The sequence below is a fragment of the Dermacentor variabilis genome, chromosome 9, assembly GCF_050947875.1.
Source record: "Dermacentor variabilis isolate Ectoservices chromosome 9, ASM5094787v1, whole genome shotgun sequence".
In the NCBI taxonomy this organism is placed as follows: Eukaryota; Metazoa; Arthropoda; class Arachnida; order Ixodida; family Ixodidae; genus Dermacentor; species Dermacentor variabilis.
Genome location: NC_134576.1, coordinates 147206470 through 147494827, shown reverse-complemented (window position 1 = coordinate 147494827; position 288358 = coordinate 147206470). Strand labels below are relative to the sequence as shown.

The following is a 288358-nucleotide window of genomic DNA, read 5'->3' as shown; positions in this document are numbered from 1 at the left end:
ATGCAATCATTTTGCACTAAAATTGCGTCGCATGACAGTGTGGGTGCCACCATTTTTGTTCACAAAAACAACCAAGCGTTGGAACCGATCAGTGTGCTGGAAACACGTCATGGCCGCCATCGTGTTTGTTGATCGCCCATTTAAAGTGGCACTAGGGTCCCTAGCGGCATGCATGTTGCTACCGACATGTGACGACGGTTTTTGCACATCTACTTGGCGAGGTTGTCGATTGTTGTTAGAAACGCACATTCAGAAACGCACCGTGGCCAACTCTGCCTGCGGCTGACGCCTCGGTGAGGCTTAGGCCAATTGCGTGAGATGAAACTGAACACAAACTGAACGCGAGTTTTGAACAACAATCGCCGATCACGGCAGTGCACTGCGTAATGTGCGCCTCCATGAGAAAAATGCAGAAAAAACAAGGAAATCCACATCCTACCAACATGGAATTGTTCATGGCGCTTGAGATGGCGGTCACAGCATATGGAGTGTCATGCATCGGGCCATGATTGAGCAACCGTCTGGGAATACGCATCCCTTGCTTCAAGAACGCCGGTTTTGGTGCCACCCGACAGGCATCGCGTATGGATTCGGCACCGGACATAGATTTGCACGAAAGGGCCATTATCTTGATCGTTTGCCTTCGGGCACACGAAATATGATCACATTTGCGCACGGCACCGGACACGTCGGTGCCTACTGGTAACAGCAGGCACTGGAGAAATGCTGCTGCATGCGCTGTTGCTCTGCGCACGTTGCCGAGTTATGCAAAATCTTGCAAAAGTGATCGCATCTCCAAAAGCAATTGACCGAGAATATTGCGCTACGGCAGCACTACCACTGCTGGTCGATGCATGCGGCGCACCTTTACTGTCGGCAGTGCAGTTCTATATCCTCAAGCAAAGCCTGCAAAGTAGGCTAACAGAATTTTCACAGTAAAATATTGTTCTGCGATGCATTACCTACCTGTGCTGTCTCTTTTCATAACTAAATTCTCGTGAAAACGAACTTTTCTGCGTTCCCCGCTGATTTCGTTATTACGAGGTTCAACTGTATTACAAGTACTATGCCATTGTTGACTTTGCCAGACATTTTTAATTCTGCGAGCTTAATAAGGCAGTACTAGTTGACATCAGTTCTCTATATGGGTAGTGCATGTTGTATTCATCATGGTGACCTTTACCCAGATAACCATTTATGTTCCATAGATGTCCCTTAAACATGGTGCTTTAGACATTGCATGCATCCTATAGATATCTAGATTTATCCAAACATTACTAATACATACCATCGATAACTTAAGTCCCATCCACATCACATTGCTGCAATGTTTTAAGGATATCGCAGCTGGGCCTCTAATAGATAATCACTTTAGGCATGCAGAGGTCTATAGGACATCTAGTGGATGTTTTTTCAGTTCATGCTAGCGATGCATACTTGCAGGTGTCACATCACATGTGCTATCAAGAACAGTGCATGGTGTGTACAGCAGACGGTGTGTGGCAGAATGGCCACACAGCAGGATGAGATACGTAGCGTGCACACATTGGGGCACACACCCGTGACAAGGAAATGCAGCATACTCATTTTCATGGACCTCCCACATGGCACATTGAGAATATTAAGTTAACGAAAGTTTTAAAATTAAATTGTCCCCGCAGGGACATCTATCGCCGCAGCAGGCATTGGTGTGTTGCGACACCACGTACCCGAGCACATGGGGTTTGGACCCTCCCACATCTAACCGTGTGTGGCTTTACCGTGTCCGGGGAAAAGGGGATCCTGAGGGTTGAGCCGATGCCAAGTGTCTGGACCTTTACGGCCCCTCGGCGGAGGCAACACACCTCTTTGGCCTCGGCTTCACGTAGACAGCACCCCCGGACTGACCCACCCGGGGGAAATCGGTAGTTGCCTTTTCCTGTCCCCCTCTCCATTCTGCGTCTTTCTCTCTTCCTTTCAATCTTTCCTGTGTTCTGCTCTTTCTCTCTTCCTTTCAATCTTTCCTGTGTTCTGCTCTCTTCTATTTACTTCTGACTTTCTTGGCAGTGAGGGTTAACCTTGTGTGGGTGGCCAACCTTGGGTACTCCAGATTGGGTTGTAGTAACACCGTACAGCTGGCGAGGGTTTGTCTTACTCGTAAGACTTGCTCCGTCCCCACGTTAGGCTCGGTGGTGGGCGGTTGGCGCTGCTGCCAACTCAAGACCCCTATATGGCTTCAAGTAAACCACTATCCCTTGATCGCCCTCTAAAAAGATGGCGCATCGATGCAAGCTTCCAATTCTTTTTGAAAAACAATGAGGAACACTTCCCTAAGTACCATGTCATACAAAGTGAAGGTAACACGAGCGTGCGCAAATTTTCCCCCTTCTTGGTGGCAAAATGCCTAGCAAACACGATAGGACCTGGCTACAAAGCCACAAAGATGTCCAATGGAGACCTGCTTCTTGAATTGAAGGATAAAACACAATTTGATAAAATGAACGACTTGAAATGCATTGGCGATGTAGCAGTCACTATGTCTGCACATCGAACCATGAACTCGAGCCGTGGAGTAATCGCTGAAGACGACTTCATGGACCTTAGTAACGAAGAGTTGCTTGAAGGTTTTCAGGACCAAAATGTCATCAAGGTAGAAAGAATACTAATCCGCAGGAATAACGAACAACTTCGAACAAAGCACATTGTACTAGCCTTTGGTACCAGTGTGCTGTCTGGTACATTGGATGCAGGTTATATCAAAGTACGTGTTAGGCCGTACATTCCAAATCCTCAATGGTGCTTTAAGTGCCAGAGGTATGGGCATGGATCCCAGACATGCCGAGGAAGGCAGACTTGCGTGAAATGCAGCTCCAATAAATATCCATCAGACACTTGCGACTCATCTCCACATTGTGTGAACTGTGATGGAAGCCATCCAGCCTACTCCAGGACATGCCCTAAATGGAAGAAAGAAAAAGAAATCATTGCACTAAAGGTCAAAGAAAATATAACATTTCACGAAGCAAGGAAACGTCTTTCATACTTAGATCACACAAGCTTTCCTGAGGTGGCGCAACGGGTGGCAGCATCACAAATCCCTCGGGAGTCTACCGCGGTCACTGATAGTGGTCCGGTAATCACTCCGCCTGCCCCCCTGGTGGCAGCAGCAAGTGCTGCTTCATCAACATCGAAGGTGGGCCTGCAGACCTCGGTTCCACAGGTCCCAAAGCTAAACCAAACTCCACGACCTGGGACGCAAGTTTCAGCACCTAGTTCATGATCCTCCAGCACCTCAGAGAAGGTCATGGAGGTCGAACAAAGAACCCCGGCGTCATCGACGCCAAAAGATTAGCGCTCTCAGGAGCGCGCTAGGAGGGATAAAATTCCTGTAATTACTCTGAAAAATGGACCGGTAACCTGAACGGTTACCGTCCTTGTATACATATCTATCTATCTTTAACACGTGCTCTTGAACAAAGACAACAAAAATCTTCCTCGATATGGCTACACAAATCAGTGGAATGCCAGGGGCCTATTCAAAGATCTAGATGATGTCAAAGATCTACTCGAGGAATATCAGCCACGACTGTTCTGTGTTCAAGAAACTCATTTAAAGTCGACACACAAGAACTTCTTGAGACAGTACATAGTTTTCCATAAAGCTAGAAATAATGGTAATTCTTCAGGTGGTGTGGCAATCATAGCCCAAAAGTCAGTAGCATGCCAGCATGTATCACTCCAGAGTTCATTTGAGGCAGTGGCTGTTCGGGTTATATTGTTCAATCAACTTATAACTATTTGCTCCATATATATATAGCCTGATGAACGGTTTGACTCAGCAGAATTTGGAAACCTGATTGACCAGCTTCCTGAACCCTATATAGTAATTGAAGATTTTAATGCTCACAGCACATATTGGGGTCACTCGAGATGTGATGCGAGAGGATGAGCAATAGAAAAGTTCCTTCTTTCATCGGGAGCCTGTCTATTTAACAATACAGAGCCAACTTTTTACAGATCTACACATAACACATACTCATGTATAGATTTAGCCATAGGGTCAGCATCACTTCTTCCGTACCTGGAATTGAGAGCTATTAGCAATCCATATGGGAGCGATGACTTCCCAATACTCCTAGAAGCAACAAAGTGGCACGATGGACCAGCTTACCCAAAAAAATGGAGACTTCATAGTGTAGACTGGGGGTCGAAATTTAGAAACATATGTAAACTGTGCCTGGAAGATGTGGACCACCTAGGTGTAGAGAAACTGGCCAGCTACATCACTGAACACATCCTCTGTTCTGCTCAAAACTGCATAGCTCAGTCCTGCACAGATAAAGTCAATCCAAAACTGTGGTGGAACAAAGATTGTGAAATTGAAAAGAAACGTCAGAACAAAGCATGGAGCAGATTTTCACGCTACCCAACAACAGAAAACCTAATAAATTTTAAGCGGTGCAAAGCAAATGGCCGCCGTATTTGCCAAATATTCAAAAGAGAAAGCTGGACACGCTACATATCCTCAATAAACCCATACACGGATGTCAGCAAAGTACATAACAGGGTACCTAAACTAAAAGGACAACGTCCAAATCCTTTTCCTCTCGTAACTGGCTCTGGTGATTCAATAGAAGATGAAGCAAACACTCTTGGCGAGCACTTTGAGAGAGAGTATCAAGTTCGGAAAATCATTCTGAAATGTTCCTAAACCATAAAAGAATAGCTGAAAATATTCCTCTGCGTCCAAACAAGTCATCAGAAGGGTACAACAGGCCATTAACATTCCATGAACTCAACCTTGCCCTAGGCTTTTGTGGTAGCTCAGCTCCAGGTTCTGACACAATAACTTATGAAATAATCAAGAACCTGCCTTGTGGCACCCTAAACTGCATCTTAGGTCTTTACAATAAGATTTTTGCAACTGGTCATATACCTTCATCTTGGAAAGAGGCAATAGTCCTACCAATACTCAAACAAGGCGAAAACCCTTCCGTAGTTAACAGTTACAGACCAATTGCACTCACTAGCTGCTTACTTAAGGTATTTGAAAAAATGATTAATCGTCGCTTTGTGTTCTTTTTAGAATATAATGGTATATTGGGACCCTCGCCAATCTGGCTTCCGAAGAGCGAGGTCTACAACTGATAATCTTGTTCTCCTTGAATCATATATACGTGATGCATTTGTACACAGCCAATACTGTCTATCTGTATTCTTTGATCTTGAGAAGGCATATGATACTGCCTGGCGATACGGTATTCTGCAAGACCTGTCATCCTATGGAACTTGTGGTAGCATGCTGAACATTTTGCAAAATTACTTATCTGAAAGAAAGTTCCACGTAAGAATTGGCAATGTACTATCATGCACTTTTATTCAAGAAAACGGTGTACCACAGGGAGGAGTGCTAAGTTGCACACTTTTTATAATCAAAATGAACTCTCTCCGCTCTGTTATACCATCCACGATGTCTTATTCTGTCTATGTGTACGACATCCAAATCAGCTTTAAATCTTGCAACCTGTCCATATGTGAACGCCAGATACAGTTGAGTGTTAATCGGCTCACAAAATGGGCAGACGAAAACGGGTTTAGATTCAGTGCAGAAAGGACTTCCTGTGTGCTGTTGTCTAGACGAAGAGGGGTTTGTCCTGACCCTTGCATTACGATGCACGGGAGAAGCCTGGTAACTAGAAAAGAACAAAAATTTCTGGGTGTAATCTTCGATAGTAAGCTAACCTTCGTGCAGCATATAAAACAGTTGAAGCTCTTAAAACTATGAACATGTTAAAGATTTTACCTCACCAGTCGTGGGGAACAGATAGGTATTGCTTCCTATCTCTTTTTAAAAGCCCTGTGTTGTCACGCATAGACTATGGATGTAATGTTTACCAGTTGGTTTCAAAGACAATACTTAAGCTACTTAATCCTGTCTATCACTTAGGGATCTGCCTAGCACTTGGTGCCTTTCGTATGAGCCCTGTCCAAAGTCTTGTCGAACTTTGAACCCATCCCACCTTAGGAGCAATGTACCGTCACCTGTGACTTGTCCTTTACAGAACTTAACAAAAAGAGTTGTCCAAGTACCCTCATCCAGTAACATTTTTTGGCCCTTGAAGACAAGTATAAGTCTATGGCATTTATCACTGATGCTTCAAAGTCTGCAACTTCGGTATCATGTGCAGCCCATGGCCCAAACTGCTCCAAATCTAAAACCTTGAATAACCATAGCAGCATCTTTACAGTGGAAGCGTATGGTATCCTGATCGCAGTTGAGTACATAGTACAACACATAATACAAAAGTCTATAATATACAAAGATTCCTTAAGCGTTGTCACAGCCCTGTCTTGTGGCAAAGCAAGCCGAAACCCTGTATTAAACCAGCTCCTTAAACGCATTCACGTAGCGTATGAACAAAATCTTGCTCTTGTTGTATGCTGGGTGCCAGGCCACTCTGGCACCGCAGGCAATGAAATGGCGGACAAAAATGCTGGACAAGCGGCTCATCGGGATACAATTGATGTAAGCTGGGTACCTGGTGTAGATATGAAACCTGCGGTACGAAAGGCGCTCCGTAATCATTGGCAAGCTGAATGGGACAAGCAAATTGAAAATAAGCTGCACCTGTTTAAACCGAAGTTAACCAAATTTTTTCCACTGAAGCTTGATACACACCGAAGTCACCCTGGCACGACTCAGAATAGGACACAATTATGGCGCACACTGACACCTCTCGACTGCAACTGACCCACCAACATGCACACGTTGTGGTGAGAACCTAACCATCCTACATGTCCTCATCCAATGTCCTGAACTTCACAGAGAGTGAGTGGCTCATTTTAGTGAACTTTACTCACACCATATACCCCCCCATACCTCGATGTTCTTATCAGTGGATGCACTTTTTAACTTTAACTTGAGCAAGATTCAAGTTAACTTTCTAGACATCATCTCATTCCATCCTAACCGTCAGATAGTGCCTCACAGGTGAGGTACAATCTGATGCACAAAAGTATGTCTGAGCTCTTGCACTTTTTGCGTAAGCAAGAACTGTAAAGCATGGGACTCTGACAATAAAGAATAATTTAACATGTGTGCCTGTAGCCAACACATTTAAGGCCCTATGTTTATCTTAGTAATTATTTTAGAATTGATGCACTAGTATTCATAAATTTATCTTACGTGTAGGACTCTATACAGCCTTTATTTTTAAGTCATCGTCCTAAACTCGCAATTTTACTTAAACCAAAACACATGTCCTTGCGCTCTTTGGCCTTAGATGCCCTTGCACCAATAAACTTCAATCATCATTAAAATTAAGTTGTATCAGAATATAGGCAGGTAGATAAAAACATATGAGATGCAGACATGATCATTTTCAACTATAATTTGAACAAATGAGAAAACATGATTATGTCATAGGGAAACTGGGAAAAAGGTATATGGGCTGGAGCAACTATTCATGCAGGGGCCGAAAAAAAATTTTTTTTCATGTTGTTACAACATACATTAGACATGTGATCAGCAGTGCAACACGCCATAGCCACAGCCAAGCTACCAGATTTCAGCACAAAAGTTATCTGAATATTCTCAACGAACCTTAACTACGGTTTAACCTGAGTGTATATGGTTCCACCTTTTACTTTTGCAATATTTAGTCACTGCATTCAGGGTGAATGGCATTTCATGTGCAATAAAGCTTGGGGAGTTCAGTGTATTCGAAGGCCATGTTCCACAAAGCTTAAACTACAAAACTTTAATTATATCCCCCAAACGATACGGCATCTTAAGTAAATCTTCAAGAAACCCAATATGACATACCATATACATCTCTACAATGTCAGTATGTAATGTCCATAAAGAATCTAATTCTAATATGCCATGAATTCCAATAGATAATTGACTACTTGATATTTGCAAAGTGCATGTTAGTAGGATGTCCTTTATATATTATGTTGATATGTAGATGAATGGATCAAACCTGTGTGTTGATAGGCTATCTGTGGATCACTGGGTACAGAGTAAAAAGGTTTCAGACAAGCAGAAATAAATATAAGAAATTTACTATGTATCAGTGATTACTAATTCGTGCGAATTTCTTAAAGTGAGGTTGTCAGGAACATAGGCACCCCAGCATTTAATCTCATAGGGAGTGCAAAATAAATCATTGTGCCATTATCTGTTCAGCTGACAGTGATTAATGTTTACGAAGGACTGTAAATACTGATCTCACCTGTGTCAGAATTTCCGACATTGAGTGAGCGCTTCAGCGTGTGGCTGTGGTGTCTGTCTGCACGTGGAGTTTGAAGGGGTGCCATTCTTCCCGGATGCAAGCCGCTACTGGGCCATAGTGGAAAAGTACAAGGTGACCCAATTCTACACAGCACCCACAGCCATACGGGCCCTCATGAAGTATGGCGACTCCTTCGTTCGCAAGTGAGTTGCACCTTTTTCTGGCTACAAACTTGACATTGATGACAGCTTGGGGGAAGTTTCGCATTGCAGCTCTCATCTAAATATATGGCAGTGAAGACACTGTTTTCCTGGTCGTCCACTCAGCCAATTTTGGCAAGATTTATTGTAATTAAACAACAAAGTTAGGACCTGCTAACTTCTGAGAGCAGATATGTTGTTTAGGCCACAAGTTTCATTTTTCTTTTTTACAAATATTGCTAGAAATTAAAAAAATTCAAGAAAAGTGAAGCATGAAGTTTGCTGTTATAGCAGTAATGCCATACGTACTGTATATCACAGTTGCATGAACTGCATCCATTGGGAACATAAAGCGGATAAAAATTTACATATTAATCACTCTTATGAAGAGTGCCAGTATTTTGGGAATAGGAATTTTGCAAGACTCCTATAACTGGTGAATTGATTCCTGTTTTATTCTGTTCGAAAGTATGCATGTGTGCAGCCTGCCATTGCTGAGCCACTCTTTTTATGCTGTTGCGCACGACTGATTCAATGATGTGCTCATGCAGTACAGTGGGGCAATGGGAAAAAGGGACCTTTCACGGGAAAGGGTAATGTAACCCTAAGCATTTGCAAGTGTGCTCATATTCACCAAGCTTGCTCCTAAGAGCAGTCGTCCATTGACCAGCATTTGTGCACCCATCACCCGTGGTCGGGATTTCCACTATAACAGAGACCCTTTCCACAGCAATGGTCAATCATGAATGGCACGTAAGAGTTTTGTGAATACAGGCAGGGGTCATTATTTTTTTTAATCACTCAATCAATGGAACTGCTCTGAAATAATAAAGATGGCATACATGAATATGATCAGAGTACATAAATATTCTTGTTTGTCTGTGCATTTGTTTTGAGGACATTAAGGCAGTTTGCTAAAGCTCCTGTACTGTCAAAGCCTCAGAAACTTGCCAATTTCAAAAAAAGCTCTAGTTTTGCGGAACAAGTAGTGCAGTGCCTGAGATCTGTGGTGTACTCTCCGCATGGAGCAGGACCACCCGTTGGTACAAGAACTGTTTGCAAAGTCCACTTGTGAGGGAACTGTTGGCCATATTTTGGATGTCATGCAGAAGCTGCAATTGTAACTTCCGCTGTGCAGACATGACCGAAAGTCGCTGCGCATTTTGGGAACTGTTGGCGAGCCCATCAATCCAGAGGCCTGGCTTTGGTACCACAAAGTGGTCGGCAATGGGACTTGTGCTATTGTGGACACCTTCTGGCAGACAGAGACGGTATGGTGACTAAATATTTATTTATTTAAACAATACTGCCACCTTGTATGATATCATAGCACGAAGGACATGTACTTAAGTATGGCGGAACAAAGATATCGGATAGAAAATAAAAAGTTCATGTGAGAAAAATTTGAAATGCTTAGGAGGCCATAATAGGGGCACACATATTTTAACATGTACATGTAACAGGGAAGCCAATACTACTAAGGCTGTTTGTACCTGTTGTCTAATTGCTTTGTGTCATACCTGTGCAACTAGGTACAGCTAATGAGGGATCCTAAGAGGACAAACAAGGAAAATGGAAGGGTTCTGCAAAAAGCTTCTAAGGTGATGGTAGATTCATGAAAAAGAATGCAGCACCCTGTACCACCAACTAAGCAGGGCAGCCGCCCTGCCTACTGAGAAAACCAGGAGGCCAGCAGTCAGTAGTAGTAGTAGTAGTAGGAGTAGGAGTAGTGGTGGTGGTGGTGGTGGCTGTTGGCTGTAAAATAAAATCACAAAAGGAGATATGAAATGAAGGACTGCGGGAACCATAACTGTCTCACTTCCCAGTGGACATCTGAACTGTCCCACCATCATTAGAGGCAAATTCATGAAAAAGAAAGTTGATGTCTGCCTGTATGTAGCATGAGCTACACATGTTCTCTCTGTCTCTTGTGACGCTTGCTTCCAGAGGGTTCTGTGGGGGTTTTCCTAGCAGCTGCATGCTGCATTCAGATAGACACTAGCTTTCCCTCTGAGGCAATATGCATGTCAGATATAGCTTTGTCTTTGTCAGAATCTGTACCAAAGTTTCATTTGGAGGGCTGTAAACCGAAGGCATTTCATTGCTTCCATCACCTGTGAAATCAAGAAGACTACTACTTCCTTTAATCCCATCAATTGATACCTGAACATAACCACGTAATATGTGAATACGTAAGTTAAGAACTGTGCAACAAGCAATGGCAGGAAAAATATAGGCGTAACATTTAGGAACTGGAAGATGGCAGTGTGGATTACAGAACAAACGAGGGTAGGTGATACTCTAGTTTGAGGTTACAGGGACGCAATAGAGCTGGGCAAGCCATGTAATGCATAGGGCAGGTAACCAGTGGTCTACTAGAATTACAGAATGGGTGCCAAACACAGTTGAGGATAAGGGAGAGATGGGTGTTGCAATGAAATCAAGAAATTTTGCAGACTGGCATGAAGAGAGGCCTGCAATGAACACAACAGGCTGATGATGATTTTCCATCGGTTAAAAATGACCATAATTGGCGACTGAAGTGATACTCCTAATGTTTCGTCCACAGATTTGTGATGTTGATTGCATGCTGTATAATTTTCTTTATATCCATGTGAATGCAGCTTGAAGCTGCAAGAGAAGGAGGAGCTAGTACATTGGACTACATATTACTCAGAAATTTCTAGATTTTGTTATTATTTTTTTTTTTTAGGTTGTCGCTTTTCCCCCTGCAGTCCATTAGTGGAAGACTCGACATTTAGTTTATTATGAACAATGAGCAGCACCTGCTCATGAATATTTCAATAAGACTTGATGCCATGTGAATTAGTTATAACCGGTTGAACACATTTATTGAGGCAAATGTAAGACAAGACTCATTAGAAGAGGGCAGAATGACCACTCTTATGAGGTGGTTAACATTGTTTGGAAAATAAACATTTATGAAATGGCTCCCTTGGCAAGAATGTCTGTCTTGTCATCTTCTTTTGTGTATGTTCATGGTTGCATTTATACTAGTCTGTGCCTGTTATTTGTCGACTAGTCATGGTGGTTGCTGCATGGAATTGATGTAGCACACCCTCTGCTCTTCTTTCCAGGGAGGTCATGTGTTGACACCCTTACCGGGAGCCACACCAACCAAGCCGGGTTCTGCGGTAAGCTCGCCATGAAAGCATAAAAGGCCAGCATCTACATTGTATATTTTGAGCAAGGAACCACTGATTACATGTGTGGTGACACTTGTGGACTTCCACTATTCACTTTTGTGTGTCTTTTGTAATCAGCGGAGGAAGCTTTCTGCTCTTTTATGCAAAATCTTTGGCAGCCAACATCAGTGAAAAGTGCATCGAACTGTATCTGCAGCAGCGAGCCCTGCAATGTTGTGCACTAATGTGCTGAGCATAATAATTTATAGTACTACTAGATTCCTTTGGCGTCAGTTGCTCATGCTTGAATAGTCGCATCTTTAAAGACATATGGCTTGGGCACCAATAATTTCAAGCTTTCTATTTTTGTAAGCTTCAGAATTGATGCCATCATCTTGTGCTCTCCATGTGCAGACATTTCCATTCTTTGGAGTGGAGCCTGCTATTGTGGATGAGCAGGGTAAGGAGCTGGAAGGAGAGGCCGAAGGCTACCTGGTGAGTTTTTTGGGTCACTTGGCGGCAATTGCTTTTATAACTCAATTATTAGTTGTTTTTTCCATCTTCTTACCACTTTTTTACACATATACACTGAGAGCCAGGAGGACCCAAATGGTACCAGTTGGAAGCGGTTTAGAAAACCAGTCCTGCTCATTAGTTGTTTACACTGTCCTTTGCATGTAAGAACACTATCTTGGTACAATAGAATGTTTTGGATTAGTGTTTAGCCTAGTGGTACTGGTTATAATGATAAAGTGGTACTGGTAACGGTAGTGCTGCCTGTGTACCATCATGCTCATTAGTTGTTTACACTGTCCTATGCATGTAAGAACACTATCTTGGTACAATAGAATGTTTTGGATTAGTGTTTAGCCTAGTGGTACTGGTTATAATGATAAAGTGGTATTGATAACGGTAGTGCTGCCTGTGTACCATCATGGCTGTTACTGCTATACCATTAATGCCGGCTGCTAATAGAGGGATTAAAGCAAGCAGCCCGGTTCAGGCCTCTTCTGAATCCCACATCCTGATTGGATGGGTTGTCATGTATAATGAGAGGCTTGGGAGAGTTTTAATGAGCATCTTCAGATGCTGTCACTGTGCAGCTGCTTCTTCAATATGCAGCAGCACGGGTATCGTTAACAAATGGTATGGTGTCACCACTTGTACCACCATTGCGAAGCACCAATTAACCTGGACACCATTATATTAAGGGTTAGATGAAAACTTTCTGTTCAGGTAGTGCGATGATATGGAGTTGTAGTCACTGACCAAGTCAAAGTGGTAAAATGGACCTTTCAGAGCCCGTACGGGTCATTATTATAGTGCAATCAAGGGCACTTCAATACACTACAGTGGAATGCCTTGATATCGTTGAGCAGGGCATAATAACTCATGTTATTAGACGAAAAAGAAAGCCATGCTGCAGAATAAAAGTTTGGATTGGTTGATGTATGTGTTCAATTCCAGGCTAGTTTCTGATTGACTAACAGTGGTGTTAATCTAGTATATGACATAATTTTATCTACCAGATTTTACCTGCAACGAACTATTAGATGAAATTCAGGGTTTGTTATAACAAGTTTTTAGCAATGCGATGCCAAGGCATTCTAGTGTTGCATTCACACAGCTAGAGCAACTACTCTTTCAGTAGTACTTTCCCACTGTTTTTTCTTGCTGTTTGACTGCTTTTCAGATTTACTTCTGGTTGAGAGTTCAGTGCCAGAAAATTAAGTTCTTTGCAGACCTGCATAGTGATGCTCGCTTTTTGCTGCACAGGTATTCAAGAGGCCCTGGCCCTCCATGATGCGAACGGTCTACAATAACCATGTTCGATTTGAGACCACATATTTCAAGAAGTTTCCTGGTTACTACTGCACTGGTGATGGTGAGACGGTGCCCCTTTATGAACTCGCACTTATCTAAGGATGAGGCAGCTGATAAATCCATGTTCATGCTCTATACATATATTGCATATCATAAAAGTTGTTCCAGCATTTACCTGTTATCTGAAAAATAACTCTCTTTTTGACAACAAGAAAATGGAAAATTCTTTAAAGTTGTAAATATGGTAATAAAGTGCCTTAACGACAAGTGTGCCTTTAGGTACATGGTGAAGACATTTTTTCTAGGCAATTTGAATTCAAGATGTGCCCAAATACCTTTGGCAGCCAGTAGGTAGCTCTCAAAACGCCCCCATTATTCACAGAATTTATTACAGTGAAGAACACACATGTACATTTAATGTTGTCTAAGACGTCACATCATACCATTCAATGCTATGTTTGTAGTGAGAGTGTTCTCCGACTTTCCTTTGAATGTTCCTTATGCCGCTGGTCCATCCAATGTCTAATTACACTGGAACCACTGCCTCAGTATCATATTCATTTCCATTGTGCTTGTAATCTTTTTGCGCACATTGTTGTTTTGCTGTTACAGCACATGCACTGTGATCACTGCAGCACACCAGTTACTTGACGAGGGTTTTTACAGATGTTGCTTTCGCCAGTAAAATATTTGTGCGGGTCCTTATGATGCTGCCTTTCGTCAAGACCACAGTTGTATATGCACCTACACATAGAGCGTTTGTACACAGGTGTGTAATTGCAGGGGCACGCCGAGACAAGGACGGCTACTTCTGGGTCACTGGCCGCATGGACGACATGCTCAATGTTTCGGGCCACCTGCTCTCCACGGCCGAAGTGGAGTCGGCACTCATCGAACATCCAGCAGTGGCAGAATCTGCAGTGGTCGCGCACCCGCACCCTATAAAGGGCGAGTGCCTCTACTGCTTCGTCGTACTCAAGGATGTAAGTTACACTGCAGCTTGTAGTATATTGTGCACTCCGTTTGAAAGCTAGTGAGCTTGCCTGCATAGGAGACTGCCCCGGGAAAGCGCCACAACCTGGTGCTCCTTCACTGCAATGCACTTCTTGCGTCAGTGCCAACTGGAACTCCACAGCTACTGCCACCTCTGCGACAATTTGCTCTGCTTGCTCAGTGGCTGTGGCATTCTGTTGGTGAGCACAAAGTGGCAGGTTCAGTTCCCAGCTGCTGCACATCAGCAGGGCCTCTTGCACTGCGCATTGGGCCTGCGCTACCCTGCATTGGTAAATGTTCATTCAAGGCACAACTAAGCAGACATTTTATTTTTGGCCTCACACCTCTTGCCAACTGTGTCTACGACAGCATGACATGGTTGTCACTTAGACACCAAATTCAGAGGCCCTGCCCAATCTAGCTTTTATTTAGGCTTTAGCTTCTTAGTACACACGTCCACCACAGTGCTACTAACAACAGCAATGCATTAGTACATGGCAGCCACTCCTGTTACTTTATTTACAACTGACTCCTCGCTGACGTCCATAGGAGCCATTTGGAACCTCAAAAGTTTGAGTGTAGCCAACAAGTGGGTCAGGGAATTACCCCCCCTCTGCACACACATTCACGCACACACACTGCACGCAAACTGCTGCTGCCTGCACTTTCATTCAGTCATCATTGTTTATTCTTTATCTACACAAATTGACACAACACCTGCAGGCTTGGTGTGACGCCTGTCACCGGCATAAGATGCCGAGGGCGAGTGGGGCTACACTAATCCAGGTACAACCAATTTAGAAAGGCCCGCTAAGCTTCAACAATACACTCCCCCACCAGAATAGACATTGGCCTCCCTGGTGCAGTATTTGGCCACCCCCTCCCACATCATCATCATCATCATCAGCCTCGTTACGCCCACTACAGGGCAAAGGCCTCTCCCATACGTCTCCAACCACCCCGGTCATGCGCTAATTCTGGCCACGTTGTCCCTGCAAACTTCTTAATCGGATCCATCCACCTAACTTTCTGCCGCCCCTGCTACGCTTCCCTTCCCTTGGAATCCAGTCTGTAACCCTTAATGACCATCGGTTATCTGCCCTCCTCATTACATGTCCTGCCCATGCCCATTTCTTTTTCTTGATTTCAACTAAGATGTCATTAACTCGCGTTTGTTCCCTCACCCAATCTGCTCTTTTCTTATCCCTTAACGTTACACCCATAATTCTTCTTTCCATAGCTCGTTGCGTCGTCCTCAATTTAAGTAGAACCCTTTTCGTAAGCCTCCAGGTTTCTTCCCCGTAGGTGAGTACTGGTAAGACACAGCTATTATACACTTCTTTCTTGAAGGATAATGGCAACCTGCTGTTCGTGATCTGAAAATGCCTGCCAAATGCACCCCAGCCCATTCTTATTCTTCTGATTATTTCCGTCCCATGATCCGGATCCGCCGTCACTACCTGCCCTAAGTAGATGTATTCCTTTACCACTTCCAGTGCCTCGCTACCTATTGTAAATTGCTGTTCTCTTCTGAAACTGTTAAACATTACTTTAGTTTTCTGCAGATTAGTTTTTAGACCCACTCTTCCGCTTTGCCTCTTGAGGTCAGTGAGCATGCATTGCAATTGGTCCCCTGAGTTACTAAGCAAGGCAGTATCATCAGCGAATCGCAAGTTACTAAGGTATTCTCCATTAACTTTTATCCCCAATTCTTCCCCATCCTGGTCTCTCAATACCTCCTGTAAACACGCTGTAAATAGCATTGGAGAGATCGTATCTCCCTGCCTGATGCCTTTCTTTATTGGGATTTTGTTGCCTTCTTTATGGAGGACTACGGTGGCTGTGGAGCCGCTATAGATATCTTTCAGTATTTTTACGTACGGCTCGTCTACACCCTGATTTCGTAATGCCTCCATGACTGCTGAGGTTTCGACAGAATCAAACGCTTTCTCGTAATCAATGAAAGCTATATATAAGGGTTGGTTATATTCCGCACATTTCTCTATCACCTGATTGATAGTGTGAATATGGTCTACTGCTGAGTAGCCTTTACGGAATCCTGCCTGGTCCTTTGCTTGACATAAGTCTAAGGTCTAAGCCTCCCACATGATTCTACACAAAGAAGCCCAGAGACAGAACGTTTTAATGCAATCCCGTCTGGACGACTTGGAAGACCGTTCCAGACGTGACAACCTTTTGTTTTATGGCATCCCTGACAATTCAGCTGAAACATGGGCTCAGTCAGAAAGCACTGTGCGTGATTTGCTCTCAAGACAGCTTAACTTGCAATTATCCGATGGCGATATTTCTAGAGCACACAGACCAGGAAGTTTTAATGGCAGCAAATCTCGCCCTATTATTGCCAAATTCTCTTCAGTGAAGCTCAAGGACACGATATTCTCCCAAAGAAGTAAAATTAAAATCTCCGGCATAACTGTCTGTGAAGATTTTTGTAAATCAACCCGTCAATCGCGTAAGAAGTTAATTGAATTTAGTAAGTCGAAGGGCCAGTCAGGTTCACTGCGATATAACAAACTCATCATGAATAATAAAATGTATGCTTACTGCGCTGTTACTGACTCAGTGCGTGAAATAGGACCTGTTGCTAAGACGCATGCGCGGGGCAATGGGGGCGCAACTTCAAGTTCATCATAGCTGAGAACCGTTAAGAAAGACGGAAACGATGTATCACTGCTCTTTACAAATGCGCGGAGCATTCTTAACAAACGTGTCGCGTTATCATCAGCCATAGATTCATGCACTGCTGATTTAATTGTTATAACTGAGACCTGGCTCTCTGCTAAGATAAAGGATTCCGAAATATTCCAATGTGAAAAGAATTACTATTTATACCGCTGGGACCGTGACGTCCGACCTAGGGGCGGTGTACTTATTGCTGTTAGTGACATGTTCGCATCCTCAGCTGTTACAGTCGTATCGTCTTTGGAACTTGTTTGTGTAAGTGTATCTATTGCAAATCGTGAATTTATTTTCTGTGCATTGTACCGTCCTCCAGCTGCCTCATCTTCTTTTTGTAACCATCTTTATGACGTCCTTAATAGCCTTGTTATCAGGTTTCCCAATTCGCCTCTGTTTATATTAGGCGACTTCAACTTTCCCACAATACTATGGAGCAATGATTCCACTACCGTAAAAAATATCTCATTGGAATGTATGCAATTCCTTAATCTTTGTGCTGACTTTAACCTTACTCAACTCGTTCATGAGCCGACTTGTACAACCGCAACATCTTCCAGTATTCTTGACCTACTATTTACTACAATTCCAGAGTTAGTTTCTGACTTAACTTACCTCCCAGGATTAAGTGACCATTCATTGATTCACTTTACCTTAAAAACATGACACAGAAATGCGAAAAAATACAAAATAATACGGGACTATAACAGAGCTGATACAAGTTCAATAATAGCTGAGTTAGAATTATTTACAGAAGGCTATGTCAGCAACTTCACCAAACATTCCATAGAAGAAAACTGGACCATGTATAAAGAAAAGATTCTACATCTCGTTGAACAATATATTCCGAAAAAGAAAATCATCTACAATTCCCGGTCACCATGGTTCAACTCTTCGTTAAAGCACTTATCAAATAAAAAGAAAAGAATGTTCCGTCGTGCAAAGCGAACTAACAATACTGATCATTGGGCAGCACATCAGCGAGTTCATAAAGAATATACTGGTGCGATTCAGTGCGCATAAGATTCTTTTCTTAACAACACCCTGCCATCGGTACTTCGAACAAACCCTCACAAATTTTGGAGCATTGTCAGTCGTTCAATAACTAGGCTGATACAGTTATCTGATAGCGATGACACTATCCTTCCTCTTAGCCAGTCTTGCACAGTCTTAAACAACGCATTTGTTTCCGTCTTCAATACAGCTGCTCCTGCATTATTACCCCATTTACCTGACCAAAACTTTCCCCCTATGGACCCCATTGTTATAGATTGGGTTGGCGTTACCAAGCTCATTGACAATCTGAAGATATCCTCTTCCGCTGGTGCTGACCTACTTAACTCGAAGATACTAAAAATAACCAGAGTGTACTCAGCAATCATACTCTCACAACTTCTTGAACAATCGTTACGGTGTTCCACATTACCCAGCGACTGGAAGGTGAGGAAGGTGGTCCCTATCTTCAAATCGGGTAATGCTCATTCAGCAGATAACTATCGTCCGATCTCACTGACTAGCATACCATGCAAAATGATAGAACACATCATACATTCGCAGCTAATTGAATTTTTGGAGAACAATTCTTTTTTAAATATTTCTCAACATGGATTTAGGAAAATGCTTTCGTGTGAGACCCAACTACAAACGTTTACTAATGATCTGTTTATAGCTACTGACCTCGGTTTCAATATAGACTGCATTTTTCTCGATTTTGCAAAGGCATTTGACTCAGTACCTCATGACTTACTCCTTTTCAAACTTAGTAAACTTAATATCGACACTAGCGTATTTAACTGGATTAAAGACTTTCTTTCAAACCGTACTCAATATGTAACTGTTAACAATTATTCTTCTGCTCTTTCTTCTGTTACGTCCGGCGTACCACAGGGGTCTGTACTGGGCCCTTTGTTTCTTGTTTATATAAATGATCTTCCTGACAGTATTGTTTTTTCATCAATTAAGCTTTTTGCAGATGACTGCGTAATTTACAACAAAATAACAAATTTATCTGATTCACTAAATATCCAAAAAAATCTCAATCAATTATCTCTGTGGTGCGACAAATGGCTTATGCAATTAAACATTAATAAATGTAAAACCATGAGAATAACCCGGCGCCCTCACAGTACAAACCACAGTTATTACCTTAAAGGGGCCCCCTTGAATCCCGTTAACTCCTACAAGTACCTTGGCATTAATATTACTGAAGACCTATCCTGGAACATGCACGTTGATTACGTAACCCGCAATGCTAACCACACTCTTGGCTACTTGCGCCAAAACTTTTACAAAGCGCCGTCTTCCTTAAAATTAATTCTTTATAAAACTTTAGTCTGTCCAAAACTAGAATATGCATCCAGCATCTGGGACCCCAGTCAATCCATACTAATCGCTTCCCTTGAATCTATTCAGAATCGCGCAGCCCGGTTTATTCTATCAAATTATTCCCGCTACGCTTCTGTATCCACTATGAAGAACACACTAAACCTGCCTGATCTGTCTTTACGTCGTAAATTTCTTCGTCTCTGCCTCTTTCACAAAATCTATCATCAAAATGAAGTGTTAAAAAGCTGTCTTTTTCTTCAACCGAAGCACATTTCATCGCGTGTAGACCACAAGTTCAAGCTTCGTGTGCCATTTTGCCGAACCAACTTATATAATTATTCTTTCATTCCAAAAACCAGCACAGAATGGAACCACCTTCCTGCATCCATCGCTGCCATTATCGACACTAAGTTCAGAAGTGCCATTGAAGATTACTTATTTTGTTAACTTTTGTTTTCATAAATTGTATTATTGCACACTTGTATATGTATTACCCACTCCTTTCTGTAATGCCCTCGGGCTCTGAAAGTATTCGTAATAAATAAATAAATAAATAAATAAATAAATAAATAAAAAGCAGGAAGATACCTATAAAGAAAGTGGTCAAGGGAGACACATTCTCTCCAGTGCTATTCACTGCGTGCTTGGAAGAAGTATTCAAGCTATTAAACTGGGAAGATGTAGGAGTAAAGATCGACGGTGAATATCTCGGCAACTTTCGGTTTGCCGATGACATTGATCTATTCAGCAACAGTGCAGACGAGTTACAACAAATGATTGAGGACGTTAACAGAGAGAGTGTAAGAGTGGGATTGAAGAATAATATGCAGAAGACAAAGATAATCATGAATAGCCGGGCAAAGGAACAAGAGTTCAGGGTCACCAGTCGGCCTCTAGAGTCTGTGAAGGAGTACATTTACCTAGGTCAATTAATCACAGGGAACCCTGATCATGAGAAGGAAATTCACAGAACAAAAATGGGTTGGATCGCATATGGCATACATTGTCAGCTCCTGACTGGAAGCTTACCATTATCATTGAAAAGGAAGGTGTACAATCGGTGCAGTTTACCAGTGCTTACATATGGGGCAGAGGCTTGGAGACTGACAAGGAAGCTTGAGAACAAGTTAAGGACTGCGCAAAGAGCGATTGAACGATGATTACTAGGCGTAACGTTAAGAGACAGAAAGAGGGCAGTTTGGATCAGAGAGCAAATGGGTATAGCCACTATTCTAATTGACATTAAGAGAAAAAAATGGAGCTGTGCTGGTCATGTAATGCGCAGGTTAGATAATCGTTGGACCATTAGGCTTACAGAATGGGTACCAAGAGAAGGAAAATGCAATGTAGGACGACAGAAGACTAGGTGGAGCAATAAAATTAGGAAATTTTCGGGCGCTAGTTGGAATCGCTTGGCGCAGGACAGGGGTAATTGGTGATCGCAGTGAGAGACCTTCGTCCTGCAGTGGACATAAAACAGGATGATAATGATGATGATGGCACAAATTGACAGGTCCATGAAAAAAAGTAAAAAAAAAAGAAGAAAGAAAGAAACTGCTTTCATTTTTGCAGGTTCATGTGAGACATCATCTAAGAAATAGGTGCAAATCTGCATTTCAACACTTTGGGTGTGCGATGCAGCAGTTTGAAACAGGGTATCGAACCAGAACGGAACCAAAAACTAGAAAAAAAAAAACATTTTTGCTTGAACCGGAAGTGAACTGAAACATCAAGTCGAAAAAAAAAAAAAAAGAAATAAGTTTTCAGTTCAGGTTGGCCACCTTTTCTGGAGCTTTTCATTCACGCAGTGATTGCATTTGTGGCTCAACTATGCTGTACCTCATTTGTAAATAGACAGCATTTTCCCATGAATTTAAAAGTAGCTGCGCCATAAGTAAGGTTGTGTTAATGCGACAATATTTGCATTGCATCTGGCACACGGACCCGCCCGGCTGTGATGAGCGCAACGTACCTGAGACTGTGGAGCACACATACTTGTGGCTTGTCCCCAGTACGACTGGGAACAACAGGCATTGATCTCTTTGTTAGCGCCATTTGACAACAGGCTGTTTTGAGAAAAAGTGATACTGGGCCATTGAACGGACATGTCAATGAAGCTAGCCATCAAGGCTCTCTTAGAATATGTGGTTAACACAAGCCTAGATTCAAGGCTGTGAAGAGGCCCTTCGAACACGAGCGTTTATATAGCTATTGCCTGCCCCCCTCATCATTGCTCCTCAGTCCCCTATTTTTCCCTTTCCCCCTGAGCAGGGTGGAGGACTCTGTGTTTTCTCAGTATATTCTCCTCTCTCGCTCAATGAAGCTTTGCTTCACATGAATTCCAGCATCAGTGTTGGGTCTGCGTAGTTATTGTGTAACTACGTGTGGCTTGAAGATCAACAGGTGTAATTTTTCACTGCATATTAGCAGCAGCGTTAAGTTATTGTACAAAATAAATTTATGCTGTTTTCCTGTACTCTGCAGTTATGCAAATGAACTTGAACTGGTTCGAACCAGCTTAAACAGTTATTTTTTTGCCCTGCAGTTGAACCCAAACTGAACTGTTTCGGTTCAACTGGTACGAAAACATTTTGTTTCGATGCATTTATGAAAGCGTTAACAAATGACTTGCACACTCATTCTAATGATGTTCAATTTTGCACGCTTACCACCTAAACCTGCCTATGCTGGGTGGGTACTGGGTGCAGGTGCAACGTGGCAACCGTTGTTGCCGCCAACAGTTGGCGTCCCCCAAAAAGCATGCTTCGAGATTACGCGTTGCTCATAACAGTATTTGTGTTGCTCGGCTTATGATGTCTCCTCATAGGTAAAGGGGCAGTGGTTCTCAAGGAAATAATAGTGTGAGGCTTTAGATGGTGCAAATGCAATACACAGTTCTACCTCGTCTAAAGGCTTGCTTTTATTGTTTCTGCAGACAGGAAGCTTTCGTTTATTGTCGCTGATACACAGCACAATTTTTACATTTTATTAATGGGTACAATTGTGTCTATACAGAAAAGACGTTATAAACAAAATATTTAATAATGTTTTCCGTTTTTTTGCAACATGACTTGGGTGAAACTGATGCATTGATGCAAAGAAAATTACCAGTAGCAATGGATTAATTGTGACTGGCTCATTTTTTTTCGTATTTTTATTCTTTATTCATCAATTACCCCGCAGCGCCCAAAGGCATTACAGCAGGGGGGTTACAACGTATGACTGTATTCATGAGCAAACTCGCCACAATAGCTCACTTATACCTGCAGCCTGTTTACGAGTGCTTTAGCATGACTTCATTATATTTCAGTGCCATGAATACAATGATCAGCTGGTAAGCGATCTCAAGGAGAAAGGTGAGTGTCCTAGTCATGTAGGATTGCAACCTGAGCATGTGTCAGAACTTAGATCCATAAAGTCAATATGCATCAAGCTGGAGCACAGTTTTCATCAGAAAAGGGTGCATACAAAAAAAGGAAAGAATTGCGAGTCATGAGGTTACAATGTGCAACTATATACTAACTTGAATGATGCAAGTAATGGCTTACAAGCATAAGCAATGGCAGCTTCTTGCAGCAGTTCATTGTGCCAGGCATGACTGCCGATAGAGCAGCCCTACGGTTGCCATGGCAACTTTCAGGCACAGATGACTACACTGAGGCTGGTCACAGAAGGGCTGCTGCCCACTACGAAGTTGGACACCATGGAAGTCATGCTCAAGAGGCACCATTGGTGGCTTTAAATTTGAGATGAAGGACCACATGACAGTAAGGAAAGCAAATCTCACACCTGCACTATTCCCTTCACTAAGTACGGATTTACAAAAGAAAGAGAGAAGGCCACTGCACACATCATCATCACAACAACAGTGTCATGTTTATGGAAAGAGATGCCAAAGTTATTTTCGTCAGTTCTAGTGGATTCACTGCTCTTTTGGAGTGACTATTTAGCATCATTTTATCCACTGCTGCTCTTCTCACCTATTTTAATATCACAAACCATGTCAAAATTCTGTGCTTCTAGATATGTGCTTTGTAAACATAAGGGTTTAATGTATGCAAAAAATGCTTGCAAGCTTGCCAGGGGCTGTATTTTTGGCTGGTCACTTTCAAAGATACTGTTCTATGTTCATGATGGCCATTCCATCTGCGGGCTCTGCCAGTGAGCACCCACTAAAAGCAATATCCCTGAAAGTGAGGAATCGATGATACCATTCCTGGCTCTTTTGTAAAATAAAACCTATGAAAGAGGCACCATAAATAAGAAGCCATTCAACAAGAGCTAACTGTCCAAATTCAACAAGCATTACATATTTCACAACCTTTACAAGAGCATTTCTTGCTTAGATTCAAGGCTTACAGACACAGAAAATAGGATTTATAAGTTATGCTTTCTTATTTCTCCATTAATGTAAACATTAAAAATTCACTTCCTGCCTTTTTCTATGAAACCAAACTACAAAAATAATGTGCTTTGGAAACAGATTATTGTCCCAAAGTTTATAGTTTGAGAACTTGGAATGCACTGAAGCTGAAGTTACTGTGTTATATAGCCGAACCCATTTATAATGATATATTGCTTATAATGGCTGCACTTCAGTGCACATACAATTTTCCGAACCTCCCTGTGGAAACTGCTTCCAGATATAATGAACGCTTTTTAAATCACCGCACTGCTATTACGAACGCTTCGAACTAGGCCACAATCAAGAGAGGGCACACACTAAGTGCCATACCAGGGAGGAAGCGCGACCAAAACTGGGCGCACGGCAGCATGCGCCCCCCTCCAGTCCAACAGCGACTAGGATATACAGCCTTTGAGATGAGCGAGCGACACCCTCGCGCGGACATCGCCCCGGTGGAATACTGGATGCCATGACGGCATCACTCTAGTTTTTGCGCAATTGTCCATGCGGCACCATATTCATTACGCCTCTTTTGTAATGACCATCTACGTCTTTCCACCATGAGAGTGGCTGCTCAAGCTTTCCTGTCGACGTGGCCAGAGTCAGCAAGAACGCTGCACCGCACAATGTTGCAGAGGATCAGCGATTGCTGCACCGTTATCAATTAATTCACGGTTCGGCAGCACGTCATTTACGTATTGCCATTTGCTGATAATGGTCAGTGGTGACATTTTACCTTGCGAGCATAGCGAAAGATGAAAATGAACGCAGAGCGCAACGTGAGAAGAAAAGCGTAGTGCCGCGCAAGACTTGCGACGACCGCCACGAGATGGCGCCAGAGGAGTGCGCCGTCGGTGCAGTCGTCTGTTCACCAATGGCATGCAGCATGTAGCACTGCATGAGTGGACATCTGTCTGCCTGTCAGCAGCGGCTGCTGTGAATCGTGCCCATGCCCCACGTGCCACCCATGTGCTGCGTGTTGCAATCTCCCGATAAGCGAGGCGGTCGCGTCCCACTTCGCTCCGTTTGCAACGTGCCGCACAAGACAAATTGTCTGCACCAGCCAATATATCGAGAAATGAAAAAGAGTACAGAGCTGCACTCAAATTTCGCCTTAGGGAGTATTGTAATTGTCGGTGAATTTTCGTTGCCTGAAGCGACATAGACAACATAATTTTACAGTGTCAGGCTCAATCCCATCGCTCGTGATCCGTTGTCAAGATTGGAGTCCGGCATGAATTCGAAGGTAGCTGGCCCATGCCGTCGTCCAACTTATGCACGCTGAGGAGGTTGATGAAGGGAAGGACAGCATCTCATCGAGAAGGAGGAATATGGGTTTATTTACAGTATTTATATCAGTCTAACTTGACTGCTTGAGAAAGTACATCAGTCTAACATGACTGCTTGAGAAAAATGTCTCAGTCCAACATGACTGCTTAAGAGAAGTGTGTCGAGCATCCGCACAACAGCAGTTTTTAAACACTCGGTCCTCCCGCGATACAAAGTGGTGCGAACGTTCGTTTAGTCATCGCAAACTAGCCGCCTCTCCACAGGACGGTTTACACACACACATGCACAAACACACGTGTTTACAGTCCGAAACCGACACCACACGAATTTCATAGAACTCAGAGCCGTTCCGGGTTGCGCATTGTCTTGCGTCTTGGTCGGTGCGTGGGAAGGAGCGCAAAACGGCATTCCCGCGGCAACTCGCGCACCCGTAGCAGATCAGGTCCGCGTTGGGGAGTTTGGTAACAATAGTTGGCCCGCCGAACTCATTCCGTCACAACGGCGATGAGGCTAGAGGTTGGTGGCGGTTTCAGCACAAAGCCTGCTTCATCGAACGCATCCTAGCTGAAGCGACGGAGAGTGGAGAATGCGCGTATAGTTCTCCGACACAAAGTCGATTTAGTCACGCTGTGGCTAGAGGTTGGCGGCGACTCTCCCGGAATGTTGCCGCCATAGTCGTAACTGGGTGGCAAACTTGCACTGCAGCTGGCCGTTCTTAACAACGGTTCTTGTGTGGCTGACACGTAGTCGTAATGCAGAGACCATGATGTCCGAGACCTTCGCAGAATGGCGGCATGTCGCAGTAGTTTCTGAAGTTTGTGCTTTCAGCCAACTAGAATGCTTCGCTCTCGTGTGCAGAATAGTCATGTCCTGCTGGCAGTAAAATATATCACAAGCTCTCAAATAAAAAATTGGTGCTGCGCTTGCAGTTTCGAAATGACAGGTGATCGGAACTGGGCGCTGTTTTGAAAGAGCTACATAGTGGCGACACATTTCATTCATTAAATGTACGTTTCTGATGGAAATGTGCAGCTAGGTGCAGGAACGCACTGGGAAGAAAAATGACACTGAAAATCTGGTTTTCAGATCAAAGTGCTGTCCAATTGTAACTGCTGATGCCAGCTTCAGTGCTGTTAATTTTTGAGCATTTTTAAAAGCAAGTTCATATATATATATATATATATATATATATATATATATATATATATATATATATATATATATATATATATATATATAATGAGCTACTGATATAACGGCCACTTTTTGTGGAACTATCGAGTTCGTTATAAATGGGTTCGGCTGTACATCATTGTGTAAGATTTAAAATTAAACTTCTCTTAAAAGTAGATGTCTGAAGTAAGACCGGTTAGAACAAACATTTCACTATAGATTAAATACCTTATTCACAATAGAAAGAAAACGGAGTGTCTAGTTCCTCATTATTTTGCACATTGTATTGGTAATTTTGTTAGCGGAAGTAAAGCTAAGCCCAGCATTTATCAAAACAGAAGGCAGCACATATCAGGCCAAATTGTGTAGCATTATGTAGCATTAAAGTGTGCAGCATTATGTAAAATCGACCATCTTTTTTCTTACCTTCTTAAAGAGACACTAAAGGCAAATAGCAAGTCAAGCTAAAGGGATGCTTTAGTGCTCAAGAATCTCTAAGGCATCAATATTATTGCGCCCGGAACCTTAGTAATTGAGAAATTGAGATAAATGCAGGACACGATTAGACTCCCCCAGGACATTCAGACAAAGGCACTCCTCATTTATAATCTGTCACTAGTACTCAACCACTTGTTATTAAAACATCATTGTATTGCATTATAAGATGAAAGAAAACGCTACTTGTCCAGTTCTAATTAATTTTTAGAAAGGTGAACTAATTGTATTTACCCTTGACAACGAATGCAGGCAGACGAAATGTTTAGTTTTCACTCAACTCTGCACTGCCGTGCTTTCGCGTTTCAGTAGTTTCATTATTGTGCAGTGCTGCGCTGGTTTCGCTGGCTCAGAAAACTCGCACAAACTGCAAGTAGCAGAGAATGCAATGTTCATGTGATGTCCCGGGATGCCCGAGCTGTCCATGCCACTTGACCAAAAGCAGCTGCAGCGGTGAATCCATCGCTCTGTCATGCATTTGCATTTCGTGCAAAAAACTATACCGCCGTCTGTCAGGCGCCGTTTTACTCACCGACGGCAGCAAAGTGTGGTGATGGAGTATGCAACGTCACCGCTCCCCAGTTGGGTGGCAGCAGACTTGAATTGTGATAAAGCTATTTGGGTCATTCAGATGAGATTTTCTCATAAATTAAGTCTTTTCTTGGCATGGAACAAGCATTACGACATCTCTGGAGTTATATTTAAACCGTCCACATCGACTTAATATTTGCCTTTAGTGTTCCTTTAAGAACAGTTTGTGAAATGAACCATATTACAATCGGATTACATACTGTAGTTAGATTTGTACTACACAGTTTAAAACACAAGATGCATAAAACTTCATCAACAAGCAGCAATTATGTGTGTGCATCACCTATTCCAGTTCGGACCAAGATTGGTCCCTTCGCCACGCCCGAGTACATTCACCACGCCCAGGCACTGCCCAAGACCCGGTCGGGGAAGATCATGCGTCGCGTGCTGCGTCAAGTTGCCCGGAATAACCGTAATTTCGGGGATCTCAGCACCCTGGCAGATGAAAGCGTCGTGGAAGCCCTCTTTAAGACACGGCCGCCCGTAGCCTAGACCAGCTTACCCCGGCTTACGTTGTTGTAAGAGTGTGCAGTGATCCAGAATGCAAACTAATGGTCAGACCAGAAGCCCATTCCCCTTTGTGCCACGGCTCACGATTACAGTGGTAAAAGATGCTTGAGCTATTTTTCACTTGATCCTAACTTGTAAGCAACAGCGCAAGGCTTAGTTTAGCAACTGATACCTGTTAAAATGGACAACAGCTAATTTATTGTGGAAAGCTAACGCAATACATTATGCAGTGCGAGTTGTTGTCCATTTAGGAATGCTTGAATGGTACAGGTGCACACACGACGTCTGCCGTCATGGGAAAGCTACTTATGAAAAAGTTGGGTTGCTGTTGACGCTAGCAGTTCTCCCAAGTGGCACAGTAGGTGCTGGCTACCATTGTGTGCGGTGCCCAAATTGTCTTAGACTGACGTACTGCAAGCACTGCTACAATGCACAGTAAAAACAATTGCAATGCAGGGGCACTTGTTTCTACATATGGCCCAACTTTTACTAGTGATGCCAGCCACAGCCAAGGAGTGTTGTTATCCAGGCAAAAGAATTGGGCTGTCTCGCCACATCATGTTCGACAGGCTAGCTTGCATTCTGGGTCACTTGAAAGCCGCTGCATGGAATGTCAGATATGTGCACAGTGCATTTATCTAGCTGAGAATCTACTTAAGCTTACAACTGCTGTTGTTTAGTGATACACCTTTACGTGTTACATTGGCAGGAGGTCATGCACCTTTATCACTGTTTTATTCTCAGGCACACTGTTTTTTTTTTTTTTTGCATTTCTTTTGTATCCTTAGGACTGACATGACCTCAAGCAGGTGACCTCTTGCCCACATCAGGGTTGTGGTTTAGCGAAGAACTTTGAAGTTTTAAGGATGTTGTTGCTTCTTCAGAGTTTACTGTTGCCCGGTGCAATATTTGTGAAAGACAAACAAACTCTTTCGAGCTGTATGTGATCGTACACACTAGTCGTTGAAACAGTGGCATGTGAAGATTCTTTGTGACCAGATTCCTAGTCCCGTGTGTTGCCTGAAAAAGCTCCGTTCATGTTGTCACCATGCTCCCAATCATTGTTTGGCTGAATGGCCTGAAACACTTTCATTTCCTCTCATTCTGAAACTCGTATATGACAGCATAGAAAGGTAGTCTGTCAACAATTTCAACTGGCATCAGTCACCGACTTGATTGTGGACCAGAAAAAAGTATTTGTTTAGTTGTTTTTCAGCAGTCACACAGCCCCATCCTTTTGTGAGCCATTGTTCTTCTTCCTCACCATGTGTCAACCCCATTACACATGTAAGGCCAAGAATTGCATTTGAGTGGGCATTGTGATGGCACTTTGCACACTGATGGTGCTCTACAAGGACAATCAAATGCTTTTGCCATTCCAGGAACACAGACATGCAACTACAACTGTGCAGAGTTCGCGATAGAGAAGGTGCTTGTGGATACTCTACCTCTAGCAGCCCCAAGCACAGAGGCTGGAAATATCACTGAAGCCTGTCTTCAGATACGATTTTCAGGGTTTAATCGGTGCATTGGTCCAGAGAGCCATTATCGAGAAACTGTACAGTATGGTCACCTCCTCTCCTAGTGGCATGTCTGTGTTCCATGGAGCCTTTTGAATGCCTCAACTGCATCAGACAATCAGTCTAGGCTGTTAAACTTTTCTTGTTCGCAGTGTTCAAGCTTGTTGCATAGTTATGTAGAAAGTATCCAGCCACCCACCCGCATAGGTTGGCCTGGCATGTAATGGAGTCGCCATGTTTTTGTGAAAGGTCGCGCTGTAACCATAGGACAGCTTCGCAGAGTATACTGCAGCTGCAGATCCCTCCCATGCAGCACTGTGTCAAATTAACTCAACTGTTCTGCGTGCAGCATGCTTGCAGTGCTTTTAACGCTATGGCAGCCAGACACATTCCAGTCATTCAAGTGCAGTCTGCACTACGGAGACAAGGTTTTCAGCAAAAATCTTGCAGCCATTTTTTTTTAACTGTGCTTTTTAATATAGTTGATGTGTATACGTTGCATCATAGACCTTTTCATGAGGAGCTTGATATGGTTGGTGCCATATGTAAGGCTGGACTGTGGCATGCAGCTGCTGGCTGCTCTAGAATAGGCCAAAGGGAGCAGGTGCTCAAGGCTCCCACATGTGAGTGTTACAGTCCAACAAGCAGGTGTCGTATAAAAAGGTAAACATCTTATGGTATCTTTGGCTTGTCGTATTGGAGCGCTCTAGACTGATTTTGCGGCCAGCAATTATCTTTGTTTGCCTAAAAGAGAGAGAGCAGCTTGCATTTGGCTGGTTCTTTTTGATAATTCTTCTCCCACGTAGAGCGATCTCAGGCACTCTGAGCCCTGTCGTTGAAGCAGTCGTCGAGGCTACGATCGTATCCCGTCATGTGATCAAAACACAGTGTCGTAGCATTGTTGCTGCTGACGATGCTCCACTGACCAAAGGCTGCTCAATGCATGCTGACATCTCAACAAACAGTGCTCGTCCCATCAGCGCATACACTGTTCTTCTTGGCAGTATCGAAAGCTTTGGCTAGGCTTCCACACAAAATCAGATTTTTGTGGTAGTCACGTGGTTGCACCTCTGCCATTTCCTCCTCTGACGGTGAGTCGCGCTTTCGTGTGCTTGTCCTCCGGCTCTGAGTTCAAGGAACGCCGGATCTGTCTAACTCTGAATCGGAGGACGGACGCATCTGGCTGAAGACACCATTGGTAGTAATCCTGGTACTGATATTTGAAGCACTCCGTGCACACTTGAATTTCAGGGTGCATGAGGCTGCGAGGGAACCTGCTTCATTCTTCACTCCCGCAGCTTAGGCAAGCTTTGCTGGCAATACTGTGCAAAAGTGCATTTTCACACATACATGCAAAGCACACTGTTATGGCCATCTGTATATTGCTTGCCATCTGTAGCATGGGGATCAAGATCTGTGGTCTTAAACAAACTTCATGGTCAACACATCAAAGTGCACATTGCACACAGCCAGTTGTATTTGGTGAATTGATGCATCACAATGCATTGTTTACAGCTTTGACTGCTCGCTGAATGGAGGCAGTGTGCTGTGGAGTGATCAACAGTGCAGTGAATGTTGTTACTTTGCAGCTTGTTTGTTATGCATACAATGCATGGCCCTGTAGGCAAAAGTGCAATAAATGTTCCAGCAAGCTATGTGCCTCGTTCATTACTACTACTCATTACGACACTACTCAAATTAGTGTCATTGATAAAGGTCCTAACTCGCTTTTAAAATGAATTTTTATATTTGTTTTAGGTATTTTTGTTAAGTGCGCAGTCGTTTCACCGAAGTACAGGTGTTACTGTTTATTTATTTTATTTATTTGGTACCAGCATCGCTGATAAGCATTCCAGCAGGAAGGACACTCGCATTTGCAATTTACAAGAAATGATGCCCTTAATGCATGAAAAAAGTCTCAACTTTGAAACATTAACATGCGGCGACAAAGCATTCCATTCACAAACTGTTCCCAAAAAATGAATAGCGGGGTACGTCACCTTTAAAAGGAAGTTCATAAAGTTTTAACTCGGTCTCTTCACAGAATGGTGGCTTCAGATATTTTGTTTTGATATACCAGTCTGAGAGTAATAGATACTGTGAAGAAATTTTAATCTCAAATTTTTTTCTTTTTGAGATTTATGGTCTGGCTACTGAAGCTTGCGTTTGCTCTCTGACATACTGAGTGACCTGTTGTGATTTCCGAGGATGGAACAGACTGCCCTATTCAGAATTTCTTTCCAATTTATCAACAAGATCTTGAGTGCATGGGTGCCAGCAGACCCTCGTATTCAAGTACCGTGCGGATGGGAGTAAAATATAAAAGTGCCCTGAGATGTTTGGGAAAATGGCTGAAATTTCTTCTTGACAAACCTAGGAAACCAGCAGCTTTCTTCACAATGTAATTTATGTGCTTTGACTACCTCGGGTCAGCAGTAAGGTAGACGCCCAAGTATTTAAAATTCTGCGCTTTGCTCACAGACATGTGGTTAATAGCGTATAAGACGGTAAGAGCGCTTCCTCGAAAGATGACGTGTGCGCATTTTTTAGCATTCAAAGTCGTGTCCCAATTGGCACACCACACGAATATCTTATCTATGTCGTCTTGTAGGCTTTGGATGTCAAGCGAACTATCTACGACTCTTTAATCACGCAGTCTGCGAACATTCTGAGCGAAGACGTAGCACATCGTCATTAATATCATTTACATATAAAAAAAAAAGAGTGGCCCCAGAACAGAACCCTGAGGCACGCCAGAGGACCATAGCTCGATGAGCGACCACCAACTACTACTCACTGCTGTCGCAGGGACAGGTACTCAGAAATTCAGAAGATGATCCTTTCATTCAAAGTGTAGCTGCGTAATTTAGAAACAAGATGATCATGTGCAACATCGAATGCCATCTGGAAATCCAGAAATATACAACCAATAACCTTTTGTTTATCAATAGCTACTGCTAGGTCATATGTAAATTCGACCAACTGTGTAGAACACGACGGACCTTGACGAAATTCGTGCTGTGTGGGATTAGTGAATTGTGGGGTTTTACGTGCCAAAACTACTTTCTGATTATGAGGCAGGCCGTAGTGGGGGACTCTGGAAATTTGGACCATCTGGGGTTCCTTAATGTGCACCTAAATCTAACTACACGGGTGTTTTCGCATTCCACCTCCATCGAAATGTGACCGCTGTGGGCGGGATTCGATCCCGCGACCTCGTGCTCAGCAGCCCAACACCAAAGCCACTAAGCAACCATGGCGGGTCTGTGCAGGGTTAAGTAAATTGTCTTTAGCAAGATGCGACATGATGCAACTGTAGATTACATGCTCCATTGTCTTGCAAGCTATACTTGTTAGAGACACTAGCCTATAATTTTCTACCGAATTTGTCAGCCCATGAGTGGTCTGTGTGATCAAAGAATGGCATGTTTGAAGGCATAAACGAGAAGAAAGGGCATTAACCGAGGGGCATATATTTTATTAGTCATATAAGAAGCCATTAAACATTGACACCAAGGACAACATAGGGGAAATTACTTGTGCTTAATGAATGAAACAAAGCAACGATAATGGAAGTGAAAGTGGATGAAAATACAACTTGCTGCAGGTAGGGAACGATCCCACAACCTTCGCATATCACGTGCGATGCTCGATTATTTAAGCTACCGCGGCACCGTTTCCCCATCCACTTTCTTGGGTATTTATGTTTCCTAGTAGAACCCCGATTACTTAACGAGGGTTTCAAATCCGGCAACATCGATGCCTTTAGGTAGCATGTGTGGGTTTATTGACTGGTTGCCTGCACCCAAAAAGATCTCTTTCCCGTGACGCCTGCGGTAGAAACGATGTTCCACTTCTGCCGCCAAGGTTTGCGAGTGGTGGCGCTGGCTAACACTCCCAGGATTCTACTAGGAAACACAAATACCCAAGAAAGTGGATGGGGAAATGGCGCTGCAGTAGCTCAATTGGTAGAGCATCGCATGTGAAATGCAAAGGTTGTAGGATAGTTCCCTACCTGCTTCCTACCTGCAGCAAGTTGTTTTTTCATCCACTTTCATTTCCATTAATGTATCATTTCATTATTTCATTCATTAAGCACAAGTAATTTCCCCTATGTTGTCCTTGGTGTCAGTGTTTGTTGGCTTCTTATGTGCAAAGGCATGTGTGATCACAGAATGGTACGCTTCTCAATGCAGCTAAGCTTTGATGGACCTATTGTACCACTACCGTTCTTTAAAAAAAATTACACTTTAGATGTACCAGAGAGCTCATTACCTGTATTTGTTTCTCTACTGCAGTAATAGCTGCATTCACATGAATACGACAATGGCCCATGCATTGCGTTTCTTGCAGGTTGCGTGCATGTAAAAGGCAGCGTATCTGCTAAAAAGTCGACTAATGCAGTGCTAGCTTTGCTCTGCATTGCAAATGGTAGCTGTGACATTGAGAGGATGTTACCCAACTATGTTAAATTAAATAAAGGGTGGCTGAATTGTCTAGTTGGTCTTCCATTAATTTTATTTCAAGAAACAGTACAACAGCCTGACAGGTCTAGGATGGACACAGAAATGCTCAAAATGGTTATGGTAATGTATGTCAATACTGGCTTGTAAGATACGGGAAAATATTGCACCTCCTGCAAAGCATGCCCGTGTGCACTACTTTCCGTGACTTCTTTTTTTTCCTCTCTGAAAAAAAAATTTTTAAAATTCAGAGAACAAAGTAAAATGGATCGCCAAACACCACTCTATTTGTTTTTGTTAATGTGGTTTCCTTTAAATGTTACTCATGCCTGACTATGAGGACTTGTAGATATGAGTTTGTGATGTGATTTGCGACAATGGCTCCACCCTAAAGTATAAAAACCATATGCTTAAACCATGCTAATGCAGATAGGAACTCTTTTCTTTTTTGCGGGACAGACAAAAACAATTATCAGCCCTTCCACTCTGTGAATAAGGATGAGCGGCGAAGCTGTGGCGTGTTTTACCTCAATCAACGCATCTATTTATATATAGGTATTATTATTATTATTATTATAATTAGGTCTTCAGGCAACTATAACGTAACCACAACACACAATGCCCACTGATCGTAACCGTGTGTATAGGACACGGGGGGCCGTTAAACTGATCCTCAAAATAAGCGTTGACCGAAGCAGTCAAAGGAGTGCACAAAACAAAACATGTTTGTTTGTAATTTGCAACTGAGCATACTTCTTAGTTAATTAGCTGAATGAAACTTGGAAGGACTAGGGTTTTATTCTAGCGAACCAACATGGGGCTGTCCATTTCCCTCCCGTAGAAGCCCACGTATTGACAGCAGACGGGAATTCCACAATATTTACAACTTCACTGTGAACTACGCAATTGGGAAAAGTAGGTGGAAATTGGCTTAATGTTAGAGTTGTCATAGTGGCTAATTGTCATATAATTTGTTTCGGGATAGTTTTGATAAAACAAGAGTTGCAGCTGTTTTCTGTTATCATACTCCCTCCGTAGACAGCCATGTATTACAGCAGACGGGAATTCTGTAGCGTTTAAAACTTCACTGTGAACTAATTATGACAAGTAAATGAAACTCGGCATAATGATAAGAGTCATCTTAGCGGCCAATTTCGGTACGATTTCTTCCAAGATACTTATTTATTTATTTATTTGAACATACTATCAGCCCTTTACAGGGCCAAGATAGGAATGAGTACAATAACATATTACATACTGTACAACAAACACTAAATATAATATTGAGAACTACAGAGCATTCACGAAAACTGGAAAGGAAAATTTTTTTGTGTCAATGCGACGCGTAGATTACCGAACATCGACACTGCCCACAGGGTAGCTATATACAGCTTCTCTGTAAAATGGGAACAATTTACAGCCTGAACTAATAGAAAGCACATACGTGTCATTTATTCAATTACCAATTTATATAACGTACTCTTTTTAGATGCTTCATGCGAAAGCACTTTGAATGGGCGAGACAAGAACGAGCGACACCATTGATTATCATTGGTGACAATGTCGACATCGCGATACCTGACAAGAACTGGTTCCTGTCATTTGTCAGGGACAACTTCGAACTCGCATGCTACAAGCAGCCCAATCAACCAACCATGGGCTACAGTCATGTTTGGATTCGGTCTTGGCCACGAATGTAGCGAAAGTAGTCATGGAACGCATCAGTGTACCACAGCAACCACATAACGATTCTCACTACCATCACTCTAAAGCAATCAAGCATTGCATACCCCCCCTCCCCCTCAGCAGCTGCAATGGTTTTCAACAGTTTCGCTGGACATTCACTTTCGCAAGGCTAGGATGGCGAGTCAATTTTTTAGTATATACGACATGGGGCATTTGGTGCAGGTAATCTTGTACACAATGCTCTGTGCCTTTTCTGTAGGAACGTGGTCTCGTTTTTTTTTAAAGAAATTTTAGCTAGGGTTTTCCTTCTTTTTAATTCAGTTGTCTCCAACCAGGCAGATATCTTCTGAATGTTTACCTGATTATATCATCGCTGAATGCAGAAGCTTGTTCAAATATTTTGCTCCCATGATTCATGTATTTTATTTGTAACGACACAGATATCACAAACTGCTCACCAAGAGGTTAACACAACGAATTATCAAGGTTGTTCTAAAATGCACACCACAGTCAAGGTGTTATTAATCTGCTGCGACTGCAGACAAAAATCGCCAGTGGACATAGTAAAAGCACTGAATGTTTAACCACTTCAGACACCAATAAATTCTACACTTTCAAAATGTTGATTCGCTAAATTTCATGCATCTTCAGAATCGTTGAAAGTGTGGAGCTGTGGAACGAATTAAGAATTTTCAAGTCATCAGTGAGTTCCATCAAGTTCACAGATCATGGACTGCATGAGCGATAGCATTCCTGCAGGAATGTCAGGTATGAGAATTATTTCCTGCCTAGCATGTACTTATAAAGTAACTATGCAGCCACCTGATAAACATACCCTTTGTAAAGTGAAAAACAGTGAAAGAAGTGAACCTGCAACATAACAATATACTCACACAAGGAGTGAACACCGAGCTGTCTACTTTCAAACCCCTTTTTTATTAAACACTTTACACATAATTAAACTTGCAGCATATGTCCAGTCAAAAGTGTTTCAAGATGTATGTGGCATGTTTTAAATATCATTATTTTCATCAGCATTCTTGAAGCACTATCTTGGCATACCCTGTTGTGCACACAGCGTCTGAAGGGGCTAACGTGCACTGAATGGGTGCATCTGTGAATTGTACTCTGCATGTTGTGTGAAATGACAATTGAAATTCTAGGTCCCATGATGCCGGTTTACGAAGTGAGCTACCATAAAGGCACGGTCTAAAGTGCGAAAAGTTACAGCACAAGAAATGTTTACCGCCACTCTCTGGCATCTCCTTCTGCCAGCCTTAGTGGCAACAAACTGGTTCCAAGCAGCATCCAATTAACACAAAATGTTGCATCAGTAGTAGCAAAAAGGCCACTTTTGCTTGCACTGCTGAGCCAGTTTACTCAATTATTTCTGAGCTTTGTGCCCAAAATGATCATGACCGAGAGCTTAGCTGGTTGGTGTGGCTCCATAATGCGCACAGCGCACAAAGCACGAAGAACTAAGAGACATTGTTTTAGAATTGTCATTTTCCATGCTAAACCTTTAGTGGCGAGTCAGTGTCAGTGTTTGTCATCCTCTGATTACTGTCCATATTTTTTCTGCTGTTTGCTCACATTATGCCCAAAATGATGATGTACAAGAATGGTTACATGCTATAATGGAGTGTTTGTACACCCAAAGAGAAGGAAGACAAGGATGTTTTTGGTCTGGCAACCTCACCCCATCCAGTGCTTTAATGTCGAGCCCTCTAAATAAACATCTCCCACCTTGTAACAATATAATCAACCAGTACAATCATGATTATGCAGCCTTCTTAAACACTTGTCATCCTCGCCATCAAGTTCACTGCAAGTCCCCCCCCCCCCAACCTCTCGTTGTAGTCTCTAGTTACCATGGGCACACTCTGTGGCGGCTTCCTACCACAGCCGCCATCGACTGCATTTCGCTTCCCCTGGCACTACTCCAGTGGGCCATGGTAATGCCGTCGCTTTCCAAGGGTCGGCTATTAGCTGAAAGTACAAGTTTGTTCTGGACAACACTACGCTTTAAATGGCAGCGCAGGAGAATACAGACATTTCATTTCTGCGGATCCACAGCGCGACATGCTATTACACCCTGGTCGATGGGTTCGCTGACGCACAACGCGAGTTCACGTCGCAAATGAGTAGTGGGCCGAAGCGTCACCGACTGTCGGTAGAAGAGCCGCTGGAGCAGCTGCTGCTGCCTTTCTTCTTCTTCTTGTGGCGAAACTCCTTGTCGTCCCGGGAGGAGTGCTTGCTCTTCTTGCGGTCGCTCTTTTTGCTCTTGCGGCAGCTGTCGCGCCCCTTGCGTTGCCCGTCGCGGTCCTCACCGCTGCTTCTCCGACGGGGTGACCGCGACCGATGGTGGCGCTTCTTTTTTTTCTTCTTTTTCGCCTTCTCGTGCGAAGACGAGGACCGGTGACGTTGTCGGCTGGCACCGGCTTCGGACGACGATGGCGCGTTTGCTGCGGCGGCAGCCGCCCGCGCCAAGTTAAGCTGCGTCAACGGCGACACGAACTGCTCGTCGTCGCTGTCCTCCTCCGAGCTCGTACTGCTCACGTCCAGCACGATGTCTTTGTTTGGGTTCACCTTGAGGAAGTTGCGGCACTGGTACGTGAAGTGGCCCGGGTAGCCGCACTTCTTGCACGCCGGCCGTACGGTGTCCGACGGCTGGTTGGTGAGGCGGGCCATCACTTCGCGAAGTGTGTTCTCCATGGTCGGGCTGGCTTAGCCGCAGACGGCACCACAGCTTATGATTACGAAGGCTTGTTGCGCACTGCACCGGCTTCTCGATCAGCCGTTCACCGCTCAGGGATCACGCAAGTACTACCACAGAGGTACTACTGCTGCCGCAGCGGTGATCGCACAGAAAGCGTACCAAGCGTAGTTCATGTGCGCGGCTTGACGATCACGTAATGTACCAGCTGCACAGATTCTAAAAACGACTAAACAAGCTACAGGCCAAGCGTTTTACGCAATGGTTGAACCACAGAACACGTTGTTTAACGTTTACGTCCGATTCACCAGCACCACATAGAATAAAGAAAGTGCTAAATCAATTGGCTAAATAAAGAAAGTACTCCTGCTACTCCTGCGCCCCTAGGCAACATGCGGCAGCATGCGCAGCAGCCTCACGGCTCCACCAAAGCAGCCAACGCATCCATGGATGGATGGATGATTGTGGCTCAACCCTTTGAATCGGGCGGCGGCGGCGCGCGCCACCTAGCCTTTAATGGTTCCATATGCATGCATACCTATGTATTTACTCCTTTACTTTTGCGTTGATATTGTCCACCAATCAGATAGCCTCCGTTTAGTTATTTCTACCTGTTCAAAGTCTATTCTACTTTCACTGTCTTTAAAACCCAAGGCTTTGAATAGTTCCCCGTTAGATTCAACTGCAGGGTGAAGTTGTTTACAAGCAAGTATCACGTGTTCCGCCGTTTCCTCCTCCTCTCTACACGCCTCGCACACCAAATCTATCTCCTGGTATCTGGCTCGGTACGTTTTAGTCCTCAGTACACCTGTCCTGGCTTCGAACAACAATGAGCTTCCCTTAGAGTTATCGTAAATATTTTCTTTGGCTATTTCTTGCTTAAACGTCCTGTATGTCTCCAATGCCGATTTGGTTTGCATCTCTGTACTCCACATACCCCTCTCTGCCTCCTTAACCTTTTTCTTGACAGACGATTCCTTACTTGTTCCCCCGCTACTGCCCAAGTATTTGCTTGTCAATTTTCTAGTTCGCTTCCTCCACCTCGTGTCAACATTCCTCGTGTATAAGTAACTGAAAACCTTCCTAGCCCACCGAATTTCCCCCATTTTTCTCAATCGCTCCTCAAATGCTATCTTGCTACTAGCCTCTCTGCCCTCGAAAGAAGACCATCCCAGATCCCCCTGCACTCCAAGATTTGGTGTCTTGCCATGTGCTCCCAGAGCGAGCCTACCCACACCACGTTGCCTAATTTCCAACTGTTGCCGGGTCTCTGTTCTAATACATAGAACTGCATTGGCAAAAGTCAGGCCTGGTACCATTACCCCTTTCCATATCCCTCGTACTACCTCGTACCTATTGTAGTTCCACAGTGCCCTACTCTTCATAATCGCTGCACTTCTGTTACCTTTAGTCGTTAGATATTTTTCGTACTCTGTCAGATACTCAATGCCATTATTTATCCACACCCCAAGGTACTTGTATTTATCGACTATCTCCAGCGTGGCCTCCTGTATCTTATGCTCGCCGCAACTGTTATCATTAAAAATCATGACTGCTGATTTTTCTTTGCTAAACTTCAAGCCTAACCTGTCTCCTTCTGTACCACATATGTCCATTAATTCCTGCAGATCTTCTGCATTGTCAGCCATTAACAATATCATCCGCGTACATCAATAAATAAAAGAAATATAATACGTTTTTACTATTATGGAAGCACAAGCTGAACAGCTTACGTAAGCGTTCGTTGAATATCTTGCTAGCAACTTTAGTGAACTGGCAGGCATGCACAACTAGGAGGGAAGCAATTCCTCCTCGCAAATAACAACGTCATCAAGGGTTCCTACGCCTTTTTGGAATTTATGCGAAATATTACATAAAAATTGGAGGACGCTTAAGCTTCGCCTTCAAGAGTGGAACGCGACAGCGTTCCCGTCGACCCGCCAAGGGGTATTGGGCTACGGCGCAGCGACAACGCGCCCCGCATCGGACGCGGTGAGCGTCAAGCAACGCAGCGTTCGGCGCGACAACGAAATGCGCGCCTCAGCAAGCGACGCACGCCTGAGCCTTCTAAGGTAACACCGCGTTCACTAGAGGCGCTTTTGTACCGCTTTGAAGCATCGAAAGTTGCATACCGGAACTTTGCCGGTACGGGCCTTTTTACAAGAGAAGGGTTTTTATTTACCATGGGGAGCAAACTGCCTTATATGTAAACAATTAGAAACAATTGACCATGTTTTTTTGCATTGTTGGGCAGGGGTTTTCTTTTGGGACGTTCTTCAAAGAACACTACAGAAAGAATTGCCTTTAAGCCCATTAGGTATTAGATTTTTGACGGTAGAAAATGAGGATGGCATGCCATTGGACTTAATCATGCTAATGGGCCTCCACTGTTTATGGAGGGCTCGAATGGCCGGTTTCTTTTGTGAGCCTGACAGCCGGCCTGCACGGCTGCTCTTCCGGGAAGTTATTTCCAAGTTCATTGATGTAATTAAAGAACAAGAATGTCCTCCGGATTGGCTGGCGAGGATTGAGCCCCTCGCCACATTAAAGGAATTTTAAACTTGACATGGCCAGCCACAATGTGACTGACCGCACAATATGCATGCGCACAAAGTTGAATGTGTGTGAGTGTATATTTATGTATCGCTTACCTTATTTCAAGAAATGATGCCCTTTTTGTTAGCTTGGTGAAACTTCCGGCAATAAAGAAAAAAAAAAACTCGTGGCTGAGTGGTAACGTCTCCGTCTCACACTCCGGAGACCCTGGTTCGATTCCCACCCAGCCCATCTTGGAAGTTGCTTTTTATTTATGAAGTGCCTGCCGTGATTTATCGCTCACGGCCAACGCCGCGGACGCCGACACCGACGCCGACGACACCGGCTTTTCTGCGACACGAGCTCCTTAACGCTATCGCGTTAAAATAACGCCTCCTTGGCGTTGGCCTCACAGAATGGCAGGATGGAGTCTCGTGCAGGACGAATGGATGGAAAGTAGGAGCGCCCCCTTTGAAACGGGGTAATGACAGCTTCCACCATGCTCAGCTTTTCATTTTTGTTTAACTGTGTTGTTAGTTATTGAAATTCACCATTTTCTTTAAATACGTCTTCCTACACTTTTAGCCTTATGTCACCTCTCTGCTTTTGAACCACCAAAGCCATAGAGTTAGTAGAACAACTAGCATAGTAACTCTATGACCAAAGCAGCCTTCTCTGAAACGCTGCTTTTTACAGCTGTCGGCAGGCGGCGACATAAGTTTATGCGGCGCCGCCGCGGCAGCAGCTCGCGTCCCAATGAACGCATGTAAATTTGCACTTTTTTCTTCAAAACAAGCAAGTAATTGTGTTAAGTGTTATACTAAACGAATTTGACGCCGAAATGCGATGACCCTGAAAATTTTGAGCAAGAGCAGTGCAGCGGTGAGCGCAAAGCCTTTCTTCGATATCCCTGTCTAAATACATGAAAATGGAGAATTCGTTTTTCTCAGCAACCACTGCACCAAACTTCACAAGGTTTGTTGCAGTTAAAAGAAAAACCTAAAATCTAGTGACTGTTGGTTCCGAATCTTGATTTACGTCGTAAATTTTTTACTAAATATATGCGAAATTCGCAAATTTTCAGAAAACGAAACTATCAAGTTCACAACTCTGTATCTCAGCAATGAAGAATGATATCACAATTCTGCAAGTTGCATGTCATAGTACATCTAAAGCGGAAAAAACTGATTTGTTACACATGGATCTAAAAAATTATCTAATGTGTAGATACAATTTTTGCAAAACCCTTGTACACAACGTAACAAATTCATGTAATGTATAAATTGACATACAGAATTTGTCCGCTTTGAGTGATCTAATAAATCTAAATTTGGATAAATAATCTAAATAATGGATGCCGTTACACAGAACGGCAATATCCGTTCTTGACGGAGAGCTATTAATTTGTAAACTTCGTGCTTCTTTTCTTTTTCGAACTTTCGAATTTTTGAATATTCTTTAAATAAAATTAACGCCCTAAATCGAAATTCCGCTTCCAGCAGTCACTTGAATTTAACTTTCTCTCTCAAATGCAGCAAATTTAATTAAAATCGCTCCAATGGTTGCCTCAGGATAACGTTTTTGCGTTTTACATGTACCTGAATTAATTCTATGCCGCGTCGGAGTTGGGCCCGAGCTTAAATTTGGCAGTAGACCAACTGAAGTTTGGGGTGGGCCAACTTGAAATTTGGAGGTGGGCAAACTGAAATTTTGGAGCATGCTTATGCATATACTTCGACAACTCCAGTGGAGTTTCTGCATTATTTTTCAGTTCTTGAATTTGCTTTGGATTGGGCTGTTCCGTCTTCCTCGCGTAACAGAACGCGGAGTAATTGGCACGTTTTTTTTTTTTTGTTTATTGCGGACGACACTTGGGAGCTGAAAACAGTTTTAGGTAGCGATTATATATGCTAATCTTTGGCCCGTAAGCCGTATGAAATTTTATGTCCAGTCCACGCTTAACAACGACAAAACTCAGTGCCCTTCCACTCTGGCAAGGATCACCAGCGAAGCTGTGTACGTGGGCCTGACGAACTGCACCTCCGCCGCGAATCGGCCCGGTATTGCACTATCTTCGGGGTCGGCCCACGTGTGGGGAGTGCTTAACGCCACCTCCGCCGCGGGTCGGCCTGGCATTGCACTATCTTCGAGATTTTGTCCCCACCCGGACGCGATATAGTGGGTAAAGTAGCCCTTAACACTTTCCCTGGATATGGCGTCGCGCTGCTAAACTCGAGCTCACGGGTCCAAACCAGGCCGCGAAATACGATTCGTAATTCGTAATTCTGTTTAGATGTAAGTTATAGAACCCCAGTTGGCGAGAACCTGAACTTGGTGCCTCATAAGCATATCGCCAGACGTAAAACGCTAGAATGTGTTCAATTAAAGAAGAACAAGAAAAAAAAGCAGGTAGCTGCGTCCTCCGGCTTTTTTCCAGGGGTGTAAACGAAAGAAATTATTCTCAAGTCTGATTACTGAGAAAAACATGTTACGTTTATCTCGTACCTTCAATGTAATGCCGTCCCCGACTGTACGTCCGCTTAACTAAGCAGCTTCTGCAATGTAAACGGCTGCTTTCAGTTATCCGGTGCACTATCGTAAGAACAATACTGAAGCATTTAAAGGAACGGTAAGTGTCGCTTACACGTAGACATATTTGTAGATCTGCCGTGTTCGTTGAAGAAGATAAGTGTGGTACTACATTGGGCACCCTGTTTTAATGGGTTACAGTGTTGCAGACATGGTGAGACTATAAAAAAAAAATGTTTTCCTTGCCTGAATCAAGCTTGCAGATTTAAAGGCTGCCCCAAAACTAAGCGTTTATATTGAATCACAGCTAGGAACTTGTTCACAAGAACCGATTAGCACTTGTGCGTTAATTCTCTCGGGAACTGGTGCGCCTCGGCGCAACAGCCACGACTCTCCAGCAGCACAATATTATTCATTCGGGATAAGAGCCCTTGCTTGCATCGGCCTCTCACCTTCGAGGCTTCAAAAGTGCTGTTATTCCTTACATTCGAACGCAAACGGCTATTCAGTAATTTTTAATAGTGAATTCTGGGGTCGAACACGATCTGAATAGCAAATACCATTCGATTAGACTACATGTCTTTATTTCATTTCGCCTGCTGGCACGTTGAAGGAGATCGCCAGACAAGCCACGGAGAGTGCTTCAATTGGGGACTTCCCGGTCTCACCGATTGAGTCTGAGTACATAGGCAATATCTTGTCCCTAACACTGTTGTTCATATTAACGTCCAATAATTGCCTTGATTCCTTTTCTTAGAAAGTATATTGGTTCACTTGGGGCTGGTGCAACTTTTAAAAGAAACAAGCTTATTCCAGACGGGAGTTCTCACTTCTTCAATAAGTGCATTTAAAATATTTTATAATTTTTCTCTTGCATATATGTCGTAGAGACATATGTCCCTTAGATTTATTGCCTAGAAGTACATTGGTCATTTGCATCTCTTCGCGCCACGCAGTTTATTTCACTATAATATTGTTTTATTTGATCATTAATTGTCCCTCATCAATATTCCACCAACAAGAAACGCGCGTCAAATGACACGATATCAGTAACTCTTTCTTACGTAGCTTCATATTGCAGATAGGCGGCCTCTGTGGCAAAAATTACGTGTTACATTTAGAAAACACTGTTAAAATTTTAACTTTGTTTTCTAAATGTAACACATAAGTTCACCTGGCTAAAACTACAATTGGTACCAGTCGACAAGATTCGCGGGCGCACCAATGGAAGTAAAAGCATAAAAAAAATTCACTGCACAGTCTTTGTGCAAGAAAAACTGGGCGTCCGCCAGCGTCCGCACGACGAATGCGCGCTCGCTAGCAGACGGACAACGACAGCAGCAAAACTGAAGACATGCCTAAAATGTACAGAGTGTTTCAGGGAACACTTTCAAAAATATTTAAAAGTTGCCTGTGGCAGATATCACAATTCTATTTTATGAGCGGGTCTACTCGAAGCGGCGGACAATACTTGTGCAAAAAATTGAGATACGAAATTGACTAATTAATAAAAATTCGCTACTGAAGTTTTTAACTAATTACATTATGGCCCATATTGCAATTTACAAATTCTAGCCGTGGAGTTCGCAAGGCGGATTCACTTGGAACGAATTTTCAAGATGATACCAGTTTCGAGATATAAATTCCCGAACTTTGCAGAGAAATGCATTGGTGTTCCAGTTAATTTGTTAACAAAACGTCGTTTCATGCACTGAAGCACACAAGGAACTAGAACGCCAATGCATTTCTCCGCAAAGTTCGGGATATATCTCGAAACTGGTACGTGTCATCTTGAAAATTCGTTCCAAGTGGATCCGCCTTGCGAACTCCACGGCTAGAATTTGTAAATTGCAATATGGGCCATAATGTAATTAGTTAAACATATCAGTAGCGCATTTTTATTAATTGGTTGATTTTGCATTTAAATTTTGCTGCAAGTAGTCTGCCGCTTCGAGTACTAGACCGGCTCATAAACTTGAATTGAGCTACCTGCCACAGGCAACCTTTAAAACATGTTGAAAGTGTTCGCTGAAACACCCTGTATATACGTGGCAAAAATGTGTTAATAAACATTTGCAGTGAAAGTCAAGCACCATTATAAGAGTGTACGCGCGCAACCGGTATCTGGGCCCGCAGCGAAATTACGTCGAATATGCCGCGAAGAGCGTCTCCACCCCTATTCAGTTCGCTCGCAAGCGCCCTCGCAAAATTTTTCAACACGCGGCGCCTCAGCGAGCGAGTCCCGTTCGGCCCAAAGCATAGAGTTAGTACAGTATAGTAACTCTATGGCCCAAAGTATCTAGTAGCGATGGTTCGGTCCATTCGACCATAGTCTAGTACAATAGTGCTTAAAGCTTGTGTATGCCCCATGGAGTTTAACTAAATACTAATATGAAACTCTATGGTATGCCCAGTATAGTAACTCTATGTGTATGTGTATGCGTACAGAACTCGGAGGCCATGCTTTGATTGGAATAGTTTTGTTCATTCCCGTGAGGTGACACTGCAAAAATTATCGTTCAATGTTAAACATATAATTTTGTTGTTATTCTTCTATGTTACGGTTCACTCCTTGTTGCATTACATAGCAACAGAAGCAAGTATTAAGCATCAGTATAAAAATATAAACATGAACGTATAAAGTATTTAAAGACGGGAGAAAAATACACTACTCCTTTCTGAGATTCGAACCGTGGTCTTTTGCGTGGTGGGAAGCGGACATTCTACTATAGTGAACTAGAACACCATAATTCTACCTCTGCACTCCGCCGCGTGGGCGCTACCGATCGCAGCGCCTCCAACGGCGTTACGGTGTTTTGGCTTCACTTTGAATTACTTCGAATGCATTGAAAGAGCGGCCGTTCTGGACACTCTCCACGTTCTAGTACACTCTACTGCTGTGCTGGGACAATGCCTCCTTTAGAAGATGCCTGCCGCGTGAGCTGAGAACGTAGTTCCAGCCCCTCTCCTATTTTTTTCCTCTCCACCAAGGTTGGCTGCAAGCGCTAGTTGCGGTGGCTGCTCCGAACTTGAATCATGTTCCCCTGCCTCTGAGATTTTAGCGGCGTCTGTGGTGATCCCGGAGGCAGGACCCGCGGCAAGGTAAATTTACGTGGTAGCGAAGCTTCCATAGGAGCCACCCTACCCATACGTTCAAAACATGGCGGTCCATCGGCGGTTCATAGAGTTACTGTATGTGCTACCGCAGGTAGCTACGGTAGCATATACAGTAACTCTAGCGGTTCATGGGGCTTAGCGCCATCTGTATGTGGTGGGAACACTTCCGGCGGAAAAAAAAATAATGTGACGCCATGTCTGTTAAAAGCAGAAGTGACGACATTTTGTTTTCGACGGCGCGAAATTTGTTCTTCATTAAAACTTCTTTCTGGGCGAGTTGGTGCATACTTGACATGAAAACTGTTTACAGCGCAAACACATGCAACCACAAAGTATACCTGGTACATGCCCGAAATTTAAGCAACTTAAAGGACAAGTACGCACATTTGGTCGCGCATGTAATTGGATGCACAGGATGCGAGGCTCGTTTGGGAGAGACGAAGATTCTCGGCAAAAGTGCCGACGCGACGGCGCGCGTCAGTTTGGAAGCGTTCTACATACACAAATATGGCAGCAAGTGCGTAAGCACCCCTTCTGTATCGCTTCTTGTGGCAGAGCTTCATTTTTTGGAAGCGGCTGCTTACTGATTTCATTGTATCTTAGTATCCCTCGCCTATTGTTAGTGTTTGTCTACTTTTTTCGTTTTGTTGTTTCTTCGCGTCTGAATGCGTTGACTGCTAGCACGTTCGTTCATCGATGCGCACCGTCATTTTCCCCGTTTGTATCACTCCCTTCCCCCTTCACTTCTGCCTTTCCCCTTATATAAGGCACCCGTCTTCCGTTAATAAAAGTTAGTTGACAGTCAGCGCTTGTGTCCTGTCCCTTATACTTTGTGGTTGCATGTGTTTGCGCTGTAAACAGTTTTCATGTCAAGAAATTTGTTCTGTTGGCCTGCTTTTGGAGCTATATATTCAAATGCCCCGCCATTCGACTTGATGGGCGTTTCGAGCTTTCAGCGCGGAAAGCGATGCAGGAAAAGCCAGCTGTACGGTTGTTGAAATCGCACCCCTGCACAGAACATACATTCTTAGGAGGCCGACGAAAGCTTTAATTAGGTGTAGAGTGCTGATCCTTTAGTCGGACGCCAAGCCCGTCGGCCGGCTCAGTCGCACGAAAACAACTACACAATTATTTGGCGGTCGTAACTCACTACTTTTGACTGAACAGATTAAGGAGCGATTAAGCTATCCGCGTCACCAAATTCAAACAAACTTCGACAAGCAAGAAAGCACGAACTGTGAGGGGGGCGTATTTCAACAGGTGAACTTTACGAGTGCGCCTTTCTGCCCATTTCAAGACGTGCTCTGCATTGCGACTGATAGTGGCGTCAACGCCCCCTCTAAGGATGGGAGGAATAAAATAGAATAAATTTGTATTTTCTTAACTCGTCACGAATGTATAAGATTTACCAGGAATATTATTTTTGTTGCATGAATCTAACTGTGTCTCGCTTGAATGTTAAAAAAAAATATTTTTTTCTTTCCCAATGTTTGTTCCCTCCAAACCACGGTGGAAGAATACTTTAGGTGAGCGAACGACGCCGGGAGCCGCAGCGCGCCAATGCTCTGCTTTCAAAGCGCGCCACCAGTGGCGCTCCGAACTGAGGCCCTCGATGTTCCGTAGGCGCCTGAAAGCAGACGGCGGATGCGCAATTTGCCGCGCTAGCCCCTGTACCGATTTAAGCTGTAACTTCAGCCGTCCGCGCAAAGTCCATCAAATATGTGTTCACTGACGGCTCTTATATGCCCACTATAAAGAACGCCGGGCTAGGTGAAATAACCATGTATCGTCGCTGTTTCAGCCTGTGTTAAAAAGCAGCACGTAGAAGTCCCGATAAAAATTTTACGGGACACATATTTTCAGAAAAATGTTTATTGTAGCTCTACAGTTAAACCGCGTTAGTTGCGTGGTATTGCTACAAGCAGATAGCGCATGCCAAAGCCCTCATACCTTGACACATTCGAGGCGACTGCAGACTATGCAGCATATAAATTATTTCCGAGCACGTTCCTGAAAATTTCGAGCGTGATGGTACATAGTTACAGTGGGCGCTTTGATTTCACTTACATCGTATGTGCAATACTATTTCCGCGAATTACCGAAAAGGCTTCATATGTTTCGTGTACGTCTCAAAAGAACAGTCAAAACCGTGTGCGGCATGAGGTGAAAGCGATTTACCGACGTGGCTGCGCCAGTTCTAACGGAGTGATTCCGCGGTCCTTTATCTGTTCTGTACACCTAATGGAACCTACTTACGAGCATGCTTTCAAGCAGTGTAATCACCCCATTTAGCACTGGTAGAGAAATTGATGCACCAGCTGCTTTATGTAACCACCAAGAAGGTATGTACAGTCCCGGGCAGAACATCATGATGAGACCTTATTTCTCAGGTTCGCAAATAAGTAAGAAGGGCACAAAGCACTTTCCCATCGCACAGACGCATAAAGCTGATCAAATTACTAACACACAAAGCAAATACGACTGTCTCGTAGCGAAGGTGTCAGCAGAATTAACAGAACAGCTAGGCGCTGGCAGGCGTGCGGGCACCAGCGGAAAGCAAAGTGGATGGATGGATGGAAGGTGGGAGCGCCCCCTTTGAAACGGGGTGATGGTAGTTGCCACCGTGCTCAGATTTTTATTTTGCCTTTTATTTTTGTTTACCTGTGCTGTGTGTTATTAAAATTCGCGATTTTCTTTAAATACGTCTTCCTACCCTTTTAACCTTTCACCGCTCTGCTTTTGAGCCACCAATCCTCCAATCGCATTTTGCTAATTTCCACCGCATATTTATTTACATGACTATTGTTATCTCTGAACCCTAGGGCCTCAGGGAGCGTTACTGTGGCCGCACTGACATAGGGACTGGTACCATCACATTTTAGTATGAGGTGTTCTATGTTTCTACATATTTACCACACACAGTACATGTGTCTTCGTTAAATTTTGTTATAGCTCCGCGTTCTGAGATACCCTGGCCTAGCTTCAAAGTGTAGCTAGGGCACTGCCTCTTGAGTTATCATAAAACGCTTCCTTCCTAATCTGCTGTTTCCAATATAGATATAGTTCCACACTATGGTTCTTTTCCATTGCATTTATCCAATTTTTACCTTCCGCGTTTTTAACCTGTCGTTTAAGGCTCTCTCTTTCTCCGTCCTCGTGTCTGGCATACTTACTGGTTAGCTTCCTAGTTCTTTTCCGCCATTGTGAGTGAACGCTCTTTCTGTGTAGGTATTTGATACCTTAGCTGCCCACCTGTTATCGTCCAATTTCCTCAGGCATTTTTCGTATAGGATTTTACTCTGAGCTTCCCGTGCTTCGAACGATGCCCAGCCCATATCCCCCTGTACTGCTTCGTTTGTGGTTTTCCCGTGGGCACCTAGAGCTAATCTTCCCACAGCTCTCTGATTTACTTCTAGTCTCGACTAATCCTCTGCCCTTAAACACAAGACCGCATTCCCGAAAGTAAGCCCCGGCACCATTACTGCCTTCCAAATACCGCTCAGTACCTCATACCTGTTGTACCGCCACAATGCCCTATGTTTCATTATCCCGGCATCTCTTCGCCCTTTTGCTATGAGAGACTGTCCGTGCTTTTCCATGTACATCTGCCCTTTGTTTATCCATACCCCGAGGTATTTGTATTCGGCCACCCTGGGTACTATTTCATGGCTTTGTATTGTAAGCTCCTGATCAGTTGTATCGTTGAAAAACATCCCACCGGACTTAGCTGCACTAAAACTGAAACCTAAACTGTCTCCTGTCTCCACAGTAATTAACCAGAGTTTGCAAATCTTCCTGGCTATCTGCTAACAGTACAATATCGTCCGCATACATTAAACCCGGTAGTCGTTGCTCAACAACCTTTTCGCCTAATCTGTACGACAGATTATACCCTAGATTGCTTCGTTGTAACCTTCTTTCCATGCTTATCCTATAAAGCATGAACAGCAGCGGTGATAGAGGACAACCTTGCCTTAATCCTTCGTGAACCTCGACAGTTGACGTACTCTTGATTCCTTCCCATGTTATTTCAACATTATTTTCTCGATATATTTCCTGTAGAAAATCAATTACCTCATGACCGATACCTTCATCTTTTAATATGTTCCACAGGAGTTCCCTGTTCACATTGTCGTATGCACCGCTTATGTCCAGGAAGGCTAAGTACACAGGTCTATTTTCCGCGTTAGCTATTTCTATGCACTGGGTAAGCACGAACAGGCTATCATCTAAGCGTCTGCCACTTCTGAACCCGTTCTGAAGTTATCCGAGTATTCTATTACTTTCTACCCATGAGTGCATTTTTAATTTCACCGCCTGCATCGCCAGCCTATATATAACTGATGTTATCGTAATTGGTCGGAAGGGCTTTATGTTCTTCTTATCACCTTTGCCTTTATAAATCAAATTCATTTTACTCTGTCTCCAGCTGTGCAGAATTTGCTTATTTGTTGTGACTGCCTCCAATGCTTTTATCAGCGTTTCCTTGCTTCTTGTGCCAAGTTCATTAACTTGATTGGAATTTTGTCTATCCCACTGGCAGGCGTGCGGGCACCAGCGGGAAGCAAAGTGGATGGATGGATGGATGATTGTGGCTCAACCCTTTGAATCGGGCGGCGGCGGCGCGCGCCACCTAGCCTTTAATGGTTCTATATGCATGCATACCTATGTATTTACTCCTTTACTTTTGCGTTGATATTGTCCACCAATCAGATAGCCTCCGTTTAGTTATTTCTACCTGTTCAAAGTCTATTCTACTTTCACTGTCTTTAAAACCCAAGGCTTTGAATAGTTCCCCGTTAGATTCAACTGCAGGGTGAAGTTGTTTACAAGCAAGTATCACGTGTTCCGCCGTTTCCTCCTCCTCTCTACACGCCTCGCACACCAAATCTATCTCCTGGTATCTGGCTCGGTACGTTTTAGTCCTCAGTACACCTGTCCTGGCTTCGAACAACAATGAGCTTCCCTTAGAGTTATCGTAAATATTATCTTTGGCTATTTCTTGCTTAAACGTCCTGTATGTCTCCAATGCCGATTTGGTTTGCATCTCTGTACTCCACATACCCCTCTCTGCCTCCTTAACCTTTTTCTTGACAGATGATTCCTTACTTGTTCCCCCGCTACTGCCCAAGTATTTGCTTGTCAATTTTCTAGTTCGCTTCCTCCACCTCGTGTCAACATTCCTCGTGTATAAGTAACTGAAAACCTTCCTAGCCCACCGAATTTCCCCCATTTTTCTCAATCGCTCCTCAAATGCTATCTTGCTACTAGCCTCTCTGCCCTCGAAAGAAGACCATCCCAGATCCCCCTGCACTCCAAGATTTGGTGTCTTGCCATGTGCTCCCAGAGCGAGCCTACCCACACCACGTTGCCTAATTTCCAACTGTTGCCGGGTCTCTGTTCTAATACATAGAACTGCATTGGCAAAAGTCAGGCCTGGTACCATTACCCCTTTCCATATCCCTCGTACTACCTCGTACCTATTGTAGTTCCACAGTGCCCTACTCTTCATAATCGCTGCACTTCTGTTACCTTTAGTCGTTAGATATTTTTCGTACTCTGTCAGATACTCAATGCCATTATTTATCCAAACCCCAAGGTACTTGTATTTATCGACTATCTCTAGCGTGGCCTCCTGTATCTTATGCTCGCCGCAACTGTTATCATTAAAAATTATGACTGCTGATTTTTCTTTGCTAAACTTCAAGCCTAACCTGTCTCCTTCTGTACCACATATGTCCATTAATTCCTGCAGATCTTCTGCATTGTCAGCCATTAATACAATATCATCCGCGTACATCAGTCCTGGTAATGACTGTTCAATCAATTTTCCTTGTTTGAAAAATGATAAGTTGAAGCGGAGTCCGCTTTGCTGTATTTTGGCCTCGAGACCTTGTAGGTACAGCATAAACATCAGAGGTGACAATGGGCACCCCTGCCTAAGCCCCCGCCGAATCATCACAGGCTCCGAAACCTGCTTTTCCCATTGTATAATCACCAGGTTACCTTTATAGATATCTTTTAAGAAATTGGTTACTCCATCTTGCACTCCTAAAGTTTCCAGAATGCCCCACAAGCCCTCTTGAAGTACACTGTCATAGGCTCCCTTGATGTCCAATAAAGCCAGCCATAGGGGTCTGTGTTCCTTTTCAGCTATTTCAATGCACTGTGTTAGCGAGAACAGATTGTCTTCTAGCCTCCTATGCTTCCGGAACCCATTTTGTAGCTCTCCAAGTACCCCCTCGTTCTCTACCCATGCCTGCAGTCTGTCCTTTATAATCTGCATAACCACCCTGTAAACCACTGACGTCACTGTTATAGGCCGGTAGTTATTTATGTCAGCTTTGTCCCCCTTTCCCTTTTATATCATTCTCATCCTACTTAGCCTCCATTCGTCAGGTACTTTACCATCCACTAGCATTTTGCTCACCACCTCCCTCAATGCTTTCTTAGATTTCGGACCCAATTTCTTTATTAACATAATTGGAATACCATCGGGGCCTGCCGATGTGCTACTTGGTACCCTCTTCTCCGCCCTTTCCCACTCTTTTTGTCCAAGCGAAAGCAGTGGGTTTGCCGGGCTATCCCTCTCCGACGTACTGCATGTACCATTTGTCTGTTTTGTAAATTTTTCCCTCATCATGGTTCCTATATGCTCCATTGCCGCCTCTCCTTCTAACCGAGTACCTTGAGCTGTTACTATATACCTCTGCTCTAGGCTTGTCCTATTACCCAAGGAGTTCAGATGTTGCCAGAATTTGCTAGCTGCCTGTTTATCTTTTTATTGCTTATTTTTGACAGCCATTGGGACCCTTTTGTCTTGATTTTCTCGTTGATCAAATAGGATGCTTCCCTTTTGCATTTTATGTAGTTTACCCATTTCCTCTCTACTTCTGCTTCAGGTTCTCCCTTACTTTTGGAATACCCGTGTTCCCTGGAGGCTTCCTGACGTTTCTCTATGGCCTTCTTAACCTCTTCATCCCACCAGCTCTTGAGTGTTCGTATCCCTTGCCTTGTTTTCCTGACTCGCGCCTTACCTAGCTCACGCTCAAATAGTCTCATTAACTTTGGGTAAGTCCAATCAGTTTCAGTACCCTCTGATATTTCCTCTTCAATTTGTTTGGCCGCTATTTCCACTTCGTCTTCTGAGTAAAAAATCACATCTGGCGTTTCCTCGCGCGTCACCCGCCGTGGTTGCTCAGTGGCTATAGTGTTGGGCTGCTGAGCACGAGATCGCGGGATCGAATCCCGGCCACGGCGGCCGCATTTCGATGGGGGCGAAATGCGAAAACACCCGTGTGCTTAGATTTAGGTGCACGTTAAAGAACCCCAGGTGGTCAAAATTTCCGGAGTCCTCCACTACGGCGTGCCTCATAATCAGAAAGTGGTTTTGGCACGTAAAACCCCAAATATTATTATTATTTCCTCGCGCGTCGTTCGTGCTTTAGTTTCCCTCTTAAAGCTCAACTTGATACGTTTATGGTCGCTACCTATACTTCTGGAGCCCTGTTCATCTATAATCATGGCTCCTAATCTATCGTACATCCTATGTGACATTAACGCATCATCTATTGTCGACCCCCTACCTCCCATTTTATGATCCCGTCACACTTTTCAGTAGAGTTAGAGACAACTAAGTTAAGCCTCTCACACATATCCAGCAGCATGTTACCTGTGGAGTCTGTGTACCCATCCATATCTTCAACATGCGCATTCATGTCTCCTAATACAATTACTTCACATCCTTTTCCTAGCTCATTGATGTCCGCTGCTATACAGTCCAACATTTTTTTTTTTCCCTCTTTAGCGTTTGATCCTGTCCAAAGGTATACAAAGCCCAGAAGTGTTTTCGCCCCTGCTACTTTTCCTTCTAGCCATAAATGCTCCTTGCATTCCTGTTTGACCCTTTGCCAATTTGTATTTTTATGAATGAATGCTCCAATTCCCCCACCCTTTCTGCTACCCTGCACTCTGTTGCAGTATTCCCATGCATAATCAGGGTTACAGGGCGGTTGTTCCATGTTCCTAAGATGTGTCTCTCCAAACCCATAAACCATTAAGTTCTCCTGCCTTAGTTGTTCTTCGATTTCCTCCCATTTTAGCCTATTTCTGCCACCTTGCATGTTAATGAACCCTATGTCTGACTTAATTTGGCTCTTGCGCTTATTCCTGTCACCTCGCCTACAGTACCGATGTTCGCGTGTTTGTGGCTCCTGCCTCGAATCGTCCACGCCTACACTGCTTCTTTCAGGGCTCTGGGTCCCCCTAAAAAAGCTGTTGCCTGGCGACCCATCCTGCCCCCTATCCTTTTGCCAGTGGCACCACTGTAGTGAATACCATCCTGCACAAAAGGTCGGAAGCCGGTTCCGTACACTTCCCTGTTGACCTCCATCACGCTGTACCCGAGTCGTCCGCTCAGACTCCTAATGACCCGATTGGCCTCAACCACCCTCCTTTCTACCTGGTAAGCCTGGCCCTGGACCTCTGGGATAGTGCATATGGTCACATGCACCCTCCCGGAGGCCTCTCTAAGCTTACTCAGCCCAGTCTCAATGTGCCTCTCAAGGTCCTGGCTTCTCCCCTTAAGCACGTCATTGAGCCCAGAATGCATAATGACCAAGTTGTCGCTCTCCGTGCTGACCCCAATTACTTCCCGCGCCTTGGTCATTGCTTCCGCCATACCCTTGCCCGCTTGCACCTCCACCTGTACTCGCCCGTCCGCCTTCACTCTCGCCATCACGCCCTGTTCGGCCCTCCCCACATTGGAGTCCTCTATCACCAGGACCCTTCTACGTGCAAACCGTTCGACTGCAGCCTGTGCCTGCTGCCCCTCCCTTTGCGCCCGCTGGCGCCCCTGTGGCTGCAGCGTCGCCTCACTTGGGGCGCGTTGTGCAGCTTCACTATATAACTACGCCGTTTCACCGGCGGCGAGCTGACGACGGCTTGCTTTGGCTCCCCGCCTCCCACTTCGCCTGTAGGGTCTACCCTACTTTCCGAGTTTTTGCCAACACTTTGTTGTCCTGACCCGACCTTCTCCGCTGCCCGCGTCTCCAGCGCGTCGAGCCGCCTTTCCAGTTCGGCGCTCCTTTCTTTTTCTGCCTCAAGCTCGGCCACGGTCCTTACTAACTGCGCGGCCTGGGCCGCCTCCACCTTGACAAAATTGTCAACTTTCGCCTGCAGTGCTACCCGCTTCTCCTGTTCCTCCCTCAGTTCTGCCTTAAGCTCGTCGAACTTAGCCGCCCAATTCCCTTCCAGTTTTTGGACGGCTTCCCTGACGCCCTCGCACGACCTGCACGTGAAGCTAGACCCCTCCGCGTCTGCTAAATTCTGGAACTTAGTTTCGTCGAGGAAGCACCATCGCAGGCACTCGTCGCACTGCACTTGCTCCCCGTCCCCCGCGGCCTTCGCGTTCTTCGATTTCATCGCTAGGCCTACGTCCCGAGGCCCAACGAGGAACTTCGCCAAATCACTCAAGCAAAGCCGACCTCGACCGCTATCCCAAACTAAAATAAAGAATTGTCACTCCCTACCCCATGCAAGAATCTGAGGAGCTAGCTGAAATAATTAACGAAGCCTATCAATAGGTCCCTCCTACCAACTAGGCCTAACGGGGGAGCCGCCAGACCTAGACAAAGCCGGTGCGTTTGCTACTCTTACCAAGAATTCAAAATTTGCGCCCCTACTCCATGCAACAGAAAATACTTCAAAACACTAGCTAATAAAGATAAAAAGGTACTTAGCTACGAACGAAGTCGCTGAAGTCTCGACCACAGGAGCGTCCGTGAAAAGGCAACGCGAAAAGGCACCGAGCGCCTCCCATGGCAAACGCCTGCAACTTCGACTACCTGTGGTAGCATATACAGTAACTCTAGCGGGCACTAAAGCCCCTTGATAATTTGAAAGTAGCGACACTCTCCTCCACTCCCGCGCTTTCCTCCTCGATTCTCCTCGCCCGCCGGCTGTGCGCGCTGCGCACGGCACGCTTCGCAGGCCATCGCGCGCTCGCCGGCCCGATGCATTTGCTGTCACCCGTAATCGCACTAACTTCGGGATTTTTTTCTCCCTCTATTATTAAACGAAAGCACTAGAAAGGGATGCAATGTGCTTGACTCTACCATGACCCACATTTATCACCTTCTCGTTTCAGCAATGAAAGCGCTAAACGTGCGCGTTTGCGGCATGAATTAACAATCGCAGCGTACTGTATATAGCCCACATTGGCTTTGATATCTTTATACTGGTCACTTCAACAGGGCAGAGCTTTAATTAGCACAGTATTTAATTTAAATTTGTACATTCTTTAATATCTTTCGACACAGTGACGGTCCGTTAAATGCAATTTCAACTAGCGCTGCATTTTCGCGGAAGTACATTTTATGACACTATCTTTTTGCAGTCGAGCCAGGCAGAGATTGCGGTAATTTAGTTGGACGTCATTGCGTGCGTGAAGCTTCAGAATCAGGACAGTGGCCGCAAAAATGATGCGAAATTTGCTTTAACGGGATTATGGATATTTTTTTTTGGGGGGGCAGGGGGGGGAGGGGTTCAGTCCTAAAAGGCTTGGGGCCTCGGTGTAATGCATATGCCGCGTATTTAATACCTGGGCTATAGAAATTTCATTCCTGCTTGAAAGAGAACAATTTTTTTCTAGTTTTTCGTGCTCTCAAGAGAGATATATTTTTATTGACTACTGTAGAAGTGAGCGTAGCCAAGGGTTGGCTTGAAATCTATGAATAATTGCTGACGGCAACGGACGACTAGATTAAGGGATGGGAAGGTGATGCTGTCTCTGTGACTTATTCAGTGTAGCCCATCGAATGCATTCATTAAGTGCCTCAGACGCCCGTGGTGATGCAATATTCAGCGCTGTAAAGAACGATAAGAAAGGATTTAGCCATTCTGTGACTGAGTCGGTTTCAAGGAAACAATTCGTACTATTTTAGAAACACAGAGCTTAAGAATCTGACGTTATTTTGATAGCATAACTAAATATAAATTGTAAAGATTTCACCTATGGCGAATGAAAGTCAGCCTTAAAAGGCATCTCTGCTGACTCGCTCCTCACGTGCCGCTAGACCTCGGAATCGCGGTAGACTTTCACAGTCGCGGCGGTCACACAAAGGCCTTCATCGCTCTAAAGATCCATAGCAGGCAAGAAGATGCTCAAAGCTTATTTGCGCGAAGTTTTGGTCCTCCTTTGCACATTATTCTTCCAATCTGTGGCATTAATGACTCTCCCAGATGTCATTTCTTTTGCAATTTGCCAATAAAGCTGTTTCGTAAGAGCTCGAAAAGCTGCCAGCCGCAGCCATTACCATAGATCTGGGAGGGCGGCAGGGTTTTGCCAGTTTTTTCAGCTACTTACTGAAAACATTGTGCCACCCCAACACAAATTTCAGACGCAGAGTACAGGTCTGGAGCATAGAATACACAGCCGCTGTGACACACCAGCACATGTCTGGCCAGATGCAATTTTTATTGCAGGTGGCTCCTGCAACGTTACACGGAAAACACACAAAACATCTAGGATGGCACACACTTCGGAAAATAAAAATATTTATATAAACCGCCGGTTAGAAGTAGCATAAGCTCGAACCCAGTAACATGAAACATTGCATGGTGTTAGGCTCCAGACGATATGCGTCCGATGTTGTGAATCCACTTTATTCTGCGACTGATGTCACTGATGTCGTTCTTCCCTCGAGGAATCGTGAAAAGCATGAAGCCATTTTCACGCCGGCTTGTGCACTGAAATGCGCAGCAACCCGGCATAACGCGGTGCGAAATGCACAGTTCGAATTAGCTGAATAAAGCTCGACCCGCGACAGAGGAACACGGCCTGCCCATGGCGCCGAAGGAAAACAACAACACAAGCAAAGCGACGCTTTCGCGCGCGTTTCCAAGGCGACGGCTGGGGCCGGCCGGAGCGGCCAATCATCGGTCAGAAAAGCGCCGAGTGGAGAGGCGGGAGAGGAGGATGTGCGAGGGTTGGCGGCGCGGCGGCAAAGTTCACAGAATGGCGCTACTTTCAGCTTTAGCGGATGGATGGATGGATGTTATGAGCGTCCCCTTTGGATCGGGGCGGTGGCTTGCGCCACCAAGCTCTTGCTACTGTGCTGCCTAATATCCTACCTAGGTTAACCAATGAGAAACAAAAAAAAGACACTATGAACTACCACGTCCAAATTTTCTGATACCCTATTGCGAACTGTGCTTTTGTACGTCTCCGTCTTTTGTCGTTTCCCTACGGGGCACTAGTGTTCCTGTATATGCTCCCGCAGGGAGCAGAGTTGCGCATAGGTCCGCCGTCGTGATCCAGCTCTGCAGCGAAGCCACTCCTCGTGCGTGCAGGAGCCAAATGCCGCGCGGTGTTCCGCCTTTTTCTCTAGTGGTCGCGAGCTACAAGCGCCAATTTTTCGCAGGCGCTTAGCAAAGGGCACTTCTTAATACAGGCTACGCTCGAACGAGTCATTCGTGCAGTCGTAGGGGGTGGGCTTCCAACCAACCGAAACTTTGTATGTACCTATGTAAACACGCTTATACAAACACACACATGAACGTACAAATAGGGGGTAGGACCGCCTTCCATTCCCCAAAATAAAATACTCCCATGGCTTGAACAGCTCCAAAGTTCGCTCGCAAACGCGCAGTACGTTGCCACAAAACGCGGTGCAATGATTCTCAGCATGCATATGAAGTTGTCTTATCACTGTCAGAAAGCAAGAAATGTTTTAAAGAGTGTTTAAAACTTCACACACGTAAGGTGGACACTTAGCGCATTTTGGCTGCCGAAACCAGCCGATTAATGACCGTCGCCAAGAGAGCTATCGTTCCTGCAGTTATGTCAGTGACCGTTAACAGAGCGTCATTTATCACTAACCATCGTTCACAACAGCTGCACGTTTTCGATACATGCGGTGCAGACACAGATTTAAGCGCATTTCAAATGTTCACATGCGCACATTTTAAGCAAAGCTTGCTTTTACGATTCATTCATACCGCAGACTAATCAGCTATATAGTAGCAGCAAATCTGCAAGTAGAAAAAGATTCAAGATGCAAGAGCTTCTAGATCAAATTTATTTCATACAAGGGAATGCATGAACGGCTGCTGGCAGCAGGCCAAGTGTGCTGGTTCTTAGAACCTTGGGGGCAGAATTCAAAGAAACTGGAAAGGCAACAAGCTATTAAAAGTAGGTTATTTTTATTGCACTAATCACATCAAGATGGCAAACTTGCAGAGTAATTATTCACACAGTGCAGGCTGTAATCTGACAACACATTTTTCTTGATCTCTTACCACTCGGAAAAAAGCCAGTAGTTGAAGACACTGTATCAAATCAATGAAATCACTGAAGCAGCTTTTGGCCAAAAAGCCAGGTTACAAAGCTTTGTGACCTATCGCATCAGAGGCAAGGAAATTTTACCTCATTGAACAGTGCATTCACTCCACTCCCGCCCACAGGAAACAGCATTCACCAAAGCACAACGTAGATTTCTAGCGTGTTTAAATGAACGACAAGTTTTTGTTCCACTGGCCGATACATGATGCTGACAAGCTAGCACACATACAATTGCGGCTTAGCTTCTATGGCAGCAATTAGTTAACAAAATAAATAAGCCTGTGCACTTCAAGACAATAAATTGACTAGAATCAATTTTACTGTTCTCAAAACTTCACACGGAGAAGGGATATATTACAATTATCACAGCTCGAGAGCTAAATATGCATATGCCGACTTAGCACCCGTTTTATCCTTGTTCCCTTGTGTGCTTTCTGCAACGATGTCCTAGCTCTTCAGAAATTGCGGTTGACGAGACAGGTACATATTATTCATTTCAATTTTAAACTCTGAAGGGTGCATTCAAACTCAAGAAGCCCAGACTTGTTAGCAACGACGCTCTCACTATAGTATCAGTGTGTCTCCAGCTAGTTTGCTTGGCTGAAGCATTTAATCCTATGGCTGACTTCCGTGCGGTTTGTGCAGTGTGTTGCGTCGCACCCCGTCATACTGGAATACAAGTGCCAGTACGATGTGTTTCGTATCACTTCACCAAGGTCCTTGACTTCACATCGTCGAATACCGTATCTGAAACCCGCAGCTGCTCCTCGCAACGCACGATCGACGGTCCGCTGATTGCAATGGCGATGGCGCTGACGGAAACGACAAATTCGCATGAGTTGGCGATGCGCCCGTAAAGTTGGCTTCGCAGCGGCGCGGATCATTTGACGTCATTTTTCGCGCTCGGCCAATAGCGGTGCGAGCGGCGCCGGAAAAGGTATGCGCAACTCTGCTCCCTGCGGGAGCATATACAGGAACACTACGGGGCACTAGTCTCGCGCGCCCTCTCTCGTCGCGCCGAGTTACCAGAACGCCGCCCGCGCCTTTCCACAGAGCGCTGACAGCGCTCCGTTCTCTCACCTACCCTATCTTCAACCGTGCTCCAAACATAGTTGCGCTTCAATCGCTGCTCCCATAGAGTTACTATACTGACTCTAGAGGACAAGCTACCCATAGGGCCCATGCATTGAAATCGGGAACCGCAAGAGCGCCGCCATGTTGCTACGCGCCGAGGTTGCCAGCTCCTGAGACGCTTGCTAGACTTGGTGGCAGTAGTCAGTTTTAATCCGGCAACAGTAGCAGCGTAGAAGCATGGCAGGAACAAAGGTAGAGGGAGAGGAAGCTCAGGAATATATTAGGTTAACAATAGAGGCAGCATTTGCAGAGGCAGTGGGTAGCGAAATGGATAACAATGACAACAGCAGGACAGAATTAGAGGAGGAGTACAGAAGGATGACAAGTAAGGAATGGGACAGAATTGAGCACAAGGTTCCCGTGGGAACAGCGACAGGACCTGATGGCATACCTATGAAATTGATAAGCATATTAGGCCAGAAAAGTAAATTAAAATTACGACAACTTATTGAACAAATAGTAGTAGGGGGAGATGTTCCACAGGACTGGAAATCAAGCAGAATGATATTAGTTTACAAAGGTAAGGGAAGCAAGGACAACATTAAATCCTACAGGACAATAACTATCACATCAGTCATATACAGAGTAGCAATGCAGATGGTGAAAAAGAGAATGGAGGAATGGGCAGAACGTGAAGAGATCTTGGGAGAACTGCAGAATGGATTTAGAAGGAACACAAGGCTAGATGATAATTTATTTGTTATAACACAGCGCATAGAGATAGCGACAGCCAGGCAGAAACCGCTATGGATAGCTTTTTTAGACATTAGAGGAGCCTATGATAATGTAAACCGAGAAAAGTTATGGAGCCAGTTGAGAGAATATGGTCTAGATAGAAAGATGATTGAGTTCCTACAACAATTTTATACAGATAATGAGGTAGAGATAACATATGGGAGGGGGAAACTACAAAACCAGCTTAATTAAGAAGAGGTCTCAGGCAGGACTGTCCATTGTCGCCTCTACTTTTTATGATCTACATGAGCCAAATGGAAAAGAGACTAGAACAGAGCACAATAGGAACTGACATAAGCTATATGCTGGAAGGGCAGAAGGTAGCTTGAGTACTAGCCGGACTGATGTATGCAGATGATATTGTACTGCTTGCTGACACCCGAGTAGGGCTACAGGAACTAATGAGCATATGTGGAGAGGAGGGAGAAAAATTGGGACTGCAATTCAGTAGAGAGAAGTCTGGGATAATAGTATACAATGAAGAAAGGGGGGAACCATTGGAAATACAAAGCACTAAGATTGATCATGTTGAAAAATACAAGTATTTGGGCATATGGCTAAACGAGGGCAAAAAGTGCCTGGAAGAACAGGAAAAAATTATGAATGAAAAAGTGAAAAGGAACTCAGCTGTAATCAAACACAAGGCACTTTGGAACTATAATAGGTACGAGGTGGTTAGGGGCGTATGGAAAGTGGTTATGGTACCTGGCCTCACATTCGGAAATTCAGTACTGTGCATGAAATCGGAAGTTCAGGCATGCATGGAAACGAGACAGAGAAGTGTAGGCAGGTTGGCCTTAGGAGCACATGGGAACACCCCAAATGAGGGAGTGCAGGGGGACATGGGATGGACGTCATTCGAAGGTAGAGAGGCAATAAGTAAACTAAAATTTGAACAGAGACTCCCAGCACTGGAGGAAAAAAGGTGGGCAGGAAAAGTGTACAAATATCTGTACATGAAAAGTTTGAACACAAAGTGGACACTCAGAACGAGGAAGCTGAGGAATAGATACCTACAGCCGAGGGAGGGGGTCCAACGTGGTTCTAGTGTGGGAAAGGAGGTGAAGGAGACGGAAAGAAAAATGTGGGAAGAAAGAATGCTCGGAAAGCCAGCGCTATCAATGTATAGGTCACAAAAACAGGAGATTAAGAGAGAGCTCTTATTTGATAACTCGCGGGGCAGCTTACTATTATTCGATGCTAGGACGGGAGTTTTGAGAACGAAAACATACAGGGCTAAATTTGAAGACGTGGACCTTCGGCGCACAGCTTGCGGAGCCGAAATGGAGACCACTGAGCATATAGTGCTGAGATGCACAGACCTTCGCCCGACCCTGGCAGAGGGAACAGTGGCAGATATGGAAGGGGCATTAGGTTTTCCCGGGGAACGAGGGCAAATAGACGAGAAAAGAGTGGCAGTAACAAAGGGGAGGCTAGATGATTGGTGGAGGAAGTCAAGGGAAAGATACTACCATAAATCGGGGAGATAATGTTTCCTGTACTTTTTTAGACAGTTATATTGGGGGGGAGGAGGGGAGTGAAAACTAGGTTAAGGAAAAGAGGATATAAAGAAAAAAAAAATAATAATAAAATAGGAGGGGGAGCAAAAGGCTAGGTGGCGCCAGCCGCCACCCGTTACAAAGGGTATAGCCGCCATCCATCCATCCATCCAGCGTCTCGCTTGTACTGTCGTGATGTGTGCGTGCAGCCGTGTGTTTGGGCTTTATAAGTGTGTTCTTTATTCTATGTTGCGGGAAGGTGGGGATGTGGTCCATGTTGGCCGTAAAGGTGGCAGTTATGCAACCGAGGGATGATCCTGTTGAAGTTTCCGGCGGTATGCGGTTTTCAGCGGTCACGCCTGTTCCAGGAGTGTCACTCGACGAGGTTACGAGCTCAAAGCTGTGGTCAGATTCCTCGTTGGCATTCCGTAATTCTCTTCGCACGGGCGCGGTATGTTGCAAAAGCCGCTTTCGCGATCTATCGTCGCGACGATAGATCGGGCTTTTTTATTATTATAAGTACTCATCCAGCTGGGGTAGGGCACATGTAACCGACAAACGGAAGTCTCAGGAGAGCACCTGAGATTATAATAAAGCAGGCGGCGCAGGAACTCTAGGGCACCCAAGGGACAGTAGGGGGATCAAAGCTCGAAGCAGAACGGTATGTAGGTTGGGGCCGCCGAGGCAGGTGTGTGCCAGGGAGTGTTCGCACGGACAGCTCCCCTGACACGCGCAGCAGACCCTCGCAAGGTCAAGATATGGCATGGTATGGTATTCCTTATGCGATGGCGCACTCCCACTGTGGGGGATTGGCCAAGATTTGGATGAAATTAGGCTATCTTTATTAAAAACTGAGAATGCTAAAGCTAACTGGAGGAAATGAACAAAAATAAAATGTTTAAGAATTCAAGACAATCTCTTTGTAGCAATTATAAAATCCTCCACGGTTGAGCAAATATCCCTGTGGCACTGTCCAAGAGAGGATGCTCCTAGAGAAAGGATATTTATAATTGAAAAGCTCAAACCAAGCTGTGTAAATCTTGATTCTATAAATTTTTTCTTAAAGAAGTGAAACGGCGGCAGAATAAGAAAAACTTAAAAGGCACCTGCGCCCATGATCTTTCTTTTGCCTCGGAGCAGTGTGCACGATTTAAGAGAATAATATGGAGGGCATCCGGTGCAGTCGCGAATGCGTCATGACAAATGTAGCTCGCGTCGCCTGGCGTGTGCAGTAATATCACAGTTGGTTGTGTGAACTTTATGCATAATACGCTTTGTTACGGTACCTTAACGCAATGGGTCTAGAGGACGGTGTTGGTACATTTTTTCGTACCGCCCTGATCCTATACCCCCCTCTTTTCATGTGTACATACAATTCCTTGCCATGACGGATCCATAGCCTCCTTTATTTTTGAAAAATAGAGGAGGCTATGGACCGATTGACCAGTTCAAGTTGTCAACTTGTCATAGGAATCACTGTATTAAACACAATTCCACGATCGGATTGTTTACTTTCATTTTTTGTTGTAACACTGAGGACTACATAGAACTTTATTTTGTATATGTGAGAGAAGTATGTGGATATCACGAGCTTAAGCCAATGTGCGATACACAGACAAAGCAGCTGCTACAACATGAACTGCATTGAGGGCCACACAACACATACGTAACTAAACGTGCAAAATATAGGGGGAAGCTTCAAAATACGCTCTGTAGCACTGCAAAGTGTAACATATATATCATATGTGTACAATAAATGTTCAAAAATACAATGCATCAATGTCCCATTTGCCTTCAAATTTATTATCAAGTTCAAGTTTACTGAAGTTTATTATGAGCATATGTACAACAGGAATCTAATGACACACCCGCAGTCAAGGTGGCTGTTCGAGGTGTGCTGGCTGCCTCAGTGTAAGAAAAAGAAATTGGGTGAATGTCGACACCAGTGCCACTGTTTCTTGCCTCTGACCTGCACGTGCCTCCACGGCATCTTTGTGCACAAGTGTGCTGGCGTGGCGAGGCGTAGGAGTCATCAGAGAGAAAGAGTATCGTTTACATGGAGAAGTGGCTGTTCCCATTGCCTGCCGCTTTCCCTCAAATGTTTCCTTGGCGACTAGGGTGACACACCCGCAGTCAAGGTGGCTGTTCGAGGTGCGCTGGCTGCCTAAATGAAAAAAAAAGAAAGAAATTAGATGAATGTCGATAGCAGTGCTATTGCTTCTTGCCTCTTACCTACACTTGCCTCCACGGCCTCCTGGCTTGCGGAGTCTGTATGAGGGAGCTGCTGCGGCTAGGCGTAGGCATTGTCTAAGCAAAAAGAAAAGGCAATTCAAATGGGAAATTATGGAAATAAATGCAGTTATGTCTGCTTCTTGCACTCTTCTTGCCTAAAAGTTTTCAAACATAGTGTCCAGTACACACCAGCACTTTGACTGCTTCTGCTTTTTACCTGCAGGTGTTGCTGCGAGATCCTTAGTATGGCTGCGTGCAGCATTGTAACACTTGGTGGAGGCATTTCAAGTGGTAGCCAAAAATATAAAGAATCATCCTTGTCTGCACGAATGCTTTCAATTTCTAAATGCAGTGGTAACTATCACTATTAGTGCAAGGCCCCCCACAACTATGCGGCAAGTGCCATAGCTCGAAACTGAATTTTTCCTTTAGTGTTTCACAAGGCGTCTGATATGTCCACATCAGATGGGATGTGTTTTGTTTTTATTTATCCCAGTGTGGAGAGAGCATCATTAAATTGTTTTTTATTTTTGCTTGTCTTGTTTTTTTGTTTATTTCTGAATTTATCAAGCAGCAGTCTCACGATGCTAAAGTGACTTATGTAATGGCAATCAGCTTTTGTTTTGCAGATAAACAACGCATTTCCTGACCCATTGTTTGACATCCCCTCACTCGCATAATATTGCAGAGTATTCTACCTATATTGACTTGCTTGACCTCCACTAAAGAGTCTTGCATTTTCAAATACGACTCTTTCCTTAAAATCATTCGACACTTCTCATAATTTCTGTACCTTGGGCTTCTGATACTCTGCATTCACCATTTTTGCTTTTTTCTGACTAAAAATGTCTTCTTTAATTTAGAGCTTAAATTTTACCTTTGGAACACACGGAAGGGCTTGCCATTGCATATCTGCATAAAAGGGAAACATGTTTCATTAAACATTTGCAAAATCCAATTGAAGATTGATGAATGCAGCTTGCAGTGTGATATGACTGAATGAGCCATAAAAGTAACTGATCTCACTTGGCAAATTAAAGCACATATTAGTGTGACGTACAAGATATGTTACACTAATGTGGTGGGTTTTCTTGCTTATGCAGCAAAATAATCGGTGCGCGTGAAAAAAATTATTTTTGCATACCCCTTGTACACACTGATTTAAGGAAAATGAGCTGGAGCTGTCCACATGATCTACTTATTTTACCTGCGAGTATGGTCAACAAAAATGTTTCCCAGCTGCTTAGTGGTACTCGGGATTATGTCAGTATTGCATATGTGCCTGTTGTCTAAAATAATTGAATTTTGAAAATGCTCGCAGCATAGAGTTTCATATTAGTATACCTAGAGGCAAATCTGGCGCTGCGATCGTTCAACCATCATGGGAATGATGGGAAGTACAGGCTTCGGATTGGCATTCTATTGACTAGCGAACTAGTCTACAACTATTTTTTTGGCAGTTTAGGTTTCGCTCCAAGCGCAATTGCTATAACCTGCAGTGGGACAGTGCAACGCAAAGCTCTCTGCCTTTGTACTGTTGCCCGAAGTGGCGACAGCGCGCTGGGCCAGCAACTGGGACAATGTTTGTGTCGCGGTGTGGCGTCGAAGCCCTGACGAGAAAGCGGCGGCATCGTAAACGTTGAAAGAACATGTTTTGAGCATTTGGACCTTGGTTTGTTAAGTGGGTTAGGTTGGCACTATAGCCTTACGTGCTTTATGAAACTTCAGAATAGGAAAAAGGAGGCACTATTGATACAAGACATATACAGTTGTACTTCTAGTGGCTTGACAATCAAATTTTATTGAATGCTTCATTATGCATTGCTCGTTTACGTGCTCATTGAAATGCGTGTTTTAGGTCTTTGAGAACACAAACTTACTTGTGGTAGGAAAGGTTGCTGCTTCCTGGCTGTAGTCTAGTGTCGCAAAATGGGTACGTGCAAAGCCACGCCGTAACGCTTCGGAAGCGGTACGTCAATATAACATATGATGAAGCCTACTCGTAGGAGGCCACTACAGCGTCCTAGCTAGCACTGCAGCAGATGTGCTTAAAAGTACTTGAAGACGTTCAGCAATCATGACAGCCGACGCAGCCCTTCGAAAGAGCTAGAGAGTTCGCAAGTGCCTGTCTTCTGCGAGAAAAGTCTCGCGTTTGCAGCGAGCAGGCGTCGTAGCAGATGACACTTGTAGCATTCCGCTCAAGGGCGCAACACTTTATCACAATACAACATTTTTTTTTCCATAAATACTTGTTGAGTATTTTTATATAAGTACATGTACGGTTGTTATTGCTGTTGCAAAAATAAATAAATAATTATTCTCTGGGGTTAAATCAGGAACAGAAGCGCACAAGAATGCATACCCTGGTGTGTCCTGGTGTCAAAACATAGTAAACCATGCTTCCATCTAAAAGCCATACAAAGTTTATGTAGCGTATTGTACATTATGTAACATACTGCAGAAATAAAATTAGATTTTACGCAATAATATTTGAGTAAAGCTTCGTTTCCTGCACCGCAACCAAACGCCGCTAGTCTAAAGATCGAAGTCATTCCGAAGCCTGTACTTCCCATCATTCCCATGTAGGTTGAGGCAACGCTCATGAGAACACCCGTAGACACTAGCGCCACATTTCCCTCTAGGTATTTATTTAGAAACTCTATGGCTCGCAGGGATCTGATGTGCATATCTGCAGTTTATGGATACATGTAAAAGACTCAGCATCAATTGAGTGCAAGTGAACGGTCCCACAGGCCCGGAGTCGATCATGCAAATAGATTCGCTGCACAAATTTGTGACCAGAAAAGATATTCCACATGAAATGGCATGCAAGGAAGTGTTGAAAATATTGCACAGTTAATAAAGCGCCTACGCTATTAATATGTGGGTTGATGCACTCGTTATGCAAAACGGAGGTGAGGCGTGCAGACAGGACACAAGGGTAGAGTATTTACAAGGAAACAACACGAGCGCCGCCCACTTCTTTACTCTTGTGTCCTGTCTGCACGCCTCACCTCTGTTTTGCATAATGAATCCTTACCGACTAGCTGAGTTTAAGGCTAGTAGCGCAGCTCACGCCGAGCAAAAAAGGAAAGAGGTAGGGGTAATCAAAGGGAGCGGAAAACAGGGTGAGCGCTAGTTTGGGCGAGTTGGTATGTCATAACTGTATAAGGCTAGTAGCGCAGCTCAGGACAAGCAAAAAAGCTCGTCCTGAGCTGGACGAGCTTCCTTTGAGCTCCCAGGACCCCTTTGATTACCCCTACCTCTTTCCTTTTTTGCTCGTCCTGAGCTGCGCTACTAGCCTTAAACAGTTATGACATACCAACTCGCCCAAACTGCCACGCTTTTGACCAACTAGCTGAGCTTTCTGTCGTTCTAAATCTCGATGCACTCGATTTCGTCCGCATTAGGCACTCGCCTCTTGATTACTTCGTGGCACAGAAATACTCGGCATCAGGCTGTTTTTCTGCTGTGGCCTTTGTAGAAGCATGATTGTTCAAAGTGCAACAGTTAAACAGATTCTTTGAGTTGCTTGTGGCTTCGCCAGTACAATTCCGGTGCGCTGGTCCGCCTGTCCAGCAATTTCTTACTGAAGGGAAACTTGCAAATAAAAACACCGCTCCGCATGCAGAAAAATGCTCTACTCTGGCGCTTCTCAAACGATTGTGATGCACCACAAGAGCTGCCTACTCGCGTGATATTCTCAACAAGGAGATACATTCGTTTACTTACATGTGAAGGTATATGCCAGAGCACTTCGGGGCTTCGGTGGCACATAAGGCACGAGTGTGCCATAGCCTCCGATGTCGACGCGCGATCGCATGTCAAACCTAAACTGCCTAAACTGTACGAAACTACTACGCACATAGAGTTTCTCACTACGCATCCAAAAAAACAGATTCGAAACCGAAATTGGCGTCATCCTTTATTGCATGAATGCGTACATCGTGATTTACATAAGTCACGGACTTAGCGATCGCTTTCTGTAAACTTAATATTAACGCACCATCTTCATAAAGCCATCAGGTATGCGTTTTTAGATGACAAAGCATAAGGTGACCTGTACTTGTTTTCAGCTCTTTCAATAGTAATTGCGCTGGCCACATTAACCAGTAGCAACAGGGCGGCGCCCTAGAGGCATAGAGTTAGTAGAACAACTCTAGAGGAAAAGCTGGGCCGACGCGGCCTATTCAAATACATGTGAAACGCAAAAACGTTTTTGTGAGATAACCCCTGGACCGATATTAATGAAATTTGTTGCATTTGAAAGAGAAAGCTGAATTCTAGTGACTGTTGTAAGCGGAATTTCTATTTAGGGCTTGAATTTCCTTAAAACAATTTTCAAATATTTGGCCGTTTGAAAAATAGAAGCACAATTTTTAAAAATTGATAGCTCTGTATCAAAAACAGATATCGCGGTTCTGTAAACGGCATCCATTAGATCATTGTAAGCGGACAAATTCGATATGTCATTTTACATCTTACGTGAATTTGTTACGTTGTTTACAAGGGTTCTGCAAAAGCTGTATTTCCATTTTACTAAATTTTTTGAGATTCATGTGTAATATATCAATTTTGTCCGCTTTAAATGTACTATTAGATGCATTTCACAGAATTGTATTATCGTTTTTCCTTTAGGAGTTACAGAGTTGTAAACTTGGCAGTTTTGTTTTTTGGAAATTTAGGATTTTCGCCAGTTTTTAATAAAAGATTGACGCCCAACTCAAAAATTCGAAACCAACAGTCACTAGACTTTAAGTTTTTCTTTTAAATGCAACAAACCTCGTCAAAATTGGTGCAGTGGTTGCCGAGAAAAACGAATTCTCTTTTTACATGTATTTAGATAGGAGCACCAGAGCTAAAGCTTCCTCTTAAAGTGATACCGAAGATCACTCTTGCTGACGTGAGACCTAACAACTTTGAAAAGATGAAGTTAAACCTGGCATTGCACCTTTTCATTCCCCAGGTGCTTCGGGGCCTGTTTTTCTACAAGAAGCAATTGAAGGAGCACTGGAGTGACCCAGCACCAAGTCAAGCCTTTGTTCTGCTAATGTGGAAGCTAGTAAAAGCAATGACAGCACGGATTCCACCTGAGGGATTGAAACCTGACTCTGAACATGAAAGGCACGTCAAGGATGTATGAGACTGCTTAAACTCATAGGAGGCTCACGCGGGAACGTCACCAGCAGGATTTCTTTCAGCAAGCACTGCCAAGGGACTAAGGGTCACCCTTCATGCCACGCTTGATTTAATGAAGTACCTTCGTGAGAAACTTGGCTTTAAGTAGCTGCTGACGTGCCGGCTGAGGCAAGACTGCCTAGAGAAATTGTTTGGTATCATTAGACGATTTTCTGGTTGCAATGACAATCCCTCTTCTGCCCAATTCTTGCTCGTTGTGAACTGTTTGAGTTTTCCGAATTGGTCAAAGCGCCCAGGAGTGGCAACTGTGAAGGTGGCGATCTGACCTTTCTCCTCAGTAGTTAGGATGCAAGCCATAGCGGGAAGGTAGAAGAAGCTTCTCACGTGATAAAGAAGTTCGCAATGCTTCCATACCATGAGTACCTTGAAAAGATGAGCGATCCGCGGCTAGTCTTCTACATGGCAGGGTATGTTGTACACGAGACAATCCTGAAGACTGCGTGCAAGGAATGCTTTGACGAGCTCCTTGTTTTCGCCGACGAAGCCAAAGAATATCTGGCGATGTTCATCAAGTTCTGCGGGGCCTCATATACCCTTCTGAGAAGCTCTTCTCATATGTAGACGCCCTTGAAACTACTTTTTTCGGTGTGGTTCAGTTACAACGAGCTGCACAGTGACTTCTTGGAAAAGCTTGTCTTCTGCCTGCAAAAAAAAAAAAAAAAAATGACGCCATGCTAGGCTGTGCACAGCATGGCCCCAAATTCACCAACCAGGTTACGAAATTTATTTTGGTCACCCGTTTGCACATTTCTACACGAAGGCACTCAACAAAAAGAGAGCGCGTTTTCCTGTGAAAAGAAGCACCTGAAGCTCAGGCGCGTCACTTAGCAGAGGCTGACAACGTTCTGTTTGAACTGCTTGTAAACTATTTAAACAAAATGTTTTTTTTTGTTGTTGTTCTCGTGAAAAAAAAAAAAAAGAGCACCAGCTCTGGCGTGTTGCGTATCAAAATATCGTCGATGACTGAGAATGGTTTGCTTCCTACAGATTCTAAGCAATTCTTCAAAATATGAGTTGTTTGTGCAAGCAATGTGTTGAAAATAAAATACTTGCTTCCGAGTTACCACTGGGAATTTTCTTGCTTTGCGTTCGATAACCAGATAAAACAAGGTGCATTCTACCATCGATGTGCGCTCAATCGGATTGTTACCTTGGCGCCCTGTGATTCGTAAGGAGCTATGCTACTATATAGCAATTTGCAGCCATGAACGAGCGAGCATATACGTAGTGTGAAGCTCTCTTATTTGTTATTGCATTCCTGACCGCGCGCGGATGATCGCATTCCACGCAGGGCCCCTGCACTGCGGCTGCTAGCCGCCGTCGCTGCCGACGTGTATGCGTGTGGCAGCGCCCCCTGGAAGTTTCCTTCCAAAGCGCCACGCGCGAGCCGGCGCGTTCATCACACTTCCCTATTCTAGCCACTGTAGTGAGCCGTGGTAGTGAGGCATTGAGTGGGATATGCGAGCGCAAGCACGTAACGAGCCGAGCCGATTCAATGCAGAAGACAGAGGAGAACGGCGAGCGCGGCGCCTCCAATTTGTTAGCTCAGTCATTGGCTCACATTATTATTATCATTATTTATTATTATTATTATTTATATTATTATTTTATACCCGATTTTCATCTTACTATTTCCTTTTTTCTCCAAACACAAAACGTTTACTTTTAAACTCCAGCGCTCAAATTGTTAACTCCCTTGTTATTATTATTATTTTTATGTACCTAATTGAACCACCCGATTCTTGGCCAATCCCCCACTGTAGGTATGTGCCACGGCCACTCAGGACAACAACAACAACAACATTGGCTCAGTGTACCGTTCAGGTGTAGAGGTTAGAAAGGGTCTTCTAGCCTCTATAGTTCAGGTCATAGATGTTCTGTGGCAGTGCTGTCTGCAAAATGATCTGCTCCGCTCCAGGAAGCTGTGGTTTTTTGTAATACGGGGCCCACTACTATCCTTTTATCACTATACTAACCAGCTGTGACCCCTCGTAAGCACCGAGTATTCAAAAATTAATAGTGATAGTCCGGCCATAGCACTCCGGCATGTTTCTTAAAATCAGTTAAAAGCGTTTAGCGACCAGCCGACCTGAATGCCGGACTTCGCATGCATAGCTCCGCTATTTTGTGTGCAGCTTCGTGAATTTGTTCAAGTGTCAAAATATGGGTAAGATGGCATGGTTAATGCGTCACGCACTTTCTCTTCCGCTTTCTTGCTGGACCCACTAAGGGTCAAGTTTCTTATTGCAGTGCAGAAACTTGTTTTTGCTGTCGCATATAGGGCACACTTTGAAAGACCAACGCTAACCTACGCTTTCTTGAACATCTTGTCGTCAAAACGGAAGGCCAGGCAAATAGTCCATCTTTGCGCAGCACACATAAAAAAGTAGATATGTGGACCGGCATTTATTTCGCAGGTGCCATTTGGGGCAAGACACCTGAAACTGGCGCTGCTGAAGGCGAGGCGAGTGGAGCCGACACTTGCGTATTCTGCAAAATTGTAGCAGGGAAAGATCCGAAGGCAACTCTTCTCTACCAGGTGTCATACATAGCTTAAGCTCATAGCCCACGATCGCTCAAGATTTAGTGTGTCCAGGAACTACAAATCCAGTGTTTCATTTCGTTTTAGGATGAAGATTATGGTGTGTTCCCAGACATTCACCCTGCTTCGGCACACCACTATTTGGTTGTTCCCAAGAAGCACATGAAGAATGTTAAATCGCTAACACACAATGATATTCCACTAGGTGAGTCTCGCGCGCTGATGTGTTTTTGTTAGAATATCGTCAAGACCGAGATGGGCATTACAGAAATAATGGGTGCATGCTCTTCGATAGCTTTGTGTCACTATATATGTAAGTTCAGCCTTTATTCTGTCGGAGGCCTGTTTTTATGTTACCAATGACCAGTGTCAAAGCTTATTGTTTAACGTACGTCGTTCAGCATTATTACCCTTTCAAATATTATAATCAGAGCAGTCTTGTAGACCACCATGAAAAATTGCTGATCCCTCTTCTATTGCTCAATACGTGCTACGTAATTTATTTTCCCAAGCGTTAAACGCAAAGCACGAAAAAGTGCCGCGTGACTAGTCGCACGGCCCTCTTCGCGTGCAATTGCGGTCTTCTTTCAGGCTTGCAAAAAACTTTTATTTAGCACGTATAGAGCAACAGAAAGATGGATCGGGAATTTTTCATGGTGGCCTACAAGTTTGCTTTGATTATTCCATTTGAGAAGTTCATTAATTAATAATAACTAATAATGTAAGGCGAAATACAAAATATAATCTGCCTTATTTTTCTCCTGACTTGCAAACAACATTACCTTGATTCTGTCCAGTTACATGGCACTCGCATATTCTTAACTTTTAGTGCAAGTTACGGAGAACACCCTGTGTACGCAGGGTGTTTCAGCGAACGCTTTCAACATGTTTTAAAGGCTGCCTGTCGCAGGTAGCTAAATTCTATTTTATAAACCGGTCAACTCGAAGTGGCACACACTACTTGCACAAAAAATTTAAATGCGAATTTACTAATTTACAGAAATTCACAAATTAGGTTTTTAGCTAATTATCTTATGACTCATATTGCAATTTACTAATTCTAGCAGTGGACTTCGCAAGGCAGCTCCACTTGGAACGAATTCTCAGGACGACACAAGTTTCGAGATACAAATTCCCGAACTTTGCAGAGAAATGCATTGGCGTTCCAGTTACTTGTGTGCTTCAGTGCATGAAACGACGTTTTGTTAACAAATTAACTGGAACGCCAATGCAATTCTCCCCAAAGTTCGAGAATTTATATCTCGAAACTGGTGTCATCTTGAAGATTTGTTCGAAGTGGATCCTCTTTGCAAACGCCATGGCTATAATTTGTAAATTGCAATATGGGCCATAGTGTAATTAATTAATAACTTAATTAGTGAACTTTTATTAATCAGTCAATTTTGCATCTGAATTTTTTTTGCAAGTATAGCCCGCTGCTTCAAGTAGACCAGCTCATGAACTAGAATTGTGATATGTGCCACAGACAACCTTCAAAGATTTTTGAAGATGTTCGCTGAAACAACCTGTATATATGTGTATGTGACATTTGACATTGCTAATTATTCTTCAAAGGCAATCGGCACATTGCAGCCGTTACCTCTACATTTCAACATAGTAAGTATGTGTGTCGCTTTTGACCCCCTTATGTTCAAGATTCCCCAGGAGGATATAATACTGAAAATGTTGTTGCAGTCTGTTGAAGCAATAGTTTTCTAAGTAAAGAAAACAATAGCACTTCTAACTGCCAGTCAATTGTTCCTTCACATTTTTCCAGTAAATCGCCTAGTTGAGATTGGGAAGCAGGTGCTGGAAGAGCGCGGTGGAAGCATGGATTCCTCAAGGTACACATTGTGTTACGTGTGGTGATGTGAAGTCATTGTAGTCAAGAAATCATTTAATGTGCTGATTGTAAGAAGGCTGAATGGTGACTCTGAATTCATTGCAAATGCAGCTTTTAACATGTCACAAAGTTGTGCACTCTTGCTTCTGAAAGAGCTGTAGTGATTTCGTCATGTCCCTATGGTAGCAGTGAACTATTAACAATAATTGCATTGCATTAATGTGCTGGTAGGTGAAAAATAGTATTAGTGGTCTAACTCGGCTACCAGCAAAACACTTGGAGAGTGGACAAGGCCAGGCTTATGTGTGTAACTATGTACAGTTGGTTTTGTGTTTTGGCACTTATTTTACCTCGTGCTTTGCACGACATTGCTCTGAGAATGCAACTTTGTTTAAGATTAGTTAGTTTTTGTGATCGCCTTTGACGATGCAGTCACCTGGATGCTTTTCATCGAAAGCCAGGAAATGTGTTGTGATATAGCTCTGTAAAAAAAGCCCTTATGGGCCCTGATGTGTCTCACAGGATGGGCTTCCACTGGCCTCCTTTCACGAGCATCTCCCACCTGCACCTGCATGTGATTTCACCTGTGGCAGACATGTCCACGTTGGCCAGCATTATCTTCATGCCTCGTATGCCATGGTTCAGTCTGGTCAGTGCACCTGTAGTGTTTCTTTTTCATAGTGTGAAGCTGTGCATGTGAAGTTTGTCAGTCAGCAATGTGTAAACAGTTGGGATATCTCAGGCTGGAGCCACCGCTTGCCTTCATAAGTCCCCTTATTGAGACCTTTGCTCCTGCATGAGGCTGTTTGCTCATTGTTTATCGAATCTTCATCTTCCTGTGACCTCTTTGTCTTGTTTGTATTATGGACAGTTTATGGTTCTTCAGGAACATTCTTGAATCGGGGATGAAAGCTTACCCATTACGATGTGGCTTGATGTCTGCAGCATTCTGCTTCTGAGTGCATGGTCTCAGGCGTGATACCAGGTCACAGCATTGCTTGCATACCTGTGAAGGCCCTGTGCAAACCAAGCAAAAGCAGAATAAAATTCCTCCATTATGGTATCTCCAGTAACTGAGATGCAGTTCGGGACCTAAAAGCTATACTTGTCAACTCTCCTAAAGTTTATGAAATTGAGCCTTTTTTTTTACGATTTGATGAATTTGGTATCAGAACTTTACGAAAAATTAATTTTCTTGGCGAAAATGTTTGTTCGTCAGTCTTTGAGCCTTCCGTTAGTGAAATGATGCAAGAGGTGTGACGGCTTAGAGCAAGCTTATTCAGACAAGTTGTGCAGGCAACAGCAGAGTTGCTGGAAAATTCATTGTGATCTAAAAGCAGTGTTGCTTGTCAGCCTTTGCTGTTCTATGTTTGCTGCTGCTTCTAAGTCAGCAGGCGAAACTTTAGAGAAATGTGTGCATATGCCCCCCCTCTCGTGGCTTCTTTTCTCCTCTCGACACTGTGTCTCTGAGACTTTACAAACTTTAAAGTTATGAGGCTGGCAGGTGTGCCCAAAGGCCAATCGAATATTGAGGGGAAAGGGGGGGGGGGTGCATTCATCTCGGAAACTGCACGTTGAATCAGAAAAAACCATTTTCCCTCCGTCTTTGCTATTGTGTCGTTGGTGTGACCGCAAAGTCGGGATGTTTCGAGATTCTTAAGGATTAATTGCCAAAAACTGAACTCATGCACTGCACATGCACGTGATCAATGAGTGTGTGTTTTCACACCATTCTCTCTCGCCACAGGTGGAGGACACCGTGGCCTACCTGGAGCGTTCGCGACTACCGGTGTCCTGATCGCTTCTAGATTTGCTCAATACAAGCTTTGCTTCGAGGCTGATTCCTCTAGTGTTGTATGTGCGAGTAAGGCCGCCTGGTTGCATTCCACGTCGTGTTCTGGTATGGTGGCTGCATCATCCACCAGCTGCCGGGAGTGACTCTTGCGATTGAAGTTATGCTCAACAAAAGTTTCAGGTTAAAAGACATGTTTTTTGCCGCAATTGAACACTCACAAAAGAAAGACACATAAAGACAACACAGGCGGCACTTCCAACTGATTTATTTTGGGCTGTGACCCAAGAATATATATATACATACACGCATGCGCTGGCTGTTCACAGATCTACGCTACCCAGCGGTCAAACAATCTAGTTTCTGATTTATAGAGCACGATAGATGTATCACTAATGCAATTTGTTCCTTTCTTTTTTATATAGTAGGCTTCCATCCGCTCACGTGCGGTTTGAAATCTACTTCTGCCAAGAATCCTAATCTCAGAAAACCGTGGTTTGCACATGCAGGCCTTGCAGTGCGCAGGCAAATGTGCCACGCCATCTTTCATTAGATTTAGTTCGTGTTCCCTGGCTCGTTCACTTATGCAGCGTCCAGTCTGTCCTATATAGGACTTGCCGCACTCAAGGGGAATTTCGTACACCACGCCTGTAGCACATCTCCCATAGGATGTGCTATGCTTCTTGCCACAGCCTTGCGAACCGGTCTCGTCGCGTGTGGTTTTCGAACAGAGTCGACCCAGTTTGACGGGGGCAGAAAAGGCAATGGGTACACCATACCGGCCTGCCACCTTCTTGAGGTTATGGGAAACCTTATGAACATAAGGAATCACTGCAGGTCTTACGGTTCTGGCTCTTTCTTCCTCCCTTGTGGCGCTGGTACCATTAACTTTCCGTAAAAGGCTTTCAGTGACTGAGGTCACCAACGAGTCAGGGAACCGTGCTTCTTTCAGTCGCTTAATCTGATTATTGAACGAGGCCTGCATCGTGTGTGTACACGATTTTTCGAGGGCAGACTCCAGGCAGAGCATAGCAATTCCGCGCTTCACAATTTTGAAATGGCATGAATTATACGGCAGCAACCCTTTCTTGGCACGTGGGAAATATTGCCAACAGACTTGTCCATCATGAAAGGTTAATCTTAAATCTAAAAATTGCAGGGTGTTACGCTGTGGCACTTCATGCGTAAACAAAAGCCCTTTGCCATTGTCCCTAAATATGTTTAAAATATCATCGCAGCACTTCAATGAGCCTTGTCTGTTAAAAAGGATTAAAAAATCATCCATGTATCTAAAAACTTTTAAAATGTTTAAAGTGCTGTCCTGTTTAAAAGCCTCTTCGAGCAGTTGGTCAACACTAGAAAAGAATATGTTGCACAGCAGCGGCGCAATACACGAACCAATGCAAATGCCGCGTTTTTGCAAGAAAAGCTGTTTGTCAAAGGAAATAAAGGTACTATTAAGATAGGCTTCCAATAATGTTAAAAAGTCCTCAAGCGTAACACCTGCTGCATTTTGAAAAGCTATGATGCCACGTTCTTCTATGCACATCTTTACGGCAACAAAAAGTGCATGATGTGGAATTGAATAAAACAGATCCTCAACATCCACAGAAAATGCATTGCCTATGGATTGTTTGTTTCTTAGAAACTGCACTATGTCTTGTGAATTGCCTGTCGAGAAAGGATCATCTACTTTAACAGTTTTTAGCGCCTTTAGAATGTGCCTACTAAGTAACGATTGCCATGTTCCACGTTTGCTCACGATGCTCCTAAACGGCACATTGGGCTTGTGCGTCTTTGCACTGAAAAATATGTTTAGCGCTGTAGCTCTCAGATTGTTAATATCCTTGGCCAACTTGTCCAAGCTGAACTCCTTACACAGCCCGACAATTTTGCTCTTTACTTTTGATTCAGATTTCTTAATCTGTACAAAGTTTTTGCTTACAGCCTCTGCAGCTTTCTCATTGTACATTCCTCTAGGAAGTACCACGAAACACCCCTCTTTGTCTGCTTCCAAAATAACTAGGTTATGATCTCTGCAAAACGTACCAGACTTCCGCATAACAGCAGCATCACGATTTGATCTACACCCTGAAACGCTTTTTTCTAGACTGGCCACACCATCAAGCAAACATCTTTCTTTGTCCTCCTGGGGAGCTTTCTTAGCCACATTTCTGTTAAACGCTGCAAGTTCATGCACAGGAACGCCGGGCTCAATGCTGTACTTAGGTCCTTTCGTAAGAAGATTAGTGGCATCCTCAGGAATGCTGGCATTTCCCAGCAGCACCAGGTTGTTTGTTGCTACTGTTGTCTTCGTTCCACCATAGGCTTTGCGGAGCTGTCCTAGGGCTTGGTTCCACCAGTACTCCGTCATATGATGAATGACGCGTCTAGACGTCTTCAGCTTCCTCTCTGCTAGCCAAGCAGTATCTTTGTTAAAATGGACTACACGAAGCCAAACATTCAGTAAACGTACTTGTCTCCAAAGTTCAGAACGTTGTATTTTGCACAGGCGGTTACTGTGTCCTCTGGATGATGCAACATGACCAAAAAGGGCACTCACTTCACAGGGCGTCAGTCCTTTCTTCACACAGAATCCGATGTATCTTGCATGGCATGTCGTTGCGACGATATAACTGGCGATTGTGTCGACGCTAGGAAACGAGTTTGGAAAACGCGCACAAGAAGACAGACCGGCTGTACTAGAAATATGTTGCAACAGAACTGCTTGTTGGCCTAGTTGGTGCTTGCTAAAAGACATGTTTTTTGCCGCAATTGAACACTCACAAAAAAAGACACATAAAGACAACACAGGTGGCACTTCCAACTGATTTATTTTGGGCTGTGACCCAAGAATATATATATACATACACGCATGCGCTGGCTGTTCACAGATCTACGCTAACCAGCGGTCAAACAATCTAGTTTCTGATTTATAGAGCACGATAGATGTATCACTAATGCACTATCACTAATGTACTAATGTATTAATGCACGCACTAATGCGCTATCACTAATCACTATCACTAATGTCTTTTAGCAAGCGCCAACTAGGCCAACAAGCAGTTCTGTTGCAAAAGTTTCAGGGTCCATCGCCATGTCATAGCGGAAGTGCCACAAACAGCGACCGTGCATGCCTTTTTCTATGCCCCCCAGCTTGCAGCTGTGGTTGTGCATCAGCACTTGCCACGCGTCTGACTTTATGTGTACGACTTGCAGTCTGTAGAGCTTTTGTGTTCTCAGAAAACAAAAGATTCTGGACTACGTGCCTAAGCACAATGCCATCTATAAGAAACCATGACTGAGTGACTTTATTCAGTGGCATACGAACTATTTCTAGATGGGGGGGAGGGGGGGGGGGCAAACCGCAAAAGATGACCTCTCTCTCTCTCTCTCTCTCTATATATATATATATATATATATATATATATATAACAATTGCTATTACAATAAGTGAAAAGAGCCTGGATCGCTTGCATGCTTAATTTACTGCAAATGCCATAATTAGTCCCCTGTCTTTGAAGTTTACCTACATATTGCCCATAACGCACCCTTGATTTTTGCCAGTTATAAACAATGTCTTGTTTTGTTCACCGAGGACATCACTGAAACCCAGTCAGAACATGTTGCGGTGCCTGAAAAATAGGGAAAGAAATTTCCCTTTTTTTCCTATCAGGAATTTCGTATCGGTAATTATTTGCAATGCTTCTAACTGGACCAGGAACGCAAAAATTTTGTCGCACATTGCAGTTATCATGGCCCCTGTCCGCTTGTTGGCAGCTTCCATAGTTCTGCCAGGGCAGTGGGCTCAATTCTCTCCCGCTCGTTAGGTGCGTTCATAACACTCTAGAGTGCTTCCATACGTAATTTATTGCAAAAGGCCATGTATTAACCTTTCACATTAACTGTACCCATTAATCTGTACCCATTAACTTGTCCTTGCTGTCGCCAAACAAAATGAATGTCTCTTATTTCAGTGAGGGTACCAGACAAAGCCAATAAATCACGCATGAAATAGTAAAAAAAAATGAGGGTTCAATAATTATTCTTAACGCTTCTAAATAAGCCGGAAACGTTAACACTTAAAATGATGCCTATTCCTTCGAAGTATAAAATATGTGAAATGCAGAATTCTGTTGGGATATTGGGAAACCTAGCTAATAGCAGCAGTGTGATGCTTTCGAACACTTGCTTACAATTTTTTTTGGTGCCGTATTTGATCAACATATATTTATCATTGCACCTGAACTTGGTGGATTGTTCCCCTTATGTTCGCAAAATTTGATTTCAGTTGTAGTTGTAATTATGTCAGTGCAGCCGTCTAAGTTTTATGGAGCACGAGCACTATATGGAGCACCACTATGGAGCACTTGTATAGGTATTATACAGAAAAATGCGCATTTAATCGACCCACTTGGAACATTGCCTACACATTGGCCACACCACCTCCATAATTTTCCCCCGATATGAATAAGATGCCTTGTTTAGCTCACCGTGGACACTGGAGAAACAAACTACGAATCTCGTATGATGCACGAAAACACATGGAAACTCGTTACCCAGAACATCGCTTCATACTTCGAATAAATATAAACACCGTGCCTCGCATATTTTACCAAGGATACCGGGGAAAACAACTAAATGCCGTGTGTAACGCATAAGAATTGGGATAAAGCCACTATCAGTAACTGTTGGCAGAGCACATAAGTAACCTGTACAGTGCGAATTTTCGGTACACTTCACAAGAAAGTGGCCCTAGTTTTCATAATACAAAATATCTGCTGTTTTTTTTTTCTCCTGCCGGGAAACGAGTAATAGTGTAGCTCTTGTTTAAAACACAGCCTGAAAATGAAATCGTCAAAGTCAGAAGTGACACATTCCTTTAGAAAAATTTCATGTCGGTGTTCTATTGGTATTGAATCAGCTCTGAACGTTTGACCAAGGTCATTTTCACCGCCATATCTACGATAAGTTGAGATTACACCATGAAATTGGACAGTTATACCTGTAAGTAGTTTGATTAGATTGTTGATGTACAGCCTGTGCCCAGCGCATTCACCCCATAGCGGCATGCATCTCTCGTGTTGTCATTGCGGGCGTTCTGTACGCGGTCGTGGACGAAGCAGTGTCAATGTCGACCGCCTGAAGACCATGGGCGGAGCCAGGGGGGGGTACTTATGGGGCTTCAGCGCCCCCCCCCTCAAAATTTTTTCTTGCTGTCATGCACCGCCAACCAGGCAACCCACGGCGCCAGAAATCATTGTGGATTTTGTCCAGAATGTCTTTTTCACGCTCGAAAAGACATTTTGGCGTAAACATTGCAAACTTGGGCTGGATTTCATGCAATGCCCATGCACCTGGAGTCGCATAACGCAGGAGCCCCATCCGAGCATAATGTTTCAAGCAAGTTATGATGGCGAGCGGACTCGTCGCGGAATCTTGCGGAGGCTGCGGAATCTTCAGAGCACACGGATTTCAATTCTGAAACTTTAATGGTATAAGGTTCTCATAAACTTTCGATGCGAAAGGTGCATTGACATTTCCAAAGTTGTGGTTTAGATTTTCAATTCCAGAAATTTGTGGGTTTAGTGTTATAAACATTTGACGCCAAAGGTGCATTAACATTTCTAAATTAGTACATCGGACAATAAAACAAGACAAGCCAAATCAGCGAGTGAAAGGAGGGGGGCTGAGCTGTCAATGGTGGCTCAGTCTTGTTTGCACAAGGGAGAAAAGCGGGGATTTAGCATGTCGCCTTTCGTCACACGCGATGCATCGGGTGGAATGGAGGGAGGGGGGCGGACCTTCGGATTCTGTGATCTGTGAATCTGTGATTGCGCAACATGTCTGTTTGCCTTGTTTGACGCATCACATACAGTGACTTTTTCTTAGATATGTAGATTTATTGGAGACTTATACGTACCTTCATTTAAATATCTTGTTGCGAGGATTTGTTCATACGTGCAGTGAGCTTTGTTTCAAGTAAGACTTTTTTGCCCTTTATCAAGCTGTATCTTCACACTTGTATATTGTATTGTAGCTTCGCATTTGTAATGTACGAGGGCGAGTCAAATGAAAGTGAGCCAACCGACCCCGTGCAATAATGGTTCGGTTCATTATCTGTGAGGCATGCACGTAGCACCCAGGCATCTCTCATTTACAAAAGTGACACGCAGGTGGGAGGATAAAGGTTCTTTAATACTCCCTTACACTGGGTTGAACATGGTTGCATGGCATAATGGACCCTCCAAAATTTTAACAGCATGGTGTTGTGAGGTTTTTGACAGCTGAAGGTGGCAGCCATATGGCAGTGTTTCCCGCCGTATGCCTGCCATGCACGTTGAACATTGCATTTCATTGGCCACTGTGAAGCGTTGGAGGAAAAGCTCATCGACGCTTCAAAGAAGAAACGTCGATGAGCTGCCAGAGCATGTGAACATCAGTCACAGTTCAGTTTACACCATAATTCATGAACATCTCGGTTACTGGCTCATGTGTGCAATGGGTGCTCAAGATTTTGAACCACCACCAGAAGACAGAGAGGTTCGGCGCAGCCTTGACTCATCTGATCCGGTATGGGAATGAGGGTGACGACTTATTGTTTGTAATTGGGACCGGCGGCAAATCATGGTGCCACTAATATGAGCCTGAAACACAACGGCAAAGCTTACAGTATAAACATTCAAATTCACTACCCCCAAAGAAAGCAAATTCCTTCATTTCCGCCAGAAAGGTGTTGACTTGTTTTCGATCGTCGGGGGTCATTACTGATCGAATTTGCTAAACCTGAAGAGACTATCAACTGTTTCTGACATTGTGAAACACTAGATCGGCTGCATGTCGCAATCAAGAACAAATGACGTGGAAAATTGACGAATGGGATCATCTTGGTCCATGACAATGCCCGTCCCCGTGTCGTTGATGTGATTAACACAAAACTGGCAAAGTTCAAGTGGGAAATGCTGCAGCATCCACCATACAGACCAGTCCTGTCGACTTGCGACTTCCACATTTTGGGGCAATTGAAAAAACAGCTCAAGGGGACCATGTTTGTGTCGGATAATGATGTGAAAGAGTCGGTTATACAGACTTTTTGGAGTAGCAACAGAAAATCTTTTATGAGACGGGAATCGTGGCGACTTGTTAGTCAGTGGGGCAAATGTCTAAATGCTGATGGAGACTTCTTTTAAATAAAGTAGCCTGTTTGTCATATATTCGCATTGGCTCACTTTCATTTGACTTGCCCTCGTATGTTTTGCAGAAATGCTGCTTTTTATACGTGCTCTCTGTTGCGACTATCATTTCTATGCAATTACAATACACGACCGGAGACAGCTCCTCCTGTTCAATACATTGCAACAAAGGACAGCGTCATTAATATTTTTCCCTGGCCGTTGCATGTGTACAAAATGTAAACAAGGTTCTTGAATGACAGTTTCATTAAAATATTGGCTTAACTTGTTCATTTCATGGCCTTTACATTTTTAATATCAGCAGCATGCACTGCTTTGCTGGTTTCAAACTGATATAGTTCTAAAGTTCGTGTGATATTTTCTTTAGTTGCTAAGTAGACAAAAGACGCGGAAGCATTGATATGATTTATTTCGGGCACAATTTCTTTGACATGGCATATTTTTTTATGAAAAAACATATTTTACTTGTGTTGACAGTGCGTAGCGTTCAAGCATTCGTTTACAGCATCTTTGGCAATGAGAATGCAGTTATTATTCATGTATTTGATCCCTCGACAAATTCTATAAGGAGGCCGAGCTGCATCGTTAGGTGTATCTACCGGGGGGGAAGCACTTGCCCCCCCCCCTCCCCGGTAGATACGCCTGTGACATTATTGAACAGCTGGTGCAACGTATTCGTTTAAATATAGAGAAAATAACCCGATGTTTTCTGTGGAAGCTTATGGCGTCTTGTCGTCATGGGAGTGTCGTCTTGCTCGCTCAATTACGTCGGCTTCGCCGCTTTCGCGGGCAACACTCCGTCAGCCTTTCGCTTTTAATTTTTATTATCTATGTTAACACGACACTAAAGCGAAATTACCCATTACGAATTAAGGCAAAAAAGAAACCGCTATTATCACCTTCCGTGTGTACATGGCTTTCCCCAACGTGCAAGAGGACGGTGGGTAGGGCACTCCCGCCGAAGAAGACTTCTCCTCGCGAAGCCTCTTATTGCGGAGAAGCCAGCTCTGGATAGCGGTCCCGGGGAGCCACGCACGAAAGCGCACACGTGTGGACGGGTGCATTTCGGGTGCACCGCAAATGCGGTACACGGCGTGTCGCCAGTAGGTTAGGTCGGGAGAGCGGTGGCCATCTGCCGACGCCTGCTTCACGTCGCACAAAATGTGTCCGCACATACGGCGACTCAATCGCGCAGTGGCCTGCTTGAAGCCGCTTCCAGGCCAGACGTTTCATGGTTGAATTGGCTGAAGTGACTGCGATAAACGCTCGAACACTTGGTTCCGGCTGCTCAGTCGCCTCTCTCTCGTCCCGTCACCTGAGCACGCGTACTGCAGACAACGTGTGCGCACTGGAGCCTCCCGTTCCGTTGCCCGTATCGCGCGTCAGAATGAGCGCGCCGTGTACGGGTCTATACCGCTGTGAAATGCAGCCGAAGGTCAACGACAGTTGATGGACTCAATGCACGCACGTGCATGTAGTTTTACTCGGAGAGAGAGCTAGGAGTAGGATATATACTTGTTCATTCAGTTTTTTTTTTTTGTATTATATATACATAAACGAGAAGAAAGGAAATTTATTGGTCAAATAATTAAGCCAACAAGCAATGCCACGAAGGATATATATATATATATATATATAGAGAGAGAGAGAGAGATTGTGTGTGTGTGCGTGCGCGCGCGCGCAAAAGAGGTGAAAGGGGGTCAACCAAAGGGCCCGATTTCTTATCAATCGTAAGAAGCCAACAAACAACTGTAGCGAAGAAGACAGGCGCGCGTGCTTCAGGCGCATCGCCTCGCTCGATCGAGAACAGAGCTCGCGCGCTCGGTGCCCGACGCTTGATCAACAGACCTGGCTGCGTATCGTGTAACATTCTGGCTTGTTAATTAACTTCACCAACTACGTAGAAGACATCGTCGACCTTTGCAAGCGCGTCAATGCATCAATGGCCGAATCCGATAAGATCCGTCATATTTTGATGGGCATCGAAAACGACGCCTTTCAAATGCTCCTATCGAAAAACCCGCAGACCGTCGTCGAAGACCCTGATCTTTGTCAGAGTTACGATGAACTCCGCAGACAATGTCTCCCGACCCGGCAGTCTTCCGCGCAGGATCCCTCTGTTTCGAGCTTAACCGCAGTTCCCGACCATAGTCTCCTGCTCTGTGAGATCAAAGAGATCATCCGTGCCGAAGTCGCTCGCCAGCTGTGCTCACTGCCGTTCCAAGCTTGTAGGGATGCGCGACCCTCCCGCATCCCCTGATAGGTTGTTTTCCCCGCATGTCTCACGCCTCCTGTAATCCGGCTTTTCAGCATAGCTTAGTGCCGGCGGCGTCGGTCACATTGCAACACATTACGAGAGACGAACGGACGGACGGATGGATGGATGGATGGATGTTATGAGCGTCCCCTTTGGAACGGGGCGGTGGGTTGCGCCACCAAGCTCTTGCTATTATACTGCCTAATGTTCTACCTAGGTTAAAAAAGAAAAAACACGATGATCTCAACCGACCAAATTTTCTGACCCCCTATTGTGAACTTTGCTTTTGTACGTCTCCATTTATTGTCATTTCCCTACTTTTCTTCCACCAATCTTCCTATCGCCTCTTACTAATCTATATCGCAGATATATTTATTTTCCCCTGCTCTCACTAAAACCAAGGGCTTCAAGGAGGCCAGTGGTGCCTAAATTGACCGCTGGTCAGATGTATTCAGATTCTAATAATAAAACATGCTCCATCGTTTCCCTAGCTTTACCGCAGCAAGCACATGCTACTTCTTCCTTCTTATATCTCGCTTTATAGGTGCGTGTTCTAAAGCACCCTGATCTCGCTTCGAAAAGTAATATTGAATATATCTTTATTTCCAACAGATTGGGGGAGACAGAGAAGAAAAGCTCCAAGTGCAGCTTGAAAATACACCCTGCCCCCTATGAGCTTCCCTTTGAGTTATCATAAATTTTTTCTTCCCTGACTTCGTTTTTTCCCTCTTAAGTAGTTACTCATGGAAGGTTTCATTTCTATTGCCGCCACCCATGAGATTACTTCAGCCTCTCTGACTTTCCGCTTGACGTTCTTTGTTGCTGTGTTGCTCACCCTACAGGCCGCATACTTGCTGGTAAGCTTCCTAGTTTGTCCCTCCTCTGTGAATCAATGTTTTTCCTGTACAGATACCTCAACACTCACCCAGCCCATTTACTTTCTTCCATATTCCTCAGTCGTTCTTCATAACGAATTTTACTGTGAGCTTCCCTCACTTCAAAACTATAGCGCAGCCCATATCGCCCTGCACAGCTTCATTTGTAGACTTCCCGTGAGCGCCCAATGCGAGACGTCCCACCGACCTTTGTTTCCCATTGTACCTCTGATTTCAAGCAAAAAACTGCATTACTCTTACATAGGCTCCTTCTTCAGAGACAGGAAAGCCACGATCAAAATAGGACAGGCGACGTCCGACTGGTACACGCTGGGCGCGAGGGGCACCCCACAAGGGGCGGTGCTCTCCCCACTATTGTTCAGTCTGGCCATGAAAGGGCTCTCGGACCGCCTGATGAGAGTGACCAACGTCAATCACGCCCTGTACGCAGACGCCATTACAGTGTGGTGCCCGGGAGGGCCCGACGCAGAAGTCGAGCGGGCTCTTCAAGAGGCGCTGGACACAACGGAAGAGTACCTGAAGGAAACGGGACTCCGTCTGTCACCCAGCAAATCGGAACTGTTGCTGTACAGGCCCTCGAAACAAGGCATGAGGAATTTGACGCCGATTGATCAAATACCGATCAAATTAAACACGAGTGCCGGCCAGCCGATTCCCAGAGTGGACACTATAAGAATCCTGGGGCTGCTAATTGAGGCTAAAGGCGGTAACACGCAAACTGTCATGAAACACGTCCAAAACTGAGAACATGCTCCTGCTGATTCTCAGGGTGACGAACCGCAGGGGAGGGCTCAGCGAGAGCAATCTCATCAGACTTTACCACGCCTTCCTCATGAGTCACGTAAATTACGTAGCCTCAGCGCTAAAATGGACCAAGAGAGACGCGGCCAAGATAGAGACACTGATGCGCAAGAGCATCAAAAGGGTGCTAGGTCTTCCGATCACTACAAGCACGGAGCGGCTCGATCGGTTAGGGGTCCACAATTCACTATCAGAAATCATCGAAGCGCAGACCAAGGCACAGGTCGTGCGGCTGTAGACCACCAGGGCCGGCAGACGCATCCTAGAAGAAGCAGGGATAAATGCAGAGGCAGAGTGCAACGCACGCAAGGTTGCACTCAGCGCGGCGGTCAGGGGCACTTTCAAGGTAGAACCGCTTCCGAGAAACGTCCACCCGCAATTCAACGAGGGGCGCCGAAATGCGAGGGCCCTAGCACTGCTGAAATCGACCGCCAACTGCCCGGGGCTGGCGGCATTTGTAGACGCGGCCCAGTACGGGCGCAGCGACCGGTACGCGGCCGTCTCGATACGCTGGGATGGTACGATAATTAACGCAGCATCGGTTAAGGGGGTAACGTCCGAAGTGGCCGAACAGGTGGCAATAGCCATGGCAATGAGGGACCCCGGACGTTCTTACGTCTACAGAGATTCGCGATCGGCGGCCAGAGCATTCGGCTCGGGCTCGATATCGCGGGAAGCGGCGGTCGTCCTCGGCAGCGAGGGAGCCGCGGGTCATCACATCGTCAAATGGTTTCCAGCCCACATGGGGGCCGACGTGCACCCCGAATTTCCCAACGCCAACGAGCTGTCGCACGGACGCGCGCGAGGACTCACGCACCGCGGCGATCGTGGCGAGCGAAGTGGAGGGGAGGGAGGGGAGCACCGAGACCCGCTGCTCGCCTTCAACGAAATAACAGCGCACTATCAGCTGTCGAGGAGAACCTTCCCGCTCCCCCACGCTAAACTCATTAGACCACAGTCATCAATATTCAGAATGCTTCAGACAGGGTCGTTCCCCTCGAGAGGCAGACTGAGCCGTTATTCACCAGAAATAGAGCCGCAATGTCCGGATTGTGCCGAATCTTACTGCTCGCTAGCGCACATGCTCTGGCAATGCTCCGCGTTAAGCGGTACCATGTTTACTAAAGAAGAAGACTGGGTGGACGCCCTGCGAAGCGACGACCACCAGACCCAGTTCCGGGCCGTCCAGAGGGCTCACGAAAGGGCGGAGGCTCACGGGCTTCCCGTCCCAACGTTGGTGCAGCCCGCGACCCCTGCCGACCACTAAACCAAGAGTGGGTGGGGAGGGGTTCCTCAGGACCCAATAAAGTTATTTCCTCCTCCTCCTCCCCGAAAGTCCTGGAACCATTACGCCTTTCCACATACCCAGAGCTGGATTAACGGGGGGGGGGGGGGGTTGTTGCTAAGAGAGCTGCAGCCCAGGGCCTCACCTCGGAGAGTTGGAGAAGGGGGCCCATTTATTCTAACCTGCTTAGTATATGGAACCATGGGCAACGGAACTTCGAGCGACATGTATGAAGCGAGAAAACCAGAACGAGCAGACGGGGCCCCCACCTAATGTAACACCATGCGTTTAGCCTGATCATTTGGGGAGAGCTCGTCGAGCTGCAAAAACAGGAATCCCCCGCCACCCAGGCGGGGCCCTCTTTCTTACGAAGCGAGGTGCGTTTGTTTGGAAGAGTTTTCGTGGTTTTCTGTCAGTCTGTCTGTCCAGTGCTCTCTGGAGAGGAGGGGCAAGGGGGAGACACCTAATACATGTTATGTGGGATGAAGACCTCAATCTCCCTTGCCCCTCGTCACCACCACCACGCCACCATCCACTCTGAAATAGTTCCGCCGCTGTCCTCATAGAAAGGACGTCCTGCAGTACCCTAGCAGTGCCTCCCATTCGACTTGATGGTAATTTGGGCGGGGGAGGATGAGTCCGATAGCAGATGATGATGAGTCTGATGGCAGAGTCTAGGCAGGAAAGGAAGAAAGACGTCACACGTGCTTTTGTCCGCGTGCCGTGGGGCATGGAATGTTCACTGTTTGGGCTAGGGTTGTGGAAGAGTGAAGGGGGAAGTTGGAGAGCTGGACACAAAGACCTGTCTCCAGGGCCCATTCCTGCCTAGTGGCTGCGCACCCTCGCGCGCGCTCGACGGAAAAAGTAGGTCAGATTGGCCGCCGAACTTTCCCGAAAGAAGTAGAAAAAGATGACTCAGAGGCGACGGAGGGCGCGTAGCTTCGCCCGCGCTAGGAGTCGCCCTCTCCCTTTCGCTCTCGCGCTCGGCGTCGACGGGGCGAAAGAAAAATCGAGAACCTCCCAGAACAGACGTTTGCTCCTAGCCAATAGGAAGACGAGACCGTAACAGGAGAAGGAGTGAGTTTGTACGGAGAAGGAGGGAATTTGTACAAGCAACTCTATGCGTATGTGAACGTCTGCTTTGGCGCTAGTAACAGACAGACGCGGCGCGCGTTTATAAAAAAAAGTTGATCGCGGGCTGCGATTCAGCCCCGAGCCGCCGTTTAAGCTTGCATAAGCCCGCCCTCTGAGGAGCTCCCGGGGGACGCACCGCTCTCGGACAGCCACGGACCATCCAGGCGGCGTGCGCCAGTCATCGGGACGGCCACCGTTGGACACCTGCGGTCGTGTCGGACTGACGAGTGCTCGGTGAACAATTAGCATCCATTCATACGAAAGTGCTCGGTGGGAAGCATCAAAGTGGTGCGTCTAAACGAAAGGCGAAGTTAGAAAGAGAAGAGCGTGAAAAGGAGCTACCAAAGATGACAAAGTACCTACTGAATGCAGCTTCCGCGGAGCTGTATGATCGCTCTACCCATAGTCCGTGTCAAACTCCCAATTGTACCGACTGTGCTTCTGTGGAGGACTTGCCAACTCCATCACCACGGTTTCCTGGCAAGAAGCAAGGTTTGACTCATCTTGGTTGTCCATCTTGTGAAAACGGTGCCAACCGCGGTCGTCCATATTTCTGAGCAACCGACGCCAACCGAGCCCTGTCCTGTTCCTGAGTAAGCAACGTCTATGCTACTCGGCCGGGCCCCTGCCACAGAGCTCCAGGTGACCGGTCCACCACGCCCGATTTCTACTACTGCTGATCAACAGTTGCCAAACCTCCCCGATGAGCCCCTACTGACGAGCACCTGCAGGAAACAACACTCCAAGAACCGACTCACTTGTTTCCTGTTAGTTTGGCCTCAAATAATCATGTTCCCACCCACAAAGTGTGCCTCCAGAGGACGAATGAGACGGCTTCTCGTTGCGGCAACAGAGAAATACAGACACCGCCCCCCCCCCCCCCCCCCCAGCAAGAGGTACGTTGCGAGATTCTCCGAAGTGACCCTGCTAAGTGGCCGGACGTTATTACTGACAGCTTTCGGAGTGTATGCCTTGAGAAAGGGCCGTTGTATTTTCAAAATCGGGCAGAAAATTTTCCGTCTTCCGAAAGGCAATACAAAACTCAGAAACGCTATATGTCACCTCATCTTTTCGTGCGAAAGGCTGTAAATGGGGAGGCGTACGAACGACACTGGTTAATGTACTCGGAGTCCAAAGGTTCAGTTTACTGTTTCATGTGCAAACTATTTTCGACTTAAAGCAACCCCAGCGCTTTCACCACGCGCGAATTTTCTGATTGGAAAAGAGCAGAAGTAAAGGTTTGCACACATGAAAATAGCATCGAGCACTGGAACTACGTGGTACGTGGCTCGCCCGCTCTAACTCGAGCAGCACAATTGACAAAGAGCTGGTTAAGCATCTTGTCACTGAGACCGCTTACTGGACAGAGGTGTTGAAGCGCGTGGTCGTTGTAGTTCAGCTTCTAGCTGAGCGCAACCTAGCGTTTAGGGGCAGTGAAGAGATTTTTGGTTCACCAAGAAATGGCAATTATATGGGAGTGCTTGAGGCCATTACCAAGTTTGATCCCTTTCTAGAGGAGCAGATCAAACGCTACGGGAAGAAAGGAAAAGCTCACCCATCGTTTCTCTCAAAAACCATTTGTGATGAATTTATCGAGCATATGGCAAAGGCTGTCAAGGAACGTCTCGTTGACCATGTGAAACGCGCAAAATACGCAAATTGTTGATTCGACTCCAGACCTTACTCACATTGATCAGCTGTCAGTTGTAAGGTACTATTTAAATGAGAAAGTGTACGAACGCTTTCTTGGATTTGTTCCAATTGAATCGCATACCGGCTTGTATCTTTTCGATACCGTGATGTCCCTCTTGACGACCAATGGCATCTCAATTGATGATTGTAGGGGCCAAGCTTATGATAATGTGAATAATATGTCAGGAAAATACAAAGGACTGCAAGCTTAAATCAAACACCTGAACGAATTGGCAGTCTACGTCCCGTGTGCTGGTCATTCACTGAACTTAGTTGGCGCGTGTAGCGTTGACAGTTGCCTTGAAGCAGTCAAATTTTTCACTGTAATTCAGAGACTGTATGTGTTCTTTGATGCCTCACCTAAGCTATGGAGGTATCTTTTGGACAGCATGGGCAGAACGTGACAGCAGCTTTGAAAAGCCTCTCTGAGACCAGGTGGTCAAGACACGCTGAATCATGTAAGGCCATTCTGAAAAATTTCAGTGCAGTCTTGTGTTGCCTTGAAGCTATATCAAAGAACGAGGAAGAAAACGGTGACACTAGGAACAAAGCGCACTCCCTCTTCAAGAAAATGACAAAACTAGGGACTACATTCATGGCCATTTTCCGGAGTGAAATCTTGGAGCGCTTTGACAAAACGAGCGTAGCGTTTCAGAAACCAGGCCTAGACATTTCAACTGCGGTAGGCCTGCGGAGCTCTCTAGGAGGCTTTGTTAATTCTTTGCGACCTCTCTTTCATACCTTCAAAGAGAGAGCACGCACGCTAAGTACCAATCAATGTTATCAGGATGAGGGCAAACGCATCGTTTTGAGTAAGCACCAGGGCGGAAAAAGCGATTGTGCGCTACAAGGTAAAAAATGTTTATCGCAGAGACCTACAATGTTGTACTTGACAGTCTAGGCTCTGCTTTGCGAGTGCGAAAGGCCGCCTATACACTGAACTCTGCGGAAGGTTCGGACTCTTAAAATTTCTGACAGAAGTTGGGAGCGAGGCCTCTCTGGCACAGCAGGCTGAGAAGTTGGCGAAACCTACAAAAATGATTTGGAGCCAGCATTTCCCACTGAAATCGTTCAGTTTGCGAACTTTTCGCACAACTTTGTGCGCCAGGACACGGGTCCCCGGGGAATAATGAAGTTGCTGCACGAAAGAAAGCTTATTGATGTGTTTCCGAACCTTTCTATTGCTTTGCGAATGTACTTAATGTCAAGAGGCGTTATAATTCAATTGATAAAACGCTCAGATAGCAGAGCACCGCAGCGAGAGGACATAGAGCTTCGGCAACACAGGCACAAAGCTTCCAACCACTCGTTGTCGTCGTCTTTTTCGAAGCAGTGCCTGCTGCTCGTTCTTCTCCAGTACAATTGTCTCCCCGGAGAAGAGGAGCCGTCTCAGCGACCTACGGGCACAGGTGGATCAAAGTACGGCTTTAGCCGCTGAACGTGCACTATTTCGCGCCCTCGGCTGCGCTTATTGGAGGGCGGCTTAAGGGGTTCTACCAAATAGTTCACAGGAGACGTTTGACTGATGACACGGTAGGGGCTCTGTTACTTGGACACAAGCTTGGGTGAAAGTCCAAGGCTGGAAGCGGGAACCCAAAGCCAGACGATTGAGTCAGGGGAATAGGGTGCCGGAGAAGAGGGAATATCCCGAAGGTGCTTCTGTCGATGCTGATCTTCCGAAGTAAATGTGCGAGCGAGCTTTCGGCACTCTTCCGCGAGTGCAGCAGCCTCGGACAGAGTAGTAGCCTCCGTTGTGTCAGGGCGATACAGAAGGATGGTGTCCATTGTGCAGGAAGGCTCGCGTCCGTAAAGGAGAAAGAACGAGGGAAATCCTGCAGTGGTCTGTGTGGCGGTATTATAAGCGTACGTCATGCACGAAGGGTAGAATTCGGTCCCAATTGGTTTTTTCAGATGCGACGTACATGGCTAGCATATATCGCCAAGAGTGCGGTTAAAGCGCTCAGTCATGCCATTAGTTTGTGGGTGGTATGCAGTAGTGGTACGGTGAATTACGTTGCATTCCTTGAGCAGGGCTTCTATAACATCAGACAGAAAGACGCGGCCTCTGTCGCTCAGCAACTCTCTGGGGGCTCCATGGCGAAGCATGATGTTAGGCAGAAGGAACCAGGCAACATCCTGCGCAGATGCGTTGGGCAGAGGCGAAGTTTCGGCGTAGCGTGTGAGATATGGTCTATCGCCACTATCACCCAGCAGTTGCCACCTGAAGTACTCGGAAGGGGCCCATAAAGATCAACTGAGGTGTTCCGAGCTGGGCGTGGGGGCTGCGGAGGCGCGCAGAAGCCGCTTGTGGGGGTGTAGTGCGCAACTTCCGGCGGTGATCTTGGCCTGGCGACGACGGCAGCATACGTGAGCGGAACCGGCGCTGAAGGTGGCTGATTAGCGAGAGGTAGTGCGTCGCTGACTTGATCATGTATGATGCGTCGGACTCCTGGGGACAAAGAGGACTCAGACGACTGCGTATGCCCTTCATGACATTCTTGATCTTTTCAGAGTCGGGCATGGCGGGATTAATGTGCCGGCAAAGGTCAACTACGTCCTTAATGTAGCTGGTGAAGTTTTCACCCTATGGTGAGCGCGACCACGCAAGCGTTGTTCTGCGCGAAGCTTGCGCACAGCGGGGCGACCGAAGACTTCTTTGAAAGAATAGGTAAATGCTGTCCAGGTGGAAAGGTTGGATTCATGATTCCGGAACCAGAGATTAGCGACTCCAGGAAGATAGAAGGTGACGTTAGTCAGTTTAGCTTTGTCATCCCATTTGTTATGCGCACTCACGCGATCGTATGACGAGAGCCAATCCTCCACGTCATGGTCGTCGTTGCCGCTGAAGACTGGAGGATATCGTTGGAGTAGAGCACCGGAGCAGACGACAGACGATGCCAGGGAAGGATCGGGCTGTGCGGCGTGCTGAGGCATGGCAGAAACAGTAGGGGTCGTCCAACTGCGGAGTTCCAGGTTTGGGAAGGGCCCAGCACGTCCACCAAATGTCAAGAGGCGTTATAATTCAATTGATAAAACGCTCAGATAGCAGAGCACCGCAGCGAGAGGACACAGAGCATACCCGTGGCAAACTGTGAGACCGAACGATCGTTTTCAGAGTTGTCGCATGGTTGTCGCTGATAAAAAATCGTCTTCGTTCGAGCTCCCCTGACGACAAGGTGAACTCGCTTGCTATCATGTCCATTGAAAGTGACCTCCTCCGCGATCTATATCCTTCGAACAGACTATATGATTTCGCCAAAGCGAAGGCGCGAAAGATGTCATTTTAAAAGAGGACTGTTTGCGATATACATGAATAGTTCCAATAAGTTCGTTGTGTCGCATCCCAGCCTCTACGTTGCCAATGAAGCGCTGAGCAGTGTGATTCAAGATATGCAAATCTTCGTTGTTCGTCTCTTGTTTGTTCTGCTTGTGATATTTAGCGTGCTTATAAAGAACCGTATTTTTGTTGTTTTTGATAGTGCCACGTTTATTTGGTGTCGTCCTTGCTTGCCTTACCGTTAATGAAAATATTTTCAAGTAATGTTTTGTAATTACAGCTGGTAGTTTTAATCTGTATTCTAGTGCATTTTATGGTGTTTGTATTGCCTTAAGTATTGTATATATCTATTGCATATTTATAGAGTAACGTGTATAATGATTACTGCAGTCTGACGCTTGAATTTTAATAAAGAATGTTTTGGATACAACCATGCGTCTCCTCACGGTATTAAACTTAGTGATGCAAACAAAGCCTAGCTTCAGAAGTATCGACATCTGAGCTGTGATGTCTTTTCTACGTTCTTGTTAGTCTTGAGTGCACTAAACTTTTCCTTAAAGCCTACCTTTTGCTGGAAACAGAATGCAGATTAATCACAAAGTAAATATATGTGTTGGTGTTTACAACAGCACGCGTTTCAAGCAAGTTTTGTTGTTTTCCTTATAATAATACCAATAATAATAATCCCGTTGATCGCACTTCGTTCTTTTTATTTTGGTGGAATTAAAATGAAACATGGCATATTTCCAGTAGCGTAGCAGGCGACGGGGGGGGGGGTCAGTATAGGGAAAGGGGGCCTGCATGCGCATTAGCCCAGAGCCCCCATTTTTCTTAATCCGGCCCTGCACATACCCTGGAGCACCTCGTACCAATTGTATCCCCATAGCACTATGTGCTTCCATTATGGCTGCATTTCTCTTCCACTTTTATGTTATTGTTTTTTCATGTGTTTCCAATATCTATTGCCTTCGTTTATCCGTATACCAAGGTATTTATATTCTTTTACCCGAGGTATTCCCTGGCCCTGTATTGTCACTGTCTGTTCACAGTTTTCATTGAATACCATAACACCTGATTTTCTAGCGCTAAATTTCAAACCTAAATTGTTGCCTTCCTGTCCACAGATATCAGCCAGACGTTGCAAATCACTTTGCTTGTTAGCTAGCAACACAATGTCGTCTGCATAAAATAAACCTGGAAGCTGCTGCTCTACTACTGTACCTGCCTGTTTGTTTGAAAGATTAAACCCGATATGACTTCCTTCTAGCGCCCTCTCCATCCTCACCATCATAAACAGCAGTGGGTATAAAGGGAACCCTGGCCTCAGTCCTTTGTTGATCTTTAGCAAGGAAAGAGTTTGAGCGTGTTTGTAGTTCAATCTTAAACTGGGATACATAGCGCAAGAACGACACAAGGACGAAGCAGGAACACAGGACGAGCGCTAATTTTCAACAATTGATTTATTGCAGCTGGTAAGCATGCCGTTTATTCTTTTATATAAGAAAGAGCTTGAATTTTTTGGCATAGTAGTCACATGACTGCTATTCCTTTCTTCTTTCCCTTCAGTGTGTTTGTTGCAGTTGCTTCCCTGTGAGTATATATATGCTTACCAGCTGCAATAAATCAGCTGCTGAAAGTTAGCGCTCGTCCCATGTTCCTGCTTCATCCTTGTGTCGTTCTTGCGCTATTATCCCAGTTTACCCTTGTTGATATCAACTTTCTCCTCGCTCCTTATTCATTCCCATTCAACGCAAACGGTATTTTCTAGGTAAATATCTCAAAAGCTGTAGACAATCGTCACCTAAGCGTTCCCCTTCCAGAATATGCCACAAAATATTGCGTTTTACGTTGTCATACGCTCCTGTAATGTCTAAAAAGGCCACATACAACGGTCTGCGAATGTGGTACGGCTAGTGCCACCTAACGGCGGGGTTTGTCGTGCGCGACAGGGAGTAGCCTCTTCCGCCTTTGGCTCCGGTTCGGCAAGCGGCGCGGACGTTACGCGCGTGCGCCGATCCATGCTTCTGCGAGACCGTCTCGCGATGCCTACACCGCAATGGACGAACACGATTGTTCGAACGCGCCACCGTTCGCGTGACCGCACGCGCGAGTGACCATGCGTTGGCGTCCAGCATGGGGCGAACATATTCGCTCGCTATCCGGTCGCGGTGAGTCGGACTTCCTCGATTTGTCGCGCATCCATCGGCATCTTCGTGGATAGCAGTTTGGCTAGTTGGCAGGGTATTAAAAGTGCAATAAATGCCCTTGTGATTGTTTGTACTACTGTGTTGTTCCTTTGTCCTAAGAACGCGGGTGAGAGCCCCAGAAGCTCTACGCTTTCTTTGACTCCAGGCCTGCGACAAATAATACAGGAGCAAGTATCTGCCTATGCCTGCAACTATTAACTTACGCTGAAGTTGTAGCGCTGACCGTGCCACCGACGTTCTCGCCACCACAACCGCTGTACTATCACGTCTGCTCCCGTTTCCCACCAGGCAGCCAGCCAACATTGGGCCATGGCGAACACCCGATAGCCGCCCAGTATGCTTCTATTGCGACATCCCTGGTCATGTGGCACGGTTCTGTCGCCATCGCTCATGGCTTCTCCGAGCTGACCAACCTGCGCACGCCCCTCCAGTTCCGTTCTTCTCGCCTCGTGAATCACGTCCGATTTCTTCGCGCCCACGAGCGCCGTCTCCCCCACGACGCCGTTCGCTTTCGCCAATGCGTCCGACTCCTGCCGAACTGGAAAACTGGTCGCGGCCGTTCCCGAGACAAGGACTGCGTCTCTGTCGAACAGCACAGGGACTCGCCGTTATCCGACGAACGTTATTGAAGTATCTGTAGAAGGAACTGTTGCACTTGCACTCGTCGACACAGGCGCCGCCGTTTATGTAATTACCAAAGAACTTGTCTGCCCTTGTCTGCCCTTGTCTGCCCTGTCGCTCCGTACAGCAAGCGCGCAGCACATTACCCCTGTTGCCGCATGCACTACCCGCATCGCCATTCAGGGACTCGCGTACAAAGTCGAATTTGTTGTTCTTTCTTCATGTACGACATCATCTTGGTATGGGACTTCCGATCACAAGGCCGTCATTGGCTGTTCTCGCTCCGAAGTCGAATTTTCGCCGCTTCCTGACGCCCAACATGATGATGCTGATGATTCCGGCGCCAAGCTGCTCGTTGCTGACGACATCAGGATACCTCCGCACTCACCTGTGATTGCAACTGCCTGCTCTAACGGTGTTACACATTATCATCATCATCCGCCTATATTTATGTTCACTTCATGACGAAGGCCTCTCGCTGTGGTCTCCAGTTGTTCTTGTCCTGCGCCAACCGATTCCAACTAGCGCCCGCAAATTTCCTAATTCCATTATTGCCCCACCTAGTCTTCTGCCGTCCTCGACTGCGCTGCCCTTCTCTTGCCGCCCATCTTGTAAGCCTATAATCGTCCATCGGTTATCTAACCTGCGCATTACAATATGACCCGCCCAGCTCCATTTTTTTTTCTCTTACTGTCAATTAGAATATCGTCTATACCCGTTTGCTATCTGATCCAAACCGCTCTCTTTCTGTCTCTTAACGTTACGCCTAGTAATCATCGTTCAATCGCTCTTTGCGCAGTCCTTAACTTGTTCTCAAGCTTCCTTGTCAGTCTCCAAGCCTCTGCCCCATATGTAAGCACTGGTAAACTGCACCGATTGTACACCTTCCTTTTCAATGATAATGGTAAGCTTCCAGTCAGGAGCTGACAATGTATGCCATATGCGATCCAACCCATTTTTGTTCTGTGAATTTCCTTCTCATGGTCCGGGTTTCCCCGTGATTAATTGACCTAGGTAAACGTTATCCTTCACATACTCTAGAGACCGACTGGCGATCCTGAACTCTTGTTCCTTTGCCCGGCTATTCATGATTATCTTTGTCTTCTGCATATCAATCTTCAACCCCACTCTTACACTCTCCCTGTTAAGGTCCTCCACTCACTTGTTGTAACTCGTCTGCATTGTTGCTGAACAGTACAAAATCATCTGCAAACAGAAGGTTGCTGAGATATTCGCCCTCGATCCTTACTCCTAAGCCTTCCCAGTTTAATAGCTTGAATACTTCTTCCAAGCACGCAGTGAATATCATTGGAAAGATTGTGTCTCCCTGCTGACCCCTTTCTTCATATAGGCATCTTCCTACTTGTGTAGAATTAAGGTAGCTGTGGAACCTCTGTAGATATTTTGCAAGGTATTTACGTAAGCGTTCTGTACTCTTGGATTACGTAATGCCTATATTTATTTATTTATTATTTATTTTCAATATTGCCAGTCTCTTTATCGAGACCATAGCAGGTGGGCATATTGTTACTATGTAAGCGTTGATACAACATTATTCATAGAACATGTGAATACAAAGTACAATGAACTAGATACGCTACATGTAGGTACACAGTAAAGTCTGGAAAAATACAAAATGCAAAAAAAGAAAGACATCGTTTCATGCATGTAATTAGTGAAGTCAGCTATAACAATAAAACAGATGTTATAAATACAATAAATTGTCATTCAATACAATCTCGTGAAATATAAATGCAACAACAATTTACAACCTAACAGTGCATAACTTAATACAATCTAACATAACATAACATAAGAGATAGATCTAAACAAGGTAAAAAACAAATTTGCATAAGACTAAAATATTTCTAGCAGTCATTCCTTATTCTTTTCTATCATATTACTAAAAATTGAAGGCGAGTCTATATCAGCTATTGCTGGGTCGAGGTGGTTCCACTCCCTAACAGCAGTAGGGAAAAAAGAGTACCTAAATGTGTCCGTTTTACAAGGGTACTCAACTAACATTTTATTATGCTTATGGCGTGAAATACGGGACGTAGAGAAAGTGATGTATTTTGAAGAATTTATGTTAAAGCGGTTGTGCAACAGGTTGTGTATGAATTTTAGTCGAGCTTGCTGTGCTCTGTTTGCCAGTGTGTCCATTCCGGATGAAGTCAGGAGTTCTGTGGGCGAGTCAGTGGTTTTGTACTTGTTGTGAATAAACCGTATTGCTTTCCTTTGAACTTTTTCCACTTCGGCTGTGTTTGTCTTTGTGTGAGGAAACCAAACCGTGTTGGCGTATTCTAGTACTGGCCGCACAAAGGCTTTATAGCATAGCAGTTTGATATGACTGGGTGCAGATTTCAGGGACCTTTTAAGGAAGAAAAGCTTACGGGTGGCTGCTGAAGTGATGTTGGCAATGTGCTTATTCCACTTCAAGTCTGATGCTAGAGTCAGTCCTAGATACTTGTGTTGCTGAACATTAGTTAGGGGTGTACCATTGAGAAGGTAGGTGAATCCTGATTTAATCTTCTTTGTTGTTACTACCATTGTCACTGATTTCTTGATGTTGATAGACATTTGCCATTGTTCACACCAGGCATTTATCTCGTTAAGGCATCTGTTCAAAGTAAGGTGATCTTCATAACTTCTTATTTCTTTATATATAATGCAATCATCTGCAAAGAGCTTTATGCTGCATGTTATGTTATTGACGATATCATTGATGTAAATTAAAAATAGTAAGGGCCCCAAGACCGAGCCCTGGGGAACGCCAGATCTGATAGGAACTGTATCAGATGATGCTCCATCATGGAAAACGAACTGTGAACGTTGTGATAAAAAATCCCTAGTCCAGGCTGTAATGCTTCCGTTTCCAATAATTGACTCCAATTTTGCAATTAGCTTGTTGTGACACACACAGTCGAATGCTTTGCTAAAATCTAGAAATATTATATCTGTTTGACCGCGGTTGTCAATAGTCTGTGCTAGGTCATGTATAACTTCAGTCAATTGTGTTACTGTTGACATCCCGTGCCGAAATCCATGCTGATTGGCTGTTAGTATGCCATTCTCTTCAAAATATGTTGTTAGGTGTTTTAAAATTATATGCTCTAGTATCTTGCACGACGTACTAGTTAGTGATATCGGTCTGTAGTTGGAAGGAGAGGCTGTGTCACCTGATTTATGGATTGGTATTATCTTTGCTTTTTTCCAGTCATCTGGCACACGTCCGGTTGAAAGTGATATGCGATAGATAATGCCAAGATACCTGCTGCACCATTCTGCGTATCGCTTTAAGAATTCGTTCGGGACGTCGTCAGGGCCACTAGATTTTTTCGTGTCTAATCCGAGTAGGAGGTTAAAGATTCCAGAGTCAGTTATGTTTAGTGAGTCGATGGTGAAACCTGTAGGAATTATTGGGGGGACAAACCCATTATCTGCAGTAAATACCGATTGGAAGTACTTGTTGTATGCATTGGCTTGAGAAACTTTTTCATCGTAGGGTCGTTCTGGCGTGATTACTTTGCGTGCACGAAAGTGATTCCAAAATCTGTGGGGATTACTTTTTACGAAGTTAGGCAGGGTAGTATTAAAATATTCTTTTCTGGAGTGGCTTAGTTTGACTTTAAGTTCTGCCTTGGCGGTAATCAATTTTGATGTCCCAAGTGATTGATTTTTAGCTTTCTTCAAAGACCGACGTAACCTTTTCACTTTTCGTTTCGCATGAATTACCTCACGCGTTACCCATGGGTTGTATTTGCGCGATTTTCTTGTTTTTAATGGTGTAAATTGTTCAATGCAGTCATGTATTACTGTCTTAAACTTAATCCAGAGGGAATTTGCGTCTGCCGAAGGATTGCAAGCCATTTCAGCAAAATCCGTGAATTCATGTGCCATGTACGTCAAAACACTGGCGTCGTCCGACTTCGCAAAGTCGATAATGGTGCTTTCTAAGGACCTTTTTTGTATGCTAAACGACAGAGGTAGGGGACATATTGGAATATTGTGGTCGGATATACCTTCAACAATACTGGTGTGCATTTTGTTTACAAAGAAGTGATCAGAGAGTAGTATTAGATCGAGTATATTACTTGCAGTACCATGTGAGCGTGTTGGTTGATCAACTACTTGTTGTAGGTTGAAGTTAAGCATTAAATCAATTAGTGCCTCTGAAGTACGTGATGAGTAATGCATTTTCTTCCAGTTAATTTCTGGAAGGTTAAAGTCCCCCATGATGATAATTCTTAGGCTGTGAGCGTGGCACTGCAGAAACTCATGTATGTTCTTTATGGAGCTTTCGTCCGAGTCAGGACTTCGGTAAACGCAGCCTACAATTATGGCAGTGTTGTTGCAGGTAATTCTGCAGAACACGGCCTCAGCATCCCTCACATTTGGCAACGGTTCGTATGGGAGGAATTTCTTTATTAGCAGTGCCACGCCACCACCACGTGTCTGTCTGTCTTTTCGAATGGCGGAGTAATCGGGAGGCACAAATTCATGATTTAAGACAGCCGAGGGAAGCCACGTTTCAGTTATCGCTACTATGTCTGGATTATGTTCAAAGAGTAGATTTTCAAGCGCGTCAGTCTTACTTAAAATGCTTCTCGCGTTTACGTTCAATAATGTCAGTTCTTTGACTGCGCTTGGCTGCGCGTGATTGGACGCTTTGCTCCTACGTTTTTTTAAGTAAAACTCTCTCCCCCTTGTCCTCGTCCCAAGCGAAAACTTGGTCATTAATGTAAAGTTTGTCTAATGACAAAGAAACCCTGTCATGGTTTTCTCGGTTTTCCTTGGCGCTATTCCACAGCAGTTTCCTGATTTCTCGAGTTCTTTTACAGAAGTCTTCCCCGATAGAGAAACCTGTGTTTTTGAGCTTGCGCCCTTTTCCTAATATTATAGATTTCTGTCTAGAATCCTGAAGCCTAAAGATTACTGGTCTTATTTTGTTATGCGCTGGTTTACCGAGACGATGAATTCGCTCTATAGCAATAGACTGCAAGCCAAGCGTGTCCTGTATAATGGTCTTATTTACAGTTTGTTCTAGCTTTTCACTGTTTTCGCCTTCTGCTTCCGTCAGGCCGTATACTATTAGGTTTGACCGTCTACTCTGGTTTTCCAAGTCGTCCATTCGTTTTTCCATTTTCCTTGCACTCTCATGAATGTCTTGTATTTGGCTTACGCATGAGGTTATCGTCGACTCCAGGCATGACAGAGCATCTAGTTTTTTTTCTATACTGGCAAGCCGTCCTTCTTTAATTTCCTTGATATCGGCTGCAACTTCCTTCAACTGCTTTATGATTTGCGCTAGATCAGGACCTGGATTGCTCTCAATGTCTCCCGCTAGCAAAAGCAGCTCTTTTAACCATGTCACTGCGTTCACAAGCATATGACTGCTGTTATCTCTACTGAATCAAATGCCTTTTTCGTAATCTATGAAAGCCATATAGAGAGGCTTATTGTACTCTGCGGATATCTAAATAACCTGCTCAATGACACGGATGTGATCCATTGCAGAGTATCCCTTCCTGAAACCAGCCTGTTGCATTGGTTCACTAAACTGCAGTGTTGCCCTTATTCTATCGGAGATAATTTTGGTAAATATTTAATATAATACTACGAGTAAGCTAATGGGCCTATAATTTTTAAATTCTTTAACGTCTCCGTTTTTGTGGATTGGTATAATGTTTGCATTCTACCAGTTTTCTGGGACCCTTGCAGTGGATAGACATTTCGTATAAAGAGCCGCCAGTTTTACAAGCAGTATGTCTCCTCCATCTTTGATTAGCGCTAACTAGCGGCAGCTCAGCGACTAAAATAACCAAAACGAACACGGCGCCCGAGGACGCCAACGAGAAACGCAAGGTGCCGCGGCGGGACCCCCTCTCGCCCCGCCAAGAGCGGAGAGGAGAGGCGCAGCCTATGCAACAAGCATTGAGTGTTCAAGAAGCGATGGACGCTGAAACCACCGCTGACTACATGACGGCAACAGCGGCACCGCAGACGTCACATCAACAACAGCAACCGCCGCAAGAGGGCAAACTGGCAGCGATACTCGCAGCCATCAATCAAATCAACGAGAATCTCGGCAATATGAATGCCAGGTTAGAGGTCTTCGAGGGGCAAATAAAGATCCTGTCATCAGTCAAGCACGAACGACTGGCGGCGAAGATAGCGACGATAACCGTGAAGAACAAGTTCGCAGCGCTAAGGAAAGAACGCGCCAATAAAGTCAAGGAATCGATCGCGTACAGGCGCGGTCGCATCAAAACGTCAAAGGAAGATGGCGCAGACGCCGAACAGTAAAAAGCAAATCCGCGGGTGGCAAACAACGATCATTTACCCGTGGAATTGCAGGGGCATCCGCACCAAGGAAGCTGAGTTACAACTTCACATAGATGGGCTCGACCAGAAACCAGATATGATCGCGTTGCAAGAGACACACGGCAGACCCAGACTCCCGGGTTACGGGACCTACACGGATCCGACGGAAGGCAGGACGGCGTTACTGGTGCGCACCAACATAGCAGCCACCCAACACCTCACGGCGCAAAAGGGCTGCGAACACACGCTTGTCGAGGTTCACACAAGGACGATTGGCAGTGCCGGAAACCTGTTTGTGATGAGCGCATACTGCAGGCCGTCACAAAGGCAGTACGACTTTGAAACAACAGTGAGCCAGGCGAAGAGGTTGGCGGGGAACAGGCCGCTCCTGGTCCTAGGCGACTTCAACGCCCCTCACACTACATGGGGTTACAAATACCAATCTAAACGAGGCAAGGCTCTAGCAAAGGCAATGGAGGACCAATAAATGGCGCTCCTTAATGAACCAGGCGTCGTCACCCGAAAGGGAAACAGCGTCAACAGGGACACCACCCCGGACCTGTCGTGGATGGCGGGCTCCCTAGAAGTGGCCTGGCGAAACGAAGACGTAGACCTGGGCTCCGACCACAGCATCATAAGCAGTGGCGTAGCAACAGGGGGGGCCTGGGGGCCGTGGGCCCCGGGTGCAAGGGGCCAGTGGGGGGGGGGGGGTGTCATATACATCTGAAGACACCCCTCTTTCCGCCGGCTACACCCGGGGAGGGGGGTGGCAGAAGACCTGTGGGCCCCGGGTGCCAGACGACCTAGCTACGCCACTGATCATAAGTGTAACAATCAAGGGACCAAGGTTCCGGGCAGCCCTCGGCAAAGCCCGTATCACCGACTGGGACCGAATGCGCAAGCACACGGACGAAGAAAACGAAACCTCCGGAGAAAACGCGGAGGAGGGCAGTCATCAAACGTACGCAGAATGGGCACGAGAACTAAAGATCGCGCTCGACAGATTTACTCAAGAATTTGTGACAACGATGCAGACGCCCTTCGTCGACGCCAAACTAGCACACATGTGGGCGACGCGGCACTCGCTCACGCGAAGATGGAAGTGTCAACGTCGAAACAAGAAGCTCGTCAAACGCATCGCGCTGCTCAACAAACAGATCGCTGAATACGCAACCAAGCTGTGCCGAGAGAACTGGATGAGTACGTGCGACGGGCTGCAGGGAAAGCTGTCGGCGCGCAAGACCTGGTGCCTGCTCAGACACCTGATCGACCCGTTGAGCAGCAACACCGCAACCAACCGCAACCTCACCAAAGTTCTGAACGCTTACGATGGCAACGGCCAAAGGCTCATTGAAGATCTCAAGGCGATCTACCTCAAGACGGAGAGAGGGCGATTTCCGATACCGGAGGAGTACGGGGGACCGGAAAATCCGGCATTGGATGTACCGTTCACCATCACGGAGTTATTAACAGCCATAGACGAAAGTAATAAGACGAGCGTACCCGGAACGGACGCCATTACCTACAAGCTGTTCAATAACATGAGTGATGCGGCGGCACGTGGGCTCCTGGGTCACATCAACAGAACCTGGGAAAGCTCGAAGTTGCCCGCAGAACGGAAAGAGGCCGAGGTACGGTTCATACCTAAACCCGGCAAACCTCTGACGATCGAGAACATGCGCCCTATCTCGCTCACGTCCTGTGTGGGCAAGGTCATGGAACGCATGGTTCTCCGAAGACTTCAAGCACACCTGGACGAGACAAATCAGATGCCGGCGACCATGTATGGATTCCGCCAGCACCTGAGCACCCAAGACGTCCTGATCCAGTTACACGAACTAGTGATTAAAAGAGCAACGAGGCACGCGCCCCGGGGTATACTGGCTTTGGACCTCAAGGGGGCCTTCGACAACGTGTCCCAAGCCAGCGTGCTCGAGAACCTGCGCAAGACGGGGTGTGGTCGCAAGACCTACGGTTATATTAAAGATTTCCTAACTAATAGAACAGCAACTATCCGGATAGGAAATGAACGGTCAGAGCCTGTGGATCTCGGAGACAGGGGTACCCCACAGGGGTCTGTCCTGTCGCCTCTGCTTTTTAACCTAGCACTCCTGCCCCTGCCCGAACTACTCAATCAGATCGAGGGCGTGGAACACGCGTTCTATGCCGACGATATAACGGTGTGGACGCACCGCGCGGGGTCCGATGCCTGGGTGTAGGAAGCCCTGCAGAGAGCGGCAACGACCGTCCACGAGTATGCCACGACCTGCGGCCTGAGCTGCGCTCCACAGCAATCGGAGCTGCTCATGGTACAGCCCGGAAGACCAAAGAAAGAGCCGAACATAATCATCACCATCGACGGCACAGAGATCAAACCAACGCAGCAGATCCGGATACTGGGCCTGTTGTTGCGCAGCCACGGCAAGGCGCACGCAGCCGTCAACAAGACCCCATCAGAGCAAGTCCTGAGCGCGATCCGGAGAGTCGCCAGCCGAGGAATCAAAGACGCACTGCGCCTGGTGCCGGCATTCGTCGTGCCACGCGTGCTCCGCCCCGCACCTCCAGCTTGCGAAGGTGAACCGCGAGACTATTCAGCACGACGATCAGGAAAGCAGCCAAACTCGCCATGGGCATCCCAGTCTACTCGTCAACGCAGAAGCTGCTGGAAATGGGTGCCCACAACGCGCTGGAAGAGCTGGTGGAAGCACACCTATCCCACCAGAGAGTAAGGCTGAGCCGGACAGAGCACGGTCGGGCCGTCCTGCGCAAGATAGGATGCCAAATTGAACAGCAACCGACAACGGAGCCGCTTCCCACAACGTGGAGAGACACTATTAAGACCAAGCCCCGGAACATGCTGCCGGGGAGGAACGACGAGAGACGCTCTGCGCGGGCCAAGGCACTGGCTCGACAGCTGGAGGAGGACCCCGAGGTTATCTATACGCGGACGCCTCGCTACCCAAGCACGGAACCAGAGCAACGGCGGTCGTCACCACCATCGATAAACTGGTCACAGGCGCGTCGATACGGACGACGAACACAGCTGAAGCAGAAGAAGTGGCCCTCGCACTCGCGCAACCGGGAGTGAGGACCGTGGTCACAGACTCCCAGACCACCTACGCAAGCTACCGCAAGGGGAACATCTCTCCCGCGGCGCTAGCGATCCTCACCAAATGCAAATCACCGGGCGGGCCGTTGAGCTCGTGTGGGTCCCGGCTCACTCGCAAGTGGAAGGCAACGCACTCGCCGACCACTATGCCCGAGAACTGTCAACCCGGGCCGAGGACGAGCCAGAGCTACCGCACCCCGTGACAAGTTACAAAGAAATCACGCAGATGTACAGAAGCGGCAGATGTAGGCTTCCCCGTCCGCATCCGCAACTCAGCCGAATGCAGCAAACAATCGTGCAACGCACGCAAGCGGGGTCGCTAGCGCATCCCGTGTTCTTGCACAAGATGTTTCCAACAGAGCATGACACTTTATGCCCTTTTTGCAGACGGTCAAAAGGCACTCTAGCACATATCCTTGCAGAGTGCACTAAGCTCAAGAACCCCCCACCATCCCTACCCCCCTGAGCGATGGGAGACCTTGTTGTCCAGCCCCGACTTACCGACCCAGCTCGCGCTGGCGGCTAGGGGTCAGCAACTGCTGGACGCATATGGGTCCTGAGAAGAAGGTTCCACCCCATCTGGTGCCAGCGCGCACCCACCGTCACTAAGGGCTCAGTACAAAAGTTTATTCTCTCTCTCTCTCTCTCTTTGATTAAATCGACTGTTATTCCATCTTCTCCTGCCGCTCTTCCTCGTTTCGTGTCTTGCAATGCCATTCTGACCTCATCGCTAGTTATAGGAGCAGTTTCTGTATCCTGTTCATTAGTATTTCTAATGGAGGAAGTTATTTCTTCAGCCACTTTCATTTACCTTAATTTATCGTTTATTTATTTCATTTAATAATATAATAATATTTGGGGTTTTACGTGCCAAAACCACTTTCTGATTATGAGGCACGCCGTAGTGGAGGACTCCGGAAATTTTGACCACCTGGGGTTTTTTAACGTGCACCGAAATCTAAGCACACGGGTGTTTTCGCATTTCGCCCCCATCGAAATGCGGCCGCCGTGGCCGGCATTCGATCCCGCGACCTCGTGCTCAGCAGCCCAACACCATAGCCACTGAGCAACCACGGCGGGTATTATTTCATTTATTAAGCACAAGTAATTTCCCCTTTGTTGTCCTTGGTGTCAGTGTTTGTTAGCTTCCTAAGATATATATATATATATATATATATATATATATATATATATATATATATATATATATATATATATATGCACAGTCCTCAATACACAGCCACACGCTGACAAACAATATCCGCGTGCGGATATGGTTTGGGTAATAGAATAAAGGCACTTCTGAAATACAGTCGACCATCGAAGATGCCTCTAAAACACGGTGGCCACATCGAGGGTGCATCCAGGGTAGATTGTCCAAACTTTCAAAACACCGTGCGCTGTGGCGATTGGCGCGCACTGCGCGGGACACCCCTTTGAAGAGCAGTGGCCAAGGCGTGTGTCACTGTCACGGGTTGTGACTTCAAACCGGCCGGTTTTTTTTAATGTATATTTTCATGAAATTAAGGATATTATTATTATTATTATTATTATTATTATTATTATTATTATTATTATTATTATTATTATTATTATTATTATTCAAGACATGGTGACACCATCAGTGCTTAGCGAATAGCCTGTGACCTACCGCAGCGGCGCGGTACGCGGTTGCGGAACGGTTATTTTGCTCGCAGGTATCTTCATTCTGGGTCCGTAATATTGGCGTCCAACGTACCCTCGCCCTTTTTTACAGCAAAGAAAAAAAGCTTTAGGAGTCAGAGAAAGTGACACGAATGAAAGGGAAAGCTTGAATTAAATCGAGGGTCAGTGGTGGTGCAATGAAGCGGGAATAGAATAGACAAAAGCACTGGGTGGGGAGCAAAGAAATTGAGCCTCACATGCAGGGGACGACAGACCGGCTAGGGGGCATTAACAGGGCGAACAGAAAAGAAAGTCCCTTTCAAGAGGCGCAAGCCGACGGGCCATTGTACCTAGTAAGACGCCAGAATTTTTCTTTAGGGGCCTCAGCTTTGTTCACGAGCGGTATCCCCACCCTACTCACCTCAAAAACGTTTTCGCTTATCTCATTATGGAACTCTCACGTCGCTATATGGCAGTGCGCCGCTGTCGGAGGGAAAAAAGGACAGGAGAAAAGGTGCTGTGTATACGCGTCGCCTGTGACAGCAGGACCCAAGGCGCGCGCCTCTGCCTTCTTCCGCGTCGCGTTTAGCACGCTGTTGTCGAGTGGGGAACAACGAGGGGAGACCGCGACTGCGAATGTTCATTTCAACCATGTAATTGGGACTGTCTAGCAGACGGTGTAGTATATGTTCCGTTTCGCTCCAGTTTGAAGTACCTTAAGGGATAGCCGACCGAAGAACAAAAGCGGCCTGAACTGTCGAGAGTCTGAGAAAGCGCGCCAAGAACGGAAAATCGTCTTAAAGGGGCGAAAAGCAGCCACAGGATCCGTTCCGTCCCGAAAGGAAATGTGTCACGTGACACCTTCGCCTCCCGAAAAAGAAGGAAGAGGGATCACGCGGTTTGATCTAGGAAGAGCGCTTGGGCGTAATGAAAGACAAAAGGGAAAAAAATCAATCACGTGACCAGATCAGAGAACCAATGGGAGGCGCCGGCGTCAGCTAGCGGCGGCCGCAGTCGATTCAGACGCTGAGGAAGGCAAACTTGGGGCGGGGGGGGGGGAAGGCGCTTGCTCCAAGATGGCGTCTGCCCCGACCGCCGCTGCCATGGCGTGAGACGAAACGAGCGCGGCCTGCGCACGGAACTGGGCCGCGGCTGGGCCATGATGCGCTAGCGGGGCCGCCCGCGAAGTCGCCGCCGGAGCGGGGAAGCCGCACTCCGAAGCACGGCGCCCATTCCGGTGAGAACGGGATTCTGTGCAAGTACCGCGACCGGTTAAGTGTCGCACTTAAGGCTTGTTCTTTTTGGCGGAAGCTGTGCGACGGGTGTCGTCCTCTTCAATTTCCTCCTCTGGCCGATGTCTTTCCGGTGAATGTTTAGTGGCCAACGGAGCACACGCTAACTCAGGCGTATGCTAATGAGATATATGTACTCGTGGCTGTGTACTCTGACTCTAAGGACGGAACACATCATTACTGGACCGAGGCCTGTATTCGCAAAACTTCTCTTGCGTAAGAGCCCCTCTTCGCTTCGCCTGCATTGTGGAACGGCACACAATCGCTGCGGTTTCGGCCCTTCGCGCGGACGGCGCTTTTGTTGGGCGAGGCACGTTTTGTAATCCGCACTGAATTCGCGTCTCCGATTTTTAGGGAGGCTCAGCACAGCTGCCGAATCGCAGCCATTCAGCGCTTCGGAAGCGCTTAGCGACAGATGCGCACTGCCGTAACATTTGGTCCTATGTCGTGTCATAACACCACTAAAGGCAGGCAGTCTTGAGCACAAAAAAAAAAAAGACTACCAAAGTATATACATGTGACAGTCTATGGAATATGCTGGCTGTTTCTCGGTGTGTATGCAACAAGCGCGAGTGTATGTTCTCTATATGTTGTAACCACGTGCACTCAGGGTCTTTTTTTTATTATTATTATTGCGAAGAACCTGTTATACGGGTACCTTTCGAAGTTATCCAATGTGTACGTGTACATTATCTAGCTCGCCATATAATTAATACATTAATGTCATCGGTGCGTGCCATGAATCCGTGCGAATTCGCCAACCTTTCAATGCTTCGACGCACTTTGGGCCACAATTTTTCTGCCGCTGGTAACAATCAACTATATTCGTTCTTGCCCGTTCAAAAAGTGTGCACCAGCACAGCTATACGATAGAAGCGATGCGCATACATATAGGAATACTCGCACGACGTTTTGTTGTCGAAGACGCTGAGGATAAAATGCAGAGACGATAAGGGCAGTTTGAGCACAACACGTGAAAGAAGAATGAGGACACCGGGGAAAAACATTCCTAATGTTTTAGGCGAGCGTTCGTTTTAAGTACACATGCCTAAATACAATTGTGTAGGAGTCTATAGGCTACGCAATCGAAGCCCATCATGAGTCGGCTCACTCAGAGTTGCGCGTGTCAGAATTAGTCCTGTCAATAAGCAGAAATGAGTCCGACTGGGTTTGAGTGACACATAGTCGGAGTGAATTCGAGTACAAGCCTGAGTCGCACGTACGTGATTCCACTTGTTTAAGAGTCCGGGAAACGAAGGACGAGAATGTGCTGGCGTGATCCTTGGTGTGATCCTGGCTTGCTGCTTCCACGAGCGGTTACAAAAATTATGGGGTTTTACGTGATAAAACCACTTTCTGATTATGGGGCACGCCGTATCGGAGGACTCCGGAAATTTCGACCACCTGGGGTTCTTTAACGTGCGCCTAAATCTAAGTACACGGCTGTTCTCGCCCCCATGGAAATGCGGCCGCCGTGGCCGGGGCTCGATCCCGCGACCTCGTGCTCAGCAGTCCAACACCATAGCCACTGAGCAACCACGGCGGGTTCCACGAGCGGTCTCTGCAGTTAGAGCCATTACACTCGAATGATGATACATCAATAACGGGCTTACGAAAATCAAGTCAAGTTTCACATATGTATGATCACAGTTTATACAGTGACATTTGTCGGCCTGCTTCTATGAAATGTGTATTTGGGAAAAGATAGATATAGCCTGTACAGCGCTCCATTTACAGGATTACAGTTACGCTTTTCAGCATAGAATATGTATCTCTGTCAATCGCACTAACGCGCTTTCGTTTACAAGTGTTTATGCCACAAATTATTAGTTGGTACAATACGAGAAATGTGCTTTCAACCAAACAACACGTGGAAAGTTGAACTGCAGTGCAGGATCGTTGCTTGTATAATTAATTTATTTATAGTTGTGTGTTTTTCCAGCGCTCGATTCTCTATTCACGTTGTGTTACTACTGCTTTCTTTGACAGTACTAAGTATCATTCAAGACGTTAATTCAACGACATGGCTGCTGGAACGCAGACCGTTTGGGCATCGCAGTATAATTGGCATTGTCCGGTCCCGGCTGAGGCGGCCGCTGCTCAAAATTAACCCGAATATATTGTTACACCCTCGGGGCTGTATAGTTTCGAGACTCTACAATTTGTTTTTTGTTTTTAATTATCTTTCCGCGAATTGTCGGTACGTCATATTATGCCCCGCTGCTATCACGACCGATTTGTATCACAATAAGACACTTTGTTTCAGCTTGAACATGGCGCGCTTATCCACACCTTAAAATGGACCCGCCGATGGCAGTCAGAGCCACGCTGATGATGCTTCGGAATTACGTTTCAGATTGTTGTCAATGCCAGCGATCCGAGTCTACTTCGTCAATAGCACACTTTGACGGCCTAGGGTCAGGGGCATAGCCGTGAGGGGTTGGAAAGCAACCTGCCAGCGTGCCCAAGCTTCAACAGTGTCTGCCACTCCCCCCTCGGAAAAAAACTCCTGGCTACGCCACTTCCTGGGTATTTTATACAGACATTTGGTCACGAGTGTGCTTGCTTGACAGAAGATGCGCGCGAACCTACGTTTCAGTTCAATCAATCAATCAATCAATCAATCAATCAATCAATCAATCAATCAATCAATCAATCAATCAATCAATCAATCAATCAATCAATCAATCAATCAATCAATCAATCAATCAATCAATCAATCAATCAATCAATCAAAAGCGAGCTTTATACAACCGAAGATACACATACGAAATACTTGTACCAACAGTTTAAAGTTTGAACAACAGCGCTAAGACAGCAGAGGGGACAGAATAAAGAACAGAGCGTCAACTTCCAACAGTTTATTTTCTTTTCAGAAAGCATAGCAAGTTATTGCCACACATTAGCACACCAACCAGTCGCAAAACACCGCGACGAAGCCATACAAAATTTAACTTGGCATCGATAGCCCGAGGTATCTGACCTCCTTGTCATTTAGCGCGACAGAGCGGGTGCTGACGCATCATCATCATCATCATCATCATCATCATCATCATCATCATCATCATCATCATCCTGGTTACGCCCACTGCAGGGCAAAGGCCTCTCCCATACTTCTCCAACAACCCCGGTCATGTACTAATTGTGGCCATGCCGTCCCTGCAAACTTCTTAATCTCATCCGCCCACCTAACTTTCTGCCGCCCCCTGCTACGCTTCCCTTCCCTTGGCATCCATCTTTTAAACATAGAATTTTTCCCGCTCCGATTATTTCACGCGTGACACGAGTACGGCGTTTTGCAATGATGCTACATTGTTTTGTATCTTGCTTTACATCGACACATGCTGCAGTGGGCAGAAAGCCAACCCTGTTCAGCGCAATCAACATTGTCAGTCTTTAATTAACGCAGCGACCCGTCGGTCCCATCTAATATTTACCACAGGAAAGGGGGATCCGATACAGATATCGGTAGTCACCGATAGAGCACGTTGTTTGTGCAATCTATGACTTTATTCTTTTGTGTGATAAGGCAACCTCGTTTGCGCCGATATGCTGGGATGGTTATTTTGCACAGGTTGCCTAATTTTTCTGGGGCAGAGAAATCAACGCTGACGTTAATACGCTGAGCGACCTGTTTCAGATTGTGCGCGATTCTATGCATGTATGGGATTACCGCAATTTTTTGTCTATCCCGAGTTGCTCCATCTGAATTTTCATTCACCACGGATGTATAGCTGCGCCGCAGGCCTTCAGCAACAGAAGCTTGTACGAGAGATGGATAGCCTGCCGAAGTTAACCGTTCAGCCTGCTCACGAAAGCTGCCGATCATTTTATGTTCGCAGGAATTTCTTAAAGAACTTTTGAAACATGAGCTAACAGTGCCGCGTTTCATAAGTTTAGAGTGCGCAGAGTTGAATGGAAGAAGTGGCTTGTTGCCACGTGGGCAGTACATCCAACAAGAACGGTTTTCGTGCAAAAATAGCTTAACATCTAGGAACCTTATTACGCCATTCTCAGAAAATTCATGAGTTAGTTATAAGAAGCCAACAAACACTGACACCAAGGACAAATAGGGGAAATTACTTGCGCTTAATAAATGAAATAAAGAAACGATAAATTATAAATGATAAAAAAAAACTTGCCGTTAGTGATGAACGATCCCACAACCTTCGCATTACGCGTGCGATGCTCTACCAACTGAGCTACCGAGGCGCTGTTTCCCCCATGCACTTTTGATGGTATTTATGTTTCACAGTAGAACCCTGGGGGTGTTAGCCAGCGCCACCAGTCACAAACCTCGGCGGCGCTTTCTGCCGCAGACGTCGCGAGAACGCGGTCTTTTTCGTTGGCGGGAGGTGGGGATGAAGGCAACCGGTCAATAAACCCACACATGCTACCTGAAGGCATCAATGTTGCCGGATTCGAGACCCTCGTTATGTTTTGCGTTGTGCGTAAAGCGAAGGTTGTGGGATCGTTCCCCACCTGCAGGTGCGGAACGATCCCACAACCAAGTTGTTGTTTGTTTGTTCGTCCACTTTCATTTTCATTAATTTATCGTTTCTTTATTTCATTTATTAAGCACAAGTAATTTCCCCTATGTTGTATTTGGTGTTAGTGTTTGTTGGCTTCTTATGATATGACTAATACAAAGGGCCCCTCGGTTAAACTTCTTTCTTCTATATTTCATGGGTTAGTTCTAGTGCTTTAAAACATGTGCGCACTGGGTCCAGAACTAAAAGAGCATCAGACTCGTACGAACTGGCATCACTGTCAAGAAAAATGAGAAAGTCGTCCACGTATCTAAAAGCAGCTAAGACGTTAGTGTTGATAAAAGCATCCGTCACAGATCTGTCAAATTTTGTAACAAGTCTTTCTGCAGGGGAGCGATGCATGATCCGATGCCAATGCCTTCATATTGGAGGCAAGGTTTACCATCCCAATGGATGTAAGTCGACTGTAGATAAAAGCGAAGTAATTATAAGTAAACCACTGGCACTGATACCAGACTGAGTCTGGAACTTTGAAGGGCCAAATTCATCAATGCAGTGAAGTAGTGAAACTTGTGGTATATAATAATAAAGGTCCTTGACGTCAACTGAAAAGGCAAGCAGGTTTTCATTGCATCGTGAGCTGACAAATTGCTGGACTGCACCAGAATTTTTTAAAAGAAACGGATCATCAACTTTTAAACAATTTATGTTTTTCTGTAAGAAAAGAGCGACACATTTTTGACATGTGTCATTTTCTGAAACGATAAGCCTAAAAGGCATGTCAAGTTTATGAGATTTCGCATTGAAGAAAACTTGAAGAGAAAATTTTTTTTTAATTGGACATGCCCTTTAGAACAGGACGTCAACACCGTCTGCTACGCATTGCTAGTGCTCAGAAGTTCGCTGGGAGACTTGCCTGACCGTAGCCAGGAGCTCCGGCGGGGAACGCTTCGGCTCAACTGCGAACTTAGGTCCCAGAGAAAGCACATCGGGGACGGGCTGGGACAAATCCAAGTTTTCCGGGTTATGAAGCACGCAATCGGGCGATAGCTGTCTCATAGGCACAAGAGTACTAAGCTGAATAAGTTGGGTCTTCCAGAGGGAGCCGGTAGATTGTGAAACAGTTGGACGAAGTTTTCGAGGCTCCCTTGCAGCACCAGCGGGACGGCTGCTTGACCTCTGCATTTCAGCCTTCGGGATTTTGCAGGCTCTCGTCCCGTGTGCTTGAGAGGAAGTGAAGCCGCCGAAAAGTTGCCGAACGTCGTCAGGAAGCACTTCTTTTTCGGATACAGAAGGAAAGCGTTGCAAAATACAATACAAAAGGAAAGAAAATAAAAGGTCAGCACATTGCAAAATACAATACAAAAGGAAAGAAAATAAAAGGTCAGCACAACCTCTGTCGCGCTAACTGACAAGGAGGTCAGATACCTCGGGCTGTCGATGCCACGTTGAATTTCGTATGGCTTTGTCGCGGTGTTCTGCGCGTGGTTGGTAATGTGTGGCTATAAAACTTGCTATGCTTTCTGAAAAGAAAATAAACTGTTGGAAGTAATCGCTATGTTCTCTCTTCTGTCCCCTCTGCTGTCCCTGCGTTGTTATTCAAACTTTAAAGCATGTTTTACCAACAAGCCCAATCCTACACTCTTCTTAATTGTACCAACAATCTGCGTGGCTAGTAAGGTCAACCACCTCTATACCTACAGACTTTCCTATCACTCCAACCTTGCCCTCGACTGCGCTCCCCGTTCCGTTGTCCATAGCTTACGTGCACATCAGTTCCTCACTCGTGCATTTAATGCAGCCCTATAATTACGGAATATCGTGCTCCTGTGCCGCTTGCAGGCCGAGTCGCCCTCGAACCGGCCGCGGCTGCTGGCGCTGTGCGCGGCCGTCGCCTGCGGCACCTGCTTCCTGGCGGCGCAACTGCTCGTGCCGCCGCCGCCCGCGACGAGTTGGGCCGAGCGGCAGGTGGACGCCGCTGCAGCGGCGCCGCCGCCAGCAGCAGCAGCAGCGGCGGCCGATTCAGACTTACGGCGGCGCCTGCCGCAGTGCGTCATCATCGGCGCTCGCAAGTGCGGCACGCGGGCACTCCTCGAGTTCCTGGCGCTGCACCCGTCCGTGCAGAAGGCGCCCGACGAGGTGCACTTCTTCGACGACGACGAACGGTACGCCCTAGGCCTGGACTGGTACCGGCGCCGGATGCCGGCGTCGCGCGCCGACCAGCTCACCGTAGAGAAGTCGCCCGCGTACTTCGTCACCGAGGCGGCGCCCGGTCGCGTCTGGGCCATGAACGCCTCGCTGCTGCTGCTGCTCATAGTGCGGGACCCCGTGGTGCGCCTGGTGTCCGACTACGCCCAGCTGGCCGCCAACCGGCGCCAGCTGCAGCGCGAGGACGCGCCGCCCTTCGAGCGGCTCATCCTGCTCCCCGACGGCGCCGTGAACGCCGAGTACCGGCCCGTGCGCACCAGCATGTACGCGGTGCACGTGCGCCGGTGGCTGTCGCACTTCCCGCGACGCCAGCTGCACGTGGTCGACGGCGACCGGCTGGTGCGCGACCCGCTGCGCGAGCTGCGCCGCGTCGAGGCCTTCCTGGCGCTGCCGGCGCTCATCCCGAGCGGCGCGCTGTACTTCAACCGCACCAAGGGCTTCTACTGCCTGCGGCCGCGGCCCAACGACACCCGCTGCCTCAACGACAGCAAGGGCCGCCGGCACCCGCACGTGCCGGGGCCCGTGGTGAGTCGGCTGCGCCAGTTCTTCGCGCCCTTCAACCGGGAGTTCTACCACCTCATGGGCAGAGACTTTGGCTGGCCCGAACAGTGACTCCCTGCCTCCGCATGCCGGGAGGGTGCCGATGCGGGACATTGCTTACGTTTGTTCCCTTGCAGAGGACTCTTGTCCCGAAAGAGGCGAGCATGGAAAGATGCTTTCTTTATGGCGACTGTTCGAGTGAGCACCGGCTTGTCGTATACGCGCATGTCTGATTTAGCATCACGTTTGGCGCCCGTTATTACAAGGCAGGGAGGGGAGGCCGCTCCTTGCCAGGACTGTGTAGTTAATGGCAAGGCCTCCTAAAGACAGCTTGGCCCAAGAGTTCGATAGTGAGAGGCAGTTCATTGTCAGTCTATACATTTACAGAGTTTCTCTTAGAACAGTCGTTGCGGTTTATGTACGAGGTAGAAAGAAAGCGCCTCCTCCTCCACACCACTAAGCAAGTAAATCAGTGGTGCTTCGAGTGCATTCAGAAGAGCGAGCGATCGAAGAATTCTGCACTAATCACTGCTGGGAGGAGAGAAGCACTGTTATGGACACCTTACTGCAGCAGTCGGCTCGTTTCGGCGAGGGCTACGCATGTAGTATACCTGGGTGGTTTCTCGATGGCACTGATTAGAGCATGCTCACGAGGGGTCGCTGACACAACGTTAATTAACGCGTTACCCTTGGCAGAGAACTCGGTTCCAATCGGCTGTTAGAGGATGCAGTGTTCCTAATCAACGCGACCACTGTCTCAATGACCGAAATCTGAAGATTATTTCTCCACATTATATCGTATTGATCCTGAATTATATCCGCATTGTATCGCATTGATCCTGATGACGGAACGGGACGGGGCTTTTCGTTTGGACATCGCTGGTTCACGAAATCGCTGACAAATTCGGGACATTTATTTGCTCTCCTGCTTGGAAATACTTCGGAGACCGTTTCACACGTCGGTAGTCTTTGCTCTTGAAAGCAGTGTCTGGCGACCTGATGCGTATGGCATGTCCGTGATGGCCAGACTTCTTCTTAGCTCTTGCTTGATGGCCACGAAGTCGTGGACTGAACTGAAAGCCGGGCTAGTTGCTAAACATTTACAATTGTGACCAATGTGCCAAAACACGAAGCCAGAAAAGCAAACGACCGCCTTTTTTTTCTGCTTCGTATTTCAGTGCGTTGGTCGTAGCTGTAAACTACGGCCATGAAACAAAAAATTAAGATAGAGATGAGATTAGAACATTTTTATGCAGCGGTACGTTTTATTTATTCCTTTGAGACCAGGGTATCGGCGCGGGCTCACCGAGTAGCAGCTTGTGCGTTTCTTTCGTTCGTTTGAGTGTCGCATTAGCAGTGGCGTAGCCAGGTACAACGGGCGCATGCCTTCGGCCCCAGTCGGAGTTTCTGTGTTAGTACGCGGTCTTCCCAGTTTCCCTATCCCTTCACTCCCCATCACGCTGAGTCGTGCTCCTTAAAAGGCTGCAGAAAGTAGCGCCTCTTCCTCTTCACAATCACACTTTCTGCCCCTCCTCCCGAAAAAAAAAAAAAATTTCCGGCTACGCCACTGCACGCATCTATCTAGTACGGGTTTCGCTTCGATCCTGCCTTGTGCCGCAGTTCATAGAATGGTGTCCTGCAGTGTCGAAGGTCGACCGGCGTTTGTTCGACGTTCTGAAAGTGGCCGCGGCAAGATGTTTCAAGACAAGCACATTTCTCCTACTGCGGATGACAATCGGTGTCACCTGCAGTCTTTTTCTTAGACAAAGTCTCCATTGAACTTTGGTTCGGTTCCGGCGAGCCGCTATCATGCATTTTGAGGATAAATGACAATCAACTAAAGATAGAGACAAAAGGGGAGGAAAGACAGGGAGGCTAGTCATGCAGTGTAAGTGCAGGCTGGCTACCCTGTGCTGGGCAAAGGGAATAAAAGGTGAAACAATCAACTCAAGGTCGCTAAAGAGTGTGTTGCGTGCCAGAGTACTGTGCCAGTATGTGCAATGACTCTTCAGCAACTGGAGTCGCGAAACGTCTCACTTCGAACTCTCGCTTCGAAATCTTTGTTGAAGTTCATATTCAGTTTGGAAACTCCACGTAGACCGATTTATTAGTCAGCATGCTGAACGGCCCAAAACTGTGAAGCCATGCGGATTTGTTAACATATATAAGCTGGTAATCCATTGATAATTTTGGTGTCGGATTATTGGTCCATTCCAGCTCACAAGTACATAACTTATCTATCCCGAAATTTTGATGGCGGGAGTTGGCAGAGTTTGAAATCCGTTACGGAAGTACTCTGTTTCGGAATAGTTGTGGTTCATACTGAACAAGTGTAACGCACTACGTAATGTACAAGGGCGTAAAGAAAGACTACGCTGTCTCCGGTTTTTTCTTGCTGCCCTTCTTGTATAGTGTATTCGCGCAGTGTGTTACTTGTCGAGTTTGAAATCATCGCGGATGAACGGTTGTGTGCGGGAATAGGCTAACTTCATGTTCGGTAGTTTTTCATACTTCGGTAGCTTTTGCCGAAGTAGCGAATACACATTCGACTAGGTCCGAACGTTCTGAGGTTATAGTGTCTAGTCTATATTATTGACCTTTATTTTCGTTTTGAAGCACGAAATTCGTTGGCCATTAGCGGAGACGCAGCCATCAAGCGTCGCTTCCATCGCATCGGGAGCAAACCGTGCACATGAAAAATTATCGGGTTGTACGCGCCAAAACCAAGAGACGAGGCACGCCCTAATGCGAGCACTCTGGATTGACTCCGACTTCGTAACGTGCACCCATTGGCCGGTGCCCGTATATACACGGCCGCCGTTGCATTATCCCCTCATCGAAATGCGGCCGGGATGCGAACCAGCGACTTCGGGAAACGCCAAAGCCATGCAATGCTTCACCGCGTCTACACACTGGACACTGTGCGCGACGAATTAGGAGCGGCGTTTCGCAACGCTGGGAAAGCTCCGCGACTGACGTTTCCAAGCGAGCTGTGCCGAGCCTTTTTCCGGCGCGTTCCGAGACAATCACTTGCACACATATTACTGCTGCCAGGCTGTCGACAATCATTGTTCGCCTTATCGTGGCATTTTCTGAAACTCTTGACGCGTGTATGTCATGCATACTTTACACTCACATAGGCCACTTTTCGGACGTTCTCGAGACAATCACCAACCTCAAAAGGAGGCCGACAAGGGTATGTGTTGTTGTTATACACACACATATATATATATATATATATATATATATATATATTACATATTCTGTAGCTTTTTTGAGAGTTTCTTTGAGACATGTTGAAAGACTGCACACATCTTGCTGCGTTTCCGAGACAATCATCCACTCTGTGAATATCTGCGGGAAGACAATCTGTGTTATCTTTACAACCCGTATACATCGTTCTTGAGAGCCTTGAGAAGTGCTACATTTACACGCGGAACTCTTAACATCCAAACTGGTGCAACACCTTGCTGCTTCGCACTTTTTGTCCTCGCTATAGCAATTCGGACAAACAGTGCTGGTATAAATTTGGCTCGGGTGGCGCTGAGAACACTTACAGACCGTTTGCAGTGACGTCATTCATGCAGGACCACGATGCTGGTGCATCACGAATAGGGCAATACTTGATGAGTAATTTTACATTTTTTAGGCTGCGCCATATGACGACAGCTGTCACTATTGTTGTGAGCACTTCGTTTCCTTGTTGCCGCTTGTCCTCTGCTGTCACGGACGAACGCTCAGACGCCTGTGCAGGAAGGCACCGCGGACAGGCAGCAGAAAAGCGTCCACGTTTTGGGATGATGGTTGACTTGTGAAAAAAGCAAGCCAATTGTCAAAAGTGCATTCATTCCTAATTCGTTAAACTTTCCTTAATTCCTCAGAGCAGGCGTTCCCAAACTTCCTGGTCTCGGGGGATCCCGCCTGCTTTCCTACGCAGGGCGAGATTCGTTCTCGCCGCTGGCGGAACCGTAAAGTGCCGTTCGCTGAACTCAACGTGGGAACCGCTGCTACAGAGTGTCACGTGTATTGTTGTTGCCCCTACACTGCTGCGTATTGCTTGGTTGTTCGTAGGCTATCAGGAATTTAATATGCCTTCCGAAAAAGAATTATTTGCAACCACAGCATGAAAATTTAAAATATTGCCAATATTTATGTAAAGCTTGTCAATAAATTTTGATCGTGCAATGTTTGTAATCGGCGTATCGCCACTTTGATATTATTATTATTATTATTATTATTATTATTATTATTATTATCCGTGCAGCACAACCTCTCTCCTTTACGGCACAATGGAAAGCCTACAACCTACATGCATCCACGACGTCACGCGTTTCCCTCGCGTTGCGCATCGAACAGGCCGCAGCTGAATCGCGTCCACGCTGTGGACGCCCTTCGCTCAGGCGCACTACAAGATATTCCGCGCTCCTCCGGTTTCGCCGTTCACTTTCATTTCCCGCACAGCGCAATGTCACGGACGGCGCCCAAAAGTGGGGGCGGTGTTCGCGAACGGGCGCACCGCGAAGCGAGAAAATATTTGTCTGTGCGTATCTTTTGCCCCTGTGTGTGGTTGCACCAGTTTGGAATCGTTTACGTATACAGCGCAGGCCCCTGCGCGCGGCAAGACAATCACTGTTCGGCCTGTGTATGCTGTGCTGTGTATGCTGACTGTGTGCTCCCCATTCGTGGCGCAATAAAAGAGCCAGCTCCCATACTGGCACGAAGACGCCTCTGGTTTCGCTTCATCCACGGTGCATATGTAACGTGCACTTTTACTGCCGTCGGGCATTAAAGACCACAGTGCCCTGCGTTGGGCTGAAACCGGCGTCGTGCGCACCTGAAGTGGCCGAGTGGACCGAACCCGGATGAGCGGGCACGCGGACGATGCAGGGCACCGTCCCATTCGTGGAGGACTTCGAGCGCCGTTCAACCTGCGCAAGACCAGGCAGCGTTCAAACGACATTGCGCTGACCAGGAACGTGTTTATTGCTTTTTTCTTCGAACATTCGCAAAAAACGACAAAGAAGGGAAAAAGGGTGATTGGTAATATTCAGCAGACATACACCGTATAGACTCGTGTAAGGGCCGCACCCGCAACTTGGCAGCCCAAAATCTGGAAGAAAAAAATTTCAACGTAGAAGCTGTCGCGTTCGGTGCCCCGATGCAGCGCTCGGGCATCCGGGCTGCGCACAAGTCAACGCTGCGCCGGCACCGCTTCGACCATAAGGTTCGGTCCCGTGTAAGCGCTATGGTCAAAACTGCAGAAGAAAAAGTACGGCCCCTACACTAGGCTATACGGTATCGTGATAATTACACTATCTCGTTTTTGCGCAGAAGCAGAGCCCCCCAATTACACGAAGGAAGGTTACACCACCAAGAGACTACACACACACAGACAGACACACACACACACACACACATACATATATATATATATAGTCATATCATAAGAAGCCAACAAACACTGACACCAAGGACAACATAGGGGAAATTACTTGGGCTTAATAAAGAAACGATAAATTAATGAAAATTAAAGTGGATGAAAAAACAACTTGCCGCAGGTGGGGACCGAGACCACAACCTTTGCATTTCGCGTGCGATGCTCTAACAATTGAGCTACCGCGGCGCCGTTTCCCCATCCACTTTTTTGGGTATTTATGTATTTCCATTAATTTATCGTTTTTTTATTTCATTTATTAAGCCCAAGTAATTTCCCATATGTTGCCCTTGGTGTCAGTGTTTGTTGGCTTCGTATGATATGACTAATAAAAATCGGGCCCCTCGGACCCCCTTCCTTCTCGTTTATATATATATATATATATATATATATATATATATATATATATATATATATATATATATATATATATATATATATATATATATATATATATATATATAAAGCTCATTTGCGATTCAAGCAATTATTAGAAAATGTTCTAATTAAAAGCAATTAATAAATAATACTTCGTAATGAAAAATACAGGCTGTAAGTACGCACAACTGCCACTACTATGCAGTTGGTACGATTTCTCTTTAGCTCTCGGGTTTTTTTTTTTTTTTTTGTAAATATTGGTACAGGTTAACTGGGACACCCGGTATATACTGTGGCGAGGAAAGTATGTGTCGCCTTGAAAAAGACGAGCCCACTTGTCGAAACGTTGGCTCCCGCTCTTGCCTTGCTCTCGTTTTGCTCCAAGGTCCCCTTAGATCAGTCACAAATTCTTACGACCTTCTCATTCGGTAGGGGTCATTCACCGCAGCTTCTTTAGATGGCCTTGCAAAAAACGTCCCACGTGCAACTGCCACGACGTCTTTTCGGATACATTAGCCCTTAACGGGCGGTTCGGATTGTGTGTTTTGCACGTAAAAAACACTTCCAAGAACCCAGATTGTGCTTTGCTAGTGAACTTCTTTGATGGTTGAAGGTTAAGTTTTGCAAGTAGCTTAAGAGCAGATTTTTGTTGTTTTTTCGGATCGAATTGGACTGCTTTGAAATTCTTCACGACGAACCCGCCTTCCTTGTTCCGTACAGCGCTCGTCCTGTTGTGTTTGTTTTCAACCCTCGTCTTCCTCGCGCTGCTTCAAGTTTTACTCAAGATGAACCAACTCACCCAAATCAAGTTGTTGCTGTATTAATTTACTTTGTTTACGGAACCTCCCTGAGAAATTTGACGTCAATTCGAGAATTTTTTTATGTGCTTTTACTATTTGCCGTCGACCATGTTTGGTACCATCGTTCGGTCACGCCGCCGACTATAACGGGGCATATATAATGCTTTCACATCAAAAGGCTTCAAGTTTTTTCCGGGCGCTCTGCTCACGGTAATTTCACACAATTTGATCTGACGGGTCACACTTGCAATTGTTACAACGCACGGCGAAATTGCTGCCTATCAAACCTTCAAATAATTTGCGTGCTCCCTCAGGCGGCCGTTGATACAACGGCGCGACTGGCAGGCATTGGTCTGGCCCACGTGATATGTATCGACCACAGGACAGCGAAACGAATTCTGGGGTTTCACGAGTCAAAATCACGATTTGATTATGAGGCACGCACAGCGTTGGACTCCTGATTAATTTTGACCGCCAGGGGATGTTTACCATGCCTCGTGCTTAGCAGCGCAACACCATAGCCGTTAAGCCACCGCGGGAGGTAGGATAGCGGAATCAAGAATACAACTTTGCTAGCGGCATTTGGTACTTTCGTGCGTGGTCTTTCCTGGCATGTATTCGTTGCTATATTTTCTTGATTAACCTATCTACAAATATTATGCAGCTTGTTTGCAGCATTAAATAGGAGCGTGATTACTCTTTAGCGCTCTACTTTGAAAGATAAGGAGCAAAGAACAGTAACCACTGCCTACTTGTGAATTTTAAATTTCGCGCTGCGAAGTGCATTTGCGTTATAACCCTGGCGTCGTCGATACAAGAAAGTGAAAACAAACTTTCAAATTGCAATAGCACCACATACAACGACAGAAAGCGTTTTAATGAAAGTATAGTGATAATAAATGAGCTTTTCGACCTATCTGCTAGTTGTCTCGAGCGCCGCTTGCGCGACTTTGCGATTGGTCGGATTCACCGCGAACTCGTTTACCCGCCATTTTGAATGCAGCTTGAAGACCGGGGTGCAGCCGTGATGTCGGAATCGGGAAGCGTGCCGGTTGAAAACAACGTGAAAAATGTGAGTTAAAAGCACCGTGATACTTGCATACGTAACAGCTTTCACTCTTCGGGCGCTATCAATGTTGCGGGACGCACTGACAGAGTTCCGGAGCGGAAGCAACACTGCCGGCGGCGCGCAGTTTACGCGATTCGTGCTAGGACTAGATCCCGTTAAAAACAATGGCAAAAGGAGCTGTGCGCGGCAAGCTTCCTTAGGCCTAGCGCGTAGTCGTCCGTCGTTGCCTCGCCGTGCTGTGCGGCGCGTTATATTACCTGAGTTTCTGTTTGAAATTTGTCATTGAGTCTCCGGATTATTAAGCGGCGTGTGGTCGTGCTCACTCATCAGTTGAGCTACCAAAGCGCTGCGGAGGTAGAAATGCGCTTCCATCAAGCGCCTGTTGGCATGATGCAGGTAGTGCGACGACAGTGGGACTTCCGCGATTGTGTTCTGCGCTGTTTGCGCGTTGACTGTCTTGTGTAGGCAGTTGTTCGCGACCTAATGTTAAAGCAGCAGCACTCCGCAGTTGCTTATTGCGGAAGCATCCTTTATTATAACCTGCGCTGCTCTCACCCAGAACCGCACCGGTTCAAGAATTGTGGTGTTACCACGTGTCGCCGAAAAAAAAAAAGTATAAGCGCAAGTTGGGCCGCTACTGTTAAGTGCCCGATTCTACGTCCACGCAGCTGCAATCGAGTAATGCGCAACTTCTTGTTAAGCAGTTTTCGCGGTTTGCCGCGTGGAAAACGTGTGCCTTGTCAGAATAAAACGACAGCGGCATCTAGGGACGCGAGTTCGCTAAAATAAATGGCTTCGAGCACGTATAGAAAGGCTGCAGACACCGCTGGCAATGGTATGCACCTTCAAACACGAGCTTAGTTTTGAGCAGCGCTGTCCTAGCACTTTAAGCATCAGCTCTACTCCGTGGGCGGGGAGTGTTGACTTTTGTTTCCCGCGACCGCTTCTTTATTAGCCGAGCGCACTATGTGCTGCCGTATTTTTATTTCCGCTGCAGGGTTTCGTTCATAAGCTGGCTGCACTATTTTTTTACAATGTAGTAGAGTTCCAATATAGTTGTAACACGTCCATTGTTGTGTAGAAGTGTGCATCATTGTCACATACTCTGATAAACGATGTTAATCACCGTGTGGAGCAAGCAGTCATATATGAAACCTAGCTAGACTTTCTGCTCTTCTTGTGCTAATTTTAGAGCTATAGCGGTTGTGGAGACTTCGCTGGCTCAAACTGATATACAGTGTCGAATGTAAGTGATATGACTTGTGGGCTTAAAAGAGTAGATCCTACCATGCCTCGGTACTTGACCTTGAGTGGCTAGTGCACTGAGTGAGCACACTGACTGCTAGCCAGTACCAGTTATGCGACTTGCACCTTAAGTCCTAAAATGCAGCAAGTGCCAGTGCTTTGCCAAATGTAACTATTGTTACAACTAAGCACCATTTCACGAAACTAAAAAGGGGGAGAAACACAGCTACACTCGGTTTCATACATAGCAGGCAACACTATGAAACGCTTCTGTCACTGTTTGCATCTTCTACAAAAAAAAAAAAAAAAAATGTCCATCACCTACGAAAGAAAGATATAGGCATGTGTCATGAATTAAGTTTCATACTTATGTCAAAAAATATGTGTTCATTACATGGTGATGAAGGACTGGTCGTGTTCACCACCAAACGATCAGTGACCTGTTTGTGCAACCAGCCACCTCAGCATATCTACGTGCATTCACAACCGAAACATAGCACGCCACATACTGGAAATATAAAGGTGCAGAAGTTATATGAAATTTTCCCTGAATTCACATCTGTAAGTAATAACTGTCACTTGAGTGAACTTCAAGGGACCCAAGAAAATAGTTCACTTAACTGGAAGTTCACTAAACTGAATATTCACTGGAATATGGAACAGCATATGGCACAGCAGACATAGTCAAAGGTATGAAATGCAATTTATGGAGTTATGTATCAATATACACGAACAGTTATGTTGCTGCCTATCTCATTTTGAAAAAATAAAATTATTTGCTCTGGTGCTCTTGAAGCGCAAAAAGTAACAAAGCTGTCCAGAGAATCTATGTTTCTGTGCACTTCCTCTTGTACTGCTGCTTGCTGAGACATGGTCTCGCAACTTTCCAAGACATCCTACAGCCTTGGCTAGAATTACAGCATTTGAATCTGCCTCTGGCATTGCACATTCCCTGTTGCACTCTTCTTCTGGACGAACACTGGAAACAAATTCCAGACCTGATAGTTCAGGACAGGTAACCAGCTCACTTGCACTGCGCATGGCCTCCATGGGAGGGATGATTTAGGGGCGGCGGGCATCGGCTACACCAGCGCTGCAGAGCGCAAAACTTCGTTGAACTGATTTCAGAAATGAGCCTGGGTCCATTGATCAAGTTTGCTAAACTGAAATATTCGCTATTCAAAAATTTGTTTAACTGAAATACTTTTTGCATCGAAGGCATAGGAAAACTTCCGTTGATTTTCTAAAAGTTTGGTATCCTGAAATATTCGTTAAACTGATGTCCATACTACTGACAGTTTGCTGTATATAAACAGTTTATTTTTTAGAATGCGTTCCAGATAAAAGCAATTGCATTGCAAAACATAGGCTACTGAACTACTTGTGTAGCTTTTGTAGCATTGCCTTCTATGTATGAAATGCTGTGTAGTTGCATTTTCATCAGTTCATGTGAAAAGAATATTGCTAGCCAACAAAGGAGGTTGCTGTGATAAAGAATTGACAGAATTAATGCAGTGAATAATTTCAACAGGGCTTCATCTTACTTCGAACTGAAGCCAAGGAATATAAATAGAGAATTAAACAGTTCTCCAGTACTGTCTTGATTCTTGGCTGTCAGCATTCGCTGTTTTCTAAGGCCATTTGATCGAGTTTCTTTATGGTGCCACTGCTAGGCACTCTGGGCAAAGTTGCCTTAATAAAAAAAAAAAAAAATAAAAAGTTATTTTGATTTGCCAACACGGCATGTCTGCATAAAGAGGCACATAGACTGTCACTAGCAGAACACTTCTTGAACCATTCAGGCTGCATCAGAAGAGGAGGCCCCTCCGGAGGACAAACAGGAGGATGGAAACTCTGCTGCTGAGGAGAGCAGTGATGATGAGGAGCCTAAGCGTAAGTGCTTACAACAGTCTCATTCGGGGTGCCTCTTGAGTGCATGCTGTGTAGAGGTGCGACATATGCAAAATTTAGCACCAAGGCAATGCAGTAACTTGAGTTGCAAATTTAGTAGAAAAAAGCGTTCTTCGCTGCAGCTGTGAGCTGTTATTGTAGCATTCTTGACAATTTTGGCAGCAATTTTATGCCTGTATGTCACAGGCAGATTTAATTAGAGAGTCACTAATGATACTGATAATATACGAAATTGGCATTCTGCGAATTTCGTAGATTAGACTCGTGAAATGTCGAAGGGACCTTCTTGCCATAATGTAAGAGGATTGGCAAGTCAGAAATGACACAACGATAAAAACCAGATGTCACATTGGATCTCCTGTGCAAACTCGTGATGTATTTAATTGTGCCTGAGTTAGTTATTGCTTCTAAGGGAAAAGAAATAGACAGTTGTGAAAAAGTACCCAGGTAGAAGAGCATACACAATTAATGTGACCAACAACCAAAGGAAGGAGTTAGTCACTGTCACCATACCAGCCAGAAACGGCAGAGGAAGTGGTCATCGTCCTCGGCATTGCCACATGCAAGGATACAGCCATCGTAAGGAGCGGCTCACAAACCGTGTGTAGAAACCTACAAAAAGGCCGGATTTCTGCCACAGAAGTATAGATTCTAAAAGAAATTAGACAACTCCCCCAAAACCTACATTGCATGGGCTCCAGGCAATGAACACCTGGCAGGAAGCGAAGCAGCACATGCTGCCTGCCACCTGAGAGCTTACCAGCCGGGACTTCCTGCTGCACGGGCCCTGGAAAGCAACAGGGGTGGAAGACATTCCAGTCAACTACCCCATAGTATTGCAGCACTACAGACTGGAAAGAAGGCAGTATTCACTACCACATCAAAAACTAAGCAAGGAAGAAGCCACCACTCTCCAAAGACTACAAACGAATAAGTGTGACCATGGAATTATCATGCTCTGGGTGCACCTCATGAAATTATCATACCAATGCCGATTTCGTGATGTACTGGACCCCCTCCAACACATGGTGTTAGTATGCCCACACTGTGAGAAAAACAGTCCAGATGAAGCGTCAGGACTGCTACAAGCCATCCAAGAAACGTGGAAGGCAACGTTAACGGCACAGAGCCTGGAAGATCAGCAAAGTCCGGTGGACCAGGCCCGGGCTGCGGCATTAGCCAACGGCTGTCTGGACTGGGAGGGCCGTCCACCTAGGGCGAAGAAACTACTTTCTTGCTGTTTCGCGCAAGCAACGTTTATTCCTCCTTCTTAGACAGTTTCGGCAGAGCCTTTCTTATGCTTTGCTCCACTCACACCTCACGTGCACCGGTGGCTGCATGAACTGCGTTGATTTTGCTTATTTAACAAAGGCAACTCCCACAGGTGCTAGCAATGCGCTCTCAGCTTGGTTGTGCGATGGCAAAAAAACGAAGTAGTAGACATACCCTCATGTTCTGCTCAGTCGGTTTCATAGCAGAAAATGGACAACATACTATGCTTTGCTGCTGGTTTTAGCGCAGTGCATGCGCTCATTACGAAGTGTTCCGCTCAGCTGCTGTTTGCAAATTAACATGCACCGGTCTGAGCAGAGTGGACGATGAACGATCTGCTAAAGCTATCTATTTCTAAGCAAGGTTTCATCTACGGCCTTTTTACTTTTTGTGCAGAGAAAATGGCCAGATATGAAAAAATAGGAATTGTGACATACAGTTGAACTCACCTATAACAATACCAGTTTTAACAATATATCAGTTATAACAATTAGAAGCTGCTGCACCATCAACTTTTGTATGTTTTCCATGGTGTAATAACCCGCTTACTAGAAAGCCCCGATGCTGCATTATTGGTTATAACGATGAAGTCTGGCTGCTGGGTGTCCAAGCCGAAATGTAGTAAGATGCAAAATCCTTGAAAAGAAAAAAAGACCAGAACTTCAAGCCACCTGCACGATGGGCCGCTGCTCCAACAGCCGCCGCGCGCTCATTTTCCAGCCAACTCTGCGCGGCTCTCTCCCGTCGCCCTTCCACCCCTCCAAACATGAATGGGCTGCGCCCATAGCTCTGTGCTGCCCCTCCCGCCTAAACACAAATGGACCGGGCCAACTGCACCGCTAGCAGATTGCTCGTATGTTGCGTATGTTGCTCGCTGGCTCATCATTCAGTGCAGTTCTGCGAACAGCTTAATCACTTCTGTTCGTCTTTGTTGGTTGCATTGAAATCGTTTCTGGCCACACGATTCCTCAGCCTTACTTGTCTTGCCGCCGAAACGGAAGATGGCTGATCCACCCGCTGATCATCGGCAATGCATGATGTTGCCAGCGAAAAGAAAGCGCACGACTATAGATTTGGAAGCTAAGTGCTTCTGATGAGACGGTCATTGCGAATGTGAATCAGATAGCGGTGGCAACAATGACTTGGTAGGGCAGGCTGCCTCAGCGTAGTCCTCACAGGAGACCTGGCAGATGATTCAGTTCCTACGGGGCTTTGTTCTCGCGAGGAACCTTCCACTGCATCATGTGGAGCACTTTGATGCCTTGGAGAAGGATGTTTGCAAGCTTCGTGTAAAGCGTGCACGTCAGGTGGACATGGGCCTTTCTCGTGCAAGCCAGTGACAAGTATGTGGCGAGGTGCTTGTGGCGATCTCTCCTCAGCGTTTCTCCTAGATGTCTCAAGCTGACAGGCTGCTGCGGCAGCCTTCTCGTAATTTAATTTTTAAAAGGCCCCTTTTGGGGCCACCGAAGCGATGCCTTGGCGGTGCTCGCATCTTGCTTGCCACCCGTGACCTCTTTGCAGTTGTTATAGCAGTGCCATTCCTTAAAGGCTAAACCCCATTAGCGCGATTTTGTGCGCGACAGCGACGAGCGACGGGTTCGCGCGACGGATCAGGCCGTCGCTTGAACAGATCGCTCGGTCTTATCGCGCGATCGCTCGGTTTTGCAAATCTAGAATTCGTCGCTCGTCGCCCGGAAGTGCTATGAGCGACTAGCCAATGGCGCAAAGCCGGAACTGGATGTACATAACTCCAGTACTTCCGATTGTCGCACGGAACGAGCAAACGATTGAATTTTTATAGGTGCAAGGATAAGAACCTACTGCAAGACTTTCAGAAATAATTTATGCTGCTTTTTACAGTAAAATACATCAACTTAAGTTAATAAAGCACGCGTCACGCTAGTTTCGGCGCCTATATTGCTGCCCTCATACCGGCAACACTGGGGAGCCGTCGCTCGAAGTCATCGCTCGCATGGGGTGCAACTTGTAGGCGACGAGCGAACGCGACAGCCATCTCCATCGCGTCGCCTGTCGCTGTCGCGTGCAAGATCGCTTGCATGGGGTTTATACTTAATGCCGACAGCCGTGACTTGTTTCACGTGATCGGAGCGCCCAGGAAGCAGTTAAATGAGTGAACGTAATCAGCAGCCGGTGGGGAGGGGCACTGGCCTTCCTGCCATTATAGTTTTCTCACATCAGCAATTCCAACCCCACATCTATTTTTTCATGCCACCCGGTTATAGCAATTATCAGTCATAACAATGGACTTTTCGTGTCGCTTCAATATTGTTATAAGTGGGTTCGACTGTATTTGGTTCACGGTTTGGATGTGGAAATTAAATAAGGCAAGTTTGTCTTTTGTATTCTCTACAAAAATTGCCCCCTTTTATCCAGACAGTGCTGCTTGTCAGTGTCTGCCTCTCCAAGTTGGTGGGAGCTTGTGTATGCTACATCTAAAGGTAAATAAATAATGGTTCATAAAGTGGGTATGTATCCACCGAGAAACGCTATGGACATTTCCTACGATAGCTCTCTGGGTGCCCTCTGGACTATTGTAACTACACTTGGAGGCCCGTAAAAGCAACAGAGAGGTAGCTGCGTATGCCTCGTGTGCAACTGTTCAGAGAGTAGGTGCTCTCTTGCCCGATGGAATGATCTATAGTTCTGTATACAGGAAGAGAGTGGTGGTGATTGGAGAGCAGACGGGGATCGCCGATATTCTAATTGATATTAAGAGAAAAAAGTGGAGCTAGACAGGCCATGTAAGGGATATGATAGATAACTGGTGGACCATTAAAGTTATAGAATGGGTGCCAAGAGAAGGAAAGCGCAGTCTAGAACGGCAGAAAAGTAGGTGGGGTGACGAAATTGGGAAATTTGCAGGTGCAAGCTGGAATCGGTTGGCGCAGGACAGGGGTACCGTAAAAAACGGACTATAGGTCAGACCGGAATATAGGTCAACCCCCAACTAACCAATTCTAAAAATGAAAAAAATTATTTTTCAATGGCAAAAGTACTGAAAGAAGCCCTTACCTTGAAACAAATGCGACTCAGCCAGTTGCACAGTGGTGACAATATTTATTCAAATGCTGCTCGCATGTGCACCTTTCCAAGTTTTTAACAGTATCACGCGACCATCGACCCACAAGCTTGTCAGCACCTTATTAACGGTGCCGAGCGGCGAAACAAACGAGATACGCGCATGCGTATACATGCACTTACTTTCGCTATTTCGCCACTCCGTGCCGTGATGATAAGGTGCTGACAAACATGCAGGTCAATGGTCGCGCTATACTTTTACAAATTGGCCGGTTGTACAGTACACAGAAGGGCACGAAGTGCGCAAGCATTCGTGCAAGATTCGGATGACTCCAAATCAGAGTCGCCTGAACTAGAGTCGGGTGACGAGTGCTTCTCGCTGCCCATGTCCCATAGAGCATCATCCTCTGTGCCGTCCAGCGCAAAGCCCTTCCTCTTGAATCGTCGCACCCAGGATGGAGAGCCCTTGAATTGCGCCCTCGTAAGTCCAGAGGCGCACGCGATCTGCGCCGCTTTCAAACAGATGTATTCGGCAGTCACATGCAGTGATCTTAAACGGAGCTCCCGGATAAGCTTCGCAACCTTGTCTTCCAGTTCTGGATACGCTGCGGTTGTTTTCTTTTGGTTGCTGCAAGTTGATACGCTGCTTCTCCCTCTGCAAGTACCGAATGCTCTTTTCGGATACTCCAAATTCGTGCTGTGCCGCCAGGTTGCCGTGGGCTTCCACGTACTCGATCGCCTTTTTCTTTGAAGATGACAGTGAATTGCCATCGGCTTCCACTAATTTTGAAACAAAATGTGAAAAAGCAGCCTTTAAGAAATATAACTTTGTGAGAATGGAAACACAAATTGGCGGTGCCACAATGTCGCCGCGCTGCTGCTGCTGCTGATGGCGATGGTGGCTGTGTACTTCATCTGCCCATTGTTGCGAGACTTCTGTAGTTTTTGCGCCAATGTCCGGTATATAAGACGAGGGTCGACTTTTCGCAATGGTTTTTTAAAAAAAAGTTCGACCTATATTTAGTTTTTTACGGTAATTGGAGATCGTTGGGAGAGGCCTTCGTCCTGCAGTGGACATAAAATAGGCTGATGATGATGCGCACACACACGCACATGGGAGGCGGCACGAAGGGGTAGCTGCCGTAGCCACGGTTTATTTAGGCTAGCCAGCCATGTTGCAGTGGGATCTCAGGAGCAGCCGATACTGTAGTCACGCAGGTCGAGTGCCTCAGCGTGTTCTGTTCTCGCTCTGCATATATGTGAGCTGTCTTCTTCTTCACCGACTCTCGAGGCAATAGTTGTGCCACTACAAGGCCCTCATCCTAGTGCAAAGTGTGATTGAGATACGTGCAAAAGGTGTGCGTATGGAAAGAAGAGACTGCAAGCCTATATACATGAATGGCAAGTCATTACGTCCGTTAAGGCGTGCAGGTAAAGTCTGTGTCGCGGCGAAGGGCACAAATAGCCCTCTGGTGGTCGTGGCTGAGAGTGTCTGGATGCAAGTTGCATTGTCTTGTGCATTGAATACATTATTGTAGAGGTCGCCACAGTTCAGCCCTGTTTGTTAGGCTGCCACCAGAGTGTGGCGCCCCCTGTGACCTGTGTGTGTCTGTCTCTATATATGTTCGGGCCCAATAAAGGAGGGTCATTCCCTTTTCGTCTAAGCAAGTGTAGGTACGTGTCGGTCCGTCCCTGCGTGCCCGTGCCCCGCGGCACTAACCACGTGACAGTTATGTTGCGTTTTCAACGCCTGTGTGCCCAGTGCGGTTCAACTCGGGAAGCAGAGTTGAGGTGTATTGGCCGGTTCTTAGTACATGATGAGAGTCCAGGCTTTTGAGGGTAGCATCGCAGAAGGCGGTGTCGTCGAACGATGGGCAACGGTAGCAGTGGCAGAGAACTGCGAGTGTCACTGTGCATTATTGCCTTTACTTATTCATGCTGCATCACCATTTCAGGCGCGGGTACATTGTGCGGGGCGGCATATTGGGACAACCAGCAAGAGCTTCGTCTTGAGATGGGGTGGTCAGTCTGGCCGCTGCTTGTTTGGTGTGTAATTTACCAGGGCTTTCGTCAGAGTCGTATGGAAAGCAGATGCTGTCGTCGTTGGTAGTATCGGGTTCCCGCAATCCGAGAGAGATGTGCCAGGCAGCACTGTCAGCGAAGGTTGTGAGCGAGGCGGAGCAACAGTGATGTCATGGTGGGAAACCATGACCTGCTGCAGGTTCTCGTAGATGCCCGGGCCTGATAGAAGTTGGAGCTCCAGAAGGATGTCTGGCAGCTTGTGACTTGTATGGAAATAGCCTAAGTGTTGGTTGCTCACATTATCATGGAAGTGATTCTCGAGCTGAGGAAACCAGATTGCAGAGCTGCTTCTGCAAAATTTCTGTAGTCCATGCGTCCACGGAAGGTGCGAGCCCAGATCATCGGAAGGCTCTTGAATCCTGATACCATCAGGATTGCGGTGGTCGCTGAAGGCATCGCCTAGGCTGTGCTTGTGGTGTCGCCGTGCCTGTGAGAGCGAAATTTGCGCCTAGTGGAGCAGGTGGGAGAGCCTCTGAATCGGTGATAAGTGAGGTGCTCCCAAATGGAAAGCGAATAGCTTGTGGGAATGTCCAAGGAAGGAGAGCGGTGGGCCATAGTGTAGCCGAAAGCGTTTGCGGTTTGCGTTTTGCCCAGTGAATTCCTTAAAAAGAGTCATCGCACAGCTGCCTTTGAAAAGGAGAAAAGGTTTACGGACTGAGTAGAGGTTTGATGCTTGGGCCAGTGTGTGCCGACGATTGGCACAGGTGGACGCAGGCGATGTGGGACGAGAAAACTCGAATTAACGCCATGGTTATAATGGCACAGAGCTGCTGTGACTGAGTGCTCGAGGTGGTGTAGTGAAGGACGGCTGCGTGACAGCCCTCGAAGAAGTCTGTTCCTGGGGGTGGCTCTCGAAGCCTGGAATGCAACCGGAGCCTGGGGCGTTGTTGATATAGAAGTGGCTGTCCAGCTGAATGAACTAGATGTCCGGCATGTCGATCTAGAATTCTTGGACACCCTGCAACTGTGGGATGTGAGCCACTTCACTCTCGCTTTAGTAGTATCTGTGCATTGGCGCTGGCATGGCTAGGTTCCTTTGTCTGGTGTCACCAATTTGTGGGAGGTGGCGTGAAGAGGTAGCCGCCGTGGCCACGGCTTATTTAGGCCAGCAAGCCATGGTGCCGCTGGATCTGGGCCAATACTGCGGCCACCCAGGTCGAGCGCCCCAGTATGTTGTTATTGCTCCCCAGTTATTGCTCTACATGCACGTGAGCCGTATTCTTCACCGCTCTGGAGGTGCTAGTCGTGCCGGTTCACACACTATTGGAGGCGAGGACTTACGGAGTTGCCATCTGTCGGAAGCGCCTCCCTTGCATAGTATGAGGGATCACGCGGTGCGCTCCTCATAGGTTTCGCTTACGGCGTTTCATAAAAACGCCACGCGGCAGCCCTCCTGGACATTTGTGTAAGTGCTCTCAAAACGAGGGAAGTTTTTGACTGTCGATATAATAATGGGCAAACTGAAAGCACAGAATCGTTTACAGACATAGCTATCTCTTTACCGATTCATACAGTGAACGCCACTGCGTGCGGTCGCCACGATGGAGTCTCTCGAACCGGCTTCTTGCGTGAAAGGTAGGCAAACGCAGAGAGTAAACTATAGGTGAAATAGGTTCTTATAGTGGGCTGTCTGTATAACCAAATAGGGCTTAACAGAATGAAGCTTCAATGCAGCGATCGCACGGGTTCGCAGCGACCGACTGCGCATCTGCATGCACGTCCGCACACACTGTTTTGCTTTCGCTCTGAGCGCGTCTTCGCACCATGCTGGGAGCTTTAGGCTGCACCATATGAGCATATTACAGTACACTAGCAACCATTGTTGCGAGGACACTACCAGAACTGTTGAAAAATAATTTCGTTATAGACTTTGACGTCTACGGCGACTGTGATGTGCCGTCGCGACGATTCAATCTTTCTTTGTATTCTAAAATCTTGGACACTTCAGTATCATTTCTCAAGTCGCACTGTTTGTTTATCGGTCTTCTCAGCATGTGATGTCCCTCTGCTTCCTTTTCGTAATCCAGTGCATTAATTCATAACACAAACATAACCATATGCCATGCCTTTTTTTAATGTGCGTCTTACCGCTCCCTTTCCGTTCCAGTGAACTTGCCAGTATCTAGCATCAACAAGTTCATAGACCAAAGCATCATGACATTAGCCGAGCAGTGGGCAAGGGCGTGCATCTCAGTGCGCGTTTTCTTCTACTCACCGAACATTGCGCAGTCCCATCGCAGTAGCAGAAATCTTCCTCGCGTCTGTGCTTGCTGCATACCCGAGTTGTTGCCGATGGCTGTCTGCTGGTTTTAAGTTTCGCGAGCCAAGCTTCATGCAGCTCCTTGTCCTGCGGCTACGTGTGAATAAGGCTGGCACCGGGTTCCGTTGCGTACGTCCGGCACTGTGGCACCGAGCAGTAGCCTACCATGCTGCATGCCTCTAAAGGCAGCCACTACTTAATGCCCCAACCACTGGCACGCGCCGGAAAGCTTCGGCGCGCGCCGAAGAGCCAAATGCGACAAAGCGTCGGTCAAGAACTCGGCGAAGCAGAACGTCGCGCAGCGATTATGTGTACTGCCGATGCTAGAAGTTTGCCGACGCGCGGTGAAGCTGCGCCGGCGTGCACCAATGAGAGGCTGCGACGAGTCGCAGGCGTCAACCAATCGGAGGCTGCGCAGCCTCCGGCTGCTAGGCCTGTAATGGCCGACGATGCGAAGTGCGCCGGCACCAACGATCGTCCAAGTTTCTTGGACGCACGACGCGCGCGACAGTGTTCCTGAAAGACAGTGTTGTAATAGTAGGCCGACAACGACACGACCGACCGACCGACGACCGTGGGTTGTGGCAGTGCGACGTGGATCCGAAGCGACTTCGAACGACGCCGACTAATCCAGCCTGCCCACTGGGTTCCCCCGGGCTCAGTACGATTGTCTGCTAAAACAGCCAACCGAATGACGATTGCCGCAACGTCTGTGCTTGTTGTATGTGCATTTTGTTGTGCTCAAAACGAATGGAAACACGTTTACGAGCTCCGAAGTCTGGGTAATCAACACTCGCCTATCGCCGATGTTGTTTACGTTACGCGTAGGCCTAGCGCGTCCATCGAGTTCGTAACTGGCGAGTGAACGAACTCACCTGAGAAACTCTGTCGAAGGAAATGAATTTTCAGGTCCGTTTGGTGCTGCAGTGATTTAAAATATGGCACTCTTGACTTCGTGTGACCTGTGATGTGGTGAATGAACCGTGTGGAAGTTGGGTTGGTCAACCGCGCCGTGTTTCGTGTGGTGTCGCTTGACTCAAGTTTAACGGGCAAGCTCTGCGCTGTTTCCAGTGGTAAAGATAACTTCCGAAAGCAAAATATACTAGTAGTCGAACTATTAGAAGTACTTACATAATCAGCCGTGCCGCCTGTTTCAGCTGACACTGCGCTCTTCTATTCGGCATGTGAATCCAGTTCAGTACAAGTTCACCGTACTCATTAACTCACTTCTTTCTAGTGCGTCCGTCTTTTGGGCTAGTTGGGCATAAATCGCGCGTGTAGCAATCAAGAACACTGACGCACTGAAGCATACGTGACAACGCAGTCATGTTTGAGTCAGTGTGTCGTTATAGTTGAGCACTGCAAAAAGAAATTATCTGTTTGCAACGTGTGCCCTGTGTGCAGTGCATAGCAGGACCTGCATCATGCAAGACCTATGCGTGTAGCAGCGGATACCACGATTGCTTCGATGCCCGCTTCAGAAGCAGCAAATACTGAGTCAATGAAACTGTAATTGATTTTTTATCTCACTTTTTGCTTATGGAAAGTGTAGATGGTGTGAGTGCATTGTGGGGAAGGTGAAAAGGTGTCATCAGTGTTTTGTGCAGTCGGTATGCTTGAACTGCTGGAATCCCTTCAGCTTCTACTAAAATGTTTCTTGATGCGATACTACAAATTGTAGTCAGGACAAAGATCTACTCAAAACCTAGTTACTAATGCATCTGCGCAGAATGTGTTTGATTAACAAGTTAACGCTTCCACAACAACAATATGCCGATGCACAGCATATGTGCTTACAATAAATACATTCCGTAAAGGTGAACGACTGGGATCAAACTTTGTAGTAGAACCGTAAAAAGTGCTGCCATGCGTATCAGCCACAACGAAACTGCTGCACGTCCAACCTTCTTCCTTGGAGGCACTTCTATAAAGACTGTTCGGGCCCTTCCCATTCTGGGTGTAGCATTTAGCTGTTCTCTCAACTTTTCCGCATATGTCACCAGCACTGTATGTAAGCACCGGCCCTTTCTTGGGTTTGTGTCCCGTGTCTCCCTTCCCTGATGACCTAAGGTTTTCCGAGCACTCTACACTTCTATCATTCTGTCACGAGTTGAGTACTGCTCATCAGTATAGTTCCCGTACCAAACTCGCGACGCTAACAAACTTAAGCTTGTTCAGCGCCGGACAATACGCACCCTTTACTCCGGTCTTTTCGGTTGTCACAAGCTCATGCCAGCCTTCGAGGATTGCCTCAAACCCCTCAAGTAGCACACCCTGCAATACCAACGCAACATTGCACTAGTCTATACTGCAGGGTGTTTGACGACTCTCTGGACAGCACTAATCTTTCTTCAGTTCGTCTGAACGAGTGGTCAGCACAGCCTGAGCCCTCATCACGCCTCTATGGCCCGACACAACTCCATGATTATATCTCACATGCAAAGCTTTCTCTCCACCCCCCTGGCGATTTGGATTCTCCTTCCTTGGAACCAGACTGAATTAGCACTCCTGTGTGTTGTGCACCTGTCGAATGTGTGCGTGTGTGCCGTGCTGTGTTATTGAGCAAGTGTGTGTGCACGTGGAGGGGAAGGAAGTGTCTTCTGCATCCTGCCAATTCCTGCTCTAGATGGCTGGTTATCAGATGCTCTAACATACAGGCATCAGCCTTCTTTTTAGTCTAGTGTGCCAAGTTACCACTAAGATTATTATTATTATTATTATTATTATTATTATTATTATTATTATTATTATTATTACTGTTATTATTAGAATCATCACTTTGACCACTTTGATTGTGTTGAAGCCAGCGTGACACATAATTCAAAATATTTCTGGAGCTTTGTGGGCTCTCCCTTCTAAAAAGAGTGCCAAAGATGTACGTCTTCTTCATGAAAATAGTGGTGTTGTCTCGAACACTGCTGATGCCTTTGCAGAACATTTCTGTTTGCTATATGGTGTGAAACATGCTTCAAGTAACCTTCCTTCTCAGTATGGCGCAGTGTATGCTAACAGTCAATGAAAACCTCGTTTCCAAGTATATGAAGTGCCTTAAACTTTGCCTTAAACTTTCCCTTTCTTGTGGTGCTGATGGTATTTCCTCCACAGAGCTTAACCCTTTGAGACGCTGTCTACACAATTGGGCACAGCAGGAGCGTGCATCAATAGCAAAAGCACTGATGAAAGTAATGGTATTTAAAATGTGTTTCATACATCTTGAAACACTTATTATTAAAACTGTGCTGCAATTTTGAATAACGTGCAGAATGTTTCAACAAAATGAGTGGGAAGGTAGACGGCTGGGTGTTGTTACTCTGTGTCAGTACGTTGTATGTAGCGGGTTCACTTCTTTCATTGTTCTTTACAATGCCGTGCACCAGGCATAATTGTCAAGTGGCTGGATAAGTGCTTTTCAAGCTTTTCAAAACACGAAATAGCACATGTTCTCATATTTTGTGTTCCTGTAGTGAGTTTTCACATGGAGTCGAAATTTTGTAAACTTGACAAAACTCGCTAAACAATTGAAAATTCTTGATATTTGCTGCAGCTGTACACTTTCTACGATTCTGAGTATGCAAGAGAAGTGGTGAAAGCAACTTTTCAATCAACGGGATAAAGTGGTGTCTGAAAAGGTTAAGACGTATGGAAGCATACTTGTTCCTCGTTCTCACAAGCATCTTCAATAGTTCCCTAAAGTCTAGTACCTCTTCTAGCACTCGGAAGGTAGCATGAGCATTGCCCATGCACAAATCAGGTGCTGGATGTGCAGTTACTAACTGCCGACCTATATCTATCCTCTTCAGCGTGTCAGGTGTTTGAATCGATATGGTATTCCTCGCTTTCTGTTAGTGCTAAGAGCATTTTAATAAATGCACAGCATGACTTTGTGTGCTGACAACTTAAAACTATTTCAGACTGTCAACAGTGTTCACCACTGCATCGACTTCCAAAAAGACATTTTTTCACTCTCAAACTGGTGCAGAAACAATAAGTACTCTTAAATGCTTCCAACACTATGGCATTAAGTTATATGCACAAAACGCACCATGTGAAATTTTGATACACCCTACGTGATGCTCCACTCCTTAGGGTCGATGAAATGAAAGATCTTGGTGTGTACTTCGACAAAATGCTAAGCTTCTCTTCACATAGATAATTACACAAGATGCCCTTCACGCTCTTGGAATTGCTGCTGTATATTGCATGATTTCCACTCACCTGTTGTGTTTCTGAAATTCTGCTGTGTGCCTCCAACTACTAGAGTATGCCTCTGTAGGAGGGGGTTGCAATGAGCAAATCTAATTCTGACCTCATTGAATGCATCCAAAATAAATTGATGTCTATCTTCAAGCACCACTTTTGCCATTCTGGCAACCACAGTTGAGCCTTCTCAAATATACTTCAACTCGCACCTCTAGATTCAAGTCTTAATTAATCGCACCTTTTGTTCCTGTATAAGGTGGTCCATGACATTATACATTCCTTAAAGCTCGTTAAGTGCACCAGTACAAAGGCTCTCTAGCTGTTCCTGGGCACTACAATGAAAATTTGAATGATTGATTATTATCGTAGTATAAAATTGTGCTTTTTAAGTATGTACTAGTATACTATTTTAGTGCAGTAGGTTTTGTGCAAATAAAAAAAGTGCATGAATTAAGAAGAGAGAGAGAAAATGATAAATGAAAGGTAGGGAGGTTAACCAGGACTGAGCCCGGTTGGCTACCCTACACTGGGGAAAGGGAAAGGGGGACAGAAAGATTAAAAGAAGAGAAAGTCCACTGGTGATATCAGACGGTCACTCAGTCCGGATCACAGACGCTGACTCGATCCGGTATCTTTCAAATATTGCAGCAGCGCTTTTGTGGCCTTTTGTAGCTGCGATATGTGAGGCCATGGTCCCAAGATCTTGTTCAAGGTGAACGGCTTTCCATCTAGCTGATTGAGAGCTCTGCAGAGGTCTTGCCTTTCATCTTCAAAAGATGGGCAGTAGCACATTAGGTGTTATATGGTTTCCTCGACACCGCAGGCATTGCACTCGGCGCTATTAGCCATTCCAATCAAAAATGCATATGCACTGGTGAATGCGACGCCCTAACGTACGCGGCACAGCACTGTTTCCTTATTTTGCGGAAGACCTGGTAACAGCCGCAGTTGCGTAGAGGGATCGAGGGAATGCAATCGATGTTGAGGGAATTCAGGTGTGTGGCACTTTTCCAATGTCAAAATAGTGCACTAGCTTGCCTAAGTGTTGGGCTGCATCGGTCCGCGATAAAGGTATAGAAACAAGGGTTGCTCCTTCGTGGGCTTTCCTAGCAGCTTCGTCAGCGAGGTCGTTGCCGGAGATACCGCAATGACCAGGCAGCCACTGAAACATGACTTCATGTCCTTTCATGATCATGTGATGGTGCATTTCTCGTATCTCTGACACGAGTTTTTCACATGACCCGCGACGAAGAGATGACAGAAGACATTGTAAGGCCACCTTTGAATCGCAGAATATTGCCCACCGATTAGCCGGTTGGTTATTAATATAATCAACGGCACCTCGGAGGGCAACAAGCTCCGAACCGGTCGATGTTGTCAAGTGAGAAATCTTGTATTGGATGCTTAGTGATCGTGATGGTATAACCACTGCGCTGGTGGAGCTGGTCTGAGTGGAAGAACCATCCGTATATATGTGGACTCGATCAAAGTAGAAAGTGTGCAAACAATCCAGAGCTGCTTGCTTCAAGGCCAAGGTAGGCAAGACGGTCTTCTTTCTTACCCCTGGAACTGTAAGACGCACTTGAGGTTGTTTTAAACACCACAAAGCTGAGGTTGAACGTGCTGAGGGTGTGAAGCCCGATGGTAAGGAGGCACGATGGATGCTGACCTTGTTGGAGAAGGACGCCTGTGGTCGTCGTTCTGGCATGAATTAGGAAAGTGCAGTAATATGCTATGTGCCTGATCATATGCATTGTGCTATTAATTTCTTCTGAGTTTTAATAATGGCTGGCTACTGTATGCAGTGTTGTGCAATAAAATATGCCACAGCAATTATTGCGTTCCTCGCAGAACAAATTGAATATATCTTTCTCAGTCAAGACATCATAGCAGGCTGAAAACAATAAACTGCAATTTTTCTTTTTGTGGTGACGAAGTGTATAAATTGTGAAAATAACCTGTTTATATATTTCTTATACTATGCAAATGAGCTGCTCCCATATATTCGAATAAGTGCTTCAATTGTACGACTTGGCAAAGGGCAACGAAAGACTCCTATTAACACCCTCTAATTCTCAAGCTTGTATTATCTGACGGTATGTCATTTCATTAATGTAAAGAAAGGCAAACTTGATATGTGGAAACCAGTTACAATAGAACATGGCCCTTACACTGTGAAAATGTTTTGTAGCAATACACTCAATGTGAAGGCCTCCAGATGTGGTGTTGATGCATCAAAACAACCCAGAATAATAGAGGTGCTCCATGGGCTAGATTTGGCAGAATCAAGAATTGGGGGGAGACAAGATACGAATTACATACATTTTAGCTATTCTAGTTTTTTTTTTTGTGAGTGCTACAGGTGTTTCAATTGTTTTGCTGATTTTCTCAGAACCCACTTTTTCACGTTTATCTCATGCGCCAACAAGCATAATTATATTGACACGGATGCTTTATCTGTATCCGGTTACCGTATTTCACCGGCTAAAAAATGTTAAAACGTTATCGCTCTGTGCAGGATGCGCCTGAACGTATCGGAAGTTTCGCGAATGTTATCGATGGTTCTGTCTGTTGTCGACGAACCTTGCTAATCTTATTGCATACGAGACACGAATTGTGTTGTAGTTTCTGGAAGGCGCGCGGGCACCAGCGAATAGGCTGTAACTTTCGACGACTGACGTATGCAAACCGACGCGCTTGACCCGCAGATGAGATTTTCTACGATTGCCGACATTGCTCGCCGCTATCGTTGCGATTGAGCCGGCACTATTTATTTACCATCACTACTACGTGGCAATATTTCCAACACAGATTTTTTTCAGTTATACATTGCACGCCTAATTCTTACATAGTTGGCTGTGCAATAAGCTACCAAAAAATGAAATGGTACAACAGTTTTTGATATATGGCATCGTCGTGCAGGTGTTTGCAAAGCGATCTTGCAGACAGACGACGTGCGAGCGCTGATGTCGATATGTTGTACACTATTGTTACTTCAAAAATAAAAACAAACTGTTGCGGCAGGTGTATATTCATTATTCAAACGTGTTTTTTATATCTAAAAGCACATACAGATCACAAACTTATTGTCTTAAGCTTAGTTTACAGCAGGCTGATTTAGGCCGCACTTTGACAGATGAAGACGGAATAGTCCAGCAACAGTGCGCCGCAGCCGAGGAGCGAGCTTCGGCGCGAGCTTCGGCGCGCGTCGGAGCTTGTCTCCAGTGGTTGCGCGCCCTTTCCCTCCAGCCGAAGCGACGCGTTGGCTTGCCAGCGCGCGCCGAAGCTTTCGGCGTGTGCCAGTGGTTGGGGCATAAGGGGGGAGGAGGGGATCAGAATTAACTTTTTTGTTTCTTGACAGAAAGGGCTGAAATTTGGCACACACACTGCACAGTGCAATTAAGAGACAAATATAAAATTTCATTAGGATATCTTTATTAGTTTTTGTTTTATAAGAATTTATAAGTTCCTTGCTTGTGGAAAGCCTGGCACAGTAACGAAACACAATAGGGAGCTGGGAATACTTTGCATGTTTGCCCAAATGTCTAATCTACTTCAAGACAGTGTTAGATTTTTTTTAGTGCGCTAGTAATTTTTTGCCCAACATAACATGCACATGACTTTGCTTGACTGCACAGAGCCATGTAGTAATTGTGAAATAATTAAATAATGGAAAGATAAAGACACATTTCAAGACTGTCTTTAAGTACAGCACAGCTTGCGGATCACAGCAAAACAAACTGGACCAAAATCGGTCCAGCCATTGTTGTGCTACGCTTTCCAGGAGCGAGGTGATTGACAAAAAAAAAATGCAATTGAGAAAACAAGCTGCAAAGTTTTAAAAGCACTGCAAATTTATTAAAAAGCACCAAGGCTGTAATATTTTGAATCATTGCTGTCAGGCATCTTCTTACACCTTTGCCTCTTTGTTTGGTGGGCTTTGGATGCCTTCTTCAGGCGTTCTTTATCCTTTTCTTGAGCCGTCTGGAGTAGTGCATGACCACCATTTTCACTGCCAGACCGAGCCTGGTATCGCAGTGTACACCCACAGAACCCTGTTGGCATCTTGGGCACAGAGTTTTCGCGATCAAATAGTTCATCCCGGAAACAGGCACAGTAATGAACTCACAGTCACAAGGGGCCGAAATTTGTTGTTGGCCTTGCTAGTCCACCAAACTGAACTTCCGCTCAGTTGCGGACACTGCGCGAAGGTAGTCGCGAACGCTGCATGCCTGTGCTTCTGCAGTCACCGCTGACACAAAACGCGGCTCGAGGCGTGTCTGAATCATGCGACGATTCGTCTGGTGAGCCTTGAGTCACCATACAGTATGTAGCTCGTCGACTGTTGGGGCTCACTCGCAGGCTGCGTGTCCCTGTCGCACGATGCATCGTAAACGTACACCGTCTCTGCCGGCGATGGTACCTTTGACCCGCATCGCCTCCAACAACGCGATCTCGGTTGCTGACTCGTGCGACCATATGCACAAGTGCGAGAGCCTCCGTTGGCACGTCTTCCGGTGGCTTGGTTATCAGTGTTGATGTCACAGGGCGATTGTCGGCTTCGCTGCTGGAATCGCACGGTGCAAGGTGCAAGATAACGCGGCACGTAATCTGCGTGTTCATTCGGGTTCTGCGCTTCTCCCTCTGGCCGCCGTCTTTTTGTCGCCGTAGGAGGCTTGCGCTTCCATTTTCCGAAGGCATGCGTCATTTAAAAGTTCTTTTCGAATGAACAACGATCCATCACTGACCTGGGAGTGTTCACAAATCCGAATTCTGCGAGTGTCCAACGAAGAAAGACGCCGGCGTGGTTTTCAAAGCAGACAACTGCGGTCCGCTGTAGTTGCCAGCTTGCCTGCTGCTGCAGCATCAACAAGTGGCGAGACGCCTTTCAGTACGGCAACCAATCGGAGGCCAGTTTTCATCGCAGGGCCCATGTGACCGCCTCTAGCAGTCCAGCACTTCTTTTGTGTTTGTGTGTTTCTTACAAGATGGTGATGACCGTTGGATTCAGAAACGGAGTGGCGAAACTTCGAGCTTTCGAACGATACCAAGATGGCTGCGCTCGGTGGCGGGAAATACGAGTTAGGGCTCTGCGAACTGCATTGATTTTACGCGATTTAAAGCTGTTTTCTCGCCATACGCACTGATAAATAAATTTTTTTTGGGCACTTTTAGTGCGTTTTCAGTCACCATTTTGATACAATGTAGATTAGGCATTGCAGATACCGAAACGCGTTGTTGCCAAAAATCGATCTTTTTTGCGGTTTTCGCAATCTGATCCCCGCGTCCCCCCTTAATATAATACTTTCAAATGTTGTCATGCAGACACCCAAGCATACCTGCCAACCCTCCCGATTTGCCCGGGAGACTCCCGATATTTTACTGAACTTTCCGATTGTATGATCACTGTCTTATATCTCCAGAAAAGTGGTCTCCGTTCACGCAATAATGGTTTTTGCCAAACCGGCACTGCGGAATGTACAGCCACATCGTAATCATCAGCATCACCGACAACGGTTTCACTAGCACCATCGGTATCATCGACTAAGCAGCCGACTATGGTGCCTAGTAAGCCGACCAAAGCCAGAGCCAATGTAGCTCTTGCATTTCATACATGCCTTCCTCCATGGTGCAACTTGTTGCTGCTGCTTGTATGTATGATTACTGTTGGCTAGGCTGTCTGTGTGCGGTGCGCTGTGTAAATTTAGAATCCTCATGTGCTTGATGCCATGGCGCTATCAAAGCCCAAGAAAAGGTATTTGCAGAAGTTCTTGCGATCTTATACTTCTGAATTTCCGTGCTTTTTGACATCAAGAAAAGGAGAACATTTTGCATATTGTACAACGTGTGGGCGCGGTGTCAGCGTGTCTCGCGGTGTCAGCGTGTCTCGCGGTGTCAAAGGCGACTTGAAACTGCGTGTTTCCACGGCGAAGCATCAAAGCTATGTTTGCACTGCTGAGCAGCAAGGCAACATAGTGAACTTTCTCCGGAACAAGTGCAACGACAGTGTTATACGTGTGGAGTGCCTGTTTACGGGATTCCTCGTCAGAACACAACCTACCCCGTAGTGTCAGCGGTTACATTGGGCCTCTTCTGCGGAAAATATTTCCCAAATGTGACGAAACCAAGCGCTATGGATGTGGACGCAATTCTGAAACGCAACTCTAAAGAATGCAGAGGTGACCAACCTGAAATTTATTTTGCAGGCATCGCTCTCGAGTCTTCGTTTCTTTATTCAGTGTTGTCCTCAGCTGCTGCCCCGAGATTCCACTGAATCTGCTGAAGACGCTTTAGATGCTCTCGAATCTGATTTTGCCACACTACAGGCGCACAGTCTTCCAGAGGACATTTTCAATGAAGAAAGGTGGGACGTGCAGTGGTCTATGGTTGGAAAAAATGAAAAACACTGATGCAAAACGTGTTTCACCGAGTTGCTAAGGTGATGCTGGATTTACTCATGATACTGCATAGCAACGCAGAGTGTGAGAGGATTTTTAGCATGGCGCAAAAAACTAGGTCTGAGTTCCGCTCATCACCTGCTGCTAGTGAAAGGCCGTCAGTCTGGACCATGTTTTGAGCAAAGCTACTCCGACGAATTTCTTAAGTGAGCAAAGTCTGCTGCTGCAAGGACCTGCAAAAGGACTCATCGAACAGTGCCTGAAAGTTTGAACGAAACCCCTGCCCCCGGTCCCACCGCAAGTTGAATCAGTGAATGCACCCCCCCCTCCCCCTTGGCGCAAATAAAATGTCTCCCGATTTTTTATCTCTCCAGGTTGGCAGGTATGCCCAAGGTGGTAAAGCCTCATCACTTAATCAGAACCGCAGCGCAGGTGGGACTTGAAACTTTCGTTTTCAGCTTGCTTTGGCGTTTCCGAAGCAGCCGACGCGCGGCCTTGGTGTCCATGTGATCCCTCATGTCACATCACGACGACATTGGCACCAGCTTTTGCAATGGTGGAGCTCGCCCCCAATATATATATACAGGCTGTCCCAGCTAACTTGGACCAAGATTTTGAAAGTACAAATATGAGCATGCGCACTTCGTACCATAAGGGCACGTGTTAACATGACAGTGCGCATACTTAAATCTTCCTTCTTTTCGAAGAGAAAACAAAGAGAACAAAAAAGTTTACAAATTCACATGTCAGGAACCTAATGCTGTGGTCTCTCTGGCAGGGGGTAACGTTGTGGCGGTCTACGCCGACGGTCACTTCTACGAAGGCTGGGATACTGACTCCACAGAAACTGTAGCTTCAGGGTCCGACGTAGGTTGCATTTCTTTGGAACTGAGATTCTCCCTGGTGTGCTGCAGCTCTTGTCCGCTGTCTGTAAGTAGCGTGTACGACCGAGGTGTGCCTGCAGGGCCTACAACCGCAGCTGGCGACCAGGTTCTGCGTATGGTGTCGTACACTGATACTGGAGACCCGCTGCGAAGATGGTGTAGACGCTTGGCCGTCCGGTTGTAGAAGATCTGCTGCTTTTCTCTCATTTCCTGGAGGCGATTGCGAACGGCTTGAGGTGGCAGCATCTGTGGTTTGAGGTGCTGGGGGAGAACCGGCAACTGCACCCTTGTTTGGCGGCCCATCAACCTTTGAACGGGTGACTTTAGTTGCTCGTCCCTTGGCATGTTTCGCCACTCCAGCAGGGCGCTGTAAAATTCCAGGGTTGCAAAAGGACACTTAGTTTTTTCGCCTTCTGCACTGCATGCTCCGCCATGCCGTTACCACGAGGATAGTACGGGCTTGAAGTTACGTGGGCAATTCCGAGCTGCGCAGCAAAAGAGCGGAAACATGTGCTGTTGAAAGGTGGGCCGTTATCACTGCACAGCTTTGCCGGGATTCCATGAGTCGGGAAGACGAGCATGCACGCATTGTTTGCTGCTGTCGCTGTTGTCTGACGTAGCTTTTGAGCCTCGAAAAAGAATGAGTAGAAATCCACAAGGATTAGATAGGACTGGTCATCGTGGTGGAAAATATTAAGCCCGACTACTTGCCATGGCAGGCCTGGTATCTCGTGGCTCAGCATAGGCAGTCTAGTGTTCCTGCGCTTGTAGTTTTCACACGCTGCGCATGACTTAGCTAGAGTCGAGATGTTTGCGTACATGCCGAGTCAGAACAGTACTTCTCTGGCTCTCATCTTCATTTTATCTTCGCCTACATGTGCAGTGTGTAGCAAGCGCAGAATTTCTGGTCGCTTGGCAGGAGGAATGACTATATTATTGGTTCTGAGTAGCAGGCCTTCCTCAACATGCAGCTCGTTGCGCTAACACCAGTATGGATGCAGGGCATGCGGCACATGGTTCTTCGTTTCCGGCCATTCTGTGCTCGAGTAATGGCGCAGTTCAGCCATACTGGCGTCTTTGTTAGTTTCGTGCCGAATACTCACGAGCTGCTGGTCTGACACAGGAAGCGAAGAAATAACGCTAAACTTGAAATTGTTCTGTCTCGCCGGTTAGTTCCGTAGCACTCGGGAAGCGAGAAAGCGCATCAGCTAGGAACAACTCCTTTCCTGGTTTGAATGTCACCTTGATTGGGAATCCTTGCAAAACAAGGCTCATGCGCTGCAGTCGTAGCGGGCATTCACAAAGTGGCTTTCTGAATATAGATTCCAGAGGCCTGTGATCCGACTCGACGGTAACCTCCGACTGCCCGAAGATATAATCTTGAAATTTTGTGCAACCATGAACAATTGCTAATGTTTCCTTCTCTATCTGTGCGCAGCGCTTCTGTGCTTCCGTTAGTGAACGGGATGAGTAGGCAACTGGCTGCCCATCCTGCAGAAGAACGGCTCCTACGCCATGCTGACTGGCGTCTACTGACAAGGTCAATGGTTTTTCTTGGTTAAAATAGGCAAGGACTGGCGCCTTTGTGAGGGTCGCTCGAAGCTGACAGAAGCTGTTATCTTGCTGGTCTGTCCAGACCCATGCGACGTCCTTTTTCAACAGCTCGCGAAGCGGCGCTGACAAGTGGATATGCTAGGGACAAACCTAGCCACGAAGTTGATCATGCCAAGGAAAACTTGCAGTTCCTAACGGTTTTGTGGTGGCGGTACTTGGATAATGTCTTCGACTCTGCTTGGGTCCAGGCACAGTCCCTCTAGAGTCAAAATGTGGTCCATGTAGTGGACTCTGGGCTGGAGGAAATTGCACTTGTTCTTATTGAGCTTCAGGTTGTGTTGTCTACACCGGGACAGCAAAGCTACTAAATTTCTGTCGTGTTGCTCTGGCGAGTGGCCCCAAACCAATATGTCGTCCATAACGACTGCAGCGTCCCTCAAGCCCTCTACTACCTGGTGCATCACCCGCTGAAAAATTTCCGGCGCGGAAGCAATGCCGAACGGCATGCGCAGGAATCTGTATCACCCGTAGGGCGTGCTCATAGTGCATAGGCGGGAGCTCGATTTGTCCAACTTAATCTGCCAGAATCCTGACGATGCGTCCAGAGTAGAAAAGAATTTCACTCCGTGCAGCTGTGGTAGTTCTAATTTCGGCATGTGGTAGTGCTCTCTCAGAAGTGCCTTATTTAAATCCGATGGGTCCAAGCATATGCGTACTTTTTCTTTCTTTACTACAACCATGTGACTAGACCAGGAAGTCGGTTCTGTTACCTTAGCAACGACGCCGTCGTGCTCCATCCGGTCCAGCTCAGCTCGGACGCGCTCCTGAAGGGTGATGGCAATTCGTCGTGCTGGCTTGACAACGCCTCGAGCTTCGGGCTTCAGCTCCATGTGGTAGGCTACGTCTTTAATTTCTCCCAGCCCTTGGAAAACATCTCGAAATCTATCTACTGTTTCCTTAGTTTCCAAGGCGTCCACGGTGTTTATGCGGCCAATCAGCCCTAAGCGTTCAGCCACCTTGCCACTCAATATAACAGGAACAGCTTGTTTCACGATAAAGAATAGCGCCGTGGTAGACTGCGTTGTACTGGCAACCTGAAGCTCGATCTTCTTCGTTGCCTTTTTTTTTCTATGTGCCCGAAAAATGACCGTAGCGTAGAGTGGCAGTCTTGTGCTGGCTTCGTAGTTATGTTTCTGAGTGTCACTTCGGGCATGACGCAACAGTTGGCTCCGGTATCAATTTTGCAGCGTATGGCGGAACCTGCGATGTCGACAGTCGCTGACCAGCGGTCTTGGTCATCAATGGCATTGACTTCGAGGGTTTGAAGAAAATAGCCCTTGTCCTCTGCCATTTCGACCTGTTTTATCTTGCATGCTTGGCCCCTCGGTCTCGCTTCTGGTTGACGACAACCACGCGCGAAGTGGTTTCGACCGCTACACTTGTTACAGTGCTTGCCTTGCGCAGGGCACTTTTCTTTTCCGTGTGTGAAAGAGCAGTTTGGGCAAATTCCGTGGCTAACTTTTGATTTCACAGCATGTACAGTGGCCTCATCGGTTGCACTTACTTCTGCCTCCCTGATCTCGTTAAAGTGCTCCTTTGCTTGTTCCCTTGCTCGGCATATTTCCACTGTTTTGGCATACGATGGATTTTCAGACAGAAGTTTCTGCTGCAGGTCCTTGTCACTAACTCCTAGAATTACTCGACTGCGCAGTAACCTGTCCTCTAGCTCTCCGAATTCGCACAAGCGAGCAAGAGTTCGGATATCGATCAGCCACTCGTTAAAAGATTCGCCCTCACGTTGATCTCGGGAGCCGAAATGAAACTCGAACGTTAAATTCGTCGCTGGTTTGTAGTGGGCCTCGAATTTTTCAATCAACGTATCGAGGTCTTGCTTTTCGTCCTCATTTGCGAATTTGAAAGTATAGAACACCCGCCTTGCTTCTTCACCAATTGTCACAAGAAGTGTTGCTGCCTGAACTTCTTTAGGCTGCTTCGTTAGTCCGGTCGCCGTAGAGAACAGAGTAAACTCACTTTTCCAAATGATCCAGTTCTGGTAGGCGTCACCCGTACTTTCCAGTGGCTTTGGCGGGGGTAGAACCGTCGACGCCATACTTCTTTCTCTGGAGTGTACTAGGGGTGCAGCTGGACGAGGGTGCGGGGAAGAACAGCGGTGAGCGTGGCTTGCAAAACGCGTCGCCACCCCACTCCTGTCACCATGTGAACAGTCGGGAGGCAGGGAACAAAAGTGTGTTTATTATCAGACAAGGGGCTGCTTATATAAGGACATGTACAAATATGAGCATGCGCACTTCGTACCGTAAGGGCACGTGTTAACATGACAGGGCACATACTTACAGCGTGGATGTTGTTAGCGTTTATCTAAACATACAGTATCATTCTCTTGCTCATCTTTTTTTTGAGTAATTAGCCGAGATAGATTAACTATTTAAATATAGCTTGAAACGTTCAGCCGTCAATAGGAAAGTTGTGAAGCTCCACAAATATTGCCTAACCCAGGCATTTTTAACGAGCTAGACCCAGCGTGGCCTTTTTATTTGGGAAAAACGAAAGCCTGCGGAGTTTAAAAGATAGCACGTGACAGCGCTCTCAACCGTGCTTTGTGAAAAACATCGCTTGCTTCGTGCCTTCCGTGCTGCCAATGACAGAGCTTCGCGTTGTGCTTGGTTCTGAAATAAACGCCAGTTGGTTCGGGTGGCAGCTGAAATACAGCGCAGCTCCCATTTTTGCGGCGATAGTTGTACTCTCACGCTAGCAGAATGCATGCAGAGGAAAAATGACAAGCTCATGCAGTATTGGCACCTTTTCAGCACGTCCGATATAGCTTTTTTGATGACGCAAGACGATATCTCGCTGCAGGCCTCAGCAGTCTTTGCCTTTAGCGCTTCTGGTGTAGTTGTAGGTTTGTGGTACTCTCGGTCTTTCACATGTCCCCACAAGAAGTCGAGAGGTGTCAAGTCCAGTGACCTTGCAGGTCATGCCACTGGTCCATGCCGCCCGACCCACTGGTGTTTGAATTTTGAAGGCTTCGTCAAGCCAGGCTCAGGCAAGGCTGCTGCTGCAAGTTGGTGCACCGTTGTGCTGATACCAAGTTCACTTTAAAAACGCTAGAGGAAGATCACAACGAAAATCTTCGACTGGGCCTTCCAAGATGTTGTTCACATACCGCTGAGCAGTAAGCATGTGGTAAAAAAATATGGGGCCAATTATTCTTCCATCAAAGATACCGCACCACACTGAATGGCCACTGGTACTGATGTCTGGTCTGTGCCATCCTGTGCGGGTTTGTATCGCTCCAGTGATGTGCATTGTGGATGTTGAGAATTTCTGGAGAAGGTTGCCTCATCTGTCCAGAGCCCTTTGTCAACAAAATCTGGTATTTCGTCACTGTTCACAAGGGTCCAATTTGAGAAATTAAGCCGCCATTGAAAGTCTGTTGCAGCTTTTGATGCAGTTGGAGGTGGTGTGGACGCATTTCAGCCTTCCTAAGAACTCTTGACACTGAAGATTTTGAGATGCCGACATCACCACTCACATTTCGCACGCTGGAATGAGGGTTTGCATTCATGAAAGCCAAAATGTCTCCTTCAGCCTCTTCACTGATGGTTCCCTTTCTGTGCCTCGCCTTCTTGAAGCTACCTTTTTCTTTCAGCGTCAAGTAATTCCTCATTATAGTGTTTGCGCAAAGTCTTCCCCCACATTGCCAATTTCGGTATACCTTGGCAGCTTTCCTCTTGTCGCCCCGTGCCGCTCCCAAGGCTAAGACCATGTTTGCCTTCTGCTCGCTTGAGTACGGCATGCTTTAGGCACTGCAAACAAATTCTTCGAAACAGTTGCGTGACCGACAAGAATAGACAGTCGAGCTTACATGCATCTAGCCGCTGGCACAGCTTGGAAGAAAAGCGGCGTTGTAACAAATGATGCTCTTTCTCGCACAGGTTCCAGATGCATGATGCATGTTTTGTGTGTATTTTTTCTATTCCACATCGACTTGAATGTAGGAAAAAAAAAATTGCTCTTCTTGTCATATCGGAATAAACGGCTGATGACGGCGCATTCTTCGGTGACAGGCATGAGCCGCTGCTGATTAATCGCTTTTTACTGAGCCGCTGCTGGTAATGTCAGAGCCGAGCAAAGGTTGAAGCCCTTTCTCATAAGTGAAGGGAAGGTGGGGCGCTGGCGATGTTTTTACAAATCACCCATGAGAGCGCTGTAATCTCGGCCCATTCGGGCGCACAGAGCGTGCTGTCACATGGTATTTTTTAAACTCCGCGGCCTTTCGTTCTTTCCCTAATAAAAACAGCCACGCTAAGTCTATCTCGTTGGAAGTACCTGGGTTGGGCAATATTTGTGAAGCTCCACAACCTTCCTGTTGATGCCTGAACGTTTCAAGCTACATTTAAAATGTTAATTAATTTATCTAGGCTAATTACTCAAAAGATGAGCAAAAAAAATTTTACTGTAAGTTTAGATAAACGCTAACAACATCCACGCGATTTCTGTTCTGAAGAACACATAGGTTTTTTCAAAATCTTGGTTGAAGTTAGCTGTGACACCCTGTATGCAAACATAGGTGTGTTCAAGCTTGGGTCAAACATAAAAAAAAAATAAGAAAAGCATCACATCCCGTTGCATGTTTTTTGGCTTGTGTCCCAGGCATTTTTATGAATCTTGAGGTTCACAATCGTGCAGGTGCCTATTTGCTTTGATCACTTGATCTTGGCTTTGACAACTGTTGACTTGTAATTCTAGATGCGTGTGCTCACACATCCAGTAAATGTAGGTGCAGAAATGCTTTCATATTACACTTTGTTGATTGCATTCTAAAGAACTTATTGATTGAAATCCAAAGCCATATTTATACAGTTAAACCTCGATATAATGAAGTATTTAACTTTTCATAACCTCTTGTCCATAGAGCACCATGTAATTAGAACCTCAATATAATGTAGAGTGTTTGTATGAGATTTCAATATAACGAAATTTCGCTTCCACAGCAAAGGAATGCTGAGACAATAAATAGAAACTTCTGCAGACACAGATGGTCAAATGATTCAGTTACAAGCGGCTGCTTCACCTCTCAAATCACGCGCCCACCGAAGTGAAGGCGCGTCATGTTCCATATAAAGTCCAAATGCGATAAGCGCGCCCCGCGCACTTTGTGCTTTAGGTGCAAGTAAAAGTGTGCGAGGGTGAGAAAGAAAGGTGGTGGCTTCACTCATGAGTGCCACCTCCCAGCATGAGCAAAGGGAAAGAGGGGGAGTGAGCTCGCAGTAACGCGATCAAGCACTCGCGTGAGGCGGGTTATAGTAAGTTGGCATGAGTCTAGATTTCTGGCACATCTCGGCTGTGGTTCGTCATGGCTGTAAAGTGCCGCTGAGTGCATACGCAGCTGGGCTTCCTATTTTAGAGGTAATCTGCCGGGCGTGCAAAGAGTGGGTGTGCCGAGAGGGCGTAGCACTTTGTAAGCTGTCTTACTGCACATTTAGTATTACAGGTTGTGTAATGTCGAGTTTTGATGACCCGTTGGAGCAAGAGGCAGATGAAGCATTCTCTCCCCGCTGCCGGCGCTTTTTCTGATAGGATCATCCCAGTGCAGGCAACGCTATCAACCGTGGGGGTGGAGTGCATCTGAAAGTGTGGCTGGCTTCACTTAATTCGTACCGCTGATGTGAAGATATTGTTACGGAGGAAGACGCAGACGAAAAGCTATGTACAAGTATATTTACAACAAAATACGCTGCGCTTGGCCAAGAGGCAACAGCCCGCGCTAGCTTCAAATCGTCGTCGTCGTCTTCTTACTGCTCGGCTCTTCGTCATTGGAAATACTATCCCGTAGCAATATTGTCGATGTACGTAGCATGAAACTTCATTATTCGTCACCGACTCTTAAATTTATCAAAATAAATTGTTTTCTCATTCAAATTTGCTTTTTTCGATTGCCCGATAATTCGGAAAATTCTGTGGCCCGTTTCCATGTAAGAAAAATCGATCAGTGACTGTACTTATTTGCATAAAAGGTCAAATTTCAGTGCAACAAAATTTTGATATTTGGTGCAAACTCCACCACTGGAAAAGCAGGGGCCGCTGTTAGCTTGACGTGATATGAGGAATCACCTGGACACCGCGGCCGAGTTGGCTGCTTCGGAAGTGCCGAAGCGAGCTGAAAACGAAAGTTTGAAGCCCCACCTATGCTGCGGTTGTGATTAAGTGGGGAGCCTTGCCTGCTTCGGGTGTGTACTTGACAACATTTGAACGCCCTGTAATAGGTAGTGGCTGCCTTTGAAGGTGTCGAACGTGGTAAGCTGCTGCTCGGTGCTGCAGTGACGGACGTACACAAAGGTGTGTGGTGTCAGCCTTCACAGTACCAGCAGGACAAGAAGCTGCATGAAGCTCGGATTGCGAAACGTAGAACCGGCAAGCAGCAATCGGTTGCAACTCGGGTGTGCAGCAAGCACTATAGGGAGGAAGACTTCTGATGCGACGTCGGGGTTACGATGTTGGGTGAGTAGCAGAAAGCGTGCCCTGAGATGCCCACACGTGTGCACTGCTTGGTTAATGTCATGAAGTTTTGGTCTATGAACTTGTTGATGCTAGAGACTGGGAAGTTTACTGGAATGGAAAGGGAATGGTATAAAAGGGCATTTAAGAAAGGCATGGCATATTCTCATTCTTGTGTAGCACCAAACAATTAAATGTACTGGACTAAGAAAAGAAAAAACAGCAAGTAATTGCTCACTGGGAAGACCCATAAACATACAGTGCGGCGCAACATCCGAAATAATTATATTTAGATGTCTAGGACTTTAGGAAAAAACAAGACATAATCGTCGCGACAGGACATCACAGTGATAGTCGCCATCGTAGGTGTCAAAGTCCCGAGCTATAACGAAACTATTTTTGAACAGCTCTGATAATGTCCACGTAAAAGTGGTTGCTTAAGTATTGTCAAATGCTCATATGCTGCAGCCTAAAGCTCACGGCATGGTGTGAAAATGCGCTTGCCGCGAAAATGAAACATTGTGCGTGAACATGCATGCAGACATGCAGTCAATCACCATGAACCCGTGTAGTCGCTGCATTGAGGCTTCATTCTGTTATGCTCCATTTGGTTATAAAGACAGCCCACCATAAGAACATATTTCACATAGTTTGCTCTCGGCACCTGCCTACCTTTCACCAAGAAGCCAGTTTGGGAGACTCCATTGCGGCGACCGGGTGCAGTGGCGTTCACCGTTCGTATTCGGTAGAGGTAATGTCTGTAAACGATTCTGTGCTTTCAGTTTACCCAAGGTTATCATTTAGACTGTAAAAAACTTCCCTCGTTTTGAGAGCACTTACAGAAATGTCCAGGAGGGCTGCTATGTGGTGTTTTTATTGAGTGCCGACAGCCAAACCTATGAGGAGCGCGCTGTGTTATCCCTCATACTGCGCAAGTGAGCCGCTTCCGACAGATGGCGACTCTGTAAGTCCTCGCCCCCAACAATGAAGCAAATTGCCGATTTTACCTACTTGGTTAAATCAAGGTGCTGTATTTACTGAAATGCCTTTCATACCTAATCTGTGGCAATTAGGGCATTACACTTTATGAATAAAATATGCATTTGTGCATGTGACATTTAGGCGTTTAATTCCTTCCCCCACATTTATAAAAATCTAAATTACAAAATCTTAAATGAACGTCACTGTATCGTAACCATGGAATTGAATGCCATAGGACAATGAGTTGACATGAAAATAATCACGAGAAGCATAATGTTATAAAATGTGCTGATATTGCTTTCACTAGCTGCTAGTGTTGTCCATTGTAGCAGTGCAAATCCCCCTGCACCTTCAGTTTTGTTCTGATTGTGAAGTGTTTCTGAGTGCTTCTGCTAAGTTCTGGGGACAAAGGGGGGAAGGTTGTGACTTCACACATGGATGTTCATTTTTTTTTCCTTAAGCCAAGATTGTAAGTTAGTCATTAATTTCATTGGATGTTAACTTTGCTTGAGGCCACCTTTTCATGTCGCAGAAAGGGGAAAATATTCTTTAAAAATTCAGGGAGAGGAATTGTTTGCCACCTTCTTGGACATCTGTAGGTATAATAGCTCTTGGCTCACCTGCTTCGTTTATTGCTTCCATACCGAACTCGTCTATGTGTCCTCTCCCCTCATGCTGTGTGCCTTTGGACAGTTTCCAGTCCGTGTTAAAATCTTTTGGTAATGTTAGTAGCTGTAATATATTGTAGGTTCAGGTAGCTGCAGGCAGAGTTACTTCAAAGCTGCATAAACCAGGGTCTACACAGGGTATTTCTGCGTAACACGTGAAGGCTTGCTCTTTTTTGTTCTCGCACATATGACACTGCTGCTGCGCAGACTTCATTTGGGACACACTCGCTGGAAGCAGGCTAAGCTCAGCTGGCTACTTCAAAGCTACTGCTGTCCAGCACGTCTACCAGGAGCAACTCAAGCAGGCAATCTAGGGTTGGCACAAAAAAGGGCGGCCTTCCTCTGACTCGCCAGCCGAGGCCTAAGTATTCGAGCGTCGCGCACATTTCGGAAAGCTTGGAAGGCCAACTGCGGGCCGTGCTAGATGCCCTGGAGTTAGGTAGCCGCATGGATTTCAGTGCCTGTTTTCTCCTGTCACTGCGCCCCTCCCTGGATGCAACACTAGGGAACATGAAGGCCAATTTGAAAGTGGAAGTGCTTCATATCCTTCAATTCTGCAGTTGGGGTGCTGCCCTGATGCGTTGCTTGTGAACAAAAACAAAAAGCCTGAAAACAGTAAAATTAAGAAACGAGTCAGTTGTACTTCCCATTTGCCTCTCTTTTCATTTCTTGTTCTTGCACATGCGATACTGCTGCTGTGCAGACTTCATCAGGGACACACTCGTCTTTTGTCTTGTGAACAAAGACAAAAAGCCTGAAAACTGTAAAATTAGGAAGTGAGTTGTGCTTCACATTTTCCTCCGTTTTCATTGGTGATATTTACTGCATCAGACATGCACAGAAAGTTTCACATGGTAGTGGTAGCAGGTAGCCAAGGTGGTGCGGCTTTGGAATGTAAAGTTGATTATTGGTAGCAGTAATGGATTGCTTGCATGTTTAGGTTAGGGACCTTTATGCTATGGGCTAGTGTGGAAGACGAGAACCTGTTCTAGCACCATCTGTTGGCTTTGTACTGCACCCGTACTTGTGAAGCAAATAAATTGCAACCACTATGTGTTTGAACTAATCAGGCAGTTGCGTAAACTGAAGAGTGTATGTATTGCTGAGAAAACCAGTGAACTGGCACTACGTGGGGCTGCATTCTCTCTGTAAACGACAGCAATAACAAACGAAACTGTTCACCTTTTGTCGCAGGCATTTTGTCGGCGAGCTATGTTTCCGGGGGAGGGGGTCATATTGGTACTCACTGAGAGCTGCCGGATAGACAAGGGAGGCTGTGATCAAAGGGTTGCTCTTGTTAGCTTTTTTTCTTTTATAAGTGCTCCGTGAGGGTCATTCCATCTTTGTTAAGAGGATGGGCATAGGCCTTGTTCCCATGCATCAGATGCAATTGCATGTTTCAATGTCTTCGCGACAACAATGTACAGTCTTGGTCAAAAAATTTGAACCCACTGTGAACGGCCGGGGAGCAGCTGCGCTCTGATATCGCGGCGCTGCCACTGTTGGTGTGCACCGCTGCTCGCTTGGGCCGAGGATAAAAGGGGGCAAGGGAAGCATGTCTCTTACTCTCAAGCGTCGTTTGATAACAGCGCTCATGAAAAACTAGTGCGTCGTTCAGTCTGCCAGATGTGAGGTCGTCTTGCGGCCGCTGTGGTACAGCGCTTCGTGTGAGTAAATGCGCTCGCCTGCGCAAAACTGCCCGGCCCCATGCAGCGCATTGTACTATAGAAATGGTCCTAATCATCGAAATTACCTATTACAATTTTATCCTACACATTCAAAGGCGAGAGCCTTCGCATTATACTTTTAAATAAACATATTGAATGTATTTCGGAGTGCGATGATAACAACAGATAAAATATAAACTGACATCTCTTTGTGCTGTCTAGGGTTGTTCGAGGTTTTATTGTAATATGGGGGCTAATTCAATCATAGTTTGTTTAGAAAAAACCAGAAGCAGTAATTTCAACTACAAAGGCTCTCTCAGAAAGGGCCTGTAACCACCGTTACAATATTTCAAATACGTTCACTGCACGAATGTGTTTTGCGTTGAATTTCTTTCTTAAAACCACAGTGAAATTATAAAAACTTTTCGGGACTTTTTTATTTTTTATTGAAAGGATTAACTGCTGTCAGCAATGGCACGGACTCCGCCTTTGTGGTCCTCGCGATTGGCTTAGAAACTTGGAAAACACGGTGTGTTTCATAATGCTGGTTCCTGAAAGTCAGCTTTGCCTCCCTACAGAAATGTTACTTGGGGTGCTATTCTCGACGCGCATGGCGGCTGCACGGCCACCATTATCCGCCAAGTTTACACTCTGATTGGCTGTGGAGAGCTCACGTGCCTTGAAATTTGTGCCGGGAAACGGAAGTTTTGCGAAATGTCATTTTGTGTTTTCATCAACATGACGAAACGTGACGTGGAGCTGCAAATTTTATGGACTAATACATTTTTTTGGTCCTTGGCAGATATATTGTGATGTTAGCGCTTCAGAAAGAATGTGAGGGGTAGCGTGCAGAAGCCAGTGCAATGCATCTGCAATTGCGCGAATATGTGGTGGCGATCCAAGATATGCGCCATGCCAGCTTACTGATTGGCTGAAGGAATGTCTCGTGAGCAGCGTCACAGGAAGGGCTGTTTCGTAAACGTCATTTTGACGATGCGTGACGTTGCGCTGGGCCGCCATTGCTGAGATTTTCTGCCATCATTTTTGCTGCGACGAGCCGCGCGAATTATGCTAATCAGCAGCCATATGCAATGGCAGCCGAAAGGCATGTGTATCGCCACATTTTCCCCGTCTTTTGGCGCCACGAAAATCTTTTGTTCATAACACGTGCTCATAGTATTTGCACTGCTCTCGGGTGGTGTTGGCATTTGTGTTTGGGGCCATCACTTTTTAAAAGAACGCGTTTATACGAAGTAATATTGGTTGAACATAGCAAGCTTTTGTCAACGTTGTCCACTTTTCACTGCTGCATTTGTATTGTAATCAAGATTAATGCCTTTTTGCACAATCAAAAGTTATGACAACGGGCTCTTTCTAATCTATAGAAAGGAATGTACGCAAGGCGGCGCCTTGAAGTTTTCTCCCGCGGTGCGAGAACCAGCGAAATGAACAAGAGATGGCAGCGCCGGCGCTTGCGTCGCGCTAGTGGATATCCCTGGCGCGCGCAACGCTATCGGTGATATTCGGCCGTTTTTCAGCCAGCCGAGTCGGGCTGAGTCACTTGCGTTTCACAAGATAGCGATAACGTGGCCTAGCGCGCATCACCACTGGTAGGTCGCGTATGTTGTCTCAAGCAAGAAAACAAGCGAGTTGGCGCCAACATGCGATGACTCATTCCATTTTCCGGGGACACGCATCCTAGCTATTGAAGCAGACGACGGAAGCGAGAAACGTTTTTGACCGAATAATCATATGCTTTGAGATCGCTGCTTTATTTTTACTGCGGAGGAAAACTGTTTTGCTTTACCGATAACGCTACATTCAGTGCCTTCAGTTCAGTTTCTTAGGCGAAACGTCAAGTTAGCGTCATGTTACGTAAGCAAAACTGGGCCACCAGCGCCATCTTGTTTGCGTCGCGCCTACATCACGCACCGAAGAAAATGGCGGAATGTCCAGAATAGCGCCCTTGGTGAAGCTTACGCAAAAGTATTGCAGTGAAGCATAACAAGCATGGGAAGGGGCCACGAAACACAGTATGTATTCCTTAATTATATACGCAGGCACCCGGTATTTCTTGTCACAGTATGAGCGCTGATATGCCTAATATGTGTACCGACAGGCCTTTAGAGCGTTTTCGAACGTGCCTGTGGCGGTTTGAGCCTTTAAGGGCAGTAAATGACATGCATTTATTTTTTTCCAACTGGCCGAAGCTGCAACACATCTGGGTTATGGAATGAAGAGGACAACCTTTTAGCTCCAGCTTCTGAGCTGCTCTGGTAATTCGAGGCAACTTCAGTTTTCACATCAGGCAATGTAGATTTATTGGTCATTTGCCTCTTTGCACACTTAGTTGCTACACACAGCTCAGTGTTGGCTTGCCCTCTGAGACACTTTTAATTTAATGGGGTGCCCTTGGATGGCCATCAATAAATTCTGTTATGAAATTATCTCCATGGCAACTATACCTACCGTCAACATCTATCTCGGTGACAGAAAAATTCCTACTAACTTATTGTCAAAATAAAATTGCAAAGACAGTGATAAATAACATGTGCACGCTATCCAGCAAACCTCCTTTACGCATTCTGCAGATGCACACTTTCGATCAACCATTTTGTAACGTATGCAAAACGATTGCCTGCACTACACTATTAGCAATTACTGCTTCTAATTTTAGACTACTGTTGCGAACCTTGTCAAGTGAGTATGCCACGGTGTGCGATGGAAGCTTCTGCTAGGTCAGGGTGTCTACCAACCGGGAAAACCGGGAATTCTCAGGGATTTTGAGTAGTCTCGAAAAAGTCAGGGAAAACTCAGGGAAATTGGGTCTCTATCAGGGAAAATTAGCGGCAATTTTATTGAAAGGGTCGAAAGTCGCGGTAATGCAGGCTTGAGCAACAGACAGGAATCGTAATGAATCGTCTTTGACGCCCTGTCGTCGGCTGGAGGAGTTGCCAGTGTGCAGTCAACGACCGACTTTCCGGATTCCCGATAATTTGGGCGGCTTTGCGGCACCGCCACGGACCACATAGAGTCAACATATCAGAACGTGTGAAATTTCGGATGCAACAACTCTTCGCCGTCCGATTTTCTGAACGTTTTGCCGTGACCGCAGGTCAGAAACGGCAATAATCAAAGGCACCAATGTGCCGTTTTTATTACTTCGCCACCTCGAACCGGCACTCTCGCACGCAGATCCGGTGTCAGCTGTTGCCACCACTGCGGCAACGCTAGGCCTAGCTGCTTCGACGTTTGCTATGAAGCTTCTTGCCGTTGGGTGCCAAGTTTTTTATTGAAAGAATTAGCTGCTGTCAGCAATGGCACGGACTCCGCCTTTGTGGTCCTCGGGATTGGCTTAGAAACTTAGAAAACACAGTGCGTTGCATAATGCCGGTTCCCGAAAGTCAGCTTCGCCTCTGTACAGAAATGTTACATGGTGAAGCATATGCAAAAGTATTGCAGTGAAGAATAACAAGCGTGGGAAGGGGCTATTGCCACGGAAAACAGTATGCATTCCTTAATTATGCACACGTGCACTCGGTATTTCCTGTCACAGTACGAGCGCCGATATGCCTAATATGTGTACCGACAGGCCTTCAGAGCGTTTTCGAACGTGCCTGTGGCGGTTTGAGCCCCTACGGGCAGTAAATGACACACATTTTTTTTTTTCCAACTGGCCGATTTTTCGAATGTTTTCGCGACCCCTAGGGAGTTCTAAAAATCGGCCGTGGACTGTGCAACTGACCAAGATGCTTCAAATGGTCCTTGGGGCGAACGAGTCCCAGAAGGAGGACAGGAACAGAAATGATGTACGCATTGAGGAATAAACGGGAAAGGAAGCTTGCTGCCGCCGTTTTGAAGGAGCTTGAGCTCAAAAAACAAAGCTTTGGCTGATGCCGAGATGCAGGTGTCCCTCATCCAAACCAAAATAAACTCTTCAAAGCAGTGAAACACAACACTCGGGCGTCGTGCGCGGGCTCAGAGTATGTCAGGACAGTTGAGGTTGACTTACGAGCGGTTGAGAGAGAATCTCAATTGTGAGAGTTCGGGCCTCATACCACTGAGCTTGCTATCAGTTGATAGAAATAGCTCATATTCGAATATAATTGCTTTTATGTGCATCTCCTTTTTATTCGTATTTGAAAATGTCTGACTTATTCGCAATTTTTTTCGAGGACACTTTATTTGCTGTGCATTTTACTAACCCCTGCCTTCTATTCTCTTTTTGAATAACATAAACACTACTCCTTAGTATTCAAATTGGATTAAGTCGCTTTTTTTATTTTTTTCATGTGCTTATTAGAGAGTGACAGCATCAGGCGATATGGTTTCAGCCCGTCTTGACATAAAACATAGTTCTGCATCACTCAGGGAAATGTGGAAAGGCACTCAGGGAAAACCTGGAAAACTCAGGGAATTTAGAAATGGCAACTTGGTAGACACCCTGTAGGTGCTAAATTGTAAAGGCTCACTTTTACTTGTATTCGCATGGACAGTGCCACTGCACAGACTATGCCCAGTACACTGGAAGTGAGTAAAGCTCTGCTAGCTGCACCGAGGCCGCCAGCTTTTGCACAGCCTTTGAAGGAGTGGCCCTGTTCATTTACATGCTAAGCGTGTGAGAGTAGAACGCGAGATGCAAAATGTGGGGGACCGCATTTATTCATGCCTGAAATACCCCATTTGGGGTTTCACATGAGGGTGGGCATATCTCGGTCATATTTTCAATGAATGCCTTGAACGACAAATGACTGGAGTGGTGCACTGCTTCAGCAGGTAGAAGATTCCAGTCCTTCACTGTTAAAACAAAGAAAGAGTTAAGATGAGTGGTGGTGCGAGCTGGAGGGGGATAAACAGTCCTTGAATGGCTCTGACGGGATGAAGTGCGATGCGCAGGCATGATGTCTGTCTGGTGAAGCAGCAAGCGATAAAATTTGCTGTTTTGCGGCGATGCTCGAGGGTTGGAAGGTTCAGAGATGACATAAGTTTAGTGACGCTAGTGTGGTAAGAGTAGTTGTAGTGAATGAACCTTGTTGCACGATTCTGTATGGATTCCAGTGCTGTTGCCAGGTTAGATTGGTATGGGTCCCACACTGAGCATGCATATTCCAGTTTGGATCGAACAAGTGTTAAATATGCGAGTAGCTTTACTGTAGAGGGAACAAGACTTAGATTATGGCGCAGGTAGCATAGTACACGATTGGCATCATTGCTAATGCTGCAAATGTGTGAGGACCAACTGAGGTTGCTGGACAAGTTAATACCCAAGTATTATAAGAACTCGCAGCGCATATTTCAGAACCCCCAAAAACGTAATTAGTTGAAATAAATTATTGGTGGCAGCCGAAAGTAAGTAGCGACGTTTATTTTTTAACGTTTAGAGACATTAGCCAATTATTACACAAAGTTTCAATTGCGTTAAGGTTGGGCTGGAGAGCAAGGGAGTCAGTGTGATTAGTAATAGGATGATAGATTACGCAACCATCAGGAAATAAATGACTTTTCGAAGAACAACCTTTCGGTAAGTCGTTAGTGTATATTAAGAAGAGTAGTGGCCCCAGTACAGTGCCTTGCGGCACACCGGAGATAAAGGGTGAGAAATTTGACGAGCATTGCTTAGCGTAAACGAACTGTTGATGGTTAGTCAGAAAGTTGTGTATCCATTGGAGAACACAAGGGTTAAAGGGACACTAAAGGTTACTATTAAGTGAACGTGGACTGTTGAAATACCATCCCAGAAACCTCGAAACGCATGTTTCGTGCCAAGGAGAGACTTATTTTAAGAGAAAATGCGTTCTGAAGCGTCCGCGTACCTCTAGCGCAATTCAAATCGCCCGCCCTCCGATCGAGGAGTACTGACATCATGGTCTCATAGTGACGGTGCGCCATCGGTGAGTAGAACGGCGTCCGCAGACGGCGCTGCGGCTTTTCTGCGCAAAACGCAAATGCGCAGCCAGAAACAGAGCCAAGACAGAGCCGACAGCAGAGCGAAAGCGGGAGTATGGTGGCTAGTGGAAGGAGAAACGCGCGTCCATAAGCCGGTACTTTATTCTATGACGCAAACTTCGACGCTCGTCGCAATGGACCCTGACAACGACAGATTGGCTCGCGATGCTGGGCTCAACTTCAGCGATTTGTGCACTGACAAGCACGACCTGCTGCTTAGGGCTCGCGCTGCCGGCGTCGTTGCATACTAGGACGGCGGCCTCGACACCGGCTCTCCGGAGCGGGAAAGCAACGAGGGCTTCCCACATCTCAAGGACGTGGCATTCTCACTGCTTGTTCGAAATGAAAGTTTCGCAAGCCAGCAGAACCTGCACAGCATGACGCGATAACGAAACTACTGAAACTCCAAAGCGTGCGCGGCGCAGAGTCGAGCGCGCAGAGTCGAGCGAAAACGAAACCTTTCGACTACCCATACTACGGAAGGGTAACGTCAAAATGTTATTTTTTTCTTAGAATCGAATAGACGTAGACAAGTAGCATTTTCTTCCGTCTTATAATCGAATGAAATGATATTTTCAATACGAGTAGTTGAGTATTAGTAACACAAATTATGAGGAGTGCTTTCGTCATCGGGCTAGTACCGGAATGTCGCTGGGGGGTCTCAAATCGTGTCATGCATTTACCTCAATTTCTCGGTTACTAAAGCTCTGTTCGCGATTATATTGACGCCTTAGACGTTCTAGAACATTGCTCTACCACTTTAACTTGACTTTCTGGTAACCTTTAGTGTGTCCCTTTAAGATTAAGACGCGATAGTTTTAGGAAGAGCCGTTCATCGGGAACCTTGTTGAAAGCCTTATGGAAATCTAGGGAAAAGGCATCTATGGGTACGTTTTGATCAAGATGTGAGCTGATGTCATTAATGAAACGAGCTAGTTGAGTCTCTCAGGACATGCCTTTCTGAAAACCATGTTGATTAGGATTGAAGAAATTAGCGGATGTTAGATACATTACAATATGAGAATAAATTATATGCTTCATTAGTTTGGAACTGGTAAGGGAAATTGGACGGTAACCGTGGCACGATGACAATGATCCTTTTTTTTTTCTTTTTGTACTGGAATTATCTTACCCATTTTCCAGTCTTGCGGCACCCCTCCAGATGATAATGATTGCTGAAAGATGTGACTCAAAAATACATTAGAAATGTGCGCAGTGTTCTTAAACATCTTGGAATTGATTCCATCGATGCCGGCTGAGGATGTTAATTGGCAGGATTTTATTAGCTTGGCGATACCATATGCATCAAGTGTTATGTCTGACATGGTTGGCTGGTTGAGGTAAGCACAGTCTGGGACATCAGTGTTAGGTTCAGAAGGGAACACGGAAGAGAAGACAGAGTTTACTCCTTCAGATACTTTATGGCCAGGAACACAGTTATCATCACACTGATCTCGGGGCCGTGCGGGTGTTGGGAGAGATGGTGTCAGGAGAAGCAGGCGAGCACAGCAAACAGACTTTACTAATAACAAACCCAAAATGGAACTCAAAACTCAACTGACAAAGATAAAACTCCACACTTGCTTAGCCAAAACAAAGTCCTTATCTTTGCCTACGTGCGTCCTTAGCGCGTTTTGCGCAAAAGTCCAGCAACCCTGGCCTATGGCTGCACACTAACAAGAAGAAACGCTCTTACAAGGTCCTGTTGTCGCACGTCACTCCATGTGCGATGTGCGTCGCCTCTTGGTCAGCGTCAGTGCTCCCGCCGACTCCGCAAGTTTTGCTTCCTTGGTATCGGCCGGCCAGTTCCTCCATCTCGGATGCCGGTGTCCCAAACTACGTCCCGAACTATACCTGGCCCTAGCGCCATAAAACACCACACATCAATCAGAACTTTCTCACATGCGTAGCCTGAACGGGGAACTAGCGACACAGGTCATTAAGCACATGACCACATCCTGCCTGTTCATTTCAAACGTGTTCACACTAAAAAAGTTATGACACACTTTCAAATTTGTTTTATGTATTTAACTTTTTTTCCAGCACTATCTCTACATGAACAATGAATAAGCCTTGTATTAGGTGCACAGGAAATTGGAAAATTGCAGCCCCTGCCATCTGTACCCATGAAATTGGAATGGCAAGTCCTCATCTGCAGTTGCTGCAGCTTTATGCAAATTGTGTGGTGTGTAACAGTGCTGATCTTGAGTGGCATTGACTGGGATGAAATGCGTTGTGGCACATGCAGTTGGCTTGCTGGACCAGCCGCTGGAGCTGTCGGGGTCTCGGCAGCGCAAGAAGGTTGAGCGGCTGGACGTGAGCTTTCGCACAGCTGCACGCGAGAGGCCCCCACCAGAACAAGGAAAGGGCACACCACTGGGTGACTGCCCCCGCATCGAGCACAACATCAGCCGTGAGCGCTCGGAGAGTCTGAAGGTCTTGCACCGACTGCTTTTTGGCCGACCAGGAGCGGTGAGCACAAACCCTCCCTTTAGTGGCGTTGGCCAGCTTCACTAGTAATTGGCACTGTAGTGCTTTGCAGCCACAGCCTTACTGCTTCATAAGTCAGCTCAGTGCATTTCATCTGGCAGTGGCCACCCGTTTGGGGAATTCCTCACCTCTGTAATGCGCAAGTACCGAGGGTACTTCCAATAAATAAACGCTATGCGTTGTTCAATAAGCACACCCAATAGCACATGCACTTCTGTAAAACAGTATAGTCAGACTCATGTTTCAGAAATGTGCTGCCATTGGAATGTGTGAATGTTCGGTATTTCCAGTACAAAAAAATTCAATGGGGCACTATGAAATTTAATGTTTTAGAATATTCGTTCTTGTACAGATAAATTTATAGTTTTTTTTTCCATATTATACAGATTTTTTATAAAAAATTATGAGCATAGCAAGAATGGTGGTCTTGCAGAGGAGCTATTAGGCAGAGTAGACATTCTTTGTGGCTAATAACGAGAGTTTCAAAATAATAACGAAAATCTGTTTATTAAATTTTTATTAGAGCCTTGGGGGCTAATTGTCAAATTTTGAGGAAGTCCCTTTTAATGCATCTCGGTTTTTAAAAATCTTGAAAATTGCACCCAATTTGAATTATTCCTCATTGAATTTCACCGCTTAATCCAGGCAGCATTGAAACAGAGCGTGCCTCGCTGCTTTGTCTGACGGAAATACTCTGTGACAAAGTCAGTCTGTTACAAAGTTTATTGATTGCATGTCATGGCAAATATGACATGTCTCAATAGGTGCTTGCGAAACATGTATCTGCTGCAACTGGTTTCCGTCACGGGGTGTTTCCCTCTGGTGCGACAGGACCCGCCTTTTCTGTGCTTTCTGCGTTCATGGTGTCATTCCACTACTGCAGCTGTGGCCTCGTGGTGTAATGTCTGCCTCGGCTGCAGAAGTTCAAAACTACACTGCTGCCTACCAGTCATTCAAACGGGCTGCACAGGCATCCCCGGCCTGATGCTCGGATTTCTTTAATTAAGGGGGGACACAGGTTGCGGCGATCAAAAATCGTAAAAAAACTCTATCTTTTTTATTGCATTTTTGGAATGTACAGCTATTATTGCATCAACATGTTAGTTTCACACCGGTAACATCAGTATTTTAGCCGCAGTGACACCTTATACGACATGTACTAGCTGAATTTCAGGCGGAACTTGTGCTGAAACGACACATTTTCCTAAACGCGCGCCTGCTCTTCCACGTGTGCTAGCGCGGACATCTTGGTCTCATTTAAAGGAGGCGACCTTTCCCTTCAAGTTCCCGCCGGAATGGGCCCCATTCAGCCATTGGCCACGTAGAAAATGCGTGGCAAAAAAAGGTACTCGAACGCCCTCCTATTCGTCACTCGGTGCACGTGACTTGAGCTTGCCTCCCGATTGGCGGAACTGTATGGCCATCGTCTGCTTTGTGCTTGGAGCCGCGCAATGAGGTGCGGCATCTTGCCCCACTGTCAACGTGATGTCTGAAACGGAGCGCAAATTTCGAGCGCGGCACAAGTTTAGGGCGAAGAAAGTGCAATGGACGCTCATCGAAAACTTCAAAAAACGCTGCTCAACACTGCAAAACGCCCAGGACGCCACAGCCTCAGCGTCCGATACCGAAATCGTCGATCCAGCAATGGCAGGCTTAACGACCGCATCGGCTGCTGTGGATACTGTGACAAGTCCGTCTGCCGCGGACCCTTCGACCAGCGCTCGCGTACGGCAAGATATGGTCTACCGGCAACCCTCCGAGCTGGAGGAGGAGGAAGCGGAAGCCAAAGCAAAGCTATCGGAGTTGTATTCCGCTCCAGCGACGGAGAGGAAACGCAAGTTCGTGGGTGACAGTACCGACGATGCACTTCGCCCGCCTGATGGGACGTTTACGATTGTAGATTTGAGTGCCGTGAACACTTTATTAACGTTTGCGAACTGCATCATCTGCAGTGGTGCCTTAGAAATCATCTGAGATGAGTGGGAATACGGAATCGCCGTGAAGCTGTGCTTTATGTGTGCAAAATGTGGAGAGATTGCGTCAGTGTGGAGTTCGCCGCACATTCACAGTGCTGAATGAATGAAACGCTTTGCTGTGAATGTTTTGGCTTGGCGTGCCATGCAGGCAACGGGGAATCGACAGACCACGTTCAATGACGTTTTCTTGTTGATGGGCATCAGTCGTCGGGCTCTTCACACGAAAGCATGGCAGAGCTACATGAAGACGAAGTTGACGCCAGCGGCCGATCGCGCCGCGTGTAATCTGACGAGCGACTGTGCGGGGTCGGTTTGTGAACTTTACGTCGAACTGAACATGGGTCATACTGGGAACATCACGGTGTCGTATGACCGCGGTCGTACGTCCCATATTGGCATCGACACCATGATCGAGTTGTTCAGCTGACTTGTGCTCGACTTTGTTGTATTGAACAATTTCTGTTCTGGGTGCGAGTCGGTGCCTAAGAAGAGTGACCCTTCCAACGGAGCCTGGAAGAATGGCCACAAGTGTCAGAAGTACACTAATAAAAAAGCTGGGTAGATGGAGGTGGAAGCTGCCCTCATCCTTTTCAGGTGATCATTGGAGCGGCACAATCTGCGGTATGCAACGGTGCTTTGTGACGGGGACAGCTGCAGTTATCTCGCTTTACAAGATGATGAAGTGTATAGGTATATCTCGATTGAAAAAGAGGACTGCCTGAATCATGTGCAAAAGCGCATGGGGATGGCTTTGCGCAACTTTGCAGCAAAACACAGAGGCCCTGGACATGAGAGTCTTCGTGGAAAGGGCCGCTTGACAGCGAACTTGATCTCCAAGTTAACCTCATACTATGGAGGGGCTCTGAAGACCCACAAAGGAGATCTAGATGCCACTCAAAATGCAGCGATAGTCACATATCATCACATTGCATCAAACGATGATGTGGCTAATCACACTCTCTGTCCATCAGGCCTAAACTCCTGGTGCAAGCAAAATGCTGCAGCGGCCAAGGGTGAGCCGATTCCAAAACATCCTCGAAAGCTTCCTCCTCATGTATGTCAGGCTTTACGTCCCATATATGAACGTCTTTCAGACAAACTGCTGCAAAATTGCCAGCGTGGTAAAACGCAAAATAACCTGCAGCCTGCATTCGATGATCTGGGCACTGGCGCCAAGAGACCGGCACGCTTCTTTATTCATAATGGAGGCTGCTGTGGCAGAGGCAGTATTAAAGTTCAATGCAGGCAATGCAAGGGCGTCAAAGGACATAATGAAAGAACTATGTCTAAATCCAAGTGAGCAAAGTCGCACCCGCATGGCCAAGAAAGATAGGCATCGAATGGGAGCATCAGCCAAGAAGTGTAAAGCATCAGAAAATTTGTGCCAGTCCCTCAAAAAGCGGCACACAGGGGCTGGGAGAGAGCAGGACTACATGCCTGGTGCCTACTGAGCTGTTCCAGCTGGAAATTTGTAAATAAAATGGGGTTTTGCACGTTTTCTCACTTTTCTCAAAACAAGTTTTTGGGTCACTTCACTGGACTGTCGGAGTGATATCTAACGATCTAGACCAGCTAGAGCACTAATTCTTTCTTCGGCAGAAAGCCTAATCTGCATATTACGAAGTGCTAAGAGCAGAATTTCAAATTTGTGCGCATGTATATTTCCATTTTATTAATTTTCTTTTGGTGTGGTAGCCTTAGGTCAAGGAAAGAATTTTGATCACGTGCAGAATGGCTAATTAGAATTTCATTTGAAAACTTTTTGCAGCATTTCAGTTATTGCACATTATAGTATCTAGCTATACATTAATATTCACTTTCTGCTGAGCAGTTTTTTTCCCCACTGTCTCCGGAAACAATAGAGTGGCAGCACTGTCAGTCTCCTGAACTAATGGACCTACAAGGAAAATTATTGCATATTTAAAATCAGCACGATAAACTAAGTAAGCTTGTTTATTTTCATCAAATTTGGCCTTAAGGTGCTGGAAATAATCTCCACAACCCATGTCCCCCCTTAAGGGGACATGGGCTGCGCTGGGAAAGGAGCCTTGGGCATTCAAATCCTGTTGAACCCTATGGGCACAGCAAAACCCAAAAAAAAAGGGGGCATCCTGGCAGCTCCCATGTGGCATCCAACGCACCTATTAGGTGGGGAACACCCCTTCCCAAGTGTTAAGGTTTAGACCTTTGAGGGTCGACTTATTTTGAAAAAAACTTTCCCAGGTGGTCAAATTATTGCGAATCTTTAATGTACAAGATGTATAAAGTTAGGAATAAATAGTAAAAAAAAATTAGGAAGAGTATTTTGGTGTCGGCATCACTCAGAACTGCAAAATTTTCAACAGTAGTTCAGAGTGTGGTACTCCTTGAACCACGGGTTTTCGCGTAGCGCCTTATCGCAGTCTCCATACCTAAAATGCGGGTATGTTCTTCTCTTGGAGTGACGAGTTCTGTTGGCGCACACATGACATCTCTGCGTGCGTGCGGCTGCCTTGGGCAGAGGTCTGAGGCACCCTCTCGCGTAAGCATGTTGCCGCAGAGAGCAAGAATACCTCATGAGCGGCTGTGATAAACAAGCTAAGAGCAGCACCAATCAAGATAGAAATCAACTTCCGCCGTCCCTGCGATAGCGTGACAACAAAGAGAAAAATCACGTTTTGCACGGCTCCGTTGCGATCACGCGGAGGAATCGAAACTGCGAAAGTGCGTTGCCGCTGAGAGTGAGAATACCTCGCGAGCGGCGCTGATAAGCAAGCTAAGAGCAGCGCCAGTCAAGATAGAAATCAACTTCTACCACCCTGCAAGAAAGTGCCGACAAATAAAAAAATGATGTTTCGCGCGCCTCCGTTGCGATCACGCGGCGAAACCGAAACCGCCAAAGGGGCGTTGCCGCAGTCTGAGCGACGCGCTGAAGCTAGCAATCAGCTCTGTTTATCTCCCCAAGAAGGTAGCACCAATTTCAAATGCATCTTGTAAGTGCTAAGAGGTGGCAGCACCTCCCGGTGAGCACGCATCGTAATTATGGCGCGAAATTTCAAACGGAGGGTCGGAACCGTACCCGTACGGCAAGGACCTTGCGGGACAGAAAACCACCGCCGTACATGTACGGCAAAAACCTTCAAAGGGTTAATAATGGCAGGGAGCATGCTTGTGCCTATTTTACAAGTAGATACAGGAGAACTTCGCTGATACATTCTCGTTACGTACGTTTTCCCGGCACCAACATTCAAAATCGAGAACACAAAAAAGGACCCAATCGAGTCAAGCTAATATTTTACCGGTTTATACGTTCCCTGGAAAGCACGTTTTTCGCCACCAACATTCAGTGCGTCGCCAAGCTGCGATTGTATGATACGTTTTCCAGCCACTCAGTCCACTGTAAACAAGAAAATGCACGAGGCGCATGCAATTGAGAACAAGATAACTTGCATTAGGAAGATCTTGGTGAGGGCAGTTGGTTCATATTTAGAACTGAGGTTAAACAGTTCGAATAACACAAGGACACAAAACAAATCCCACAGGCATACACTGACTGCCAACTGGAAGTTTATTTGAAATTCTCCAGTCATTTTTATACCTTTTCCAGCATAGGCATGTGTACACCAGTTGCATGTACCTCTGCAAAATCAGCTACATCATGATCTTTCGTGCAAAAAGGCCACTTCTTTTTCTGACAAAGCAAGAGAGGGAGCACTTACACATCTCCTTTCCTTCTAATGTGATATTCCTATATTATTTCCCTTTCCCTCTTACCATTTTCTTTCCCTATGAACTTAGTTTTTTTTTTTTAAATATGGGAGTACAGGGACACTTGTTACAATGTCCTGCTAAATGACTCCATTCTTTACGTTACTGCTCTGCTGACGAGCTCTGTCATTGAAACACTGTTTTTCCACAACTCAGAGGTATCTGATGACGTGGCTACAGTAAGTGAAATGAGATTTATCATTCATTATGCACAGAGGCCTTTCGATCATTTTCATACGATTGCATATTGAGGAAAGCTTGCATGGGGCACTGAAAGCAAATTAACATTGTGTTTTGGAAACTTTCATTAGATTGTGTGACAACTTGTGCAAGCACCCGCCGTGGTTGCTCAGTGGCTATGGTGTTGGGCTGCTGAGCACGAGGTCGCGGGATCGAATCCCGGCCACGGCGGCCGCATTACGATGGGGGCGAAATGCGAAAACACCCGTGTGCTTAGATTTAGGTGCACGTTAAAGAACCCCAGGTGGTCAAAATTTCCGGAGTCCTCCACTACGGCGTGCCTCATAATCAGAAAGTGGTTTTGGCACGTAAAACCCCAAATATTATTAACTTGTGCAAGTATGGCACCATGTGTGCTGGTCTCTTCTTTTTTCTTTGATTGCTGGTTCCACTCTTATTTTTTTCTTTCTGCAAGATGACTTCACATACTGAAGTGAGTGGCAGAATGGGGAAAACCTGCATTCTGTAATCGTGCTATCTGATTTAAAAAACTTTGCTCACACTCATGCTCGCACAACTTACTGTGAGGGTACTGGGCCGACGCCAGGTGGCGTAGAGTCGCAGGCACGAGACGATAGGCAACTGTGTAGAGCAGCAGGCACGGGACAGTAGGCAACGGTGTATGGCGGGCAGGGAGAACATGGAAGGCGTGTGTGCGTGGTCGGCATGCGGGGAGCGTGTGACAATGAACTGAGTAAGTGAAGTAATCAGCGGAACAAGCCACGTGCGGTGCAACGGGACGGAACGCAGACTACGTGTATGTGCACCCGCTGAGGATTTCCTGAAATAAAGAACGTACTTGACAAATGGGTGCTTGTCCAGCCGGACATAACATGGAGGACCAAGAATTGTCTAGTGCCGCCAGTTGCGCAGCCTCTCCTGCCTTCTTCGATCCTCCAAGGACTGTTGGCTTTGACCTCCGACACCACAATGGAAAGGGAGAGTGTAGCAAGCATGTGACGCCCCCGCGGGCATAATCTTCGTTGGCCCGCCAGGCTCGGAGGCCAGTCAGGCCCAGTAGGCAACATTAGGTACCGCACCCAATAAACACCGACGAGCACAGCTGCTCGGCGGTCAGTCATCATTCCTCACCACCACGCTGTGGAGCGTCTCTCTGACGGAGGGTGCCTCGAGCCCTCCCTCGTTCATGAACCTGGGCGGATCGTGACACTGGCGACGAGTACCCACGGATCGTCCCACGCTGTTGTGAGTGGCGAAACACCACCCCCCCACTGCTGCTGTCATGTCGCTGTACGGAAGGCTCGAGGGAGATGGTTCCGCCTGGCGAATTTACGAGGAACAAGTCCACGTGTTCTTCTGGGCAAACAACACACCCAAGGCCAAACAGCAGGACATTTTCCTGGCCAGCTGCGGGACCCGCGTCTTCAGTCTCCTGCTCGACCTTCTCAAGCCAGCCACGCTGCATGTTAAGACACTGGGTGAGCTGCTCGCCATACTGTGCTCGCACTTCAACCCAGCACTGTCCACACTAATGGAGCGTTTCCGCTTCGACAACCGGAGCCGCCGGGAAGGAGAGACCCTCGGGCAGTTCCTTGGTGCGCTACAAGGGTTAGCGAGTGCCTGCGTTTTTGGAGACCAGCAGGACTCACTGCTCCAGAACCGTTTCATCTGCGGCATCAACAACACCGCCATGCAAATACGACTTCCGGAGCTTCCCTACCTCTCGCTGGACGACGCTGTGAAGGCAGCGCTGGCAATGGAAGTTGCCGCCAAGGACACGGGCGAGATTGCCCGTGCGACTGGCCAACGTTGGACTGGCTCACCATCAGTGAAAGCGACAGTCAACAAGTTGGCGACAAAGGGCAATACCTGCGGTCGCTGTGGTGGTGCCCACTCCCCCTCACAGTGCCAGTTCTCTCATGCACAATGCTTCACGTGCGGGAAAACTGGGCACCTGGCATGTGTATGCCGAAGGAGGAGGACAAACAGCAAACAGCAGCAGCAGCCTGGTTCAAGCCCAGGTACCAGACAAGCCCATGGCCAGGGTAGCCGTCGCAAGGGTACGCGGCGAGGGCGTGCGGCAGCAGGCTCGAATTCTTCTGTGGCCAGCTCCACGTCGTGGCCGAGGTTCCGCCGATTTTCAACATGTTGTGGCACACAGGCCTTACACCATCCTCTGTGCCGCCGTACATGCTGACCGTCGAAATCTGCAGTCAGCCCATTTCCATGGAGCTGGACACGGGTCAGCATGTCTGTCCTGGTCGGGAAACTCTTCAAGCGTACTTTCCCCGGCATGTCTGTCGAGGCATCGGGCGTGATGCTGTGCAGCTTACTCGGCGCAGCTCTCCCAGGTCCAGGGTCAGGCACAGGTCAGCGTTCGCTTTGGCGACAGGGAGGCAACCCTTCCCCTTTACTGAACCAAGGGCTCATCGCCGACGCTGCTGGGCCGAAAATGTATTCATGCACTGGGCGTTCGTCTGCCAGAGTACCAGGAAGCCAGCCTGCATGTGGTGAAAGACATCCCCAGCCTCCTGACCGAGTTCACGTCCCTGTTCCAGGCAGGGGAGGGAAAATTCGCCGGCACGACGGCTGGCATCTTTGTACCCGAGGGAGCTCAGCCTTGTTTTGTCAAGCCTCGTCCACTGCCGTTCGCCCTGAAGGACGGGGTCACCCAGCAGCTGCAACTGTTACAGTGAGAGGGCATCCTGTTTGCCTGTCAATGGGCCGCTCCCATCGTATACCAGTCCTCAAGCGAGACAGCAGTGTCAGGATCTGCGGGGATTTCAAGGTTACCATCAACCCCGTCGCTACCGTCTAGAAGTACCCGCTGCCCCGGATCAAAGATCTCTGGTCAGCGTTGTCTGGTGGACAGACGTTTACCGAGCTCGACCTCAGAGATGCTTGCCAGCAGCTGGTGCTCCAGGATGCCTCCCGGAAATATGTCACAATATCGACAACTTTAGGGCTCTTCCAGTACATGTGCTTACCCTTTGGCGTGGTCTCAGCCCCCGCCATATTTCAGAGGGAGATGGATAACCTCTTCAGGGGCATGAGGCACGTGGCGGTGTACTTGGATGACATCCTGGCAGCGAGTTACTGGCAGCGATGATGGGGACCACCTGCAGAACCTGCACAACGTGCTGGCACGGCTGCAGGGCGCCAGTCTTCAGCTCAAGCTGGAAAAGTGCGTTTTCCTGGCCCCCAGTGTTGAGTACTTGGGACATGTAATTTCCCAGGCTGGCCTAGCCCGGCTCCCCGCAAGGTTGATGCTGCGCTCGAAGAGCCTAAGCCCCAGAACAAGAGCTTCAGAGCTGCCTCGGCCTCTTCAACTTCTACAGGAGTTTCCTGCCAAACCTGTCGGAGCATCTACAGCCACTCCATCTTCTGCTTCAAGATGGTCAGCAATGGGTCTGGAAGAAGGAGCAGCACCGGGCCTTCCAGCTAATCACCAAAGCTCCAGTACACTTCGATCCTGCCAAGCCAGTCCTGACCGTAGATGCGTCGCCGTACAGTGTGGGAGCCATCCTGGTGCACCGGGACAAAGATGGCCAGGAATGCCCTGTGTTGTTCGCTTCTGGTTGGCTTCATGCTGCAGAGCAACGTTACAGCCAGCTGGACAAGGAACCTGGCGGTCATGTTGGGTGCCGAATGCTTCCAACAGTATCTGTGGGGCCGGAAGTTCGAGGCGGTCATGGACCACAAGCCATCTGGGCTGCTCGAGCCTGACAAGCAGTTCCTGTGCAGGCATCACCTAGAGTGGTACGCTGGACCTTGAGGCTGGCAGATCACAGTTACCAGCTGGTTTACCGTCTGGGAAAGGACCTGGGACCTGCTGATGCCCTGAGCCGCCTGCCCCTACCAGATGTGCCTGATGCTGTTCCAGAACCTGCTGAAATGTTCATGCTGGAGCACGCATACCCAGAAGTGCTCTCCATATCTGCAGTATCGCAAGCAACCAGCCTGGCCCCAATCCTGTCTCAGGTGGTCAAGGTGGTGTCCTGTGAGGAGGAATTGGTTCAGCAGGCCTTTAGCCACAAGGCCACTGAGCTGAGCTTGCAGCAGGGCTGCCTACTATGGGGTTGCAGGGTGGTGATCCCATAAAGTCTCCGGTCCAAGGTCCTGCAGATAGTTCTTGCGGGTCATCCTGGCGTAGAAAAAAACAAGTTGGTGGCCCAGTCCCATGTTTGGTGGTCTGGCCTGGCCCAGGGCATCGCTCACATGGTGCAGAGCTGCCAAATCTGCCAGGAGCATCAGTGGGCCTCACGTCATGTGGAAATCTCCCCCTGGCCATTCCCACAGAGACCCTGGTCCTGCCTGCATGTGGATTTTGGGGGACTCTCAAGGGCCATTACTTCCTGGTGGTAGTGGACGCCTTTTCAAAGTAGGTGGAGGTTCTACCTGTTACCACTCCATCACCAGGCGCGACCACTGCAGCACTACGACAGGTCTTGCCGCCCAGGGGTTGCTGGACGTCATCGTGTCCTACAATGGTCCTGCTTTCACCAGCACAGAGTACCTGGCCTGGCTGACGAACGGAATCCGCCCGATGATGGTTCCGCTGTACCACCCTGCTTCAAACGGCGCAGCCGAGCGGGTGGTGCAAACCATCAGGGACGCAGATTGCCCGGGTACTGCTTCAGTACCGGACCACGCCCTACGATGTCACTGGCCATGCCCCCTGTGAGCTCCTGCTGGCTCGGATGGTGAAGACACCCTTGGATGTCTTGCATCCAGACCTCCGATCCACAGTGCTCCTGAAGCAGCTGAAGCGGAAGCTGCTGCTGACCAAGGGTGCTATCCCAGGCCTTTGCTGGAGTCGGGAGCTCCAGTTTTCGCCAGGAACTTCTGTCCTGGCCCACCCTGGTCCGCCGGACTGGTGGTGTCCTGCCAGCGCTTCATTGCTGCTCGTTTGCATGCCAGAAGGGGGTAGATGGCACAGAAATGCCGACCATGTTAGGCCTCGCCTCGGGACCTGGCCAGCACCCTCGACTGCCATTTCAGAGTTTCAGCCCACAGGAGGACTAGCGGAACACCAGTTGCTTACAGCGGAGCACCGCCCACCTCGGAAGCGGCAAGCGTTGCCAGTGGTGCGGCACCCATTGGGCCTGTGTCGAGCCCGTCACCACTCACAAGGCCGACCACTGCGAACCCTCGGGATGGAGCGAGGCTGTCTCAGGCAACACCTGGCGTTGCCACACCCGGCCCGTCAACACCGGTGCCCATGCAGAGTACTCGACGGCGGAGGACGCCAAACCGTTACTCGCCTGGATAGCAGGCACCGTCGACCCGGCTAGGACGGAGGCAGAGCCTCGTACTTTGAACTTGGACGTTTGTTTATCTTAGTTAACAAACTGGGGGTAAGGGGGTGTAGCAAGCATGTGACGCCCCCTCGGGCATAATCTTCGTGTGCCCGCCAGGCTCGGTGGCCTGTCAGGCCCAGTAGGCAACATTGGTCACCACACCCAATAAACACTTGACGAGCACAGCTGTTCGGCATTCAGTCATCGTTCATCACCACCATGCTGCGGAGCATCCCTCTAACGGAGAGTGCCTTGAGCCCTCCCTCGTTCATGAACTTGGGCGGATCGTGATAGAGAAACTCGCAGCTCATATAGCTCAAATTTTGCGCACCACGCCGCTCAACGACATGGTTATGCCTGACGGGACAACTGGCATGGCTACGCCCGACAAGACAACCGGCGCGGGGCAAGCACACAACATCAAAGGTGTGCCTGTCCAACTGCCGAAATTCAGTGGCTACCAAGACTGACACTCACCGCTAGACTTTCTGGCGAAGTACAGTGCAGTCCACTTATGATGATATCGAGAAAGACGAAAAATATGATCGTTATAACTGATGATCGCTATATCTGGACTGCAGTTATTTAAAAAAAAACAAAAAACACAGAACATACCTTTGCAGCTTCGAATTCGCTACTTGCTCTAAAGAATAGATGATGTAGAAAGTAGGCTGTGGAAAACAAACTTTATTTCTAGCGCCAATGACCGTGTCAAGGGTTAGGCGCGCCGAAATAGTCCGAAATCGCACTTGCTTTTGCGGCAGCTTCAGCTTCACAACCGCGGTGTGCATGGATTCCAGCTGCTGTGCGAACACTGGCGGCAATCCTTTAGCATGCGTACAATCAATTAAGGAGTCGATCTACGACAGTGCACTTTGTGTGGACATCGAGGTCGGGGTCAAGGAGCCACTGTCAATCTCGTCGCTGTCGCTGCTGCCGTCGCCACCGTCGCACAGCTTTGCCGTCTGTTGAGACAGCACATCTTTGGTGATCGCCTCGTCGGTGACCTCATCGCACAATGAGGCAGCACTGTCTGCAGTCAAAAACTCCTCCTTCGACGCACCACTTGGGTCACCAGTAGGAACGAGCTTGCAGAGCTTGGTTATGTCAGCGGCTTCCACCGTGTTGGTCTCAGTGGGTTGGGGAAGTTAGTCCTCACACACAAAGCCCGCCTCTTTGAAGCAATTGGTGACGAACCACTGGTGAAGCACCTCTTCAACATTGGTGTACAAAGGGTCTCTAACCCCTTTTCCGCTGATTGGCATGGCCGCTGACAGTTCCTGCCTTCACAATCGCGGTGCTCCCGGTTGTCAAGATGATTGATATCGCTAACTGGGCGAGCTCATACTTCTTCACAAGGGCGCTCACCTGAAGCTGCATCGAGAGTCCTGCAAAATATCCATCTTCGTGTCAAGCGACACAGCTTTGCGCTTTGTCAGCGCCATCTTTGAACTGGGTTGAACCGTTCGTTGCACGCTGCTTCAGTGGCGTCAGCCTGCTATCGCGAGAGAGAGAGATGCGAGACGAGCGCCACGGCACCGCTTTGTTTGTCGCTTCTCTCTCCCTCTCTCTCTCTCGGAGCGACTGTGGCCGACGCGCATGAAGCAGCTAGCACCATCTTGTGGAGCGCTGCTCCTACTCAGCTATTTTCCGGTGCGCGGAAGCGGTACGGGATGCGCTGCGCGGTAATGGCGGCAGATACGAACTTACGGAGGTAAACATCACCTCCTCTCGACATGGTTCGTTTCAGGGAACTAAGCAACGCGAATGTTAAGATTATTTAGCACGGAAAACGCCGTCCAGACGGCAAAATTTTCATTGTTATATCCAATATGCAGTGAATAACCTATTGTTATAAATGCGTTTTTTCCCCATAGACCTAATGCATAAAATGACACTCTCATGTCGACCCATCGTTATAACTGATATATCGTTATATGTGGTACCGTTATAAGTGGACTGCACTGTACTCTGAGTACTGCATTATTGCGGGGATTCCCCCTGACCGCCATTTGCAGTCGCTTCCAGCAGCGTTGGAGGGGTCAGCCAAACAATGGTGGCCCTTCTCCGGTGCGCACCCTGGACTGGCAGTTTTTCACATCCGAATTTACGGCGCAGTTTACCACCATTGACTACAAGTTTAAGCTAAAAGCTGAGCTACATCAGCGCACTCAGCATCTGGCAGAAAACCTCAAGCAGTTCATTCACGTCATTTCCAAATACTATGACAGTATAGTGGAGCCCGTTTCAGATGCCGAAAAGGTGGAACGCATGCGGAGACAAACGCATCTGACATTCTAAGACCTAACAGGCCAGCATGAGCTTCACATACCTGCAAGAAATGGCGAAGGCGGCCGGCCCTATCATGGAACGCTCTTGGCATCGCTTGCGCTACGTGCAACAGTCATTACCGCGTATTGCACAAGCAGCAGCCGCACCCTACTGCAACGCCCAACCAAACCCTCCTGGCCCAGCAATCAGAGTGGCAGCTGCAGCCTGCGGCAGTTTCAGCTTCTGAGTGTCCGCGGTCAACGACTCTTCACGTTGGAGCCCCGGAATGGAACCCCTCATCGATGTTTGTTTGAACAAGCCAGTGAAAGCTAGAATTCTGCCACTCTGCACCGAGTGGCTTGTCAGTGGCTGCCACGCCCGCCAATAAAATGTGCCTTGCTGCAGGACTTTGCTGGATGAGCGATAGATGCATTGTGCATGATCCTGTCTGCCATGGTCAACAAGGCCTTTGAAAAGTGCGGGTTTTCGAATGCCATGGACGGCACCGAGGATGAAATGCTTTGGTCCGTTGATAGCGATAAGGAGTTGTTTGATAACGATGACAAGTGATATCTATTCCCCACGAGACTCGTACATTTGTGTTTTTATTCATTGCAATTTTAGTGTATTGGGAATAAATCTGTCTTCTTCCAAATAAGAGAAAATAGTATTTCTATATGAAAGCACGAGGTGCGCGGTATTGTACTCTCTCTCTCTTTCTTTTGTTTCGTCATGGAAAACGGGTGTGTGTTACAATCAAGGTTTTCATTTTTAAAATTTTTTTGGTCAGGGAATACAGGTGTACGTTACAATCAAGGGCGCGCTAGACTTGAGTAAATACTCAAGTCTAGCGTAGAGTGTAGAGGGTGAAGTAGAGTGGAGTAGAGAGTAGAGTAGAGTGGCAGTAGAGTGAAGATAAAAATCTAAAAGTGTTAAAAATTTGAAAAGAAGGAGATAAATGCGTAAGTGATCCTTCTCACGCCTTGTCGGAAAAAGAAATAGCTTCTCTGCATGAAAGATAATGATTTAGCCGATTTTGCAGATGTACTTGCAACTCGTGTACGCATGCCTATGCTGGAAAAGGTATAAAATGGCTGGAGAATTTCAAATAAACTTCCAGTTGGCAGTCAGCTCTCTTCGGTGGTATTTGTTTCCTCATGTCCTTGTCTTATTCACGCTTTTCAACCTCAGTTCCAGGTACAGTCGACTCCCGTCAATACATAGTTTACGGGGACTGCGAAAAACTAGGCATTAAGCAAACTTCCAATTAACCACAATTAACAAAAAGGGACATGTTTATTTCAAAGCAGACTGTTTAGGAAAAAAAATATATATATATGTTATTGCCGTCTGCTTCTGCTTGCAAAATCTTGCTGTGGAAAGCAAGTTCTGCAGGCTGTAGATGTGCCTGAGTGCTTCCTCGGCATTGCTCTCTGCAGGAAAAAACCACTGCGCATGCGCAAGGTTCACAGCTACATCGGCAGCTTGCGGTTGCAGCTCACTTGCAATGTTGTCGTCCACGTCACCTCCGTTACTAGCCTCGTTTGGCCGAACAGTCTCTATGATTTCAGTGTCCGCCAGTGCACCGCACATTTCTACTCTGCTGTCAACAGCAACATATTCTTCGAAAGGGACATTACCGAGAGCTGCTTGAAGTCTACAGTCGAACCCACTTATAACAATATTCACGTGCCACGAAAATTCCATTCTTATAACTCATAATTGTTATAACCGAGTTGCATCAAAAAGTCAAAATAGGCAGATTGCAGAGCTGATCTGAGAAAATGATGGGGATGCTAGTTCCTCTCCCCACCACCTTCCAATGCCTGGCTGCTGATTGTGTTCACATGTTTAACGGTTTCCTGGGCGCTTTGATCGCATGTAACAAGCCGTGGCTGCCGGCACTGCTATAACAACTGCAAAGAGGTGTCACGGGTGGCGATATGCGAGCACCGCCAAGGCATCACTTTGGTGGCGCGAAAATGGGCCTTTTAAAAATTGCGAGAAGGCTGCCGCAGCAACCTGTCAGTTTGAGAATTCCAGAATAAATGCTGAGAAGAGATCACCACAAGCATCTCTCCACGTATTTCTTACTGGCTTGCATGAGAAAAGCCTATGTCTGTGAGCCATACGTGCTTTACGTGAAGCTTGCCGACATCCTTCTCCAATGCATCCAGCTGCTCCACGTAGGGCAGCGGAAGGTTCCTTGTGAAAACGAAGCCTCAGAGGGGCTGAATCATGCTGGGCCTCCTGTGAGGACAGCGTTGAGGCAGCCTGCCCTACTGCGTCATTGCTGCCATCGTCATCGCTATTCGATGCAAGCACGTTCGCGGCGATTGCCTCGTCGGTTAGAAGCAGTTAGTTTCCAAATCTATAGTTGCGCGCTTTCTTTTAACCAGCAATGTCATGTATTGCCAATGACCAGCGGGCAGATCAGCCATCCTCCGTTTCGGCGGCAATTCAAGCGAATTTGAGAAACCGTGTGGCCAGGAACGCCCCCAACGCAACCAATAAAAACGAATGCAAGCGATTAAGCTGTTCGCAGAACTGCACTAAATAAGGAGCCAGCAAGCAACGTGCGAGCAGTCTGCCTAATCTGTTCAGCGCAGTTGGCGCGGTCCATTTGTGTTTAGGGGGGAAGGGAGGCATAGTGCTATGGGTGCAGCCTATTCGTGTTCGGGGGGGTGGAAGGGCAATGGGAGAGAGCCGCACGGAGATGGCTGGAAAATGAGCGTGTGACAGCTGTTGGAGCAGCAGCTCGAATTTCTCGTTTTCTTTTTTTTTTTTCTTTTCAAGGATTTCACATTTCACTACCTTTCGGCTCAGACACCCAGCAGTAAGACATCATCGTTATAACCGATAATGCGGTATCAGGGCATTGTTGTAAGTGGGTTATTTCACCATCGAAAACATACAAAAGTCGACGGTGCAGCAGCTTGTCATTGTTATAAGCAATATATTGTTAAAACCGGTATCGTTATAAGCGGGTTCAACTGTATTGTTGTCAGGCTCACTTGTGTGTGCTTCCCTCACTGGAAAAGATGAATCATCTCTCGCGGCACTTATAACAAAACCACAGAGCCTAAGGCAGTTTGCAATAGTTTCCCCTTTAACGCAACCCCATGCTCGTGCCATCACGTGGATGGCTCCGAGGAGGCTCACGTCATACTCAGTTGAGTTGTCCATATACAATAGTATTCGCTCAAGAAGGTGCTTCCGGTACAATACCTTTACATTATTTATGATCCCGTGGTCCATGGGCTGTAACACCGATGTTGTGGTGACTGGCAAGTAAGCGACGCGGATCACTTGTCCACAAAGAACAACACCTTGCGGTTCAACAACACGAACTTGCGATCATGTTCAGGGGGGGGGGGGGGGGGGCTATAGTTGAGGCCAAAAATTTTTTATTAAGATATCCGGATGAAACTTTCGTGGTACGTTTACACCACCAAAGTATGAGGAACTGCAAGGTTTCATTAATATGTGTTTATTAGTTCCAGAGTTATTGAGGTCTAACTAGCTGGTTCATGTGTATGCCTGAGGAAGAGCCTAGAGAAATTCCAGGACATCGTAGGAAGCTGAAATTCACTCTGATGATCCCTTGATAGATATCCCAGGGGCTGGAAAGCCCTTTTTTTAAGTTTCCCCTCTTTGAACTTTGAATTTGATGTAGCCAGTAATGACCACATCCGTCAAAAGTTAATTGCTTACTATAAATTAACTACTGTAAAAACCGGACTATAGGTTGGGCCAGAATACAAGTCGACCCCCCAACTAACCAATTCTAAAAATGAAAAAAAAAAAAACCTTTTTCAATGGCAAAAGTACCAACCCTTACCTTGAAACAAATGCGACTCAGCCGGTTGCACAGTGGTGACAGTATTTATTTAAATGCTGCTCGCATGTGCACCTGGCCAAGTTTTTAACAGTATCGCGCGACCATCGACCTGCATGCTTGTCAGCACCTTATTAACGACGCTGAGCGGCGACACAAACGAGATACGCGCATGCCTACACATGCGCTTACTTTTGCTATTTCGCCACTCTGTGCCATGATGATAAGGTGCTGACAAACTCGCGGGTCGATGGTCGCGTGATACTGATAAAAATTGGCCAGGTGTACAGTACACCGTAGGGCACGAAGTGCACGTGTGCTTCTCGCTGCCCACGTCCCATAGAGCATCGTCCTCTGTGCTGTCCAGTGCAAAGCCCTTCCTCTTCATGAATCGTCGCACCCAGGAAAGCGAGTCCTTGAACTACAACCTTGTCAGTCCTTAGGCGCGCGCGATCTCTACCGCTTTTAAACAGATGCATTCGGCAGTCACAGGCAGCGATCTTACGCACAGCTCCCGGACGAACTCCGCAACCTTGTCTTCCAGTTCTGGATACGCTGTGGTCGTTTCCTTTGGTTGCTGCAAGTTGTGATATTCTGCTTCTGCCTCCGCCAGTACCGAATGCTCTTTTCGGATACTCCAAATTCGCGCTGTGCCGCCAGGTTGCTGTGGGCTTCCGTGTACTCGATCGCCTTTTTCTTGAAGGCGATGGTGAATCGCCGTCGGCTTACGCTCATTTTGAAACAAAATGCGGAAAAGCAGCCTTTAAGCAATATAACTTTGTGAAAATGGAAACGCAAATTGCCGGTGCCACAATGTCGCCACGCCGCGCTGCTGCTGATGGCGATGGTGCCTGTTTACTTCATCTGCCCATTGTTGCAAGACTTCCATGGTTTTTTCGCCAATGTCCGGTATATAAGACGAGGGTCGACTTTTCGCAATGGTTTTTTGAAAAAAAGTTCGACCTATATTCCGGTTTTTAGGGTACACCAGCTTTAAAAAAATGAAGCTTGTTACAGCCTGGCAAAGTCAATCAGGAATAGAACAAAAAAAAAAAGGCACACAAATCTGAAGAGCGGTTCTTAAGATATCGCCCTCCCCAGCACCACTACTAGTGAAAAAATCCATTCTGAGAAAACAGGCCTTAAAGTTGAATACATATATTTATATTAGAAAGCTCCTACGGAGCTTCTAATTAGCTCTTGCGGCTCCAGGCACACTCAATGTGTTAGGTTCTTGAGTGGCGACAGCCGACAGCGCAGTTCTGCCGCAGCAATTGTCTACAAAGTCGGCACTCGCTGCGGAAGATTGGAAGTTCGATGCTCGTGCAAGTCTCATATTGCGCTTCCGCGCACCAAACATCTGCACTGTCTTGGGCTTCGTAGCCAGCATCGCGTGCAACAAACAACTAGCGAAAAAAAAAAGAAAGAGCTGGGAAAATAATCTATAAGATAACCCAAGCCGATAAGCAGCTCACTAGCAGACGTCTGTGTAGGTGGACGGAGCAAGGGGCAACAAGGACGTGAGCACGGCGGGCGCGGCTTCGAAGGGAGCAGCCGATGGCAAGCGCGTTTTAGCCCGCAGGATTTTAATGTGCTGCTCCGGCCAATCAGTGCTCTGCATCGCATTGCGGGAAAATGCCAAGAGCGCCTCAACCGTGCCGACGATGCGATTTTGCAAGGCAGCAAACCAGAGACCAAGAATTCACGGTGAAAACGACGCCAAGATGGCACAGGCAGGTCGCATAGACCGGGAATGGCGTGCACGCGAAGTTTGACTTCATTCCGGCATTTGCACGTGTTTTGTGGGCTGCAGTGGCATCACAAGTAGTGTTTTTCTTTTAACTTTGCGGTTGAATTAGGTGCTGATTATAGACAGTTTTAGTTTAGTGTACGCAACTTGTAGCTTACGCTAAGCAGCGCATGTTTTTTAAAACAATTTTAGTTGGCCATCGATATCTTCGGGTCTCAGAGGCCATATGCTGTCGTTGCGGCTATTTTGTGCCTGTAGCAATAGGTGGCGCTGACATCTGGAATGTTTCTTTCGTTAGGCTTAGACTTGTTCGAAACGAGACGCGATCTTGAAAACACCACGAGGTTATCCACAATACTCTGTCGTTGAAGCTGCCTGAGACTAAGTGAAAGCCGTTTACACAATCATTTTGTACGAACAAAGTGCATTTTACAAAATTGTCGCCAAATTCAATTCAAAGCGGGCAGCCGGGACCGCCGCCATATTTCATGGAAACTCCGCAAACCACGTATAAACGCTAACGCTAACTCGTTTGTGTTGTGTACGCCTACTGTACTCGCTATTTCGTTCAGCATTCAGCGCACGCGGTGATGACCCGCTATTCTTTAGCGTATGCTATTGTATAGTGTACACTATACTAAAGCTGTCTAATTACAGAACAGGTAGTTTACGAGACATACACCCCAAAAATATTGTTTTTCAAAAATGGACTTTTTCGCAATTTTTTGGTTTTCAAGGGCCACGTCCCACCTTAATTAGTCAGTCGTTAAATATGTCTGCCATCATCCAAGCCTTCTTGTTAAATGCATAGTCGATGGGTAGCGCTTTGATACCTTTCTCTCCACATCGCACATGTTTCTTGGTTGGTGGACGCCCTTTCTCCACTCATGCTTTTAAACACCGGGTCATGATGTTGGTTAAAGCGTGTCAGCCATCCATTGGAAGAAGCAAAAGTTCTCAATTCTTAGCATTGTAGCAAGTGATAAGGCTTTCGCTGTAACGATATCGCCGCTGAGCGGGAGATGCTTCGAGTATCGAGCACTTGTTCTTCAGGAAGTTTGAAAGAGTGTTCGGCTTGATGCCGTATTTCCGTGCAATATCTTGCTTGGCGGTGCCTTCTTCCTAAACTTCCTTCAAAATATTCACTTTCTCCAACTCGAGCGTCCAATCAGGTCCGCAAGTTGCCGTTGTCGCGACTGCAACCTATATGCGCATGGAACTTCCAAACCCACTCGAGGAAACAATGGGAGAGTCCCGGGGCGTGCTGTTTGCACACGTATACTGTAGCACAAGGCTAATCTTGCCGCTTCATGATCTGCAGTGCTGTAGTCAGCTGCGATGTCAATGGCCCCGGTGCTCAACTTTGATGCTTTATAAGCTGTGGCGCTGTGGTCAGCTGCGATGCTGATAATGCCTGTGCAGCACATAAAGCTGTTTTGCACTTTAAAAATAGCTAATTTATCAAACATTATGACCGCTTCCAGGCATTCGATTGAAAATAACTTCTAGTCAAACAATATTTTAGCCTTCTAGCTTCCAATTACCGAGCGTTTTTTGCTGTAGGATTGCATGCCAAACCGACGGGACCCCCCTTCACTCCCAATTAACCAATAATTTCAGTTAAGCGACTTCAAATTATTGGGATTCGACTGTATTTAACTGCCCTCTCGGCAGCTTCACCGCGATACTCACCCGCCCGTCTCACGTGAAAACGCCGGTGTGCACTCAGTTCCTCATTTCGGTACCAGCAAATCTTCTCCGGGATAGTTGCACGCAGCATTCACAGCTATCATGGCTGTAATCCTATTGCGATAAGCATCTTTGCCTATCTCTTTCACAACACATGGTGCCGTCCCAAGTGTAGCGCACATTTTTAATAGGCGATAACCAAAACACACTCTGCCGTTCCCTTCTGCAGAGCATGTATACGTATGCGATCATGTACATTTTCTGGCTTCTAGATCCCATGTGAACTAGAAGAGGCGTGAGGCATGCGCAATTGAGGACAGGATATAGCCTCCCATTTACGTGAAAATGACAGCGCGTACAGTTTTTTTATTCTGGTACCAGCGAACCTCTGCCCGGGTCGTCGGGCGCAGCATTCGCAGCTATCACCGCCAAACCTATTACAGTAACCATCTTCACCTATCTGTTTTACAGCGTGTGGTGGGTAGTGCAATTGGTAGCGTACTGCGTGCTTTTAGTAGGAGATAATCCAAACACGCTGCCACTTCCTGCTGCAGGCGGTGCAATGTGGGTATCACATTTTGCTTCTGCAGCACCCGGTGTCGCCCACCAGCTCATTTTCGTTTCGGTTTCCCGTTGTCCTCTTAAGACACCACACAGTATGAAAACAACTAAATGCGTATTGGGCCGCTGGAGCACTACCAGCTTAATGCGCGTTTTCGTCTCGTGCCACAACTATCCGCGCGACGATTCACATTATGTAGACGTGAAGAATAGTTGATCTGTAAAATTTTTTAGGTGCTTCGGATCATAATGTTTTCCCGGTTAGTACATTTTTTCTCAGTTTTTTCCAAAATGTATGAACAAGGTTCTAGTGTGTTTGGTAGCAGCGCTAGAACACCCTTCATATGTTTTGTATGACAGCTAGAATGTGTATCACTTGTCTCGTGGAGGCAGCACATAAAAGCTTGCTGCTTTCTCTTGATCTCAAATCTCCATCACAAGCTTTGCGGCTTAGTGTATGCTGATTTATCTTCGCCCACAATCATGATTGCACACTGAGAGGAGCACTGTTGAGCTTACATTTCTATTCTGATTGTTGTGTATTCAATCCAATTGGATATTCAAGGACATCTTTCTCAAAATACTTGTATACAATGCAGAATAATTTTTAATATTCCAACAGCCCTAGATGTGCTGTGCAACTCATGTGTTGCCAGCTAGTTCTAACAGGTGCAGCGTATTTCCTTAGTTGTGCTGACCTTATAAATTTCTACGAAAAATGCTGCTTGGATCACAAGTTATTGTAGGCTTTAGCTGATGTGGCTTCAACAGTAAGAATGTTCACGAACATGGAGGGCATCTATGAATATTAATGTAATAACATATCTACATCAAGCATTACCCAATAAGGACATTAGACTTTTAATAGGGTTGTTCATGCGTCCTCAGCGGGACTTAACTAGATGTCTTTATTCTTGCAGCCATCCGAGATCAAGAAGAATTTGCGCAAGTTCAGTGGGTTTCCCTTTGAGAAGGACTCTGCAGAGTATGTGAAGAGACAAAAGATGGTGGCAAAGTAAGTTGGCACTGGGAGCAGCTTTGATGTGGTTGTGCTGAATTGGGTGGAACGGAAACCTTTTGCACACTGACTTGTAGACCCCGACAAATGGAACTGATGGCAGCATTGGCTGTTTGTTTCACAGTGTCATACCTGCCAGCTCTCCGTAATGTTCTATAGCCTTCATCAATTTGGGTTTGCATTCACATTTTACTAATGTTGCTACACGTTTTGCAAAAAAATAAATTCTGATTGCACAAAGTCGCTCTTGTCAGTCACTGAACCTCCTGTTGGAATTCGTCTGATGCTGAAACATATTGCAGTTAAGGGTAGATGCTACTTGAAAATTCAAACATTATTTTTTGTACTGGAGATTTGGAAATTGAGCCAATTAGAGATATCTTCAAGCATATTTTAAATATGTCATTGGTTTGTATGTAGCTGCTAAGCATTTCTTGATTTGCTCTATTTTTGCGCACATAGCCCGCACCAAAATTTTTCAAAAATTTGGTGGTAAAGTTGGGGTGCAGGTTATATGAAAATTTCTGCTTGAAGTGTGGCTTCACGTCAACTGTGGTGCGTGCTGCCGTGAAGCCAACACCCCAAGGCGAGGTTCTCTGCCATTCAGTTTCGTTATCTTCTTGGGAGTTGATTTGAAGCTCCCTTCTCCCCCTTTTCTCTGTCACCCATTCTCCTCTGCTTTACGGGTCACCATTTTGCGCTTAACGGTTAGTCAATAGTGCATGCGGTGCCGGCAAACTCATGTAGTCACCTGTTCCCACGGTGCTCCTTCAGTCTGCGTGAAGCGTTTCGCCATACGGTGGTGAGCCAAATCACCGTTCGGATTTTTGGCTCGATCGCATTTGCTCTGCCGCTGTTGCTGATGCGAGGGCTTTTCCATATGTGGTGTTATCTGTTGTCATGTGAGTGCTAACTGCGAAGGGATCTGATTCGCGTCACATATCTTGTGACTGATTCAGTTGCGATAACGTCCGGAGTGTGAATCCAGCTTTGTCAACATCGCCGAAGAATGGGGAAGTCTGGCTGAGGATACAACCTAGCCAGTCGTGCATCCGCTAATGGAGACTTTTCGCAAAGATTTGAGCAGTGTCGTATGCAGTTACTTCTGCCGATTATACACGGGCATATATTTTCTTTTCTTTCCAGGCTGTTGTAATTGGGGGGGTGGATTATACGTGGTGGTGGCCAATATGTGCAAATATACGGTATTTCCTACACAATGGTGAAACATAGTGATCCTTGCGGACACTTTCCCATGTATTAAATTTTCACAGAAAGCATTTTGCTGTAGCTTATATAGCTCTTTGTAGACTGCAAAGTTCTGATATCTATCCAATCGGCTGTGCACTTATAATTGTCCTATACTAATGAAATTTGGCATACGTACTCTTCCAAGATATGTAGAGTGCTGATATCTACTTGAAATCGCAACATCTTTCAGCAGTGGTTGTGAAAGTACACGGTTACATTTCATGGTTGTCAAAGCAGGCAATACCGACAGTACCATTTGTTGCATTGATAGGCAACTTGCACAACTTGCAGAGGCCATGGGGTGCGTCGCAGCTTGGAGAAATACGAGAGCTATGGGCTTCTTCAGCACAAGGTCGGTAGGGAGGGGCTGAGCACATGGCAATGTGATCAAGCCGGCCGGGGGGGAGGGGGGGGGCAGGAAACGTGCATCTACCCTCTCCCCCTAGCGTGCGCGGCTCCCCTCTCCCCCGGCTGCACACGGCTGTCCATATGCGGACCATGCACCACATCTTGGAGGTGATCTGTGGCAAGTGCAAAGGCCGAGCTGAGATTTATTGGTGCCTTGATGCACATTGCATTCCCATGCGTCTAGTATTGGCGGTCGTGTAATCTCAAGTTTCCGTGACACGGATTGTTCGCTTGGGTTGTGACAGCGAGTGTTCGTGACATTGAGTGAGATCTGTTCATGTTTGCCTTAGCGTGCACGACTCCAATAAAACTGTGAACCTTACTTTGCATAACCCGCTGTTGTTGCTTAGTTAGTGGCTATGGTGTTTGGCTGCTAAGCACGAGGCTGCGGGATAGAATCTTGGCCACGGCGGCTGAATTTCAATGGGGGTGAAATGCGAAAACACCCGTGTACTTAGATATAGGAGCACGTTAAATATTCCCAGGTGTTCGAAATTTTCGGAGTCCCCCACTATGGCTTGCCTCATAACCCGAAAGTTGTTTTGGCATGTAAAATCCCATAATTTCATCTAATTACTTTGCATCGCCATCGATGCTCGGCCTTTCTAGTGAAAATTGTGACATTTCTTTTTATCAGGACAAGTCTGTATCTTATTACACTTTTGTTTTTGATTTTTGGGTGCCATCTGATAACTGTGGCTACTAAATGTGGTCTGCCATGGTGTCTAGGACTTATGCCACTGCGTGACACAACACTCGCAAATTTCTAATGCCGTGAGCTGCACCGTGTTCGCTGGTGCTCATTACTGTAGTATTATGTCCCGACCTTCTTGTACTTTGTTTCCGTTAAGATCAGCCAACCATGTTTGGTCAAGATTTTAAAATTATGTGAAAGAAGACTTGTAATATAGTTTTTATGGCAGCAAAAGTGAATCCAAGCTTAGTTTCTCGACAAAAGATTATTTTGCCTCAAAAAAAAAAATTCCAATATTTCTTATGCCTCAGCCCACCATCCGCGAAGTGTGCTTTATTGGCACTTTCTGATATTATTACAGCAATAGTTGTCACACTGTAACCAAAATATGTTTTCTGAATGATAATAACCAAGAATTCTTCTGGCTAGAGTAAACATAATCTTGTTAAAAGCTTCAGATCTAGAATAAAAAATTACAAACACTGAAAACTTCAGCCTCGTTCACATTTCCATTTTCAAAATGCTCACCGTGAAACTAAGGCATGTTCTATCAATTTATGAAATAGTACAGTAGAATCCCACTGTTATGCTCCCCAGCACAGCATTTTCCTAGCTACTGCGTCATTTTGCTTAGTCCTGGAATAGCTCGCATAGAATCCCATGCATTAAAAACCCTGCTATTACATCATAACTAAAGAAGCGTTTCTGTATGGTACGTCACAATCTGGTGCCCCAAACCAGCCCGAGCAACAAGCACTGACCGCCATGTGGTAAGCCTTGGCCTGGCTTGACTATAGAGCTGGCTGCACAGAGGCCATTGGATGCCACTGCCACTAGATGGCCATGTAGTACTGCCGAACTTGGAACCGTGATTTTTGTAGTGCCTTCTTCATGGTGTCACAAAAGCGAAAGGCTCTTTCCCTTGAGGAAAAGCTCGACTTACTCAATCCAGTTGACAAGCAACTATCACGAAAAAAAGTCAGCATTGCCGAAGGCCTCAGATTACCACCCTCGACACTTAGCAGCATCGTCTTGAAGAGGGCCTAAATAAAACGAAATGCTAAGCAGGCTCATGGCGCCAAGTATGGGAACCTCGACGAGGAACTTCTGACGTGGTTCAAGCAAGCTTGCTGTGTTGGTGTGAACTTTGACAGCAGCATTTTACGCAAGAAAACCACGGAAGCAGTTTGAATAGTTGGCAGCAGCAATTACTGACCAAAAAAAAAAAAGAAAAAAGAAGCTCAGTGATGCAGTGAATACGCTGGGTGGCATTGGTGTCTCATACGATACGTTGCTATAGTGGCTGGAGGAGTAGGTGTCGCGACCATGCATAGTTCACCACTTTTCTGCATCATCATACAAAAAATGGCACTGCTGTGAGTAGTAGAACGTTGCATTTGCATGTGCCTTTGCCCGTGCGCGCAGGTAAGAGGGGTAATAATATATGGGGTTTTACGTGCCAAAACCACTTTCTGATTATGAGGCACGCCGTAGTGGGGGACTCCGGAAATTTTGACCACCTGGGGTTCTTTAACGTGCACCTAAATCTAAGTACACGGGTGTTTTCGCATTTCGCCCCCATCGAAATGCGGCCGCCGTGGCCGGGATTCGATCCCGCGACCTCGTGCTCAGCAGCCTAACACCATAGCCACTGAGCAACAACGGCGGGTCAGGTAAGAGGGGTGTAGACGAGAAAGAGGTGTGTTTGATTCCAGCTATGATGTACGCTTCAAATACTGTTCTGAGAAGTGCAAGCAGGCCTGTATGGGAAATTTTGCTATTTTAAGAAAGTACGAAGTGCTGTTATTGTTTTTCTAGCTTCTAGAACCTTGCACCGCAGTTCTATCAGTTGTGAACATGAGTTATTTTGGAGTATTAGGCTGTCAACGAGTGCATTTTTTTCTTTCTTCTTTTTTGTTAAGCCAAGCATCTTTTAACCAAATAAATTGTGAGGTTCAACGGCAAGAAGCAATTAACACACAGGCTATGAGAGATGGCGCAGTGGAGCAGGCTGGATTACCTTTTGATTACCTGAGAATCTTCAATGTGGGCCTAAACCTAAGTATGCGTGTTTTGCATCTCGACACAATCCGAATGTGGTCGCCACGATAGGTGGCAACCACATTCCCTCGACCTATCATCAGCAACACAGCTATAACCATCGAGCCATAACGACGGGTAGGAATACCATTTGGAGCAAGGATGTTGCACTTGCTTCTGAATCTACGATTCCCATGTAATTAAATCTTGTCATCGTTCTTAATAAAAGAAGGTAAGCTTAGTAACCTTAGTAAAAGATCATTACAGCCGTTGACGCTGTAGCTGGCAATATTTTGTGTTTCAGTGAAAAGCCAATGCACCTTCTCTGCATTGTTATGGGGTGCAGTTGTCGGAACCTTGCATGCAAATTGACAGGCTGGGTGATTTTACAAACTAATTTTACTCAAAGAGAAAATGCGGTAGCCGTGGAACCTTCCGTTTCACATCCAGTGACTGTGCATGAGGCAATGTCTACGCGATGAAAAGATCCGCAAGGGCCAGCACAGCAGTCTTGACGTTGGAATTTGCAGAGGCTTCATTCGCAGCTTCCTGCTTGTATCTGTCAGAGTGCTGGCAGTCATAATCGCGTTGCGTTATCACAGTGCCAAATAATGTCCTCTCTTCTTTTTACGGGCATCAAATTACAGTAACCCCTCATTATAACGAAGTCAACGGGACGGCAAAAAAATTCGTTATAAGTGGCAATTCGGTATAAGGGACCAGTCTAGAAAAGCTAAAGCAGTCGAGCTTTTATTGCACCACAGCTGCGAGGAAGTCAAAATACAATTTATTCAGTGAAGCAAAACTTTATTCAAGTTCAAAAAAGGTAGTGAGCTTTGGCTGTTTCAAGTCCTTACTGGTCGCGAGCAACTCCTGCTGTAATTTTACCTAGCACTGCACGAGGCCATGGTTGCCGCTCATGCCTTTAGCCTTGTTTCACAGCAGGCGTAGGTACTCCTGCATGTCTACCATAGTTGGCGCGCTTCACATAGCTATTCGTCCTCGTTGGGGACACTAGCAGTCTGAATTAGTATTTCCGCTTCCATTGCGAGGGCGACCAAGGCAGCAGCAGCGCCAGCCAACTCAAATGTCACGAGTTGCCTTATGCCTCTTGCCAGCAATTTTATGAATAGCCTCCTACAGATAGCTTCAAGCCTGGTTATTATATCGCCGAGCTTGGTATTGTCAAGGTCGCTGACAATGGCGCTGGAAAAGCCGCCATGTGTGAATCAGTTCGTGACCTTCGAAGGTGCGTGTTCTTTCCATGAAAAGTTCAGGAAATGGATCACACCAAGCAAATCAGTACCTCTTGCTGCCATCATACACCGTGAGCATGCGCTGCAAAAGAGCCTTGCGGTACAGCTTCCGGGTCGTCTCTGTGATGCCCTGATCCATCGGTTGCATTACTGTGGTTGTTTTTGCAGGCTAAAATTCCGCAGCGATCACCTTGAGGTTGTCGATCTTCCTGTGGCTCGAACAATTGTCAATTATCAAAAGAACTTGCCGATTCTTTGTGTCGAACCATTTATCCATTTATCGCTTGTTACTTCTGTAGATGCATTCCTTGGGAATAGTTGCATTTGGGAAGCACCGCGGATTCTCCACTTTCCCAAGTATCAACAAGGGAAGCTTGTCCTCGCCTATTGCATTGGCACCAAACAGCACCATGACTCGCTCCTTGCTCTGTATTGCACTGGATGAGGATCCGCCAGCGGTAGCAAACAGGCGATTCTCTAGTGTCTTTTAAAAAGATGCAGCCTCATCTAGGTTGTAGATGCCATTGTCTCTATACTCTTCAAGTAGAGCTTGGAGCCGATGTTGGTGCCATACTAGTACAGGTCACGCTGTGTCGTTTCTTGAACCGCTAAGTCAGCCATTGCTGCACTTCAAGTGTTTATGGCCCGTATGGAGGGGGAGTTCAGCTTTTGCAGGAAGTGTAGATCCATATATGGTGAAATTTGCACTCCTGGCGTTCTTGAGCTACTGTAGAAGTGCACTTTCCTCTTCTGGGTATTTCAAATCGTGATTCCGCTTCCTCTTTGCCGAGAAGCTCTTTTCAAAGCCATCCAGCACAGCTTCCTTGTTTTTCAATACAGTTGATAAAGTAGACAGCGGTATGCCGAATTCCTTCAGGATGTCAGTTTTCTGCTGGCCACCTTTTCCACAATCGGAACTTTCTGCTCCAGTCTTTTTTGCCCGGAGATGGATGGAGCCATTTATCACTGTAGAACACAAAAGCACACGCGAGGCACGCCTATCGAAGCACTCCGAATAACACACAATCACATGGCCTGCAGCACAGATTCAAACGCAGCACCGTCGGTGTCAAAGACTGAAGGCGGCGGTTGACGCAGAAGGCAGAAGCTTCAAAATGTTGTCAGGGCATCTCGCTTTCCTCGTCAGTGTGCGCTGGTGATGGCGGCAGTTGTAATGGCGGTCTTGGCATCGGCTTCTCGTGTAGCGGTAGAAAGGTGATTGGAGTTGTGGAGACCAAGAAGCAGGAACCGCAGAAGGACACCCGTTGCAAGATAGTGCTCAGGAGGGCAGGCCGGAAGAGGGCAGCTTCGGAGGAGCACCGACGTTGAAACTGGCAGCGAGGAGGTGAGGAGTTGGCATGATGGCGAGTGAGAGATGTGACTGGCATCCAAACGGCTTGCAAACTTGAGAGCGAATGAGGAGGGGAAGGCAGGTGGGGGGGGGGGGTTGCTTTTATGGGAAGGGTGCGGAGGTCACTGAAGACTACGAGAGTATGGTGCTAAAAGAATGTGGCTCGAGTCTGAGGTTGTGTTTGTTGTGCTCCAAAAACGATTAGCCGCTCATTGTGGGTACACAACGCGATGGTGGGTTTTGCAGTAGGTGCTTTGCATGATCACTGGGCAATTTTTCCCGAGGTGTGCAGCCGTGAAGTTTGCAAAATGAGAGTTTTTCGGGGCATTGTTGTCGACGTCACCACAAATTCTACGGTTCGAGGTTGTGTTCGCGCACCGCCGCGTCTGCGCCATTGACAAATGTCTAGGAACAAAATTCAAGGATCTACCACGCATTTCGACTGTTTGTGTAAAGCTGGATGACACGAATCGAGCATGACCAGCTCGAGAAAATCGCCGGGGAAACACCAGCTTGCGTTGACCTGCCATGTTGACAGCCTGGGGCCGTATTCTGAAACGTTAGCATTCCGCGAAACTCACGTTCGATAAATCAAACGACTGCTTACCCGTGACGTCAACGTGCACTACCAACACGCGCTGTCGAACGCTTCACAACGCATGAGAGAGCGCATTGTGCGAGTGCAGAGTGGCTCGGGTGTGTTGTTTTCGAATGTAGTGGCCGCAGTACGAGTTCTGCGCACCGACAGCAATTGGTTACGCCCACTTTAGGTAAAAGAAGTGTAAAATGTTTTATTTTAAATGAATCAACAAATATCGAGGTGAAACAATGCGTATAAGACACCACCTAGAAGACTACTATGAACTACCACCTATCTTATCTCTAGTACACTCCACCACCAACCAGACGCCAAAGGACATGTTCGTTTATTCAATTTATGGCGAGAGCACCCATCGACACCATGACGTTAAAATGACCGTAGGCCCGAACTACTAGATGGCACTGCTTATTTTCTGGTTTTGTTAAAACAGCCAATCAAGGCGCGGCATGGCCAAGGCGATAGTTTCGCGGAAGGCGAACGTTTCAGAATACAGGCCCTGATTGCTGCTGGCGACCCATGTTTTTTGTGTTTTTGGCAAGGTATCGGTCCATTTGCACTGCCAAAAGTGCAACGAAGCTAGTAGCTGTGTTTTATTGCTCTGCAGGCCGATTATGGTGAGCGGCGAGCAAATTTCTTGACCGGCTGCCCCAAAGTCGTCTTCCCGATTTGTTAACGTAGCTCCTCGCGTTGGACATGGCATTTATAATCGGAGGAATACTTCTTTCGTGTTTTCCGGCACGGTTTTCTGGCATTGCAAAGCATCAGGACAGCTTTAGTTTAGTGTAGATTCTATCACGGGGGACACCAGTAATGCGATTGCAACCGAGATTAACGGTCCGGATGCACTGCGCCATGGAATTTGACAGCTTCCGTTCGCTTGGCAGTAAACAGCTGGGAACACTCGCTTGGGAGCACTCAGCACTCGCTTGGTACCCATTACTAGGCGGTCATTGGTCAAGGGTTTGGTACTTTTGTGGCCTGTTCGCTGCCTGCATGGGACTAACTCGTCAGCAGCATTAATTCAGCATTGCATGCTTAAAAGGGTCTGGCAGCGGCAACCACTTCACTCTATGCGGGTCAAGCTCCACACCAGCACCAGCGCTGCCAGCGGGCCCGCCTCTAGCTTAGCCTGCTCCTTGAATTTTCTTTTTCTGCGGTTATTGGGAAGCGAGCGCTGAAGGGAGTCGGGGGGGGGGGGGGGGGGCACCGTGGGCAGTTACGTAGTTCTCGCTCGCTCTGTGCTTGCATGGCACAATATTTGACGGCTCGCACCGTTCGTGCATCGTGCTATGGTGCACAAATACTTCACAAACAAGTCTTTTTTTTAATTCGGAACAAAATTTCGGGTCCCTTTGAGTTCGAATTATTGAGATTCGATTGTAGTGTGTTAAGATTGATTAAAGTCCCACAAGATGTCACACTGGCCCTGCTGCTAATGTCTTTCACTTCCAAGATCCCAGTGTTCAGTGTGGCAATCTAAAGTTAGGTTTTGGCGTTTCCTCCTTTTTTTAAATTCCAATAAACAAACATTTTCCGCTTAAGGAAATCATATGGAGAAATTCGGACTGATTTAGTAATATTCTTTAGGCGGGATGGGATACTTCTTGAGAGGTGCAATCAATGACCCTCGTGCAGGCTCAAGAAGACTGCCCACAAGGACTTGCTGGGTATGCTTGACTTGGAGAAGAGTGGCACAGTCGAAGAGTGCACGGATCGCATTCTCGGCTTCCTGCTCAAGCCTTTTGATAACAAGAAGCCCCTGCCAGCTGCCAAGAAGGGAAAGAGTTGAGTAACCATTCTGTATTTTTGTTACCAATTGAACATCCACTCTTCAGTCATTTATTTATTTGGAATACCCTCAGAGTCTGCGAGATTGCAGAAAGGAGTGGTCACATAACAAAAATTAAAACAGGAAAGTGTCCCTGTTTTACATTTTTAGCACAAATTCAGAATAATCACACTAATTAGTGAAATGTAAACTAATACAATACAATCGAATATAATATGAACGGCAAATGAAACAAGCAACATTAAGCAAAACAGTAGGCTTTTGTCAATTTGATTTCAGTTATTTAGATTTTTCGATTTATTCGATCCCAACAAAAGGTCTCAGCTGATGCCCATACATTTCTGTGGGCCCAAACTTCGGTTATTTCCATCTCAAACGTTCCTTCGCCAAATAATTCGAACTTGACTGGTCAGCTTTGCTGTAATACAGCCGTGTTATCCCAAGAATCGAGAGGGCCACTGTTGCGAAACATAGTTTGCATTCTTTAATTTACACGCGTGCACTCACCATCTCCGCTTACAGTATGAACACCTAGACGTCAAGTGAGCATACTGGCAGCCATTAAGAGCTGTTTCTGACATTTCTGTGGTGATTTGCACTCTCGTTTTGCCAACCATGCATGTCTCGTATATGAGAGCGCTAAGAGGGCTTTGTACGTACAGTAGAACCCCGCTGGTACGTTCCTCACTGCTGCGTTTTCTCAGCTGCTACGTTGTTTTCATCCGGTCCCGGCATAGCTTCCATAGGATCGAATGTATAAGGAACCGTGCTGTTACGTAGTAGCTGTGAAAACGTTCCCGCATGATGCGTCGCAACCCGAACCCGCCTGGGCTAAAGTAGGCAATGCGCTCCAACCGCCATTTTGGCTTTTGACGAGTTTTGACCGGGCTTGGCCAGGCTTGGCTATGGAACTGGCTGCAAGAAGCCGCACGCCAGTTCGAGAGGCCGCCACTAGGTGGCCATTCGTGAAAAATGCTTTCACTATCATCACTGTGATTACGGTCACCGCATGGTTTGTTGGACGCGTCGACTCACGGAGGAAGGAAACTGACGTCACTTTTTGTGAAGCTATAGCTAAAGGGAAGCCGGAAGTTGGCGTTGCTCCGCCTATCAGGCCAGCTCTCCTCTCTTGTTTACATTTCTTGCGAAACCACGCCGTGCTGCGCGCAACCGGGCTGCTCGGACGCGTGCGCTGCGCAGCAATTACTAAACAATCGTTAGCATGTTAGCATGATTACGCCAAAGAGGGTAAAATTTCCCGCGGATATTCCTTCGTTCATTGCCGTGGCGCGGTGACGAAGAGGAGCACGAGCCGCATGATGCCGGGGAGTTGCCAAATCCTAGCTTTGGAGAAGCCGTCGCGGCTCTGGACCTCCTCCGCAGGTACGTCGCACCTCACAGCGACGCTGACAGCAATGCGGCTTTCCAGGCTATTGAGAAACGTGTGGTGATTTCTAGCGAGCGAAAGAAACGGCAAGCCACCATTCTAGGTTCTTTTAAGTTCTAAGCACACTCTGGAAATAAATTGTCTATAGATCATTTCATAGGGCGCGCGGAAAACGTTTCCTCCTCTCTGGCTTGGGCGATCCGGCGCGGCGCTGCTTGAAAGTATTGCTGTCGCGTGCTGCGGAACGATTTCGAGATGTTTTAGATGGTACTTTGTGAAATTTACGCCGTGTCCGTTCATATAAGGTCGTCAGGGAAGCCTTTCGGTGCATCGGTAACTGCAGTAGGCGGAAATATCTTTTGGGGGCGCAAAAATGTGACGCGTTTTATCAGCCGCGGTGTACGCACATTATCAGTCGCGGTGTGTGTATATGTTGTGAACCAGTTTGCTTATATCTGTTTTAATTCAAGAAAGAAAAGCGGTGTCTTTGTATTAGCAGCATGAGGTGGTAAATCTGCTCAATATCTGATCGCTTGGCGTAGGGAGTAAAACATAAAGCATAAGAGCGCATGCTCGTGCACGGCCAACCTAAGGCAACCACGAAACATCTAAGCGGCAGGCGCAATCAAATATTTGTGATGCACCGGCATCATTCTCGCTCATTTAAAGTCTAGTAGGCTTCAAATTACCATATGTCTACGCTAGCCTTCCTGCATGAGGCCGATGGCGCTGCTCAACACAGTGATCACTGCGGTTGGTGAACCAGCACGGTACATATGTATGCTGTGCGCTTCGGCATTGCCTTTTTGGCCTGCATACAGCCATAATATATGAGGGATCGCATAAAAAGAATGCGATGCCTATTTTTGAGGACAAAATTTCCGTAATGCATGTGAGTGCGTCATAGAGAACGGAACGAACACAACCGAAAAAAAAATTCGGTTGTCATCCACTTTCTCGAAAAAGCAAGATAAAACGGGCTAACGCCGCAGTACGACCTCGCGTAGTCATGCCGCACAACGTTTATAAATATGTAGCCGCTGATGCCGTATGCTGGGACCATGCGGTATATAGAACAAAGATATATGTAATCCAGCACCTACCACTGCTTCGGATGCTCGCGCAGTTCGTAAACAGTCCCTTTGCTGGACAAGCGTAATTCAGACTGTAAGGTATGCTGCTATCACTTGCCAAAACTATTTTATTGAGGGGCGGAAACCTCATCCATCGAACCAAGTAGTCACGCAATGTAACCTGCAGCGAACAGTTTGAACGCTTGTCAAAGTATAACAGCACAGCTCCTATCGTAGCAGAACGGTACCCACGCTCACGCTGTTGCGATCGTCACGTATGTTTCATGACTCCTAAACCGCAGCTTAGAAATAGAGGATAATACTGCAATAAGGTCACATTAGTGACTGGAACATTCAGAAATACACAATTCATCTCCAAGGCTGATTGTAGACTCGAATATGTGCGCACACATCGAGCTGCGTGTTCCATCCACCTCAACGCCAGCAGAAATTCCGGCTATGACACCTTGAACCACTTCAGCACGTCTCACAGAACCGTTTACCACGTAGAAGACGCACGTCATACTAAGCAGACCGCACGACCGTGAAAATAAAATGCCAGAACCTGCCGCCGAGTGTATACCTGCCATGCAAAAGACCGCTTTCACTCAAGCCAGTATGGCGCTGCTCATAGGCGGTGCAACTGTGTTCACAATATGGCGGCGCCTACGAAAAAACGGTCTATAGTTGAAGCTGCACTTCTTTCATTCATTTTCGGAGCTTTCCTCACTGTTGTGTTTTCCCGGCTGTTACGTTTTTTTTCCTCGGTCTGGTGAAAAACGTATGAACAGGGTTTTACTCTATTCTTTAATTATATGTGCACACACACACACCATGCATTGAGAAGCGGAGAAAACTATCTTGCGTTTTGGGAAAGCTAGCAGAAAGGAAGGCGGTAAGATGAAAAACTTCATAAGTCGAGGGGACATTTAGGGCCAGCATAGGAGCACAGGTCTATCTAAAACTCTGAAAGCTGGCCAGTGAATTGTTAAGCTTCTCGTTGCTTGGTCAGTCTAATGTCAAAGATTTCACTCTGTCTTTATATTTTGGCAATTATGGCCCAGTAAGTGTTCCTAACATTCAGTAAAATAATGACATCATGGAGAGATGGTGTGGGAAACTTCATAGCGGCGTTGCCAGCTGTCTTTTGTTTTTTGGTATTTTTGTGTGCATGTTTCAATTAAGGAACTTGTGCTATGTCCCATAACAGTGGTACCTTTCTTCGCTTGGTATGCTTCACCGCATAACATGGCGAAGCTTTTCCACTGCATTGTGACGAACCTAACTTTAAAGGCAAATACTGACAAGAAAACCAATGTCGTGTTTCGGAGTGTTTTCTGACTTTTGTTTAATTTGACCAGTTTTATCGATCCCGTCAGGGTCGAATTAACGGAAGTCGATTGTAATAAATTAAACCTCTCGGAATGTTACAGTTCACGCTAACAGCTTGTGGCTTCGGGTAGAAGCCTTCCGGGCGGGAAGACAGTTCCACTCTTTAGCTACATATGACTTCAAGAGATACATATGACTGCAAGAAAGCATAAGTACGACACAATGAAATTTCCACTTTGTAAGAGTGGTCGAGCCACAGGAAAGAAGTTGGTCACATAGGTCTAGCTGGTAGTACAGTTTATGAAAGAGGCTTAAATGCTGGATTTTGCAGCGAGACACTAAAGATGGAGTGTTAAGACAATGGAATTTCCACTTTGTAAGAGTGGTCGAGCCACAGGAAAGAAGTTGGTCACATAGGTCTAGCTGGTAGTACAGTTTATGAAAGAGGCTTAAATGCTGGATTTTGCAGCGAGACACTAAAGATGGAGTGTTAAGACTTGATTACATTTTTGTTATGCTAGCTGCATTGCAGTACTTTGGTTAGATGAAGTGAATTGTTTTGTACCATTTCTACTGCATGGGTAAAGTTATCTTGATGTGGATCTTCTAGTAACACGGCATATTCAAGTTCTGGTTGGATTAATGATGTGTGTAGAATGATTTACATGCAAATGCTACTTATGGCATAGGTAATGTGATTATTTCGGGTTAGGTTATTTGTAGGGGTGTGTGGATATTCCAAATTTCTAACATTATTGAATAATCATCATCATCAGCCTATTTATGTCCACCTGTTTATCTCCACTTACCTCTCCTGCGCTAACTGATTCCAACTTGCGCCTGCAAATTTCCTTATTTCACAGCCCCACCTAGCTTTCTGCCATCCTCAAGCGCTTCCCTTCTCTTGGCATCCATTCTGTAACTCTAATAGTCCACCAGTTATCTATTCTATGCATTACATGGCCTGGCCAGCCCCATTTTTTTTCTCTCAATGTCAGCTATCATCGTTTGCTCTCAAATCAACACTGCTCTCTTCCTGTCACTTAACGTTATGTTTAACGTTTTACATTCCATCACTCTGGGTTGTCCTTAAAAGGGGACCCTGTGCCTGAAATATTTTTTAAATTCTTTGTTGATTTTGATGAACCTTGCTGAGTTTACATGTTTCAATGTGCTGATGTGTCGTCTGTTTGGTGCTTTAGTACCAGAGTGTCTACCAACCGGGAATTCTCAGGGAATTTGTTAATGGGAAGTTTCTCAGGGAAGTCGTGTTAATGCTGGCTCCAGTAACAGGCGAATTGCAACGTATTGTCATTGACTCCGTGTCATCGGCACGAGGTATTGCCAGAGTAGTTAACGAACGATTTTTAATGCGCCCGATTTTTCGAATATGCCCTATAATTCGCATGGCTTTGCGGCACCACCACATACTCCATATAGTCAATGTCTATTGCCCTGACTGCATGTCTCAAATGAGATTAACGAAAGCCACCAACACCGCCATTTTGATTATCTCGCCGCCTCGAACCGGCACTCTCGCACGCAGATCCTCTGGCAGCCGTAGCCATCACCGGGGCACCATTAAGCCTAGCTGCTTCTACGTTCGCTATTAAGCTTCTTGCCATGCGGTGCTGAGTTTTTTATCGAAAGAATTCGCCGTTGTGGCTCTGAAGGCTCTGAGTGTCAGCAGCCTCCCAAGTCATCTTCACCTGACAATCGCTTTGGAACTTAGGATCAGAGAGCCAGTGATAGATATGCAGCTGCTACGTGCTTTCCTGAATTTTACTTTTGTATGATGCCTCAATCACTTTGCAGCCAAGTGTCTGTGCCAGCCCACGGGGCCTAGTGAACATAGCTCATGATGGGGTTCTCTTTATGAAGGGGCAGTATGATAGATATTGTTACGAGCTATCGTGACAATAGAGTGAACGCACAATATGCTTAGTTGTGGGTCCGAGGTGCCGATGTGCTTAGTGTGCAGTTCGAGGTGCCGACAACACGCGAAATGCCTAGTTGTGGGTTCGAGGAGTCGACCCTCGATGCGCTTATTCACGCAGTAGGAGGTGCCGACGCGTGAAATGCCTAGTCGCGGGCTCGATGAGTCGACCCTCACTGCGCTTATTCGTGCAGTCCAAGGTGCCGACGCTCGAAATGCCTAGTCGCGGGCTCAAGGAGTCGACGCGCTTATTCACGCAGTCGGAGGCACCGATGCACGCAATGCTTAGGTGAGGGTCCAAGAAATCCGCGCGTGATGTGCATGATCGCCGAGTCGGAGACTCCCTATGCGCGACATGTTTAGCCGCGTGTCCGAGTATTGCATGCGTGTTGTGCTTAGTCACGAATTCCAAAACACCGAGGGCTGAAAGGCTTAGCCGCATGTCCGAGGATTCTGCACGTGGATCTTGGTCGTGAAGTCCGCGTCGCCAATGCTCGGAATGCTTAGCCGCGAGTCTGAAACGTCCACAAGCATAGGGACCTGCCACGCTACCACTATGTGTGCGTAGCGCCTGTTTTGACACGTCAAGATTATGGTGAGTGGAGATGTCCAGACTCGCGAGGTGCAAAGAGTCGAGCAGACGACGCGAGCGCCAGACCAACGGCGAACCACGCTGGAGTCACGTGGCAGCCGCGGCCAATCTCGGACTCCAGCACAACCTTCAATCATTTGCTTTTTGTGCGCTTCTTTTCGTATGGAGGAGATCGCCGAAGGGCCATATTTGAAGACGGAGAAATGCGCTTTCCAAGGAGACCAAGGTGGCGGCGTCGCGCCGCTCCGGAGATATCGTGGCTTGAAAAACGCTTTCTGCGACATTTTTTGCCACCTTGGCTGATAAAACGAATTTTTTAGAGCACTTCTAAATGGTTTGCAGTGATGATATTTGGGTATCAAATAGAAAAAGGGTTATAGAAACTGAAAATGTGATTTTCAAAAAATCAATTTTTTTTGGAGGCAATTTTTCGTGATGCGAAAGCCGCGTCCCCCCTTAGCCGAGACAGTGGCGTGGTCGACAGTGCGCTTGACGAGACGGCATTCACGATCGTCAGTTTGGATCTGCAAAATTTTGAGGTCTGTAGAGTGCACAGCGTGTGATAACGGCAACGTTGAGTTCAAGTACAGTCAACGACTGATTTTTCGCACCCTCTAGGGAACGTAAGAATGTCTGAAAATTCAGGCAGTCCGAAATAATGAATGCATGCAAAAAACGCACTTTTTCTTTTTTTCTCGGATCTAGAGGTAAAGGGCGAAGTACCAGGTTTCTGAAACCCTGCCAAAGCAACAGTGTAGTGGCTATAAGAAAACGCATCCAAAAACTGTATGCAGCCGACTGCCGGTTCATTATGTACATGTGCATCGTCGGGCAGCCGGTTTTATTGCTGCAGTGGCTTGAAGAACTTATTGATTGTTGTTTGGACGGCATTCCGGTTGCACGCGATCATATTCACCTCGATCTGAGCAAGGGTCATGTCAGCACTGTACACCGATAAAACAGTCAACAGTACTCGCGTCAACTCGGCGCTTTTAGGTGGCGCAGGCTCCTCATTTTCTATACGGAGTCTTCTGAATCCCCCACAACCTGACTCCTTGCTCACGTCAGCCTGCGATGGGCCGCTCACGACTTGCTTAATAATGGCGGCTTTCTTCTCCATCGTTAACCGACGGTACTTCTTTCCGCGCTTCGATGCCATCGGCGAGGACGATGAAGACGGAGTGGGGGCCATCGAAGGCAAGCGAAATCCTCAAGTAGCGAACAGTGGAGTTCGCAGACGAGCGTCGAAGCACCTAGGCCTAGCGTCGCAGAGCACACTTGACACAACAACCACACACCACGCTCCCATGCTAGCCAAAACGTGGTGTACGCCATAGTGAGAAACTCTATGGCGTACGCAAACAAATGAAATGGCGCCGCTCCGGAAACTCCGCCGGAGGCGGAAGCTGAAGTGTGGCATGAACAGAGCCAGCGCGGCCAGACCAAATCGGTGTGTGACGGGTAGATTTGGCTAGTTGCGGTTCAAAGCAGTGATATGATTTGGCTGCAAGTCGATTTCCTGCGCAAGGGCGCTGCGCAAGGAGCCAAAGGACCTTACGTCGCGTCAAAAAAGTCCGGAAAATTGGACAGCGGGGGGGTTCGAGTGTCCGAAACTTCAGATCTCCTTATACATTGATTCTATGGGGCTCGTGGCGGTGCCGCGAAGACGTCCGAAATATCAGCCATGTCCGAAAATTCAGTCGTTGACTGTAACGTGAGCGAGAATACGGCATCGCTGTGAAACTTACACTCTCATGTTTCAACTGCGGAACATGAGAGTGTAGTCCTTATGCTATCTAACCATGCCTCGCAAATAATTTTTATTGTGCCTTTATTTTTAATTAAGGCCGTAAACAAAGGGAAATAAATGTTTATTACCTTAAGAACTAATTGAGCTACACCAAAACTAAGTACATACTTGAAATCAGTGTAAAAATATCAATAAGACTAACGAGTCTGATGAGTATGTATGGGAAAGTAAAGATTATTTATATAGCAGTGTCCCCCCTTAACTTGTTTTCAAGCTTTTTCAACATCCAAGTTTCTGCCCCATATGGTAGCATCTGTGTAAGGCAGTGATTATACACCTTTCTTTTCAATAATAATGGTAAGCCCCAAGTCAAGATCTGGCAGTGTCTGCCGAATGCACTCCTACAAATTTTTATTCTGTAAGTTTTCTTCTCGTGATCAAGGACCCCTGTGAGCAATTGACCTAGATAAACATACTCCTTCATAGATTCTAGAGACTGACGGACGATCCTGAACTCTCATTCTCTTGCCAGGCTATTGAACGTTATCTTTGTCTTCTGGATATTAATCTCCAACCCCACTATTGCATTCTCTCTGTTAAGGTCCTCAGTCATTTGTTGTAACTCGTCCCCAGCGTTGCTGAATAGGACAATGTCATTTGCAAACCAAAGGTTGCTGAAGTATTGGCTGTTGATTGTCACTCCTTAGCCTTTGCAGTTTAACAGCTTAAATACTTCTTTCAAGCATGCAGTGAATACCATCGGAGAGTTCTTTTTACCTGACCCCTTTCTTTATAGGTATCTTTCTACTTAAGGAGAATCAAGGTAGCTGCGCAATTTTGAAGATATTTTCCAAGATACTTGCATATGCCTCTTGCAGTCCTTGATTACGTAATTTCTCTATGATTGCTGGTATCGCTACTGAATCAAATGCCTTTTCGTGATCTGTGAAAGCCCTATAGAGAGGCTCATGGTACCTTGAAGGTTTTTCGATTACCTCATTGATGACATGGATATGATCCATTGTAGAGTATCCCTTCCTGAAGCCAGCTTGTTCTCTTGGTTGACTGAAGGGTCGCAAAATTCTATTGGAAATTAACTTGTATATTTTATATTTCATATTATGTTATAAATATTCAGTTGGTTATGAGTATTCTAAGCAAATCGAATATATTGCTGGCTGTCCGTGAGCAAACATGGTTATTAGTGTTTGTTTCTAAGCTAAGAATATTAGTCCATTTTTGTGCTGAATTTTGTGATAATCTTGTGCTGCTGGCGAAATTCCACCTGCGAAATTCCAAGCAAGCTTAGCCTCTGGGCGACGAAGCTTTGCTGAAAAGCCAGCCTCTCTGTAGCAAGGGGCACAGGTTTGCATACAGCAAGGGTGCACTTTTCTTGCAGTGCCAACCCCAATTCTGACCTTATTGCTTCACAGCAACTGCGATAAGTGACAGTTGGCGCAGGGCCACATGCCTCTGAGTTTATGGTCATTTGACGCGGTAAAATAAGGTAGAGGTTGGTGAGGACAGCTGTACCTTATTAAACCATTAAAAGACAATGTTTTAGTGTAACAGCTTTCTGGTCTGATTTTTTGACTTGCTAATAAATGCATGCATAATAAGTAATGTAATAAGCATGCATATAAGTAATAGATTTGCAGCTGCTAGGTGCTTTCCATAATTGTACTTTTGTATGATGCCTCAATCACTTCTGCAGCCAGGTGTCTGGGCCAGCCCAAGGGGCCTAGTGAACAGAGCTCAACATGGGGTTCTCTTTATGAAGGGGCAGTATGATAGATATTGTTACGAGCTATTGTGACAATATGATAATAGAGTGAACATGCAATATGCCTAGTTGCGGGTCCGAGGTGCCGATGTGCAAAATGCCTAGCCGCAGATGCAAGGAGCCGATGCGCGATGTGCTCAGTCGCACAGTTCAAGGTGCCGACGCACGAAATTCCTAGCTGCGGCCTCGAGGAGTCGACCCTCGATGTGTTTATTCATGCGTTCGAGGTGCCGACGCGCGAAATGCTTAGTTGGGGGCTCGGGGAGTCGACACTCCATGCACTTATTTGTGCAGTCCAATGTCCGCACACAAAATGTGCCTAGTTGTGAGCTCGGGGAGTCAACACTCCATGTCCTCATTCACAAAGTCCGACCTCCCGACGCGCGAAATTCCTCGCGGTGGGCTTGAGGAGTCGACACTTGATGCGTTTATTCGCTAAGTCTGCGGTGCCGATGTGCGAAATTCCTCGTGGTGGGCTTGAGGAGTCGACACTCGATGCGCTTATTCGCTAAGTCCGCGGTGCTGACGCGCGAAATGCCTAGTTGCAGGCTCTGGGAGTCGGCGCTCCATGCGCTTATTCGCGCAGTCCGAGGTGATGACGCGCAATATGCCTAGTCGCGGGCTCGTGGAGTCGACCCTCGATGCGCTTATTTGTGCAGTCCCAGGTGCCGCGTCACGAAACGCTTAGGCGAGGGTCTGAGAAGTCCGCGCCTGATGTGCTTGATCACCGAGTCAGAGACTCCCTAGGCGCGAAATGCTTAGCTGCGTGTCCGAGGATTGCGTGTGCGATGTGCTCCGTCACGAATTCTGAAACACCGAGTACTGAAAGGCTTAGCCGCATGTCTGAGGATTCCACGCGTGAATCTTGGTCGCAAAATCCGCGTCACCGATGCTCAGAAAGCTTAGCTGCGAGTCTGAAACGTCCACAAGCGTAGGGATCGGCCACGCTACTGCGATGTCCGCGTAGCGCCCGTTTTGATACGGCGAGTGGAGGCGTCCAGATTCGCGAGGTGCAAAGAGTCAAGCAGACGACGCGAGCGCCGGACCAATGGCGAACCACGCTAGAGTCACGTGGCAGGCACGGCCATTCGCTGACTCCGGCACAACCTTCAGTCATTTGCTTTTTGTGGGCTTGTTTCTGTATGGAGGAGATATCTAAAGCGGCAAATTTGAAGACTGAGAAATGCGCTTTCCAAGGAGACACAGGTAGCGGCGCTCGGTCGCGCCGTTCCGGAGATATCGTGGCTTGAAAAACTCTTTCCGCAAGATTTTTCGCCACCTTGGCTGATAAAACGAATTTTTAGAGTACTTCTAAGTGGTTTACAGTGGTGATATTTGGGTACCGGATAGAAAAAGGGTTATAGAAACTGAAAATGTGATTTTCAAAAAATTTATTCTTTTTGCAGTTTTTCGCGATGCGTAAGCTGTGTCCCCCCCTAAGGTGGTAACCACAGGGAACACATTTTGGTTGGCAATAAACTGCAATCATCATACAATTTGGTCTCTTCAATAACATGCTGAAGTTCTTTAGAAATATGCTTCATGTGATTGCCATTTCATAGATTATTATAAAAGTTTTGGGAGTACATTCTTCGTAAAAAAGTGTAACAAGTTTTCCATGTCTTGCGTGTAGACGATAGCCACCGGGCATGTGCATATGTAATGTGTGAAGCAAAAGTGAGTGACCTGCAGCACCGATTTAATTAGTGGGTGTATCATTGCTTCACCGTATTGCAGGAAAGTCTACGACACCTGCTTCCACTGGCAAGGGCCAGACCAAGAAACGAAAGACTGGGACTCCCAAGGCAGAAAAGAAGGTGTGCTCCTCAACCCCGTTCTCTGCATTTTGTGCTGCTCAGTCTTTGAAGGACCATATCTTACATGGTTATGGGGTAACAAACGCAAAGGTTCACATTGAGGTAACACTTCCATCATGCAAGAATGAAAATGGAAGCTTTACATACAAACCATCCTTACCCTTATGATTAAGTGTTGTGGGTTATGTGTGGCTTGTGTATGCCTTATCAGGTTAAACAGCAAGTGCACCCTTTGAGTGGTTGGTTTTTAATTCATTGGCATTCTTATGGCACTTAATGCACTTTCAGGAGGCTATCTATCTGTTTGTATCTAACCATTCTCCCGCCTACCTAGCGCTTCGATTTACATGACGCTGACACTACAACTGGCACTGGAAGAACCACCTTTATTGTGTTGCACGCTATTTGATACTGTGCGGGTGTGACCAGAGTGGCCAGACCACACTGCGTACCACGGCACGTATCGATACATCTTCCCTTCCGTAAGGAACATAAAGTAGATAAAATAAGGTAAGTTGATGTCCAAACACGCACACACTCGCACATATCATGTTGGCTTCTCATGATATGATTAAAGGGAAGCTGAAGAGTCTGTTGAATTCAATAAGATGCTCATATACGGATGCGGGAACCTTATAAACCATGGAGGTAAACTTTTGGGGGGGATTTTTCTCTTAGGAGCGATGCAATGGTTAGTTAAAATTGCGTTGTTGCTCCGCACCCCATCAAGCGCCGCGCGCTGCTGCTGATGCTGACGATGCGAGCGGAGACAGGAAACCGCGGCGTTGTGACGTCAGCACTGGTGTTGCGTTCCTTCGCAGTCTCCGCGATCGTGCCTGACCGGGCTTATTTCTGCGTGCGTGCCGTCCTAATCTGCTGCGCTCGACCCTACATTCCTTTGTTTGTGTGTATATAGGAGTGGTAGTTGACGTGCGCAGCATCAATTGAACTTGTAGGCCGATCATGCCGGCGTTCTGTGCAGCCTACGCTTGCACGAACACCAGATTCCGCGACGATGTTCCTTTAGTTCCTGCAAGACGAGAAGCTTTCAACTAAGTGGGAGGGTGCTGTGAAGCGAAACAACTTCAAGCGCTCAAGAACAACAGTGTTGTGCTGTAACCACTTCCGTGACGATTACTACCGGAGTTTATCACTAACGCGTTCTTTGGGTTCTCCTTTGTGTTAGCATGCTGAACGGAAGGTGCATGTTTATTTCCCACCCTTGACGCAGGTTTCATCGCCAAGCGCCACGAATTTTCTATTCGCACGTGTGTTGTGAAATAGCCTGCGTGCAGCTACCATAACGCAGTGCAAACGCAAAGTTTGCATGTGTTTGAAAGCCTGCTCACGCCAGGACGCTGCCCCCCGCCCCCTTCTCTCACACACATAGAGAAACCGACCATCTCACGTTGCCGATGGAATTCGCCGGTTACACGTAGCGTGCGGATGGCGCGCTGATGAAGGTTCTGTACAATACATGCTACAACAGCTGGTACACTTTCCCGCGTTTAAACCGTCTGTGTAGATTGCCGACAGCTTTGGGGCAGTGCACAAATGCCGAAGATTGCATCACCGCTTTGGGGTTCTCCTCCCGTACTCCTGGGACAAAGGAACGACAACACAGTAGTATGAACAATCACAAGGGCATTTATTGCACCTTTCATAGATCAATGCCTGCTAGCCGAGTTGACATCCCCAAAACATGCCGATGGGCGCTTGACAAATCTGACAAATCTAGAAGTCCGACTCACCGCGACCGGATAGCGAGCGAATATGTTCGCCCCATGCTGGATCCCAACGCCTGGTCGTTCGCGCGTACGGTCTCGCAAACGGTGGCGCATTCGAAGGCGGCCACGCTTGACGGTCTCGCAGAAGCATGGGTCGGCGCACGCGCGGCACGGCACGTCCGCACTGCTCGCTGTCACGAACCAAAGAGAGCAAGCGCCTTGTCTTTCGGCGCCCAAGTAACCCTGCCTGTCGGCGGCGTTAGCAGCGCAACACTCGCGCCATCTCTCGTACTGCGCCACCACCACTCTGACCGCCGCGGGCGCCAGGCCACGCCATGAAGCTGGATTACAGGAGACGCGCTATGCGGGAAAAACATATCAGGGGACGCGCGAGAGTTGTGCATCCCCACACCGCTTACGTTCTACGAGGAGGCATGCAGGAACATAACACTACAGTTGTTTGCCCGGGAACGTGCTCACTGGAACGCTGAATGCAGCTTAGCAAAAAAACATACTCGCCAAAGAACATTTCCAACACGAATTGATGCTAACACTTCACCTTCGTTCGTGTGGAAAGCAGTGCTTGCACCAGCATTTTTTGCTTCTTGGAGAGGCCGGCTCTTCGCAATCGGCTCGTACATGTAGGGAGTAAAGTATAAACCCCTCACAAGTGATCTCGCAACGTGACAGCGACCGCGCGACAAGCGAGGCGATGGCTGTCGCGTTCACTCATCGCCTGCAAGCGGAACTGCACGCGAGCGACAGCTTTGAGTGACGACTTCCCGGTATGAGGGCAGCAATGTACACTCTGAAACTAGCGTGACGCTTGCTTTATCAATTTAAGGGGGGAGGCTACCCCTGAGACCGAACTTTTTTTTTTTTTTTTAAGATATCCAGATGAAACTTTCGGCGTACGTTCACAACACCGAACCATGAGGAACTGCAAAGTTTCATGAAGATATGTTTATTAGTTCCAGAGTTATTGAGGTCTAACGAGGTGATTCATGTATATGCTTGAGGAAGAGCCTGGAGAAATGGCAGGACATCGTAGGAAGCTGAAATTCACTGTGATGATCCCTTGATAGATATCCCAGGGGGCTAAAGAGCCCTTTTCTTTAATTTCCCCTCCAAAAAATTTTAAGACAACTTTGAATTTGATGCAGCCAGTAATGACCACCTTCATCAAAAATTAATTGCTTATTATAAATTAACTGCACCAGCTTTCAAAAAAAGAAGCCTGTTACTCCCTGGCAAAGTCATTCAGCAACAGAACTTAAAAAAAAAAAAAAAACAGCATACAAATCTGAAGAGCGGTTCTTGAGATATCGCCTTCCCCAGCACGACTACTAGCGAAAAATTCCATTCCGAAAAAACAGGCCTTAAAGATGAACACGTGTTTTTTTATTAGAAAGCTCCTGCGAAGCTTCTAATTAGCTCTTGAGGCTCCAGGCACACTCAGTGTGTCGGATTTTCGATTGGCGACAGCCGAAAGCACAGTTCTGCCGCTGAATAGCGTCTACGCAGTCAGCACTCGCTGCGGAAGATCGGAAGTTCGATGCTCGTACAAGACGCATATAGCGCTCCCGTGCACCGAACATCTTCACTGTCTTGGGCTTTGCCGGCATCGCGTGCAGCGAAGAACTAGCGGGGAAAAGAAAGCTGAGCAAATAATCTAAAAGATAGCGCAAGGCGATGAGCAGCTCGCAAGCTCGTGTTGAGGCGGACGGAGCAAGGGGCAACAACGACACGAGCGCGGCGGGCGTGGCATCAAAGGGAGCAGCCGCCGCCTGAGCGCAGCAGCCAATGGCAGGTGCGCTTTAGCCCGCGGGATTTGAGCAGCTGACGCCGCCCGCTCAGCAGCCAATGGCAGGCGCGCTTTAGCCCACGGGATTTGAAGGCGCTGCTCCGGCCAATCAGCGCTCCGCATCACATCGTGGGAAAATGCCAATAGCACCTTAACCGCGCCGATGATGCCATTTTGCAAGATGGCAAAATAGAGACACACAATCCACGGTCAAAACAACACCCAAGATTGCGCGGGCAGGCCACACAGGCCGGGAATGGCGCGCGCGTGAAGTTTGGCTTCATTTTGGCATTTGCGCGTGTTGTGTGGGTCGTAGTGGCCTCAAGAGTAGCGTTTTTCTTTTTTTTTTTTTTTTTTCGTACTTTACGGTTGAATTAGGTGCTGATAATTACAGAACAGATAGTTTATGAGACATACAACCCAAAAATATGGTTTTTCAATAATTGACTTTTTTTTGCAATTTTTCGGTTTTCAAGGGCCGCGTCCTTTCTTAAGTTGATGTATTTTACTGAAAAAGGAGCATAAAATATTTCTGAAGGTCTTGCACTAGGTTCTTATTCTTGCGCATGTAAAATTCAGTAGTTTGCTCGTTCTGTGCAACAAACAGTAGTATTTGAGTTATGTACATCCAGTTCCGGCTTCGCACTACAGTCGACTGAATTTTCGGACATGCGTGATATTTGGGACGTCTTCGCGGCACCGCCACGAGCCCCATAGAACCAATGTATAAGGACATCTGAAGTTTCGGACGCTCGAACCCCCCCACCGTCGAATTTTCTGGACTTTTTGACGCGACAGAAGGTCCTTTGGCTCCTCGCGCAGCGCTCTTGCGAAGGAAATGGACTTGCAGCCGAAGCATATCACCGCTTTGAACCACAACTAGCTGAATCTAGCCGTCACACACCGATTTGGTCTGGCCACGCTGGCTATGTTTATCGCCACACTTCTGCCTCCGGCGGAGTTTCCGGAGCGGCGCCATTTCGTTTCTTTACGCCGGCCATGTTTTGGCTAGCGTGGTGTGTGGTTGTGCTGTTCAAGTGTGCTCTGCGGCGCTAGGCCTAGGTGCTTCGACACTTGTCAGCGAGCTCCGCTGTTCGCAACTTGAGGGTTTCGCTTGCCTTCGATGGCCCTGACTCCGTCTTCGTCGTCCTCGCTGATGGCATCGAAGCGTGGAAAGCAGTACCGTCGGTTAACGATGGAGAAGAAAGCTGCCATTATTAAGCAAGTCGCGAGCGGCCGATCCCAGGCTGGCGTGAGCAAGGAGTTCGGCGCCCATGGACAACGTGATCAACGACCTCCGCTCTGCTGGGGTTTCCATGCCCACGGAAATAACTTTAGAACAGTTTTTTGACGCTTACGAGCTCAACTTCTGCGCAGAACTGACTGACGAGGAAATAGTCCGTTAGGTTGTGAGGGATTCAGAAGACTCCGATGTTGAAAATGAGGAGCCAATGCCTGTGCCGACTACAAGCACCGAGTTGACGTGTGCACTGTTGACTCTTTCATCGGTGTACAGTGCTGACATGACCCTAGCTCAGATCGAGGCGAATATTATCGCATGCAACCGGAACGCCGTCCAAACAACAATCAACAAGTTCTTTAAGCCACTGCAGCAATAACACCGGCTGCCCGACGATGCAATGTACATAATAAACCGGCAGTCGGCTGCATACAGAGTTTTTGAACGCCTCTTTTTATGGCCACTTGACTGATGCTTTGGTAGGGTTTCGGAAGCCTGGTACTTCGCCCTTTACCTCAAGACTCGATAAAAAAAGAAAAAGTGCGTTTTTTTGCATGCATTCATTTTTTCGGACTGCCTGAATTTTCGGACGTTTTTACGTTCCCTAGAGGGTCCGAAAAATCGGTCGTTGACTGTATTGGCTAGTCGCTCATAGTACTTCTGGGTGACTAGCGACGAGTTCTAGATCTCTAGAAGCGAGCGATCGAGCGCCAACGCCGAGTGATCTGTTCAAGCGACGTCCCGTTTTGTCGCCTGTCACCGTCATGCGCAAAATAGCTCTCATGGAGTTTAGACTTAACGCCGAACTCCTCAGAGAAACGCAAGCTCTTGAAGTTTTCCGTGACCGTCTCCGTAAAACAGCACCAAACTACCTTGCATTGTGCTTTGTGTGTAGCGGCAGCAGTTGGTCCAGTCGAACACCATTGTTGACGTCACAAGGTGCCTGACCAATCACAGGCAGAAACGACGCACGAGCTAGACGTGTCTCTCTGCTGCTGCACTTTTTGTTGAAATAAAATATGTTTGGCGCTTTCCATTGCTCAATTTCGATGCAATATTCGAATTCAGAGGGTTGAAAACCACGACGTACCACTCTCACTTATTTTTTCTGGAAAAGCTTTCAGCTTCCCTTTAATAAAAATTGGGCCCCTCGGTTAACCCCCTTTCTTTTCGTTTTTACAGGCTCTCACACGAAAGTGTAAGGCAGTTGTTGATAGTCTTCAGAGTACGTAGACCTGGTTGGGGCACGTCTCATGCGCGTAGAGCTTCGTAGATGTGCCTGACGATGTTGGCAATCGGATGTATGTTGTCCAGACTGATTTTCAGTGTCTCTTGGCTTATCTGGTCCCGTCTGTGTCATTGGCTCATGTGAGACGCTCCAATCAACTGAGTTGTCTGTTTACACGGGCTGCTGTGTTGCGGTTGGCCTGCCATCATTAAGAGTATCTTGGACTTTACTCCGGTCTTCATACTCCACACTTACATCTCTTGGCCAGAATTCTTCTCTTGTATTTCAGATGTCTTGCCTGTTAGGCCATAGGGTGTGGCAGTCTTCTGTTCTAAGCAGATAGGATCTGCTTAGAATACAATGGAGCTACTTGATCTTGAACTGTTGCCTTGATTATCCATCCAGAGTCATCCTGAAGACGTACCCTGTCCCCCCTTGAGAGGACAGGATACGGACAGGTTTAGCCTGCACTGCAGGCTAAACCCCGAAATTAGGGAAATGGCCGCACAGTTGTCACCCCATTAGTAGTTCAGCTGGGTAATGGCTCAGAAGGCTGATCCAGAACGGCTCTCGAGCTTCTCTGGTCTTCTTTAGCAGACGCTTGACGATCTGCACCCCTTTTTGGCAAGGCCATTGGCATGGCGAGACCTCAGACTGGAGACGACGTGCTTGAAATCGCATGTACAGCCAAAATCGTGAAATGCACTCAAACTGAATTGTGGACCTCTGTCGCTCTGCACTTCTAGCGGAATGCCATGCCGAGCAAAAATGAATACATGGTTCTTGATCACGCTTTCACTTGAGGTGTGCGTTAGATGTTCTACCTCGGGGTAATTTGAGTACGCATCATAGACGATTAAGTAAGCAGTTCCTACATGGACATTGATATCGATGACTGGCTCTTCTGGTTGACAATAAGCGAAACAGCAAGCGCTGCACTTTGAGGTCACTTCCTCTATATGTTTCTGCATTCCGAGCCAGAACATCGGTAGCCGTGCCCTCGCCTTCATATTATTTATGCCCAGATGCCGCTCATGAAGGCGATTCAGCATCTGTCTACACATTTTTGGGGGGATAACCACTTTGCAGCCTTTCATCAATATGTCATCCACGTACAGTATTTACTTGCAGAATAGGCACACTTTTTTTTTTTTTTTTTCGAAAAAGTCCGCCTCAAAGTTCGGGGTGTGCCTATTACGCGGGGTAAAATTTACGAAATTTTTTAAGCTCACATCTTCGCGCTTTAAATTTGAACATATGTCAGGAATATGGCTACTTCCACATAATTTACCAATAAATTCAGTATAAAAGGAAGAATAAAAGCTACCTACTTACCTTTTAATGAACAGGCGAGAGAGTTGACTGCACACACATGTTAAATTTATTAAGACGTCGTGATCCTCTCCTTCCCCTATTCAGTCCGAGTCGGAGAGCACGTACTCATCGCCGAGTGGAGACTCGTCGTCTTTGTCTGAGCTCCACAACATGTCTTCGTTCGCATCCAGTTCGTTGGAGATCCCCGTCTTCTTGAAACTTTTCCTGACGACATCATCGGAGATCTATCGCCGAGCTTCTACGATCCATCTGCACAAAATTTTCGTAGGCGGCCTCTTAATTTGGCCACCTGGAGTTAGTTGACGCTGTCCTCCAGCCATCCAGTTAGTGTAAAGCCTTCGAACGTTTTCCTTAAAAGGCTTATTTAAGGACACGTCGAAAGGTTGCAATACCGAAGTGAGGCCTCCTGGAATCACAGCAATATCCGTGCACAGCTCTAACAACTTCTCTCGTACACGTTCTACAAGGTGCCCGCGAAAACTGTCCAAAACGAGCATGGCCGGATACAACAGGCCGCCTGGCCACCGGCCCCAGAGGTCTTGACCCAGTCCACCATCAACTCCGCGGACATCCAATGTTTCTCCTGGACCCCCACATAGATGTCTCGAGGGAAATTTCCCTTTGGGAGCATCTTTCTCTTAAAAATAACATAAGTCGGTAGTTTGCGCCCATCCGCAGTCACTGCCAACGTCACAGTACATCTTTCTTTTTCCGCGCCAGATGTTCGAATAAGCACACTTCATGCACCTTTCTCCTCTACAGTTGTGTTTCTCGGCATGTCGAAACAGAGGTGGATCTGATCCGCATTCCCAATCTGGGACAAAATGAAGTTCTTTTGCTGCCAGAGCCGTATACCAAAACGGTGAAACTCCAGTACCTTTTCCTCGTATGCTGAGGGCAAGCGCTGGCACAACGTTGTACGCCATCTCAGGGTAAGACCATGGCGTCGCATGAAGCGCGTTGTACATTCGGAGCTTGCTTTGAAATCTTTCATTTCGATGCCCTGCGCTCAGGCAATTCTGCGTGCCTCAGTCTGCTCTATGTGACACTGCACAACCATCCTGTTGAAGGCCCCGTAAGTGTTGAACGAGTTGCTCTGACACTCGCGCACATAACACATGAATGCACTGACCGTCCGGGCGACGCAATTTCGCCACGAGTCACAACACACACACTCACTACGTGGTCTTGGGAGGCGAGACTCTCCGAACTGGACCTGGGAAGCCAACTGGCGACCCTCGACCAGGCCCGGCGAGCCGCGATCGCCAGTGGAGCCCTGTCAGAGGGAACCACCAAGGAATAAACCGCGCAACGGTTTCTGCAATAATAAAGTTTCTCCTCCTCCTCCTCCTTCCACTTACAGATACTTTCCGGACTTTGCACCGCAGAAGGCCTGTCACAACTTCTTGGTGGCCTGAAGTTTTTCTTGCTGACCTCGCCAGTAACAAATGCTTGTTTCTCCGACACTGAAATATCTGCTTGCAGCACGGTTCCCCTACTCGAGTGCATACTGCACAGCTTTCAGTTTGAATGGAGCCGTGTAGCTACTGTACTTCCCCATTGCAGAACATGCGACCACACGCACTGCATGCCGCTTGCAAAATGGGGAGATGTGGCTTTTTTTTCTTTTTTCTTTGCCTGTGTGGAGCATTGATGGCGATGACACTGTCGCTTCTGTCGAGTTGCCCGGCCTTTGAGAGTGGCCCAACTTTACGAGCTGCCTCAGCGAAGGTAGCGAAAAGCTTACATCCGCGCGGTGGTTTGGAGGGGGGGGGGGGGGGGGGTATCATTGATAGTTGATGGCAGAATATTTTTCGCTCGTTGATGGTTTTTATTTCTCTCTTTTTTAATTTCTACTGCCGCGTTAGGTCGTCGTGCTCACTGGCTTTGGGGAGGGGGGTATCGGTAGTTAACGATGGTTAACGGAAGAACTGGTTTTCACAATGTTGTATGTGCTGTGGGTCCTCAGCAGCTGCGATGGCAGCAGCAATAATGAGGACTAGTAGTATAGCAAATACGTTAATAAGCTTAGGTTGTGGAATGTGCGTGCGTGTATTTTTCACCCGAGATGGAGGGGGGGGGGCATCGGCTTTCAATTGTGTAAATGCGGTACTGATCACAGTGCCAAGTTCGGGGTGCGACTATTATGCATGGAAATAAAAAAAAATCTGATTTTCCGCGACCAAATTGGGGGTGCGCCTATTATGCGAGTAAATACGGTATGATAGCTCCGAGTGCAGACTGGTGAAAGGGCCAGGTAATTTATCAAGGTGCAGGCCCGTTATTACTTCCTTGAGTTCATTGTCATATTGTGTTTGTTCAGTTTTTGCTTAGTATGTTTGCTTATGATATTTGCAAGTATTTGTGTTGTATTTATCCTAATGTCTTCACCTTCGGTAGTTCGAATACTCTCTGGAGCTGCTATCCGGGACAAAGAATTGGCTAGTATCAGCCCTTTGCCGAGCAAGAAGTACAAGTCGCACTGAAATCGCATCAGTCGAAAAAGAATAAATCGCTGTAAACAAGGCGGCATTTCTGCGATGTCCTTCTTTGCGATCGCCAACAATGCTGATGTTCAGTTTCCACAGCCATCTTAGTGCCAACAATGAAGTCGCAAAAGATTTCACACCCAAAGGTGATCCCTAGCATCTCTCTTTCAATCTAGGCGCACCTTGTTTCAGTTTCCGCAAGTGCACGCGAACCTTGCGCCACCAGTTGCCAGCGTTTATCATGCCTTTGCAACTGTGCGGCTGCCAGAGCTGTGCTTGACGCATCTGTACTTATCTTGATTCCCCTTTGCGGGTTGAAGACTGCTGGAATGGGTGTTGTAGTCAAAAAGATACGCAGGTTTTCCCACTCTCCCATGAATGTAGTTCCACTTGAAGCATGTGTTCGGACAGAGACAAAGAATTCACGGTCAAAACAACACCAAGATGGCATGGGCAGGCCGCATGGTCCGAGAACGGCACATGTGCAAAGTTTGACTTCATTTGCATGCATTTGCATGCATTTTCAGCATTTGCATGCGTTTTGTAGGCCGCAGTGGCCTCAAAAGTATAGTTGTTTTTTTTTTTTTTACTTCACGGTCAAAACAACACCAAGATGGCATGGGCAGGCCGCATGGTCCGAGAACGGCACATGTGCGAAGTTTGACTTCATTTGCATGCATTTGCATGCATTTTCAGCATTTGCATGCGTTTTGTAGGCCGCAGTGGCCTCAAAAGTATAGTTGTTTTTTTTTACTTTGCGGTTGAATTAGGTGCTGATAATTACAAAATAAGGTAGTTTATGAGACATGCAACCGTGAGATTGTTTTTCAAAAAATCGACTTTTTCGTAATCTTTCGGTTTTCAAGGGCCACGTTCCCCCTTAAGTCCTTCCCTCGTGAGTACGTCTCCAAGAAACTTGACTTCTTGGGCACCAAAGATGCACTTTTCTTTGTTCTGAGGAAAACCAGCTTGTCGCCTTAAGCACTGCCCTTGAACAACTGTCATGTTGAGCCTTTGTGTTGCCTCAGACCAATACATAGCCTATGTATACTCTTAGGCCAGACAGTGTGTCCAGTGCTTGACTGATTTCCCTTTGAAATATCTCTGATGCAGAACTCATGCCAAACGGTAGTCTCGGGCACCTTTAACAGCCATACGGTGTACTGTGTGGGCAGCACACACGCCCATCTTCCCCCGCGCCGTCGCGTCGAGAGCCGGCATAGACAGGAGAGAGGCGCACTATGCCCTCTCCCGATTCTCCTTTGCTCTCACGACGCACGCGCGCCTTTCCGCCCCGACTCGCGGGCAGGTAGCTGACGGGCGAGGAGGACATTCCCCTCAGCCACGTAAAAAGGTACAAAACAGCGCGACCGAGGGAGACCCTCTCTCTCTGAGGCCGGACCCCTAACGTGCCAGACTGGAGTACCTGCCGCAACCCGTGAGCGACCACGTTGCCTGACTATCCCGGGCAACGAGGCCAGCCTCTTTATTACTATTACAGAGAGGACGTCTCTCTGTCAGCGTTCCTTATTGCCGGTAGCAATAAACGTTCTTACAGTTGACGCCGCTGGTTGCCTTATTCGTTCGAACCCGACTTAGCCGCGATTCCCGCACTACGGGTTGGGGAGTAACACAAAGCGACTGCGTGGGGCTAGATCCGGAGCTCGCCTTCAGCCCTAGCCGCACGCAGAGTGGAACCCCCACAACTGAAAGTACATATTTTGGACGACTGTTCGTCTAATGGTATCTGGTAAAATCCACGATTGGTGTCAAGTTTGCTGAAATAAGTATCGCCAGCCAACTCTCCCTCGATATCCTCTTTCATTTGTATGTCAAGGATTCATGCATATGTGGATGCCACCGCCTTTTCAACAATAACAAGCGGACTCACCCAGTCCACAGGCATCCTCCATATTCATTATGATGCACATGGCTTCCATGCGGAGCGCAGCCTGCCTTGCATGTGGAATATGTCTTGCAGGTACAGCTTCAGGCCTTGCTGTTTTCTTCAGCTATATAGAGTAATGTCCCTTGACGCATCCAAGACCCTTGAGCAAGTCTGGAAATTTCCCTGCAATGTGTTCCTTCAGATTTGGCTGACTTGAAATTGCGTGAGCGCAATATGGGACAACGAGACGCTCACATCTCGAAAGTCCCAACAGTGCCTACTTGCCCTTTTTTACGATAAAAAATTTGCTTGTACTTTTTTTATCACCAACCGAAATCGGTAAAGAGCCGGTCCCAAAGTACTCGGTGATATTTCCTTCGTAGCTCTTCAGCAGCATCTTGTTAGGGCATGTTTTCGTCGCATGGCCAAGTTTTTCAAACAGAACGCGGCAATAAATTTGCTCGAGTTCCAGTGTCAACTTTGAAGGTCACTGTCTGTCTTCCCACTTTAGCGTCAATTAACTAGTCATGTCCTATATCGTTTGCTACGCTGCTGATTCACATTGTGAATAATTTGACCTCGCTTTCTTGTTCAGATGCATCACTAAGACGGTCACCTGCCACTATGTTTTTGGTTTTGCAGCAAACAGCAAAATGATTTCGCTTTCTGTAACTTTTGCAGGCTTTTTTTCATGCTGGACATTGTTGCAAAATGTGCATTGACGTGCAGGATGTTCCAGAACGCGTCGTTCAAACGCGTTTGTGCTGCGCGCCTCTCATGCTCCTCAGAACGCGTTTCTCGACATCACGCAATTTCGCTCCTTGCTCTTTTTTATCCCAGACTTGCGTCTGACTTGCTTCAAGCTCATCACCCTTGCAAAAGTCTATTCCTATCTTTTGTTCAACACACAAGCTACATGTCTACTTTTATCTGAACATCTTGCAGCAATTTGTCAATCGGTCCCTCTTTCTGGATTTGGGAATGAAAGGTGCATCTTTCAAACGTCTTGTTGCGCTGCGGTGTGCAGCAGTCTGCGAAGTTCTGAACGATGGCATCTTAGTCCTCCTGTTGTGTTGACGTTAGGCGAAAGGTATTGAACATGTCGATGGCCTCTTGATTAGCCATGTGAAGAAACACGGCAGCCTTCTCCGCATTCGTGCATTCCTTGCTTGTTGCCTTTAAGTTAAGGGAGGAGGAAGGGAGCAGAACTAACTTTCTTGTTTTTTGACAGAAAGGGCTGAAATTTAGCACACACATTGCACATTGCAATAAATAGACAAATCTAAAATTTCATAAAGATATCTTGATTAGTATTTGTTTTATAAGAATTTGAGTTCCTTGCTTGTGGAAAGCCTGGCACAGTAACAAAACACGATAGGGAGCTGGGAATACTTCGCATGTTTGCCGAAATGTCTACTCTACACCAAGACAGTGTTTAATTTTTTTTAGTGCGGTAATAATTTTTTGCCTATCATAACATGCACATGACTGTGCTTCACTGCATGGAGCCATGTAGTTATTGTGAAATAATTAAATAATGGAAAGATAAAGAAACATTTCAAGACTGTCTTTAAGTACAGCACAGCTTATGGATCACAGCAAAAGAAACTGGACCAAAATCAGTCCAGCCATTGTGGTGCTACGCTTTCCACGAGCGAAGTGATCGACAAAAAAAACCTAATTGAGAAAACTGGCTGCAATGTTTTAAAAGCACTGCAGATTTATTAAAAAGCACCAGGGCTGTATTATTTTGAATCATTGCTGTCTGGCATTTTACACCTTTGCCTCTTTGTTTGGTGGGCTTTTGATGCCTTCTTCAGCCGTTCTTTATCCTTTTCTTGAACCCTCTGGATGGCAAGGGCACCAGGATGTACACCCAAGGTAGCACACATTTCCGAGTAAACTCTTTGGCTCCCTGAATTATATTTCATGACTGCCTCGTTTACTGCTGTCTGTACCGCAAAGCATAAGGTATGCTCTTGCTTTGACACTGTTGACCAAATAACTGAGTGCAAGCTTTCAGCTGCATTCTGGGTTCTTTCACCTTTGCAGTGCTTCAGCAACTGGACTTCTGTAAGACGTTGCTACAAAAGCAGCATGGCTTGGGTAACTCTGCTCATAAAATTGTATTTGTGAGCAGGCTGTGCTTCTTTTTTCGCTTCTGCTGCTCTCTGCTCACACCAGCTGAGAGGGCCGGGGGGGCACAGCTCATGGTGAGGGTCACTGTCAGTAGGTGTTACGTGACAATACGTGGCCATGACAGCTTTCTCCATTCCAGCAACATCGTTAGTGTTCTTGCTGATAGCCAGGCCATAGTAGTTGGTGAGCTTTTTTTATCAACTGTTGTGTGAGCCCACCTTTGCCACCCAGTGGTTTCCCCTTTCTTGGCCTTGCTCACAATGGAGCAAAGGCGAGTGCCCATTCTTTTTTTCACATGGTTTACACGGTCTTCTTTTGTGACTGCCAAAAAACCATATGGCTGCTCCTCTCGCAACCTGGAAAACATGGCCGTCTCCATCAGAGACGACTGCAGTGTATCGCAGGTCATTCTTGGCCATTGACCGGCCAAAAAGCTGCACTGCGGCCTCCACTTCCATTTGCCCAGAGCCAACTTCAGTGTTTTTTTTTACACCGATGCGGCTGCCTGCACGGAAAGTATGTAGGGTCACTCTCTACTGGGCCCAGGCTACACCCAAGACAGAAGTTTGACAGAACAACACTGTCCAGCACAAGCCCTGTGTGGAATTTTGTTATGCATCCAACCTCAATGTGGGAGCCATGACTGTGTGTCAGCCAAGGGCTATCATGAACAATGGTCCCAATTTTAGTGAAGCCAACCTACATCTCGCTGTACACCTTCTTCACAGCAGCTTCAGCATCCATAAAGATGTTGTTGGCAGCCTCCTCTGCAGCCTGCTTAAGGGGGGACGTGGCTTTGAAAATGAACTTCCTTATTTCTTCATGGATTTTGATGAAAATTGGCTCAAATGTTTAGAATGTCTCCCTGATGCTTCCATAAAAGTTTCAGAGTGATACCTTGAGAACATTTTTATTAAATTTGATTCAGCAGAATGTTTCAACCTTGAACTTTGTGAAGAGCGTGGGGAACTTAAAAAACGTGATAGAAGGCTTGTTAAGTACTGACTGCATAGCTAAATGCACGCTGAAGGTCGTGACATTCTTGCTTTTTTTTTTTTTTTTTTTCAACACAAATATTTTGGAGTGTCATTTTTTATGTTACCTTCATATCGAGCACATTTTCAGGGTGAACAAATAGCCACATCATAAATTTATAAAACGTCCAGGCCTAAAAGCAAGAATGTCACGACCTGCACTGTAGCCCAAGGAACAAGAAAAAAAGTCAGAATAGGCCAAACGGTAACAAAGAAATCGGCTCCGCAAACTGAGCAGAAAGGCAAAAGCAGTTTCTAGAAAAGGGCCTTCAAAGTTTTGGCTTGCCTCCACTCTACTAAAATGCACCAGGATTGTATTCCTTGGTGTCCTTAGCACAGCGGGGCTTCTTGGGCATGTGGCCTTTCATCTGATGTTTTTAGACGCCTTTTTTTTTTTTTTTTTTTCGTAGGGCATCCTTTTCTGCAGCTCTTTGAAGGGAATGCTTTCCTGGCTTCAAGCCAAGTGAGGCACGAAACTGTCTGTATGCACGAAGCGTTCCGGCGTTGTACTTGCAGACTGCCTCATTGACAGCTGTCTCCGCTGCGATCAATGAAGCATTTTGCTCTTTTGGTAGAATTGACCAAATGACAGAGTGGAGACTCTCGGCTGCATTCCGAGTCTTCTTGCCTTGGCAATGGCCGAGTAGCTGAGGATCCGAGAGGCGTTGATACACAGGCAGCAACGCAGCTGAAACGTGTTGCCAATTTGTACTTATGTTCTGGTGGAGCTTTTCCTTCAGCTTCTGCAGCCCGGTGTCTTCACCAGCTCAGGGGTCAGAGCTCATGATGAGGGCCTTTATCTGTTGAAGTGATATGATAGGTTGCCATTATGGCCCTTTGCATATCATATACTTCAATATTGTTACGTATGGCCATGCCATAATAATTGGTGAGCTTTTTGATTAGGTCTTGGGTCAGGCCATCCTTCCCTCCAATTGGTTTACTTCTGCTTTTTGAGACAAGTGTTCGCAGGGCTGTACCCATCCTCTTTTTCACGGGATTGGTACAGTCCTCTTTGTTGAATGTAATGAAGCCATGAGCCTTGTCTTCACAAAGGGCCTGGAAACTACGGCTATCCCCATCACAAACAATAGATGTGTAGCGGAGGTCATTCCTTTCCAGCGACCTTCTGAGCTAGATCAACGCTGCCTTGACCTCAATTCAGCTTGATTTTGCATCGGTGTTCTTTTGGCACACGTGATTCTCGTTCCATTCATTTTCGGCCCAAGCGTGCATCCATGGCATCTGTTCGAGAGCACAATGCAGTCAAGCACCAGACAAGTGTAAAATTCAATTATTGTGCCCACACCAATATGGGATGCATGACCACGTGTCATCCATGTCCCGTCATAGGCCACCGTCACATTTTTTGTAAATGTCAGGTCCATTTCGCTTTAAACTTTCCACACGTCTGCCACAGCATCAGAAAGAAGACTTGCCGCAGCCATCTCACCAGCGGGCCTCAATTTTGATTTCAGATGTCTTTCGAATGTCTTATAGTGCAAGCCTCTGTGTGAAACGTTCATTACTGACCAAAAGTCAATCAGTGCAGCTGCCCCTCTGTTGGGGTTTTAATTGCTTGCATTGCACGCATATTCACGTCAAAAGCCTTACCACCCTCTACTCGCGGTGATGACCATTCACTTGCAACAGTGCCGCAGGCATTGCCGGTCAGTGGCATTCGTCCAGCCAATCCATGCCTTGTTCCCAAATGAACAGTCAGTCCAGGCTGAGAGCATTCTTGGCACAAGGCATTCTTGTACAAAGCATTCAATGCTGTGACCTGCACAACCAAAAACTCATCCGCGAGCTCCACATCGGCACAACTTCCACTCTCACCTGTAAGCTTCATTTTTCTCTCGGTCGCCGAAACAGAACTGAGTGATGCTTGCATTGTCTCGGCTCGCCCACGAGAAGCTTCTATCGATATGTAGTGCGGTTCCAAGTGAGCCTGAATTGTACTGCCGAATCTCGACTGCATTTCTCCACACACAAGGTGCTTGATCGCGGGTCCAAGACGTCGGCGCACAAGATACGTCGGTGGCGGTCCGAAAAGTCTGCACGCGAGGTGCTTGGTTGCGGGTCTGAGGCATCCATACATTGAGGGAACTGCTGCATCGTGTCCACGATGTCCGCGCTGCACTGAACATCAGCAGAATCAGCACTGGAAACTGTTGACGACGCTTTACTTTTGGGCATCAGAGACTTGCACTTATGGCTGCCATATTGTTGCGAAGTTTTGTATTTCTTCTTGCGCCGTCGCCTATTCATGATCACAGCCGAGATCCAACGCGAAACTACGCCACGGAGCTTCGGAGCAGCTACCGAAACTATAGAGAGGCTCGTGATACGGGTGATGGAGAATGTAGCTGCTGCGGTAGCTGCGGGAAGAGCAGACGATGTGCGGCACTTCGCCCTCCGTTGCAAGGGGCAACCGTTCCGGAGACCAACGTGGCCGCGCACCGTTGTCACATGGCGCGCGCCACCAATCAGGAACCTCTGCGAGATGTCGAAACTTTTGCTTTTTCTGCGTTTGTTTTCGCTTGGAGGAGGCCGGGAAAACGTCCGATTTAAAGTTTAAGAAATGCTCTTTCTGTTGCGACCAAGATGGCGGCGCTCAGTTGCGCCGTTACGGAGATATCGTGGCTTGAAAAACACCGTCTTTTTGCGATTTCCACAAAACTTCTCGTCGCCGTGGCTGATACAGCAATTTTTTTAAACACTTCTAAGTGGTTTTCAGGGAAGATATTTTGGAATCAGGTAGAGAAAGGGTTATAAAAACTGAAAATGTGATTTTCGAAAAATCGATTTTTCGGTCATTTTTTGCAATACGAAAGCAGTGTCCCTCCTTAAGAAGCCCCTTGAAGTGGCCCTGGAATGCTTTGTGGTGTAAACCATGATGCGACACATTCATTGTGGCCCAGAAATCGTTCAGAGCTGTCTGCCCTTTCTCTATTGCTTGAACAGCTTGCATTGAGCGAATGTTCACCTCAAACACCCTTGCACTTCCTTTTGAGAGGACCATTGGGACTCAATAGGGCCACAAGTAGTGCATGGCAGCACCATTTGCACTGCCAGACCGAGCCTGGTATCGCAGTGTACACTCACATAACGGTGTTGGTATCTTGGGCACAGAGTTTTAGCAATGAGAGAGCTCATCACAGAAACCTGCACAATAATGAACTCGCTGTCGCAAGGGGCCGAAATTTGTTCTTGGCCTTGCTGGTCCATCAAACTGAACTTGTGCTCAGGTGTGGACACTGCGCAAAGATAGTCGCGAACACTGCATGTGTGCCCTTCTGCCGTCACCGCTGACACAAAATGCGGCTCGAGGTGCGTCTGAATCGTACTACGTTCAGGCGACGATCTGTCTGGTGAGCCTTGAGTCGCCATACTGTAGCTCGTCTACGGTTGGGCTCACTCGCAGGCTGCGTGTCCCTGTCACATGATGTGTCGGAAACAGGGTACACCGGTGAGCAAGCGAAGAAAAGCAAGAACAGACGAGAAACTGTTTCAAAGCGAGTGCAAATCTTGTCGTCTGTCCTCGAACTTTAGTGGCCCACTGATACTTTTTACATAACATATAATTGTACATGCAATAACAAGTTGTATGTGCATTCGGTGGCGTGAAAGACGAGTTAGGACTCCACGAACATCAGTAATTTTACGCGATATAAAGCTGTTTTCTGGCCCTGCGCACTGATAAATTTTTTTTGGGCGCTTTTTTTCCAGCAACCTGTTGCAGCCACATAACGAACTGAAAACATGCAACTTTCAGTGCTTAGTCACCTTTGTTTGTATCTGATAAAGTGGTTCCACAGGGTTCTTGGTGGGTTCTACACTATTCGCTGGTGGTTTAGTGCAGCAAAGTACTAAGGAGACTGGTCTTGCAGGGGAAGGCAGCTCGAAAGCGGCCTGCTGATGAAGACGAGTCTGGGGTCGAGTCCGAGGTAAATTTGGTGCACTGTTTTTTATCTTTGTCTTTTGTAATCTGCCTGCATTGGAACCTTCTCGCGTGTCAATTCTAGAGTGGTTAAACATTTAGTGTTGGTGGGATCACTCATTCGTCAAAGCGAGAATAAGTTAGCTGCTTTGAAAACAGCCCTGTGAGAGTTTGGTTTCCGCATTTTCTGCACGGGCCTGCTCTTTGAAGAGCTGGATCATTGCAGCAACAGTGAAAAAAAAAAACCTATTCTCACTGTTTTATAATGCTGTACTTCGTGAGTTTCCTCAACTTGTGCTTATCAATTGGAAATTGCCAATAGACTTCCGGGCAGCTAAATTACCCTAATGTATGTATGTAATGTTGTATGTATGTATGTAATTAGTTATTCGCTTGTGCCCTTTATGTTCTTGATAGTAATGCATGTTTTGCCGTATCTAGTTCAACTTAGCCACGGTCTTCTTATCGGTAAGAGTTGACTGGTGTAAGTGAACAAAGTACCTCTGGCCCAGTTAATTCCGCAGCATTCTTCACTACAGTGATAAAATCAGTCATTCACTTAGGCTTGTGTCTCCTTCTGCTGCAGTTGCATTTTTGACGTGTTGTGTTTATGACATTTTGCAGTGTGTAACTGGCCCAAGGCGAGCAGAAACTAGTAGCTGATGATGTTTTTGTTTTTATAGAATTCTGTGGAAAGTGAAGAGGAGGAGGAGGAGGAGGAAGAGAAGAAACCAGTCAAGAAGGCCAAGCCTTCAAAGAAAATCAGCACTCCTGCCAAGCGGAGGAAAGTAGCAAAGAAAGAGGAGTCTGACGAGGACGAGTCTGACAAGAAGGATGAGTCTGACGAGAAAGATGACTCTGATGAAAAGGATGAGGACGACAAAAAGGACAAATCAAATGAGAAGGACGAGTCTGATGAGAAAGAGGACTCCAACCAGAAGAATAGCGTGGACAAGGAAGACGAATCTGAGGAGGAGGCTGAGAAGAAAGCCGAACCACCAAAGAAGGCTGAGGCCCCAAAGAAGGCTGAGGCTGCGAAAAAGGCCGAGCCTGCTAAAAAGGCCGAGCCTGCTAAAAAGGCCGAGCCTGCTAAGAAGGCCGAGCCTGCTAAGAAGGCCGAGCCTGCCAAGAAGGTCGAGTCTTCAAAAAAGATGGAGCCCACTAAAAAGGCAGAGCCCATAAAGAAATCTGAGCCTGTAAAGAAGGCCACACCCGCCAAGAAGGGTAGGAAGAAGCAAGGTGAGCACTATTTTTACGTTTCGCTCCTTTGCGCTTTTTAGTTTTGTGTTCTCTTTTAGTTTCTCTGGTTTGACTGAGGTGAAAGTGAAACGACTCTAGAAGTGGCTCTAGTTTGTTGGTGTCCCCGTTGTCAGAATTTTTACAAGTAAGGTCTGTTTTTTCATATGGTCATCTGTTCACCAGGTTTGATTCCCAGCTCTCTTGGCCACATTTAATGCGGCCAGACAGTCTTGGATGGATTTCAATGCAGCTAGACAATGGATGGACACACAGTCTCGGGCATACATTTAGGTGCTCTGTAAGTCATAATTGATCTGGACTACCCCACCCACTCACAACATCGTCTCATAGCCTTTGTTTGGGACAATGAGCTGTACCAGATGACAAAGCTGAGAGTGGAATGGATAAGTACATGCCACACCTGCAATATTGGCAAATCAGTTTTGGGGAAGCCCTCTGTAGCTTTATGGTTCAGTACAGGGGATGATTCTCGATTTCGTGAACTAGGCAGGCTTTATGCCTACCTTTGAGTTATCAATTAATTTGGCCTTGCTCTGTGATTTGCTTACCTCCTGGTTAGCTTGGAGAGTAAAGCAACTATTCATGAAAGGCAGTCCCAGGACCTGTAGAAGTCTTTCTTCATAAGTGAATTTTCTTTTTGAAAATCCCCTGTGGATTTCTATTGCAGCTTCGTGCTACAGTCTTTTTCTTTCATGGTACCTACAATGTAATATGCACTTGTCAAATCTTTGGGGTGCATGAAAAAAAAGGAAAAAGATTTCTGCAGTAGACCTAACTTCAGGTCTTTCAGTGGTGGAACAGCTGTGCCAGTTGCACCAAACTACGCCGAGAGTGATCCTTTGCACCATCTTGCGCCAAAACGGTATGTTAGCGAAAAATTTTGCCAAGCCTGCGCATGCATAAAAGCAAAGCCCTCCTTTCGTCAATGCTTTGCAGCTAACAAAACTGAAATCAAAACCGAGAGCATGTTATCATTATCATCATAGAAGGAAGCAGAGACCCACCCAGTAGGAAACTCACGACCTCTTCAGTTTTCCACTTCTGCCTACCCGCGAGCTTCCAGGGCATGGAGGAAGGAAGATAGGAGGCACCATTACGTCACGCAGCCAGCCTTGGCATGCAAACACTTCGTGGAGCCCATACATTTCTAAGATCTTGATGAGGGCTGAGGATATTTAGAACTGAGGTTGAATGGCGCAAATAAAACAAGGACACAAGGAAACAAATACCACAGACAAACACTGACTGCCCACTGGAAGTTTATTTGAAATTCTCCAGCCATTTTATACCATTTACAGCATAGACATGCGTACACCAGTCACAAACACATCTGCAAAATCAGCTACTTCATAATCTTTCATGCAAAAAAGCTATTTAATTTTCCGACAAGGCAAGAAAGGGAGCACTTGCACATGTAGCTCCTTCCTTTCTAATGTAATAAGCCTATATTATCTCCCTTGCCCTCTTACCTTGTCCTTTCCCATGAATTTTGTTTTTTCAAATATGGGTGTGCAGGGATACTTGTTGCAATGTCCTGCTAAATGACTCGCATAGCCATTCTTTAGGTTACTGCTGTGCTGACGAGCTCTGTCATTGAAACACTGTCCTGTTTGCCCTATACAAGTTTTTCCACAGCTCAGCGGTATCTCATAGATAGTGTTTCGCCTGCAGTCCGTGAAACAAGATTTATGATTTTTGGTGCATTTTGGCGCCCTGTGCACCACAAATCATAAATCTCGTTTCACTGAATACAGGCGCAAAGTTATCTATCAGGTACCGCTGAGCTGTGGAAAAACTTGTATAGGGCAAACAGGACAGTGTTTCAATGACAGAGCTCGTCAGCACTGCAGTTTATTATTTATTGCTCTCATGACTGCAACCAATATGGTTTTTAACATGAAATTTTTCGCTGATCAGAGGTGGTGTGCATTTTCGTGCACCATCCGGATCCCCAGCTTCTTAGGGTCAAAAGAGCAGCTCCATCAGGCCAAACAAACTTTCTGAAATCAAAGCCCAAGCAGGCCGGCACGAAATTTTGTACGTTTAAGATTTGTCTAATATCCTGCTTTTTAATGTCTTGTCAAGTGGTGACACAGCACCAGGTCATCAATGTAGCGGGGTGGGCGACGTCATCTCTGCAAGCAGGCATCCTCGAACGATCGTTTTTGGGGATACAATCACTTATGTGCGATTTCGCATCTTGGCATCAGATGTGTCACAGGCCTTCTGTTGTGCCATGCAAAGTGAGTTTGGCCCAGTAACGCATAAATGGGCTGGCTACAGTGAGTGCACATTGGCCTCTCTGGGCGGTGCTATGCTGGGAGCATGTTTGTGTTTGTCCCGTGGCCAGCTGTCCCGGCGTTCGATTTTACAAACTTCAGGCAGCTTCAGGTTGTCCTGGGATCCCAGCTCACTTGACTTCCTAGCAGGACCAGAACCAGCGGGCTGCCTGAACTCCGAAAATCGAAGAGGGCCTCTCCCGTCAGAGTCGTGTGGCTCATGATTTGCGCATTTAATTTTCTCTGACATACATAAAATGTAGTGCCGCTGTACCATCTTGCTGGCGCTTTATTTCGGTATTCATTGAACTCGCGTTGTACTACGAAGTTTGCCGAAGGAGGATGTCACATTGTAGGGTTAAAGGTAAACTTTTTCTATGTTTATGGGTGATAGCGGGGCTTTGCAAAAGAGCCGCTGCTATCAGGATCGAACTTGGTGCATAGCTAAGAATAGCATTAGTGAATGTGGTACACGGCATGAGCCTCCACTTCGATGGGTGCCGCCATGTTTGTTGGTGCAATACTTTTACGTCGGGTTTGTGTGTCACTGCGAAATTTCAGGAAATAGTGTTCCGAATGCAAAGGCAAAACTGTATTTGTGTCTCATGCATGCGTAGTGGCGCTGATGTTTTCTTTTTTTTTTTTCCAGCCCCTATTAGAAAATTCCGTAATGTGCATGGCATGACATAAGTATATTGCATGATGTCATGTTCAATGCAGGCACGCGTACTCGATCGGTTTTGCGGTGAGCCTATGCCCACAATTTGTAGCTGTTGCACTGTGTTGCACCCTGGTTTAATAAACACGTTTGTTGACCTGTTTACGGTGCCTTCTCTGCGCTGTATAGACGAACCAGGCCTTAGCGCCCTTTGTGCTTTGCGGTGTGGAGGAATCTTGCGTCCTTTCATGACCGCACTTGCAGAGTAACCCTCGCAAACCTGCCGCCACAGCATGTCGATATATCAGTTAATATTTGCATCGTATATGGTAAGCACACCCGCGTTGGACCCTGTGCCAAAAGTGCTTGCTGCTGCCCCTAACCTGCGTTTCTGCCTGCGCCAGGACCTGCCCCGAAAGGTCAAATGGCTGTGCCACCACTGGGTGTTTAAATTTCTTGGCTAATTCGATCCTGACTAAAGGTCCCAGTCAGTGTCCATACATTTCTATAGGCCTAAACTTTTGTTACTTCGATCTCAGGGTGTCTATCAACCGGGAAAACCGGGAATTCTCAGGGATGTTGAGTAGTCTGGAAGAACTCGGGGAATTTGTGCCTCTATCAGGGAAAATTAATTGAAAGGGTCGAAAGTTGCGGTAATGCTGGCTCGAGTAAAAGACAGAAATTGTAATGAATCGTCTTTGATGTCCTGTTGTCGGCTGGAGGAGTTTCCAGTGTACAGTCAACGACCGACTTTCCGGATTGCCGATGATTCAGTGTATCAGCTTTTATTGAAAAAATTAGCTGCTGTCAGCAATGGCACGGACTCCGCTTTTGTGGTCCTTGCGATTGGCTTAGAAACTTAGAAAACATGGTGCGTTGCATAATGCCGGGTCCTGAAAGTCAGCTTCGCCTCTGTACAGAAATGTTACATGGTGAAGCATACGAAAAAGTATTGCAGTGAAGCATAACAAGCGTGGGAAGGGGCTATTGCCACGGGAAACAGTATGTATTCCTTAATTATACACACGTGCACCCGGTATTTCCTGTCACAGTACGAGCGCCGATATGCCTAATATGTGTACCGACAGTCCTTCGGAGCGTTTTCAAACATGCCTGTGGCGGTTTGAGCCCCTAAGGGCAGTAAATGACACGCATTTATTTTTTTCCAACTGGCCGATTTTTCGAACGTTTTCGCAACCCCTAGGGAGTTTTAAAAATTGGCCGTGGACTGTGCAACTGACCAAGATGCTTCAAATGGTCATTGGGGCGAACGAGTGGCAGAAGGAGGACAAGAACAGAAATGATGTACGCATTGAGGAATAAACGGGAAAGGAAGCTTCCTGTTGCCATTTTGAAGGAGCTTGAGCTCAAAAAACAGTTTTGGCTGATGCCGAGATGCAGGTGTCCCGCATCCAAACCAATATAAACTCTTTAAAGCAGTGAAACACAACACTCAGGCTTCATGCACGGGCTGAGAGTATGCCAGGACAGTTGAGGTTGACTTACGAGCGGTTGAGAGAGAATCCCAATTGTGACAGAGTTCGGGCCTCATACCACTGAGCTTGCTATCAGTTGATAGAAATAGCTCATATTCGAATATATTTGCTTCTATGTGCTTCTTCTTTTTATTCGTATTTGTGAATGTCTGACTTATTCGCAATTTTTTTCGAGGACACTTTATTTGCTGTGCATTTTACTAACCCCTGCCTTCTATTCTCTTATTGAATAACATAAACACTACTTCTTAGTATTCAAATTGGATTAAGTCGCTTTTTAAATTTTTTTCTTGTGCTTACTCGAGAGTGACAGCATCAGGCGATATGGTTTCAGCCCGTCTTGACATAAAACATAGTTCTGCATCACTCAGGGAGATGGGCAAAGGCACTCAGGGAAAACCTGGAAAACTCGGGGAATTTGGAAATGTCAACTTGGTAGACACCCTGCAGCTGTAGCCACCGCTGCGGCAATGCTAGGCCTAGCTGCTTCGACATTCGCTGTGAAGCTTCTTGTTGTTGGGTGCCGTGTTTTTTATTGAAAGAATTCGCTGCTGCCAGCAATCGCACGGACTCGCCTTTGTGGTCCTCGCGATTGGCTTAGGAGCTTGGAAAGCACGATGCATTGTATAATGCCTGTTCTTAAAAATGAGCTTTGCCTCCGTACAGAAATGTTAAGCCCGGGATACATGGAGCGTTCGTTCACGGCGAACATTGTGCGGCAGAAATAGACGCGGCAGGATGACGCCGGTTGTTCGCTGGCTTCGCTTGTATGCAGCAACAAACGGGCGGATGCCGCCGCGCGCCCACCACATTGTTGCCAGACTTTACGAATGTGTTTCTGGATAACAAAAATAGCATAAGCAGGATTTTTCTTTTATTAGTTACCGTCGCTTACAAAACAACTTCGAAAAAAGTTTCATAGAGGCACTTACGAACGATTTCTACACATTTCATTTAGCTGGCTGGCTTTGCGCCGTTTGGCGGGTCTGGCTACGTTGAGTGAGCAGTCAACACGGAGTGCAGGCATTGCAGAAAGTTTTTGTGGTTCTCCAACAGCGACGTTTACTTTACGTAAAAATAAATTGTGGTTATTGATGTTTACTTCAGTGTCATTTCCTGTTTTAAAGCCTCCTCCAAGAACAAGTGTTTAGTACTGCAGCCGGAGAGGATAGAATTATCGATATTTGGTGCGAAATGGGCATGTCACCGGCTCTCATTCTCTGTGCTCCAGGCATTGCGTGCGCTGCCTGGGCCCTCACAGATGCAAACAGCCAGGAGAGCAGGCATGGTCGGCTTCTAACTGTAATGTGTCGTCCCTCTTTTTCCTCGAGGCATTCGAGCAGACGGGACTTTTGGTTGTAGTAGAGCAGGGTGATTTCTAACCGAAGAAGCACAAAACCAAACTTTACGAGCACGCGTGCCAACAGCGGAAAAGGAAAAAAAAGAACAGCTTCGGGCGCCGCGAACGAGAAACCGTTTCATCCCCTATACCCAAGCCCATATGGGCACCCCCCCCCTCCCCCAATAAAAAGGCAATAATAAGAAAAGCAGAACAGTGCACATACTATTTTGCTGCTAGAAAAAAAAAAAGCATCGAGCACACAAGTTCCCGCGCGCCCTGACGCTGTTGTGGGCAAAGGGGTTTGTTCACGCGACGGGCTGCCGCGCAGGTTCCTGGACAAAACCTCTTGCTTTTGAACAACGCAGTCCTTTTTTTTATTTTTTTTTTTCCACTCGTTGCTGTTGGAAAATAATATCCTGAAAAGCACCGCAGGGAAGACAGCATTTCAACATTTCCATGGGAGTTCTCTGGCGCGGCCAAACAAGCGCAAACACCCACATTCTGTCACTCCAGCGTCGCCACGCCAGCCGCACGACGCACGCTTCGACGGAGGCACCAGCTAAAAAGGAAAAACAAGAACGTTCGACGGCTGCCGGAAGTCGATGGGAGATCGATCGTCGCGACGCCTGGTGAGCACAAGAGGCACTTCTGCCAGCGTGGATAGCCGGCGGGAGTCAAATTTTTGGACGTCGAAGGGCGAGCGTTCGACGCCGGCCGTTTCTCGCCTGGACGCCGGTTTTTCGCTCCATTTGAAAGTATTGCAGTGAAGCATAACAAGCGTGAGAAGGGGCTACTGCCACGGAACACAGTGTCTATGCCTTAATTATACATGCGTGCACCCCGTATTTCCTGTCACAGTACGAGCACTGATATGCTTAATACATGTACGACAGGCCTCTTTTCCAGCTTCTTTTCCATTCTTTTCCAACTGGCCGATTTTTCGGACGTTTTCTCGGCCCTAGGGATGTTCGAAAAATTGGACGTTGACTGTACAACTGACCAAAAAGATGCTTCAAATGGTCCGTGGGGCAGACGAGTGGCAGAAGGAGGACAAGAACAGAAAGGACCTATGCGATGAGGAATGAATGGAAAAGGACGTGTGCTGCCGCCGTTTTGAAGGAGCTTGAGCTCAAAAAACAAAATGCTGGCTGATGCTGAGATGCAGGTGTCCCTCATCCAAACCAAAATAAACTCTTTAAAGGGGCCCTAAACCACCCCTCGGGATTAGTGAAATAACATAGTCCGTGGGTAGCATACGCTGTTGTGAACATCTCAGCCAAGTTCTGCTGTCGTACGCAGTCTGTGGAGCTCACAAGCGGAGCGCAAAGTCACCTTTTTCTCAAACGCTCTCCTTTCAAAAACCCCATGATCCTCGCTCTTTTCTGCGTGCTCTATTTCGTCATAAAGCATACTCCAATACGTGGCTGCTATTGGTCGCTGCATGCGGCTACACCGCGGCCGCCGCGAGGTGCCGCCACGAGTCCAGTGGCTAAGCGCGCTGTGGCTCTCTGAGGTCAGCCGCGTTTGGCTTACATTTAGCATGGCATAGGCACCAAATCGGAAATTTGCACTGCGCTCCACGGTGACGTCTCCGCCGTAGCCTTCGCAGTGCAGGGCATTGGAGGAGGAAGGGGAGCACAGCTGAGGCCGTGTTTGATTGCCAATAACTCCGCTTCATCTGAACGCATTGAAGTACTTTTTGCGGCAAAGTGGTTGTGAAATAGTCTTTCTTCACCTCAAATGTCTTCTACACTTCGATAAAAAGTGGTTCAGAGCCACTTTAAGGGCCGATTTATGCTCAAGCCACTCATCGCCGCAAGCCACACCGCACGCTTGCGGTCGCGCGATAAATTGCACATATCCGGCACTTGTGCACAAGTTACCATTTACACTGTGTGCACAGTGTATACCTTGCACATTGTAAACCGAAATTTGTGCACAAGTGTTTGATACGTGCAATCTTTCGCGCGACCGCACGCATGCGGTGCGGCATGCGTGTGGCAAGTAGGATGAGAACAGAAAGGACCGACGCACCGAGGAATTAACGGGAAAGCAAGCGTGCCGCCGCCTCTTTGAAGGAGCTTGAGATCAAAAAACAAAGTGTTGGCTGACGCCGAGATGCAGGTGTCCCACATCCAAACAAAAATAAACTCTTTAAAGCAGTGAAACCCAACACTGAGATGTTGTGTAGGGGCTGAGAGTATGTCAGGACAGTTGAGGTTGATTTCCCAGCTGCTGAGAGAGAATCTTAGTTGTGACAAAGTTCAGGGCTCATACCGATGACCTTGCTATCAGTTGATAGAAATAGCTCATATTCAAAAATAATTTACTTATGTACGCATCTCCTTTTCATTCGTATTTGAAAATGTTAGACTCGATTTTGAATGGGTTTTACCATTTTTTTCGCTGTGCATGTTACTAACATCTTCCTTCTGTTTTCTTTTTAAATAAAATAGACATTACTCCTTACTGTTCAAACTGGATTAAGTTTTTTTTTTTTCTACATGCTTACTAGAGAGTGACAGCATTGGGCAACACGGTGTCCGCCTGTCCTGACGTAAAACAAAGTTCTGGCTCATTCAGGGAATTTTGCAAAGGCGCTCAGGGAAAACCTGGAAAACTCAGGGAATTTGGAAATGTCAACTTGGTAGACACCCTGCTGTGGTATACACTGCAACAAACTCAGAGTGTCTACCAACCGGGAAAACCGGGAATTCTCAGGGAATTTCAATAGTCTGCAAATACTCAGGGAAAACTCAAGGAATTTCTGCTTCTATCAGGGAAAATTAGCTGTCATTTTATTGAAAGGGAACGAAATTCGTGTTAATGCTGGCTCTAGTAACAGAGGAATCTCAACGAATCGTCATTGATGTTGTGTCATTGGCACGAGGTATTTCCAGAGTGGTTAACGACCGATTTTCCACACGCCCGATTTTTCGGACATGCCCGATAATTCGCACGGCTTTGCGGCACCACCACGTACTCCATATAGTCAATGTGTATTGCACTGACTGCAGGTATGAATTGGCACTAATCAAAGCCACCACTGCCGCCATTTTGATTATCTCGCTGCCTCGAAGCGGCACTCTCGCACGCAGATCCGCTGGCAGCCATAGCCACCACCGCGGCAACGTTAGGTCTAGCTGTATCTACGTTAGATCTATTAAGCTTCTAGGCGTGCGATGCCATGTTTTTCATTGAAAGAATTCGCTGCGGTCAGCAATGGCACCGACTCCGCCTTTGTCATCCTCACTATTTGCTTCGAAGCTCGCAAAACACAGCGCGTTGCGTAATGCCATTTTCTAGAAGTTAGCTTCGCCTCTGTACAGCAGTGTTACGCGGTGAAACATAACAAGCATGGGAAGGGACAATTGTCACGTGACACAGTATGTATTCTTTAATTATACACGCGTGCACCTCCGTCTCCTGTCACAGTATGAGCACCCATATGCCTAATCTGTGTACTGACAGGCTTTAAGAGTTTTTTCGGACGTGCCTGTGGTAATATGAGCCCTTAACACTTTCCTGTCCGTGGGAAAATAAGCACTTTTCGGGTGGTCTAGTAAACATTTTTTTGCTGCTACACCAAATGTTTGATATTAAAATGTTTAGTATCAATTTGTAGAAGAGGGAATGCGCTTTTTAATGGTGTTGTTTGAAAACAAACACTTATTACCAATTAATTGAAAAAAATCACCTAATAAAAAATTTGTAACAAAAACGAGAAAACTCCGCGAAAACGTCGATGCTGCTTTGCACCAAGACAACATAAAAAAAACTCAAAATATACATTTTGAAGGGACAGGCCGTATACAACATTCATGCAAATATAAAATTCCTATCTGTACAAGACATTTTTTTACAAAGGAAAATGTCATCCCTAGTGGCTATCGTGCCACCGCACAAAGCAGTTGCGTAATGTGGTGAAGCACAAGTTTGCGGAGCACATTCATGCAAATATAAAATTCCTATCTGTACAAGACATTTTTTTACAAAGGAAAATGTCATCCCTAGTGGCTATCGTGCCACCGCACAAAGCAGTTGCGTAATGTGGTGAAGCACAAGTTTGCGGAGCACGTCTCGCAGAAAACGTTCGTTTTTTTGTTCCACTTTCCGTACTCAATAGCACAATTTGCAGTTGCTGTATCTTTGTAGCTTCTGGGGCTTGTGCTGTTGATCCTTAGGGGCACATGTAGCGGGAACAGCAGGAGGAGCCTTGGGGTCTGGATGTTGTTGCTCATCAAGTCCTATGAGCTGCTCCACCAGCTCTAGCCTGAACGCGAACTGATCAAAGCGCGAACCGCTTGACAATTCAGGCACTTCGGGATGCTGCCGACGGTGCTCATCAAATAGAACAAAGCTGTTGACAACAGCAATATCTATACTGTGGAAAAACAGCGTTTTCCACCAGCGCACGCACTTCATCAGAACATTGTATGTCCCAATCAGCTGGTCCGATTTATCGACGCCGAGCATGCCCACATTGTACTTGTCAATCAGCATTGGCTTTTTCACCGATATTTCTTCCCACTTATTGTTCACTTTCCTTCTGCGCTTGGCAAGTACGAATTTGTTGGCTGTGTGGGCTGTCGACATCATGTGAACAACACGCTTGTCTTTCCATTGTAAATATAGAACGTCCTGGTCCCGTAGCCAGCGAACATCTCCTCTCTTTGCTTTTTTTTCCCCATTGGGTGTCCTTAAGCTCGGCTGGAAAGCCCCGACGATCCTTGCGCGTTGTGCCACAAGCAAGCGTCTTGCGCTCCAAGAAGTGTACAAACAAGGATGTCGACGTGTAAAAGTTGTCTAAATAAATGATGTAGCCTTGATCTAGGTAGTCCTCTGCGAGTCGCGTCACAACTTCGAATGCCAGCCCACGTGCGCTTGGTGCTTCACGCTTTCCTGTGTATACACTGAACTGAACAGTGTAACCAGATTTGGAATCCGCCAAAACCCACAATTTATACCCCCATTTTATAACTTTGTCCCGCATGTACTGTCTAATTCCGGATATGCCTTTTGACTTTACCATCCTCTCGTCAACGGAGAGGCTCCGATCAGGTTGGAAGAATTGGGCAGATGAGGCGTTGATGTGCTTCAGCAGCGAAGCTATACGATGCAGCTTGCCATGGGATGCGGCAGTTGTCTTCTCAGGGTCGGACACACTCAGGAATGCAAGCAACGCTTTGAATCGATTTCTTGGCATTACCGAAGGTGGAAAAAGACCAAAAAATAATTTCCACGTGTTCCAGTAGCAGTGCAAGCGCGGCACTTGTAGAATACCCATGTAATTGAGTAGTCCGATAAACTTCTTCATCTCATCGGGAGTCACTTCTTTCCAAGAGCCGTCTCTCTCACTGTATGATTGCTTCTCCAAAAGATGCATCCACACGTATTTATTTGTCATGTTGCATATCTCGGTGATTATTTCCGCCGTGAAGAACAGCGCGAAGAAGTCGACGGCTCTTGCGAAGCGCCGCGCAGAACTACGGAGTGCAGTGCCGAGGTCAACTCCCAGCCGTCTTCTCACGCAAAACTCCACTCTTTGTGCCGCCGCCGACAAGTGGTCGTGTCCAAACGACGTTGACACCCTGCAGATAAGAGTCGTAGCCTTTAGAACACGCCGCATGTCTTTAGATCTGATCGCGGCCGCGATAAAATGGCTCGGAGTGGAAAACGGAACTTACCGGCGGATACCTTTCGACGTTCCGGGGCTACTTGACGCACTTTCACCATCCATGCTGAAGTCGGATGAGTTAAAATTATATCCCGAGTCTCCGCTGCTACCATCATCACAAAATTCTGATGCAGACTCATCGGAATCCGTCGAAACTCGCCGTTTCCGAGGAGCAGCTGCGCGAGACGTCGACGCCATATCCGAAACTACGCGTGCTCGTCAAGCGCGATTAAAAGGCGTTTTAAAAATCCCTTTCACGGCCAAAAAAGGAAACACAGAAGCGAAACTTGAAAAATAGTTATCCTTTTATGCGCTGGATGGCGCTAGCTGTCCATAAGCGCTCCGAACGGGAGAAAATCGACGTTGAAACCATTGACAACATACTGTCGATGGGCATAGGCGCGGACAGGAAAGTGTTAAAGGCAGTTAAAGACATGCATTCATTTTTTTTTTTTTTTTTTCGGACTGGCTGATTTTTCTAATGTTCTTGCGGCCCCTAGGGAGTCCGAAAAATCTGATGTTGACTGTACAACTGACCAAGAGGTTGCTTCAAATGCTCCATGGGGTGAACGCGTGGCGGAAGTAGGATGAGAATAGAAAGAACCGACGCACTGAGGAATTAACGGGAAAGGAAGCGTGCCGCCGCCTCTTTGAAGGAGCTGGAGCTCAAAAAACAAAGTGTTGGCTGTCGCCGAGATGCAGGTGTCTCTCATCGAAACCAAAATAAACTCTTTAAAGCAGTGAAAGCCAGCACTGAGATGTTGTGTACGGGCTGAGAGTATGTCGGGACAGTTGGGGTTGGCTTTTCAGCTGCTGAGAGAGAATCTTAGTTGTGACAAAGTTCAGGCCTCATACCGATGAACTTGCTATGAGTTTGTAGAAATAGGTTATATTTGAAAATATTTACTTCTGTTTGCATCTCCTTCTTATTCTTATTTGAAAATGTTCAACTCAATTTGGAATAGGTTTTAACATTTTTTTGCTGTGCATTTTACTAACACGTTCCTTCGGATTTATTTTTAAATAATATAGATATTACTCCTTACTATTCAATAGGAACAAGTCATTTTTTGTGTCTATATGCTTGCTAGAGAGTGAGAGCATGGGGCAGCATGGTGTCAGCCTGTCTTGACCTAAAACAATGTTTTGGCTCATTCAGGGAAATTTTGCAAAGGTGCTCAGGGAAAACCTGGAAAACTCAGGGAATTTGGAAATGTCAACTTCGTAGACACCCTGAAACTGGCCGATGCTGAAACGAAGAAGGCACTTGAACAACCAGAGCCGCCACTGCTTGTGATTCCTTTTTTAAGAGTGGATTCCAACTGCCTTCTCACATGTGTCATACGTAAAACGAGAGAAAAGCACTGGAACAATCCGAATAATCGTCATAGACGACTCCAAAGATTAGACCCTATCATGAAATTTAGGCTACCACCTGAAGATTAACGCAGCTGTGCCACTCTCCTGCACAGATTTAGACTGGAGGTAGCATTTACGCGCGGGTACATGCAACGTGAATGAGAACGTAGGTTGTGTGCTCTGTGACTGCGCTCAGTACATGGAAGAGCGTCGAAACTTCAACAATGACCTTACGCGTCTCGACAGCCTGCCGCCGTCAGACTTTATTTTAGGCCCTTGGCCAGACATTAATTAGTCTTAAGGCCATTCAAGCCTTACTTGATATTTTTTTAAGAAGTACGAGCCTGGACTGTAGACATTGAGTAGTCCAGATTGCTTGCTATATGTTTTATATCTTCCTCCTCGCATCATCGTCGCCCATCATGCACCTTTTTCTTCCCTCTTCCTTTCGCTTTTCCCCTTCCCCCAACTCTGAGTAGCTGGCTAGAGGAATTTACTTCAGGTTGACCTCTCTACATTTTGTATCATTAAACATTTCTCTAATAACCTAAACAATCCCACATTGTCAAAATTAAACCGAAGTCCCCCACTACAGTGTGCTTCCTAATCTTATCGTGGTTTTGGCACATAAAACCCTGGAATTTCATTAATTTAACATGTTTTTGGCATTCTAGAAGATAGCCTGCATCGCAGAGTGAACTCTGGCAATTCTAGGAATGGTCTGCCAGTCCATTTACATTGTTGTGGAGTTGTTGACTTCAGCTAATTTCATTTCTTGCAGAGTCTGAAGATGAGGACGAAGCAGATGAGAAGCCTACTGCTGATGGCAAGACGGAAGCACCCGCCAAGACTACAGACTGTGCAGAGCCCACGGTGAGGTCCATATTCTGAGCAAGAGGGATCAGTTGAGAGGCCTGTTGAGTGAAGCAGCTCAGGTTTTGAAGGCAGGCTGGCCTGTAATATGGTTTAAGGAAGTGTTTGAACGTCATGCACACTACATTACAGCTGGAGCGTCAAGAAGGTTGTACTAATATTCATTACTGCATCCATTCACTTTACCATCATTGCTCTTGAGAGCAAGAAATTGGTCATATTGCAGGCCAAGGTACAAAATAATGGTGCTAATGCAGGAAAACTAAGCTGGTTTACAACTAGCCTCCTGAACTGATAGGCTTTTCACAAGTCAGTATAAAAACCAAAGAAAGAAACCTGTCCTTTACATTCTGAAATTGCCCAGTGATTCAAAGTTGTTACCGTTCAGTTGTGCTTGATTCTTCTTTACACCAGTTGACTTATATTCAGGTTAACTAATTCACTAAGACATTCCCCCATAACCTGACGAATTCCATCCACCACCTTGTGCAGTTTTATGCGTGTGATTGATGAGTTGTCAAGTAAAAAAAAAATGGAATCTGATAGTTACGGCATCAAATTGAATGAGCTTTCTTCTCTCTCTAGTGATGTACTGTTTACTTAGTTAACATCAGACTTGTGTGTAACGAATTGCACCTAAATAATTAGTCAAAAACCTTAATAACGAAGTGCTTCAGACTTCCAAAATCCTTCATTATACAGGTCATTTTGTTACTGCTCGCAATAGAACAGACTAAACAAATTTAAGAAGCACTTAAGACAAATACTAAGTTGTCGTGGACAGTTAAAATACAATTGCAGAGACCTCGCAGCTGCTGTTTCGTGCCAAGAAAAGACTTGGCTTACAAGAACATTGTCTGAAGGGTCCACATACCTTTAGCACAATTCAAATCGCCTGCACTCGAGCGGGGAGGGGTGACATTGCATATGCCATCACTGCTCTTTACTGCCATCAGTAAGTAAACCGGTGCCCGACAGACGGTATTACAGTTTTCTGTGCAAAACTCAAACATGTGGCCATGGAGAAACTGAGCCAGGGCATACCATTGGCTTCACCGCTGCATCGGTTCTTAGTCAAGTGGCATGGACATTTCGGGAATGTTGCTTTATCACATGGTCGTGGCATTCCTGGTACTTTCAGTTGCTGCGAGTTTCATGAGCCAGTAAAACTAGCACAGCACTATGCGATAACAAAGCTAATAAAACGCGAAAGCGCAAAACCTTTCAACCACTCAAATTGGTGTCAGGTGTATCATCAATGAGTTATTTCTGAAAATCAAAAATAACTGGACAAGTAACATTTATTTTTGTCTTGAAATGGAATACAATGAACTTTTTATAACGAGTGGTTGAGCACTAGTGACGGAATCGTAATTAGGAGTGCATTCGTCGTCGGGCTACAGTGAAACTTTGTTAACCATGAACACCACATTAGCGAAATTTTCAGAAATCCCCTGCCGACTGCTTATAGCTTCAATGTAAAAAATATTTTAGTACTGCAAACTTCAGAATGCCGAAGCCTTCAGAATAATGAGCATTATTCAGTTTACGTGTCATGTTAATGCCTCAGTACTACAAGCTGATACAGTCGAACCTGGCTATATCGAACTCGCAAAGCAATGCCTATCAGTTCGATATAGAGCATAATTCGATATAAGCCTGCTGAATAATTGGATGTCATAAAAGCACATACCATTTATAAAATCACTTTATTGATGAAACTAGCTTAGTTTCGCATGAAGTAGTCCTGCATTTCTTTCTGCTTTGGCAGTTTCGCTGCCTGCGACGCACACACTTCTCCACATTGTCTGAGGAGTCTAGAGCAGCTGAGGCCGCAACCTTCCGCATTCGCGCAGGAGCACCAGACTAGTGCGAGCGCACCAATCACTTTGGAGGATGTGGGCAAAGGACCGTCGCTGCTTTGCTCATCGTACCCACTTTCACTTGAGCCCGGTACGATGTCTGCAATGTAGTCTTCGTTTTCGGGCTCTCCCGTGGTCGCGACACCATCATTTGCACTCACAAACTCGTCCACTGTTGATTCGTCCACTGCTTCCGGAAATTCTGACAGCTCACTCCAAGTTTCTGCAACACCGGCAACAGCTGCGTCGCATTCACCAGAATTTACAGTTATCACTGAACACGCAGGAGCCGGCACGGCTGAAGCAATTTCGGATGAACCACTCCTACACGGCCGCGCGTATGCGTCGGGCGCCACGGGCACCGGGGCGAGAGTTTGGCTGTTCTAGCCCTTATTTCTCCCTTGTTCTTCAAGATCGTCCAGAGAGTGTTCCTTGGAATCATTCACGCTGCGGGGACACATCCGACTTCTCACCGCGTTCGACCTGATTTATGATTTCGAGCTTCACAACAAAAGGCAAATTCTGCTGCTTCATCACGGCAACGCTGCGGGAGAAGGCCCACAAGGCACACACACAATGGACCAGAAAAAGCACCGAGACAACTCTCACTTTCGCCATTTTGCATGACGAGGGCACAAGAGCCTCTGATTGGCTGTCTGAGCGAGTGCTGCGGGCAGGACAGCATCATTTTTTGCAGAGGGGTGTCGACGGCTCGTCCGAAGCAGCGCGGTCACTGTAGGGAAAGCGGTTGGATGGAGCCGCGCCGTCGGGGTTCCCCGCAACCGCGAGGGAAAGCCAACTTCTGGGTGCACTTTTCCGCCGCTCGATGTTCGATATATCGGGAGTCGCTGCTATTTTTGTTCTATGTAAACGTAATTTTTGTTATATATACTCATTGTAATAATACCGTGCCCGAAATTGTTCGATATAGTCGGGTTTGACTGTATTCCGAATTTTAGGGATTGCTAATTTTCTGTGTTTCCTTTGTGGCAGCCGGAACAGTAATCTAGCAAATGACAAGGTGGAGAAAGCGGCTGCCTCGGTGCATCGCTTGGAAAACAGACTCATCAGGCTTTTCAAGCGCATGCTCTGCCTAGCAAGGGAGACGCGTCTCTTCCTTCTTTCACTCTTCTTTTTGTGCGCGCTAGCAGTCGTACTAGCTACGCGCGCGGAGCGACGAAACTTCTATGATCGCAGAGATGCCAGACAGTCACACTTTTCAGGCGGTGTCGTTTGCACATGCTTGCACTCAAAATAGTTAATGTGTCACCTCAAACGAAACTGTTGTGTCCGTGGCAAGCAATGTGAAAAACAAACAAAAAAAACCTGCTCGCTTTACAGGTGACATGGAACTTCTTTGTCGGTGCTTTCCTCACCATCAGTGTCTCTCGTGCGTGCCACTCTATATACAGTGCTGCAGTTGTGCATAGCAACAGAATCTATGGAAAATAGCAACTACACGGACCGAGAGAGCCAACAGCGACATTTTTGGAGTCGCTCATACAGTGACAACTGATGGGTTAATGGGCGAAATGGATAATTTTGGAGCTTTGCTTTGGAATATTTGGAATTTTGTTTGTGTATGCATCTCCTTTTTATTTGTACTAGAGAATGTCCTACTCAATTTGCAATTTTTTTCGAAGGCATTTTATTTGCTGTGCATTTTAATAACTCCTCCAGTCTATTCCTTTTTTTTTAATAACGTAAACACTATTCCTTATTATTCAAGTTGGATTAAGTCAGTTTTCTTTAAAATATTTTTCATATGCTTACTAGAGAGCACGGTGTAAGAGTAGGTTAGGTGAGGGAACGGCGCGGGCGCGCCGCTACACAGGAAGGAGGTTGGAGCATTCTGCTTACACGGCGGTCAACAGAGGGTGCTACTGACTGTTCCCCGGGTCTCCCGCTTTCGCCTTCGCGCCATTCGATTGTTTTTGTCTGCTTGGGCTTGTCCCTGGTTTCGTGCGCGCGTTTAGTCAGATGTAACTCTCGGATCGACTTATTCTATGTGGCTTGTGCGGTGGTGAAGTGCTTCGTGCCATTTTGTAAAAGCGGCTACAAGTCGTGTAAGGAGAAGTACTCGCTTTTCAAGCCGCCCCAGGATGACGCAAGGCTCGAAGCGTGGCGGCAAGCAATACCTCGCATGGACCGTGTACTACAAAGAACAGATCGTGTTTGCGAAAGGCATTTTGCTCCCTACTTCATCTTGAAGATGTGGTCAGCGGAAGTTGATGGCCATGTGTTAATGTCCGGCAAGAGAAGAGCGGGCCTTACGAAAGATGCCATTCCATCTATATTCGAAGGAGCGCTGAGCTATCTTTCAAGACGGACCAGGAGCTCTCGCAAGACAGCGAAGCGACCATCTGGTCGTGTAGCCTCTTGTTCAGCCTCTCAACAGAGCACCAGCGTAGTTCGATCAAGACTGCTCGCCGACACGACTCAACCTGTGTCCTCTCCCGATGAAAGCGACTGCGTTGCGAAGACCTGCGAGGCCTCGCCGTTTGAAACACTCTTCAACGAAGCGGGCAGCATTTGCTTACCTCAGCATTCATGGGCAGCACATCGCACCGACGTTGAAGGGGTGAGAGACATTGTGTTTATTGACGCACAGGTAATACACAGGCAAAGGAACGGTTCTTCCGTAATTTTCAATAGAAAGACTTTGCATGTGAAGAGTGACCTCATAGTTGAGGTGCATGTCTTTGGCAGGCCCGTTGATTGTGCTGCTGTTGGTGTAAATTCGTGTGCCACGTCGCCATCTGATATCGAAGTCATGCTCAAAACCATTGATAGCCTGAACGTGTGCCGAAGAGGGCCGAGTTTAAAGGACTTCCCGAGTGTGCATCCAGAGTGTGCTTCGGTAGACTCCCAGAAGAGCTGGAGACACAAGTGCCTACTACTGTTGCCTGGAGGAGCCATATGTCATCACTGCAGCGGTCTCGCTGACACCTTGAGGTTGCACGCCGACCCCCAAGCTGCGAGAGCGAAAGAGGAGCAACCATGGAAACGCATCAGGCTTTCCGTGCAGCCTTCCCAGCAGGAAAAGCTCAAAGCTTTGCGCCGGGCAAAATCAGCGCTCCAGCAGTCACAAGCGCGACTTATTAAGCGCAACAAACTGTTGATCAAGCAGATACAGGACACCAGGACGGAGCTAACAAAATTGCAGGATGAAGACGTCAAAGATAAATTTTGTAGAACTAACGCTTTCTTCCAGTCATTTATACCTCGTACAGCAGCAGAGTGGAATCACCTTCCCGCACTGACAGCCACCATCAAAGATTACCAGCTTTTCAAGAACACCTTAGCTAATATTGTATGAGTAGACACGCTTGTTAACATTTATTGCGATACTCCTATTCCTTGTATCACATTTCCTATTTTTTCTTGTTTTGTATGCCTGTAACCACTCCCCTCTCCAATGCCAATGGCCCTGAGGGTACATGAAATAAATAAATAAATAAAACTCCAGGCATTGGATATACCACCAGCGCAGCTGCTTTTGTTAGAGGAATGCATTTCAGCTGCCAAGAGCACAACAAAAAGAAACCGGCGATACACAGATGACTGGATTCTCTTGTGTCTCCTTCTACAAATACGCAGCCCTGCTACGTACTCTTTTTTTGCGAAGCAACGACATTTTGCCTTTGCCATGTGTTAGTACTGTAAGGAAGTACATCAGCATGGTGGGCTTGAAATGTGGTTTCAATGAAAACGTCTCCCAAGCCTTGAAGTTGAAAGTCTCTAAGAAAACTCCCTTTCGTCGCCGGGGAATGCTGATAACGGATGAAATTCAAGTGAGAAAAGAAATGGCTGTAAACTCAAAAACGATGACCTACGCTGGTCTCGTCGATCATGGGGAGAGAGAAAATCAAAGCAGTGAGCTGGCGGATCATGGTCTTGTTTTTGCTTTTTCTCCTTTCGGAGAAAATTATTTACAGCCGGTGGCTGTGTTTGCATCGAAAGGGTCAACAAAGGGAACGCTCCTTGCTCAGCTCTTGATTCAGTGTATTGTACATTTAGAGAAAGCCGGCTTGTTTGTCGACGGAGTTGTGCGACGGCGCTTCCACGAACCGCGCGATGTGGAAACAGCGCGGCATCAGTGGAATACTCGGACAAGTGGTCAACTGCTTTGAGCACCCAACGGACACTTCAAGAAAGGTATACGTTTTTTCCGACGCACCCCATCTCTTTAAGTGCATTAGGAACCGTCTGCACGACAAGAAAGTTCTCAAAAAAGATGGCCACTTTATTAGATGGTCGTGCTACGACGCTGTGTTTGTTGCCGACAGCAAGAACACTGGTGCGCTTCGAGTCTGCCCCAAGCTTACTTACAACCATGTAAACCCGTCGAACATGCTGAAGATGAGGGTAAAGCTGGCCACACAGCTTTTCAGCAATTCTGTTGCCAAAGGAATCATGTTTTATGTCGCAGAGTTGCGCCAAGGTTGGCTGATGCGGAACCGACAGCTAAATTTACACTTTTTTTGAACGACTTGTTCGACGCTCTAAACCGCCGGTACCCTGCAGAGGGCATTCAACCAGGAAGCAGAGATTTCACTACTCTCCAAACTGCATCTGAATGGCTCGACTCATGGGAACAACAGGTTGTAAACAGTGACATTCCAAAAGACCTCTTTTTGACCCAGTCGACTGCCGAAGGTCTGCGCGTTACGCTGAAATCTGTCCAACAACTTTCTACCTACCTTCTAAAAGACTGCGGTTTCAAGTACGTGTTGTCGGCCAAAATGAACCAGGACCCCATAGAATGCTTTTTCGGAATAATCAGACAGGTGGGACGTCAAAATGAACATCCGACCTTTCCCACATTCTTGCAGTTATACCGCAGGCTAAGCATGTATTCTTTGTTAAAACCTCTGCAGTTTGGAAACTGTGCAGCGTCTGATAACAGTCAGGCTGCCGTTGTTACTTTGGCGGATTTAAGGGAGATATATCAGAGTTCAGGTATGGAGCAGCCAAATAAACAGCAAGAATTAAAGCAGAAGCTTCATGGGCTGATCGACGTAGGCAGCTGGGAATGTGATGACATATTAGAGCTAAACGACTGCGACGCAGACGTTGTAGACTGCATTGTATACTACGTCACTGGCTTTGTGTCAAGAAAACTCGCAAATGAGGCCTCCTGTACGATTTGCAAGGAGGCGCTTGAGGGAACAAAAGGGATCGCAAACGTGCCTGAAGCCGACCTGGTGAATTGAAAAACGAGAGGCAGGCTGATGCACCCGAATATGCATCTTTTTGATCTCTTCAAATACTGTGAGCAGAAGTTTGAAAAATATGCGAGTGACAGGCATGCGTTCGATAGGACAATTGATGCCGTTCTGGAAAAGTTCGTTTACATTTCCATGCAGTCTTCACAAAGAAGACATGCTTGCGAAACTGATCCACTACTATGTCTGCTTGCGTATGCGTCAATACTGCAGGCAGTTGAAAAGCCAGAAAGACAAAAAGAGCTAGGACTTGCGAAAATTGTCAAAAGTTGTGTGAGCCAGTGGTTTGAAGCGACTGCATGAGCGCTGAAATTTACTTTGCCGTGCCATATTTTCCCTCACTTTATTCTCCCACATTAACCAGTTGTTTCCGGACTTGTGCTTCTGTCAGAATTGTTCAATAAATTTCGAAGAGCTTTGACTTTCATGGAGTGAAGCGTCTTCATGATCTTTGTGGGGGGAGTATGGATATAATTCATGTTATCGTAATATCACGCTAACATCCGAGGTGGTGCGCCCGTGTATCTTTTTGGCATTGGTATGGGTCTTTCCCTTGCACAGGGTAATGTTCAGCAATATCTAATAACTGGCAGAGTTAGTACGAAGCCTGCAATGCGAAATAAAAGACAGTGTTTTATTAAACACATGTGCATGCCATCAACGCCACGTCACACTAGGGCCTCGTATACTGATTTCGACGCTTTGTTTAAAAGAGGTTAAATGTTTTTGTGTAAATAAAGGACACTTTACATCCCCAAAGTAGAATACCAGAAGAGGAAATCTTAAGGCCAGTTAACCACGCAGTTCAAGGAAATACAGGCCCAACGCAACGTATAGCGCTCGCGCCGGTGTGGCCCGGTCGCGAGCGGAGCGGGGAAAAGTTGGTCGCGCCATCTGTCGGCTGCCTCCAAAAGTAGAATGTTATGACAGGGCACTGGGCGCGGGCGTTCTGTCACCTAAACTACTCTTGCACTGTGCTAGAGTGTGACAGCATTGGGCCATATGATTTCAGCCCGTCTTGACACAAAACATAGTTCTGCATCACTCAGAGAATTTTCTCAGGAAAAACCTGGAAAACTCTGGGAATTTGGAAATATCAACTTGGTAGACACCCTGGTTACTTTTTTTTTTTTTTTTTTTTTTTTTTTTTGTAACCAATTACATGTAGCAAGTTACTTCATTGAAGAGTATGCTGTAACAGGCAGTGCAGTTGTCATGCAACAGCCCCGCAGTTGTGCATCCTCAGAGGCAAGTCCATCTGCTCAGTATTTTTGTCATCCTAATGCTGCACCAGATGTTGACTTACAAATCAAACAAATTATATTATTAAATGCTGTGGTTTTATGGGCCTAAATTACAATCTGATCATGAGACATGCCATAGAGGGGGACGGTAGAATAATTTTGGGCATCTGTTTATCATGCGCCTAATTCTAATAAACAAGCACTTTTGCCTTTTTCTCCCATTGAAGTGCAGCTGCTGCAACCAGTATCATACCTGCGATTTTGAGCTCTGCAGCTCAGTGCCATAGCCTCTAATGAGCTCCTTCGGCAGCTCCTTCACTCACTCCAACGTGCCCATCGAGCGAGTTTTCACTGTCACTGCTGATGTCTTCATAAAAAACTAGGGGAGAAGACCAAAGAAAGTTTACAAATTTAATTGTTAGTGAAGATAAACAAAGTGTGAATTGCTGAAGAGGATGCACTTAAATCTCCATGAATCAATCACTGCTCTCCCACTTGTCCCTCTGCCAGATCTATTCTGTTGTCTCAGTGCTTTACATTTCGGGAGAAATCCCACTATTGGAGGCGAGGTCTTAAAGGAGTCGCCATCTGTTGTAAGCACCCCCCTTGCGCAGTATGAGGGATCACGTGGTGCGCTCTTCACAGGTTTCGCTTACTGCACTCAATAAAAACACCACGCGGCAGCCCGCCCGGACATGTATATTTATGTAGGTAATCTGAAAACTAAGGAAGTTTTTTTTACTGCCAAAATAATGATCTTGGGTAAACTGAAAGCATAGAATTGTTTACAGGCACTATCTCTACTGAATACAAACAGTAAACGCCACTGCACACAGTCGCCGCAATGGAGTCTACTGAACCGGCTTCTTGGTGAAAGGTAGGCAGATGCTGAGAGCAAGCTATGTGAAATATGTGCTTATAGTGGGCTGTCTTTATAACCAAATGGAGCATAACAGAATGAAACCTCAATGCTGCGATCGCACAGGTTCTCAGTGACCCACTGTACACCTGCATGCATATTCATGCACAGTGTTTCGCTTTCGCTGCATGCGCATTTTCACACCGTGCCATGAGCTTTAGGCCACAGGATATGAGCATTTGTCAGTACACACGCAACCATTGTTGCATGGACACTACCAGAACTGTTCAAAAATAAATGCTTCACACAGCTTCTTGTCCTGTGGCTACGTGTGAATAAGGCTGACACCGAGCAGTAGCCTACCATGCTGCACACCTCCAAAGGCAGACACCCAAGGCGGGAAAGCCTCACCACTTAATCAGAACCGCAGGGCAGGTGGGACTTTCGTTTTCAGCTCGCTTCGGCGCTTCCGAAGCAGGCGGCCACTGTGTGCACGTGATCCCTCATGCCACGTCACGCCGACGATGGCGCCAGCTTTTCCAGTGGTTGAGCTACCCCCAATACGTTTCTCCACATTAATGTTACTGGGTGTCACCATTCGGTGGTGTGGAAATATATACGGAAACAGTACAGTCTCTGGACGTATGTTGCACACCCAGGAAGAAGACATTAAGGAGCTGATCAGGAAGATCCTGGATGGGGCAGACCTGGAGGAGATCACCATGAAGAAAGTCATCCATGCAGTCAGTACTTTCAATCTCTTCATTATATTGTAGTGGCGCTGACAAGTGATTATGTGACATGATTTTATGGCCCAAATTTAGGTGGAATAGGGTGAGATACAGAGGACAAATTCCAGTGTTTGGCATTTGTTTTGTACATTTTGCTCCATCCTGTCTAATTTGCACAGTAAAATCATGTTGCATAATACTTCTAACCATCTAACCCCTCTTGCTTGTTCGACTGACAAGTCACTAGTATTGAAAAAAAAAAAAAAAAAAAGGAAGGGGGGGGGGGAAGGTCAGCACTGCTGTCTGGCTATTGTTCGCTTCTCTCAAAGAAAATCTGAACTATAGAGAATTGAACCTGAGGGCTGTGATCCCCCACGTACCTTGCAAGTAACTTACTTCTGAGTAAAATTTAACCAGGAAGGTGATTCCAAAGTACAACAAAATAAAGTTACAGTAGCTTAAAGAGAAGCTGAAGAGTCTGTCGAATTCAATAAGACGCTCATATACGGATGCGGGAACCTTATAAACCATGTAGGTAAAATGTTTTTTTTTTTTTTTTTTTTCCCAATTAGGAGCGACGTAATCGTCGGTTAAAATTGCGCTGTAGCTCCGCACCCCGTCGCATGCCGCGCGCTGCTGCTGACGCTGACGATGCGAGCGGAGACCGGAAACCACGGTGTTGTGACGTCAACTGTAGTGTTTTGTTCCTTCGCAGCCTGCGCGACCGTGCCTGACCGGGCTTGTTTCTGCGTGCGTGCCATCGTAATCTGCTTCGATCGACCCTGCATTCCTTTGTTGGTGCGTCTGCGTGTATGTAGAGTGGTAGTCAACGTGCGCAGCATCAACTGAAGTGGTGGGCCGATCATGCCGGCTTTCTGTGCAGCCTACGGTTGCACGAGCACCAGCGGCCGCGATGATGTTGTCTTCCATTGCTTCCCACAAGACAAGAAGCGTTTAACGAATTGGGAGGCTGCTGTGAAGCGAAAGAATTTCAAGCCCTCATAATAATAATAATATTTGGGGTTTTACGTGCCAAAACCACTTTCTGATTATGAGGCACGCCGTAGTAGAGGACTCCGGAAATTTTGACCACCTGGGGTTCTTTAACGTGCACCTAAATTTAAGCACACGAGTGTTTTCGCATTTCGCCCCCATCGAAATGCGGCCGCCGTGGCCGGGATTCTATCCCGCGACCTCGTGCTCAGCAGCCCAACACCATAGCCACTGAGCAACCACGGCGGGTAATTTCAAGCCCTCAAGAACAACAGTGCTGTGCTCCAACCACTTCCGTGACGACGATTATCACGAGAACTTATCATTAAAACGTGCGTTGGGTTTGCCAGTCAAATCGGCTCGTCTAATAACTGGTGTTGGAAGGCCTTATGAATACACGAACTCGCCCAAACCTGGATTTTGATTTACTGCGAGCTCCTTCGTGTTAGCACGCTGAACGGAAGGTGCATGTTTATCTCCCGCCCTTGACGCAGGTTTCGTCGCAAAGCACCGTGAATTTTCTATTTGCACGTGTCTTGTAAAACAGCCTGCATGCAGCTACCATAACGCAGTGCAAATGTAGAGTTTGCATGTGCTGGAAAGCCGGCGCACGCCAGGATGCTACGCTCCCCCCTTCTCTCGCGCACAGTGAGAAACCGACCGTCTCACGTAGCCGACGGAATTCGCCGCCTTTACGACTTCGGTTACGAGTAGTGTGCGGGTGGCGCACAGATGAAGGTGACTACACGTACTGCATGAACCAGGAAGCTTTTCACGCGTTTAAACCGTCTTTGTAGATTGCCAACAGCTTTGGACAGTGCACAGATGCCAACGATCGCATCCCCGCTTACTTTCCACGAGGAGGCATGCAGGAACACAACACTACAGTTGTTTGACCGGAAACGAGCTCACTAGATCGGTGAAAGATCAGCGAGATCACTAGATCGCTTTGCAAAAAACATACTCACCAAAGAGCATTTCCAACACGAGGAGATCCCAAGACTTCGCTTTCGTTCGCGTCGAAAGCACTGCTTGCACCAGCATCGTTTGCTTCTTCAAGAGGCTGGCTCTTCGCAATCGGCTCGTACATGTAGGGAGTAACGCCGAACTCCTCAGAAAAACGCAGTCTCTCTAAATTTTCCATTACAGCACCAAACTACCTGGCACCGCGCTTCATGTGTAGCAGCAGCGGTCGGTCACTAGAGTTGACGTCACGAGTCGCCCGACCAATCACAGGTGGAAACGAGACGCGCGAGCTGGGCGTGTCCGCTGCTGCACTTTTCGTCGAAATAAAATATATTTGCGCTTTTTTTCGCTCAATTTCGATACAATATTCGAATTCGGAGGGCTGAAAACCATTATGTACACATGTTCACTCATTTTTTCTGGAAAACCTTTCAGCTTCCCTTTAAGTAGAGTATTCCAGTTATGAACAAGCATGCCCGGGATACATTGGTGAAGATGATGCCACTTTTTGCAGGATAGTTATCTGTCGCTATACAGTGGAAGCCATATATATTGAATCTGAAGGGGATAGCAAAAGAAGTTAGATATATAGATAATTTATATATAAAATAAAAATATTAGTCAAACCTAGATATATTGAACATAAATATATCAAATTAGTGCGTATATCAAGCACTTTCTATATTACCTGGAAACTGCATGGATTTTTAATTCTTTCATTTCAAATGGGGTTCGACGTAAAATGCATATGTCAAACGCCGCCACCCCAGACCACATGCGCTCTGTTGACAGGCGGCGAACTTTCCCGCAACACACTTGAAGATAGCGGTGGTGCAATGGGCATTCCTGACTGCTGTGCACTACAGCTGCACACATAGATTGTGCCATTTGGATGTAGTGGTGTGCGCACATGGTGACTTGGCTAGTTGAACAACGTGTTGCATTTGCCGCACTGACTCCTCCTCAAATCCGCGCTCTGTGCCTGCAGTGCCTCGCGAGATATGGCTGTTCGCTACCACAAAGATGCGAGAGCGCACATTCACTGGGCTCACTCATAGATGCCATGGCAGGCACCACTTAATACTGTGTTACTGACAGTGTGTCAATATTTTGATCGACGTACGTGGGGATTGCAGCAGAAGTAGTGGCCAAACGAAGACTCTGCTGAGGTTGATCCCGCAAGCGTTGATGTTGCCCCGCATAGAAGGGCTGCTTTGGCCCTTCTATGCCGCTATTGTAGTACAATACAGGGCGCCGGCCCATCGCTTGTGGATCGTTTAGACATCTTTTACTTGATTTTATATATAGAATTCTGGCTGTATTGAACCATTTCGTGATCACTCTGTTTTATATATCAAGGTTTGACTGTATATACAAAAATTTTCAAGGCAGTATTGCAGCTGTTCGTTCTATACAATAAGTATATCTGGGTTCGACTGTATCTGACTATATTGCTTGTAGTATCTATCTTATTACCAGTACCATATTTACTCGCCTAATCATCACACTTTTAAAAACACAAATTGATGCCAATTTAGGGTGCAATCATTATGCGGGGTAAATTTTCTGTGAAAAATATTATGTGGTGTCCATGGGAACACGTTGGAATGTGTTTGCTGTGGGATGACAACAGGTCAACCAACAGGCAGCTGCGGCTGTAGGAGTGTGGGACATCAAAACAAAAATGGCGGCTAACAAAACAAGCCGAATGATTTTTTTTTTTTCATGAATTTGCTACGTATATTGAAGCAGTTTCTTCCGTATCAGTAATGAAAGATACTGGCATACCTGCAGCAATAATGTAGCCATGTCTTATTTTGAGCGTACAGAAACAGAGATGGGTGTGCTCAGCTGCCAGTGACATAGAAACGCGGGCACACTGTGAAAATTGCATTTTTCTTTAGTACAGTCCTAATACGGCATGCTTCCACTAAGGATGGGCGATTATCTTATCTAAGATTATCTTAGCTGGTTATATGCACCGGCATATGTACAGAGTACACTTTTATCGATCAATGTGAACGCGGCTACTGTCATTGCCGCCGCGATTCGTTGCGTGCCCTCGAGTGCAGGCGGGAGGAATTGAATAACACCTGCTCTATTTTGTTGCTGTTGACCAAAACCATTACAAAGCCAACGAATAATGAAGCCAAGTTTCGTTGTAGATTCCCCCCCCCCATTGAACTGCAGGAAGTGACGAAGGGAATGAAATGGGGCATCTGCTTAACTCCTTCCCTACCATGGGAAATATAGGCGCTTTTGGTAGGTCACACCAGATTTTTTTTTTTCTAAAGGAACTACTGCACTTAATATTTTCTGTAATACACAAGGAAAAAGCCGAATTTGTGTACTTTTCACCTATAAAAATTTTATTAACGAGATGTATGTCATAAAAAGATATAAATTACCAAAATCAAGATTGGGATAATATTGAACAAAATTTGTAAAGACACGCATGTATCTAATAAGAAAAATAACAAAAATTATAAGATATGCACAATCTATTACCGTCTAATAGGCACCATCTCTGAAAAAATCTATATTTTTGATTGAACAGGTATTCCAATACAGAACTTGAATGCAAGCTCTCCACTTGGGTGTGCCTGGCTGCGGCCGTCGATGTTCTCAGGCATGCTTGCGTCGTCCTCACAAAACTTGAATGCAAGCTCTACAGTTGGGCGCGCCGAGCTGCGGCCGCCGATGTTCCCGGGTGTGCTTGCGTCGTCCTCACACTCAAAGTCTGACGAATTGCAGAATCCTGAGACTCGCTGCTGCTCGCTCCATTGATAAAATCGCCTGCAGATGCACCGGAATCACAACACCTGCAATTTTTCGAAGCATGCACTCCGCTCCCGGAGGCAACCATTTTTTGCTTTCTACTAATCGTTAAACTTTGGAGCACATTGAAAAATTGCTACCTGGCAAAAAAAAAAAAAATCTAACTGCTTAGAAGACAGAAATATAGTTGTTCTCCTTCACGTACAAAGGCACATTGTGTCCATGAACGGAGCGTAAGGTTTCTAAAGCGGTGTATCAAACAATCGATGCTTCCCATGCCCTCTTTATCCTCTACGCAAGCGAGCAGCGGCACGCCCCGACGATCGCAGTGCCTTCATAGCGCACCACAGCCACTCCCCAGCCATTCATAGCAGCTTCAAGACTTTTTACGAAGACTGTACATAGGGTAGTACGCATATTTCTAATTTCCTGTATGTACTTTTCTTTGGCTAATAAAAAATAATGGCAATGACGTTCTGAACCACCCATGTAGTATTCCAGCATTCGTTACAGCTGAATTTATTTATTATTTATTTAGAAAATACTGCAGGCCTTGTAGTGGCCCTTGCAGGAGGCGCAGAAGCACACAAAAAATCAACAAGGAAATGCAAGAATACATGAGTAGCAAAACAGAAATAACAGTTAATTACATTGGAATGATTGCAGGAAAATAAAAAATAAACAATTTCAGAAACTCTTCAACAAAACAAGATAAAAAGACGCAAACAAGACTTTTCAACTGTCGCATGTTCAGCTGTCAACGCATTCAATGTTGTCAGTGTTAATAAGAAGTGATATGGGCAAGTTATTCCATTCGGTTATTGTGCGAGGAAAGAAGGAATATTTAAAGGTGTTGGTCCTGGCAAAATACGGAGTTAATGACTTGGCGTGCTGGTGCTTTGTTAATCGCCATGTTAGTGGTTGTATATATTGCTTGTATTTTATGTATTCTTACATGAAGGCTCAAAATATAATTTTTTTCAATATGATCCCTATACATAATACAGTATAACCTCAATTATACGATCCTGTTATATACTATTTTATGGCGCGAACATTCGCGATTGAGATTGCGTTCCTGAAAATTTAAACAAAAAATCTTTCGGCACCAATGTTCAGTCCATAGCGAAACTGCAATTGTATGATACGTTTTTTGGCTGCTAGAAACACTAATAGGAATGAGGCGCACATGATCGAGAACAGTAGCCCCTCTAAGTAGCAGTCTTCGCACAATACTCACCCGCCCGTTTTATGTGAAAACGCTGGTGTGCACCAAGTTTCTTTTTCCGGCATGAGCATATCTTCTCTCAGGTCATTGCATACCTTATTCACAGCTATTACCACCAACCCTATTGCGATAAGCATCTCCAGTTATCCACCCAACCCTGCAGGGGGGGCGTCTGCATAAGCATACGTTTGGTGTGTTGCGATCCAAGCACATGAGTGCTGCAACTCCCCGCGCCTAACCACGCGCTGCTTTGTCGTGTCCACGGAAAAGAGAATCCTGGGGATTGAGCCACTGCCAGGTGTTTGTACCTTTATCCCTTGGCGGAGGCAACACACCTCGTTGGCCTCCACTTCACATAGTCGGAACTCCCGGACCCACCCGGCGTTATCGGGCACTTGCCTTTTCCTGTCCCCTCTCCAACCTTTTTCTTTCTTACTTTTACGCCAGCAGTTGCCCCATGACAGTGCCTCTTTTTTGCTTTTGATATGCGTCACTGCATGACAAATATACTTTACTGCAATTCATTCTATATGCTACATCACACAACACAGCTGTACTGCAGTGAAGTTGATTTCAAGAAGGGACAACAGCAATTTTCACGGGTTTGAGTATTTTGTATGGTAAAAATGTCTTTCGAAACGAATTGAATACGAACCCATTCGAATCGAATATTCGCACACTGCTTTTAATTGCAGCACATATTTCAATTTACCAATTTTAGCTGATGAGTTAGTTGGCATGCGATGCGTATCCATTTGGAACAAATTTTCAGGCTGAAACTAGTTTCAAGAGATTCATTTGCAATGTCTGCAATGAAATGCATGGGCTTTCCAGTTAGTTTTGTGCTTCGTTGCGTAAAATGATGGTGTCTTAAAAAAAGTAAGTGAAACAACGGCGCATTTTTACCACAGGTTTCACTGTGCATATTTCATAACCTGTGCTATCCTTAGAAGTCATTCATTGTGGATATGTGTTGCAAACTTATCAGCTACAATTAGTAAATTCTAATATGGGCAACCCTGTAATTAATTCAAATATATATATATATATTTACTGTTCTGTATGGTCTGAGAAAAAACTGTATATGCCTGTACTGATTTGTTAGGAGCCTGAAAAACTAGCCGAATCACTTAGGCAGCAGTCTTCTTGAGGGAAGGTTTGGGTACGGGCTAGTTGGTATTCCGAGCTTTTTCGAATCTTGAGGGAATGTGAGTCCACATACTAGTAAAGTCATTTAGAACACAGCTAGTTTGCTTTGGTACAAAGCTGTGGCAGACAAGGCAAAAAATGAAGCTTCACTCCCGTCCTTGGAACATGAAAAGTCTGTTGGGTGGCTGGGCTAGCATACTGCATGAATGTGCATGATTGACATGCTGTGAGCTTGCAACCTACCGGCATCTGTGCAGGCGGCTTCTGCTAATGGCCTGCCCTCACTCCTCCTGACCTAGTTCACTTTTGTGCTGAGCACCGAGCATGGGTGTTTCACTGAATGCACCTATTGTTACAGAAAGAAGATAGCAGAAATTTTTTTTGTGAATTGAATTATTAAGTAAAGCAATGAAGGGGGCTAGTTGGTGAACGTTCATGGTTATATTGCGCTCAGTTTTACAAACACGATACTAAGGAAGGACAGGACGTGGACGGACGAAGCGCAAACTACCAACTGTTTGATACTGTTAAAGAACGCGCTTATATACAGGGAGATATGGTGCGGGGGGGGGGGCTACATATAAAAAGATATGACAAGGTGACGACATGTGATTATAGTTTGGGTCAGGCATACATCCTTCACATGCACCCGTTCGCCCTGGCGAACTCGACCTCAGCTTTGATAAGCGCGATGGACGGAGTGCTTACGCACGTCTCTTTTTCTTTAGCTATCGCAAGCGCCTCCCATATTTCTCGCTCCGTTTTTGTTTTTGATGTTCCGATGACTGTGGTGCTTTCTATTAGCGGAGAGCATTTGCACTGTTTGCAATGTGCGGCCAAGTTGCTAGGTGCTGTCAGAAGCTGGCACGTGTATTTGTGCTCCCGTAACCTATCGTTTAGACAACGTCCAGTTTGCCCAATGTATACTTTCCCGCAGTCTAGTGGGATTTGGTAAACAACTGAAGTAGCGCATTCCACGTACTTTTTTGCGTGCTTAGTCTGACAGACCGTACCACTAGGGTTGGCCTCTTTGGATCCTGCGTTCACCTTCTTGCACATGCCTTTTAGTTTTTGCGGGGCGGAGAACAGAACTTGAACGTCATGGCGTTGGGCTGTCTTTTTTATCCGATGTGACAAGCCATGGATGTAAGGCAACACCACGCGTTTTTTCAATTTTTTCTGTGTTTTCTGCCTTTTCCTGTTGGCTCTGATTTCGGGCAACAAGTTTTCACAGATTTGCACCACCATGCTGTTCGGGTACCCACTGTTTCTCAAGCGGCTTACTTGCAGATCGATGCTCTCCCTCACCGCATGGTGGCATGATTTTTCAATTGCTTGACTGATGCAAGCCTTGGCGATGCCTCTTTTAATGATTTTAGAATGGCAAGAGTCGTACCTCAGGATTTCTTTTTCTCCTCTAGTTTTGTAGCACCAGCACATGTGGGAGCCTCTGATCCTAATGTTTATATCAAGGTACTGCAATCGACCTTCGGTAGGAGTCTCGTACGTGAACTCTAAACCTTCATGTGCTTTTTTGAACATGCTGATGACAGTTTCTACGCTACATGGATCGGAAGAAAACCAAACCGATCCATGTAGCGTAGAAACTGTCATCAGCATGTTCAAAAAAGCACATGAAGGTTTAGAGTTCACGTACGAGACTCCTACCGAAGGTCGATTGCAGTACCTTGATATAAACATTAGGATCAGAGGCTCCCACATGTGCTGGTGCTACAAAACTAGAGGAGAAAAAGAAATCCTGAGGTACGACTCTTGCCATTCTAAAATCATTAAAAGAGGCATCGCCAAGGCTTGCATCAGTCAAGCAATTGAAAAATCATGCCACCATGCGGTGAGGGAGAGCATCGATCTGCAAGTAAGCCGCTTGAGAAACAGTGGGTACCCGAACAGCATGGTGGTGCAAATCTGTGAAAACTTGTTGCCCGAAATCAGAGCCAACAGGAAAAGGCAGAAAACACAGAAAAAATTGAAAAAACGCGTGGTGTTGCCTTACATCCATGGCTTGTCACATCGGATAAAAAAGACAGCCCAACGCCATGACGTTCAAGTTCTGTTCTCCGCCCCGCAAAAACTAAAAGGCATGTGCAAGAAGGTGAACGCAGGATCCAAAGAGGCCAACCCTAGTGGTACGGTCTGTCAGACTAAGCACGCAAAAAAGTACGTGGAATGCGCTACTTCAGTTGTTTACCAAATCCCACTAGACTGCGGGAAAGTATACATCGGGCAAACTGGACGTTGTCTAAACGATAGGTTACGGGAGCACAAATACACGTGCCAGCTTCTGACAGCACCTAGCAACTTGGCCGCACATTGCAAACAGTGCAAATGCTCTCCGCTAATAGAAAGCACCACAGTCATCGGAACATCAAAAACAAAAACGGAGCGAGAAATATGGGAGGCGCTTGCGATAGCTAAACAAAAAGAGACGTGCGTAAGCACTCCGTCCATCGCGCTTATCAAAGCTGAGGTCGAGTTCGCCAGGGCGAACGGGTGCATGTGAAGGATGTATGCCTGACCCAAACTATAATCACATGTCGTCACCTTGTCATATCTTTTTATATGTAGCCCCCCCCCCCGCACCATATCTCCCTGTATATAAGCGCGTTCTTTAACAGTATCAAACAGTTGGTAGTTTGCGCTTCGTCCGTCCACGTCCTGTCCTTCCTTAGTATCGTGTTTGTAAAACTGAGCGCAATATAACCATGAATTATTAAAGAATTCACTGTTTCGTTCTCATATCCAGGTATCACACCAGGGTGTCTATTAACTGGAAAAACCGGGAATTCTCTGGGATTTTTAATGGTCTGGAAAATCTAAGGGAAAATTTGGGGAACTTGTGATTCAATCAGCGAAAATTAGCTGTCATTCTATTGAAAGGGAATGAAAGTCACCCTACTGTGGCTCGAGTAAAAGAGAGAAATTGTAACGAATTGTTTTTGACGCCGTGTCGTTGGCTGGAGGAGTTGCCAGTGTACTACCCACGACCGATTTTGCAGACGCCTGATTTTTGTGAGATGCTTGATAATGCTGTCCGATTTTCCAGACTTCTTGCCATGACCGCACGTCTGAAACAGCATTAATGAAAGGCAATACCGCTGTTTTGATTATTATGCTGCTCCGAACCAGCGCTCTCGCACGTAGGTCCGCTGGCAGCCATAGCCACCACCGTGGCAACGCTAGGCTTAGCTGCTTCAATGTTCGCTATTAAGGTTGCTGCCATTTGGTGCCGTGTTTTTCATAGAAAGAATTCGCCGCTGTCAGTAATGGCACCAACCCCACCCCTGTAATCCTCACGATTGCCTTCTAAGACTAGAAAGCATAATGCGTTCTTTGATGGCACTTCCCGAAAGGCAGCTTCGCCTCAGCACATCAATGTTACGCGGTGAAGCGTGCATGAAGTATTGCGGTGAACTTTAACAAACGTGGCAAGGGGCAATTCTCGTGGGGCACAGTAGGTATTGCATAATTGTACATGCATGAACACGCCGTCTCTTGTCACAGTACAAGCACCGATATGCCTAATAAGTGTACTGGCAGGCCTTCAGAGCTTTTTTGAGCGGGCCTGTGAAGACTTGAGCCTTTAAGCCTTAAGGGCTGTAAAAGACACGCATTCATTTTTTCAGGCGTTTTCAAGACCCCTGGGGAGTACAAAAAATCGGACGCTTACTGTACAATTGACCCGGGCGATGCTTGAAATGGTCCGTGGTGCAAACGCGCGGCAGAACAAGGACAAGAACAGACATGATCATCGCATTGAGGAATACCAAGAAAGGAACTGTTCCACCTCTTTGAAGGAGCTTGATCTCGTAAAGCAAAGTGTTCACTGAAGCAAAGATTCAGGTGACCCTCACCCAAACCAAAATAAACTCTTGAAAGCAGTGAAACACAAAACAGAGGCATTGTGCGTGGGTTAAGAGTATGTGAGGATAGTTGAGGCTGACTTTCCAGCTGCTGAGAAAATCTCACTTGCGACAAAGTTCGGGCGTAATACCAATGATCTTGCTATCACTTGATAGAAATCGCTCATTTTCGAAAATGTTTGCTTCTGTATGCATCTACTTTTATTCGTATTTGAATGTGTTCAACTTGATTTGCAATGGTCTTTACCATTTTCTTTTTGAAGATGTTTGCTGTGCATTTTACTATCCTCTCCAGTTTTCTATATTGAATAAAATAAACAGTGCTCTTTAATATTCAAACTGGATTGTTTGTTTTATTATTATGTTCTTAATATGCTTACTTGTGACTAACAGCATCGGGCGACGTGGTGTCAGCCTGTCTTGACATAAAATAAAGTTCTGCGTTGCTCAGAAAAACTTGGAAAACTCAGGGAATTTGAAAATGTCAACTTGGTAGATACGCTGCACACACCCTTATGGGAAGCTCAGTGAAGTTGGCCATTTTCAATTCCTTCTAAGTGCAGTGAATGTTCTTCTGCAGGTCTTTGACAAGTATCCCAACCATGACCTTTCTGGCAAAAAAGAGTACATCAAGTCAACAGTACGATCGGTAAAGTATTTTTGACTGACTTTTAGCAAAAAGTAGCTTTGAGATTTTTGTTTAGTTTAGTGAAATATTAACTATTGTCCTTGATTTAAAATTAATGCTGACCTTTTGTTTGCAAGTGCTCCACGCACTTATCATGCAACTCAAGTTTTATGATATACAGTCAAAACCCACAGTAATGAAATCCCGGGACAACGAAATATTTTTGTGTCCCAGCGTGCGCCCATAGGATTCAATGCATTTCGCATCACTCGACAAAGAAATGTCAGTGAACTGCAATCCTGCATCATTGAAATGTGCCAGAATGTTGCCCTGCATATTGCATACCGTAGAAACCCGCGTTTAATACGAACCCGTATATAGTGCGAGTTGAAATTTTTGGGACGCGAAATGGGGGGGAAAAAAGTTTTCTCTGCATATAATACGAGTTAGAAAAACTCGAGGAAAACATTTATTTAAATTGCACTTCGTACTTCATTCACTGTCTTCCTCAGCTGCGCTCTCTTCGGATAGTTCTTAGTCAGACATATCTTCCCAGAGGTACTCATCCTCTATGCCATCGAGCGCATTTGTGATACCGCACTTCTTGAATACGCGACGCACAAGGTCCTCTGGTATGCTGCTCCATGCGTCCAAAATCCACTTGCATAGCACTGCTGGCAAAGCCCGCTTCAGCCGCCCGGTCGGCGTCACTACAGGCTCACCTGAGCGCATCCAATCGGCGTAACACTGCTTGACCGCGTCCTTGACCGGCTTGTTCACGCCAACATCTAAAAGCTGCAGCTGAGATGTCATCCCACCCGGAATAACCACGAGTTCAGTGCCGGATTCACGTAACAACCTCTTCACTGAGCCTGCCAAATGGCAACGAAATGCGTCCAGTACGATGATGGACGGGAACGACAACAGTGCGCCTGGTCGCCTACACCAAACTGACTTTATCCAGTCAAGCACAAGCTTCTCGTTCATCCAGCTTTTTTCATGGAATCTCATGACCACATATTTTGGAAGCTCTTCACCTTTAGGCACTGTCTTGTACTTGAACACGACATAGGGCGAAAGTTTGCGTCCGTCTGCTGTGCACTACAACATGACTGGACATAAACTTGTTTAGAGCCTTTTTTGTGCGTGGTGAGGGGCGATGGCATGTCGAGATAAACCGGTGTTTTGTCAGCATTGCCGATTTGCCTTAGCTGGAAGTTCTTGGACTTGCGCAACGAAATAATGCGGCGCTGGAAAGCCACAAACAGCTTGTCAAACGATTCAAGCAGCTTTTGCGATCGAAGTTCGGCCACATAAGGAAAAACCAGCACGGCACTTGTAGCGATAAATCCAGTGCTTGCTCACTTTGAAGGAGGAGCTCGGTCTCCCTTTTTCTCTTGCAAGCTCCTTAGCTTTTGCCTGCATTAGCTCCACGCCCACAGCTAGATGCACGGCTCGCTGTTGGCGTACGAACTCCGTCAGGGCGAGCTCGATTTCTGGGAATGTCCCACTCTTCGGGCCACGAAAACTTTTTCACTTTCTTCTGCACGCGAAAAGGGCTTCCTTCTGGCGACACCATCCGCAAATGCTTCCCTTTGTTGACGCCAAACTGCCTCCCGGCTGCACTGTTGCCGATGTCCTGTACGGCTAAAATAACCTTTCCCTTATAAGCAGCCGTGTACTGTTTTCGTGGTCCGGACATCTTGGTCCTTCAATGCGGAATAAAAAAGATGCACTTCACAAAGCGTGGTTTGCACGTGTGCTGCCAAGGCATTGTTGAGTGCGCACTCAACAATAAACGATGCTCTAGTCACGCAGCAATAACGAAACCAAGCCGCAGCCATGCAGCGATAAGGAAGCCGAGCCGTAGCCACGCAGCAACAACAAAGTCAAGTCATAACCATGCAGCATTAACGAAACCGAAACTTCTAGCCGAAATTTCTGACTGAAATTTTCGTTCGGATCTGCATATAGTATGGGGCGAAAACTTGGGACGCTAAAAATAGGAAAAAAAAAACCTTGTATTATACACGGGTTTTTACGGTATCTGCGCAAGGCTAGCACACTGCAAAATGTGCTCAAATGCCTTTGCTTCACACTTTTAATGTGTAAAATACCATCACATTACGCTTTCATGGGCGCTGTAATTTTGTTTACAAAAACAGCCAAGTGCCGCATCTTCCATGGAGAGAATCATGCTGCGGCAGTTGGGGTGGCAGATGATCCTACAGCAGCTTTCTTTTCAAAGATACCACATTCCATTACCCTTTGGCACTGACACCCAGCAGCCAGACTTCATCGTTATAACTGAGAGTGCGGCATGGGGACATTGTAGTAAGCGGGTCATTTCTCCATAGAAAACATACAAAAGTTGACAGTGCAGTACCTTTTCATTATACAACCAATATTATTAAAGCCAATATCATTATAAGTGCTTTTGACTGTACTACAAGCTTCCTATTACATTTTTTTTTCCACCAACAAGAATGAAAAATTCAACCCAAGAAACGGTTGTTCTCATGTAAAGATAATTCAGTACTATGAATTTTCAGCACACTCAATATTTCATAAGTAGCGAAATTTCATGCTTCATTTGCGTTAGTAGTGCCTCAAACTCACCAATTTGTTACCTGAAATACTGCACACATTAGCAACTTCCAAAGCTGTAAAATATTAAGTTTCGCCATCAGGCGCAGACACTTCAGATTGGCTGTGATAAATCCACGTCAACCCTATCACCGTCATCTGCAGTAACGGCTGTTTACACGAATAAAGATTATACAAATAATTTCAATGTTCTCTTAAAAGTGATATCGTAATCACACCCCTTGCATTCTCGACAACCTTTAAGGATAGGGGAGAGAATTGGCTGGTGAAAAACAAGTTTGTTGAAAAGGCCACCTGAACTCTAGATTGATCAGCAAGTCAATGAATGACACAGAAATAAAATTCTTAGGTGCTTCAGGGCTTAGGCCTCATTTATCGACAATGCACAATGGCACACCATGTTCAGATCTCGGACATGCATACCATTCAAGTTCTTGCTGCACACTTTACTGGCAGCCACCAGTGCTATCAGTGAGCATAGGCGCAGTGTGTGTAATAGCTCAAGGTATGTTACCTGTACACTTGTTCATGTGTGATAGTAGGCACACACTCAAAAATTATGTGCTCGGATGTGTGGTGTGTAATCTCACTGTCGGTGACTGTCAGTATGGTGTGTGGACATACACGAGGTGTGCGCACACCAGTCGCAGATGACTTCTTCACATAAATGCACGTTCTTACTCCCGCATGTGGAATCATCGTCAGCATAAAAGGATTTGTCGATGTACTGCATACAAGTGTATTAGATAACTTTTGTTGAATTTAGTTTCTAACGCTAATTTGGGTGTTCTTGATGGGACTTTTCCAAATAATGCACAGTTTTTGGTGTTCTTGTGATACCTGTTATATTGAAATTTCAATGTAAACTTAAACGTCGATATAGCGAAATATCTAAGATTTTCTAAATTCTTGTTATAGAAAACCCTGTATTTAGAACCTCAATACAACGAAATGTGTTTATACGTGATCACACTATAATGAAATTTCACTGCCATGGCAAAGGAATGCCAAAACAATAAATGGAAGCTTCAGCGGACTCGGATGTTCAGATAGTTGAATTACAAGTGGCTGCTTGCGAACGTGCCTTTCAAAATGTGTGCCACACCGCCAAAGAGGAGGGGCGTCATGCTCCACCTGGTGCAATAATCTATGCCCTGAGTCGGTGTGCTGAGATGACGTGGCATCATGTGTGCTGTCTTCCTGCATATTAAGTACTGGACATTGCATAATCTCGAGTTTTGTAGACGTGTTGAAGGGAGAGGCAGACAAAGCATTCACTTCCTGCTGCCGGCGCTACAGTAAAACCTTCTTCCTTTGAACTTCAGGGAACAAACAGAATGTCCACATTGACCAAATGTCGAATTATGAGTATATTAAGAAAACTATAAACAAATACCACCTCAACACACTTTTATTTACTGAATGAATAAGCAGATCCTGTTTCTGGTTTACACAAAAGCGGTGCGAAAGCTGAAGTTCTCATCTTGCCTTCATTTGAGACATGTTTTTCACTACTGTGTGCACATCCCATTTATTCACAAGTGAACTGGTTGCCTACAGATTGTTCATCCATCACAATATTGGGGGCGAGGACTTACGGAGTCGCCATCTGTCGAAAGCGCCTCCCTTGCATAGTATGAGGGATCACGCGGCATGCTCCTCACAGGTTTCGCTTACAGCGCTCAAAAAAACACCACGCGGCAGCCCTCCTGGACATTTATGTAAGTACTCACAAAACGAGGGAAGTTTTTGACTGCCGATATAATAATCTTGAGCAAACTGAAAGCAAAGAGTCGTTTACAGGCGCTATCTCTTTACCGAATACGCACAGTGAATGCCACTGCACGCGATCGCCGCGATGGAGTCTCCCAAACCGGCTTCTTGCGTGAAAGGCAGGCAAACGCTGAGAGTAAACTATGTAAAATATGGTCTCATAGTGGGTTGTCTGTATAACCAAATGGAGCATAACAGAATGAAGTCTCAATGCAGCGATCGCACGGGTTAATTCGCAGTAATCGAGTGCGCGTCTGCATGCATGTCCGCGCACAATGTTTTGCTTTCGCTATGAGCGCGTTTTAGCACTGTGCCATGAGTTTTAGGCCGCAGCATATGAGCATTTGACAATACACACGCAACCATTGTTGCGTGGACGCTGTCAGAACTGTTAAAAAATAATTTCGTTATAGAGACTTCCAATGCCTAGCTACGGCGACTGTGATGTGCCATTGCGACAATTCAATCTTTTTTTGTCTTCCGAATTCTTGGACATTTCAATATTATTTCTTCAAGTTGCGTCCCATTGTATGTTTATCGGTCTTCTCGGCGTGCGATTTCCCTCTGCTTCTTTTTCTTAATCCAGTGCATTAATTCATAACACAAACATGGCCATATGCCATGCCCTTTTTTTTTTTTTTTTTTTTTTATGTGAGTCTTACCACTCCCTTTCCGTTCCAGTGAACTTGCCAGTATCTAGCATCGACAAATTCATAGACCAAAGCGTCATGACATTAGCCGAGCAGCGACAAGGGCGAGCATCTCAGTGCACATTTTCTGCTACTCACTGAACATCGCGCAGTCCCGGCGCCGTAGCAGATGTTCTTTGTGTCTGTGCTTGCTGCATACCCGAGTTGTAGCTGATGGCTGTTTGCCAGTTCTAAGTTTCGCGAGCCAAGCTTCACACAGCTCTGTGTCCTGCGGCTACGTGTGAATAAGGCTGACACCGGGCTTTATTGCATACATCCGGGACTGCGGCACCGAGCAGTAGCCTACCATGCTGCACGCCTCCAAAGGCAGCCACTACCTATTATAGTACTTTCAAATGTTGTCAAGCAGACACTCAAGCCGGTAAAGCCTGACCACTTAATCAGAACCGCGGCGTAGGTGGGACTTGAAACTTTCGTTTTCAGCTCGCTACGGCGCTTCCGGAGCAGCCGACGCAGCCGCTGTGTCCACGTGATCCCTCATGCCACGTCCCGCCGACGGTGGCGCCAGCTTTTCCAGTGGTGGAGCTCGCCCCCAATAGCTGGTGCTCTTCATCCTCTACAGCTTTGCAGCGAGTCAAAACAAAGCAACCGCTTACCCTGTGAAAGTGCATGTAAAGTGAAGCTGTCGCCTACATTAGACAAGCACAACCGATGTTAGACGATGTTGGACAACCACCACCACCACCACCACCACTAGTGACATATTTCACACATGCGTGTGGAAGTGCAACATACATTCTCATTCTTCTAGGACCTCTGTCAATGCAAGTGCATTATTGAACTAATAGAATTTCACAAATTGCATCAGAAAATTCGTGAAGTACACAAGCTGCAGACATGATGGCTAGAATTTTAATGTTAACTGGTTGGCTGGTATGCTTCTATTAAAGCAGTACCTAAAGTCATACTCTTGCTGTGTTTAGTCGTGGTCACAGTCTTTGCACTTTTCGGTGCCTTTGTTGCAGAAAACAGTATTGGCTGTAATGCTTGGCTTCATTAAAGTTTTCATGCTAATAAATAAGCCTTGGTTGTTGTAAACAGCTGTGTTCCTATCGCTGTCTTCTTTCCAGCTCATCTCATGATTGGGTTCAAGCCCAAGGCCCTTGCAGCAGCGCTGAACACGGAACGGTCCCCAAGGGTCCTTTTTAACCGCTTTTCCTAAATTTGCTGCTGACATCCTTATTCTCCTCTTCCACCGAAGATGCACACTCCACCTGGACTGTTGCCCCCTCGTGACTTGGCGGTGGCAGTGGCCATGGGTGGTGTACATTTGTTGGCATGCTCGCTAGGTTCTGTTGGCTGTGTGCAAGGAGCAATTCTCTAGTGGCAGACCGGATGTTTTTACGAAGAACAAATGAAACAGTCTCTTTCTTCCATCTTTTATTTCCCCCACCACTTATTTTTATCCCTCCACCTGCACAATAGGATAAATATGGAATGTGTGACAGGTAGTTATGGTACAGTACCATTACGTTATAATTTTTATATCATGCACTCATGGTATTCCTTTGAAGACACCAAGCTGGAAATTAATAGCAGTTTTTTTTTCTTCCTGCCACAGTAAACAAGTATGATATTGACTTGTTGCAAACTTATTGTAGAAGCCCATCTTGTATACTTAGGTGGGTTTGTATCTCCTCTTTTTTTTTTTTTTTTCAAGTGCATTGTATATAAGCCATTCACTCATTGTTGGTCTGATGCAGTTTTAGAAGCGCATAGCCTTTTGAATAAATTCAAAAGCCATGGTGGCGTTATTTGAAAACAAAAAATTGATTTTAGTGTATTGTGTAGTAGTTTTAGCAGCCACAAAGCCTTGTTAAAATGCCTACGCTCGTATCACTTTTACGAGTGGAAATAAAGTGGTTTTCATTTTGCACAACTGGTTCCTTGTCTTTGTGCTGGGGTGGGCACTGCAGAACAGTGGAGAATGACTAACAGGCACTAAGATCATGTCAGTGGTTTGTGTTAAAGGTGCCCCATGATGCTATTTTTTGTGGCGTCCCGAATTTCTACGCAAAATCGGTGAAGGTCGACAAAAGTTGAGCTTGAAATTCATTTGGGCAACAGAGAAAAAGGGAAGCGTCCGGTTTCACAGTTCACTTGCTCATTAGCGCCATATGCTGCTACCAATAAGAGGGCCAATAGTTTGAGCGTGTACCGGAAGTTTGCCTAGTGGTCTTATTTGTTGCAGTCGCCACTGCCCACCATAGAGTTTCTCACTATAATACCTAGAGGGAAATCTGGCGCCACCGTCTATGAGAGTTTCTTAAGAGGGCACCGTGCCGTCATGGGAATTACGGTATATGTGTCCGCGAGGCTCGTGTTGGCTGGTGTTGTAAGAGGCTTCGTCTAAAACTTGGATATGGCTACATAAATAACGCGTTCTCAAAGTAAAATCTTAATGAAATGTTTCCATTCACGCATATTACATCTTTACTCACCCGCACTGCATCACCAAGCGAAGAAAAGCAAGAACAGACCAACTGTTTCAGAGCGAGCGTGAACCTTGTCGTCTGTCTTCCAACTTTAGCGGCCCACTGATATTTTTTACGTAACGTATAGTCGTACACGCAATAACAAGTTGTCATAGTTAATCAAAACATGTTTTCGCGTAATAATAAAGCTAAACAGCGTTTTACGCGCTGTTTTAGTAGAAAATGAATCATTGTGACAGACTGAACGGTACTTGCCAGGCGCGTCTTCAAGGTGTCCTGTCTCTCCGAGAACGATGTCAATCCGAAGTCACAATATACCGGCATTCCCATGCATACCACAGCGCAGCAGCGCCAGATTTCCCTCTAGGTAATAGTGAGAAACTCTATGCTGCCCACCCGCCGTGTAGCTCAGTGGCCACGGCATTGGTCTGCTGAGCTCGTCGTTGCGGGTTTCATCCCGCGATCTGGTCTTATGGGGCGGAATGCAAAAAATGCTTAAAAGATCCCAAAATTACTTTCTCAAGTGCCCTGCTACAACTTGCATCCAATTGGATTCTTGTTTTGTCGCATAAAACCTCAGATTTTTTGGGATGTAGGGGCATACCCGCGCTACCAGCAGCCCTGGTGTTAGACGAGAGCGGAGAATACAACTCGCTGATTTCAGCGCCCCTTGTGAGGAATAGAGGGTAAGCGTCTGGTAGGATATCGATGTTAGCATTACCTTTAGTTTTCAGAAGTGACAAAAGAAATTGAAAATGAAAATCCTACACACTTTGGGATTTAAGCACAGCTTTGATGTGTATCGAAGCAGCAGGATGGGACAAGTACCGATAAGATAAGTGCTTGTCTGTCCCAACATTTTTTTTTTCTCCCCCGTTAAACACGACTTGGGGGAGTAGCCCTGGCCATGTTGAGCCAACAAGTGCAGTGCATACAATGCAAGGTCGATTCATATAGACCGTTTTTTCGTAGCCGCCGCCATATTGTGAACGCAGTGGCGCCGCCTATGAGCAGCGCGGTAGGTTCTGGCGTTTGTTTTTGCGGTCGTGCGGTCTGTTTAGAATGACGCACGTTTTCTACGTGGTAAACAGTTCTGTGAGACGTGCTGAAGTGGTTTAAGGCGTCATGACCGGAATTTCTGCTGGCGTTGAGGTGGGCGGAACACGCAGCGCGACGTGCGCGCGCATATTTGAGCCTACAATCAGCCTCGGAGATCAATTGTGTATTTCTGAATGTTCCAATCACTAATGTGACCGTATTGCAGTATTATCCTCTATTCCTAAGCTGCGGTTTAGGAGTCATGAAACATACGCGACGATCGTAACAGCGTGGGTACCGTTCTGCTACGGTAGGAGTTGTGCTGTTATACTTTGACAAGCGTTCAAACTGTTCGCTGCAGGTTACATTGCGTGACTACTTGGTTCGATGGATGAGGTTTCCGCCCTTGAATAAAATAGTTTCGGCAAGTAATAGCAGCATACCTTACAGTCTGAATTAAGCTTGTCCAGCAAAGGGAGTGTTTACGAACTGCGCGAGCGTCCTAAGCAGTGGTAGGTGCTGGATTACATATATCTTTGTTCTATATACCGCATGGTCCCAGCATACGGCATCAGCGGCTACATATATTTATAAACGTTGTGCGGCATGACTACGCGAGGTCGTACTGCGGCGTTAGCCCGTTTTATCTTGCTTTTTCGAGAAAGTGGATGACAACCGAATTCTTTTTTTTCGGTTGTGTTCGTTCCGTTCTCTACGACGCACTCACACGTATTACGGGAATTTTGTCCTCAAAAGTAGGCATCGCATTCTTTTTATGCGATCCCTCTCATATATTATGGCTGTATGCAGGCCAAAAAGGCAATGCCGAAGCGCACAGCTTACATTTGTATTGTGCTGGTCCACCAACCTGCAGTGATCGCTGTGTTGAGCAGCGCCATCAGCCTCATGCGGGAAGGCTAGCGTAGACATATGGTAATTTGAAGCCTGCTAGACTTGAAATGCGCGAGAACGATGCCGGTGCATCACAAATATTTGATAGCGCCTGCCGAGTAGATGTTTCATGGTTGCCTAGCTAGGTTGGCCATGCACGAGCATGCGCTCTTATGCTTTATGTTTTACTCCCTACGCCAAGCGATCAGATAGTGAGCAAATTTACCATTTCATGCTGCTAATACAGAGACACTGGTTTTCTTTGTTGAAATAAAACCGATATGGAGCAAAATAGTTCACAACACATACACACATCGCGACTGATGATGTGCGTACACCGCGGCTGATAAAGCGCGTCACATTTTTGCGCCCCCAAGAGATATTTCCGCCTACTGTAGTTACCGATCCACCGAAAGGCTTCCCTGACGACCTTATATGAACGGACATGGCGTAAAATTTCACAAAGTACCATCTAAAACATCTCGAAATCGTTCCGCAGCACGCGACAGCAATACTTTCAAGCAGCGCCGCGGCGGATCGCCCAAGCCAGAGAGGAGGAAATGCTCTCCGCGCGCCCTATCCTCCTCGCCCGATGAAATGGTCGGAACCAGCGCTGGATAGACGGCGCGTCGAAAAGAGTGCGTTGCACGCCGCCCTGGCGACGGAACGCGGCATATTCCAGCCTCCCGGCCAGACGACACACACGTGCGCGGCCGTATTATAGTTCGTATGTTTCCGTCTTCGTGCCGCTTCAAGTGAACAGTTTTCGTAAAGAAGCTAGCGCCATCAAGTGAAGAAATGACGAAAGAAGCTTTTTTAAGCTTTATATATTTTTCACAGTGTGTCGCGGCGAGCACGTGCGTTTCTTTAACGGTTGCGCTGTATGCCGTTGCTATGCTTGCGTGGCAGCCTGCCTCGCAAATCTAGCAGTTACGGCTCCGGTCGTGCTGCGCTACGGTTTCGGAAGTATTAGTTGGCCTGAAGAGATTCCATATTTCTCTGGCTACACATAAAAAATTCTGATGTTAATTCGTTACCGCAGTCAATGGAGAAGAAAGCTTTATCGCATCAGCTGACTCGCGCAAGCAAAGGTTTGAATGCTCCGCTGCTGGATCCGTAACAACGCTGGCTACATTTAGCACTAATTACATAAATTTACCAGTTGCATCTCAACGCCGAGTCCTCATCCGCATGCGCATTTTTAAAAACACATAGGCGGCTTAGTCGCGCGTGCGCCGTCAGTATGCGCACACAACTCGTATTACAAGGCAGCTTCCCTACCACATAATTCTTGGCAATGAATGGATAATATTTACCTTTCGTATCATTCGCTTGATGCGGTGGCGTTGGAAGGGGCTTGGTGGTGGTATTGCGAAGGAAAAAGGTTTTACATATGCCGGATGGTGCATGCTATTGCTCACTTTGTTTCCGACGAAATGCCGACTGCAGATTCTGCTGTTTGGTACTGTCTGCCATTGCTGATAGTCTTCACTATCGAATAAACGAAGCACACACGCGAAATTCGATTTAGACACCAGCCCGACACCACTTGACAGGGCGACAAGACGGGAACTTCGCTCGCCTGACTGCTTGGATCCAACGCCGCTTCCGTTCTTGTTCTTAGGTTCAGATGGAAAGACGCAGAAGGATACATTCTCCCTCATCCCGACGTAGTTGTGGCACCTGTATACGCAACAGTATCGTCGGCGTCCTTTTGTTTTCCACCGATTTTCGGGGCGCGCAACGCCACTACCAGTAGCAATTTTCTTCCGCGGGTGCGGCTGCATCGTGAACGTTCTGACCGCCAGGGCGACGCTGCAGGCGTCGTCAAAACTCCAGCGCTGGTTCCCCATAGGTCGCGAAGCTTCGGGCGAAAAGCGGATCAGTACAGATTGTCACCGACATCAGCATGGGGGGTTATGGGAGCAGCGATTGAAGCGCGACTATGTTTGGAGGGACAAACATTGGGAAAGAAAAACGCGTTTTTTAATTCAAGCGAGATACAGTTAGATTCATTCAACGAAAATAAAATTCCTAGTCAATTTTATATATTCGTGAAGAGTTAAGAAAATACAAGTTTATTTAATTTCATTATTATTAATGAATGCATTTCTTTTCAGCGCCCATCGCTACAGGAGGCGTTGACGCCACTATCACTCGCAATGCAATGCACGTCTTGAAATGGGCAGAAAGGCGCACTCGTAAAGTTCACCTCTTGTAGCTTGTCGAAGTTTGTCTGAATTTGGTAACGCGGGTAGCTTCATCGCTTCTTAATCTGTTCAGTCAAAAGTAGTGAGTTACGACCGCCAGATAATTGTGTAGTTTTCGCGCGACTGCGCTGGCCGACGGGCTTGGCATCCGACTAAAGGATCAGCATTCTACACCTAAAGCTTTCGTCGGCCTCCAAAGAAAGTATGTTCTGGACAGGGATGCGATTTCGACATCCGTACGGCTAGCCTTTTCCTGTATCGCTTTTCACGCTGAAAGCTCGAAACGCCCATCAAGTCGAATGGCGGGGCATTTGAATATATAGCTCCGAAGGCAGGACAACAAAACAAATTTCGCGCCTTCGAAAACAACATGACGTCACTTCTGCTTTTAACGGACATGGCGTCACATTATTTTTTCTTCCGCCGGAAGTGTTCCCACCACATACAGATGGCGCTAAGCCCCCGCCGATGGACCGCCATGTTTTGAACGTATGGGCTCCTATGGAAGCTTCGCTACCAGGTATATTTACCTTGTACAATGCGTGCTCACGACGTCTGCTAAGAGTTTTAGTAAAACGTGGTGCTGGGCTAGTTGGTGATGCATTCCTGAAAACTGATGGTAGCGCTAAAAGGGACGAACACACGGTGAAAAGACGACACGATGACGAGGGAATGCTACTTACAACTGGTTTATTTTTGAAAAGGGTTCAATATTTAAGATAATCACAACACATGTGCACAATCGAACTGCGCGAGCCTTCTTTTTGTTAAAGCTGGTGCAGTTCGGTTGTGCGCATCTGTTGTGATTGTCTTAAATATTGAATCCTTTTTTTTTTAAGAATGCTAAGAGTTGCATCGCTGCGCGTCGCAGAGCTGAAATTCTGCATTAAACAGCGTTTTTCCTACTCGTGGTCGCCTCGCTTCAAGATGGGGGGATGACGTGCATCGGTAAGTGCGCTTACGTAAATGCATATGCTGTGACGTCGCTCATAGTGACACTTCAGGAGTTGTTCAAGGCAGCATCTGTTATTGGAGCTTTCTATGTCCCACTGCTTCGTCCGTGAGCGCCGAAAACGCACTTTAGGAAAGCCAACTTGCACATCTGCGCAAGACACAACATTTTACATTCGCAGCACGCGCGCGAAGTTCACTGGAAGCGCAAGTTGCGTCTGCTAGGCATAACACCACCCGGTCGCGATTAACTGAGCTTCCCTGCTTATGGAGGCAGCAAGCGCGCGTGAACACGGGCTCGTATTAGGATCTGGAAAAAAAAATCAAAGCCCGTTGAATGCCACTCTGCCCAGATGAACTGTATATGTTTGCATTGCATTACGCGCGTCACGCAATGCATTCCCGGACGTCACCATTGGTAGGCCGCGGGTGCAGCACACGGCAGAAGCGGCTGCCGAGCGCGATCGTGCCCGTAAGGCTGATCTTGTGTGTCGGCAACAGCACGCGGGAGCCAAGTGGGAGACGCTTATGGAGTCTTCTAATCGTCAGCGTCAGGCCGAACACGTCTCGTGACGCGGAAAGGCAGAAACGAGGAAGACCTTTAAAGCCGCATAACGTATACGTAGTACGCCGATCCTCGTGTGCGGCGACTTTGACATCGATATGGAGAAAGAGCACAGCAAATGGGTGGAGAGTTTTATGCTTGATCGGTACCCAATGAAACGGAAGACGCTAGAGAGACCCACGACGCAACGCCGCTCCTGCATTGATATCTCGTTTGCAAACGGGCTGTGTCACGTTATGATGGCACAGCCTCTGACCGTCAAGCACAGCGATCACAAGGCAGTACTACTGTGCAAGTGTATAGTCTTCCGTGAAGGTGTGCGTGTAATCAACGGCTACATGATCTAAAAGAAAGGCTACGCAATTTTATGAAGTGTCTTCATTCAACTCCAATGTTCAAAGTAAAAAAGCAATCAAACCACATGCATAGCGTGGTAGTTGGCTTTGGACTTTCATCATCAGCCTGGCTGTGCCCAATGCAGGGCAAAGGTCTCTCCCATACTTCTCCAACTACCCCGCTCATATGTCCTAATTGTGGCCATGTCCCTGCAAACTTCTTGAGCTCATCCGCCCACCTAACTTTCTGCCGCCCCCTGCTATGCTTCCGTTCTCTTGGAATACAGTCCTTAACCCTTAATGACCATCGGCTATCTTCCCTCCTCATTACATGTCCTGCCCATGCACCATTTCTTTTTCTTGATTTCAACTAAGGTATCATTAACTCGCATTGCGGCCGCCGTGGCCGGGATGCGATCCCGTGACCTCGTGCTCAGCAGCCTAACACCATAGCCACTGAATTACTTTAGTTTTATGCAAATTAATATTTAGACCCACCCTTCTGCTTTTCCTCTCCAGGTCAGTGAGCATGCATTGCAATTGGTCTCCTGAGTTACTAAGCAAGGCAATATCATCAGCGAATCGCAAGTTACTAAGGTATTCTCCATTAACTTCTATCCCCAATTCTTCCCACTTCAGGTCTCTGAATACCTCCTGTAAACACGCTGTGAATAGCATTGGAGAGATCGTATCTCCCTGCCTGACGCCCTTCTTTATTGGGATTTTGTTGCTTTCTTTATGGAGGACTACGGTGGCTGTGGAGCCGCTATAGATATCTTTCAGTATTTTTACATACGGCTCGTCTACACCCTGATTCCGTAATGCCTGTATGACTGCCGAGGTTTCGACTGAATCAAACTCTTTCTCGTAATCAATGAAAGCTATATATAAGGGTTGGCTATATATATTCCGCACATTTCTCTATCACCTGATTGACAGTGTGAATATGGTCTATTGTTGAGCAGCCTTTACGGAATCCTGCCTGGTCCTTTGGTTGACAGAAGTCTAAGGTGTTCCTGATTCTATTTGCAATTACCTTACTCTTTGGCATCCCGTTTCTTATGGATTAGAATTATGTTAGCGTTCTTCCAAGATTCCGGTACGCTCGAAGTCATGAGGCATTGAGTATATAGGGTGGCCAGTTTTTCTAGAACACTCTGCCCACCATCCTTCAACAAACCTGCTGCTACCCGATCCTCCCCAGCTGCCTTCCCCCTTTGCATAGCTCCCAAGGCTTTCATTACTTCTTCCGGCGTTACTTGTGGGACGTCAAATTTCTCTAGAATATTCCCTCTTCCATTATCGTCGTGGGTGCCACTGGTACTGTATAAATCTCTATAGAACTCAACTCATACATATTAGTAATGATATTGCCGGCTTTGTCTCTTAACGCATACATCTGATTCTTGCCTATTGCTAGTTTCTTCACTGCTTTTAGGCTTCTTCCGTTCCTGAGAGCCTGTTCAATTCTATCCATATTATACTTCCTTATGGCAGCTGTCTTACGCTTGTTGATTAACTTGGAAAGTTCTGCCAGTTCTATTCTAGCTGTAGGGTTAGAGGCTTTCATGCATTGGCGTTTCTTAATCGGATCTTTCGTCTCCTGTGATAGCTTACTAGTATCCTGTCTAATGAAGTTACCACCGACTTCTATTGCACACTCCTTAATGATGCCCATAAGATTGTCGTTCGTATCTTTAACACTAAGGCCATCTTCCTGAGTTAAAGCCGGGTATCTGTTCTGTAGCTTGATCCGGAATTACTCTATTTTCCCTCTTACCGCTAACTCATTGATCGGCTTCTTATGTACCAGTTTGTTCCGTTCCCTCCTCAAGTCTAGAGTAATTCGAGCTCTTACCATCCTATGGTCACTGCTGCGCACCTTGCCGACCACGTCCGCATATATGATGCCGGGGTTGGCACAGAGTATGAGGCCAATTTCATTTCTAGTCTCGCCATTCGGGCTCCTCCACGTCCACTTTCGTCTATCCCGCCTGCAGAAGAAAGTATTCATTATCCGCATATTATTCCGTTCTGCAAACTACTAATAACTCTCCCCTGCTATTCGTAGACCCATGCCATATTTTCCCACAGACTTGTCTCCAGCGGCCGCTTTTTTGTCGAGTCACGAGTGCTGACGTATAGGGCCCGATGGCGAACGCAACAAGGCATTCTTTTTTATGCACTGCATCTTTCCGTGGCCAATCTTCGTTGTTTCTTTTTATGAACGGGGCTTTCTCCCGCAATAGAGCGTGGCAGAAAACACTCTATGGACGACCGCACGCCAAGTTTCATCCTAGACGCCAGCGCTCGTTTGTCCCCTGGCGGAACGATTTCATCTCCAACGGGTGTAGGTTTCCGCCGCCGCTTCGCTTAGCGGTCGTGCCCGCGTTCAGTTCGCGCTGCGCGCGAAACGTCTCTTGTTTGCGACGGCGCCTCTTCGGATGACCGGAAATTATTATTGCGTTGTTTACTGTCACGACAGCAATGTAAACACGAAAGGGTTGATGCCACCAGTGAAATTCTGCCGATTCACAAGAAAATGGTACGAAAAAAGCAGACGACAGACATGGATTACTGCGGTGCGCCGAGTGAAGTAAACAACTGGCAAACGAAGCGAGCGCGTTCATTAATCACTCCTGAGTGTATGACGGTTTTTATATGTAACCCACATGAATTTAAAAATTACTCGGTACATAATTCTTTTATTCATATAAAAACTTTGAGTTGTTCGACGAGCGCTTGTCTTGTCTTCTTTCTCGTGTTTCGTTTGTGTGTGCGCTGCCAAAAAAATGGAAACCACTTCTGTTGTATGCGCTAGCAGTGGCCGAAGTTCACGCGTGCCGAGAAATTGAATACATGCACGATGCATTGAACATGACCGGAGTTCATTCCCGCTTCACCACTGCATCGCTCGATCGACTTACTGGACGATACACGCCCGCGTCTTGGTCGCGACGGCATTGCTGAAGCAGGAATGATTACTAATACTTTCAACTTCCGTCTCTTGGGCACTGTTAAAAAATGGCCAAGCTGTCTACATTGCTGCCTCTATTCCATATTGTAGGGGACGTACTAGTTAAAGTTGTGTGCGCATGTCGTACTTGTGCTATGCAGCGATATATTTTTTTTATTTCCGCACAGTGTCGATGGAAGTCCCTTGTCGCCATCAGAGACAACACGGATTTGTAGCAAACATTGTGAGACACTGCAAAAATGACTTTAGCTCGTATGTGCCGCATCGTATGTGCTGACGATTTTTCCAGCGACACATACGATGTCGTTTACAATTACCTGCTGAGCGTCACTTACACGGTTAAACAGACGCTGCCCTTTTGCAGCCATAAAAATAATCGTCAATCGTATCGATCTTCTCAAAGGCAAATAGAAGCGTGTACAGTCTGTTTCACACTTAAGGGAAAACTCGGAACGTATTGCATCGCGATGCGGCAAGCAATGGAGTCGTGCGGTGGCAGCAGCTCGAGCAGGCTCAGACGCTCGAGGGGCGGAGTCGTGATCTGCGTCGTCTGCTACGGCGGCGCGCGCTGGCCGCATTGTCGGGAAGCGTGCTACTGTCAGGGGCAATGCACCGATTTCATCGGTACTGCGGGAGCTGAGCTTATATTCTTTACTAAACGTTGTGCGAAGCCAAACTCCGAGGCAATGAAGGCATTGGCGATAATGGAGTTCCACAAACTTCTTTTGACAGCATGCTTCGTTTGTTCTTTCGAAAGGCCGGGGTACTGAGCGCGTGCACGTATATTTCTTCACTGTGTGTGCTACCGTAATAAGCAGTGACAAGACGCACCAAGATGTGCGCGGAACGTGCTCAGTCTTTGTTTGACTCGAAAGCAAAACAAAGCACTCAACAATGATAACTATGGGGGTCGAACACGATGAAACAAACGGGTACGATTAAAGAAATGTTTTAGGTTAAGACAATGAGCCGGAAGTGATTTTTCTCGACAATCATTCACTACACCAGGCAGACCCTGCCCGCCGGCGGTGAATCGGACACGTCATGCTTGGAACTTCAGTTAGTATCTCGTCATGTCCCCAGCGGCAGCGATGACAGCGCTCATCCTGGAAGGCAGTGAAGTGTAGAATGACTTGATCAGGGATGTCTTCATTCGCAACACGTCTCAGTCGCTGACAATGGTGGATCGAAGCCTATCCTCGGGGGCGACTGATAGAGGGGATGTTGCGCCAGTGATACTTTCAACGAGCCCCAGAAATTTTAAATGATGTTGGCGCGCGGGGATTGAGGCGGCCACTCCAAGAGAGTGACTGCGCGCTCTTCCGGCAGTTCTTGCACAACAGGAGCAGTGTGGATCGGCGACCTATCGCGTTAGAATATACAGTCGCCTTCCAGAAACGGGCCGTCAAGAATGTATGGAATCAGTACGTCGTCTATGACTGCCCTGCACCTTTCAGCGATGAACTTACCTTCGAGGCGTATCAGTGGGCGTCGCACAACGCTTAGTAAAGAATACCGGCTCATTTCACGCAGTAACCATGAGATCGGCGCCCTGCAACTGACAGTAGAACGCTTCCCGACAATGCGACCAGCGCGCGCCGCCGTAGCAGACGACGCCGTTCAAGATCCCGCCCCTCGAGCAGCTGCGCGAGCTGCTGCCGCCGCCTGACTCAAGCGCTCGCCGCATCGCGATGCAATGCGCTCCGAGTTTCCCTAAATGTGAAACAGACTGTAAATCGCCCTTCGAATGAAATGTCCACGCGCACACACGTAGGCACACACCGCGCGCGGCACGAAACGTGCCCAAACACGCGCAGTGCAGGAGGCAATCAAGGCGGTGCGAACGAGAGATGGGAGAGGGGTACCACCCGCTATTAGAATTTTGCTTCGCATGCGGCGCTCTCAACGCCGGCGCAGCAGCGCCGCTCTCGGTGCCGTTCTTGTCCATAGAAGGAGACAGGCAAGACGAAAATAAACCCTTGCTTTCGGTTGTATAAGCGAAGTTTGGCCCGTAGAAGCCACCACTGCGCCAATTGCACGAGGGGCACCTCGAGGCTACATTCGTATATCGCCGGCGCGCAAGGAGGAAGCGCGGAAACATGCACGCCTGCAGTCCCGGAGGGACGCGCATGCGTCTGTCTCGACAGCGCGTGCGCGCCGCTAGAAGGGGAGGAGGATCGCTCACTCGTCCCGCACTCACTCGTCCCGCAATATTTTGTGGGCGAGTGTACTTGCATTTCGTTTGGTTGTTCCCAAGTCGCGCGCGCTGAGAGCGAAACTGTAGTTTTCTACCGTGTTCCAGCATGCGATCATGTTCTGTCTGCCTCAGTGTTCGTGTGGCACTGACTTATGCCGCCAGTCAGGTGCTCCCGTGCACAGAGCGCAAGATCGTGCGCTGCGCGAAACGAGACAACCGCAACAGCTCGCGCGCGCGACCGTCAGCGGAATTGCGCAGCCCCACTAGGAAGCGAGAGAGAGATAGAGAAAAAAGAAAGTGGCGCCCTTCACGTATGCGTCACGTGATCCTCCAGATCCGGTGCGGGAGAACACAGGGAATTTCTAAGGAATTTCGCTTGCAGAGGCTAGACGGGGCAAGTGGAGAGTGCCCTTGTTGGCGCTGGCACTCTCATCCTTTAATGAACCAATTTGAAAAATTCTTGCGGCAGAACGCTCCCAAGAGGGCACGTAACCACTTCCATCGTATCACCAAAATTTGTTGTGTGGCATGGTGAAGGGCCCTTTCAACTGCTTTATTTTTTTTCTCTCTCTTTTAAAGTGAATGTTTCCTTGCCTCTTCCTCGTGGTTTGGGTCTGTCACTATTTCCTTACGCAAGAAGTGTACGTCTATTTCTGGCCAGAATCCATATTCGTCTGTGCTGTCACCGGTGTTGAGTCATCCCCAGTGGCGTAGCAACAGGGGGGGCCGGGGGGCCGTGGGCCCCGGGTGCAAGGGGCTATTGGGGGGTGGGGGGGGGGGGGTGTCATATACGTCTGAAGACGCCCCTCTTTCCGCCGGCTACACCCGGGGGGGGGGGGGTGACAGAAGACCTATGGGCCCCGGGTGCCAGACGACCTAGCTACGCCACTGGTCATCCCCACGACCTATACCACGGTGCCCAGCATAAAATATATTGATGTGGTAAGTAAATTTCAGGGTTTCTACCAACCGGGAATTCTCAGGGAAAACTAAGGGAATTTGTGCTTCAATCAGGGAAAATTAGCTGTCATTTTATTGAAAGTGAACAAAAGTGGCCCTATTGCTGGCTCGAGTAACAGGAATCGTAACGAATCGTCTTTGATGCCGTGTCATCGGTCAGAGGAGTTTGTGTACAGTCAACGACCGATTTTCCAGACGCCCGATTTTTGGGACATGCCCGATAATTCGGACGGCTTCGAGGCACCACCACGTGCCCCATAGAGTCGGTGCATAAGAGCGTATGAAATTTCTGAAGAAAGAATCCTTCGCCGTCCGGTTTTCCGGACTCTGCCGTGACCGCAGGTCCGAACCGGCGTTAGTCAAAGCCACCACAGCCGCTATTTTATCTCGCCGCCTCGGACCGGCGCCCTCGCACGCAGATCAACTGGCAGCCGTAGCCACCACCGCGGTAACGCTGCTTCGACGTTCGCTGTTAAGGTTCGCCGTTCGGTGCCGTGCTTTTCATTGAAAGAATTGGCCGCTGTCAGTAGTGGCACCGACTCCGCATCTGTAATCCTCAGAATTGCCTTCGAAGCTTACAAAGCATGGCGCGTTGCATAATGCCAGCTCCCCAAAGGTAGCTTCGCCTCAGCACAGCGACGTTACGCGGTTAATTGTACGTGAAGTATTGCCGTGAAACTTCACAAGCGTGGCAAGGGGCAGTTGTCGTTCGGGACGCAGTACTTATTCCATAATTATACACCCGCCAAGGTCGATACAAATAGGTCGCGAAGCTTCGGGTGAAAAGCGATTCATTACTGTTTGTCACCGACATCAGCAAGGGTGGTTATGGGAGTAGCGATTGAAGCGCGACTATGTTTGGAGGGAACAAACATTGGGAAAGAAAAAAAAAGCGTTTTTTTTTTATTCAAGCGAGACAGATTCATTCAATGAAACTAGAATTCCTGGTCGATTTTATGTAATTGTGACGAGTTGAGAAAATACAAGTTTATTTAATTATTAATAAATACATTTCTTTTCAGCGCCCGTCAGTACTGGGGGCGTTGACGCCGCTATCACTCTATATCACTCGCAATGCAGTGCAGCTCTTGAAATGTGCGGAAAGGCACGCTCGCAAAGTTCACCTGTTGAAATACGCCCCCCTCGCACGCTGTGCTGTTTTGCTTGTCAACGTTTGTCTGAATTTTGTGACGCTGGTCGCTTCATCGATTCTTTACCTGTTCAGTCAAAAGTAGTGAGTTACGGCCGGCAGATATTTGTTTAGGTGTTTTCGTGTGACTGCGCTGGTCGACGGGCTTGGCGTCCGACGATTGGATCAGCACTCTACACCTAAAGTTTTCGTCGGCCTCCAAAGAAAGTATGTTCTCTGCAAAGGTGCTTTGCGACAACCGTCCAGCTGACCTTTTCCTGCGTCGCTTTCTGCGCCTAAAGCGCTAAAGGCAGGCCAAGAAAACAAATTTAGCG

At 46.4% G+C, this 288358-nt stretch overlaps 7 protein-coding genes across 14 annotated transcripts in view; 5 read left to right on the top strand and 2 right to left on the bottom strand.

Annotated features, from left to right (window-relative positions):
- AcCoAS (acetyl coenzyme A synthase) overlaps positions 1-31040 on the top strand; it is a 94532-nt gene extending 63492 nt beyond the window's left edge. For 3 of the 4 annotated variants that reach the window (XM_075669929.1, XM_075669928.1, XM_075669925.1), the window contains 8 exons: positions 8286-8419; positions 9555-9687; positions 11515-11571; positions 11977-12057; positions 13339-13447; positions 14170-14369; positions 22712-22757; positions 27648-31040. In XM_075669929.1, the coding sequence (XP_075526044.1) occupies positions 8286-8419; positions 9555-9687; positions 11515-11571; positions 11977-12057; positions 13339-13447; positions 14170-14369; positions 22712-22757; positions 27648-27847 (960 nt within the window). In that variant the 3' untranslated portion in view covers positions 27848-31040. The remainder of the gene's footprint in view (positions 1-8285; positions 8420-9554; positions 9688-11514; positions 11572-11976; positions 12058-13338; positions 13448-14169; positions 14370-22711; positions 22758-27647) is intronic. The other variant, XM_075669926.1, reaches the window with a different exon arrangement.
- Positions 31041-35932: 4892 nt separating this feature from the next.
- On the bottom strand, positions 35933-38693 carry LOC142557797 (uncharacterized). Its single transcript, XM_075669921.1, has one exon. The coding sequence runs from the start codon at positions 38247-38249 to the stop codon at positions 37695-37697; it is 555 nt and encodes a 184-aa protein (XP_075526036.1). The 5' UTR covers positions 38250-38693; the 3' UTR covers positions 35933-37694.
- A 24635-nt stretch (positions 38694-63328) lies between these two features.
- Positions 63329-71634, top strand: LOC142557800 (uncharacterized). Its single transcript, XM_075669930.1, has 2 exons — positions 63329-63592; positions 70340-71634. The coding sequence occupies exons 1-2, from the start codon at positions 63407-63409 to the stop codon at positions 70514-70516; spliced, it is 363 nt and encodes a 120-aa protein (XP_075526045.1). The 5' UTR covers positions 63329-63406; the 3' UTR covers positions 70517-71634.
- Positions 71635-72316: 682 nt separating this feature from the next.
- Positions 72317-76798, top strand: LOC142557796 (adenosine 5'-monophosphoramidase HINT3-like). 2 transcript variants are annotated; one of them, XM_075669919.1, is made up of 6 exons: positions 72317-72404; positions 72990-73111; positions 73202-73319; positions 74892-74958; positions 75480-75606; positions 76705-76798. In XM_075669919.1, exons 1-6 carry the CDS (start codon positions 72338-72340, stop codon positions 76753-76755), a joined length of 552 nt encoding a protein of 183 aa, XP_075526034.1. In that variant the 5' UTR covers positions 72317-72337; the 3' UTR covers positions 76756-76798. The 2 variants fall into 2 exon arrangements, with proteins under 2 accessions (XP_075526034.1, XP_075526035.1); XM_075669920.1 differs by lacking the exon at positions 72317-72404 and adding an exon at positions 72411-72739.
- Positions 76799-76803: 5 nt separating this feature from the next.
- On the bottom strand, positions 76804-78298 carry LOC142557916 (uncharacterized). The gene is made up of 2 exons (XM_075670114.1): positions 77253-78298; positions 76804-76882 (listed from the first exon to the last, which is right to left on the bottom strand). Exons 1-2 carry the CDS (start codon positions 78296-78298, stop codon positions 76804-76806), a joined length of 1125 nt encoding a protein of 374 aa, XP_075526229.1.
- A 25766-nt stretch (positions 78299-104064) lies between these two features.
- Positions 104065-122440, top strand: LOC142557915 (heparan sulfate glucosamine 3-O-sulfotransferase 1-like). The gene is made up of 3 exons (XM_075670113.1): positions 104065-104216; positions 106853-107066; positions 116814-122440. The coding sequence occupies exons 1-3, from the start codon at positions 104065-104067 to the stop codon at positions 117789-117791; spliced, it is 1344 nt and encodes a 447-aa protein (XP_075526228.1). The 3' UTR covers positions 117792-122440.
- A 2857-nt stretch (positions 122441-125297) lies between these two features.
- LOC142557795 (uncharacterized) lies at positions 125298-274214 on the top strand. 4 transcript variants are annotated; one of them, XM_075669915.1, is made up of 12 exons: positions 125298-125403; positions 128448-128538; positions 168275-168498; positions 190770-190864; positions 200104-200252; positions 211848-211927; positions 230705-230761; positions 231438-231993; positions 245607-245698; positions 255551-255634; positions 267198-267266; positions 273406-274214. In XM_075669915.1, the coding sequence occupies exons 1-12, from the start codon at positions 125329-125331 to the stop codon at positions 273415-273417; spliced, it is 1584 nt and encodes a 527-aa protein (XP_075526030.1). In that variant the 5' UTR covers positions 125298-125328; the 3' UTR covers positions 273418-274214. The 4 variants fall into 4 exon arrangements, with proteins under 4 accessions (XP_075526030.1, XP_075526032.1, XP_075526029.1 ...); XM_075669917.1 differs by lacking the exon at positions 255551-255634; XM_075669914.1 differs by lacking the exon at positions 273406-274214 and having other exon boundaries at positions 266381-267223.
- The last annotated feature ends 14144 nt before the right edge of the window (positions 274215-288358 follow it).

Bases quoted from the DNA above. Each gene is read 5' to 3' on its own strand.
- LOC142557797 (XM_075669921.1), bottom strand. From the start codon at position 38,249: ATGGAGAACACACTTCGCGAAGTGATGGCCCGCCTCACCAACCAGCCG.
- LOC142557800 (XM_075669930.1), top strand. From the start codon at position 63,407: ATGTGGTCCATGTTGGCCGTAAAGGTGGCAGTTATGCAACCGAGGGAT. The intron at 63,593-70,339 runs GTATGTTGCAAA...TTCATTCCCCAG, and splicing joins ATTCTCTTCGCACGGGCGCG to GTGCTTCGGGGCCTGTTTTT.
- LOC142557796 (XM_075669919.1), top strand. From the start codon at position 72,338: ATGTGCCACGGCCACTCAGGACAACAACAACAACAACATTGGCTCAGT. The intron at 73,112-73,201 runs GTGTCATACATA...ATTTCGTTTTAG, and splicing joins AGGCAACTCTTCTCTACCAG to GATGAAGATTATGGTGTGTT. The intron at 74,959-75,479 runs GTACACATTGTG...TGTGTCTCACAG, and splicing joins GGAAGCATGGATTCCTCAAG to GATGGGCTTCCACTGGCCTC.
- LOC142557916 (XM_075670114.1), bottom strand. From the start codon at position 78,298: ATGTGCATAGAAGAACGTGGCATCATAGCTTTTCAAAATGCAGCAGGT. The intron at 76,883-77,252 runs GTGCAAACCACG...CACTCCCGGCAG, and splicing joins GCGCACTGCAAGGCCTGCAT to CTGGTGGATGATGCAGCCAC.
- LOC142557915 (XM_075670113.1), top strand. From the start codon at position 104,065: ATGGACGCTGAAACCACCGCTGACTACATGACGGCAACAGCGGCACCG. The intron at 104,217-106,852 runs GTTAGAGGTCTT...GTTGTTGCGCAG, and splicing joins CTCGGCAATATGAATGCCAG to CCACGGCAAGGCGCACGCAG. The intron at 107,067-116,813 runs GCATCCCAGTCT...TGCCGCTTGCAG, and splicing joins AGCAGCCAAACTCGCCATGG to GCCGAGTCGCCCTCGAACCG.
- LOC142557795 (XM_075669914.1), top strand. From the start codon at position 125,329: ATGCAGCTTGAAGACCGGGGTGCAGCCGTGATGTCGGAATCGGGAAGC. The intron at 190,865-200,103 runs GTAAGTTGGCAC...ACCCTCGTGCAG, and splicing joins AGACAAAAGATGGTGGCAAA to GCTCAAGAAGACTGCCCACA. The intron at 231,994-245,606 runs GTGAGCACTATT...CATTTCTTGCAG, and splicing joins GAAGGGTAGGAAGAAGCAAG to AGTCTGAAGATGAGGACGAA.